The sequence below is a fragment of the Calypte anna genome, chromosome 1 (genome assembly GCF_003957555.1).
Source record: "Calypte anna isolate BGI_N300 chromosome 1, bCalAnn1_v1.p, whole genome shotgun sequence".
Taxonomy (NCBI): Eukaryota; Metazoa; Chordata; class Aves; order Apodiformes; family Trochilidae; genus Calypte; species Calypte anna.
This window is the reverse complement of record NC_044244.1, coordinates 14,763,620-15,046,412: the sequence shown is the minus strand read 5'-3', so window position 1 is coordinate 15,046,412 and position 282,793 is coordinate 14,763,620. Positions and strand designations below refer to the sequence as shown.

At 39.2% G+C, this 282,793-nt stretch overlaps 3 protein-coding genes across 3 annotated transcripts; 1 reads left to right on the top strand and 2 right to left on the bottom strand.

Annotated features, from left to right (window-relative positions):
* Window positions 1-15,502: 15,502 nt before the first annotated feature.
* On the bottom strand, window positions 15,503-62,635 carry ABCD2 (ATP binding cassette subfamily D member 2). The gene is made up of 10 exons (XM_030468941.1): window positions 61,452-62,635; window positions 59,938-60,118; window positions 55,522-55,643; window positions 52,888-53,056; window positions 49,506-49,600; window positions 48,008-48,153; window positions 30,397-30,542; window positions 23,690-23,774; window positions 22,816-22,941; window positions 15,503-19,854 (listed from the first exon to the last, which is right to left on the bottom strand). Exons 1-10 carry the CDS (start codon window positions 62,385-62,387, stop codon window positions 19,644-19,646), a joined length of 2,217 nt encoding a protein of 738 aa, XP_030324801.1. The 5' UTR covers window positions 62,388-62,635; the 3' UTR covers window positions 15,503-19,643.
* A 10,408-nt stretch (window positions 62,636-73,043) lies between these two features.
* C1H12orf40 (chromosome 1 C12orf40 homolog) lies at window positions 73,044-89,086 on the top strand. Its single transcript, XM_030469062.1, has 13 exons — window positions 73,044-73,066; window positions 74,669-74,708; window positions 76,863-76,998; window positions 77,772-77,904; window positions 78,419-78,482; window positions 79,509-79,709; window positions 81,607-81,707; window positions 84,875-85,413; window positions 85,641-85,713; window positions 86,378-86,438; window positions 87,106-87,172; window positions 87,826-87,908; window positions 88,460-89,086. Exons 1-13 carry the CDS (start codon window positions 73,044-73,046, stop codon window positions 89,084-89,086), a joined length of 2,148 nt encoding a protein of 715 aa, XP_030324922.1.
* A 9,118-nt stretch (window positions 89,087-98,204) lies between these two features.
* SLC2A13 (solute carrier family 2 member 13) lies at window positions 98,205-247,627 on the bottom strand. Its single transcript, XM_030463574.1, has 10 exons — window positions 246,882-247,627; window positions 216,729-216,888; window positions 210,502-210,710; window positions 176,251-176,359; window positions 138,445-138,608; window positions 136,504-136,624; window positions 124,905-125,030; window positions 105,913-106,034; window positions 105,623-105,775; window positions 98,205-104,472 (listed from the first exon to the last, which is right to left on the bottom strand). The coding sequence occupies exons 1-10, from the start codon at window positions 247,429-247,431 to the stop codon at window positions 104,246-104,248; spliced, it is 1,941 nt and encodes a 646-aa protein (XP_030319434.1). The 5' UTR covers window positions 247,432-247,627; the 3' UTR covers window positions 98,205-104,245.
* Window positions 247,628-282,793: the final 35,166 nt, after the last annotated feature.

Here is a 282,793-nt window from a genome sequence, read left to right as displayed (position 1 = left end):
TACATAGAGAGAATGAATGAAGAATGACTTAGAGTGGAACATAGACTGTGACTGACAAGGATATGAAAGTAAAGGGAACATAGAGGATCTCAGGAATAAATGTTGTGACAATGATCTGTGTACAGATCCAAGAAAATATCCAAGATAAGTCTTTCACCAGTGGATCACTGCAGAATAGCACTGGGAAAAAAGGAGTGGGAGCAATGGCAGCAAGCACTCACAGAAATGGATTGCACGACCTGATATGTATCTCTGTGCTTACGGGTGATGAGTAACCAGCCCAGGAAAGCATTCTGGTTTGCTTTACCTATTTGTTTCTGAGTTTGTTTTTCTCTGAGGGGAAGTCCTGCCGTAACAAACAGTGCCATGAAAAACCCCCCAATCCTCTCGCAACCATTGAATAGAAAAGAGCACCACCTAGTGCTAAATGCTACTTGCTGAGGCTGGTGTCTCCATGTCTTCAGCATGTCCTCATTTTAATGTTTTCCCACAATGTATCCAGGCACAAAGAAATTAATCCTTAGCAGCAAGGAGCATCCTGACGCTCGGTAAGAGTAGCTGGTTCATCAAGAGCGCAAAATCTCTCAGAGTTCTGTGCACACTAAGGTAATGCCTTAGGCAGCTAATTATCATAATTATGGTTATTTGTCTGATTCATTCGGCCCAGATTCTGCTGCCCTTATTCACCAAGTGGAGTTGTGTGCTTCACTGATATGCCTCACTGCTTTCACTGGAGTAAAACCAATCAACACTCACAGGCCAGGCTGAAGAAACCAGAAAACCAAACTTCAAATGCTTGCACTTTTAAAACTGGGGAGTTTCATTGCATTTACCTTCTGATTCTATAGTAACATCAAATTTTCAAGTTTTTCTTGCAAATATGAAAACTATATAGTTTTTTGTATGCTTGCTTGGGGGGTTTTGTTTGGTTTGGTTTTTTTCTTGGATTGGTGTTTTTTGTTTGTTTTGTTTGTTTGCTTGCTTTTTAGTTTAAATCTCCAGGAGGGAGGTCATAAAATCACAGAATACCAGATTGGAAAGGACCTTAGGGATCCTCTGGTCCAACTTTTCTTGGCAAAAGCACAGTAAAAGCAAATGTTTTCTTCTGCAAAGAAGACATTGCTTGACATGAGAGTTGCCTTCACTGTTATGAAGGTAGATTGTATGTAAGATTAATTATTTTTTCATAATTTCTCATAATTTATGCTTAAAGTCCACGATTGTTTGCTTTGTTTTCTTCTGATTACAAATCCACATTATGTTAGTGTTCATATTTTTGGTCTTCAGACCCTTTCACTTTGTCACACAGCATTGAGTTTTCTGTCATAATGTAATTAAAATTTCAAAAGCAGACAAGAAACAGGTAAATCAACTTAGAATACTTCTACATCCGCTACTGCTATGTATTATTTAAATAGCTCCAGACTTGAAGATACATGTAGCATTGGCTAAGTGGGTTAATTTACATGTACATGTTTATAGTAAAATGACATTTAAATGTCTTACTCAATTTAAATTTGACTTTCCTACGTGATCTTCAGTGACACCATACTACTATGGCTAGAATAAACTGTGCTGATACAGAAATTATTTCTTCCCCCATTGAAAGTTTTCAGCATTATACCACCCATTTCAGCTGGAAGATGATGAAACTCAGCTATTCAAATTCCTTCCACATCCTCTGATGTACAAAACATAGCTTAGCCCATACAGCTTTTTATTTCTGTCCTTTGCAGCCTGTCTATATTTTTACCTTATTAGGCAGTCTTCATAAAGTGCATTCTTCAACTGTGAAGAAATGCTCTGGGTTACCTGCAGCTGTTGCTGCCATATTTTATCCATAGCATCACTGTTGCAACTATTGCCACCCACTTATAAGATTTCATACTTGTAAAATTATTCTCCTTACCAAAATGTCGGGTGACTTGTGGATTTTTTTTCTATTATAGGAATATTTTTTTGTTTTGAACTGGTTTGGGTCTTTTGGTTTTTTTTTTAGTTAATAGGATAATAATTTATTCTTTCCTATGTATGCCCTTTACCAAGAAAAGGCAGCAGAATTGGCCTGTATGAGTAAACATATGCACAGGCCATTGGATAAGGGTGGTACAAAGTGTGGTTACTTACAGAATAACCACAGTGCCTGTGTGTGATCTGTGGTTGTTGTGCTTTAATGTTTCAAATGACTGTGGGGCTCTAATTTCCCCTAAGGCTACAGGGGTGCAAACTGTTACCAGTGTAGCTGCAAAAGCTGCAAGCTAGGGGTTGCTGGTCCTCACCTCTGCCAGAGACGTGGTAGGAACTTGCTCAGCTCCTTCTAGGACTCCATGGGACACAAATATGGAGGCTGAGAAAAAAATCCTGACTCAGGACATCTGTAACCATGCTGGTACCTCATCCTGCTGGGCAGGTCTCAGCCACTTTGTGGTGGAGAAGCAGAACTGCTGTACAGTTTATGCTCCTTGGGTTTTGGGATTAGAGTCTCATCTGCACCATATATAAATCTCAGCAGGCAAAGGGGCTTTCTCCTAGCAGTCTTTGAAAACATATGTGTGTGCTCTATCATTAGAAGGACACACTCATTATATCCAGATCCCGTGGCTCTGAAGTAGAAACATGACAGCACATGGATACGTGTTCATCTGAGCATGGGCACACAGGCCTGATGCCTGCAGCTGTGTGCATAGGTCCACAAGAACTACCAGCCTGGTACCATACACCCCAGGATGCACCAATGCCTCCACATCCACACACTCAAGATATGCAAAGAGGCTCCCACAAGCAGAAACTGCAGCAATGCAGGAGCTGTGCAGAGCTGAACACCCACGCCAGGGATGGGGTTTGCTGAAGACAGAATCCTGCTCCAGCATGTCCAAGAAACACCAACTTCCAGGGCTGCAGCTGCACCGCTGCCTGTGGGTCACCAGTGGGTGTCACTGAGATTCTGCGAGGGGTATAAATTAAAAATTCCAAAGAATACTTTGGAAAATGCTGGCTTTGGTTTTGCATCTTTTCTGTAATAACATCTGTGGGGAGCGTGGGAGAATCTGTAGGGAGTGTTATCTTGTTGCACATGGTTTTAATTCTGTCATCACACTCGGTAATAGAATTTAACATCTATTCATGGCTACACTAGTAACAGTGTAATTAACTAATTAGTAGGGACTAATTGTTAAAAAAACTGTATTGCAAATACAATAAATTAAATAGTCTGTGTACTTTTAACTGGGAGAGTTGTGAGTCTGTGCTTTTTCTCCTTAGGTAACAAACTCCTGAGAAACAAAACCAGCAATTTAAATCAAATTTGTACTTCACTATGACTAAAACAGGAGCAATAAGAGACTCTGGCAGCTGCATAAAGGTCAGGTTTATGGCTTCATGGAAGGAGGTGAGTGTGTAGCCATAAGCTCACGGCACTCAGAATCAGGTGAGATCCCAGCTGGCCCCAAGGGGCTGCTGCTCTGCCCTCCCCAGGCTGGTACCTGGGCTTGCTCTTTTGAAAGGAAGCAGCTGTTCAAGTCTCCTTCACCTGCTGGCTCCACAGAACAAACCAGAGATGTTGCCATGGTCCAGGGAAGCAAACTCCCACCTCTTGAAGATACAGCTGTGTTAATGGCATTTTTGAAGGTTTAGGTTCTCCCTGGAGACCTCTTTCTTTTCCCACACCCTGACACTGTGCCCACTCTCAGGAAAGTTTGGCAAGGGTGAGGCTAGTTGCAGGCAAGAAACAGGAGTCCAGTAGTGCTTTAAGGATAACTTTCGCAGGAACAAACAAATGGCACTATTTAAAAACTACAACAGATCAAGGAATTTTTTTTCCCCAGACTGTCTATTTGTTTCTAGTTATGGTTTTGTTCTGTGTTTTCAGTGAGTATATAATTACCATGAATTATATAGCAGGACAGGGTGTGTATGAGGCACACCTTGAACAAGCTGATTCTCATTGGCTTGAGCAATGGCTTGAGAGGTGCTGTTTCCCAAGCACAGCTTCCAAAACCACCATCTGGGAGGCCTGTGTGGAAAATTTTTCTTGGTTTAAAACTTTCAGAAGCAATGTATTGTACTTTCTGCAACACTGATAGTGTGCTACATAGCTCTTGGATTAACTAACCAGAGCCCCTCCTTGTAGCAAACACAGAAACATTAAAGGTCACAAATTAGAATTAATGCAGACACAGATATTCACTGTCAATCATTTTTAGCAGCTGTCAAAAAAATCCTTCTTTTCATGTTTGGGCAGGCAGAAGTACCCATCTTGGAGATTTTGAGCCATCGCCATACTTCAGTTTAGCCTTTAGTTTATTCTGTTACAGAGCCTTTCATGAAGGCATCCTGAAGACTTCAGCATGCAATGTTATTTTAAAATGATGCTACTATCAAATAATGGAGTGAAAAGCAAATAATTGACTGAAATTCTCACTATCAGTGCTGGTAGAGTGAGCTCATTTGACTGGGAAGCAGTGCTGTTGCTGAAGCCAAGGTAAGAGGTAACTGATTACTGTTACAGCACAGAACTAAAATGCACAGGGACTGTATGAGAATGCTTAGTCTTTCTATTTACTTGTTCTTGCACAGACCTGCTCAATCTAACTTCCCAGTTAGGTTGATACAGCAGTGATTTAGAAATTTGAGAACTTGTTCTGGTTCCTGTTTATTGTCCTTGCTGACAAAGCAAAATGCAGTAAATCCAATCTGTGACTGATGCAGCACTTAGCCATGGTGGTACATGGGAGCATGACAAGAAAGCAGCCCATGTTTCACACAGAGGATTTCCAGACTGATTTCAACTCCAGTATCATTTACTACTGGTGTTAAGGTTTTCAGACTGAAGACTTTAAGTCAGTTTTTGTCTGAATTATCCTATTTTCCTAGTAAAACCACATTTTACTGCTTGATGAGCTGTGGGACAAAGTCCTTCCTGCTTTCCTTTTCATTCAGGATGAAATGTATGAATCACATGTAGGCCTAGAAACAGGACATGTGTCCAGCTGAACTGTGAAACTCCTTGACAGAAGATACCATCAGATCAAAATCCCCAGTGATATTCAGAAGAGATCAGGATTTTTCTGAGCCCTTGTGTGAGGTGCTCCTCAGCTGTACAAGCAGTCATGGAGCTAGTGGCCTGTACTTTGCAATGCAGAGTGATAATTAACAAAGATAAATAAACTCTTCACATACCAAAGTCCAAGCCATGTGGCGAATAACTGGGATTATAGGAAACTTCCCCTGAAGGCAAATTTTTGTGTAATTGTCCACTAAGGGTGTCTGTCCATGCAGATTCTGATCTGTCTTTCAAACTCAAGCTAAACCACTGACAATGATTAAATTCAGTACAGCAGCTCATTCACCCTGCAAACCCCATTTAGATCCATGAAAAATTTGGTCTGAAGTTGAGTCAAGCCCAAAGAAATTTACTTAATACTGCTTTTAACTTAGCAAGCAATTCCTGCCTTGCTTTGGCCAGGCAGCGAATGTGGGAAGCCACTTCATGAGAAAGACAGGATTTGCCATTAAAGCTATTGTGCTGCCTTTTCCCTAAATTGAGAGGCAACAGGAACAATCCATGAATTGTGCTTAAGGTTTGTAGACCCACAATCCAGCTGCATACTAATATATATCAGTATCCACCACTCTCTACTTCATTCTTCAGTCTTTAGCATAATTACACCTATTTCTCTAGAGTGGTGGTCTGGCCTTCCTGTGTGTTTTCCAGCTGAACTGTTACTTAGGGTATTTCTTTTAACCTGTGAATTCTGTTCTTTCAAATGAATCTGAACTTTAACCTGTATTATTTTCACTAGCTGCATGATGAACTACTTTTGTCACCCAACATGTTTTAGAAATTGATTTTTGAGTAGCAAATACTATGATTTATGTACTAAGAAACAACTTCCTTTTTAGTTTCTAATAAAATCTTTTGAAATCTTTTCTGGTAGGACTGAAATTTTCCAGGCTTGACTCAGTTCAAAGATATGTACATAAGTAAATAAAATATATTCTTTTTGTTAGATTACATAAACATATATATAATATAATGTGTAGTTATATACAATATATACAATTATATAATGAAAAAATAATATATATAATTATATATAATATGCAATGTAATGGATAATATATATAATTTTATATGTGTATCTTTATACATATGATTTTTGTTGTGTTGCTAATTCTTGTAATTTCATCAAGAATTTCAGAGACTTGATGTTTTCCATAAAGCCTGAGCTCCCACACACCCTTACTTATGTAAGAGTAAAATCCTGAATTTTTAAATAAGAAACTATCCATCAATCATATTTGCAAAGAAAATAGGAATATCTAGATTAGCTATAACCTAAAGGCTCGTAAACCAGAACCACAGAGATAACGATAATCCATTTTTTGTTTTGCAGTAATATCATGATTCTTATGCAAAGCTGCTTGAGGTGTGGCATCATCAAACCTGAAACCTTCCTCCATTCCTCTTCATGTAAGAAACAAAAACGTTTGAACTCTGTCATTGAAAAAACAGATTATGCAAGCAATTTGCAGCATGTAGCACCTAGTTTTGAAGCATGAAGAAACAGGTTTTGAATCACCAGGGGAATGGCACTGAAATACTCCAAATAAGAACATACAGGGAAATATTTCATCATGTTCCATAACTCATAGGTCCAGCTGGCTGTGGCACGTGATGGAGCTCCTCAGAAAACACATTCTCCACATTTATTTACACAATAAATGTGGCATGCCTTGACAGCCCTACCAAGGCAGTGTCTTCTGGATGCAGAGAGAAGACTGTGCCAAAAAGGCACAAGCACAACAGGACTTTACCCACCTATTTCCCAGGCTGTAGCAATCAGCAGTTTAGGAACATTGTGATCTTGCCATCACACTCAGAATGCATGTTGGATGATCACCAGGGGAAGTACCTAGAGATGTACCTGGGTGTAACTCAGTGCTGGCAATATCAAGTGGTGCTTCATCTGCATGAGGCATGACAATAGCTCTCAAAAATCTTGATTACAGTGGAAATAAAGAGGAATTTCACATCCATGTGAATTGGTTGGTGATCCACCAACAGCCTTCACACACTACTTTCTGTCTTACCCACCCAGCAGCCACAGAGTTTGGCTCTTCTACTTTGGGTACAGGGCAGTGGGGAGCTGGAAGCTCTTGGTACTTGCATTGTTTGCCACACACAAAGCATTAGATGGTCCTTGCAGTCAGTGCCTGTGCCTCACATGCTAATCATGCTTATCATAGGTCCCAGCTGGTGGCCTGGGATGAGTGTCTTCTAGCATGACAGGAAGATGCTGAAAGTGTTGGTGTTCAGGCAAAGAAACCATAGCATGCCAGAAAAGCATTCCCAGGATCATGGTTGGATGTGGCCAGAGGTTTCTGAAGGCATCTGGGTTCCTGTTAAGACCAGGGGTTCACAGGTGTTCTATGAATGGCTTTAAACCCCTCATGTTTAAATAATCTTTGTCCCATGCAATGCTGGCAAACATCCTGTGGCCCAGGGGCTTCCAGTCAACCTGGGTTTAACAACTTGCTAGAGGTGAGCAGCAACTGTTCTGGCTGTGGGGAAGCTCTTCTGGGGTGGGAATGAGGTCTCCCTGCAATGAGAGGAGTGAATTTCCAGCTGCTGCACCTCACTGCTGTGGCTGATTGTGAAGTGGGTCCCAGGCTGGCAGTCCCACCCCTCTGCTCCAGCTGGGGAGTGGCTCCTCAGTCTTACTTTTGGTTGGCTTCATGGCAGCCCTTTCACAATCCCTGGAACTACTGCCAGGCATCTCTGTTATGTGAACACCCCTAGAGCTCTTATAATGTACTTAGCTTGAAACAAACTTCAAAGATGTGCTTCATTTGGTCTTCAAAAGAAAGTTGCTGCTGCCCCCAGAAGGGAAGCATTCCCTGGCTTCCCTCTGCTCCACTTTCCTTTCCCTCTGCCCTCTGGGGCTTCCCTCCTCTCAAGTGCAGCTGCCTTCTCAGCCTCCCAGCCTTTAACCTCACCCCATCAGCTGAGATAGGGACTGACATATTCCTCCTTTACCAGTTATTTTTGCCATTTCCCAGTAATTTCCCAGTCACTCCCAGTTTTTTTTCCTTTCCCAGTCATTCTTGTACCAGAGAGGCAGGGTGTATTGGCAAGGTCTCCTTGCCCAGAAGCTTGCAGAAGGGCACCCTACCTTCCTTGGCCCCATTCCTCAGGGACCAGGAGGACACAGCCTTTGGGGAAGCCAGGATGGCAGCTGCATTTCAGATAAAGAATAAGCATTTATGCTGAAAGGGGTCAGGGGAATGAAGATGTTTTCTCAGCAAAGACAATTCTCACTTTTTAAATACAAATCTCCTATAGGATTTATGCCTTGCCCTTTCCCTCCCCCCCATCCAAGTTCTGTGGAGGTAAGTAAAGAGAAGGCGCCTTTTCAAAAAATAGAATGCACAAAAGTAACCTGTTTCTAACTTGAGGAGCAGCTGAGGGAGCTGGGGTTGTTTAGTCTGGAGAAGAGGAGGCTGAGAGGAGACCTTATTGGTCTCTTCAGCTGCCTCAAGGGAGGTTGGAGCAAGGAGGGAAACAGCCTCTGCTCTTCAGGGAACTGTGAGAGGACCAGAGAGAATGGATGGAAGCTGCACCAGAGGAGGTTTAGGATAGATGTTAGGAAATATTTTTTCACTGAGAGGGTTGTCAGGCATTGGAATGGCCTGCCCAGCACAGTGGTGGAGTCACCATTCCTGGAGACATTTAAAAGATGTTTGGATCTGGTCCTTAAGGACATGGATTATTAGTTAGATTAGGGTGTTGGTCAAAGGTTGGACTGGATGATCTTGGAGGTCTCTTCCAACCTAAACATTCTGTGATTCTGTGATTGATGACCAGAGAGTAAAGCCTGAAACTATGAACCAGAGGCAAAGCCAAATTCAAAGCAGTGCCATGGGTGGGAATGCCCAGCCAGTACTGCTGGCATTGGGTTGCAGCCCCTCCCCTGTTCCAGTGGCCTTCCCCAGCAGCTCCTCTTGACAAAGCCAGCCCAGGGTGGAGGCAGTTGTGCTCAAAACTGAGTGAATAAACAGAAGCTCAACCACAAGGGGAAAAAAACCTTAAAATTCAACAAATATCTGAACTCCCTTATTTCACCAAGGATGGATAGGGGTTGTAAGTGTGTCCCTCTCATTCTGTCTGTCATCTTCAAATTCTCTGGTCCAGGGACAGACAGGCAACATTAGTGATCCCTGCAGTGGAAACTTGCCTGTAAATGAGCTCTGACAGTCTCATATCTGCTTTCTCTGGAAGCCTCTCTGGGCTAACTTCTTCAAAGTGCAGGAGGGAAGCACCATCTGTCTGCTGGATCAGAGGAAGAGTGAATGAGATTTAATTAAGATGATTTTTGCCCTCCAGTCAGGTTGTTTAAAAAATAATTTTAGCTCTCTTACCCCTTCAATTAAACTTGTAAGCTAGAGGGAGCAATGCACCCTGAAATACTGATTCTGCCCCTCAGATGGCAGTGACCTACATCCATGGGTGCTCAGCCCACGGGCAAATGCCTGGCATTGTTGGTGCCCAGTCACACTGTGCATGGGAGGAACCATCCAGCTGCTGGTTTGGATCAGAGGCACAGCTTGACGTGAATCCTTTAATTTTTTTTAAATGAATCATGATTCATTATCTCAGGCAGTATCCCATATCAGGTGCATGAAGAAAGCTTTGGGAGAGGCAAGCTGAGGTTGTTTGATCAAAGCTATGCCCTAGGCAACATGAGAATGCTTCCCAGCCTACTACAGCTGCTTTCTGTAAAGGCAAACAGCACTTACTTGAGTGTTGGAATTGACTGGAAGAAAAGTTAGGTTTGCTTCTTTTTTTTTTCCTCTCAATATTTTTCCCCCTCAGCTTATCAGTCATGTCAATCCTAACAACAGGGCATAACCAAAGGCCAAAGTCAACTCAGCTTTCAACTACACCTGCACATCTTACATCATCTTCACTTAAGGCTTCCTAAGAGGGGCAGACGAGTATTTGGTTAATAAAACGTCAGCCTGGCAGAGAGAAAAGTTGTGAAACTCTTGGGAAATGCTGTGGTTACTGAGCCCTGCCCACAGCAGCTCTGATCAGGGTGCAGATCTGCTCAAATTAAGTAATGGAGCATGCAAACAATGAGGAAAATGATTTGGGAAGGAATTTAGGTTCTGTAAATAATTTTGACTTCAACTCTCACCAATTATATATTCCACAGTGTATTGCATAGTCAGTCACTCCCAAGAGCTGCTGAGCACTGTAATACTATATTCATACAAAACAAACTCTTAAGTGCCTTCAAAATGTTCATAAATGCAGTCACTGTTTTATGTGTTGTGTCTCAAAGTAATGGCACTTTCTTAGCCTGCTAATAGAAAAAGGAGTAGCATGACTCATCAGAATACATTCACTATCAACAATCTTTATAGGAGATGCTTGCCAATAAAATTACTCTAGCTATCTCATGAAGAGAGCAAACATTGCTTAGGACCAAATCTTGTCAATGCTACGCTGATATGAGTCCGCAAACTCAGCAGCAACATGGGTTCTTGAAAGTTTCTCTCTAATAATCTAATCAGCTTCATTAAAGAAACATTTTAAGAACAACGAGAGATGCTTGGTGGCCTTTAGCTTCATGGAAAAAGCATTCATTTTATTTAGCTTCCCTGACATGCTCTGTGTTTCACTGGGAATTGATGTGCTTTCACTACTCAAGGTCGTGCTCAACTAAGCATCACCTTTCCCTTCTGCTAGGAGCCCATTGGACTGGAGTTATAGTAGCACTTTCCAGATGGGATTCCTGGGGCTTAACATTACACATGGAATGGGAAATCTGAGCCTCTAAGACTGCACAAAATCTTCTGTATTTGTGCCTGAATCTGGTGCTCAGCCAGGTGCAGGAGGAACTGATAAAGGTAAATGAAACAAGACATAGGAGATTAAAAGCTCCTCCAGCTTTTAAGTATTCCTATGTGCTGCTGACATGCATCTGTAGTGAAACTCTAAGACCAGGATATATTCTCACTCCTACTGGAGCCTGCTGTGGATAAGGACTTAACTTCAAGTGCACAAAACAAAGAGTTTCTGCTCACACATGCCTCACTCCTCAGGAGTGTGCAGCTGGGCCTTTCCTGCCTCCGCCCTCAAGAAATAAAAAAAATAAAATAAATTGAAAAGACTGTGACAGTCAGACAAGATTAGAGCAGAAACCCACATTATGGCCAGTTTTAGACATGTTTGGGCAGGTGAATACAGGCACAGAGATCCTCTGCCCATGCTCCAGGCTGGCAGGGCAGGTGCCTGCTCTGACTTGGAGGTAGCCCAGCACCCTGTTTAGTGCAGCCCAGCATCATGTTCAGCCCAGCTCTGGGGAATGCAGGGCAGCCCTTCACGGAGAAATGCCTTTCTGAGGTGGGCCTTGCTGGCTAAGCATGCTTTCATGGGACCAGGGCAGGGCAGCTTGGGTCTGTCTGTACTTTCTTAACATACAAATGCAGGAAAAGAGCAGGAGAGACTTGTACTTCATGGCTTCAGGCCTTCCAAACAGATGTGTACTTTTTCTCAACGTGCTGTCTCAGTTGCCCATGAAACTGGGTGCTGCAGCCCTGTTGACTCCAGCAGCTCTGGAATTCCTGCCTTCATAATTACCTGTCAGCCAGGAGGGGCTGTTTTGGCACCACCTCACACAAGCTGAAGATGCCATCCAACAACGCCCTGTGCCAAACAGGCATTTTTTGCTGGAGCACCCCAGCACCCACTGGAATCAAAATCTGTCCTGGTTTCTTTCAAACCTGAATTGGTCTACTTCCAACTTCTTCATCTTATTTATCCTTTTTACATCAGCATAAGGCTCTGAATCATCAAAGTGAACACACATCTTCAAGCACATTTTTAACAAACTAAACCAAAAGGCTTTGAACGTGGCCTTACACTTTATGGCAGGCTAGGCAGGTATTTGAGGATACACCCCTGAACTATGTGCTAGGTAAAAGCATTCTTTAGCTCATCTTCTCTGGTTTGTCTTTAATGTGCCCCTGGATCTCCAGCCTCCACCATAAGCTCTGACAGGCAGAGCAAGAGTTATAGCCAAGAGAGCAAGAACATAATTTTTTGGAAAATAATCCTAAATTGGAGGGGAAGGGGTTTGGAAATGTTGGAGTATGTGCTGGTAGAATAACCTTGGGCCCCTTAGGGGCACTCAGAAGGGTGGTGGAGCAAGCATTTCACTGATGTCCTGCAGGGAGCCAGCCCTCAGTCATCATGGCTCCATCCTTGTGGAGCAGCCCAGCCTTGGAGCTGGGAAAGCAGGTCAGAGGAGATGGACAAAGCCAAATCAGATTGATTAAGGAAACATCTAGCAGACATATTTTAATACTTTCAAAACTAATGATGCCATTTGGTTGTTGTTTTTTTTTTCTCCTGTCTGTTAATTAAAACTTCTCTTGGACAAGCAGTTTTCAGCCCAGGACTTGAAAGAGGTAATGAACCTCTCTTCAGAGAAGTCCCTGGAAGTAAGTCCTTAAAAAAGAAGCACAGTTGTTCTCCCAGACCAGCATACCTTGCCTCTACTTTCATCTTGGCATCAATTGTATTAATCACTCTTTTTATCCACCCATAATAAGGTAATCAAGAAGAGTCTAATAAACTGAGTCTTCATCCTCTAATGCTCAACAGTGAGCCATATGGCGCATACATAAACGAAAATTAGTGATTAGACAGGGGCTGAGTTCTCTGTAACATGATTACAGTACAAAAACAGGCTACCAAGAGCCTTTAACAGCATCTCCTTTTATGCTCATTATGCACTAGCAAGGAAAAGGGGATTTTTGCAGTTTTCCTTCTATGGCTGCCATTTCATACTGGGTATGAAAGGATTCTTAGTTGAATAGTAGAGTTCAGACAAGACGACACCATTTAAGAATTTATTATATTTATGGGTTATCTAGAAATATTACAAAGGACATTGTACTAAGCAGCTGTGTGCTTCTGGTAGCCACCTACTAGGGTCAAAATAGGACTATTTGGTTTTCACAGGTATGAGCTGTAAAACTTTTAAACTACCCTGGCATTGAAGTTATACACTGATACTGATAAGCATTTGCTCAGTGTAAAAATGTCCTATTGCTAGCATCCACCTAGCAAAGCCCATCTTTATCTCTAGTTGTACTTCAGTACCCTGCATTAGTAAGTTACTGATCATTTTAGTTGTGCAGATACCTCTTCAGACTTTTCCTAAAAGTGGTTGCTGACTACCTATAAAAGCTTTATTTCCAGGGTCTGTCCATGCAATGCTCAAGGACTTCCCTTCTCTCACACACGTTTGTACATTTGCCAGGGACGAAAGCACCAGCACACAGATGTCTCAGCACTGAATCCATCCCACCAGGGACAGAAAGCAGACTAAGAGGATGGGAAGGAAGACTCAGTGCAACCCATAAAATAAAGGCAGAGATCTCCAAACACACAGGCACAGGAAACACCAACTGAAATAAAAGTCTCTAATAAACTTCAATTATTCAAATTATTTATTATTCAAAATAGCATAGTGAGCTAGAACTGAGAAGAAAAACATTTTAATTGATATACAGAGGACAAGAATATTAGAGATTCAGTACCTTTTGGGGGCTTGTTTTCAATATTAATGATGTTGGGTTTGCTTCAATCACTTGCTTTTCATTTATGGCGAGAACGATTTCTGCTTCCCAAAGACCCAAATCTTTATGAAAAGCATAATGAACCTGATCTAATTGAAATACATCTCTAAAGAACAACAAAAATAAACTCAATGTCAAAGACATTTCAGCCTAAATAACTTCCATGACAATTTTAATTCTAAAATTGATCAATAAATCAACATTTTTGTTGCTTAAATTTTTTTGTGTTATGCTACAAAGGCTGTGTCAGGGCCAGCTTGTCTCTGTATGTTTGATGACAACAGAAGAAGAATAATGTGCCATTGCATGATTATTTTATGTCTACAACAGGTTTCATTATTCCCTTTCCCCAACACAGGGCTCCTCCCATGGGCTCTCTTGGACTTTTTTTTCCCCAGATCTAATCCTAGATTGGTTTCTCACTGAGGACTCAGCCCTAGGACCAAGTTGACTCCTCAGCCCTGCATCAGCCCCCATAACCATCTCTTTCTCCCCTTTTTAATTACCTGTTTAAAAGCAAGATTGTTCATACACATCAGACTTGCACTGGGTGGGTGCAGCCTTTTTAGTATGTCACGTTACCCTGTTGTAAATGGTCTCATTTACATGAGGTTAGAGACATTAATTTAAAAAATACAAAGCAGGTGCCATAGAATGAGCCATAATCAGAAATAAGGCCATAGAGAGACAGAGTAAGGTGTTTTTCCAGATATTCCCCACTTACCAGAAAATTTCAGCTGTGGGAAGCCTTTCAATGCATCTTCTCTGAATATTTCCTGAATCCATTGTGCTCCTGTGATGTGAGCCTTACTGTTCCACTTCTGGGAATATTTAACCCTTGGGCAAAGGCTCCAGCACTTCATAGCAAACACAAGGCAGCAGTCCTCCAGCAGCCTGATCAGGAAGCAGGACTGTGCTCCAAAAAAGCAGACACTAAAGCATGTGTTACCAATAAAACAAACTCAAATGCAACCTCAGCTCTCAGCTCACCTACCCCTCTAACATACAGCCTGTCTCCTCTTGATCTGATACATGAGCATGGTCCCACAGTGCTCCACAGACCCCCCCAAAAATGTATTTTTTATGCCTTGTATCCTGGGCTTGCTCCCGTGGAGCTTTCCAAGTGGGTGCAGTAGCTGGAAGAGCCATAGGGGGGGCCTTCAGCCCTTCATGACAACCTAATTCTTAACTGACCACCACAGGCTTCTCAGCTGCTTAATCCAGGTCTTGTCCCACCACATGGTACCTCAGCCAGGCAGCTGGGACATGGCTAGACACCTCTGGGTACTGAAGAGTCAACCAGTGTTCTTAGGGCCCTGATACTTAATGGCAGTCTGCAGGACTGAAGATTACATTTGTGGATCTTAAGCCCTAAAAAAAAAAAAAAAAAGATAAAAATCTCTATTCTAGACCAACACGAGCACTTGCTGGTAATATTTGTGATGCTGATACTTTATGCATAACTCTATCTTACAAATATCATAACAGCCTTTGGGTCATGATGCTGCTGAGGCCACCTGATCTCATGCTACTGACACTGTCTTCTGGCATAAAACTCTTGCCCAGCCTCCCTGCAGAACTTCCCAGAGAGAGGTGGCAGCTCTTGTCACCTTCTTGTAATGAATCAGGTCCACCCTGAAGTAGATGGCACAGGACAGAAGAAACTTCACAGCAGCCTTTGACACCAGCCTGATACAGGAATGAAACACTGGTTTTAACTTGCAAACACACAACATCCACCCCAGGCTTTCCTACCCCATCACAGAAACAAGGGGTGAGAAGGGGGTCCCAGAGCACACACGGACAGGTCCTGACTGCTTTGTGAATGATTCCTAAGAACACTGTAAGCTCAAAGTAAATGCAACATGTTTTATTTGAGGTTGGAATAAATTACAACTGTAAAGCATAATTTATTGCTTTATAAATTGTCTGCTCTTAAAAGGCATTAATAGAAAACATAAACAAAACATAGACATTTGATTAACAGCTCAGTTCTCTTAAGCTTCATGAACAGTTCAGTAGGGGGATTTCATTTTATGTATGATTGAAATCTCTGATCACAGGCTTGTAAGATTGACTTTGACATGCATTATTGACATTCAAACATATTAAAGGGACTGTAAATGTGTTCATTTGCTTTAGGATAGAATTTTTATTGCATTTTTCCCTAAAATATTCCACTGAATACCAAGTCCTTCATTCTTCACTCAAATACAAATCCCACTGGCTTCAAAAAACTCCTTTAAGAGATATGAGGGGGTCTTCTACCCCTGCAAGGTCTAAAACAGGAATGAGTCTGGTCCTGAAACTAAAGTGAAAAACAAACTCCTCCTAGGTTCAAAAGAACTGAAATGTCATGCACGAAAAATGTTTCCTCCCATTCTGATTTCTTGCAAGGAATCCCAACATCATCTGAAGAAACTCATGTGGATAGTTTGTACATTTATTGTACAGTTACCCCGTGCCTGAGACTGGTATGAATTTTGCTCAGCACCTGCACCCACCTAGCATGCAACCCCAGGCAAGTCCAGTCTGCCCTGAATCCTGAGGGATGGGAGGGTGCTCACAGGAGGCTTTGCAGTATCCAGATGCTGTAACACAATGAGCTGGATCTCGCCAGCTCCAAATAGATAGGCAGAAGGAAGGTCAAAGTAGTCATTTTGTCAGTTTTCTCGGGAGTCAGAGCTCCTGAACACCAGAAAGGGAATGACATTCATGAGCAGCTCCCATTGCACCACAAAAAAAAGGATTCCAACACGGCATCCTGCCCTGCTCTGACCCTCTTGCACTGCAAGGGCCAAGTGCTCCCTCTCAGCTCCAGAACAGTGTCTCCAGGAGCTATTCCCTGAGCAGGGAGCATGCACTTTCCTGGAGCATTGCTTTCCTGGCTGGATCCAAAGCAGCACAAACTGACTTGGCTTATTGCCCTCTGTTACACCAGAGATAAAACTCTTTAGGAACAGAAGGAGACACCCATCTCAGCCCTTGGAACGACTCAAAGTTTTCAGAGAATTTGCAGAAAACTGCAGCTTCTCTTCCAGCCACAAAACTGACTTCAAAATTCATGAGAAAAATTTTTCTAAAACTGGCTCAATATTACTCAGAAAGTTGCTGTTTAGAGAATGGTTTCTTCTCGTACCAGCCTCTAATGTTGCATGCCTACAAGAATGACAATAGCTGAAGGACGTGCTAGGGTATTTTATGCTTATTACTGAATGGGAATAGGTTAAGTCTATTATTGAATCCAAATATATCAAACTTCAAGGAAAATACTGTTCTACTGATCCTGGTACAACTTCAGTTTTCATTACAATTTCATCAGTAATATACATATCTTTTATGTTTCATACATAATCTAATTTTTTAAAAAGCAAACAAACCATCTTTTAGACATGGTTTCCTCAAAAGACATGTTTCTCTTGTGCTGTGAGGGGTGTACAGCCTGGATCAGCACAGCAGCTTACAGGTGCTGCACTTCCAAAAAGTCAAACTCTATAGCAGAGCTTTGGTGTGAGCCTGGGAGGGTGCAGGGCCGTACCTGGAGCTGTGCCAAACTGGGCCAAGTGTTCAGCACTTTTCAGTCTCTTCATTCAGGACTGGACAACCCTGGTTTAGCTCCCAGCCACATGGTAAACTCCCTAAAAGGAAGGGTGGGGAACACTAATGCTCCTTCCTTCTGGCTTGGGAGGCTTGTGGAAGGGTGGCTTTGTGGCTGCTTTGCACTTGCAGAAAGGCAACACTGCAGCTGGGACAAGGGCACACACATGGGGCCTGATTCATCACCATCTTAGGGAAACATAACTCAGAAATATTCAAGCCTCTAAAACCATCAGTCATTTCATTTATGCACACTGAGAACAGATTCTTGGCTGACTTCTTTTTTTCCCCAGCAGTTCTGAATTTTTCTTTGAAGATGAGAAAGAGGAAAGCTTGCCTTCAGGGGGGGACAGGGACAAGCAGAGACACTAACAAATTAAAATGCATGCACATGTCATCCACCACAGAAGTGACCTCCAGTCTGCTCTTTAAAACACAGCATCTTATTATGATGAACCTTAATTTCTCATCCCATTCAAAGATTCCCAAGAGCATTCCTTTTTATGTCAGTGAGATATCCCAGGGGACTCAATCGAAAAGAACTAATGAGAGGAATGAACTGCTGTCACCAGACCAAGTACAGGGTTACATCTAAGTCAGAGGCTCTACAGAGGAGCAGAACAGGGAGCAGATGAACTCTGTTTTCTGTTGCAAGTGCCACTAAGGAGCTGTAAAATCACCAAGATGAGCACACTGAGAAGAAAGCTAATAGTGCTCTCGACTGGAAGTTAATTCACCTTCCCCTTGTTCATGAAATGATCATAAAAAGGAAACAGTTTATATTAACTTCAGGGTACTCAAACATTCCCAGCTCATCAAATATCACCAAAATGTTTCTCCTCACTTAACAGTTCTAAACAGTTTTTGCATCACCCCTCTCAGACAACGCATACCAGACAGAATTCTTGTAAAGAATCATACTTCTATGGAAAAAAAAAAGAACCAACAAACTTCAGGATTGCTACATCTCGGCTGAGGCTCATTCATCCATCAGCAAAGGCTCTTACCCACCCTGATCTTCACTCCTGAGATGTCCATTTGCAGTGCACTTTAATTCAAAAAGAACAGATCAGGAGGAGTTCTCAAACCCATTCCCATATTTGTTTCTATTTAACCAGGTTTTGACTCTAGCAAGGTGCTCAGGTCAGCACTGTCTTAGAGGGTTCTGTTTAGAGCACTATCTGACTGAGTGGGGACCAGGTTCCTCCTGAACTAAAAAGCAGATTAGACAATCAGTGACTGCATCTGAAAGCAAAGCTGTTAACTTCTGGTTTTGCTCAAGGTAGTGGGCAGTGTTCAGCCACTCTACTGAAATATGGCAGGCATAGTAATTAGTGGTTATAAAATGCTCTGACTTTTCACAGACCTTTTCAAGTGCTGAGCATTTCAACTGGCAGGAAAGCCATGCCTGAGAATTCAGTGTATTGTTAGAAACTGACATTTTCCTCTCTCTACAGTCCTTCCTGTCTGAAGTGTCTCAAGGAACAAACAAGTATCTACCTTGTGATTTTACCAACAGAGGAACTGGGTCAGAGATGGACAATCGCTGCATTACACCCCTGGAGCAGAAGAATGACTCAGTCAAGTGAAAACTAAGTCACTTGATGCCCACTGCTACAACCCCCCCACCAGAGGTTACCTAATAGGGGACATACAAAAATCTCCCAAAGGAACTGCTAAATCATGAAGAGCAAAGAGCCTCTGAAGCTATGCGTAACGGCATAAAGTACAGCATAATATATTACATATTCAGCTCTATCTCTGCTTCTCTGTCACATGGGCAGTGAGCTGCTTGGACAGTTGCCTTCTGGTCAGCCTATTTATTATGTTATTTCCTACAGAAACGCAAGTAAAGGTGTCTATGCAATTCAGCAGCAGAACAGGAGCCTGGTTTTACATGGGCTGAAAGAATGTTTCTTATACCCAAGTAAGATTTTTGCATGCACCTGCATACTCACCCAGATGCTGCCTCTGCTGTGCTCCATGCCTGAGTTTCATGCCAGCTTTGCTCTGCGTAGCAGGCATATCATATGCACACAGTGACCTGGTACAAGAGCACATTCTGCAGGCCAAGTCTCAGGCAAAAATTCACCTACAAAACCTAAGCTTGGTGGTAGTTTTTTGCAGTGAATTGGGCTTTTACTAGGAATTAACCTAAGCTGCAATGACTGATCTTATACTCTGTGCACTTGCTTATTTTCTTTTCACAATTCAGCCACTTTCTTCCTTAATACTAAAATGCTGAAGTCTTACATAGCATTCAGAGCATTATTTTCTGCTGGCTGTGTTTCTCTATGCTCTAAGCCTCTATCACAATGCATGCAAAGGATAATGGCTGAATTTGTAATGCTTTTAACTAAAAAATACTTTTAAAAACATAAAACATAAATTATTTATTCCTCTTTGTCCATTGTTTTAAGCACTGAGTCTTCTCCCAAGATTTTACACAGTTCATTCAGTCTCTGCTGCATTTTAGGAATTCCTGCCAGTTGTGATTCCAGTCTCTGTTTTTCCTCACTCAGAGATAAACGGATAGCGGTGTCCAACTGCTCGAAACGCCAACCACCTTGTCCATCAAACTGCAGCAAGTGAGTGTGGTACTTCCTGCAGCAGAAATTAAAATATTAGTAATGGCTCAGGGAACAGCAGGTTTGTCTTTTTCATGCAAATTTAGATCTCTGAGTCTTTTCAATAGCACCTCTTAGAAGGGGAGAGTTGTTCAATTTTGGATCACCAGGTAAGACTTCTTTTCAGTGACTCATAACCCTTACACTCTTTCATAAGGGATTTGGGTATATCAAATCTTGTCAGTGGGACCTCTCTAGGTCACCTAGTGAAATTCAGCAGCAAGGTGCCAGCTGTAAGCTATTGGCACTGGTGTGGGCTCCCCAGCTGCGTGGCTCACCTCACATGGCCTGATGTCCCTGGGCAAGGTGAAAGCTGCCTTCTTTCTGCCTTCCTCTGAGAAACTTTGTGAGTGGTTGGAGTTGCGTTCACTGCAGCTCCACCAGACTCCTCTTTCTCCAGAAGACTGACAAGGAGCAGCAGACAAGGCTCCTGACTCCCCCCAGGAATGTTATTCCCCATTTATTTTATTTACCTCACTTTCTGAGAGACATTTTATGTCCTTAGTAGAAAACATGTTCAAGCAGGCACAGTGCATCTGTTGTTACTGATAAAACTCTGGTTTGTTTGAACATCTCAGTTTGCTTCCTTCCATCTTATAAGGATGGCTAAAGAAACATCTGATCCTAAAACTTGGTTAAGTTTGCAAGGACCAAAGTAAAAAAAAGTCTGTGAAGGAGTCACAGATCTCTCAGTAAGTTCCAGGGTGTGTGCACCAAAAATATTCAAAGGTGTGCATGTGGAGTTTGTTAAGACCTGACAAGACATTTATCAAGCAGTGCAAGAGGAAGAGCAAAGAGTTCCCTCAGAGCTGCTGGTTCGACTGTGTAATTTATCACTATAAATTTTAAAAGATGAGATGCATCATAAACAGTAATTATAAATTCTATTCAGGGAATGTGACGGTCCAATAAACTCAACAGTTTATGACGTGGGACTCAAAGAGATTCAACTCCAGGCTTGTATGCACTACTCCTTGGATATTATTCTTTGTGACACTAAATACTTAAAAATAAAATCAGGAAGCTAAGATAGCTGATTGAGAGATCCAATGTTTGTTGACTATAAGAGTAGACAATATTTTGATTTGAAAAATAAATATTTGCTAATATAATCTTGAGGAAGAGAAAACAGCATGTGAACCCATTCTTTGCCTGTGCAGTGCAATCCCTGTGGAAGCACATCTATGCTAAATGTTTTTGATGCTTATTTCTGTGTACTTAGTACTTCTGTTTACTTCTCTAGAACCCCACAAATCACTAGATTTCTGATAATGTCAATAGCACTGTGGAGGTTACAAGAGCAATCCCAAATCTTCCTGAATAGCATTAGTACTAGGAAACTATGAGTTCCAGTTGGAGACTGAACTCAAAAGGTCTTTCTCACAAGTTCTTTTGCAAAAATTTCCCCCCTCTGCATCATTTTTATTTGTGGGTAGGATCAGAATCAGAATAGAATCATAGAGTGGTTTGGGTTGGAAAGGACTACTAAAGAAAGGTCATCTAGTCCAAGCCCCTTGCAGTGAGCAGGAACATCTTTATCTATATCAGGTTGCACAGAGCCTCATCCAACCTGACACTGAACATTTTCAGAAATGGGGCATCTATGACCTCTCTGAACAACCTGTTCCAGTGTTTTGATACCCTCATTGCAAAAACCGTCTTCCTTACATCTAGTCAGAATCTACTCTCTTTAGTTTAAAATCATCACCCCTGTCCTGTCACTACAGGCCTTACTAAAAAGTCTGTCCCCATCTTTCTTACAATCCCACTTTAAGCTCTGGAAGGCTGCAATACGACCTCCCCAGGGTTTTTTATTCTCCAGGCTGAACAATCCCAACTATCCTGGTCCTTCCTCATAGAAGAGGTGCTCCAGCCCTCTGATAATTTTTGTGGCCTTCCTGTGGGCCAGTTCCTACAGATCCATGGCTTTCCTGTGCTGAGGATTCCAGAGCTGGACCCAGTACAGCAGGTGGGATCTCACCAGAGAAAAGGCACAGAATCATCTCCCTTTACCTACTGGCTAGACCACTCAAATACCTATTTTCTAGAGCAGTGAATTTAAATTAATGCCATTTAAAAAAAATAAAAAATAATGTTTTTCTCTTCAAGCATAATTTATATTCTTTTAAAAACAAATGTCTATGTGACCTTTCTCCTCATCAGAATACGCAATTTTTTTTCCAGCAAAAGATTTTTTTTTGTCACTATCTGCACAGAGAAAGGAGGAAGCTGTTAAATGCTGGTACAATCTCCTTCCTTTGAGGCAATGAATCGGTAATTTATTTTTTGTCATCAGCTTAAAAAAGCAAACACTCTGACAGTATAAATCAAGAACTTCGAACAAAAGGTCTCTGCTAGTGTCAGCATTTATCTCCTTTTGCCTTTTAAAGTATTTGGTTTTATCAAGTATTCAGTAACTACATGTTTTTTCCTTTGAGGGACTTAGTATTCTCTCAGTAGAATGACGTCTCAGAATTCTGATATTTTTTAAATAGAAAATTGAATTTTGAAAGCTCATGAACCCTGCAGATACAAACACTTGCAGTGTTTCCCATCTTCTCCTAAGCACTAGTAAGCTTCCTCAGGACAGCTCATGTAACTTGACACCTTTACAGAATAATCTGCTGGTATCTGTTGTGGGTGTGGTGGACTAATTGATTGCCTCTTAGATACCAGCATGTTGCTATTAATAGTTAATAACTAAAACACACTTGGAAAAAAAAAAAAAGGAAGAAGAAAGGGATGGAAGAATAAACATATCAGTGAATACAAAAACCAATGCTAAATCACAGAATCATAGAATCACATTGCTATTACTGTAGTCTTAGAAAGCACAGTAGACATTGAACAACTGTCCTAGTACGAAGAATAAAGGCCAATCCCCTGCCTGTCAGAAAGCTAATAGCAGAGACCATGATGACTCTGCAAATGTACTTACCAAAGAGAAGGTCTGTGTGTTATAGAAAGCAGGGATATTCCAGCAGCTTTTGCAGCTTGGAATATCTTTCCTTCAACATCAATGCTTACAGCACTTGTGCATTCGTCCAGCAACGCATATTTTGGCCTTTCAAAAAGCAGAAAAAGAACATCACAGTATTCCCATATATGCTGTTCACTTGAAGGTGTCCTGGTTTGGGCCAGGATAAAGGTGGTTTTCTGTTTCTGTACTTTTGCTTTTAGCTAAGTCCCTTGTAACAGAAAAGAGAGCTATTTTTGCCAGACATCTCTCATCTACAGCTGAAAGCTGGGTAGCTACAACAAAAAAGTTTCCACACATTATTCAGGTGCACAGCCAGCTTCCAGGAAAAATGTTTTTTATTTCCTGGTCCATCTGAATACACAGTGATCTAACTACTGCAGTACTGCACTCATGCAGTAACTACAGCCAATTCACAAACTTGCTGTCCACTGCCATGTATGGACTGAGCTGCCTTGGTGTGCCTGCAGCCTTCAAAAAGTTGTGGAGCTTGGCTTTCAAAATCCCACAGCCTCTGCAGCAGTTAATCAGACTTCTGCAGTACTTTTAGGACAGATGCAGGGAACATGTTTGTGCCTGAGATGTTAAAGAAAGGAACATCTGGAAAATGTAATCCTTTGTTGTCAAAAGCAAAGCTTAAGTAAGATGCAGTGCCCAAACTAAAAAGCAGAGCTTGTATGTATAAAGGACAAGGTCTGTGGTCCTGTGCAACTGTCTAGCAGTATTGTATATTGCATGGAGATTACAGTCTACTGCTGCTCAAACTATTACAGCATGCCTGCAAAACTCTTCCTCATTTTCAGATTGCAGTAAAAGAACAAATCAAAATGCTTACTTATGATAAAACATCCGAGCCATGCCCATCCTTTGTTTTTCTCCTCCTGATAAGACATCTTTCCAATCCATGATGGCATCCCAGCCTTTTAAAAAAATGCAAACAAAATGTGTCAGGAACATGTAAGTTTATGAAGGATATACATCTTCTCTTGCAGCATCTCTACGATCTGCAACCACAATCATTAAGAGCATTTCCATTGCAGAAGAGACAGCTTAAGGTTCTGGATTACATCTTCTGAAACACCTTAATGCCTTTCCACTGACACTCAATTGGAAAAATGACCCAAATACCATGTCAATTTTGAAAGTGGAATTTAATCTTCTTGAACATGTTGGCATTGACAAAATCTTTACTTAGCCTTTGAAAAAACATCTCCAACCTATAACTAAAGATTTTATTCTGTAATGGCTGTTCTATAGAAAAATTTGCTATTCCTTCTTGAAAGGTGTGCATAGAAATTTAAAAAGACATTCAAAGAAATAAGTTGTAAAAAACCATAAAGAGACATGCCAAACTCCATTCACTCATGTAGGCAAAGAACAACTGTCAGCAAATTAAGCAGAAACACAGATACAGACACAGGGATGCATTCTGTGTGCACAGACAAGCAGCTAACATATCAAACTGCGTTCAGACAGAAGGATTTTCGTTACAAACTTTCCACTGTAACACTGGTTATCTGCATTTAATATTCTGTACAGCTTCTAACTGATTTGTCTCTTTACCACTTTCAGATGCATGCAGTGGGAGTGAGATGGATTTTATCTGCCATCTCACAGTGAAGTGGTGTTCCTGTGAGTACTCTTGTGAGTGGGAGATTCAGTCCCACTAATGAAAAACTTCAAAAACCTGACTGAAAATAAGTTTTCAAGCAAATAATCCAGATGGATAGAGTAGCAAAATAGATGAGTTTTGAAAAGGGAGAGTGTGGATCTAAAGAAAATAATTTAAGTTATTTCTCTCAACAGTTCTTCTAATCATGATACAGTCAGCTGGAGCAGGGCTGAGTGAGGAAAAGAACATTTTTCCAATTCAGCCCAGAAGCACTGTAACTAACAAATTAACAACACAACCAAACCCCTTTTTTCTGTCACTGCTTGACTGCAAATAACCATTTGCCAGGAAAAACCTTAAACAAGGTCAAGCATTTCTGTCATTTCTGATACCTGACCAAAGGTGAGACAAGTGGGGCTTGTGGCAGTGCAGGAGGCTGGAGAGTGCTCTGCTCATGCTTGGTGCTACGCCAAGGATTTCTAGGTCTCAACAAAACCTCAGTGAGGCATCTGGTGAAAGGCTGTGAACCTAAAACCAGGAACTGATAATGCTAGAGATGGAATTTCAAGAGTTTACTCTACATAAAATTGTAAAATATAATGTAATGATTTTTTAATATATATATATAGTTAGATTTTTAAAACGAGCAAGCACACACCAGAAATGCATCACCTTTAGTGTTCCTAATGTTTTTCCTTAGTTCCTCACATTCTTGATTAAGAATCCCATTGTGCACCCCTCCTGAGGGCACAGACAGTGCTTTCTATCAGAGACAGAATTGTGTAATGAGTAACTGAATCACCCTTTGGATGAACCCTGGCAAAGGGAACAGATACACAGAGGCTGCTGTTGCTGCTGAGCAGTCCTGGTGCAGGGACCACACAGAGAGCTGGAGTTCTCTTACACCCACACCTTCCTCTTCCAAAAAAGACTGTAAAGCACCTGGAACACTTCTTTTTGGCAACAGGTGCTAGAGGCATGGTATGGAAATGGTCCTTCACAAAAGCCATAGAAACAACTACACTACTGAAGACAACAATCAGGCTGCTGGTTATATTCCACTATTTTAAAGCAGAGAATATAGACAAGTTCCAGGGTTCTGGATCTGAGCTAGGGTGTGGGTGGCTCTGCAGGTGAGTACATGTGCCTAGGGAAGCAGTGCCTGCATTCATTCAGTTTCTTCCAGATCAGCTGGTTTATAAAGACTCACTCAAAGACAGAAATGGAATAATGTTCAATAAGCACCATCTTGTCAGCAAAATCATTCTATGATTTCCTCTAAAGGTGTAAGGTTTAACATCTGTTTACCAGGGTACAATGGCCATCTCTGTGGTCACATCAACTTATATTCTAACAGTATTAAAAGTGAATCTTGTCTCTTCCTGCCAAGCTCCTTCTCTCAACTTTCTTATTTGCCACTTCAAATGTCTCAAACAACAGATAAGGAAAGATCCATTTTAGTGTTATCACCTAATTATTTTCTAATGTCTGAACAATTTCATCTGAACACTTACATATTGTAACCCACAATGAACTGACTCACTACTGTGCATTAGCAATAATGCACCTACTTGTTTCTCTTTTCTTCCTGCTGACATAGCACAGGTCAGTGAGGGTCGACAGTATTCTGAAAATATCAGCCAAGTCAGTGGCTTATGTCACACATAGCTACATCCACTTTACAAATGAAGAAATGAAATGGCTTATCCAAATGCAGCACAAATCGCTCAATACGTACAAACATAATCCTGGCTTTCAGAGTCCAAATTCCTTGCTCAACTTCTTGTTACACGTAGCCTTTGATTGCACTTGGTATGTAGATGTGAAGAACATTGGATGTCACAGAAATGCCCTTTGCAACCAATAAGACAAAAAGTATCTGCAACGTGCTGGGACAGAGTAACAGCAGTAGAAATCCCTACAGCTGTAAGCAGAAATCAGTGATAGCCTTATGATAGCAGCATTTCATTTTCTTGCATAGCTTCTTCTCTAATTCCTTTTACCTCAGTTTTCTGAAGGAAAAAGCATGCCAAATTTGACAACAAAAAAAAGGGTAACATTTGTGGTGCTGTACACTGAATCCTTGTAAATCGTCACATTTATGTGCAAGACAGAGCATTCAGCTGCTATAAAAAACATGCTTAAAACTTTTCCATGTCTACCTTTCAATGCACCTCATCATACATGGACTGGAGTGTTACAGCTTGACAGAAGAAAGGTTATCAAAGCAAATCATAACCAGACAGCCCAGCCCTGGTGAGTTTTTTAACATGGAGGCCCTTTTGCATAGTGCATGTCCCCAGGCACTTGTCAAATGGAAGAGATCCCGGTTGCTGTGCACAATGAATATGCAAGGACAATCCTCAGCTGAGGAAGGAACAAAGAAATCATTGATTTCATGATCCCCAGCTCAGCATGACACTGCAGGGATTTGTGGCTCTGGATTTCAGAGATACTTGAAAAGCTGGCTAAGCACTCTAGAGTCCCTGCTGTTACTGGTAAAAAAATCAAATACAGGGCTAAAATGATCAGATGAAAAAATCTCAGAGAGAGGAAATGTGCTCGTCTGTGTTGGCCTAGCACAAAGACTCCCTGGACAAGACCCAAAGATGTGACAGATGTTCACAATAATGAGGAATAATTATAATCTGGGGTGCTGAGAAACCCTAAGCAGGTTAAACTTGTTCAGTAATGTCATCAGCCCTAACCTGACAGGTCCAGTCATGCATTCAGCATGCTGCTACACGTACTCTGACTCCTCTCATGTGACAGGCCATCAGTGTCATGACTGACACTGGCTAAATATATACAGATTTTCAAAGCAGGTCAAAAAGGAACCTGCACATCTACTGCACATCTCCACATTACTAACTACCTGCAATTTCTGGACAAATCTTTTCATCACCCATGCTGAATACAGCCTTCTTTGCTATCCTTCTTTTGTATGAAATATATGTCTGGTAGAGCTTGCAGCTCTGCAGGTGTTGATGAGGGCACTTTACTGATAATATAAAAGGAAAGGAACAGAATGGCATCCCTACAAAAAAACATCAGGTGAGAAAAACATCAGTGTGGGCCTCAGTGTGAAGGAAATTCTGCCCCTAGTAGCAAGGGCTGCTACTGTCAACAATTGCACTGGGTTCTTCTAGGGCTTGGGCTGAGGGACACCAGGAATGGTGGTAGCAGGAAGCAGGATTGGTGTTTTGGTAGTTTTGCTGTATTCTTTTGCTACCAACTGAAAGAAGTTTCACGAGGGTAACACAGAAGCTAAACTGGGCTACTTATTCCTGTAAACCTATTGATTTCAAACACTATTAATAGAAATAATAGAGAAATTTCTACCATTGGCAGCAACAAGACTAATATCAAGCTCTTACTGGCTACTCTACTCTTGGGATTTGGTGACCCTTGTACTGATGCAATGTGGAAATTATTGTGCTAAAGCCAATAAAGTTACACCAGGACACATAAATTGAGTCAGAGATGCAAACTTCTGGCTCCATCTAGATTTTTCGTAACTGCTCACAGGGAGCAGAACACAAAACTGAAAACTATTATATTATACATGCATAACATTTGTAGTCAATTAAAACACAACTGGGTAATGCCCTAAGGAGCTTGCTAGATATCTGGTAGAGGCTTAATCCTGCTGAGGATAGGAGAAGAGGGTCTACAGAATGTACTCTGCAACTATGTGGAAACAAAAATTTCAATTGTTCAATTTCGAGAAGTATTTCTCTGGCTTGCTGGTTCAAAAAAACAAACTAGGAGTCTTTGTCCCAGACTGGGGAAGCTCTAAGGAGTAGGTAAGCATACGAAATCCATGTAGCGTGTCAAATCATATGTCATGGATTTCCTCTCTGCTCATACCTCAGCACTTGTCTCCAGCAAATGTTCAAGAAGAAAAGCGTATTATCGTCCTAAAAACTTCTTGGAATGTGGTAATCTCTCCTCCTGTTTTCCGGCTTTGCCCACTTCTGTAATTTTAGATTGCAAATTCCCTAAGAGACTTTTTAAAACATTTGTTTGTGCTGACTTCTGCACAGCATGCCCCAATCCTGCGGAGTTTCAATATAGCACCACTGAATATTAACAGTGTCCTCCAGACCTTTTTATAGATGGCGTGTCTCCCACATGAGCTGTCAGACAGGCAGAAAAGCAAATATGGGGTCAACAATAAATACTTTCTTCGGCACATGAAGTAGATCAAGACTAATCCAAACCTGGGTTTTCAGTTTGGCCATGTGGAACACTGACGTGAGCCAACAGCATCCCATCCACAGAGCAAAGTAATTGTCCCATCATCAGTTACATGCTCCAGCTGCAGGGTTATAAACCACAACAATGTGCATTCAGACTGCTGGGGATATGGTTTTGGCTCCTAAAGGTCATGTGTTGTTCAGTGCATCTACAAATACCAGCAGGCAACTAATGCACACTCCACAGTGGCTTCTTGCCACTGACAATTTAATTGCTCCTCCTTTTCCAGATCCCCATTCCAAAATTTCTGCTTCTTGTGCTGCAATTTTGGCACTTCAGTTAGTGAAGCAAATGACTACTGCATACTAATAGGAATAGTTTTAATGTCAGTGTAGGGAGTAGGGACTTCCTCTGCAATTATTCCAGTCACTGAGTTTAGCTCTTTGCCTACTTTTTCAGTCCTTGTGTCATAGTATCAGGTATGAATAACAGTAATTCTCTATTGCAACTTGAGGGCCAACATTCCTTATTACATTCCCAAAAAGAAGATATATCCCATGGAAAGACTGAAGTCTATCAACAGGATTGTGAGGTGGAGAAGTATCTGAAAGAATGCAATAGCTGCTGTAAATAATTACTACTCCCCACTTGAAAATGTGCAGAAAAGACATCAAATGAGTGCCCGTGCATATTTCAAAAATTAAGTATACCCTCTGACTTTTGAATAGAGCAACAGGCTGACATCCAGGAATGGGAATTTGTATCTCAGAATCATAGAATGCTTTGGGTTGGATGTTGCCTAGGGATTCCCTGTGGCTGAGGCACTACTCTCTACTGTCAGGATGATCCTGAGAGATGCCAAGCACACACATTACAAGGCAATGCACCCTAAGTACCCTCTGAAAAAGGAGCACTGACAGCAGACAGAGGCAAGGTACATCCAACACTCCCAAATTCAGCTCCTTAAAGGGGTTTGAGATCACCCCCTCTTCTCTGTAAATGTTACCAAATTTGTCCTATGTCTCTTTCAAAATCATAATGACGAGGAAATTAAAATTAGAGATTAGTGGCTGGTGGGAACTAAAGGTGGAAAATTATTGCTGTGCTTGGGAAAAAAGTCATTAAATGCTCCAGTTCCTTAGCCACAAGCAAAGTCTTCAGCATCTTGACATTTACAATGCCAGTGTATTTACACTGATCTTACTCTTAGGGCAAACTGAGAACAAATGGCAACTTAAACAGCACGTGGTAGATGGCAACATTACCAGTGGCACATGGTTTTTTTTAACCTCTTCACCCTGGTGGTATGGCGCCTTCCCATGGCATATTATCCTCTTGGTCCCACAGACCAGGGAGGTGAAAGCAGATCTAACTCTCCTTTCATTCACATGCTTTTGAGTTGATATAGTCAGTGACACTACAAGGTTTTAAACCAGGTTGCATTTTCTAAGAAAATGAAGGAAGGGCATCAGTCTCACATGAAAAGACTGGCCATTATAAGAATGCAAAGATTTTCAGCTTGAGTATGGATGTACTGGGAAGGAGAAGAGCACATAGCTCTTGTCCCTCCACTAGCATCTGGAGCAACAACCATGTGGTTGTGCAATTCCCATAACCACAAAAGGTCTGGATCCAGTTTTGCCAGTTCAGTAAGTAAAGATCAGTCACACTAAAAAACACATACGATAAATAAATTTCTTTAAAGCTCCTTACAAAAATATCCAATTTACCTCCTTCTCTTTGAACTATGTGGTACAGATGGACCATATGCAGGATACGCTCCAGATCTTGATCGTGGTAGCCTTTCTCATGCATGTCATCCACTGAGTCTGGATAGATGACTTGATCACGTAGCGTTCCAATGGACATGTAGGGCCTGAGAAACCGTACAGAGAAATCGGTAATCTGGGGCTGGATGAGGCTCTATAAGTGGAGTATAAACATGTTGCTAAAACCAGATTTGTCTGTGGGTGCAACGTGGGTGAATGTGTTTCTAAAATTACCCTGGGGAAAATGTAAGGTTTCTGTAACAGCTGATTGCAGCATATAAACAGAGTAGTATGAGGAGCAGGAAAGCACTGAAAAGCCTCCTTTGCACAGTACTACTCTGGACTGCAGAAGTAGGACTGAGCTAACTCAGCTGGCTCTAGAAGCCTGCATAACACTTCTAAATTGCAAAAAAGCATACACTGGATCAGCTTAAACCTCTCAGCACCAGCTTCCTCTGGTAAACACAAAGCTAAACTGTAGGTGAAGCAGCTTCTGAACCTCCACATTACTAGACCAGGTCATACCATCTATCATACTAGCACAAGCTGTCACCACTTCAAGAGCCAGAGCTCTCAGTCATAGCCATGCCCCTGGAATAGGTATAGACAGTCTCCACAATGTCATGAGCTGTGCCTAGCCTCTGGTATAGCCCAGGCCCTCAAAATCATCCTGGTCTCTGAACAAAGTCAGCTCAAAAAACAGCTTTACACCTCTTTAATAAGTACCAAGCCATTCAGGCTAGGATAGCAAAGACAATTTCAGACATGTCTGTTTGACTGTCTCTTTTGCTCCTCTTGTTTTAAGTATTTCTTGCAAAGCCCAACTATCCATCCTGTCCAACAGACACTGTTGATAGCCCCTGGAAGCTGGAAACACCCCAGGAATGATCTGTGAGATTCTGTGTTTGGAGAGAAAGGTCAGAGCCAATGAATAGTCAGGCTCCAAACTCTCTCTTGCTTTCTGTGCCAAGAGTTGCACTAACTCCCTGTGAGTTCATCAGACAAACCAATACTTGTCTTATTAAAGCCGTGGGGATGATGACAGAGAGGAGCAGTTAAAATTAGGCCAGCAATGAGAAGGCTTCCAAGTAGCTTGCCCTTGCCACAGAGAACGCTCCCAACAGCTTCACAGCACAGTGACAAGGGGTCAATTTTCTCCCCTAAAAAGCTAGGAACCTTCAAGCTGGGAAGTTCCAGCCACACAGAGGCTTTCCTTGACATAAATACAATATACCTCAGCAGATTTATTCCATTCCCTCTGAGGTGTCTCTGCAGAAGGGGTGGAGCTACCCATCGTTATTCTGAGAATCCCTAAAATGCACCACAGAGTAATTTGAAGAAATTCATAATACAGCAGATGTACAATTACAAAACTAAAACTGTAACATGAATTGAAAGTTACATTCAAGCTGGCATCAGCTGCACTGGTTTTAGTGCTGAAGACATCCATGGTGAACTGCCTGTACCCACCCGCAGTTAAACGACTTTGACCACTGGCTGGGTGAGGGTGGGAAGGGCAGGGGATCATTACTGCTCAGAAACATTTGGTCATTTCCCTACTGTGGGTAGGCACCCAGATGGAGCAAAATGAGAACAACAAGACAAATACAAGCATTGCTGCTCCTCTTTGCTCATTGTTTTGCTTTCTGCTTATTATGGGACAAGTGCTGCTCTGGGCTGCTACATGAATGACAAAAGGGTTGGAACTACATGATCTTTAAAGTCCCTTTCAATTCTGTGATTCTATGAACTCAAGCACCAAGAGCAGTGAATCATTTAGATTAGTGGGGATGCTGCAAAATCCCAACTCTAAAAACTATATAACTTTATAAAGTAATGATATATTACACTGCCATAGTGCTCTCCATCTAAAATCCCAAAGGGCTTTGCACTCACAGAAATCGCTTCACTTGCTCTGGACTGCTGCCATTTCTAGGACAGAAGACAGCAACTCCACCTGGGCTCAGAAAAGTTGAGATCAGGTCATGTGCAAGATACATTAGGTGAAGCTGCATGTAAGCACAAGGAGGACAGAGTTACCTATTATATAATTTATCTAGAGTTTAATACCTTACTGTTGTGAAGTACAATCGTGTAATGACAAGCAGCTCCGGGTTTTACCCTGCAGCACAGCTGGGAAGGCAATGCTCAAGAGCACTACGTCAGGATGTGTGTTCCAGTGCTGTTTACTGAGACACCAGCACCACTGCCTGGTACAACTGGAATTTCCTTCTGGCCTCCCAACTAAACACATTAGTACTACCAAGCACTCTTCTCTCCACCTAGTTTGTAAAAGTGAAAGAAAAAAACAGCCTGCAGCAGAATAGCAAACCCCATCAATTACTGACTAACTCGCTGATAGGAAATAATCCCAGGTCTGTCCCAGGAGGAAGGAAAGCACAATCTGCTTCCCCTATCACATAGGGAGCCACTCATGTGCCTGACAGAACACTTCCATCTTGCTTGACACGACATCTCCCATTTGGAGGTCCAATTCTAGACAACAAAGAGGGGCACCTCTGTGGTTGGTTTATCTCATTTATTTTACAGGGTGGATGGGTTGCCTATGGCATGTCTCCTCCTTCAATAGGCCATGGAGAACAGAAAACAAATTTAACTGACTTCTAAAGTGTTAAAGTTATGAGAGTTCATCTAACTCACTCTCTCATTATCCCATATGAAACCAGATTTAGCTATGAACCCTCCTTACCTACCATGGGTGCCACAGTCATACTAAAACCAGTTAAACTTCAGATATCATTGTAACTGAGGTTATATGTGTGTGACAGCTAGGCATTAAGTAAGCTCCTTGTTAAAACAGTATATTCATTAAATTTTTATCAGTTCAAACAACAAAACCAGTCCTTTTACTGTGAAGTTACAGTTGAGCTTAACTGGACATAATTGATTCCTGGTGGAGATTTTCCATTCACTCAGTGTCTGGGTTCCAATCTCAGAGCAATCTCTTACAAACTTCAAAAGTAGTTCTTCTGCCATGTGAAGGTCATGTGTTCAACTGTAATAGCTCTGAAATTGATTTCTTTCTTTCCTGTACTGGTTTTGAGAGGAAAATTTAAGATCAGTACTCCTTTTTTAAAGTTTAGTATCAAATTCCCAGAAAATTATGAAAACAAGCTTATTATTGCCTGGTTTTCTGGAACTGCAAGGCATTTATTGGAAGAGATACTTTCAATTCATACGAACTGATCTTTTTTTCCAGTCAGTTTGATGGTTTTGTTGCATCACCAATTTCTGTTTGGTGCACTCAGTGCTTCACTTTGGAGAGTTGTAACTTCATTCTGCCAGTAACAAGCCATTACCTCTTAGGCTTATGAATTCCCTCTTGCAGAGCTGGTTTTAAAGAAAAATTATATCATGACATGCTGCAAGCCTGTGGAGGGGACCATTCCCCAGCAGCCTGTTGACACATCACTGTGTCCAATGTTGGCAAAATGTTAGAGAAATCAAATGCTAAGGAAGGGCAAATGTTGCCAATTATATGGTCGCTTTATTGCAATTAACTTTGTGGAAGGAGCAGATGACATGAAATATATCGGGGTGAGTACCAATTAATTGTCTTTCTAATCAGAGGACTTACATGCTGGAGCTGTTAGGAATGAGGAGAGATGTATTATACCAATTCAAAGGGACTGTAGATTAACACTGCACCCTGTGTGTAATAATATTTACTAATTCACTGATGCATTGAAGAGCAGATGGCTTCACTCTCTTGGGAAGCAAGTTAAGGAAGATGCTTAGATGTCAACAAATTTCTGTACCAAAATCAGAATAAGCCATATCCACTTTAAGTGTTTACAAATACTTCACGAGTGTACTCAAAGGTGTTTTCATCTCCAACCCAAAATAAACCGTCCTGACAGAACTAATAACCTGTTCTTACCTCCATAACATTGGAATGAAATGCAACAGAACGGAGAAGAGCAGAGCATTTCAGTTGGAAGGGACCTATAATAATCATCTAGTCCAATTGTCTGTCCAATTCAAGACTGATCAAAAGTTAAAGCATGCTGTTAAAGGCATTATCCAAACAAGTCTTTAACACTGACAGGCTTGGCACACTGACCACCTCTTTAGGATGTATGTTCTAATGCTTGACCACTGTCTCAGTAAATAAAGGCTTCTTAATGCCCAGCCTAAATCTCCCCTGAAGCAGCTTTCAACCTTTCCCACACACCCTGTCACTGGATTCTGAGGAGGAGATCAGCACCTCCCTCTCCACGTCCCCTCCTTAGGAAGCCATAGACAGCAATGAGGTCACACCTCAGCCTCCTTCTCTCCAAACTAGGCAAGCCCAAGGTCTTCAGTCACTCCTAACTGGACATGCCTGCCTTCCCTTTCACCAGCTTTGTTGCCCTGCTCTGGAAGTATTCAATGACCTTCACATCTTTTTTAAATTGTGGGGCTCAGAACTGCACACAGAGCTAAACTGTACCCATCAACTTTTTTTTTAAAGCACTATGGCAACTGATCAATATGCACTCCGTGAGTTTATAAAGCAATCTGAATAATCAGAGTCCTAATTATAAGCACCATGGAATGAAGAACAACCAAAATATTTCTTAATTAAATTTTTTGTGTCAGAAGTGAGATTTGTCAAATATAAGTGCCCAAGGAATCTAAAGCTTACTTCACTCTGTTTGGCACAGGCTGTGATCAACATCTTATCCATGGAAGGTGAAAGACTGAAAATTTGTGGCTTGTCATTCTGGAAACCAGGAGCAATGTGGTTTCCAGAATGACAAGCCACATGTGACTGAGCAATCGAGACCTGACTTGTCATTTGCTGTCCTGGACCATTTGGAGTTATTATTGAGAATAACAGATTGTCACAGATGCATAGTTACATAGGAAAACTTTTATCTCTGGAAATTATGTGCAATGCCAATATAAATTTTGAATGACCCATCTTTTAAACTTTTGACTCTGGCTGACAAAGTGCCTCATTAACATACCCAAGGCAACACTACCCCTAGGATTCTCCATTTCAGATAAATTCCAGATTGGATTTTCCACGGAGTTTGGGGTGGTTTCAGAGTGCAATGCAGTGTTCCTGCTTTGACATCTAAACCAAAATGTATTCCAAACTTAAGAACCTCTATTTTAAAAGATGGCACTGGAGCCCAAGCTCCAGCCATGGAGGTAACTTCTTAAAAAGTACAAGCTTGCACTGAAGAGTGTCCTGTTCAGAAAGCTAAGGGCACAGCTCAGACCTACTGCCCAATTCCCCAGAGCTCCAGTACAGCACAAAATATAAAAGCAACAGTTTTAAGTCCAATTCAAAACATGGGAGCCACTAGAGAAGTTTAGGTTAGATATTAGAAAGAATTTCTTTACGGAAAGAGTGATCCGTCATTGGAATGGGCTGCCCAGGGAAGTGGTGGATTCTCCGTCCCTGGAGATATTTAAAAAAAGACTGGATGTGGTACTCAGTGCCATGGTCTAGCAACCGCAACGGTGGTTCAAGGGTTGGACTCGATGATCTCTGAGGTCCCTTCCAACCCAGCCAATTCTATGATTCTATGATTCTATGAAAATTAGGGGGTGTATGGCAAACTAAAAGCAAATTTCTTCCATGAACTGGGTTCAGGCTAAGTTCTTCTCAGCTTGCAGGGCATTAGATTCCCATTTTTCTAGGCCAGCATCCAGGCTAAGAGGAGTCAAAGGGAGGGCACCTTCTAATCTTCCCACTGAACCAAGGAAACTGCTGCTAAGAGGTAGGAATCATGTGTCTGAAAAGTTATTGGAAAGAGCCTAATTATATACTACACCAGTCAGAGACCTCAGGTGAACAGAGGAGACTTTAGTAGCAGTCCTTGCACTGTATGTTATTAATGTTATTCCTTTTTCCCCTCCAATGCTCTTTAATATAAAATGCATTAACTATCCTAATCCTTCAGTAGCACTGTAAAAACATATTGGAGGGTGTTCTACCCCTATTTAGGTGGCTGCTAGCAGAAGAGGGCTTGTTATAGATAAAAAGGTTTCATCTTTAGCTATCCGTTTGGCATCTAAGCTTCAGTAAGAGGCAGTTCAGACACACACTTGCATTTAGAGATTCCTATGGATTAACTGTAGGTGGCTCCCTTTACCTATTACACATTTTTCCTGATAACTTTCCAAAAGCCCCAAATCTCTGCATGACTAGAGAATACATCTATATTTAGAACTTTCCATTCCCTTGCTGGTGCCAAGATCCTAATTTGCAGGTACTGTAATATCTTGGCTAGAGTCACCTCAGCAGAACTCAGGCTCTAGCCAAGCTCCTGATTTAGGTCAGTAGTAAAAACTAAGTAAAAGTGATCTGGATTTCTAGAGATTCTTTAATAACATTAATAAAATAAACAGCAAAAAACCCTAATGAAAACACCACCTTTGAAAAAATAAAATGTCTTGAATTGAATTAATATGAATTCAGTTCTTTCTAAACAGTGTTGCATCTGCTACTCTCACACAGAAGGTGGTATCACTGAAGAGTTAAAAACAATAAATGATGCAATGTTTAGCAAAATATTAAAAAAGCAGCAGGCTCAGTTTGTTGCACAATATCTAGTTCAGGGATTTTAGGACCAGCTAAAGTTTCATCTACTCTTCTGAAGATATAAATAATTTATCTCTCTTTAAAATACTCTACACTGAACTTTCCTCTCTGCTCATACAGAACTAGACATGAACATCCTCTAAATATTTCACATGGATCAGTTACCAGAGTGGAATCTAATCAGCTTAGAGCCATTAACATATTTAACAGGAAATGAAATGCACAGTATGAAAGACTGAATTCTCAACACATTTAATTAGAGTGTCATCAGAGGCTGAAAAAAGTTACACTAATCACTCTGTAGCTTCTTTGCAAATAATATGTGCTCATCTCTGGAAATAAATAGATAAATAAATAATCGAAAGACCAAGATAACTTATAACTAGAAGTGGTCAGATGGCATAAAAGTTTAATGTGAACAATCCATAAAATTATCCAGTTCAGTCTATTTGTATCTTGGGATAGGCAGAGACAGAAGAAAGAACACAAGAACACATGTACAGTTAAAAACAAAACCCAGAAAACTTCTACAAAATCAGCTAATGTAATATGAAATTATTGCACCTCCTGAAATGGAACAAAAGCAGACAGAAAAATTGAAGACAAAATACTCCCCTTTTCTTAAACACCCAATTTTTGCAGGACCAGACTTTTCATAGCTCTGCCAGTTCTTATGATAAAAGGATTTTGCACAGATGACTGTGAAGATCAATGAATTGAAGAAATAACAAAGAGCTGTTCTGGACAAGAGGCTAGCTTGCCAGTTCCCACCAGGCATACCCCAGCCTAAAAGGTGTTTCTGATTTTTACCACAGGAATGCAACACAATGAGCAAAGCAGCTTCCCTCTTTAGAAAGAACCTGCATTATTCATGGTTTTACAGGAGAGAAGTGACACCTTGTCTCAGAGAGAAGAGGAAGAGTAGACAGTGAAGCCTCTAGAGCAGAAGTTGCTTTTGCTCTGGGTTTCTAGAATGCTTAGTTGTCCATGGCAACATTGTTTGCAGGCACTGAGATATGAATGGGCAAGTAGTACTAGAGCAATAGTGCATTGCCAGTGAAACACACTGCACTGATCTTCCTCTCTAATCCTCTGTGAAACTGCACCAAACAGGACCAAAAGTGACAGCACAGCATGCAGAAATGTGCTGTGTACATGGATACATGAAACGTGATTACAGCTGTTTTGTAAATATTATAGGGACCTGAAGTGGCCGCAAGGGAGCTACAGTAATCTTTAGCAGAAACTAAAACTGATAAGGTATAATTACTGTAAAATGCTAGGCAAATAAACAAGTCTGAAGAGCCTTCCCTCTTGGGAAAGACATGCTCCCATCTAAGCTAGGCTAGTGTACACATGCTGAGCTGAAGACAGAAGCCCACCTGCTACATGCTCCCACAAGACCATGACATAATGACTCAAGAACAAAGAACTGAAAATTATTTGAAGAGCCTCATCTAACCTAAATGTTACTCATCAATGTCTTAGTTAGTCACTCCAGGCTCTATTTGTCGTCAGTGGAGTCCTTTGATGAACTGGTACTTCCTGTAGGTCTCGTGTCTTAGATGTTTGTCCTGGGACAGAGGACAAACAGCTGCAATGGTACGAACTGGAAGACTATTGTGCATTGAGGGCTTAGCAATACACGTGACAGTCAATCTGAGTGGACACAGATCCCTGGTATATTTCATTGCACTGTGTTGGGCTGTACTGCACGTATACATTGACCTTCTGGCCTGTGTTGTGCTGCACTTCCCACTTGGCTGCAGATTAAACTTTGCTGGCTCATCACAGCCCAGGAGCCTGCGGGCAGCTCCCTCTTGGTATTGGCAATTACACCACCTGTGTGTCCTTGTCTTTATCTTGAAGTGAAACAGCATGTTTTTGTGCTAACATCCTTTTGCTTGACAGTAGAAATTATAAATATAATTGTTTTTTTCTAAGAAATTCCTATCAGAGTGCCAAAGACCATAATGCAAATAAACCTTAGCACAGATGAGATCAGTGCTGCGTGCCATGCTGTGACAAGAGGTCCATCTGATGCTGCACAACAAGGGGTTCCTAGCATCTCACAGAACGTAAGTGCCACAAAGATGATGAAGGAACTGGAGCATCTCTCCTATGGGTAAAGGCTGAGACAGCTGGGACTGATCAGCCTGGGGAAGAGAGGGTCAGGAAGATCTTATCAATATATATAAAAACCTGAAGGCAGGGTACAAAGAAGATGGAGTCAGACCATACTCAGTGCTGCCCAATGACAGGACCAGAGGCAATGGGAACAAACTGAAACACAGAAGGTGCCATCTAAGCATCAAGAAACAATGTTTAGGGTGATCAGTTACTGGAAAAAATCACCCAGAAAAGTTGTGGAGTCTCAGTCCTTGGAGATACTAAAAACCCATCTGGACGTGATCCTGGGTAAATCTCTAGGTGACCCTGCTTGAGCAGAGAAGTTGAACCAGATGGCCTCCAGAGGCCAGTTCATGGAAGAATCCTCTGAGGCCAACCTCAACCATGCTGAGATTTTGTGATTTTCTATATTATCAACTTATTCCTTACCTCTAATAAAAGGAATTTTAATAAATGCAGGTATCTTTCTTCTTCTTGTGATTGACAATGAACACTTTCATTGGTGCACTGCAACAGTGAAATCACCGTCCAGAGGTATAGTTTACTCATTATAAAGCTCACGCAAGGATGTCTAGCCTTGAGATGCCTAAATTAATATAGAAAAATTCTGCCTTTGGTGCATGAGTTGACAGTTTATTGTTTTAACTTGTTAGGGGTGAGGATTAAACACTTGTATACAAAAATAGCTAATAGTGTTCTCTTTGGAAGGTGAGTAGTTACTAGTGAATATTGCATTGCCTCCAAGAAATGCAGAACCATGCTGAATAAAACTTATATTTCCCTTGGAAACTATATTGAGTTGGAGGTGGGCAAGTTCCTCAGCCTGCAGGCAGGCAAACATGGGACCAGAGCCTAAGAAAGTTATCTGAGTGAGCAAATCATGGAGAAGGACAGATAGGAGAAGACAGAAGGCCCAGTTCACCTTGGAGATAGGGCACAGTTCTGGAGCCCAGGACACAGAGGCAACCAATAGAGAGAGCCTATGGTGTACAGGAAGAACTAACACCTTCTTCTCAAGAGGGAGGTGGTGCTGGGTGTCTTTGTGGATATTTAAAAGCATAGGGCACTGTAATGAGAGCTTCTGACTGAAAACTGGAGTAAGAAGGAGGAGAAAGGACCTCTTCCTAGGGAAGATGATACAGTTACTATTCGAGTTTTTAGCTATCCTTCCATCACAAAGCCAGCATCCTTTCAGTCTTTTCATATCAAGCTTTCTGTGTCAGGTAGGTTTTGTAGTTCACTTCTTCCAGTGCTTCCCTATGTTAATGTAGCCAAGTTGCTTCTCATAATTTGATATGCATAAGACATTTGAACCATGCTTTTTGACACTCCTAGGTAAAATTTGATTGAAATGGTAAACATTTGCCCTTCTTTTCAACTGTCAAAGATCCTTTGTTGGACAATTGCAAGACTGGACATTAAGCTGGAGGTACCTGCTCAAACTGGACACAATAATGGCACTTCTCTGCAGAAACTAGGTCCTGTAAATGCTACCTCCAGATTACTCCCTAGCATGCAAGTTCCTCCATACCACTGCTAAGTTACACAATGATCTCAGTTAACCAGTAGGTGAATTTCTTTCCATGGCACTGCTATAAGAACAAAATTTTAAAGGCAAGTGAGCTGTTTGTCTGAGCAAAACAAACCCAGCTCAGACAATCATCCAGTTGCTTTTGGATGGATCCTATAAATATCAGCCACATACTTAGTTCTTATAATCTCTTCAGTAACTTCATATTTATCAAATGTTTGTCAAGCTTATCCTGACAATGTATATTTTTTAAAAATTCAAAGCCTAGTTTTCACAACTTTTAATTGAAGTTCCATAAACAGTCTGGCACATACATGGATACCTGGGAAAGTTGTACAGGCAATGTGTAACTGTCAGTGATGAATGAGTATTTTTGATATTCCAAATCCCATTGAAAGAAGTAAGTGGAGGGTAGAAGCATTGCAAAATCATGGTAGCAAGAACATGATGTCCAAAATATGTTATGAATCACAGAGCTGTTGATTGCCAGACATACTAGTAGAAATATTCCTGCAATTGGGCATCCTCACAGAGAAAAACTTAGCTCTTCTGTAACATTGAGGAAAACATCTCAAAAGAATGTAAATAGAGGAAGTTCTGCGTATTAGTGGCACTCATTTTTGTGCAGGAGCCAAAATAACATTTATGTGCTTAGTACGGAAGCCATATTCAAAACAGGAGGGATGCTGTTTGATTACAAGAACAATTTCACCTTTTAGTTGTGTAGGTACCATTGTATTCAATCAGCCATGCAGATAGCAGCACTTTAGCATTACCTCTGTGTATCTGTGCTTTGGTGGGAATGCAATGAGTTACTAAATGGATCTTAATCCTCTGAAAGTTCAAGTTCTTTTATGGATCACAAATAAATGGGACTTGGCTTACACCAAGTAAAGTTAACACACTGTTAACTTTAAGAGAGCCATCTCCATCAGCCTGGAAAATGAAGTCTCTCCATCCATCCATCCATCCATCCATCCATCCATCCATCCATTCATCCATCCAGAACCAGTAATAGTAGATTCTGCTTCAACTGAGAAAACCACCAGTAGATAAGAGACTATACTGAAATCGCTCTATTTAATCAAGCTTGGACTTCCCTGTTGATGCAGACTTGTCAACAAGGGTCTCGATTTGTTTGAAGTGTGGTACTGGCTTCTGTGCTTCAGACAACTTCCCACTAGGAAATGCACTATTCTCTATATAGTATAAAAGTTGAGTATTATCAAAACAACCCAATTCCTCACCCTTGTTTAGTCTTCTTGGTATCTCCCATAGCCACAACTTGCTACAGACAGGCCCCCAGTCTGAAGGAATTGAGGAACCATAACCCCAGAACATGGCAAAATCCTTCACAAACTTCAGTTCAGCTGCAGCCTTTAAAAACCACTTTTGAATTTATGTAAATACATTTTAAACCCAGTGTAGTGAGATGACTAAAGGCTTCAGTCTGGGATTGCTACAACACTTTGCCTAATAACAGAAAAGACTTCTAAGCTGTGCTTTAATTAGCTGAGACTGTCTGGCCAGTAAGAAAGGCACCTTGCATGTCTTGAGAGGGAGTAGCAGTTAATCCATAAATCCATTATCCACTCCATACTATTAGTGTAGGTAAAGCTTGTTCACAGTGTGCAACCAAGAGATACAGTCATTACTTGTGACCAGACAACATAGAGACCTAATTAAAAACCTTCAAACTTTACAGCTATGAGTGAGCCTCGAACAGAAACAGAGGGGTCACCCAGTAATCCTAGCAGGCAAAGCTTCAGTTGACCTATAGACAGCAAGAAAAGAACTTTCCTGTTCTAGAAGAGATGGCAGGACTTGCTTCAATAAGGAAAGAGAAGTGGAAGCATTTCTATATGAGCAAGATGAAACAGGAAAAGCTTTGCCCTGGCTGAGGGGTAGCTTGACAGTTCTCTCAGATACAAGGCCTCACTTTTTAATTGTCAACAGAATATTGACTTAATAGTCTTTACTTGATTGATTTCAAAAAAGAAGACACAGAGTAGCAGGCAATTTGTTAAACCAAACATATCAAAACTATGCATAACTGAAGTATGTTGTAACGTTTCGTGTTAATGCTATCTACCACAGACCTTTTTTTCAACTGTCAGATAAGTGGCGAACTTTGCAAATAAACCTATTTAGAAAGAGCACTGTGAACTTGGTAACAGAAAGTATAACAGATAGAAGCAGTGTGCAAAGGCATAGATATCTATATAGCATGACATGAACTGATGGCAAAGTACTGAAGGAACAAGTCACTGTGGTGATGTACTATCAGCAAAATGCCAAAGGGCAAAGACAACTGCTGGTACAATGTTGGCATGTCCAGTCAGAGTACAGCTTAATTCCAGCTGACCCAACTAAAGTGATCTGATAAAGACAGAGCAGTATGAGCTGACAAGAAAACAGGATGTGCAAAATACAACACACCATTAGAGACATCTGAACCAACTTAACTGAGTCAACAGATCTCACATAGGTGTATTTGCACAGCACTTCACTTGGGTTTCTTCTCTACAGAATACATGCTAACATGTAAAAAAGTAGCTTAACACAGAAGAACCATATACATACATACTATATATGCAAGTAATTTCACATGTAATATAGGGTATCTGAAAGTGAACACAATTTTGCAAAATTAAATTATCTAGGTAATCAAGAACTGTCTTAGGAAAGAACCAGATTTTAATGACAGTGACCACTACCTGCCTCAGTGCTTAAAATAATATTTGAATCGTGCTATAATCTTCATGAGCTTATAATGCAAAACGACTTATTTTATCACTTGATTATTTATATCTCTTAAAACTAAAATATTCTTACTTGGATTCATCCACCACGAATACCCTTGGACTATTTGAGGCAAATCACATCAGATGTTTGGGTTACTCAATAGAGCCAAAGAGAGGAAATACATCTTCATAGCTGATGCAGTTTTGTTTTGTAGCCAAGGACATTTTTAGAATACAGAAGGAAAAACACCACACAGGAAAAGACTTTTAAAGAAACCCCAGATAAAACATCAGAAATACACCAGACATATGCAAAACCAAGGAGCTTAGGAAGGCAAGATAAACCTTTAAACTATTATGTCCTATACTGCCTTTAGCATTAGTAAGAAGGCAGCAAGATGCAAATCTTGAATTATGGAGAACAAACAACATTTAACATCAGTGCATCTTTGGCTGCCTACATTTTAGTTCTGACAATCCTGATGTTGAAGAAAAGAGACAGAGGTTGACTTGAATAAGCAATAGAAAGGGAGAGAGAATACAGAACTGGACTGCCACTGTGACCACTAAGAAAGTGATCAGGGTTAGTCTACCAGAACGGCATGTAGAATTACAGAGGAACTGTGCATACTACTGGAGGAACACACCCCTTTCACAAAACCACCACCAAACTTTACAGTTTGGTGTAACACAAACACACAATCAAATTTCAGTAAAAGCAAACAGGAGAGAAAAAAAATTCCAGTAACAATGGACAAAGATAAAGAAGTACAGTGGATTAAGGTTCATTCTAAGCTCTACAAATGTCAATCAGTGAATCAGTCCTCAAGAAAGACAGATAAAATGCTGAGGGATGTGTTAGGCATGTGCTGCACTAGGAAGACTGGAAAGTGGTCACAAAAGTTTAGGGAACCAACAAGGACTGCATGAGACTTTCTTGAATGCAAATAAGACAATAAGACACACCTGGCAGAAAGTAATGATTCATTTATATCAATAACCCAGTGGTGATTACAACTTTCCTGCAGCTTTATGGGACAGAGACATTGAAGTTTACTCCTGTGGTTTTGTCAAGGTAACCTGTAAGTGTGTAGATGTGCAATTATGCTGGTGCTTATTTTAAATGAAGGACAACTATCGAAATGAGAGCCAATGTGCAGAATCCGTGTTTCCTTATCACTGAAAAAGATGGGACTTCTAGTTGGAGAGCAAGAAGAGCTGGAGTAAATGTTAAGAGGAACTGTATGCTAGAGCTCACTAATTCCAGATGTGGAGACTCCTCCCATGTTTAGGACCAATACAGTAGAAACAGGGCACAGTCGAGGGAAAGCAGGCTACCTTCACAGCTATACTACGAAAGGATTGCCTGCTTTTCTAATTCCCCAAGTGCTACATATAAATCTTGTGGTCATATCTTTAGCACAGGTAGTCATACTACCCACCATTTATTTTTCTTAATTATTTATTATTTTATGTTTCTGAATTATGATTTGAATCATGATTCCTTACCAACCAGAGAACCCACAAGCATCTATCTTTTCATTCATGCTACTTTCTTGACCGGTTTATTAAAAGAGGAATGGAAAGAGGTGGTTGACACAAATGAATTTTACCTTGTGAAAGAGGGCCAGGAAAGTAAAAGGGGCAAAAGCACACACTCTGCCAGTTACTGAGGCTTCAATGAGATGTGACAACTTGTTGGGCTGTGACCAGTTCCTAGCACTGATCCATACTTGAAAACAAGTTGCTTTTGGCACCAATATGTTGCTGGACTGCTTAAAGCCTCTCTCTCTTTTTCACACCCTCCTCTTTTACAGGCCTGTCATGGACAGCAGCAGACCCACACTCAGAAATCCCTGGGCTTCTCTGCCCCTGCCCCCAAAAGGGCAGTTTGTCCTATCAATATTAATCTGAACTGTGACTGATTAATGACAAATTCTGCATTATTTGGCCCTATATAAGGGGAGAAAAATCTCACGGATTCATAGTGGTAAAATCTAAAAACAAGCAGTATAATGATACTAAAGAATCTAAAAAGATAAAAAGACACGCACTCTTGAGACTCTCTTAAAGCCTACATACTGCTACGTAAATTCAACTACAAAGTGTTTGCAATGCTGATGAAATCTGGAGTATACAATGAGATAATTCAGTTCTTAATAAATCACCCTTCTGTGTGTAGCTTTTGAACTTGGCAAAGACACATGATTTCCCACACATTTCTGAAATACTACACTGGAACAGTACAAAGAGAGATGAAAAAATCATCTTTTCAGTGAGCTTGTATTTACTGTGGAGTATTTTGTTACTTAAAAGTCACTGTATCCTCTATCATTTGCTATGTGCAGATAAGGTTCCTACATTTCCCTCCAAGAGCGCTGATGCATAATTAAATTCAGCCACAGGCAAGGCACACAGGAATAAGCTCCAATATTAGTGGTAACTGTGTCCACTCATGGAGAGCCATCTCCCACATTCTTAGACCAGATACATAATATCTATACTTAAACACACCAATGCAATTCTAATTCCCTGCTCTTCTAGCCATCAAAAAATTCAAGAGGCCTTCTGCTTTAATACAGTTTTTGCCTACCTACCAAATGAAAGATTAAAATAGATTGGACAGGTAATACTGTCCAAACACCTCCTAAATCCTCTCAGTCCAGAACATTTTCTCTAAAGTTATGCTGAAAAATATTAATGATGAAATGTAAACAGGGCACTACCTTTTCCAGTCTGTAGTTTCAGAAGTATGTCTATAAAAATAAACAAACAGAAGATAATCCTGACAATCCTGACCTTGTACAGGCCTCATAGGCAAAATGCACCAGCAGGACCTTCCAAAACAAGCTGCTTTATTCTGGGACTTCAGAACAATTTACAAACCACTACAGAAATCCTAAATGTATTTTAGGAGATATTCTATCCAGGGATAGAAAAAACAATACCATAGGTGAATGTGTAATTTATTTAGGCTATAAATAAATGAATTGTTAAAACACTCAGTAGTGGAATACAGGAAGAAAACAATGCCTTGACCAAATAAGGCAATTGACATGAAATGCTTAAAAATCCAGCATATCTGTTATGAATATGGTCCATATATATAAAAACTTCAAGCTAAAATTTCATTTCCTTCAAGTCATTCTTAGTGTCTCAGATATTCATCTAAATATCCCTTCAGCCACATTCCCCCACAGATCCCTGTGTGACTCAGTTTCAGTCTCTTTCCAGATACAAGACACCTACAAGTGACAGGTCACTGTTTGGAATCTACAGAATCCATACTGACAGCTGAACTTGTGCCCCAAAGCAGACTTCAAAATCTTCAGTCACAATCAATGTGTAGCACTTTTGCAGCAGAGCCCTCTTTGTCACTGTTTCCTAATTTACCCATCATTTTGATATCCCAAAGACACCATAGCATCAGTTTTTTCTCCTGGTGGATGCTATTAGGATGGAATGCATACAGTGATACCTTCAGGGAACACTGCAAAGATGAGATGCCAACCCTACACTGCTTTGACACAAAGAGCTTCAAAGACACTGGTTGAATCTCAGCTTCTGAACAAGAGTTTTGGAATGCTCCAAAGAAGAGGTCTGCAGGATAAACTCCACCACCACTGCAAAACTAGGGGAAAGAGCTAACAAGGAACCATGATTATGGAAACGAAAATCCAACAGATGAGATCCAATCCCCTCAACCAGCACCTTGGCAATGTGAGTCTATTTGTTCTCAGAGAATAAAAGGGAAGGAGGGAAGGGCTGTAGACAAGCCAGCCTCAGATGTTGATCTGAGAAGGGGACAGGACCACACAGGCGACAGAAATGGCTAAACCAAAAGATTTTATGCAAGAAAATGTTCAGAATATTTATTTTTCTGCTTAAAAATTAAACTGATCTTAAGAATGTGTCACACAGAGGGTATTCTGAAATATTGTTTTGAAAAAAAATTTAGTAAAGCATTTTGCTCCAAATTCCTGAATGAAACCCTCAAATGGCTCAGAAGTGTGACAATTGCTAGCAATAATTTATACATATATTTGGAATATTATAGATAAATTTCATTATCTTCACCTACAGCAAGGAAAATCTACTTAGCAGTTAATATTTTGCATTCAGCTTAATAGCTTGTACTTTTAAACAAAACTGCAAACAGTACCCTGAATACTTCTTTTGCCCATGGGAAGAAATGAAGTACAGAAAGCAAACAAAGATTCTCAGTGTTTGATATTTTCCTTTGCAAAATAACCTAGTTAGAAGTCTCTAAGGAGATAATCTAGAATCAAATGCATTAAATTATGTTCTGAAAGTCCAACAGCAAGGCAGAATACAAACAAAGCACCAAAAAAAGCCATGTTTCCCTTAGTGAAATGAGCACCTGTTATTAAAAAGGCAACTTTCAGTTAATACTGGATTGGATTCTGGTCTTGTAGTGTCAAAGTTGAAATAGTGAAAATTACTCTGGGCAACTCAACATTTAGGAACCAAAACACTCTCATTTGTTTTGAACTTTTGAACTTGGATGTACATATCACAGATTGAAAATAAGAGAAGTAGGATCAAAATTCATGTAGACAGAAAAACGAATCTTGAGCAAAACCATACCTTTGTGGTATATAAAACATGTGCTCTGGAGGAGGTTTGTAGAGGACTCCTTCATACACAGGCCACAAGCCACTTAAAATTCTGAAGAGTGAACTCTTTCCACAGCCATTGGGTCCAGTGATTAAAAGATTCATCCCCTCTTCAACCTACAATAGCAATGAAAATACAGATGTTACAATGCAGTATATTTGGCACAAGACACTCTAAGACCCCTAGAAGGAGTTACATTAGCATTTACTTCAAATTATCAATCCATTTCATTAATTACTGGCACATACTTGTGCAACTATTTTGGACAAAGTGGCATTAGATATTGTATGTGGTCTGAAATATTGAAAATAATTTCTGAGATTGAGTATTTCTATAAACTACACCAATAATATCACAATGTCAATACACCACAGTCAGAATCAATTATTCTAACACAAATCAGGTAGAAAGTTGTTAGTGGTGTACAGAGCAGTGCTATGCCCATCAGTGACTTTTATTTAACCTACAGGATCCTGATCAAATTATTTGGAAAATTCACTTCGCATTACTCTTCCCCACTTAATTAACTGTGTTATTTTGGCTGTGAGGCACTTGTTTTTATTAATTTGAATATTATCTTATGTATATTGAGTTTGTATTTATGCATAATCAAAATGCTGTTGTCTATTCTTTATATAAATATATTGACTATGTTGTACTTTTGGTTGTTTTTCAAAAGAAGAAATATAATTGTCTCCCTGATCCTAAAGTTGTAATTTTACAAATCCGAAATCCCTATGCCAAAGCCATTGCAAATTTTGCCATAGCTGGGACCCTGTCCTCCTAGATGCTAATTCCTGTACCAAAAGAGGTGACAAAAGGAACACTGCTTTAGCTAAATTAAAGGATATGCTGGAATTTTTCATGCTAGCATTCTGATAACCTCAAAGATTTTTTTAAATTATAATATTTGCAGTGCAACATAAGATCAGGATATATATGGCAGTAATTCAGTAAAGGTCATCCATTAAAATTGTGAGCAAGTACAAAACAGTATCTGGAAAAACTTCATAAAAATAATACAAGTTTCTCCTGAGTAAATACTCCGTGGTTGGGTCTTATGAATGATGCTGTCAACTATTAGTAATGCTCTTTGTGGTGATCATGCAAATATGCAGACTCAATTTTTTCACTGTTGCTGTGAACTCAGAATTTTAAAGGAGCCTATGTGAGTAAAGCACCCCAATTTCATTTAGATTTAGTGAAGATGGATGCAGACTGACATACACACATCTGAAAATCTCAGGTTAGCTTTTAACCTGGCAACAGCACCAGAAATCCTCTCTTGGCTTTCTTTGAGCAGGATAAACTACATATGACTGCCTCTATTGAGCTACTATGCCTACCTTTCTGGACTTTCCCTTTTATCCATATGCTTCTCCAAGTACTTAACATAAGGTACATGAATTCTGTGCTGTTTATGTTAATGTGATGGCAACAATCAGAAGATTCTTGCATATCATCTTACTTTGAAGTTTAGTCTGGAAACCACCACATCGCCATTCGGAGTAATAATAGGAACATTTTCACAAATAATTCCATGTTCAACATCAATAACTTTCCCTAGAAAGAAAAAAAAAGTTTGTGAAATCTTCCATTAAGCAATGGTATGTGACAGACTCTGTGCATGGCTGAGAGGTAGAAATTGGTGAGTTTCAAACAACTTTTTTATGTGACCCAGGTTCCCCCAGGGGCAAATCTGTATAATAAAACTTAGTCAGAAAGGCACTATCAGCAATAGCCAAGAGAGTGCAATGAATCTCTAATTTGTTCATAAATATAATGCCATAAATACAATTCATCATAAATACATAATGCATTATACAGAAATCTTTCTTCACATCCTACTCGTATGTAATGTATTTAATTTTAAATAGGTGATTAATGGCAACCAGTAAACAAGTTCAAGGACTGCCTCAGACAGACCAGTTTACTTTCCTTGAGGATTTCATTCTGAGCTCAAGTTCAGTCTCCTCCAGCAACAAGATTAAAGGAGAAAATATTAATGACCTGCTTCCATTTTTTTCTTGAAGCCACAGTCACTGAAATGTGCCTTGTAGGTATTTGTGGAAACTCACAATATATTTCACTCCTGCAGCTACACTTACTATTTGTATTTCTGGCAAATTTAAATATACAATCTCAGTTGGATATTTGGATATTCTGTAACACAAGAACTTAAGAGATAAATCCTTCAGATCTATAAAACTATAAAAAATGAAACCTAACTTCTCAGTCAGCTACTAATGGGCACCTCTTACAGGGTCCAAACAGCTGGACCCCTGGACAAGTATCAGACACTGCCTTTACAGACAAGGTGCAAAGGAAGAAGACTTCTCTTTGTATTAGAAGGTTGCTTATGTTATAACTTACATTAATCTGAACAAAGCAAAATGGAACTAAGGAAAAGTTGAATTTATTATAAAAAGCACCTGACAGCATTTCTCTCTGTTAAGGTTAGTCTCATATTTTCATTAAAAGGCTTTTTTTTCTATTACTTCCAACTTTGCCAAACTATAACAACCTGGGCAAAAATTTCTGTGCCATGCATCTTCCCAAGGGTTCTTTTTTTCCTAACATAAATTCTAAATAAAACAGTTCTGTGGTGTCCAACACAGCATTAAGGAAAACAAAACTGTTTTGCTATTAAAAAATAAATAAATAACTTTTCAGCCTTGTAAGACTGACAGGCTCTACCACCTTCAGACTCCTACAAGGGCACCTGATACACAACTGTGAGATGAGCCAGATCACACAAAACATGCAATTTTTGATGGGTTCACAAAAACCAAAAATATTCGGCCAAGACAACCTTCTGTGAGAGAGGGCCGTACCAGTCACTTCAATCACATGAGTTCTTGCAGAGGACCTGGCACTGACCCGACTACGTCTCCACAGAAAATTATCCTTCACAATCTCCAGCAAATTCTCCAAAATTCATTCATGTTTTTGAAGCATTTGGATACAGTGGAGAAAATCTAGTTAAAATAAATCTATGATACAAAATAATAAGCTAAGCAAGGATTAAGTAAACTTAAATCTCATTTCCTAACTTTGCAATATTTGATTGCTACTCTCAGGTGCTTTTAAAGCATTTTATTGTGGAACCAGAAATGCAAGATGTACAAAATTCTATTTTGTATAGTAACTTTAAAATTCTGAATTTAGATAGAGTATGTATGTGTTAATATTAATATCTGTTAAAAGTATTCTAATATTATTCTTATTTTCACAATGTAATTATTAACAACAGTAAATGCAAAGCACAGCACAGATGTCCCTTAGTTATTTAAACTTATACTGAATGATTTAAAAGGAAATAAGTATGAAAAAAGCCTTTGGGGAAGCTAAATATTAAGATAATTTTTTTCTAACAAAGCAGTCACGTCTACATATGTGAGCACATGTACTTTCTTCCACAGACAAATCCACTCTATGGGAATTTCTTAAGTATCAAGAGCAAAAGAAAAGAAGAAAAAAAGTATTACAATGGGACTTGTCATAAAAAATGTGGAGACTATGGCCTAGATTAATCTGGCCTAAATTCTACTTAAGTCCTTGTGCAGAATGCTTGGCACTGGCTAGCTGCCTCTGAGAGCCTACAAACACTCAGAAGCAAATACTACTTAGAAGGAACTAAGGCTGAATGAAATGTGTGACTGTAGGAGGAAAAAATCTTGGGAAAAGGATGCAGAGGGAAAAAAAGGAGTGAAGTATGAGCATAATAGACTAAAAGGGAACATGAAGAGCATACATGCATATCTGATCTGTATTTGGTTTCATTTTTAAAACACGGTTATTTAAAAAAGGCCTAAAATTACTTTGTTGCTCTAGGAACTACAAACCCTTGCAAGTGAAAAAATGTAATAATTATAAAAGGCCATTTCTTGTAACATCAGCCAAAAATTACCAAGATCTACAAGATTAAGACATCAGCTATCTCCAGAGCTATCCACCACAGTACAACAAACTGTTTGTTTGGAGAACCTTTTTTGAAGGCCTTTAAGAAATCCTTACTGAAGAGCAGCACTGTTGAATCTGTTAAAATATGTTACTTCAGGAAGACCACCTTAGTGCCTTCAACTTTATCGAAGTTTTCAGAGGATAGAGGGAGGGAATGAAGCTTTTCAACACCAGAGAGGGCAGAAGGGGTCTGTTGGGAAACTGGGAAAAGCTCATTACAAAAGCTGCCTCTAAGTCTCTCAGAGAGAAGCGGAACACAAGAGGAAAGCTGGTACAGTATGGGGCACAATAAGAAATGGATGTGCACAGCAAATGCTATGGGGGTTGTGGGGTGGTGGAGAGAGAAAGATAGTGCTGCCAGAAAGGTAGAGGATAGGGATAGGAGATATAAGGTAAATATTGATCAGATCATTTGGAACGTGAGGGGACCACTTTTTCAGACCACTCCCAGCCAAAAATTCCCACTAAATTACAAAAAAATAAGCACAAGCTGAACTTTAGTTGTTGACAACAAAGCAGTATTTTTGTCAAAAACTACTGGGATTAAAATGTTACAGTTTGTTTTCTGGAAAAAACTGAGTGTCTGTGGAAAGTAGGCACTGTCCATGTAAGAATAATAAAACCACCACCACCAAGGATAATAAAGTTGAGATGTCTTTTTAATTGACAGTTGTCACAGAAAACATTTGAGCAATTTTTCTGCATTCAAAAAGCATGGCATAAGCACAAAGTAACAAAATAACAGGAATTTCAAATAGAAGGCAACGTGGCCTCTGAGGTAATAAGGCCTAGAGGTCGATTTGTTGTAGAAGCAAAACCTTTGTTCATTGCCTGTCCCACTACACCAGCTCCATACAGGGAAACACATACAAATATGAATTAATTACCTTTGATTTCTAAGGGCCCATCAATGTGTGATTCTGCTTTATCTTCATTCTTGCTGTTGTTTTCAGACCCTTGAATAACAACAGATCTTTTGTAGATGCCTCTCTTCACCTCATCAAAGACTGAAAACATTGTGTAGACACGGGCAGTGTAGCCTGCTAGCTCAGTAACCTGAGAAACAACAACAAGGTTCTGTGTTAACCTATAGGGCATGCACAGCTCCTATCAGCCAGCAGAGACTGTCTCAGGGGGGCATATTCAGCCCCTGTAAGCCATGATAAATCCAGTAAATGAGGAGGTCACAGGAACTGCTCATTTCCATGGATCGGTAGAGCCTTTGGCCAGCAGGTAATAGCTATTAGCGTATCTGGAAACAGAGAGTTTATCATACAAAAGAAAAACAAAATCTCTGCATTCGCCAGCAGAATAAAGGTCCACAAAAGTGAGAAAAATTGACATCTATAATTATTGATGTTTACTTCCCTGTGTTGCCAAAACCTCTTGTGGGAAAACTGTGCTTTTCCACGTAAAAGCTGCCCTGGCAGCACCAGGGCATCCTCATCTAAAATATGGTAGAAAAAGGAAATACCTCTTCTGTCAAATGCATGCTAGAGTACCAGAGCTAGGTCTGAGAACCTGGGCATTTTCAAGATGGTAAGATTTTGTAAACCTCTTTCTCCATTTTTTTTTTTGTCTTTTTGTCACAATTTCCATCTGGTGGAAACAGAAACAGATCTCTGAACCTGGTAACTTTCTATTTGTGGACAGTTACACCATCAAGACCTTCCAAAGAACTGCCTCCATCTGCTCGCAGCAAAGTATTAAACTCAGGCATCTTGTTATAAAAGTATTATTAGATGGTTTTAAGTTCATTTTAGATTAATTTTTATACCAAATGCAGAGAGCAAGTCAAGAATAACAAGAAAATTAGTTCAAGATTATAAAATTATTAGCTTGCTGTGGTTAAACACACACACTCCATGACTGACCCCATTTGCAATGGACATACAATATATATATTACAGTATACAAATATATACAAATCCTCTATAAATTTCTATAAAAATCCTCTATAAATTTCTCTGTGCCAAATTCAGAAGTGAGCGCTAGTGCTGGTCACATGGCCATCACCCCACTGGAGGCTAAGAAGCATGCACTGTTTCAGAAAACTCATTTTAAAGAGACCAATCACTCAATGTTTCAGCTCCATGAGCTGTGCATTGTTTTGCACTACTGGTTATAGGACTAACAGCTGTGGAAAGTCCTGGGCTAACAGCACCTGAGGCAGGAGGTAGCACACAGGAGCTGTAACATCATTTTCCCCTCTGGAGTCTTTCTATAAACTTCAGCAGAAGCTCGTGCCAGGACTGAGCCCTTGACAATGGCATTTTATGGAGAAAATCCTGCATGTGATAAATAAAACTTGTAGCAGCTGTGCCCCAAAAGAAACATAACTAAACCATGACCCCACAAACAAGTTTTGTCAAAACACCTACACTTGCAAAGAAAAAGTGAGCCCATCTGATCCACATGCTGAATTAGCTTGATGGGAAGAAGACTGCAAAATTACATCAATGTATAATAGGTTACATGGCAGTATCTTTAGATCAGAGGCCAAGCAGGGAACAGCAAAGGAGCACAGGTCAAAATCATAGTCCATTAGAACTTCCAAAAAAAGCACAGACTCTGGCTTTGTCAGAGTCCATATATGAAGGTGCCAAGCTACCCCTCTTTCTCCAATTTACAAAGCCATAGCTATTATGGCTGGATTCCAAGCAATGGACTACACAGCTCGATTTGCTAATGCATCCCACTCACGCAGCACTGGGAAAAAGTGCTTCCCAACCAAAGGGAAGAGCAAATATTAATGGATGTAGTCCAATTAATGGATGCAGAACCAACATTCAGAAGGAAATGCTGAGGAGAATAAGAGCACAGACTCACTTTTCTTTTGCTTAACAGCCAGCATCTAGAGAAACTTCCAAGACAGATTACAAATGAAGCCTGTTACTGGAATTTGGGTAAGGATCTGAAATAACATCTCTGACCTTCCAGGTGAACACCCCGTACTTCTAGACTATTTGCTGCCCTAAGGTGTACTTTTCCTGCTAAAATTTCTCTACTTTGCAAAACTACTTACAGTTTAACAAGTTCACTGATAAAAAGCCCTACATCTTAGTACACTGATAAAAAGATACTGAAAAAACCCTACAGCTTAGCTGGCCAAGAAATAAGTACTCAGTTCTCCTTGTATTTCACAGAAAACATGAGACTTCCAACAGAAAAGTCCAAATACATGGGAAGCAGACAGCCTGAATTCAGGTCTGTGCTCCAAAGAGGAATGTGAACCTTTATCACTCTCATTCCAGGAATTTCTGTTGCTCTCTGATGACACCTGAATACAGGTATTAAAAATGAGATTTACATATTACACCACACTGCCATCTGTGCACTTTAGACTGTTTGTGAACTTAAGTCTAAAGATCAAACTACTATTTCAAAGATCTACATTGATTTAGTTACAATATAATTTATCTTTACAAATACCACTTCTTTTTTTATATATTTTATATTAAATGTATGTTCTGTTTTACTTTTTTTCCTCTTTTGTTTCACATATGACAGATTTACAGTACCTCTTTGTAAGAAGACATAATCCTTTCAATAGCATCTGCTCCAGAGATCAGCAAGTTTCGTGATGTAGTAAAAGCTTCTGTTCTTTCACTAACCATTGCCTGTTTCTGGCCATCTTCCAATTCTAAAATTAAAAAAAAGTTTTCCATTAAAATATTCTTATGAAAATTATCTCTACAAATTAAACTACAATTGCAATGTGATCCATTGCAGAGTAGCTTTTAAAATGAGAAAAAGTTAACTCTACAGAGACAACCTTTCAAAAAGAATTGGGGAATTAACCAGAATAAATAGCTTGATAACAAAGTAGGAGTATGTGGATTTCACCTTCTTACACAAAACATCCTGTTATTTTACATTGTTTGTCTACCTAGATATTTTCCTTTTAATCTATCATTATTCAACCTAAATTTTTCAAAATATTAAAAAAGTGAAACCTAAGCAGTGATCTGAAACAGACTTCTAACATAATTTTTACTATTTTCACAATTAATTTTCAGCCTTATTTACCTACTTCATGTAAAAGAAAACATGCACATTGATGGAAAATTGGCAAATTTTATTTCTATAAAAAAGTAACAAGCTCTTTTTATTAAAGGCACAACACATTTCTCCCTTCATCTGACCTCTCAGAACAAAGTTGCAATTCTTTGATTGTGATACTGCATACTATCAGCAAGAAAACTCTTGCTCCAAGGAAAAGAGCTGTCTCATAAGAACAGGAGTAGTCAACAGGCAAGGAGAAAACAGCAGTAATTATAGAAGCACAGAATAATTTGGGTTGGAAGGGACCTCTAAAGGTCACTTAAGTCCAATGCCCCTGCAGTAAGCAGGGACACCCTCAACTAGATCAGGTTGCTCAGAGTGCTGTCAAGCCTCACCTTGAATATCTCCAGGGATGAGGCCTCAACTATCTCCCTGGGCAACCTGTTCCATTTTTCATGGTAAAGAACTTTTTCCTAACATCCAATCTAAGTCTTCTCTTCCCTAATTTAATTATAGAAGATACATGAGAAATACATGTTAAATGTAAACATAGATAGGTATACTCTTGCTACCATGTGGCATACAAATTTAGGCAGCATAGTCAATGTATAGTGTTTGCTTTGTAAAGGACTCAAAATTTAAAACAAGCTGTTGAATATTTTAATAACAAATGTTGTTTCGGTGTTAATAGCTGTGTCCACAAAAAAGAAAACAATGTGTACTAACCAGCTATTAAAATATTTCTCACATACAGCAATTAAAATGAAAGGTCTCAAGGGTTTTCTGCACAGTGTAACTTTATATACAGTCTTTATTTACTGCTTATGTCTATTGCAGTATGGGCTCTAGATACATATTTTCTTACGTTTGAGAAAATTTTTTGAAGCTCCTTTTTAAAGCTAAGAAATTACTAGGCTTCAGGTTAGGCAGGGTAATACAACAGGTGGATTCATTAATGCAACTCCTGTATCAGCAATTGTTATTAACATCCTCTGTGATGTTTGCACAATACTTACAGTCAAGAATATATACAGGAGAAATTCCCTGCAAGAATAATGCAACTGTAATTTTATAGGCTAAATCAAGCAATGTAAGAGTAATACAGTATTTTTTTACCTGTCAACTGTTTCACTTCCCTGACAAGATGTGATTCTAGAAATCTGGTGTCTAGAAAACTACATGTGTTACCAAAGCCATGTATCTTTCTGTCTTTTTTAGTTAAATCTAAGTGTTATTTTGTTTTCATTTACACATCCACAGACATCCACATCCACATTCCTACATAATTGGATCTGAATCACTGAAATACTATAGATAATTTAGGAAGAACTTTTTTTTTAATTCTTACATGATAATTTTTCATATAAATGTATTCATACACACTCACACCCATCTATGTTACTCTTTCTGGCCTCGTATGTGTTTTTTAACTATTTTAATTAACTGTGCTTATCTACTTCACTGATTTTAAGAAGTATTTCCATTCCAAGAAGAATACACTTAAGGGACAGAGAGAATTCAGTTAATTCATTAGTAAAAACTAAACCAAAATTTATTTCTTACTTCTTGGAGAACCAATTTGTGCTCATCTTGTCAAAAGTTACAGCCCACGCTATGTAGAACCACCAAAGAAAATCACTGAGGAATCAGCTATGGTTTAATTACACTGCTGCAGAATTCTTCTTGTATGTAAATGCAGAACTTACTGATAGGTGCTCCTGGAACCCAGGCTAGCTCATCTAGCAAGAATTTATCCATCTCTGCTAACCACTGCATCCATCATTTTAAGCACACTTGAAGGGATATTTGAAAAAAAAATTAAAATTCTATAGATTTTATGAGCATTTAACCTTTCCAAAACACAAACTCTGATATCACATACCTAACCCACCACAATTACATTTTTCAAACTTTTCCAAATGTCAAAAACATCGTTCATATTGCTGCCCTCCTGCATTTGAAGAAGTGATGCATTGTAACAGGGCAGACAGACTGTCCCTGATTCATAAAGAATGTAATATTTCCCTTTTCATCTTCTTTTATGCAGCTCATAGTCATACTTGTTTTATAAACAAAGATAACTGTTCACTGTGTCTAGAGAAATCAAAGTCCTGCTTCCAAAAATAGTCACTTTCCAGAAACAGATGAGAAACACGACATTTGGAACACTCAATTGTTTAATACAAAAAGAATGTGAAATATTATCAAATGGGAATCTTGTCTTTGCAAGTTGTCTTCTCTGAAATATCTAACAGAATTTCATTCACAAATATCACTGTTATCAAAGATTCTTCTTCCTTTTTGTTGCATGATTCTTTTTGTTTTGTTGCTTTTCTCTTCCTTCCTGAAGAAGTGTACAAAATCCATTATTTTACACCTTTAGTCTTAGGCCTGGTCATGTTACCAATTTTGTGCAGATCCCTGATACTGGTTATTTATCCTGAAGTAATAAATTCACCATCTGTTCCTTCAGATATGAATAAATTTGAGTCTGACCTGCTGAGGCACAAAGTGCTGTTTTCCCAAGCTGCGCACTGGTAAGCTCAGGTCTACTTTACTCTTTGAATACCTGTTACACTTTGAACTGGTCTTGTTAGTGTTGACTTGTCAGTATTCCTGATCCATCATTATGATTGCATCAGGTCTCCATAATAAGCCCCATGGTTGCTGGTGGCAAATTTTGCATTACAACATGAGCACAACTGTGCCCTTCTTTTCTCCCACTTTTGAAAAGTATTTATGAAAAAAATACCCATGAGTGACAGGAATGTTACTTAGCTTAGTGTGAATACAAGTCTTTTTCTATTATTCATGCTGTAATACCACAGAGAAATTTACACTGTGTAATTAAACCACCTTTTTCTTGACTGTACTCATTCCTGTTATAGCAGAAAGTCACATAACTCTTTGTGTTGTGCTGATAACCTCCACTGTGAGATGAAATGACTTTGTACAAACTCTTCTGTTTGGAGTAGCACCTCCTAATATTTCTGAAGCTGTTACCAGGATGCCAGCCAGTGTTTCTTGGTAGAGTGACTTCCTGAGACATGTGCTGGGCAGCCAGCTCAGACAGCTGAACACCCAGAAGCATATCACACAACTGCAAGTAAGCTAAATCATGTGGAGGCTGCTTGAAGTCAAAACCCTCTCATTCAGTTGGACAGCCCTGTTAATTTGGAAACTACTAAACCTGCACTGAAAAGAATTTACTCATTCCTGATTAAATGTACCCAAAGAAAGAATTGATTCTTTCACAGACATTGTAGGATATGTGCCTGAAGAATCCTGTGAAATTTGTGTATGGTTCTAATTGTGTATATGGAAGCCTACTGAAACAGACTTTCCCATTTTTTCCATCATTGTTACTCCTTAATTACATTTCTTTCAGCCTTTTTTTTTTTAAGTTGTATCTGCAATTACAACACTACTTGAATCTCATTTCACTTTCTGAAAAGTCCTGGTAGGATGTCAAAAAATTATACTATCTGAATTCACTTGCTCTTCCCTCATGGAGTCAGGAACAGTGGTTCCCAATTCATTAACATGTAAGAGAATAATTACTCTGTGGTTCTGTGGTTCATGGAAGAAGATAAGTACTCTAAGAAAGTTAGTAGTAGCATTTTGCAAAGTACTAGGAGATGCCCCAAAAATCAGCCTGCCATCCCAGCAATGACTACTTAAAAAGGACTACAACTATCATTATAATCCTACATGACACAAGGATGCTAAGTCCTGAATTCATGCTAGAAAGTTCAAAGTTGGATTTTTTGCATTGCTCTTTCCTCAGCTGACCTGCTATGCTTGAAAGTTACACACAAGACACAGGCATTGCAATAAAATCTGTGAACAATAAATTGATTCACGGGAGGTATGGTCTTTTGACAAAGTGACTTTAAAGAAATATTTAGAAATAAAGTAAAAAATGGTATTACCGCCATCTGCAAATCCTGTTGCGGTGATGATGGGCACGGCGACCATAATCATACCACAGCTACTCCAGACATATTTCATCAGGAATTGCTCTATCATGATGTACCATAAACGTTTGGACAAAATGAGATTCATTTGATCTGCCAAAGCCTTGTAACTTTTTTGCAGTTGTTTCATTTCTACCTACAGGTGAAAAATAAAACATTTGTACAATGCAACAAGATACTTTCACACATGAAACAATTGGGTACCTAGAGCTGTGACTTCTGAGTTACATCTGCTATGTGGTACTTCATTTTCACACTGCTGAAGTCTCACAGCTAAAGTGTACAGCTTTATGGAAGTCAGTGGACCTGGTTCTTATTTAAGCAATCATCCCTCGATAGCACATTGGCTGGTTTTCAGCTCTTTTAAGTTCTCTGATATGTAGGAGAACACCATACAAGGCAGTCACAACAGCTGATTGTAGCAAAATAAGATTGATTCAACATCCCTTTAATGAAGCTGCAGCTGTAGAGTTTCACAGCAACTGAAACTCCTACTATTCGGAAAGTGTTTGGGGATCAATTACCTCGAATGACTTCAAGTTGCAGAGCTGATCCCTGAAATGCAATGCTGCTTGTTTTCCTGCAAGCAGTCTCAAGGAAGAGAGAACTATCCCAAGAGGTTTAACAAGTGTTTGCAAGTCATTATGATACAATGCATTCAGTTCAAGATAGTATATGTGGGAACTGAAAAAATGTTAAATTTAGCAGCACTTCAAACATTCTGATAGGCAGCTTTTGAGAATGATTGCTTCTACTAAAACAAACCTTTCACATTATATAACCATTGCTTGGGCTGAAAGAGTAAATCAGGCTGGTTTCCAGCTTTCATTTTCACCTTACATGAAACCATATTTTTTTTCCAAATTGTATTTGACAGGTGTTATAGCCAAAATTTGCTCATAATAAAAATATGAATAGTTCCGTAATAAGATGGCTTTAAAACAAGCCACTAGTTTATGTAACTGTGAGTGCTGAAGTACTGTACTTAGGCTATTTTAAGACTCGGATGACTACATCTTCATTTAGCTATGTAAAAGAGCGTCAAAGGTTGTAGTGCTATCAACAGAGTTTTCCCCTAGACTTTCTGGTGTGCCCCAGTTGGTGTTTCTGCAGCATTAAATCTGGCAGTTCGTAAACACGCGGGAGTGTAAAAGAAAAAAAAGAAAAAAAAGAAAAAAAAAAAAAAAAAGAAAAAAAGTCTGAAGAAGTTAAGCGGACCAGGTTGGGGAAAAACACGAAAGATAAGCTTTTTAGAAAAGGGCAAGATCCAGCTGCAAAACACTATCAGAGCTCATGGGAACTGCCGTCCGCTCCCAGTCACCGCCCGCGAGGCGGCATTTTCCTAGGAAACGGGAAGTGGTGGCTGTAAACAGGTTTAAGTGTCAGAGGGACCCGAGTGTCACAGAGGGCGGTCTGGCTCCGGCACTGCAGAAGCGACCCCAACACCCTCCTTTTCCTTTCCGCCTTACCTTGTGTCCTCGGTAAAAGGCGATCTCTTCCACGTTGGCAATGATACGTGAATGCATGAAGCGCAGGTAGCCCTTCTTGTGCGCCTCCTCAGCCACCAACTTGCCAAACTTGGGCGAGCAGGCTTTGAGCACTCGGGCCGTAGCGTAGACGACGAGCCCGGCCAGGAGCGTGGGCCCGATGGGGTTCGCCCCCCGGGACCGCGCTGTGCGGATGAGGGTGTAGGAGGTGAGCACGACATCCAGGATGGGCTTGGTAAGGTTGGAGTAGAGATGCGCCACGGACTGCGAGAACATCATGATGTCCTCGGTGAGGGACTGGTCAGGGTTGGCCAGCCGCCCGTCCATACTGATCACCCTGTAGTAAGTCTGGTTAGTAAAGTAGGTCTCATAGGCGTGATCCACCAAGCGCGTGCGGAAGGCGAGGGCCAGCTTGCACTCCAGGTATCGTATGGTGCTGTTCACGAAAGTGGCCGGGATCGCAATCATCAGCCATTTGATTAACTTGAAAACGAAGCTCCTGGGCTTTTTTTCTACGATGCTTTTTACTATCTTCCCGTCGAGGGCAGCCACATAGATGGAGAGAAAGGTCCTGGAAACCAGAGCCACTGAGTGGAGGCAGAGCAAGCCCAGCTCGGTGCTCACCAGCTTTGGGAAGAACAGCTTGCGAAGTTCCAGCAGCTGCTTGAAAAATTCCGCGTTCACGGCCGGAGAGGCTCTGCCCCTGCTGCCGGAGCGGTGTGGCGCTTCCCGGCCCCCTTCAGCCCGGCCGGCATCCTGCGAACCGCCCTTACCGCCTGCCCGCTTCATGCGCCTGCGGATGATGGGATAGAGGATCTTGAGCCCGTACGCCGCTGCCAGCAGGCACGCAGCCTTCTTCGCGGCGCCCGCCCTGCTCCATTGCACCCTCCGGGCCGCTGCATGCAGCATGTGGGTCATCCTGTCCCGCCGGAGGCTCTGCTTCGCGCCGCTCCTAGTGGGGATGGCTCATGCCCAGCGGGAAGATCGGCCCCGCCGGCTGTTCATCGGGCCGCCGGGGGCCCCGGCTCCGCGCCGGCCGCCCTGCCGTGACAGATGCCGAACGAGCCCTCCCTCCAAGGGGTGATGGTCGCCTTCAAAGCGCGGCGCGTTGCACAACGCAACCCGGCGCCGCGCAGCCCGCCCCGCCGACCACCATTGGCTGCGCGGCGCGGGGCGGCCCCGGCAGCGGCCCGGCTACCCCGCACCGCGGCCCCGGCCGCCCGCTCGGGCTCGGCAGCAGCAGCGCGGGTCTTCCGTCGCTCGGTTGACAGCGGGTCCCCTGGAGCTCGGACCCAGCTGCACCGTGGACCCCCGAAGCTCGTCCCGGCTGCACGGCGGGTGTCCGGATCTCGGTCCCGCAGCGCCCCTACTCCCCTCAGGCTGCTGCCGGCCCTTTCCTTCCGCCTGCCCTGCGGAGCAGGCACCGCCTCCGGCCCCGGCCTCGCCGGGGCGGGGGGTGGGAGTGGGAGGAAGCGAACGGCGACGACGGGGATAGCTCAGGGCCCGGGGCGCTGGGGCATGGCGTTCACGCTGACGTTTGCCGAGACCTTCCTCGGGGCAGAGGGGACGAGCAGGGTGGGGCGGTCGAGGGCAGCCGGGGCCGGTGGCCGAGGGGTGGCCTCGTTTCGGAAATCTGGCCGGGCGGCCTCGGGAGGGACCGGGCAGCGCGGCGTCTCCGGGGCAGCGCTTTCCAAATAGTCGTAATTTATTTCCTGTCTTCTCGTCAAAAGGAAACCGGTATTGTGCTGTTGCAGTGTTATTAGACAAAAACAACCCCGACGGATTTGCACGGTCCTTGCAGCAAAACCAGGCTGAATTCGGAAACAAACAGAAAAAAAAAACCAAACCAACCAACCAACCAAACAAAAAAAAACTAAAGCCAATTGTCTTGTTGTTTTATTTTGCTCTTCGCCTACCCCTTCCTAATTTTTTATTCCTGCTTGTTCGCTTGGTTGGACAGGGTATTGTATTTGAAATTATAGAGGTGGGATCAGAATACTTAAGACTTTGGGACCTTTGACACTTTTAAAAATGAAGTAACTATATCAGCTGGTGTATAATAAAGCCTTAGTCCAGGATGTGTGTGTAAAAGCAGATTTGAAAAATGTGCTATTAGGCATTTACAGGGTAGCTGAGGCAGGCAGCCTTCTGCTAGAAATGGAGAGTGAGGCCACCTTTTTCAGCATACACAGAGTTAAGTCACATTACTGTTACAAAACAGCCCTCTATGGACAGTGCAGTGATGATGTTCAGATAGCAACATAGGCTTCAGGATGCAGAAATAGTATCTTTGTTTTTAAAGAGAGCATGCTTTGCTTTTAAAAATCAGGCATCACTTAGCAAAACATCCAGATGCTCTCCAAAAAGCCCAGTAAGCCAAGACCAGCAAGTCAAGATCAAGAAAGATCTATTTCTCATGTCTTCCTAAGAGGCTGAACACACTGTGTCCATACTGGGCTGCTGGAAATGTATATAGAAATGATATAGGGTAATTTTGGATCTTAGACTTTTGCCAGTGAGGACAGGATACAGATCTGGAGAGAAAAGTTGTTTTGTTTTTTTTTTTTTTTAAATGCTAGGAGATTGTAAAAACCTGCCCTAGAGTAGTACAGTTAACTTCTAGTTACTAGTTAGGCCTGGTTTTGCTGCAGATTATTTTGTCAGGATAACAGAAAGGTTTTTCAGCCAACAAAGCCATTGATGAGATACATTGGCTGAGAAATAGCTTTGCTTAAGGTTTGTTATATTTACGTACATCTCCAGTTGGATACTTCACATTCTGGCTTGTGTGTATCACAGCATACTCTTAGATTTTGCCAAACCACAGTTATTTGCAACATATCATTACTCTAGCATTTTCCTACCGAGAGGAAAGTTCACAGATCTGTTTCACTTCTGTGTATCTGCTGACACTTCAAGATCCTGGGCAACTGAAGCTTTTTTTTTTTTTTTTTTTTTTTTTTTGTGACCTGGCAGTAACTTACTCTTGATTTTATTTTAGTAAAATTTTGAAGATAGGTGCAATCAAATAAGTTCAAGTAACTGAAGCCGTAGAGTCAGGGGATGTTGATATAAAACCCAGAATATTTGGTGGCTTATCCTCTCTTAAGGAGAACGAGATATTATTTTTTTCAGTGCAAAGTGTTTGGTTCCTCAAACACATTAAAATAGCTTGTGTGCTTTTTTTTTAATATGGGAACCAGTAACCAAGGAGCAAGAGTGAGAGGAGCATATGCTGCTTTTGTAATTATTGAATATTCTGTAGTGATTTTTCACTGTTTTTCCAGCATAACAGAATACCATAATCCTGCTCCCAACTACAAAAATAGATTTTTTATTATCAGAAGAGTTTGTCTATGATGATTGAAGTAACAGGATCACTGTCTATAGGAATTATTTGTGCTTAGATACAACCACAAAGCAGAAATGGAAACAATAAATATCAGTCTGGCTAAACTCCATGGACGTGTAGGAGCTCGAGTTCAATATGGCAACAGTCATGCCTCTTTTCTTCTCTCCTATTTTATGCTCACTTGCTCCCATTCCAGTGCTTCGCCTTGCACAGTTTTGTGATTGTGATGGAGATAGAACATGCAGGTTATGTGAGAGATATCAGGCAGCCTTCCACTTGATCATTTTATAAACCTTCTATTGTTTGAAAAATAGTCCAAAGGCTGTAACATCAGTCTGCAAAAAACTAGAATTGCTTCATGGCTTACAGAGTTATCCACCATGCCATAAGGACATACAAAATCAAAAATAAAGCTATTGAAAAATGTATACAAATTACACCTTTTTTATCACTGCTATTCAGGGTATTTAATATTTAAATTCACATATACCATGCATAAACATAACTGTTTATATGTGGATGAAGTATATGTGAAATATATAAAATATTAATCCAGACAGTACCTGTAAAATATGATATGTAACCTAGGAAATTCTGGTTTTATCTTTAATTCTGAGCATCATATTTACATACTGTTGCGGGAATAGTAGGCCTTGATCTGAGTCAAATTCAACACAGAGTACAGTCATAGGAGCCCTTACTCTGAAGTATTTCCAAAGTTTATGTTGACTTTAATGTGGTCACATAAGTACAGAGATATACCAACAGAACTAGTTTGCAACATCAGGGCAAACCAATGACAAATCAGATATTTCCATCAGGAAAGGGCAGTAGAGGTATCAGACCTTGGATTTCAAGTTCATAGCAGTAGAAATAGTCTGCTTATTCTGACTGGTTATATAAACTATTGGCTATATTCATGTATCACAGTAGAATATCCATACACTGTAATTTGTTTGGGATCTGGAAATCCAAGCCAAACAAGAAGCTTCAGTTTTATGATGACAGATGTGGAAGTCTGTTGACTAAGTGTCACTGTGGCAAGACTGGCCTGATCCAACCAAGGAGCTGGTACCAACAGTTTTGCTCCTAATGAGGCTGTATGGTGCCCAGAGTAGGCAGAGATGTGTTATGGCAACAGAGTAGAGAGCAGAGGAGAAATGGGAAGATCCTGCTCTGTTGGTTGGCTTCAGACTGCAGGCATTACAGATTATATAAATCTGTAATTTATATATATATATACTTATATATATATATATATATATATATATATACATTTACATATATATATATTGTTCTGTCTTCTGTGTGTTTAAATCCTGCATGTCTTGTAGGTTGTGAGGATTTATCCATGAGGGATATCATCACCCTGGCTGATGATACAATCAGTAGCAGACCAAGCACTAACAGTTCTAACTTCTGAGAACAGCACAATTCTAGATAGAATACAGCTCTAGAAAGAAGTATAAAAGACTTGTTTTCCCTTTACAGAGAGAAGGAGAGGGAAAACGCCAAGGGTAGGTAGAGAAGGTCAGTTTTAGCTGTGCAGTAGCACGGGTACAAATGGTAAAATCATAGCTGGTGTGTCAATGAGCAATGGCCAGATTGGCAGTGCCTGCAGTGGAGCTAATGCTTCTCTCTCCAGAAGTGCAGGAAGGAATTAATCCACAAAAATAATCTATTTTACTCATGCACCCCAAACTCAAGATCTGCTGCCATCCTTTTGTCATGCCTCAAGAATTTGAGGGGCTGCAGCTGGTAAGTGTGACAACAAGAAGATCATTTATCAAGCAATCTATTAATCAACTTTTATATGGTATATCTCTAAGACTAAGCAAACTGGTTCAGGCCAGCATTCCACTGAATACAGTATTCTGTCTTTAGCAAAAGCTCTAAGTAGGTACCCAAGAAAGATTAAGATTTGAAATGACATATGATGCTACCTCCCCTGCTGAAGCTGTATGTATTTACAGCTATTTTCAGCTGTAAGAATGTAATGAGATTGAGAGGCTTTCCAATGAAATATTCCACTCTTACAAGAGCTTATGGAGTCTCTCTTGAACTCATGTAAACTTTTACATAAGTAATAACATCTTTTGGCACGCAGTGCTTCAGATCTACCATGCTGTACAGGAGGAATCACTTTCTTCCTTTGACCCTGGCTCCCATGAGCTCTTTGTGGCCCCCTACGCATGTTCTGGAAGAGGCATTCAGCAAAGCAGCACTTTCTGTTCCCCACCCTACTTAACAACTTTTCCATACCATTCATGACTGCGAGCTTCTATTCCTTTTATTCCCCCTACTTTGGAGTGCATAGATACAGGAACTAAATATTCTCTCTGCTCTTCCACGGATTTTAGCCAATGTCAGCCTCTTCCCTTTTATTTCATGGCTTCTTGATTTCCTTAGTTTCCTCTTAGTTACCTTTGGTAACAGATTTTGTCAACAGCCTTAATTAAATCCATCAAGACTACAACAATCACTTTTTGCTACATGCTCATTAGGCAGCATTTCTATCTATGGAATGCTATTCACTTGCTGGCCAAGAGTTTAGTTCCTGTATTTTTTTTTTCATACTGAAGTAGCAAGTAGGCTTTCTGTATTGTCACAGAATCTTTCTCCTTTTCTTCCTGACCTTTCGTTTCCAAAACCGAGGAAGTTTGATATGGCTTGTTGCACACTACAGCATCAGAGAACTCCAGTGAACACTGTTTATTCTTGATACTATGCTTCTATCTTGGAAAGATTATTGTCACCTCATCTTTTGTTATTTTCACATTGGACAGATCCGTTGCTGAGTTCCCCAGACAGGATTCCTGCCTAGACCTCTCCCCTATTTCTTGATCAATGAATACCAAAACAAAAAAACTAACTTATCTTTTCTGTAATGTCCATGTCTCCTCTGAGTGCTCATGTTGTACTTTGGTCATCAACAGGCTCTGTAGACCTTCCGGCAAGCTTTTGCTCCTGGTTGATGTGTAAGAATGATTTAATAGTTTCGTTCCTTTGCCTAGCTGTTTCCCAAATTCTTTTTTGCCTATCTAATTAGATGTTCACTGAAGTTCATGTTCCTTTGTGTTACCTTCTTTTGAATGCAGTACAGTTTTTGCTATGGTTCAGACTGTCTCTTTGCTTCAAGTCTGGTATCCTCCAGCTTTCTCCTAGCCACATGTAAGGATGTAATTTTTTTAGTTCCCTCTCCTAATTTGTTTTTAACAATCCACATGTTGTACCCTTACTGGAGCTACCATGACCATGGAGGATTATTTGGGCTTTGCTGCTCTTTTAGAGATACTGCTTTTGTAAAGTGGGGAATTCCAGGATGAGATTCTGGACCAGATCTTGTCCATTGCTCTCCATCAAGCCAAGGACTGCACTTTGTATTGAGGGCTCATTCTGTGAAAAATAATTCCACCTAAATAATACCACCCACGAGCAGCATCTGTTTCACAGAGCAACATGTCAATATACTGTTGTGAGTGGTAGTGTCCTGGTCAGTGGGCTGCAATGTAGATCCTATCCCATGTTCTTCCCAACTGGACTTAGAATTTCAACCCATGTTCATTATTTTTTTCTCTCTCAGGTGGATGGTTTGGCGTGTTTGGAAACTATTTAGCTTATCTAGCATTAGTCTTTAAACTAATAGCATCACCCCTTTACATTTATGCTCTCTCCTAACTCTTTCCAGCCTCTTGTAATGAATCCAGCTCAGGAAACAACCAGAAACACTGGTCTCTTAGTGCACTGTTTCCAACATGGCAGGGAAAAAACTGATCTTCTACTGGATGGATGAACAGATTTCAATTTATGCTACAATATTTAAACCGGAGTTTCAAACCAAATTAATGCTACTCATATCATTCAGCAATTAATTGCCATTTTTCTAATCCAATGCTGATACTTTGAACACAGACATAAGGAAGCCCACTGTGTTTTTCTTTGGATGTTTGGTTGAAGATTGGTGTTTTGTGATAAAATATAAAAATTATTGAGCTTTCTGCAGTCTCTATAATTCTTTGAACTAGCACCCGTAGAGTAAATAAAAAAATGCCTCTGCTGTATCAGTGTGAATGGGGAAAGCACGTTTTGTTAAACTAATTGAAAGAGTGTCATGGTTTAACTTCTATTTTTCAAGAGGAACTACTTTTTAAAAGGGAATATTTTTTTTTCAATCAAGCTTTGTCTTCTGTTTTAAACTCCCTCAGACTCTATCATGACTTTTAGGACAAAACCACAAACTAACTCTCTATAAACCACCACAAAAATATCCTTTATTTCTCCATAAGCTGGTCTCTTAAGGAGGGAAATACGCAGAGAGAAGCACTAACTGAGAGAAGACCATACAACTCTGTTAATGATATTTAAGCACTGGGTTTGCCAAACACTTTCACTTGGAACAGACTCACTTTTTTTCCAGTCATGCATTTTTGCATTAGACAAGGTCAATATTTATATATTGATAGATAGGTCAATATTTAGGCACCTATGTAAGTGTATCCTGTATGTAAAAGTAACAGAAATTCCCACCCCTGGACAGAGGATTAAGAAACATTTCAGTTACTCTGAATGTTTTGCATAGTTATCTACAGATGGATTTAGTTACCCAATGCTACATATCAAGATCAAGTATTTTGAGCAAAAATAAAAGTTAAAATACGTTAAATTGACAAAAAAATTGTAATGCTGTAAAATATTTAAACACAACTGTGAGAATACCCAGTGTTTTTTTACTTCACATTCATCTGCTTGATAATTCCTTCTTTTGTTATAATAAGCATTAGAGAAGGACTTTTCCTGGGAAGTAGTGTTACAATGGAAGACTAAGAAACATGAGAACCATTTGCAGTTTGTTCTAAAAAATTATGTGGAAGCACATTTTTTCTCTCTTTCTCACTGTCTCCACTGTTCATCCAAAGTAAAGACTGTGATGCCTGGGGAAAGAAAGTTGCAAAAAAATTGCACAACTTTTCAACACCAGCCTTATGGAGAAATGCAGTTGTACATCAGATAGATGGCACACTGTTTTGCTGCATTATTTATATCTAGAGCTTACCTGATAATGAAAAAGCACACTGGAAGGTAAAATGAAGTGATGAGGGGAAAACTCATGTACTGACGGGCTTCAGCTGCAGCAGTTATTTTACCAAAATATGGAAATTTGTTCTGAAGAAGACCTGGTATAATACTTTCTTAACAAAGCAACATGAGATTGAATAGTGTGTCTTAGCTTTATCTGCAGAAAGTCGTTTGAGGAAGGGAAGATTTCTTATGTTGAAAAAATAATTAATTGAAGCTGCCATGTCACTTTTCCTGGATTCTACGAGCTAATGCTAGCTACCAGATTTAATAAATGAAGCATAAAGATAACTGCAGTCTTTTCCTTTAAATCCAGATAATGCCGTGGAAGAGTAAGGGTGGCACAGAAAATATCATGTTAGAAAAACAAAACTAAAAGGGATTTGATTGTGTCATGCCTGAAACTGCCACTTAGGCACAGTATTAATATTTAACATTTACACTAGATGAAATCTAGGTGTGGTGGTGGACATGAGGCAGCAACTAGAATGTGTTGAGCTCTGCCCAGGGGCAGACGAAGAGCAGTTGAGAGTTTGTGTGTGAAGGGGCAAGCTAATATGGGAGACACTGTTGTGGCTGTCTTTTACAGGCCACCTTACTGAGATGAGGAAGCTTAAGAGGCCTACAGACACCACACAATCACAGTCCCTGGTTCTTGTGGAGGCTTCAGTTTCCCTGACATTTGCTGGAAAGGCTACACAGTCAGGCACACACAGTCCGGGAGGTTACTGCAGCACATTGGTGATAACTTCCTGACATAGCTGGTGGAGGAACCATCAAGGAGAGGAGTACTGCTGGACCTTGTATTGACAGATAGAGGAGATGTGAAGGGTGTGAAGGAGGGGTTGAGGATGTGAAGGTAAGGGGCAGCTTTGGCTGTAGTGATCATGAGATGGTAGAGTTCAGGAACATGTGCAGTAGCCCCAGAGCAACAAGCAGAATCACAGTTCTGGAAATCAGGAGAGAAGGCTTTGACCTCTTTGGATATCTGCTTGATAGGGTATCATGGGATAGAGCCCTGGATGGGAGAGGAGCACAGGAAAGCTGGTCAGTATTCCTGGATCACCTCCTCCAATCCCAGGGAGGAGCAATGCGTCCAAACAAAGAGGAAGTCAGGCAAGAAGATAAGGCAGGAGATGTGAATGGATGAACAAGATGCTCCTGAACACTCTTGAATGTAAAAAGAAAATCTTCAGAGGGTGGAAGCAAGGACAGGTAGTATGGGAGGAAAAAAAGAAATTTTATGAGGACCCAGGGGTTAGGCTAGGAAAGCTAAAGCCATGGTAGAATTCAATCTGGTCAGTGACATCAAGGAAAACAAGAAAAGCTTCTAAAAGTATGCCAGTGATTAGAGGGAGATGAAGGAATATATGAGCCCTCTCCAGAAGGAAACAGGAGACCTGGTCATGTGGAATATGGACAAGGTGCTCAATTACTTTTGTGCCTTAGTCTTAACAAGCAAGGGCTCCAGCCAAACCACCCAGGTTGCATAAGGCAAAGGCAGGGACAGTGAGAAGGAAGATCAACACACTGTAGGAGAAAAGCAGGTCTAAGACTATCTAAAGAACCTGAATGTGCAAAAGTCCATGGGACCTGATGAAATCCGTCCACAGCTCCGAGGGGAAATGGAGATGAATTTGGGGAGGGGACCTTTAATAAGGGCTAGCAGTGGTAGGACAAGGGGTAGTGGCTTTAAACTGGAAGGGGATAGAGTTAGAGTAGATATTAGGATTAAATTCTTTAGTGTGAGGGTGGTAAGACACTGAAACAAGTTGCCCAGGGAATTTGTGAAGGCTCTATCCCTGGAAGTGGAATGGATAGGGCTTTGAGCAACTTGGTGTAGAGGAAGGTGTCCCTGGGCCTGCAAAGGGGTTGGAACTAGATGATCTTGCAGGACCCTTCCAACATGAACTATTTGATTATTATATGAAATGCAAACAAAAATTATTCTTTCAAGTGATTAAATGAATTAAATAATCTTTCAGTCTGCCATCTGTCATATTGGCAGCAGAGACATACACACATAAAATAGAAATATATTTTACTATAAAGGTTTTGAGTTTTGTTACAAGAAACAATTACGCATACAGATCATAACTACCAGGGACATCTCAATGATGAAACATTCTGTCCAATAAATTTATTCTGTTTAACTGGTGATTTTCTAGAGAAGCAGATCTTCTCATTTTTCTAATATCTTGACTTGGGATTCTATAAACACCTTAGCAAAATTAAAAGTATTAGAAAAAAATTGCCAGCCCTGGGCCATGTTTAATATTAGACTCCTAATACCTTCTCTGAGCACTCTCTACATTTTTGTACCAATGACAATTAAATGCTTAGTAACCTGAAAAATGTTAGGCTAAAGATAACTCAGTAAAGACACACTACTTGACAAGATTAATATATAAATTTAAATTTTGTTTTGTGAGCAAGTGCCTTCATTTGGTGACATGATGGCAGTGAGTCACAGTGAAGGGAGTGAGAGGAGATGTGGGTGCTGCCGAGGTGTCCCAGGAGCACCCACAGCTCTGCTTCCCTCCTCAAGGGTTTGTCACTATTTATACACAAAAACTCATCAGGCAGTTCCAAGGGCAATGACAACTCCTAGTAGAAAATGCTTGCTGATTCTCCCATTGCATCTGAAATACTTGAGGAAGAGTACAATGTGGAGGAAGGTGCTTCTCTCTTGACCTAGAAATTACTGTGATGTGCCAAGTGGGCCTGGAAGCTAAAACATCAACAGCTGAGTAGCCCACTCCAAGAGCTGTGAGTTTGATTTACTTGGGAAAGCAAGAGCCTTGCAAAAGAGCAATGGCTCTGGCAGCAACCTGTAGGGGAATGACAGTGGTAGAGGAAGGATGGCAGCAACCAGAGCATCAGTTCCCCCCCGCCATCAGCCTGCCCTGCTTGGTTTTCTGCATCTTTCTTTTCCTGTCTGTCCTTCTGCCTGACTCTCCTTCTTCTCTTCCAGCACCAGGCAGCCTGGGAGCCAGGAGAGCAGCTGCCCTGGCGCTCCCAGGGAGGAGAAGGCCCTTCAGGAGGACCCTGCGGCCTTGTTGGGAGGTGACAAACCATCCCTGGGGTGCCCTCTCCATCCCCAGCACTGCACCTGGTTGCTCTCCCTCTGTCCTCAGAGGCAGAAAATGAATTGGGTTGGTGGCAGTCGGTAAGTGAAACTCTTCAAAGGCTGCCAGAAATGGCTCCTTGCTGACTGACTGCCTGGGTGTGCCTCCACAGACCGGGCACAGACATATTGTCTGAGACAGCCCTGGTGTCCCCTCACAGCCATGATGTGTGAGACAGCCCCAGTGTCCCCTCACAGCCACGGTGTATGAGACAGCCCTGGTGCCCCCTCACAACCATGATGTGTGACACCCTTGGACTCCCCTCCCGAACCAGACTGTGTGAGGAGGAGCTCACATTTGGGCCTGGTATCTCTCCACAGATGGGGTCTGGGTGAGGCTCTCCTGCTTGGGCCTTTCCTCATGGCCTCACAAATGGCAGTGATTACCATTTAGAGAAGGAAGATGTGTAGGTATTTAGATACACTGAAATAGTAAAATAACCTCTGAGTTGTAATGTTAAAAATAATAACAATATTCAGTTTCTTTAGGTGCTGGGCCATCTGCCTATCTACTAGAAATTTAAACCTTGCAGATTTTGTAAGCCATTTGGAAGTAATGTTGCTAAACACAGCTTTATAATTATCCTGACTCTATGCGGAATCAAACTAAAATAATGCCCCACCATCTGGAAGTCTTCCCAGCAAAGCAAGGTTTCTGAAAGCTGCCAGTCTGAAACAAGGGGAAGGGCAAGCTTCAGTTTGGAAAAAAAAAAAAATGCTGCAATCCCAACTTTGCTCTGAATGCCTTTCTATCATAATATTCTGTCTGTAAGAAAAGGCAGTGGGGAGGAGTATTGCACTTAGCGAGTAATCCTGCTTGCTTTCTGCTTCTGTTAATTATCTGACAGAATTTCTGAGGTGAGTTTGGGATTTGCATTCAGGTGTCAGAAATACTCTCCATTACTGCCACTTCTACCCACTGCAAGGGTAAATACTATGTGCATGTTTAGAAGGTTCTAACTAAGCAGAGTAAAAAGGATTGCAGCCATGCTCATCCTGCTCATAGCAGTGACCCAGAGCTTCAATTTTATGCACTATGGAATTACTTTTAGACTATCTTTAGCAAATGAGAAATACTGTTTAAGGTATAACAGTCTCCTATATAGCACAAACAACAGCATCGCATAGTGACGATCTATTTTTCTTACCATTTCTAAAGAGTTCACAATATTCTGTACAGTCCCCAAAAGGTAGAGACTTGTACTGGGCTCCTTTGCTCTCTTTGCTAATGTTGTTTTGTAACTAGGTTGCAGCATGACAAAGAAAACTGGGAGAACTGCATATACTGACAAAGATTCCTTAAGAATTTAAGAATTGATTAAATTTTGCACTACAGGTCAAATGCCTGAAAGCTTTTCCTTCTGAATATTTAATGTATTTGGTAGCCCTAAGATAGAATGGTCCTATCCTAGGTTCAAAGTGGCTTCAGCAGAGAGATGTTGACATTACTATTTGATGCATTGATCCGTTATAAAATAAAGTAACATAACATAACATAACATAACATAACATAACATAACATAACATAACATAACATAACAACATGTTTTTGCCCTAAATTCTCAATGGCTTTTATGAGCAATTCAGGCCATGACTCAAGATTATACTTTTACTGTTAAAGCAATAATTATTTCCATCTTTCAGGAGCAGAATCATACTAAAGCAGGAAAGGAGAAAGCAGAAGGTAAATAGTTCTTGCCATCTTGAATTTTATAATGTTTAAATGCTTTAGCATTTCAAAGCATTTGGAGTGAGACTGAAAACTATAGCACAATACTTGAAATATATTTGCCTGCCTGCATGTAACTTTTAGAGCAGAAGTCTTGTTGTATGTTTTACCACACTGAATAACAGCAGGATGAGGAGAAAGTAGGAGAAGGCATGAATGAATGAATGTGCCCAATTTAAGTTTTACTGAATTATTTCTGTTAGTATATTATGTTGGTGTGTGCTGATGCATTGGATTGCTTTAAGCCTTGTAGTGGCAACCATGTGGTTAGCTAGACTACTGCACATACACACAGCTGTTTTCCTAGGGTATATAATAGAATGTTAGGCTCATCGAGTACTTTATTCTGGCATTTGAAAAAGCAGGGCTGTTTATTTGTATTTTGAATCTGAAACTGAAATAATTAAATCAAATTTGTGGATGCCCCATCCCTGGAGGTGTTTAAGGCCAGGCTGGATGAGGCTTTGAGCAACCTTGTCTTGATGAGAGGGGTCCCTGACCATGGCAAGGAGGTTGGAGTAGATGATCTCTAAGGTCTCTTTCAACCTAAGCTACTCTATGATTCCGTGAAATTTATCCCTGGCATAGCAGAAGACATATCAAACAGGAAAGAGAAAGAAAACAGTAAGAGAGGATAGTTATAAACATAGAAAAATCAAATTTCTCTTCAGCAGCTGGGAAAAAAAAGGCAGTATTGGGAAGTTCCACCACTGAAGTGGGTACCTCCCAATGCCACAGGCAGATGCACTGGCACTTACAGGAGAAGGAAAAACAGTCTTGGCAGTATGGATACAGTCTCTGATATTAAAACCTTTACCTAAGGAAATGTGGGAGCAACCAGCAGTTTGTTGCCCACTCTGCTTTTCCAGTCTCCTGGAGTCCTGTGAGTTCTCAAAATACCTGTTTTCTCAGGGATTTATTGGTCTAAGCCACACAATTTGCATTGCAACTGTAATTTACTTCAGTGGAGGGGAGAAATCAAAATTATCCAAGAGAGGATTGTGTTTAGTAATTTAGTAGCATATTGCTAAACACAGTGGTAATTTTGTTACTGCTGTTACACAGTTAATAATAATTTAGTAATTTAGATGTGATGGGAAGGAACTATCTAGAACATTGAGGGAACATGGGTATGCTTTTGTGGTGTGGACTCCAAAGCCATATTAATTTTTAAGTTTTGATTTGTACCTAGGATGAATTTACCCTACTGCAGATATTCTTCTTACAAAGAACAGATATTTTTCACAGATTATAGCATCATAGACAGCTGAAGACTGTAATATAATAACTTATACTGGAAAATAGTTGCCAATGAACATGATGAGTATATTAGTTACATGTAATCTGCACTTACAAGAGGAATTACATTCCAGAGGAAAAGACAGTATTATTTTGTGTTTTGATATAGCCTTCAGTTTTCAATATCCTTCTTGGGGTTAAGATAAAGAAATTGTACTTTATCCATTTGCTGCGCTTGATGCCAAGGATTTTAGGATGATTACTGGTAGTCTTGTATAAAGAGATTTTTTACTTAAAATTCCAGAATTATCTGCCTGATGTATTCAAACTGTCAGTTGTATTTCTTTGTGTTCTTGCAACAAAAAGCCTTTGCAAAGTCCCAGGCTTCAAGATTTTTCTTCTTTACCTTTTTTTTTTCCTTGCAAGTCTACAAGTCTATTTTCTATGTCAAGAAAGTCAAATAAACTCTTCCTGTCCTTATAGATTATAATAGCTTATAAATTGCCTAAAAAGGCCAAATTTATTTTTTTTAAGACTTTTTCCTTGCAGAATTTTTTTATGACTTTTATTTTAAAGAAATAGTTTTAATGATCATACACAAGTTTGAGGCACGAGTGTTAAGTACTAAGTTTTGGACATCATGAGAACAGTGATATATTTTGCATGTGATGATGTGCAGTCTCTTTAAACACAGCAAAACCAAGCTAAGTAACAATAGAAAGGATGTGAGAATTGGAGGGATTTAATTCCTTTTTATTACTAAGAATTGTGTCTAAAGTCTTGCATGGTAATTTCAGAAGAACTATACACGCTGCAAATGTGTTGTTGAAGCTTCTGTCAAAAATGTATTCTGTCTTTTAAAACATTTAGGAATACTTTGAAAAGAAGAAACTTAAATCAAAAATGAAGCTTCTTGGAGTATCATCTCCTAAAAGTTCAGCAGTCAGTTTAGATCTCCTCAATCTGTATGTTGTTAACCAGATATCAGTCAAAAAGGACAACACTGGTAAGTTTAGTCTAACAGTGTTCTGACTTCACAGTTAACAGAATCAGTTATCAGTAGCTGCTACTGTAATTATAGTTCTTTTTCTTCCACTTATAATTTAATGCTCAAATAAGTGTTGTTTTATTTTCAAAATGTAAAAATAGTATTGTAAATAAATAGAAACATTATGGTTGAATAAAAAGACAGGACATAAGAGAAATCAAATAACCTTGGCTGCTCCCTGATTCACCTTTAAAACCGTGCACTTGTGCACCTTCCTCATCCCATACATTAAGTTTTCCCTACATCCATTATTTTCCCCTTTGCCATTGAATGGGTCCATTAGTATTCCACTCCTTTTTTTCATAACTTTTGTGGGGCATTTGGAATAGTCTATCAGTTCTACTCAGAGTATCTTTCTTAAAATCCATCATTAAGCTTCTAAAAAAGCCTCTACAAATTACAAGAGTCCTAACTCTTACCCTCTGTGACATATTCATAAGCCAAATTGTGGAGAATATGTTGTCCTATGCTCAGGAATATTAGAAAGTGACTGAGTAGGTCAACAGAGCTTGTCTACACACAGCAGCTGACCTTAAATAATTTTTATCCTCTAATGCCATTTAAAAGGGAGCTGTTGCATTGCTAGTAACAAAGAAAGAAAGAAAGAAAAAAAAAAGGCTTTATATTAATTAAAAAACTTAAAACAACAGCTCTTGTATGCTAAAGAAAATGCAGGTAGCTCAGAACTTTCTCCAAGCCTAGTGCTGACACTCCAAATACTTTCATTGCAGAGAATACAAGGAAGCCAGTCCACATTGATATCACTGAGAATGTAAAAATACCTGGTAAGAGGCACAACATTGAGCTCCCCGTGTCACCACCACGTACGCAGCACTTGTCAAATTTAGATGACATCCAGAACAGGTACTTGAATAAAACAGGCAGTAGTTAAGCAATAATGAAGTTCTAGAAAAAGTATCTCATCAGAGTCTTATATTTGTAGTATTAAGTAAATGTAAGTATACCATTCTAAGACAAAGAAGTTCCACAATCACTCCTGGTATTCCATGATAATCCTGCTATGAGAGAGTAAATAAATGTATTCTAAATTAAATACTGTACAGAAGCCTAGAGATTAAAAAAAAAAAAAGAAAAAAAGAAAAAAAAGTGTCTTTACTTTTGTCAGGTACATACACTGTTTACCTCGCAGACCAGTCTATTCAAAAACCATTTTTCACTTACACTGTTTTCCTATCCAACTTCAGACACCATGAACTGACTGACTTACACACTGGCTGCTCATAACAACTTAAGAATCAGGCTTTTTTAGGATGTGTGGAATAATGTTATTAAATTATTCTCTAAATAATACTAAGAATGTTTGTATTCTAGATCTTATATGTTGTACATCATAGGCTGTTTGTATTTATTTTACAAGGTTACAACAGCAAGTATTGGACAGCAGAAGGCAGCATCTCTCAGAGAAAGTAAAAAGCCATAAGGTAAGTGAGTTTATTGTTCTCACTCATGTAAAGCTGAAAATGTGCAGCAATAACTCTCTTTTTAAGTGATTTTTCAAAGAGTGTCCACATCTCAGGGATACTGAAACATGTGAAGTCTTCTTCTGTAGGGAAGGAATATACTCCTATTATGTTATATGCCAGTCATATTTTCATAGAAAATTTTAGATTTGTTCCTGTTATTTATTCACATATATTGAAAGTATAACCTTGTTTTAGGCATTTCACAAAATATTTAAGAATATCAGTGATCTAAGCTAGTCACAAAGGACAGAGAGTATGGGAAAGAGGCTGAGGCACAGAGTGGGTAAAGTAAAAAAATACGCAGAAATGTGAAATGATGAAATGTGAGAAGCATAGATAGAAGTGAGTCTTTAAGAGGAACTTATTACAAGTGTCTGTGGATATGACTGGGAAGTTCATGCACTCACTGAGTTTACTGTGAAAATCTGTTTCTTGAAGGCACACAATGTGGCCAGAAATAATGGCTCAAAATAATGGGTAGGTTTCTCCTCAACCTCCACTAGTACGAACAGATTTACCTACATTCATCAAAACATGTGGCAATGCAGTGTGTACACACAAAAACCTGATTTAATGTATGTATTTAATGTATGATTTAATGTATTTATGAAAAATAAAGTGTAAGTACCATATGTTGCAAAGAACTGATTTTAAAATTGTCAGAAGTTGAAGTATGGAATTTAAGTAATTAAGATATATCCACTTTATTAAGCTGAAAGAAGGGCAAAACAATTAATAATTTTCAGCTTGTTGCAATCTGTGTGTATGTTTCAATTTAAGTAGGGACTTGTTTCCCTCAAATAAGCCCTTACTAACTTACGGGTTTTTTAAATAATCATAGTAGGATACATGAAGACTTTCTCTTGCATGTGATACATATGTAGATGTAAAAGATGTAGAAAGATTTTATTACTTTGAACTTTATGCAATAATTAAAACAGCTTTAGATAAGTAAAATGTCCCTTTGCTATATGTTTTGTCTAGTTACCTCAAGTAACAGAATTAAGGTATGCTGACTCTAGTATGGAACATGAAGACAACATAGCAAGAGGTTTTAGTGCATGTCCAATGTCCTCTTCGGGTTTTTGGTCCCCTAACTGCTCACAATTTTCTGAAGAAAATTACAACACAAACCTCATGGGTAGCACTTGGGAACAGACCTATGAAGAGAAGCTGCAAAACCAGGTTTGATTGATTTTTTTTTCATTTCAGCAGAGTTACTTAAAAAAGCTTTCACTTATTTGGTGTGTAGAATTAACGTTAAGGTGGAATTAATTATGAATGATTAACATTTCTTGTAGGCTGATGGCAATTAATATTCCATATACACAGTTATATTTATGGCAATAAAATACACTTGATGAGCTTTTGTTCATTGAGCTCTCAGTATCTCTGACATCTGCAGGAAGAGAGTTAGTCACTTACTGTGCTGTCTGTTGATAAAGAGTTGATGACCTAGTGACAAAGAACATGAAAAGTCTGAGACACTTGAGACATTCTTTGCTTCAGGCTCTCTGACAAGGTATGCTCTCTGGCATATCTTCAAGCTCAGGAGAATTTGAGGGAGAGTGGTACAAAAATAGAAGTGAGGGATCAAGTTAGAGAATCCTTAGTAACCTGGACATTAAGAAATACATAGGACTGGACAGGGTGCATCCAAGTATATTGAAGGAGTTCGATGACACCACTGCAGGGCAGATGTCATCTTTGAAAGATTGTCATCAGGAGCACAGTGGTCAGAAAAGTTTCTCAGCTCTGTCCCTGAAAGGATTATGTAACTAGACCTCCCGGAGGCAAGGTGACTGGTAACAGCCAGCATAGATTTACCAAGGCCATACTGTGCCTGCTCAACCTGATTGCCTTCTGATGAAATGGCTAGCTCTATGGACAAGGAAGAGCAGTAGATATTATTTACCTCAACTTTAGGAAGGCTTTGACAAGTTTTCCCATGGGATTTACAAATCAGAGGAATGGACAATAAACATGGGTAAAAAAATACCTGTTACTGTAATGCTCCAAGTAGTTTTCTGTGGGCTGAAGTCTAATTGGCAACAGGTTAGTAATGACAGGGATCCCCAGAGATTATTACCAAGCCTGGTACATGTTCATTAGAGTTGCACAATGAGACAGAATGTACCCTTGGCACCTCAGCAGGTTCATGCATGACAATGAATTTGCAGAGTGATCATTACAGTAGCAGGGCTGTTACTCAGAGGGACCTCGTCAACCAGAAGGTCAAATACAGAGAGGGTTGCACTAGAAGGAGCATAGCCAGCTGTCAAAATCAGGTGCTTATTTCCCTCTGAGCAGCATATGTGAGAATACATCTGAACACTGTGCCCAGTTTGGGGACCTCCAGCACAGGAGAGAAATCAGCAAACTAGCAAGACAAATTAACTGCCACAGAAACTGTTTAGGGGATTGAAGTGCATGATTAGTGTGGAAAGACTGAGTGAAGAGGGCTTTCATATCCTGGGAAAGAGGAGGCTACAGGGATGTGGATGGACAGGGATGGTGTCTTGCACAGTCTGAACACAGTTGCAGACAGGACAGAGCCAGAGGTATACAGTGAAATGGCAAGAAGATCATAAGATTCAAGAGTAGAAATTCTGTTTGCATGGGAAAAGGTATTGCCACAGAAGTGAACCATCAGCTGAACCATCCTGAACAATCTGGCCTAACCTTGAAGCTGGTCCTGCTTTTAGCAGATTGGACTAGATACTTCTTGAGGTCCCTTCCAGACAGCAGTTCTCCGTGTTTATGTGAACTTCATTGGGACTTCATCTTGTTACAGTCTACCAAGCTTGTCCATACGATGAGAGGACGAGGTGCTAAAAGGACATTTTGCATGTTGGCAGTGATATACAAATATAGAAAAGTATGAGTTTCACAGAACTCAGTTGAGCTCTAAGGAGGTTTTGGCTTCTACTGTAGAGATGAAAGAAGAAAAAAATACCAAAAAAACCCATGTGAGAAAATATGCATACTATTTGCAAACCCAGCCTTAAAGTTTAAAACACTACTACTGTTATAAATATTTAGATAAATATTTAGAGTTTGACAGCTTCTACTCTTTTCTCAGACAGGAAATAATTTTGCTCAAGACCCTTGGATTACAAAACCTCCAAGCCACTGTATTTTCAGGAAGTCTGATACAGTGCCTCAGGATCTGTTTAATCCATTGCATAGGTAGGCAGTGATTTTACATTAAAAAGAGAAGTGACATCCAAATTTAAGTAACAAAAATATTAAGATAATCTGAAACTTTTTTGCTACTTGATGTTTCACGGATTTTTGGTGGTTTTCAAGTAGGAATTGAAATTAATTGGAAAGACTGAGCTATATAAATTTGCTAGAAGACAGAAAAATCGGAATTTTAGGGAGGCACTTAGAACTGTGATCTATTTTTAGCTATGTCACACACGATGGTGTTACTGAATCCACCCCGGGTGAGAAGCATGGATTCACCAACAGGTCACAGAGCTCACTCATTCTTGTCACTGTTGCAAGTGCTTGTCTCATGACCTTAATGCTGTAGCTATGGAGCAACTTCCTTTTCTTTCACATGTGATTCTGCTATAGCCTTTAGCCTTTTTTTTTTTTTTTTTTTTTTTTTTTAGAGTAGTTTGAATAACACTTATATGAGAATATACACTTTTTTAAAAAAAAGAATGTCAGTCGCTTTTCTGTGGTGCCCAGTAATAGGACAAGGACTAATGGGTATAATCACAGAATCAGCCAGATAGGAAAGGACCTCTGAGATCACCAAGTCCAACCCTTAATCCATTACCACTGTGGTTACCAGACCATGGCACTGAGTGCCACATCAGTTTCTTATTAAAAACCTCCAGGGACAGAGAATCCACCACCTCCCTGGGCAGCCCATTCCAATGCCTGATCACCCTCCCTGTAAAGAATTTTTTCCTAATATCTAACCTAAACCTCCTCTGGCAGAGCTTAAGTCCATGCCCTCTTGTCTTACTGGTAGCTACTTGGGAGAAGAGACCTACCCCCACGTGGCTACAATGTCCTTTCAGGGAGTTGTAGAGAGGGATGAGGTCTCTCCTGTATAAGCTGGAGCACAGGAAGTTCCACCTCAACATGAGGAGAAATTTCTGTGAGAGTGGGTGATCTCTAGAGGTCCCTTCCAATCCCTAACATTCTATGATCTGGAGATGATTTAGTGGTTACGGTAGTGTAGGGCTGACAGTTGGACTCAATGATCTTGAAGGTCCTTTCCAACCATGATGTTTCTGTGATTCTATGAAATCTAGAAAATATTTCTTTTTGTATGTGGCAATTAAAAATATTTTCAATATCAGAGTATTTAGGGCTGGATACATTTATTTCAGTGTCTTTCCAGGAGCTCCTGCTTAAAATCTAGAGGTCTTACAGGGCTAATCTTCCTTTACTTTTTTAATTCTGTACGTCTGCCATTTCATTGACAGTTCCTATTGCTCTCAAGCCTAGGCTGGAAAAAGCCATTAAAAGGCTGGGCATTATTTTGCTGTTCCTGATTTACCTACAGCCTGTTTGCCTTGGAAGTCAAGTGACTGATAAGCTCTCTGTTTACATGGTAACTTGAGGAACAAGTCATCTCCCAGTCTTAACTCCTTTCTCCTTCTCTACTCTCTCGTTTCTCCTAGCTTTCTCCAGCAAAATCTGAAGTGAGGATAACATTCACCTTGCTGTATATCTTGGTGAAGACCTAATGAATATCTTTACATTAAAGACCTATGTGACCTTATCTCACCTACATCTTTTTTTTTTTGCTGTCTCCACAGCCTCTCAGGCCTGCCCTTCTCTGCTTATGGCACTCCCCTTAGTCTTCTGCCCCTTCATGGCTCATGAACAGCAACTTCTTTTGAACCATTCTCCAAATCCGTTTCTTTTTATCATCCTTGTATTGTGTTTATCTGCTATAGCAATAAATTCTTATACCTCAAGAGCTGGCAGTTCTGGGAAGTGAGTTCCTTTCACTGAGTGTGAAGAGTATAAACTTGTACAATCTTTCAATGTAATTGTAGCAGTTACATTAATTTTAATTACATTACAATTTTAATTGTAATCAATGTGCATACAGTACATACATTAGAGAGGGGTAACACCTCATGATTATTAACTACATTTTTGGGATGTCTTCTAAAAATACCAGATGTCTTTCATTCTGAATGTGCTTACCTATTTCCTCATCTACTATTAACTTTTATTTAGCTGTATCACATATTCAGCCAGAGTTAGGAACAGGATTCTGAATTGCTTCACAAAATGTTTTTACCTCCCTCATGGAGATGCATTCAGGTTTCTCCAAAAGAAAAGTCTCGTGTGCTTAGCCTTTTAAAACTCTTCTGAGGGCACTTCCATAAGTAGTGAGTATGGTTTTCTCATTTACATTCTCTAGGAGCTTTATGCAGTTCCAAGTATTTGCTGATCAAAATATTACAGATGTATTCTCCAGTAAGAGTTTGCTGTCCTACATTTCCATTTTCAAGTTCCATTGATATAATTCCTCAATTTCTTTTTTAAAAAGGGCATTTTTTGAATAGTCACCTTTGCCAGTTCTCTGTGCTTCAGAAGCCTCTCAACCTTTTTGCTCAGATTTTCTGCAAGTTCAGTCAACAGATCAAGCCTAGAAAAAAGCAGTAAAAAAGTTACATTATGAGCCAAGTAAGTGAAAGCATGAGTGTTTTCATGCTGATGACACTGACATGATAGCATCTTCAAAACCACTACTATTAGATATGGGGTATCTGGCAAGCAAAATGTCTTACAGGCCTCCTGACAGTAGAATAGGAAACTTCTGTGCTGCATTAGGATTACTAACCTCAAGTACAAATAGAAGTCACTTGCTAAAGAGACCAGTAATTAAAAATACACAGAGAATATTATTGGCTTTCAGTGCAAGAGAGAATTATAGTCTTAAAAAGCAAACTATTTTAAGCATTTTTTAGTGAGCAGAAGAAGCTATCTTCCTTTTTTTTTCTTCCAAAGTGGCTTCCTTTGGTCAGCTGGTGGAGCAGCAGTGACATACAGTGGATGAATTTATAAATCACAGTTTATAAATATGATGTATTTCATGTCTTGGTATGTTTGAAAACATCATGGAACAGAACTCATTTCAAGTCAACCTTACTATAAAGGGGAAATAAAATATACGTAAAATACAGGACACTTTCTCAGCTGAAATAATGTATGTTTACTACAAAAGCAAGTGTGTGAGCACTGAAGTGTTTTAGATTTTTATTGTCAAGGTATCATAATTTTTAGTGTTAGCAGTTTGTGTTTTGCTTATTTATGTACTGTACTGAGCAAACTCTTCTTTTTTTTTCTGCCCTCATCTCACCTACCAGCCCCAGGCTGGACTATATGAATTCTGCCAGGAAAAATCCAGTGATAATGACCACTAATGAATCAGAAAACAGTGAAGGAATAAAAGAACTGTTGTTTGATGTTGTGAAAGAAACTGCAGAACTGAAAGCTCCCCAGAATGGAAGTGACTGTTCCTTTCTGGCACTGTTTGAAGATACGAGCAAACCAATCCAGAATATTCCTTCCATGCAGCATTTTAATCCTTTTGTTAACCAGAGTAGTGGTGCCATTTTTACCATTGATACTAATGATGGAAATCAAATGACCAACAGAAATTATCATTATAATACCAGAGAGGCTTATTGTGCAATCAGTGCAACAAACAATTCTGTAGACAGACACCTTGAAGGTGTTTTCACAGCTCCAGAACAGCTTTTGTTTAAAAGTAATGATGTCTCAAGTGCAAACTATGAGCAAACCAGTGGACATCATAAAACTCACCTGCAGGACTGTTACAAGGGACAGCACTACTTTATACCCTCTGAAAACAAAGAAAAACCTGCCAACCTTGAAAAAATTGGTAAGTGTCAGTATTTTAAGGACATATATTCTAATTCTTAGTCTTCTTTTAAGGACATACATTTTTGTATGCAGAAATGTGTCTGCCTTGACCAAAAGCATGTCATAAATCTTCATGACTTAAAATCAAATTATTTAAATTCTTTTTGAAAGTTGGCAGAAACATTTATATTCAAATTAGAATTATACTACTGCATTTAATAATCAAGGCTTACTTTTTTATTTTAGAGGCATTTGCTTATCACCATGACCATCAGATTAATTTAAAGGAGAATGTACAGAACCACTTCAGAAAAAATAGGTGAGTGCAATGGAAATTATCAGTCTATTAACTAGTCATAACTGCAGAGACCTTGCTGAACTGGACAAATCCTGTTAAGAGAACATGAAGGCAAAATTCTAAACAGTATTACTGAGGAGGACACAAGTTTTCCCACTGAAAATAGTGACTAATGTGAAAAGACTTAAATGCATGTAAGCCCTTGGTACCATTGTTCATCTGCCCATGGTAAGTAGAGAAAGACTTCTTCATGGGACAGTTAAGTAGATGCTCCCACTTGCCTTCTGAAAGACCCTGTCTCCTTCCACTGACTAGAGGAAATCAGTGTCTTCCCTGGGCTAAAGGAAGGATATGTGAGTGCCCCATGTTTTACAAGAAACAGTTTTATCAAAGACTCTTATCCATACCACCTTAGATATTACAAAGCAGCACTATCATCTGTCATCTCTCATTGCAACTTGCATTCCAACAGAAATGAGACTTTTGAAAAACAGGTTATTGGTATTAAATCTAAGGTTCAGAAATAATTTCAATGATCTCAGTAGTGGGAAGCATTTAATGTTTACTCAAGACCAAATAGAAATTGAAGAAAAAAAAATCTAGACTAAATTATTTTAGTATAGATAGGAAATAAAATTATAGGAAAGGAAATCACTTACCAGAGAACTCTGTTTGCATCCCTCAGTAAGGATGAATCTGTGAATGAATCAGCCTGGAGACAGAGACAGCTTTTTGGATATGAACAGGTAACTTTTAAAGAGACTTTTTTTTTTCTTTTTTTCTCTCTCTCTTTTTTTTTCCTTTCTTTTTTTTTTTTTTCTTTTTTTTCTTTTTCTTTTTCTTTTTTTTTTTTTTTTTTTTTTTTTTTTCTCTGACAGGCCTATTGTTTTGCACTATTCATTTGAGGTACAGAAGGAATGTCAACAACAAAATTAGAAAACAAATTAGAAACAAAATTTAGCTTCACTGAATTAACTTCTGTGGAAGCTTCTTTTCCATCATGGTTTGTGTAAGGAATCAGAAAAAAACAGCTTCTAGTTGTGTGGTTCAGGAAGTCCTTTCAGGTCCATAATTTACACAGTTTGATTCACACCTAAGCTGATACCTGAAATACATTGTGTAAATTACCCATTTACTCTTGGGATCAGATTTTTTCAGGTAGTACCCAGACACTATATGCAGAACATTTCATTGTTATAAAGGGGCTTTATACATATACAATATACCTATAAAAAAATCTTTCAGATGTTTTCTCTGTAGAAATCAGTGAGGTACATATGGTGTTGCTCAGGGGTTTTCTGCCTCATGAAAGAATTTGGGATACAGTGCAGTATCTCCTTTATGTAATGTAAAAAAGAAACATTACTTAACCTGAGGTGCTGATCCCTCACTATTAACAGTTATTTTTAAAAGTTCACAGCAGCACAAGAGAAAGATTATAAGCCTGCAGTGAGTTCAAATCTTCACAAGACAGAGAAGGGTTAGTACCATTTATACATTATTAATTTTTAAAATTTGTTTTTTCTCTACATGTGAAGCTGAAATGGTTTATTTTAAAGCCAGAGACAAGCGTTTTGATCTTCCTAGGATGTAACATCTGAGAAAGGCTTGTATTTTTGATTCACATATGGACAGAGTAAGAGGAGTCAGAAGGGAGGTCCCACATCCTTTTTGCTCCCTTTGTAGCTACAGGAGTCAGCTGTGCTGGCTGCATTTCAGAGCAGAAATCCTCCCAAGGGCCCCCAAGAGAAAAACATGGCCATAAGCCCATGAAATTTGTATGGTAACAAAGGTGTGCAGGGAGTTTGCTGCTTTCTCTCCCCACCCTTGTTCTGCAGAGTCCTTCCTCCTTTCGGGTAGCGCAGTTCTGCTGCTGATACAGGCTGCAGATTAACAGCATAGTTGAAGTTCTGGGGGACTTTTCTCACACTTTCTGCTAAGATGTGTTGTCCTGAAAGGAGAACTGGCTATTGCCAAGAACCAGGTTGACTTCACTAATATGTCTTTAAACATTATCTTAAAGCTGCATCAGAAGCAGCAATGTTTAATTCTACCTGCTGTACTTGAGAGTTGGATGTTTGGGAAATTTTTGTTGAATAACCCCTTTTCTGCCTTGTTCATTTTGTTTCTCAGATGTGGACTCATCACTCAGCAGTCAGTCTCCCAGTTACTCTCCAAGGCAGACAGAGAGCTGTTTCAGCTCTAGTCCTGACACAGTGCGTACTGCCCCTCTGAGGCTTTGCAGGGGGTCATTTGGATGATATCTGGATGCCTGAGTGCATCCAAAGGTGGATGTAGCTTGAATCTTATTTATGGTTTGGTTTTGCACAGGGGAACCTCATGTGTGAGGAAGGCAAGGAATGACTAGCTATACATTTTCCTACATAGTTTAACAGATCTTGTCTTTGCTGTGGAATTACAGTAACATAGCTGTGGAGGATGCTAAGCAAGCTTCTGGATTCTTCCTCCATGTATAGCTGCCTGACATTACATGCCTGTAAAGCAGGAGCATTTGACACACTCTATGTTTTCAGCCATTCTTCAATACAAAAATGACACAATATAAGAACATAAATTCTGTGAGAAAGCAGAGGCCCACCTTACCCACGTCTTTAACAAAGGTCAGGAACACATCCCTGAAGAAAGACTTAATAAAGACCCCAAACAGTTCTGGCCTTCCTGTTTATTTCATTAACTTAGTTATTAACTTAGTCCTTAGTTACTGAACTATCTAAAAAGCTGCATTCATACAATTCTGTTCAAACAGTCTGAAGAAGAAGAGACAGCCAAAAAGAAGGAATATCAAAATGAACAGTCCTTGAAGATAACTGATGACAACCTAGTCTCAGCCTCAGCAAGGACAGAGCCCATCAAAATCCCTCACACCAGAACCTTGCCTCTCCAGCCCTGCAATATTTTGACTGGAGAAGAAGCAACCCATACTGAGGAGAAAGGCTCTATTTTATGTGCCACTGAAGAAGAAAATGAAAAGCAAAGTGCCCCAACTGAGGGCAACTCGTCACACCAAGCCCTTATAAGAGGGCGCATCACTGGCAGTACCAGGTGTGATGGTTGGTCGCAGACGGAGAGCTCTGTTTTAGAAGTAGAAAAGGTGGATGTTGCCACCCAGTGTGAGAGTCTTCAGCTCTGCAGCTGTGGGAGCTCCCTCCCCTCTGCCCGCAGCCCGGGTCGGGTCCCTCCTCCCGGCACCTCGGGCACCGCTGGAGGGCAGGAAATGGCAGCGGCTGAGGATCAGCAGCCGGCAGGCACGGGCAGCGCAGCGGGACCAGCTGTGCTTCCTCCTGAAGCTGAGTATCTGAGTTTGGCTGGCAGGACTCTCCAGGTGCTGAGCTACATTGATAAAATGAAGGAGAGACAAGCAGTGACCAAGTAGAATGGTGTGCAAGGAATAGAGAAGGTTTTCCCTCTTCTTAATGTGTTTCATTTAATTGGCATATTTTGTTTTTTCTAGCTTGGTTAAACAAAATAATTTTTGCTGTTTGTTTGCTTTAAATTAATATTAACTACAGATCTCTAGCTGCCTACATCTATTTCCAGCTATGGATTTCTATAGATCTTCAGCTGGTAACATAGGATTTTACAATAGCCAAGTAAATACAAATTTTAGGACTTAGATTGGCTCCCCCCCCCCAGCCATCAGTCCATAGGATTTTGTAGTCTGGTAATGATTTTGCTTCTCTGGAAGGTAGCAGAAAGATTCTGTTTCACTTCAAAACATAATTTGAATTAGTTCTTAGTTCAGAACTAGGATAGTCTAATTCTTATTCATTTTAACAGGCAAACTAGCCTTTGCCATATGTTTGTAGTCAACACAAAAATGGGAAACAACAGAAAATGCACATCTGCACAAATAGAGTAATATTTAATTTTAAAATAACTAATTCATTAATTTGTGCCAGGAAAAAAGTCCAAATACTTAATCTTCCTTCCATAGCACATCTATTGATTTGTTCTCTGGTTGTGAATACTGGCAAGTCTTTTACATATTTCTGTATCTTCCCTGCAGACTGAAAATCTGAAATGCTTTTCTCTTCATTCAGTGTTTGTGTGAAAGTACAAATGACAACAAATAAAAGTTTCTGATAATATTGTTTCTGCGTTATAGTTTAGTTTTTACTTCTCAAAAATGTTCCTAGTAAAGGTGGCAGAGAAACTCAGTTACTGACACTTACTTATATATCCATACATGCTTATTTATGTTTATCTATTTATATCTACATACATACTTGATATATACATAGCATGCCTGACAAATTTGGTGCCCTTCTCTCATGGGGTTACAGGGTTGGTGGATAAGGGAAAAGATCTGATGTCACCTACCTGGATTTATGCAAGGCATTTGACATTGTCCCACATAACATCCTCGTCTCTAAATTGTAGCAACACAGGCTTGTCAGATGGGCCACTTGGTGGAGCTGGCTCAATAGTCACACTCAAAGAGCTGTGAGCAAAGCCTTGATGGAGCTCAGTGACAAGTGGTACTCCTCATGGGTTGGTAATGGGACTGGCACTGCTTAACATCTTTGTTGGTAACATGGAGAGTGGGACTGAGTGCACCCTCAGCTCATTTGCTAACAACACCCAGCTGTGTGGTGTGGTGGATGTGCTGGGGGGAAGGGAGGCTATCAAGAGGGACCCTGGGAGGCTTGAGAGGTGGAACTATGCAAACTGCATGAAGTTCAACAAGTCCTACACAGGGGTTGGGACAATCCTAGGCGTAATTACAGGTTGGTCAGGGAATGGACAAAAAGAAAAGTTTTTGGGAGTGTTGGTTGATGAGAAGTTTAACATGAGCCAGCAATGTGTGCTTGCATCCCAGAAAGCCAACCTTGTCCTGGGCTGCATCCAGAGAAGTGAGGCTAGCAGGTCAAGGGAGGTGATTCTCTGTCTCTTCTCCGCTCTCATGAGACCCCGCTTGCAGTACCCTGTCCAGTTCTAGAGCCCCATACACAAGAAGGATATGGAGATGTTGGAGTGAGTCCAGAGAAGAGCCACAAAGATAGGAGGGCTGGATAACCTCTCCTGTGAGGACAGACTGAGAGACTTGGGGTTTTAAGCTGGAAAGAGGGTAGAATTAGATTACGTATTAGGAAGAAATTATTTACTAGAACAGGTTGTCTGGAGATGCTCTGGATGCACCCTCCCTGGAAGTGTCCAAGGCCAGGTTGCATGGGGCTTTAGGCAACATCTAGGGGGAAGTGTCCCTGCCCATTCAGGAGGCTGGAACCAGATGATTTTTAAGACCCCTATTCTGTGACCTATACATCTTGTGTGTGTGTATAATATGTGTATATATATATATATATTACCATCTGGCTGTGTGCTGGATCCTCTTTGTTACAAAACTGGGTTTGGGCAAAAGCTGTGCTGGAGACCATTCCTTGAACAGTGCAGGAGATTTGCTTTTATAAGGTGAATATATTGTTCTTTCTCCCTTGGCCACAGATGATTGAAGATTCACAGGTCAGTTCACCAGGTCAGTTTCTTTTCTTTTTACTTTTAAAGGAAAGGTTTTGCAGAAGAAATGTGTCACCCACCCCTGATGAGACTCCATCATTTTTTGTCCCTGTACTCATCATCAAACTAGTGGCTTTGTTTTCTACCCACTCTTATTTTTGAAGCTAAGAGCCATTTTTACTGGATGGTCTACATTATCCAGTAGTTTGCAGGTTTATGGCCATGCCATTTCAAAAAATAGCATATCAGAAATTTCAGTGAACTTTTCTGCAATCAGAAGCAAATAGCATTGTCTTCTATATATATAAATTGCAGACGTGGGTAGTGGTTTGCACAGCCAGACTTCTGAAATGTGTAACCATCATTTAACCAGTTCCCTGACCACTTCCTGAGGATTGACATAAACAGATTTTTTTTTTTTTTAGGTTTCCTCAACTTATTGTTAAAGCAAATTCCCTAGTAATTTTATTTTTAATCTTAAACTGCAACATTCATCATCTTCACAGGAGCTGTAATTTATTTGAATAACAGCTATGATTTACCAGAAGCTTGGCTGTTATCCCTGGTTTGTAAGGCAGAGCTGCTCACTCAGCATTGTGAGGCCCATTCAGATTGTGCCACAGCAGCAGCAGCCCATGCTGGCTCCAAGGCGTGTGTTTATCCAGCAATCCTCCATGCCTGGTACCTACCTGTCAGCTTTTCCAGTGGCTCGTGTCCAGCTTCATAGCCTTTCCCATGGCCAATGCTGCCATGACTAATTTAGTCTGCTGGCCTCCAACAAGAGGCTGTGCCAGGGGCCAGTGAACAGCAGTGCTACAGCTAAAAACTCTGGTGCTGTGTACTTCAAAGCCAAGGGGTTTTTATTAGACTGGGAGATGTAAAATTGCCACATGGCCAAGCACTGTCTGGCAGCTGTGCTTAGAGAGATGCTGATGTGACCCACTTTGAGGCAAAATGCCATTACCATGTGATGAAGTTGTACATGAGAATGGCATCATTGATGGGCCTTTTAAACTTTGTTTTATGGTGAAAAGAGCTATCTGAGTTCAGGCAGATGCTCCTGATCCTCAGAGAGAGCCTCTGAGTGGGGCAGACTCCTAGCTTCTTCCTGTGAACCTACTGGACAAAGAGTGCAGGTCAGAACTGGGAAAAGAGAGATGGTTGCACCACGTCAACATAAGTGTGTAGGGACAAATGAAGAAGTAAGTCATATCTCATAATAATTTAGAGCCTTTCAGGAGCTGTGGCTTATTTTCACCTTAGCTACTAACAAAATCTGTGCAGTTCTAGCCAGCTTTCTGCCTGGACTGCACCATTTCCCAGTAAGGACTGAAACTATGCAGCTCAGTGCCAGACAACTTTTCTGACTGGCTGAACATGAGAGCTACACATGTGGCTCTAATGTAATAATTCACCACTTGGGGTAGTGAATCACTGTAGATAATCACATCCCAAAGCCTTTGGGTGAGAGTGCATAAAATCTAATTACCTTATAATTTTTACCTGTAATTGCAAAGCAATCATGAAAAATAAAGCTATCTTTGTAGTGGTATGTGTGCTGGCAATGATAACAAATAAGGCAGCAGCTCTTTTGAAGTGACTAGAGAATTATTTTAAAGTATTTACGTTACTATTATTGCATTAGAAGAGAATCATGCTTCCTCCTTATCACAGATCTCTCTGCTCAGGTGTTTTCTTCCACCTGATTTTTTTGGAGACTTTTGGGAAGAGAAGAGTTTGATTTAACAGGAAATCTCCTCTCTCTCAGTGGTAGCATCAAATTGTGCTTTCTTCAGCTCACAGTTCAGCAGTTGATGCTATGTAAGCCACTGGTATTTGTAACCTGCAGTAATGACCATCATCCCACTATTCACATACAGGCACTATCGGCTTTCTCTGAGGCAACAGTGTAGGCAAAGATGCTCCTGTTCATCCATGTTAATCCTCCTGGAAGCGTGCTAGGCCTCTGGGGTGGCCACAGAAGTATATTTTTAACTGTGTGGTGACAATCAGTTGTAACTTGACTTTTGCTGAGGAAAAGGATACCTCTTATTAATCAAAAACCTGGAGCATTTGTTCAGCATTGGGACTTGATCACTTCTAAATACAGATGGAGAGAAAGACTCTCATTGAAAATGTTACCCTAAGCTTCAGTTGTTTTAATGGAGAACAAATTCAGGAAGGATGAGGTTTCCTGGAAAAAATATTCATCTGTCCCACAAAAGCAATGACTTTCCTGCAACCCTTCTCCAGCCCCCTTCTCACTGACAGTCTCTGACAGGCAGAGGGGACAGCCCCAGTTACCCAAATCACAGCTCACTTCTCCAGGGCTTGTGGTGTTGGACTACAACAAGGTCTCAGGCTTCTGTGAGCCAAGTACTGAATACAGATACAACTCTTCCCTGGCCACACTGCTGTAAATTTGCAGACCACACCTTGATGGTGCTTGCTCTGGGTGCTGCAGCTCTCTGGATGTGAAACCCAGCAGAGTCCAGCTTGCAGCCAGCTGACATACAGCATGCAGATGGCTGCAGAGGATGCTGATGGTGGTACACCAGCTTTGTGGGAGGCAATGGGGAAGCCTGGGCCAAAAGACAGAGGAGTAGAGAGTCAGTAAAGACAAGGTGGGAGGCTGCAAGAGACTCAATGTACTATTTAGTAGAACTGTGATAAACCACTTCCAAACCAGCTGTGTTTGTGCATACTTGCAGAGAGAAGGCTGTGATTTACTGCAACTGTGTCACATACAGCACACAGGGGCTGGCAAGGCCAAAGGACACAGAACTGTGGCCATTCACAGGACAAGTCAATACATCATATTGCAGAAGAATAACTCTGCTCCCTGAGCTGGAGTGATTCTCAGGAAACAGCATATCTGTAAGGAGATTTGTTCTTGAAAGAAGCTGCAGTTCCTGCATACAGATGATTTTTGGAGAACCCCACACCAGCTGAAGCTGGTAGGGATCTCTGAGCTTGCCCAGTCCAAGCCCAACCCAGAGGGCCAGCTGGAGCAGGATGCTCCAGGCCACAGCCAGCCACTGTCACCCCATGGCTGGGCTGGGCTTGGGGGATAAGCTAAGTGACCCCAGGGTGCCTGCTCACAGCAGCTGCTGCTGCAGGTGGAGGCAGCTGAGCTGTAGGCATGTGAGGAAGGAGGCTGAATGCTGCTGCCCTGCTCTGCCTCATTTCCCCGAGCACACCTCCTGCCTCTCCTGCCTCTGCTCACCCCCTTCTCCCTGAGTGCCACAGCCAAAGAGCCTTGTCCATGGCAGCTCTGCAGCAGCATCTTGGAGCTGGGCTGACAAGGGTTACCAACTGCTCACCCACCAGCGATCCTGGGGTGCTGATGCCCTTAGCCTTCCCTGTGAATCCCACCCACCATAATGAAACGTGACATACAGAGGTATTGTAAAAACTATCTCAGTTGATAGCAGGCTGGGGGCAGCATTCATCCACCACCCAGCTTATAAACACTTTGGTTGCTTTTGATTTTTTTCCCATTATTTTTAGCAGCACATGAGAGTGGCAGGGACACCAGCACAGGCCCCCAGTTTACTTCCAATGCCTCATGGTGTAGCTGTCTCCCCCTCTGCCCTCCAGGCAACCTGGGGGATATGGGTACCCCAAACTCCAGGCAGAGAGCAGAAGCCATGCAGCATCAAAGATGGGCTCTGACTGTGGTCACATCCTGCAACAGTCTAGTCCAGTAACAGGGCACACTCTCATATCAGACATCCTGGGGAAATTAACTGGGTTAATTGGAAGGCAGACAAGGTTTGATTGCTCATGCCAGTAATAGACTAAAACAAAACCAAGTTTAGCAGCAAGGCTTAGTCCAAAGCACCATTTCCCAGCAGGGACTGGGCTACCAGCTGCAGGCCACGACTGCCCCTTTGGGGATGGAGATGTCATCTGGCGTTTGCAGGATGACATGTTATGTGACTGGTGACAACCTCCCCTCCTGTAACTGCAGCAGTGCCAAGTGACACTGAGTGAAGGCTTCAGATGGACATCCTGAACATGGGATTTGGTGACAGCTGGCTGGGGATACAGCCTCAGCTGTGGAAATAGCTTCAAGAATAAGGAAAAGCTCCAGGGGCAGGAAGGCTGCAAAATGTCACAGCACTGTTCAAGGGGACCAGAGAAACCTGTGAGCTATACCAGGCAGGGGTGGCATCAGCCCCAAGCATTGTACATACAATAGTAATTGAAAACAAAGCCTATGAATAGATGAGATCCTGGGAAGAAAAAAAAAACAACAACACAGTTTTTAGAGTGGCTTATCAAAAGGAAAGCCAATTACTGTGTAGAGGTGGCACTGCAGGGAGCAAACACAGGCACTAAAGTATTCCAATGCAGTTGATCTACCAGAGGGTGCCCAGTACTTGGACTGGTGCCCTCAGAAGGGAAGGAGAGGGACAGCTGCCAAGCATCACTGGTTCACAAGGGGAGACATGCTGGCTCTTCTATCACTTAGTGCCCAACGAGCACAGAGGGGCTGGATCTGGAAAGGAGTACTGCATCCCCAGCTTGCTCAGGCACTGCAATCCATGTTGAGGTGTTCATGCAGAAGCTGATGCATCCTCAGCCCAGTGCCCATCTTCATCTTTGCTTCCCTCCACCCAGGCCAGTGTGAAAATGTCCCCTGCCACCAAGAGGTAGTGTGACAGAGGCACCATGTCCCCACATTCTTGGTTCGCTCACAGTTCCCCACACCTATGTCCTGCTTCCTTCCTCTAGCCCCTGCTAGGGATTTGGTCCTTGCTCTTTCTGCCTGTGTTTCCTTGGCAACCTGATCCAACCTCAGTTTCATGTATCATCTTCATTGCAAAGTTTAGCTACTTAAGACCCCTCTGCCCTCAAACTGCTTCTGCATCTCCAACCACCCCTTGAAAACTCACTGATCCTTCAGGCATAGACATTCCCACCTCTCCATCCCCCGTTCAACACCTTTGATGACGTTTAAGGTATTAATTAACTCTCTTTCCAACGAGGATGCACACATGATTCACTGCTTTGCTGAAGGAGAGGTCTTGATTTTTCTCACATCTGAGTCCCCCCTCCCCAGGATGTCCTCCCCAGCACTGATATGCTGCAGCTTCTACTCTCCTTACACCAAGAAAAATTCCTGCAACCTTGTACAGATCTGCTTACTCAACATGATCTTTTCTGAAGAATAATCTACAGAATAGGGCTTGCTAGGAAGTCTTTGTTTTAATCTCCCTGTCCCTTTTTCTTGTTACAATAAAATGCACCTAAGCCTACCCCTGCATGATGATGGTCTTAATATCTTGTAGGTAATTTTGGATGCATGATCATCTTTCCCCCTGCAGACAAGACACATATTACTGCTCTGAGACACCCTGCTCTTCTTTTCAGCATTATGGATTCTATTGGTTCTTTCATGCAGCATCAGAGCACACTAGCTAAGGCGATGGTTTCACTCATGTGAAAAACAGATAGATCTTTGTATGCTCCTGAAATTTAGACCAAAAGATCTCCTAAAAAACCATCTATCTAACCAAAAGCTCCACCTCTCAGAGGCTATTTGTTGCCTTTTCTTCTATCAACATCAAGACACAGTAAGCAAAGCTGGTAGTTCTGCAGCTAGTGCTCGAAAGGCAACCATTTCAAAATTTCAGTTCCATGCAGAAATGTATTAAGTTCACAGGGACTGGGTGGGTCATGCACATTAAACAAGTGAGAAATATGCTGTGGAGACCAGCTAATGAACAGCCCCACAACAACACAGGTGGAACTACTCATGGCAAACGTGTGTGATTATTTCCCCCAGCTTTCAGCTAGTGGCTTGATCTTGAAGGGGTTAATCTCTCCATGAGGATAAGGGTTGAGATACCATTTATTTTGGGTCAAAAGTGAAATTTCATCAGCCAGAGATCCAGACTACATTTGTTCAGGGAGCTCTGAATGGGCAGGGGGTGGCTGGAGGGATACTGGCTCTGGGGATGGTCACCATCAACCAGTCCAGCACAACTCAGCAGGGGACCACTGAGATTAGAAAAAAAGGAAGTTTTTTTACAAGCTTACCTTTAACTTTCCCAGTTATTTCCTGCAAACTGTAGCAGTCTCGAAAGCAAGCACTTCATGCCACACACAAAGCAAAGGCTGTGCAAGACTGTAAGAATGCCTTTGATTTGGACATAGCACCACTCAGCCTTGATGCCTGGGAAGTGTGATCCTGAAAATGCTCAGAAATATTTGGGAGCAAATTCTGTTATTGCCTGCAGTTCAGAAATCAAACCTTCAGTAGTTATTTTGTGACAGTAGCTGGAGTAGAGAGGAATGGGAAAAAACAAAAAATACTGAGTGTTTGACAGCAGAGCCACCAGCTTCCCATGATACCACAAATCTGCCTTGTGGCTTTCATGACAAATAATCTGAACTGCAGCCACTCATCATCACTATTAGCCAGAAACCTGAAAACAAAACCTGTCAGTGCAAAATGATCAGCTTCCTCTCTTGCCTCCTGGAGATAAGCTCTGCCATGGATACAGGTTTGTCAAGCAGGCAAGGGCAGCCCCCAGCACAGCACAGCACAGCCATGGTTCTGTTGTTCTTCATTAATCATCAAACCAATTTAAGCAATTTTCTTAAAACAAAAAAACACCACACATAATTAGGACATTTCCCCATTAGAAAAGAGCAACTTCTGCCCTTCCCCCAGTTGATAAGTCTGAAGGCATAAACTGCTGTCACAAAACTGGACAGTCTTTGGGCAGGGGACATTAAAAACCCACATGGGTACACAGGGAGAGTTGGCAGTTTTGCGTAGCTGCATTCAGCTCTTCAAAGCAATCCTACAGGAAGGAAGTGACACTTGCCTGGTGTGCCATCATCACAGGAATTTTCTCTCTTTTGAAACATACTGTATTAAGTTCATATTCAAAGTTAGTCGCTCATTTCAACTAAGGCCGTGGGCTATTTTAGCTCATTTTGCTGAGCAATGTGATTGTGCAACTCTGGAAAGTAACCCAAGTACCCAAACAAAGAAAACCTCAAGAAAGATTATGTAATTAAGTATCTCACCTTTTATTTTGTTCATTTACACTTCTGGCACTGACAATTGTTTGAAGATATTTACTTCTATGTAAAGACCAAACGTCATTAAAGCAATCAGAAGTCAATTAAATAATTTTACATCACATAAGTTTCAGAAAATGTACAACACTTTCATACATTATAGGCTTGACTGGTTGCAAAAGGAAATGGCACATATTTGACATGGTTAAGAAATAACTTGGACACCCTGACAATTAGTTTTGCCAAAACCTGTTCTGTACCAAACACCATAATCTGTGCCCAGGGATTAGAGATTGCCTGATGGTGTCATATGCATGTTACTATTCCACATGGAAGTATAACTATCGATTTGGTCTCTAATAATGTCTCAAATATTCTACATAGAATTTGTCACAGAAAGATCTAGTTGACACTTCTGTAGGGCTGCAAGATGCTTTATGGAAAGTGGAGATGTGACTTTTGCCACTTCCCAGCCATGCCCTGAACCAGCAGGACACTGAGAACATGGGGAATATCAAGCATATGAATAATCCTATCAATTTCACAGGGACTACTGGAACAGTTGAAATAGAACAGACAGCAGATGGGTCTGCAGTTTAATGCAGTATCCCAGCACCACAAAACCACCTTGTTTCACCTGCTGAGGACCCGTGAAGTTTCTTCTGCAGAGGTCACAATGATGGTCATACATTCAGTCCTCTCTAAAGTAATGTTTAAGGCAGCAAGAGAAGTTTGCCTTTATTTTAACACTTCAGAAACTGATGCTTCCTTTAGAAACAGGTGGATATTATTCATAATTAATCAGTGCGCCCCTTATTTATATAAATGGGATGCAAAGCCAAACCAAGTTTTGACAAACTGTATCTCAACAGAATCAAGGACTGCAACTGAATCAGAGTTGAAGCTTTATAATTATACATGCCAGATCACTGACATGTAACATACTGTTTAGTGATAATGTGAAAAAGCGGAAATTTAGATTAACTCTGTACTTTTGAGGCCTGATGCTGGTCAAACTTCCCCTGGTGTGAGTGATCTCTACTGAAGCCGATGAGTGAGCACCTCTGATTAGAGGTGTGAGTAAGATTAAAAACATGCTGCTGGTTCACAATAACAGGTCATTGTGGCTAAAGAATATTCTCATATACAGAACTCCAGAACACCATTAACACCCATTTACAAAACACTACAGTGATGGTTATTGGCACATAAAAAACTCCTTCTCTATATGAAAACATACACAAAATAGATAAGAACTGCCATTTTTTCCAGACTTTTAAAATCTATATATAGTTGCCTTTAAGGAGTTTTTACCCCCAGTTTTATCACAAACAACAATATTTCTTTAACAATGTTCACCTAGATTTTACTGTGCTGACATTTGTAACACTGCCACAACCTAGACCACTTTGTGGATTATGCTTAACTGTACTGTACACAAGGCGATGAAGATCGATAGAAAACCGCTAAGATTTTTGCACAAAAATGTGATTTGTTAAAATCCAGAGAATGACTGAGTCACTTTATAGGCAGCAGCTACATGTAAGCTGTAAATGTTACCCGCAATAAAAACACATTTTGCCATAAAGCACATATTGTGGCATTATCTGCTTCTGGCCTGGTACACAAAGCTCGATTATTTTCTTCTCAATGAAGAGAAAATGGTTTTGGTTATCTTGACTCTCTTAGAAAAAAGTGCACAAATATCTTACCCTTTAAAGTGCTTCACAGAACTGTCTCTTCTGCCTCGATTCCTACCCCGAGATCTCCCTATGCTATGAGCTGCCTGCCTTTCTTGCTTAGTGACTTTCAGCTAACAAAGCCTCTTATAAAAGTAAAACTTCAAGACCATATTAGAAGTGTGTTGATGTTGAGGAGTAGGAAGTGGAGTACAGAGGTGAGAAGTGCAAGGCCTATCTTTAACTAGCCAATTGCTCATGGGACTGCAACCATCACCCTCCTGGCCGAAGGAAAGACCCTCATCCAGGGCCTGTAGCAGGCCTTGAAAGTCAAAATTGCTCCCCAGTGCTCAACCTGAGTGACTGAGGGCAAAAGAGATTCCACCAAGGGAAAAAGTAGTAGCTTTCCAAACTCAGTTGACATGTTCTCACCTCTGGGTGGGTATGAGAGAGGAACACATGCTTCTCCACCCCCATTCCCACCCACAGGACCAAGTACAGTCCCTTGTTCCCATCATTCTTCTCCCTCAGAAGAAGAATATATCCTTTCCTATATCCTATATCCTTTATTTCTTCTCCCCTCCCAACCCTACACTGGTAAAATGCTGCATTTTCCCACTTATGCAAAATTAAGTTGGCATTGGAATAATGTTCCATAAAAAGTATCCCAAAGTTTCTGACATGGCTGTCACTGCAATTCACACGGTAGCAACATCTATGAGAGAACATAAAGTGCATGCATAGCAATGCAAGTTCAGCCCCCCTCCAAATGAGTCCTGGGGCCTTGCTTCATTTCTATTTTCAAAACAGGTTTGCTTCTCTTGTTAAAACCTGATATTTATCAGTGGAGTGACCAGGGGAAGAAACAAGTGGCAAATTATCTCAACGCTGCAAACAATTTAGATTTGCAACATGATGAACAAATTGCTGCATGTGTATCAAATTTTAAGAAGATTTAAAATGCATCAGGACTTGTTTCTTTCATACTTGCTCTTAGACCAAAACACATAAAGTGAGAAGATTAATCAGAATTAAAATATCCCAAATTGTTCATATAATCAATACACCCAAACCTACCAGCAGTATTACTCTAGCATTCCTTATGCACAGAATACCTGAATTAAGTGTGCAGTACTCGTGAAGAAACAATTCCACATCTTCTGCAAAAAGGTTACACTAAAACAATATTGTGCTTAGACATACTATTGTTTCAATTTCATAAATTAAAATACTGTTATAAGAAATTATTCAGCTACGCTGTATTTTTACTCTTTTATCTGGAATGTTAATAAGTCTACCTTTAGCAAAAAATTTCTTAAAACTTAAAATATGCACAAATATAAAAAAATCTTAGCAAAATAGAAACATTTTATTTAATTTTCTTCATACATTATAAATTTTCACAGATTCTAAAAATAAACCCTAATTGAGTAAGATTAATTTCAAGTATTTGATCTCACTTTTATTATACTATGCTTGCTACTAGGTTCAGTGTTTCTGAAGTATGGAATGTTGTCTTGGTGTACAGCAACCCTAAGGAAGACTTAAACCCAACTCTTCGCAGGTGGTAAAGGGGGAGTTGACAATAACGTAGCTGATATATTTTGCACCCTCAGTGACAGTAACAATGATGAATAAAATGCACTTGTTTCAATTGTTTTGCCTTGAGAAAAAGGCCACAGGATGCAAATCTTCAGAAAACTGCTTTCAGCAAGACACAACTTGTTGCATGAGAAAACAAGCTCAGTGCTGTATGCACCTAGCACTGCTTTTGAGAACGTCTGTGGAAAAAGAGTGGGAGAGCAGGATGGTCTGCTGCTCCTAATAAGCCCCAGCATTGCCTGCAAAACAAAAAAACCTCATCTTGTGACAGCCACCTTTCCAGTGACTGTGCCCTGGTTATGCCCAATAAATGCAGCAGGTTCCTCTGCCTGTGGACACAAATGCAGTGAAGTGTGGGGTCTGCCTGAACACTGTGCTGGCCCAGGGACACCCTCCCTGGCTTACACCCTGCTCCAGCAAAACGCATGAAACAAAGAGATATTCATGGGTGTAAGGGTGAGTGTGGGCTTATCCTTTTGTGGAGATCAGAGCCATAAGTGCTTGCTCTGTAAAGCCAGTAAATACCTACTGAAATCTATGTAGGATACCACAGGAGCACAGGATGGGTGTAATACACCTATTCACATGTCATTCTAGGTGACAAAACTGATCCCAATAAGGGTCTTCAAACATTCATTTTTTGTTTCAGGAGGAAACCAACTTGGCCTTAAAACTATTTTGTTCTCATCTGTGCCAAGACCTTTCTTTCTCATTTCAGGTATCACCCCTTCAGTGAACGTTTCAGAGAGGTGACAGCCTAACAGAGACATCCTACAGTGGGTGGGGATTGGAAGATAGGTCTGGAGACTCGAGCACTTTCAACAGCTGGTGCTCCCAAGCATAAAAATATTGTGCACATAAATGGGAGGCTAGATGAAAGGTGCAAGAATCCAGCCCTGTCACCACACAAGGAGATGTTCAAGGTGTGGCCACTCTTTGTTTGAAACTCCCTCTGTCTGCTATGCTTTCCCCCTTTAGTCCCAGTCAAGTCAGGGAAGGATGCTTTAAAATATTTTCTTTCAAAAAATATTTCTTTGATTAATGAAGTAAAAAAGAAAAAAAATGCAAAAATACACCCAACTGCTGAAGTTCAATAATTGGAGAGTAAGAAATTCCTCCTAGAATATCAGATAATATGTCAGATTTCTTTAAAACAAAACTCCATGTTATCTAATAAAAATAAGTCAGTAATAAATGTCCAGTCTCAGTTTTGATAGCAATTCTATATTGAAAATGTATTTCAACCCCCAAAAAAGTGCACAAGGCAAATTTATAAAAGGTAACGAACCCAACAGCTTCTTCAATCTTTACACAACAAAAAATAAATATATTTTTACCAAAGAAATGGGGGGATAGCCCATAGGCAGAGGAGTTTTTATGCATTCTTGCATGAAGTAAATGTTTCAAAGATATGAATTTGAATTGTTGATGCTTTCAAACTCACATCTTTGAAGACTTAAAGCAGTGAGGAAAGGACAAGGGAAAAAACCCCACAATATTTTAATGTAGCTGCATAAAATTCAATTTGCCAAGGCAAGCAAGCATGGCAAGTTAATAAAATACCATTCACATGTTCATTACCAGGCTGAAGGCAGCCAAGTTGATTTTTGTGCCTGACATTTTCTTGACAATTTTGCAATGCTTCGGTAAGGCAATTACTAGGAGATGAAGGCTTCTGCCCATTGTTAATATTCCTCTTCAGATCCAGCAAGACACTGGTTGACTAAGAGCATTTCAAGGAAAAATGTGCTGGGATTCATTGCAAAGATAAAGTGAAGGCAATATGATTATTCATGAGCAAAAGGCGCTGGAGGGATGACCACTCTGCATTTAGCAGCAGAAAACCTCTTCCCTCCTTCTTCTCTGTTTAGCTAATGACACTTTGTATTCAAAACTTGGCACGAACCCAAACATTCAAATGCAAGAAAGGGAAACAAAAATAATTTTTTTCCAACTAAATGAAGCCTCTACTTTGAACACAGCAATATATAGCAGTTCATTTGTACGTGTACGGCTTTCCTGCTGTCAAGTAGTTAATTTCAGCATTTTCTCTCACAAACACCAGCTCTGAACCGTGGTGTGAACTCCAGAGCAGCAGTGGCTGGACAGTCCAGTGTAACACAGACCTACCGCACCCTAGGGACTTCCATACAGGTGACCATGGCTTTCTACTTGTTATCTCAAACAAATAAAAATGGGAATTCTCTTAGGGTTAAGTGGGAAATGTTCCCTCCAATAGCTATAGCAGAAATTTGTATTTCCCAGTCAGTTAAACCTTTGAAATGGCTGCCATGACAGCAGCTTATGCATTCATCATTGGTTGAATTGCACAGCAGAGCTATCTGCTCTGCTGCTATGGGATGCTGATCTGACAGTTGTTGGCTGGTTGCTGATTATCTGTTCTATTATTTAATCTTTTGTCAGTATTGAAGATAAGCACAACCAGTGACCATCTCAGATAGCCTTCTGTATTCATCTGGTATAGTGCACCCTACCAAATACCTCGGTCGTGCACACTTGGTGAATTCACATAATCATGGGATGCGATCTCTTGGGAGCCACCGCTTTTAGTTATCAAGAAAACACTCACATATTGAATTTCCTCCCAAATGGAGCATTTTTTGAACATGAAGGCATTTTTTACTAGACAGTAGAAAGGAGAACCAGACCAGAAGCAGGGCAGTGAGGTCATCAGAGAGCTGCTTTTCCCTTCAGAAGGCTTTTAAATGATTAAATACATCAGCAGCTGAAAATTATTCCACATCAGAAGCATCATTGTCAGAAAGATGGTAATTGCTTCCCTTCACCCGAATATACTCGATATATCTCCCTTCATCAGAATCTGACATACCACATGTACATAGCCTGCTTTCAAACAAAGATTCAATTTCCTCTAGTTTTTTCCCTTTAGTCTCAGGAAGGCAGCCGTAGATGAAAACCAGTCCCAAGCCAGCAAACCCTGCATAAAGGAAGAAGGCTCCTGCAATGTAAAACAACATGCACAGTCAGATACAGAAGTTTCCATCCCTTCTCTGCTCCAGAACACAAGGAGCAGCAGAAGCAGTGGGCTGCAGATATCAAAGGAGTGCATAAAAGCAGTGGTTGGAGCAGCATCATTAAAACAAGGAACTGTGAGGCCATGGGTGCAGAAGGCTGCTTATTTGCTCCATTGTGGAGCAAATTAACAAAAGTGATTTCATGTCAGGTGGAAGATAGTCCACATCTTTTTTGGACAAGTCATTCCACTGTTAAAATAAACAGAAATTAACTGGTTGCATGCCCAATGAAAAAAGCAGATTTGAAAGGCAAGAACTTTCTTAGTTTACCTTAACAGTGAAGGACACACTAAGTAAGAAACTTTAGCAAAAAAGAAATAGCCATGATTAAAATAATGCTTGTGACTTACACCTAGTTATTACTTAGAAGTCCTCCAAGAAGACAATTAGCAGTGAGATTGTTCTCCCTGCCACCCACATTACCTGGGAGGGGCAGAAAAGGTACCAAAGGACCAACAAACATTTACGTGCGACGTGCTTCTAGTCTGGTGACTCAAAGGAATGACAAATAGAGCTGAAAGGCTCTGTACTACTAATGATGTGAAGGTCACATCAACTCCCTAGCATCTTAATGGGATTTAAATTACTTGTACTGGAGTGGTGAGCAGTAATCTGACAAACTCTCCCCAGGCTCCACCAGCCAGGACTTAATCAGCAGCTGGGTGTTGGGCAGTAGCATCTTACACAGCCATGTCTGCAAGGACTATCTGATACTGGCCTTGGATGCCACCATAAACTGAAAAATTGAAGATGCTGTGCCCTGAAGTGGGAATCAGTGCATTTCACTAAATTAAATGTGGTTTATTTTGTTTTGTTTTTTTCCAGCTTTCTTGTTTTGATCAACTGTCTAGGTTCTCAGTTTAGGACAGAAAGAAATCTTTCTTATGAAAGCTGGACCAAACTCTATGATCCAGATAGGCTGTACCAGGTCTCTAGTTTTACTAAACCATGATGAGTTGAGAACACTGCCTTCTCAGCTGACATTTCATAACAAAATCAATTAATCAACCCGGAATCAGTGTAAAACCTAGGCACCACTGGTAGCACTGCATAGAGACACATTGTGTTTCTTACCATAGTATGTCAGATATTCTGCTGTATGCAGAAATGTCAGTGACACGAGCACATTGAAAACCCAATTGACTCCAGAGGAACATGCATTTCCTGTACTTCTAGCCCAAAGTGGGTAGATTTCAGAATTGACAGTCCAGGGCATAGGACCCATTCCTAAGAATTGAAAAAAAAAAATATCAATCTCAGTTTGATGGTCAGACTCTGAAGTAAATTTAATGTGTAGCCTCACTATTTGACATCTTAGCTTTATAATTTTTCAACTTGTATGCAAAAAAAAACCATGTTCTTACCAGGTGCAAAGAAAACCAAGTACAAAATAAGGCCCAGAAGTGCTGTCCAAGAGTATGGAGTGGGGCAGAAATTGTATGCCCAGAACAAATCTTCCTTTTTGAATACTGTTTCATTTGAACACCTGAAAAATAACATACAAACTTCATATAAAAGAATTTTCCGGTAAATGGGTAACATCTCAATATAAACATGACATGTAATGTCCTATAAAACGCTGGCAAATGTACAATTAAGATGAAAAAAATTCATCACTCTTACTTTATCCAGATCGCTGAGCCAAGTTCCACATTCACATATGTGCTTTTTCACAAGCCTGGCCTTAGGAGGAGTAAAGAGCAGCACATTCCTAAATTTAAGCACTTGCCTTGTATCTACAGATCTCCTTCAAATGAATAGTCTTTACTATGCAAGTGGTGATACCAAAGCCAAGAGACCATTCACATGACTAGCACGAAATGCAAAAAGAGCTGCAGCAGCAAGATTTGAGCTAATGATGCTTCATGCAGGAATTTAAGGTCAAATGGAAGTTAGTCCTTATATCACTGATGAACTAACTATATGCTGCACACCTTGGGTGTGATCAGTAATGCCTATGAAGTGTGCCAAGGTCAAGTAAAGCTATAAGGAAAAGAGACATACATACACTTTCTTTTCTATGCAGTGAAATAATTTAGAAGACTAAAGCATTTCTAATTATAAAGTAAAGCTAAGAATCAGACCAGAGGTTAACTGCCTGAGCTATTGAAAGAAAAATCATCACTATTCAAAGGATTATGGAAATTATGTATTCCTAAGAATAGGTATAAAATCAGGTATTTCCATATGACTGCCAGCAATGTATTTTAAAAGAATACTGGTGACTTTATTATTTGCTAGAACTATATTTTAAAGTAGCTTTTGTTTGAAGGGACGTAAGTGTATCTAGAGAAATTTTTCAGCTGCAACCACAGCAATTGCTACATTTGAAAAAATGTGCTTCTGGGAGAGAAGACACAGGCAGACACCACTCTTTCATACATGCACAATGTTATTTATGTGAAGAAATCACAAGAGAGTTGAATATCTGTCTGGCTAATATTTCCAGATCAGGTGAGTGCTTAAGTGAAGGATATGACTGTATTGACAGTAGAAGAACCAGAATGAAGATGCCTGCAACAGGTGATTGCTGGGCAACAATTGTTGAGATGGCAAAGGAACAGACACCCTGAAATGTACCAGAGGACCTGCTACCCTTGGGATGGACTTTCAAAAGCAAATTCCAACAAAACACTTCTCCTCTAACTTTTCTGTTAAGAATCAATCCCAGCCAATCCCAGGCTGAACAGGAATGTACTAAGCACTGGTGGCCAACCCACCACCACTCTTGGGGCACAAATCTTCCTTACCTTGGCATGCGTATACCAACAGGACAACATTTAAAGCAGTATATCACCATGACATCCAAAACCCAATTGTATGACAGCTGAGAGTTCAAAGGCACTTCAAACAGAGAGGTTATCACAACAAATCCTGGAAAAAATGCATCTGAAACAACAGCCAAACCATAATGGTGCCTTGCTGGCAGTGAGCCATAGGATCTGCAGTTACACTCTGCACCTGAGCTACCTCACCAAGTGGAGCCCATGCTCTTTGGTGAAATGCCAGCAAAGCAGCCAGTGCTGGTGAGCAGCTTCCCACCCTGCTGCCCTCACCGCTCAGGAAAATGGAAATTGTGTTTGAAAGATTAATTACTGCACAGTGGGTAACCCTGTTGCCATCCCCCAACTCGCCCCCCTGAAGCTGCCTGCTCTGCATCTCCGCTGCTGCAAGATGCCAGGATTGCTCAGCTTCACACCATTTTAACAACATCATGTTTGCTTCTTTCACTGTTACTCTAATTTCATTTGCAGGTGTTTAATAACGAATACAGGCTGATTAGCATTTTGAAACATCTTGATGCAGAGATTGGTTTCTCCATTCTGCCCAGCCAGATTGGCAGCTCCCCAGAGAGGAGCTCATGCTTTCTCTCAAACAGAGCTATAAACAAAGACATACTTGGTTCAATTATCTTGCATCCATCTCTAGCAGCATAAACCAACCTGATGATTTATACATGCACAACAGCCAGAAGGTCTGGATGTTTCTCTTCCCTCCCATCTTTCCCCAGTTGTGTCCTACTTTTGACAGAGAGGAATACAAATGATACAAGGGAAAAGCAGATGTCTATAAAGCCTCCTATGGCTGAGACCACTCATCTATTATTTGCTGTCTGCCCAGAACTGAGAGGAAATCCTGTTGCAAGGAAGCAGATTCAGTGCATCGAAATAAGAAAAATAGTACTTGAGACTGGATTTAACAGAAACCTTGCAGTAATAAACTGAGATTTCCTTATCCTTCAGTAGTAAACCAGCACAACCCAGAGAGTAAAACCAAAGATATCTGCATTTGTAGAAGTCTTGCAGTGCCGGCTACATAAAAAATAACATCCCTTCAATGTTAGGAATTTGTTCAAGCTCTGTTAATGTGCTAATTCTACTGCTATACTATTTGTACAAGACCTATAACTTTGCTGAAGAAGATGCTAATAATTACTGTATAATTTACTATCAAATTCTGAATTTTGTCCTGCATGGAGAGAACATCTAAGATGGAAAGCAGAGGAGCAGCTCTCCATCACTTCACATGCTGAAACACACTGAGGAAAATGCCAAGTAAACAGCTTACTAGTGAAATGATGCTGTCAGATACCAGTGCAGAATTGTTAAAAATACCAGTATGCTGGGTTACTGTCATATACTGTCATATACACAGTGAAGCCATACCACATCATTTCCTCTGAAATACCTGCCAAAGTGGAAATACGATAGTATTACATTGAAAATAATTAAGGTGGATTTCTTTTGTTATCTATTTTCCACAGATAATTTTAAGATGCACACCTGCTCTAATTAGTGATCACCTGACCTTCCAGCAATTGATGTGAACAATATGAATGCCTGGAAATAAAACAGAGCAGCAGCAGATTTCTAAATTACAAGCATTATATGCTTGGTATCATAATCACAGCATCCATCCTTTATTAGATGTGGTGTGTAGCTCAGATCTAAAGCTTTGCTCCCCAACCTCCTTAAATCACTTTCATATGGCACATAGAAGGTAAGAGAAGATGAGCTGGTGTGGATGGTCTAAAATGTTATTTTAGACAATGACAAGAGGATGAAACAGGATAGGATCATTTCCTCAATAATCAATCTAAATTTTCCTAATACTTGATTCAATTTGGTCAATTCTCAAGTGCAACTCTGAAAACCATGGCAGAGAAAAAGACTGGGCAGGACACAGCAGAGGCAGCTGAGCACAGTTGCACTGATTTTTTCCTCAATTTTCCATTATTCTTTGCTTTGTTGTAGAGGGTAAAAACTGTAAAGGATATGGCTTTTGTGGAATTAAGTATTTCATTCTGAACAGTTCATATATTTGCAATATGAAAGCTGCTGTCTTCTCATTGTCTTTAAGTCCTTCAGAAGCATCTTAAATGGATTTATATCAAAAGTCTTAAGACATCAAAATTGAAATCAAATCAGGCTAGGGAAATAAATGACTTCTAAAGCAAACTGTTAATATAATCTTTCACCTTCCTTAAACATTTGTTAGAACAGGCACGTTTCAAAATTACACCTTCAGCTCTGAGATAAACTTTAACATCAGGTACTGGATGTCTATGGATTTTCCATAAAATATATGGAAATATTTTAAACCTTACTCAGTTTCACTAATTCCCCATTTCTTTGTTCTAACAAGAGTAAAACCACTGAAGAACTGCTCTTCTGACAGACTTGTGTGCCTGGGTTATCAGGATGATGATGATCTGTAATTTACCAGCTTAGTCTCTGGTGTTACACAAGTATATCAGATTTTTTTGAAATTTTCTTTAAAGAGATTTTTAAAGTCTTATCTGCCGAGTGCTAATTTTTATATTATGCCAGTCCAGCTGAACAATACAAGTTTATACCAAGCTTACCAACTCATTGCTTCACCTTAAGCCTGGTCACGGAAGGGGCAGAGGATCATACATTCATAACTTAAAGCAGCAGCTGTTTGGATTGAGAAAGGTTTTTGTGGAAACTTGGGATGCTTGGGAACAGCTAAGATTATTGGTCCACAAGCAATTAATCACCCTGTGGAAGAATCTCGACCTTAACATGTGGCTTAGTTCTCAAAACTAAGCCCCTTCTCTTCAAGTCCCTCTTCTTCTGCTAAAATTATTTAGCAGAATATTTGTCTGAACAAACTCCTAAACATCTTTACATTACTTAAAGGACAAAGTTTAGAAAGGTACCAGATTAACTGTGTAATAATTTAGTGGTAGTCAGACATGTGATTAAGGAGAACTCTGGAAACCAACCCTATCCTGTCCATCAAGTGGTCACTCTAATCCACAAGAGTTATGTTAGCACAGCCCACAGAAACCAGTAAAACCATAAGGTATAGTTTCATTAAAAAATCAGTATATTTGATTTTAAAGAAAAAATTCTGCTCCTTTCAGTGCTTAATTTTTATACATACATATGGTAAGATGCTATTTGAAGTATTGAGCAAAGCAGAATTATTTTCTGGAGGCAAACAGATCAATTTCACCCCAAGTAATGTCTGAATCAACACTTCCTAGGCTGCCTAACAATTCCCTCACTATTGGTTTCTCTGCCTCAGAGAAGATGCACAGTAACTCCATGCTCCTCTAAAGAACTTTGCATCCACTGCTTTGACTTTGTAGTTTACACAGAGAAATAATTCATCCATTAAATAAGATGTTGCTAAAAATATGCAGATGAAGCTTCTTATGACAGATGTCAGCAATTTAAGGAAAAAAACAGCAGAAAAGAACAAACAGATGGAGGATGCAGCCTTGAAAAAATGTACCCATAAAATTTCATGGTATTCAACTAGATATTGCTTAACCTTCATTACATAAAAAACACCACCAGCAGCATTTTAGGACACTCATTGAAGCCTTTTGCTATAATTGGCAAAGACTTCTTACAATATTAGCATGCACTTCAAGAACTTGGAAAAATAGTTTAGTTCACAGCAAGAAAGCAAACTGCACCTCAGCAGATTGCTGATGCATTTGCACATGACTGAAAAAGTCTTTATCATGCTGAGGCCCCCTGCTATAGGATCTATCCATTATACCTATAGAGCTGTGGGTAACATCCTGCACAAAGAACAGAAATTAGGGCACTTTAATGGATAGCAGTTATAGCAGTTGCTGCTGTCCAAAATATTTTTAAAAATCTTAAACTAAAGTGACAAAGCCAGTTCCTTTCTCTATTCAATGTTTTCCCTATCAAGTAAGTTTAGTGGCAGCCAGTAGGGCTAGAACAAAACCAACAGGAAAATTATTCTCCTCAAGCTGACTGACTGGCACTTTGTACTCTGCATCTGGTAAATGGAAAGCATATGGATCACTACTTCCATGTGATGGAAAAATTTCTACACTGAAAGGGTTTTCAGGCACTGGAACAGGCTGCCTAGGGAAGTAGTTGAGTTACCATCCCTGCAGGTACTTAAAAGAGATGTAGATGTGGTGCCTGGGGACATGGTTTAGCAGTGGGCTGGGCACTGCTGGGTTAATGGTTAGACTTGATATTAAAGGCTTTTTCCAACCTTAATGATTCTATTACTCTCTTTCATGTCAGAACAAACATTTGTATGAGACTTAGTGTCTTAGCATGCTGTTCTAATTTACCCCTGTCCCCTGACTCCTGATGGCAGATGTATATATATATATTTTAATGTTAATTTTTATTTAGCTAAAAATCTTTAGGGAGTTTTAATTCTAACACTTACATTTTCTCAAACAGAAATTTCATCTTTGCAACTTCATCTGAGTTCCCCCAGCAGACTGCTGGAGCTGCTATTCAATCTGAACAGGCTGAGCAATAGACTACTGAACAACCAAAAACAGGAGCAATTTCTCCCCACAACAAATAGTTCTCAACATTAATCACATCAAAGGAATTCTTAACTGTTTTTCATTGTGTATGTTTCAGTATTTTTGTTACCGTGTACTAGTGGATTCTGAAGGGTGGACAACAGTTGCTGCATGTCTGGCCAAAGGAAGAAGCTGTCTAGGAGAACCAGTTAGTCCATGTGTTAGCTATGGGTCTGAGCAAGATAACAGTTAGGTAACTCTGATCTCCCATTAAATGATGCTCAATTTCGGATTTTTTTCTGAACTGAAGGTTTTCCTTCATATTGCTGTATCCTATTCCTCTTAAAGTTCAGCCTACTACTCCACTTGACTTCTTTCAAGCTTCTAGGCCACATCCAGGCCACTGGCTACAATTTCCCACTCTCCTGTCACACCACAAGTGTTTCAAACCTTCATTTTTCATTATATTTATCAGGAGGGGAGAGAGACAAGTCTCTGCTACTACTATAACACTGTCTGACAAGCTTCTCTCATCTTACATGTTCTCCTTACCTTGAGAAATGGACTCAAACCAAGAAAAGGCAAAATTATGTTTAGTGTAACCTATGTTTAATTTAACCAAGTGTTAAAGCCCAACCATCAGAGATTTCACAATGGCTGGCAGAACTTATTAGGTACACATGGATACCAGTCCCTCCACCATGCTTAAAAACTGGGAGCAGCAATAAGAAATACCTGCTTTTCATTATAGGACATACAATTACCTTAATGACACTACACATAGAGTGACTTTTTCCTACTCTTCCAGAGTATCAGATGGTAGAATCATAGAATCATAGAACTGGCTGGGTTGGAAGGGACCTCAGAGATCATCAAGTCCAACCCTTGAACCACCGTTGCAGTTGCTAGACCATGGCACTGAGTGCCACATCCAGTCTCTTTTTAAATATCTCCAGCGACGGAGAATCCACTACTTCCCAGGGCAGCCCATTCCAATGCTTGATCACTCTCTCCGTAAAGAAATTCTTTATGTGAAAGTGTCACTTAGTAAAAGTGTCAGGAAACATTTGAGGTCTCTGTGCTCTACCGAGTGTTCTGTCTTAGTCTTAATTCAGAACCTGACTAGACACATGTTTCAGCCCAGTGCAAAATAAAATTAATCAGCAGTAATTAAATGTACGATTTTATTATCACGACCACATCATAAATAATTCAAGTATTATATTAATAACACATAAACTTGTGAGAGGTCATACAACTATGAAAAACAATCATCTGTTCACTTAACAAACAACGAACAGTCATACCTACAGAATTTTAATGGGCAGAATTAAAATTAAAACCTGATCAAAAGGAAAAATTTTTATTAGTTTTGAGCATTCTTAGCTGAATATCCGTGCCCTTCACGCATTTCTACCTATGATCATTTTAACCTCTTTAATCATTAGACAATAAGTAATTTTCAAGTATTTTGTGTTTCCTTTTAACACTGAATTCTTTCAGGTACAAAATCAGCTGTCCAGCTGAGGGAAGAAAAGAAACAATATGGCTTTCTTCTCTAATTCTTTGTGCATAGCTGTGAAATTGCTCTAATTCTCAAGAAATTAAGCAAGAGACAAAATGACAGGAGCAGAAATATCACTGGAACTAGACATCATGAAAGGCTACAGCAAGGGAACAATTAAAGGAGAAGCAAACCCACATCTGCTAAATGTTTTCATGAGAAGTCACAAGAATATATTTTTGCCCAGCAGGTAACAGCAGGTAATATGAGATTTCTGCCCTGTTTCCCTCTCTCTAGGATGTATTCCAGTGGATTACAGACAACTTACATGTGTACTTTAAAGATCAACCCCTTCAGTAATGTTTTCTGCTTTTTAACTTGTAGAATCCAAACTCTGATCTACAAAAAACCAAACCAAAAAACAAGCCACCCTGAAATAACATACTATTACAGAGGCACTACACTCTCTGACAGCAATTTTTGACATATTCCCAGCATGTTATCAACCTTGAACTTGTCCTTTTTATTGACAGGCATATCCTCTTTCTAAAGTTTGTGCCTACAAGAGGTTGTGCCTGGTCCACTGAAATTTCACCTCTCACCAAAAAACTTTGTTTCTTCATGTCCTTGAACAACTTCCCTAAACCTGATTTTTTTACCTCTTTTGTTCATCTTTTACGATAGACTTTCCTGTTTCTTGTAGCTTCCAAATTACTGATGGGCATGAGAACTCCGACCAGTTTATAGACACAAAAGTGGGCTCTAATAGTGTCATCAGCAAGTCATGAAGCCTCCAACATTCCAATGCTGTATTTAAAATGTCTAAGCCAATCCTCACAAAACCCAAGATCCATTAAGAGACAGAGAAACAGTTCGGTCTTCAATCTCATTCTGAAAAATTTTCATCAGCTAAGTGCTGTACTTTGGACTAGTTCTTTCTTTCAAGTATTACCTGACTCTTGAAGAACTTCACCAAGCTGCAGATCATCAAAGAATGTTTAGAAATTTTGGGTAAATACAGCAGAGGTGATCCTGTCCAATATTTTGAAGCCTTTGCCATGATCAATAGATATTTTAGTAGTACAATAGAATCAAGAAATATAAGATAAACACCATATTCTAGCAGATGAAGTGGACAAAATGCCATGATGTGATAGAGGGCAAGACTCAGTACCATAGCACCTAAAGCATCATGTATTTATGTGCAGGTGAAGATGTAATGTGTGTGATGGGGCTGTGGATCACTGATGTGACTTGTGTGGACAGCTGTTGGTGGGACAAGACAATTATTGCTACCACCACCTTGATGCTTGCTGCAAAGTGTCCCTTCATTCCTGTTCACAGCAATCAAACATGAATGGAAAAGAAACACCTTATGCCACAGCATATCCTCAGGCACATGGCAAGCCCTCACAAGAAATGGTGTCTGGGATTATTTTATTGCTTGTGAAACAGATGCCATTTCACAAATTTTAAACAACCCAAGTGCACAACAAGCAGCAGCAAGGAAGCACAGAGGCATTCTGGGGACAGAATTAGCTACAATTTCCATCCTGGCAGCCGTCAGGGTTGAGAAAGACTTGTGGACTCCCTGTGACCCCAGAAAGGGCTTTACAGTTTGTTTAGTGGTTTTCCTGTGGTTCTACAGCAATGGTTCACTTTCCAAACACCCAGCTTCAGCAATGAGAACATACACACACCTGTGCCTTCACACCTTCACTGACCGTTCCCCTTATTTCTCTGAAACTCTTATTTCTCTGAAAATTCTTCTTGTGAAGAATTTCCCCATTTCCTCTGGCAGACAAACCTTTGGGAAATCTCAGTGACAACTGCTAACTGGAAAGTGGCTTCCAATCACACCAAGGGGCTCCCAGAGATAACCTGTGCCACATGATACTTTCCACTGAAATCCAGACAGGTTTTGTCACTCTGTTACACACAGGTGCCTACAGGCAGGCACTCTGGGAATTTGATTGTGGAAGTTCTGGGTTACCCCTGCTCTGACACATTTGAGAGCATAAGGACAGAGCACCACACTCCAACCAAATTATTGAAAGAACTGGGGTAACTGAATTGGAGAATTTCTAACTTCTGTTTCTAGATCTAAAAGTATTTAGTCTTTCTGACTGTATTGCCTTGCAGCATTTAATTTAATAATTAAATTACTGAAACAAATTGGACAGAAGATTATGTAAAATGTATCATTTTAGAATTTCATGCAAATTTACTATAAAATAAATGGCTACCTATTTAATCACGTTTTTTTTCCCACCTAATTTTACATTTGATTTACTTAATAATTAGCATTTCTACAGTTCTTTTGGTTACAACAGAAACACCAACTAGCTGCCTATTCACAGTGTAAGTATCAGTTCTCCCAGGAGACACCTTGTTCCTACAGTGTATTAAGATAGCTCACCTCAATGAATACTGGTGGAAAGGGCTAAATGTAGGGGTCAATAATAACAGGTATAATATTTTAGTATGAGAGTATTATTAACAGAACAGCATGCAAGAATTGCTGGCATGATGTAACCAATTCTTTTCCACAAAACTCAGGCAAAGGCTGCACAAATAATGTACAATAAGAAACAGTACCTTTTATTCCATCAGGGAAGAAACTACAAGACAGCTCAAGGTAAAAATTTTAGACATTTGAAGTTTAGTAAAATGAAGTCTATCTAGACTTATTCTTACTTAGAAGTAACTTTTATTAACATGTGTGCTGTGCACTGTGTCTCAGTAGTATTACCAAAGGAATGTCATTAGCATCTCAAAAGCATCACTCAAGTTATAGTTGCCAAAAGAAAGCCCAAGCCCATGGTCAAAAAAGACCAAAGACAAAGAAAGCAAGGTTTTTGTTGCAACTCAGTATGAAGGTTAACTTATCAAAAATAATCACTAGAGGTTCAACCTCCAAATGGAATAGATTCTATTTCAGTGTTACAATCTTGTTTTTCTGAATGCTTCCAAATACTACAGAAAACAATGAAGAAACAGAAAAAAAATTATTGAGTTTAATTATCCCAAAATGTTAGATGTACAAAGCCACTGTAGAAAATAATCTGTGGAGATTATAAAGGTAGTTCATTTGTTTCTTATGCTATGCAGCAGTGCCTTATTCCAGGGACTGCCAAACCAGCACTGTGCAGAAATTATTTTTCCTAAAATCACTATCACATATTTCCATGGCAAGCGAAGAGAGAAAAAAGTATTTATCATTCTGAAATTTCCACTGAAATCAAAACAAAAATCTGTGTCTGTCTGTGTGTGAAAATGATTTTCTGAATTTGGATCTGAGACAGAAATATGTAAGGACAGGGATTTTATAATATAGCTCACATGAATTAGCATACAGCTAGCACTTCCCTGTCCTGTTTAAGTTCTTGTTACTGACATAAATATGAAGTTTGTATTTTAATAGTTCTAAAAATAACCTTTTAGCCAACTTCACCTTTCATTTGAAGTACTGAGTTAATTTCAATTACTGTAACAGCAACTGAGATACAAACACTACATTTTAACTTACTGATAACTATCTTTCTGCCATTACAACTGAAATCTATCCAGACTGAAAATTTGCGATCTTGTGTTCCTCATTTAAAAGAGTGGTGGAAGGGTATTTTTAAAAACCATCTTCTCCCTGATTCCAGTAGGTGGCAATAGCTCTGCCCTGAACAGCTCCGAGGGAGCAGGGGAGTGAAGCGCCGCATCCCTGCCCACACACCCTGTCCTGGGGGGGCTCTGAATTAATCACCCAACAGAGCTCCTCAAAGAATGATTCCTCCACTCTCTGCCTTAAAATTCACTGCAAATCATTACTATTATAACAGAAAACGGAGCCCCAAGGAGTTTTTAATAATACTCTAAGACCACTTATGACAAGATGATTATTTCATGCCTGATTTGTGAGAGTGAGCACTCAGCACAGAGTATCTCTCTCTCTCTCTCTCTCCTCGATTTCTGCATGCAGGTGCAATACCTAAGGAATTTTATAAAATACATAAATGTAAGCAGTTACACGTTCTCTATTTTTGACATTTATAAACATTGGGTACCACTGTCAGTGAAACTTAAAATTTGAGATCTGGCAGTAGAAGAATTCAATAGAAATCAAAGTAATCATCTGTTTTCCATGTTCTCTGGCAACTAAAAGAACTTCACATAAATAAATGCTTTTTAACAATAGTTATTTTGCCAATAAAGTATGCTAAATGGGAACATACATCATCTAAATCACAGGTCTGAAGAACTAAATAATCACACAGAGCCTCAAACTCATCTCTCATTATCATATATGCAAAGCTAATGTGACAGCTGTGGAAAACTACAGGAAAAGAAATACATACAGCCCACAATCATGACAAAATGCCCTAAGTGCTGCTGTTCAGAAGTATGACCTGCCAACAAACAGACTGCCCATTTCCTAGTCTGTACTAACCAACAAGATGTATTAGAACAAGGCCATGACTTTAAAGAACATGAATCAATAATTCTAGCTCATCTTGTGTCAGTGAGGGATTTATATTACTACCTCCATTCTCAAGGAAATGAACAACACATGCAGATAGCAGATTCCATAATTTTTATGAATTAAACTCATCAAACATACTCAATTATTCAACAGCCCTAATGTAGAAATGTCTTAATTTTTTGCCTCAAAAAGAAAAAAAATACTCTGAAAATGTCATCCTTTTAAGAAAGAAAGAGAACATAATTTCACTGTATCAGATAGTGTGATTACTTATTAGTAATAAAGGTGTGTAAGATTTGGATTAGAGATTATGGAAATGGTACAAACTGCTGTATGGAGGATTGGGTTCAACCTTGATGAATGTTCTTTACCAATAAAAATCCCCACCCACACGAATCTTTCAGAAATATTTTCTGCCTGCAAAATAGAGAAAATTTTAATTTAGTAAATTAATAGATGTAAAAACCTAAAGCAATCTGCTGAGTTTCCCATTGAAGATTTTATTTAAATCTGCACTTCAGAGTCAATATCTGAACAAATGAAAAAAGCAACTATTGGAAATATTCCTCTCTTAGAAGAAAAATCCCCAAGCTCCCAAGTATGAGTCAGTTCCTTCAGCAATGGCTCCAAGGCAGCAGGGGAAAACCCCAGCTTTCTTCCAGCAGTAGCTCCCTGCACCCTCATGCTCTCCAAGTGATGCATCCTCCTCTGTTCTACACTCTGATTTCTTTGGCCAAGGAAAGTGCCATGGCCACGCTCTGTTCCTGCTGTGACATCAGCCCAGGAGAAGCCCCCTGGTCAGGATGGATGTCTGTCAATCTATGCCTAAAAAAGATGAGCAGCTGAAGAACTAATTAGCAGCAGGCTCCTATGGGCAATAAAAGATTCTCTTCTCCAGTGTACATTTCATAAGAGGGAGAGAGGAAAGCTACAGGAATAATCCACATAGTTTAAGCATGCTAGCAAGAAGACTGCTAATTATCTTATATATGTTGGCATTTTTTCCCCTTGCTTTCCTATCTATCTGCTTTGTCACCTGCCAGCAAACATACTTTTAGAACAGGAAACAAGATTTATTCTAGGCCCATGTCACCTGACAACAGAATTACTGAAATGAGCAGAAATTGTACTTTTCCAACAGAATGTAAATTTGAATTTTAAATACCACAGCATCTTCTTCCTTGGACCCCTTTTAAGTGGTGAGTAGCACAAAATTGAAGAGTTTCCATTTGAATGAATGTAGCACAATTTTTCCTGACACAAACCAGCATTCACATTCAGTTCTACCCAGCTCTGGAATGTTTTTGCTCAAGGGCCACTTTTGCTTTTATATTCCAGTTACCTCAGTGCTATAGTAACTGAAGTAGTTGTTACAACAACTAAACCAAACCGATGTCAGAATCTGTCTTCATCATTCTCTACCAGAACACCTTTTAAATATTAACTTAGAGGAAGATCACAAAACACTGTTCAGCAGCAAAGTGCAAACAAGCTGGTCAAGAAAATAGAAATGATGCTTCAAACTAACCAGGCCTGCTTTAAAATCCTATTTTGTGCTGGGTGTTTCCAACAAGTCAGTTTTGTCTTAATCATAGAAACAAAATGTTTCCAGAGTCAGAATACATTCACTTCATAACAGGCCTGAGTAGGAGTATATTTTGTCCTTCCTTTCAAGAATCTAAAAATTTCCATTAGTTGAGTAGATATAATGAGTTAAAGCTATTAACAGTAATTCCTAAGTAACTACCCTAAAGGAATGTAAATAGTTTCAGTGTAGAGTATCATGTTGGGCTGTTCATTATTTTAGACCTAAAATGCAGATACAATGTACAAAGGACCTTAATTGGTCAGGCACAAGATTCAGTCAAAAATAAAATAATACAAAAAGAAGTTTTCTTCCCCTTGAAAACAACTATGAAGAGACTGTATCTTCTGTTAACGCTACAACAAAATTTCATGCTCAATTTAAATTTTTTAAAAAGTGCATGTATAGATTTTAACATATTTTTAAATGCTTAAAGAGATCTAATCAGGCCCACCAAGAAATATTTTCTTCTTAGAAGAACTTAAAGACCTGATGCCTCAGAGATCTGAGCAGGAAGGGTAGCTGAAAGAATCAAACGTTAAAATTGGACTTACTTTGCTGTCTACTCCTACAGGCTTCATCTATAAGGACACAATATATTGCATTGCCTTACTCTTCTATTCTTCCTATTTGCTCTTACTAATTAGCAGAGATAGCATTAAAACATGCATACAATATCTCTTAAGTTCCTCTTCTACCTCCCCAGCTCTCCACAATCACACTGTAAGTGCTACCATTGTGATTACACTTTCCAGTATGCCCCTCCCAGAAGAGACTTGTGCCTCAGATTTTAGGCTGACAAAGAATGTAAGCAGTCTGCTTTCTGTAATTTCTGCTTTCACATTCCTCACTAAGATATATTAGATATCATCATGCTGCAGTACATGCTCCCAGTCCAACAGGACAAATAGCACTGCATACGGCCACTTGGCTGCTCTGTTTCCATACTTATTGGCAACAGTGAAGACAATCGGAATGGAATGCCATTAGAAACCACCCACAAATTAGTTTTATTTCCTAACTGATTCCAGAGAGGAAAGGGGGGGATTCTGCCTTCTGGTTCCTACTGAAGTGATGACTATTTCTACTGAGTGAATATTTAGCATATTGTCCAGAAAGGAATTTCTCTAAGAGTGGTGGTTGTAGCTCTTCTGAGTGCTGCTGATGCACACATTGATGCAAACCTCCTGTAGATCTTGCTACTTTCCTGAATCATTTACTCCATCTACTACCTTTCTGCTTTGCAGATGTAAGAACCATAATCCACGTATAATCTTCAGCTACTGATCTGAAGATTTGCTAAAAGAAATACTGGCTCCTCCTCTAATTGCTGCTGAATTAAGCAGCACTTTCTAATGCAGGCCCATGAAGAAAGATTCCAAACCATCGTTTCAGCAATAAAATCTTATACCAATACCTCCTGCACACCAAAACAAGCAATGTGTACCTGTGAACAGAGGAGTACTTCATTCCTGGAAGGCTGCCCTGGTGCAAGCTTTTCTGTGGTAACAGGAAGGCTGCCCTGGTGCAAGCTTTTCTGTGGTAACAGGAAAGGTCTGCATGCCCATTCCCCATGATGTACTGAAGATGGATTCTCAGTCTTTAAATGTGTGAATACACACACACAGTTCTGGCATTAGCAAAGTCATCACAGCAACCTTTACAAATGTACTTGTCACATTGCAAAAGAATCTTTTTATAGGACAGCAAAACAAGTGTAATGACCTTATTTATGTCTGTCTTTATTTACAAGCTGTGAAAGGAACCTGACATTCCTCAAAAAATCTAGTGTTGCTACAAAGAAAAAGTATTATAATAATTTTAGCCGTCTCATTTGCTATGCATTAGACATCAAGCAGCACTGCATGAATGTCAAACTCCCCAGAACACTGTGACAGACACTGGCATCTCTCCTGTTGGACATGAACCAGGCTGTTGTCTCAGAATCCAGCTAATGAACTCCCATTATTTATTTTTTAGGCACTGGAATCTAGTTAGTTTCCAGGCAGGAATGCCAAGGTCATTGGGCACATTCCTGAAATGGAAATTCTAAAGCTGGAAACCAGGGTTGGAGTGACTGCCTAGCCTGCTTCCTCACGTTGCCCCAGTATTTAAATCCACTTTTCCCCAAAACAGGTTTCCAAGGTACAGTTAAACTCCTGAGCAAAATGAGAGACATAAGCAACAGGCATGCACAGGCAGTGACACATAACACAATTATTAAGGATCTGCAAACATGCCATTAATTTTACACAGAAGGAAGGAGCTCAGGAGAGCACTGGCCAGAGGAAAATGAAGAGCTTCCCAAATGCAGAGCACTTGCATTCACTTTTGCACTGAATGCCCTTAGAGAGAAGAATACTTCTTTATATTGACAAAAGCAGGGCTCTCCATGAAGCATAAAACTCCTGAGGTGTTGCTGTAATGAAGTTAATAAAAATGGCTGAAGAAAACAAATCATTCAGCTACTCTCCCTTTACAGATTTCTGCTCCCAAATGTCCCCCTTTGGGGCCTTTGGAGACCTGTTAGCTAATTTTATGGACAGGATGGCTTCTAGGCTTGTCTCTGATCTGCAGATGATGTTATTATTTCTTCATAATTGTTTACTGTACAAAGTCAACATCTTTCTCTCCAGAGGGAGGCTGCTCAGAATCACTCATGAGAGCCTTTTAGCTTCCAGCTGTGGGCCTGCTGGTCTTGACAACACTCCTGTCACGGGTAATGTCATGTCAAGGCATTATTAGTAGCTCCTTTCATTGACTTTAAGAATATTATTAGAATTTAAAGTTACTTCTACTTCTAGAGGACTTTTGGCTGGCCTTTAGGGTTATTGTAATTACACAAACAGAAGTTTCAAGGTTTCTGTGAATACTTTGATAGTAATTGCAGTTGTGGGGAAAAACTAGATTTTTGGTTGTGCTCTGAGAGCACAGAACTGAAAGCAGTCACCTCCATATGCAGTCCTGGCTGAGCGATGGACTTTGTCCATGACTTCTGCTGTGCCACCTGAGATTCATATTGGAAAATTCCCATTGCAACCCTAGCTGTAAGAGTGAGATAATGCTTTATAACACCTTCATGGAGATTTTATAATTTAATGTTCATGAAGGGAACAGAACTGCCAGGCTTTCTGTGCTACTGCTGAGTGCAAAACTTCCCTAAGACTTGGAGAACTGATTCCTGACACAGAACCCTCAGACCATACCAGAAGACAAGACACAGCTCTTCTTTTATCACAAAGTGGGTTATTTTAGAATATTCTTGCTCACTGTCTTGAAACCATCCTTGATATGTTCCTGGGTCGGTGACAAGATTTGCATGAGGACAGTTGTTTTGTTTACTGATTCAGTAACAGCAAGGGCAGCAAAGTACCTGACTGTGCTGGTGCCCTGGGCAAGACACTGCCCTCAGTGTTCTTGCAGTACCAGTCAGGCTTATGTAACTGATAGAATAATAAAGAATAAATCTCTACTCTTAGAGGTATGGTCTTACAAGTGCACCCACTGAACATTACCTATGCTGTTTCAAGGCCTGACTGGGACTTGGTCAGATTTATTCATATGTGGTCTCCCTCCCCCAGGACCATTGCTGGTCACTGACCTCCCTATCTTCAAAACAGGCAGAATGCTATACTACTCATGAAAAACATTTGGAAGCTCTAGTTGTCTCCCTAGGTTTCTATGACAACCACAGCAACATAAACAGCCTTTCTGGCAGCCACAGGAGACTGAAATCTCTGTTCTCTTCCCTCCCCTCCCTAGAAGTTCTCAACATAGAACATACTGTAACCAAATAAAAATTATTAACAATAAATATATTTGATGCCTAGTACACCCAGCTGGCATCAGGGAAACTTCTTGCAAATAAAAATATATTACAGTATTTTACAGTATCTGTCAAAATGTTGCCTGTTAGGTCAGTGTTATTGAAGTACCTTGGGACCAACTGTAAAGAACGTTGCAAAACTATAAATGCATAAACAAGATGGGTTTCTATGTCAGCTTGTGCAGCTGCCAGGAGTTTTTTTAAAATATGAAAAAGCCTTCTCTGTTGGTGCCTCTCAGTACCTCTCACCTTGCTGGTAGGTTACACATCAGGGATAGATAAGCCCTGGAGCAAATATCAAGACAAATGGGGTTAAGACAGCTGCAGAGCTATGTGACTGCAGGAACCTCTCCATGGGGCAGGTCCCAGATTTCCAGCAGGAAAATAATAAAGAAAATGTGACTGCAGCAGCAGTGAGGTGTTCTGATGGCACTGTCAATCCAAACCAAGCAGAAGTCCTTTCTCTGAACCTCCTGTATCAGGCAAGGTAGTCAGAGCTGCTGCTTCTGGTAACACTCAGGCAAAACGGGGTCTAATGAATCCCAAAGAAATAGCTCAGGTCTTTCTTCCCTCCTGAGCAAACTTCATATCAAAATAAATGTGCCATATGAGGCCAGAGTGACTCTGGAGGTTTTAAACCATTTAAGCCCATTCAGCCAATACTGGATGGCATGAAGCCAGCAGAATAAACAGGAATCACAAAGTGCCCGCATGAGATAATTATGATTATCAGCTGTCCACAGATAGCAAAATCATCTTTCAAACAATTAAACCAGCTTCCGATTGTAAAATTACCATAGAAAAGGTGGCATGAAAGTCAAGAAAAAAATTAATAGAAAATGCTAAGTCTCCACATGAACCTTTGCATATTTCCTAAGTATGTTTATGAGTTTATGATGTTATGGCATAGATGAATTAAGGTGAGGTGATTTATCAGCAGTAATTACATGTTAATTTCCTTGTGGTACAGAACAACTCTAAACTCTAATCCAAGACCTAATCATTATTGAAGTATTGATAAACTCTTACAGGACATTGTTCCAACTTCCTTAAGAACAACAAATACTTAAGAAAAGCTGAAGACTGCTGTAACTTCACAGGGAACCTTTACGCTGCCAAAGAAAAAGAAGTGTGATATATTCTGCAGTTGCACTGGCACTTTTCTATGAATGCACACTTCTTTTACACCACAAATGCAACGTATGGGATGATGATTCTTTAAGCACAGAACATAGAAATCTGTGTCCACAAACCATGCTTTTGACAACTGAAACTTTTTAGATTTTTAGATTTTTATATTATAAAATTAAGCAACGTGGTTTCTTTAGTAAGGCAATAATAAAAGTGTCATCTAATTCAAGTATTTAATAACTCAGAGGGCTTCGGGTGTATATCTAGGGAATATGCTCCACAAATGAGTGAAGACATGAGGAAAAATTTTCCTAATTGCTGGTGTACTTTTGCCACATTTTCTAAGTGGCTGACTATATTGCACACACCAGGGTCAAGTCTTCTATTTAGAACAGTTGTTAGAATCTAATCGTCCATTTTTTACAATGTCAATTTATTTTTTTTTCTTCCAGAACATCCTAAGAGTAACACGTTATATAAAAGCAAAAATCTTCTCACTAGCATATAATATGTGGTCAGTTGAGTATAAAACCAGAAAATCTTGAAAAGTGACATACCTGCCCCATGCAGCTTTCATTGTAGAATCTTTATCAACAGGAATACATGAGGACTCAACAACATTTGATTCATTCAATTTGTAGCAGAGACCACAGTCTGGATCTAACATACACCCATTACAGTAACTGAAAGAGAATGAAACAAATACTTAAGCAACACTACATTCATTGGTACACATCAGAAGCATCTCCTAATCAATCTTGGGATGCACACAGTCAAACTGTCAGTGCTGGAGACAAGATAATAAACACTGATAAAAATCTAACACAGATTGCTTTTCCCTTCTGTACAGCCAGTTGGTGGCCCAGTTGCAAAACTCCCAGTCACACCTAGTTAGGCTGTGTAAGAAGTCACTCATGGAATAATTTTTATTAAAGAAGGACAGATTGGGGTTGAAAAGGAAGAATCAAAAGTCATACCTGATCACCAAACTCATATTTGGATACAGGAGTCAGTCTGAGACCACAATACCACGTGTCTCCATTGCACACAATGGATGGAGCCAATACATTAATGGAGCCAATTCACAAACTGGCACCTAGCACCCAAAAACATCCCACCAGCCCTTCACTTGTCACTGCAGAATGTGCAGTGCTGTGGCAGATCATTCCTATTCATCACACTTGCCAGCTATTCCAAAATCACATGCTCAAGACCATTGCTACTGTGGTGAAACTACCTAGGTAGTTTATGTTCCCCAGAAGCCATCTCAAATTCAGAGATAAATTTTCATCATTGAAGGCCCTGATATATTCTAAGGGATAACTTCGGGAGTTAAAAATAGGAGAATGAAAAACTGCAAAATATGGTGTAAGTCTGGAAATATAAAAATAAACTGTGAAATATAAAATCTGGAAATGTGTAATTAAAGTGACCAAAATAGATTTGTATATCCCTGTAATAATAAAACCAAGGAACTAATCCTTTCTGAGGGTGTATCTCTATCATAACAATGACTTAGTGAATGAAGAAATAATCTGCTTAAGCTACTGTACCATTATGAGGAAAAGTGAAGGTAACTGTATAACAAACTCCCAAGAAACTAATTCAGAAAAGCAGATTATATGGATGTAAAAAGTCTGAAAGTACATGCTTAAAATCCAGACTTCTGGATTTTTCTCACTATGATGTTTCTCAAAGCGTTACAATAATGTCACTTCTTATGTTAGTTAGCCAAAAACAGGGCTAGGAAAGTGTTTAAAACAATGTATTCATTTCCATTTTACAATTTCTCCCAAGTTTCAGAAATTTGTGCCCTTTTTTATTGTGTGCTTTCTAAATTATCAAATTGCCACAGAATATCCATGTTGCCTACTTTTTAGAAAATAGATCTATTTTTAAGTACACTTTCCTCTTTCTTAGCTGATAGGTCAAATTCAGGTTTGAATAGCTTTTTTCATTTTTATTTTTTGTATTAGGAAAGCTGCATTAAATCAGATATAAACTGCAGAAAACAGTTTTAAAATGGATATGAAACAAAACATTCAGGTAGAAGTCAATCATCTAACTGTAGCAAAAATGTCTTCTCTTGCAAAGATAAATTAGAAAATCATAACTCTGCAATTATCAATTATTAAAGGAAATGACAACTCCAATATGACATTAGTGAGGCTTAGTTACATTTTTTTAATGAATATAAGAACAGCGATGAGAAAAAAGCAAAACAGTTGTCAGGGACAGTCTTTTATAGATCACATCTGTGTTTAAGTATGTGATGATACTAAATATAGCTAAAAATTATATCTTCTAGTGAAAAGAATCCTATGGTATCAAACAGGAAAATATATACAATTTTCAAATTGTGGAACGTCTTCTACTCAAATTACGTTTTGTATCAAAGCACCTTTCAGTAATATGAATTTCTAAAAAGACCTGGGGTGCCAGCACATCCAGCACGGCACTGTGGCATAGAAAGCAGCCATTTCCAAAATACCTCATGGTATCAAGTGGAGTAGTGGACTTTTAAGTCAACTATATACAAATTGTGTTCAATGTAAACACAATGTGCAAAATTAAAACACTGAAGTGGTCTTCAGGAAACAGTTCTCTTCAGAAAATTTCAGGATTGAAGGTTTATCTAGATTTATTCTTTTTAGGTTTTACTTTAAGCAGAAATACAGTCAAATACCCAACATCAGCAAGAACAACAGCAAGACACCAGAATGCAGAGGGATGACAATTAGTTGCAGCAAGAAGTGTCGTGTTCATAATGCTGCCAGCAGAAGACAGGATAGGGACTGAATGTCCCATCATTTCCCTCAAATGTCCTCACAAAAAAAATCACTTCAGGAGTTGAATGACAGAACTGAAACATGTGTTGTCTGTCTTGTCCTAGTGGGTCACTCTATGGCTGACTTCATAAAAGCACGTATGAATTTGAGTATCAGGAATTAGTAAAAATCAGAAAGCAGAAGGTATCTTATTTATACCTCCCTCCTGATCCAACAGTCCACAAAAAAATGGAGAATTTCGATTACTGATTCCAGTGTCTGCCAACACAGCTCTTAATTCAGCTGTTCCTCAGGCTTTACTTGGTATGCACAACTGTGTCTTCCAGTTGACATTCAACATAATAAAGGCTGCTGGATTTCATGTCATGCTAAATGTCAGAGGTTATAGTTACTCATAACAGTTTAAATATTTTAAAGTTATTATTTTCCACAGCTTTTCTGAAGCTTATCTTTCAGGTTGAAAAGCTAAATAACAAATATATAAAAAAAAACACATTACCTTTGGGTTAGGATTTTTCAGGCTTTGATACCAGGTTTTAAACAGAAGACCATTTTTATGTCAGAGAAAACAAATCCAACCTAGAAGACTTAAAGCCCTTTCAGATCTATCTCTCAACAAACTTAGAGTAGAAGGTTGCTGCTTAGACCATCTAGCATTCTTTTGTGCCCCTTTTTGCCACTGATATGAATTATGCTTTGATAAGGCAGATAGTAATTGCTTTTTCATAGATGAAGATTGATGGTTTTTTCCTCCAAAATTCCAACATATACAAGTTACAACTGCTTCATAACACAATACAGAAATCTCTATTGGTTAATAAAGACTAATGATCACAGAAGATGCAACATGAAATCAGAAAATATTATTATATTTTTTTAAAGAATTAAAAACCAACCAAAAAATCAGATTCTGAGGTGGTTTAAAGCTATCGCTCAGAAAGTAGAAATAAAATATATATATAGCAATTTCAGGCTTTGGCTCTTCTTCACTCTAGCCCCATTACTATTTGCTAAACATAAATATTTAAAGAATTTGAAATTGAGCTTGCATTTTTTTACATACATGCTCACAGTCATGTAAATAAATTAGAACACAAAATTTACCAGGAAAATAAGTGCATAATGTAATACTGAAATGTTACCAGCTCCAATAGATCTCACTCCCATCCTCAGACATATCAGCCTTACCCAGATACACCCACATATATGTCAACATATACTACTATAAAAATACTGATACTTCTTCAAATCTACACCACAGACCAGTTACGGCCTTGAAAGCTCTATACCAGATTAATCCAGGATGTCTGTGGTAAGAAGGAAATTCATATCCAATGGGAAATATGTTTCCTGTACTACTGTGATTCTATGACTCTGTGAAATATTTATATCTGTGCTAAGGTTATGACCTCATGTCTTGGAGAAAGGTTCCTCTGTGGAGACCCAGCTGAAAATTCCCAGGCAGTTTGGTTTTCAATCAGACTGACAACTCATCAGGACTGAAATACCCGAGAAAGGTAACCTGATTTTGATGAAACCAGCAGCAGTACAGCAGGAGGGTTTCACAGTGTGTGTACCTGTGTACCTACTTCCCTCTTGTTTACCAGCTGGGCTCCTAGGCAACCCAATGAGAAGACACACATCTAAACTTCAGATCCTTCACTCAGCCTATGCAAGCAGAATAACAACAATCAGGAATGTCAGGTTCCAGAATGCCAAAGATGCCCAGCTTCTTTCCAGCTCAGAGGCGTGAGGTCTACAAAATAAAAGACTCAGTAGCTCAGCCGCCCAGTTTACCTGAAACTGCCATGGAATGGGATTTTGAGGTTCTTGCCTCATTGTCAGACCACATTTACTGCAATTCCCAACTACAGTTCTGCCAATTCAATCAAGGCATCCCTGCCTTGATTTGATTCCATGAGATGGGAATATGTGATGTCTAGAAAGCCTGACAGCACTAACTTCAAGGCCCTTTGCTAGCATTTTCTTGCCAGACTGAGTTACACCAACCTTCAGAATGCTCTGCTCTGGAGAAGGCTGCCTGATTAAGTACTTCCTGAGGTTACAGGTTGATCCCAAAGGTCACAGTTCCTTCTTTCACAGAGAACTTGAAGTATATAAATGAACTGCTAACTGGCTGGTTGTGGACATTTTTCTTGATAACAAAATTAGTTTTTTGTCATCTTAACAGTGTAGTTTACTAGCCTCTAGTGCAATCTCTAAAATGACTGAATAAAATCTCTGACCTGCTAAAGTGACCTTCCAGATGCCACTGATAAGTTCACAATTGCTTCTTCCCCTGCTTTTTGCCACTGCTTACAATACTTACATTTAGTTTGTCATTATATTTTGTGCTTTACATTGGTAAAATGACCTTGTAAGTAGTGACTTTCCTACAATTCCCAGGAGTCTATTAATTTAAGGTGCAAATTGTACCTTGTCATTTTTTGTTGACTGATTTAGCAGTAAAAGAACTTTGCCCAGTGCCCTTGCTCTGCCAGTGTTGTTTTTCTTTTTATCGTATTATTTTCTTTCTCAACCTGAACATGTTTCTGAATTGTTAATTTCAAAACATTTCCTCAGTTCTCACATTTGCCACATTTTAAGAAACTTTCAACTTTGCCTTCCATATTCTGTTATCCAATTATGAAATTATATTAATATGTTAATATTGTCCAGTGACAGAAATATAAACTGAGTTAGATAATAGATTGTATAGTTCTTTTCTGGAATGTAACACCTGATTTCACAGTATACTACTACATGTGTAGCATGAACAGCCTCTGAGATTATCAAAATATCCACAAATATGTATGTTTCTTGGGGATGGACTTCTACTAATTTTGGATTCATCAGTCTTCACTAAGCATATGCTGGAATATCAGCCCAGGTATGGGAAGAAGCAGCTAAATGTGAAAATCTGATACACTCCCAACATGCAAGACATTTTCATTATGCCCTCTCCATAGAATAAGTTCCACCATTGTGAGCTTGTGAACCCACTACTCCTGCTCTGCAGGGTTCAAGTATTCATATTGCTAAACAAGGTTTTCCTCATAGCATTGTAAAAATGATAAAAAAGAACCTCAGGCAGAAGCATTAATTTAGGGACAAGAGGGTCTTGCAATGTCTACTGAGTATTAGCACACACCACCCAAAGAGAATATAAGCTGCAAACCACTGCAGGCTGAAAGGGAATGTCACACTGATTGTGCTGCTTTCTCCTTTTCCAGCTTCCTGTCTGCCATACAGGAGACATGATGCTAGGCCACAGGGATCTTTCATCCTACCTCATATGCCCTCAAGGTTTACAATTTGCTTTCAAGACTGGTTATGCATACAATCCTCTACCTCCCTTAGCATATGGTACAGTTGTTTTCCAGCTTTTAACAGAAAAACAACAGACTGGATTCAAGCTTTCTTTGCCTCTGTGCTTGTATTCTCCTATCTACAACCAGAGAATGCCTCTTCCTCCAGCCTCAGCTGAAAGAAAATGGCCAACAAGTATGGCCAAGATAGAGCTGAGTATCTCTGGTCAGAGTATGCCTACCCAGCTAGAGCTGCCAAGGGAGACAGGCAAATTATGTCTCCAAATAAGAAAACCAGCCAAGATATTTAACTACACAAAAATATAAGGACTTTCGGGCAAATATTGCAGTACTGACATGTGAGGACACCAGTGCATTTAGTGCACCAGCTACACAATTAAAGAACAATTAAAGGTGTATTTTGCTAAATGGCTTACTTCATTTTTATACACAAACTCATTTCAGCTAGGTACTAGGACCTTGTTTAAAATTGCCAGATGCTTGTGTCTGGGGTGTTGTATTGTTTGCTTCACTGTAATTCAGGCATGAATTCAAGCACTTTGTTAGACTTCTGATGACTCCTGTGTTGCTTCCAAAAGCTAACCATTGCATACTGATTAAATATCACTGGTCAAAAAAATAAGGGATGCTTTAAGTAGTTAAAATGTGTGGTAGCTGCACGACACAACTCTAAACTGCCATATTTTGGACATGTAAAATACAGTATTTGACAAAGAATGAGAAAAATCTACTTGGCCTTCAAGAGCACTTTCCTGCTGCTTTAGGAGACCAGATAACAGAAGTTTATTTGCTGATGTTCAGCACGCTTGCAGCAAGTGTGGGTAGAGCCCTTCTTAAATCTTCATTTGTGAAGCCAAGCCATGATGATGATGATGATTTGCTGATGTCTACTGGCAGTCTGTTAGGTAACACATGTATCTACTCAGTAATGTACATAATGAAAAGCTACCATTTAAAATCACTGTACTTGTATGCTATCTGCAGTTCTGTAATTTACACACAGCTATTACAACAGATCTAAATCAGTTACATTCAAGTATGATCAACCCTCCTTCATCTTCAAATCAGGCTCCTGCTCCACCTATCCTCTGAGACTGCTCTTCAGTGAATCCTTCCTAGCTAAGTGTCAGACTGTTACCGAATCTTTATCCTTCCTGATATGCCAGTCACATATAAATACACTGGCCCTTTTCAAGCTTCCCTCAAATCCTCTTCTTCAAAGACTCACATACCTCAACTAAGTGTCACAATCTCTATAAACTCAGTGCAAATTTTATCTTCTTGATGTTTGCCACTTCTGCTTTAGGCCAAGGGAGGACCCTGACATCTCATTCATTTTTCTTCCCTGTCATAGTCCTATAAAGGAAACTACTGTCTACAAAGCTTGCTTGGTGTAAGTCCTTAAATCATCATGGCTACACCACTACTACTATAGCACTTCAACAGCAGACTGTGCTGGAATTATGGTACCATACAAAAGGTATCCTGAGCTACTCACACATAAGTATCACTTGTCTTTTGCCTTTGCTGATCTTCTTTTCTGAATTTATATAGCCCCCAGCACAACAGCTTCCTGATTTATTCCTGGAACTGAGCAACACAAACAATAAATAACAGAAGCAACTGACTTGCACACCTTTATTTTGGGCATAAGGGCAGTCTCCATTGAAACTACTATTCCAAAGAGACCCTACACATAGGTACTTTACTTCCAGTTCAAACTTGATTAAAATCATCCTTGAGCAACTAAAACCTGCAGACCATATAAAGAATAGCACCATCACTTTGGAAGATTTTAATAAATAATTCCCTAAGCATTGTTTCAGGTTTTGTTTAGCAGCAAAGTTTAAAAAGTATTAATGGAGATCGGAAGTGTGAATAGGTTACTATATGAGTAACACCTTGTTCCCTCAGTAATGCAGGATTTGATTCAAAGACAAGAAGTGTTAACATGGTTACAGGGTCTGCTTTTCACTCACAGACATTACAGTCCAGGTAAGTCACTTTTCAGGTCTTAGTGTTTAAACTGTTTGCAGGAGGTTTTCCTCATTCATATTAAAGATGCCGACTACATGGAACTGATATCTTCCTTTCTGCCCCTTACGGTTTTAAATTAAATTACAAGTTTTGATTGACAAGAGCAACATTCCAGCAAATGGAAAATTATTACCAAGCAATAAATCCTTTTATTATCTACTGAATATATTTAAATACTATGTCAAGGTCATTCTACAGTTCTACAACATAAACTGTCTATCAGAATTTTAATTATGTTTCATAAGAGCTGGCAAAAGTATTCTCAAATATGTTTACATACTCCAAACATATTTTCCAAACTTAATAGCAGAAAGACATTATATTTACCATTGCAATTCTAACTAATCAGAATGACCAGTAGCTCTGCCACTTTGACATTAGAAACATAAAATGAGCATCATATTTTTTAAAATACTGGTTCTTCTACAGTGACAGTATGAAGAATACTGATGTCTAGTTTGAAGATACATCAGACTAGCAACGAGTTAACAAAATAAAGTACAGTAGCTTACATACTTACTATATGTATCCTAAGGCTAATAAATACAATAAAATCATCTTCAGTCATTAGGTTAGGTTAGCTGAGTTTTGCAGGGCTGATCACAATTAAATTTTTTTGCTGAATTCATAAAGAATATGCATCTTTGCCTATTAGCTATCTTATAAAATTGCTACATAAGAGCAACTAAATATTGATGCTCTTATTTCATGGGTGTAAAATGAGCTTAGGAACATTAACCACATGAGGGTGACTAATTCAAAGATGAACAACAGGGCCCTTGTGTGCCCAGCACAGCTGGTACTGCCAGTACTATTTTAATCAAACCCTGAAGACAATCTGTTTGGGAAAGAACCTGAGAAAGTTCTTATGCACAGGTATTATTTCCCTAGGATATGGAACTTAACCTCAGCTTAACAAAAAAGTTATCCTTTTCATATAGTAACTAAGTTGAAAAATCCTGCTTAAACAGAACAAGTTCACATTATGTCTTCTACAGGTAACCAAGTCTCAAGAAGTGTAGAAAGAGGCAGACACATGGATAAAAGTTGACAAACAGACCAAGAGCAACAAGACAAAGATAATTTTTCAGAAATGGGTGAATGTCCCTGAGAGAAGCAGAGTGGGACAGTCACTTTTTTTTTTTTTTTTTTTTTTAATTAGCTAAAGGCAAGAGAGTAGCTAGTGTGTATGCCCTAACCTCGGCCTCTTTCCAAAGCCAGGAAAAACTGCACTAAAAATGAGAACATGCTCATAGTGTTTTGAATAGTGAGAATAATAATAGGAATGGCCCAGCTGATCTTTCAGGTCTTAAGATGATAAGGTTTTGGATGCTGCTGCTCTGTACTCCTAAATTTACCTCTGAGCTTCTCTGTGGCTTTGATGATAAGTAACAGATCACAGCGGCTGAAGAGATAAGATCAAAGAAGGGAAGTGGTAACACTGCAAACATCTATATAACTATATATAGGTGGAGTGTGAGAAAGAAGTTTGATTTAAGGATGGCACAGATGAGCATTCACCTTGCCTCTACTCAGTGAGACATGCATACACTTCCCCCTGTGAGGAGGCAAAGAGAATTTCAGTGTTGAGGGTGCCCAGCTGAGCTTCATTACTTCCAAGATGTCCTTGTGAATGAGGATTAGATTCAATTTTTTTCACCAATTTACAAGTTATTTTTATGGCTGCTGATCAACTATGATATTATACATCTCCACATAAATACTTGATATTTGCAGACTGTCTTCCTTGTTGTTTTCTGCAAGCACATACAGGTAACCTGTACCTCTCCTTGCACTGCACAGGTCTTTCAGAACGTAGTATTCAAGTCCAAGGTGCTCTTCTGAATCAGGACAGTGAACATGTTCTTTATTTGCTTGTTTCTTCTATCTTCATTGTCGTTGTAGCAGCAGGAATTATTCTGTGCAGAAGAATATGGCTATGAGGGAACAGAGCACTGTACCACCATTAGATAAGGAGACCATGAGGTGCATGTGCAGGCACACATATTTAAAAGAGGTTATGGTGTCTACAGGGAGATGGAATTATGTGTTGATCTTCTGAAGTTCTGCTGGCTTTTGATTTTCCAAAACCTTCTGAGACCTCTTCAAGGCTTGCAAGAAGCAATGCTAAACAATATGAGATACCAGCAGCTATACTGAAGCAAGATAAAAATGGATTAAACAGCAAGAGACCACTGCCATTATGTTACTTCATTTTACTTGAGTTGGACATCATACCTAAGTACCCCTACAGTAACATTTGTTACCCTAAATGGTGGCTGGAATAATGCCATTACTCTTTGAGCAGCATAAATAATATGCAAGACTGGCATGCAGAGTACTCTTTTACTTACAAATCCTTAAGTTTGAGAATCAATTTGACCCAGTTCTGTAACTGCCACAGGGAATACCTTCATGGTCAAAAAGGAGAGAGAAGGGAGCCTCTCAAAATACAGCCCAGCTTTTACTTTTTCTCTGGTTTGCAGTCCCCACCTACCTTTTCTTCCAAGACCATGCATATTATGCTGAAGTTCCTACTAGGGTGGTGAAGATGTCATTTACTTTCTCATGACAAAACCTTCTAAAAAAAAATCATTTCAGCATATTGAACCGGGGCACAGAAAGCATCTATACACATATCTTGAATAGCCATTTCTCCATGTTGAATATAAACTATGGCTGGATGTCATCCCCTTCAGAAATAATTTAGATAAAGGAGTAAGTTAATGTATATTCTCTATGTGTAGCTACAAGGGTTTGGCAGAATAGCATGCTGAAAGTAAGCTGATCTAAAGATAAAATGTTTTAAAAATTGTGAGATTTTTTTCCCCTTGATCTGTGCTAAAAGCAAACAATATTTCTTGCACGTGATGCTCCCCTGGCTGAAGATACCTGGAATTTTGAGACTTTCTGCTTTGGAGTCTGTGGTTGACATCCTTACTGAACAGCTAGCTGAAGACCTGGGCAAATCCTTTGGTTCTCTTGCTGTTAACATTATATTATTTTATTGAAAGGAAAGCATATCTCCCCCCCCTCTTTTGCATCTTTTACCCAGATTACCTGTCATTCAAAGAAGTTGTATAGTATATCTCAAAAATTGCAAAGTATAGTTGACTACAGAAGAAAACAACTAGAAGTACAGGGTTTTTCATGTAGGGAACATCAAATCTGGTGAAGTTATTAGCATCTATTTACACTATTTTAGAGATCTGTCTCCTTCCTATGGGTCTATTAAAGCTTGGCATCCTAAGAATCTTTCATGTAACATGTGCTGGCATATGAAAAGCCATGGATCATATTTCTAGCTAATATCACTAGGAAACTAGAAACATACCTCCCATTTCTTTTTATCTCCATTGCAAGCATATTTAGAACAGATTTTTTTCAGACATCTTACTAGTCTCTTAATAGCGGATTTTCTAATCTGCCAACTAAATGAAAGAGCTCTTATATGTGAATAAAACCCCACAAAATATAGGAAGTTACACACTGTTATTTGAAACTATGATTGCATTTAAAAATTAATCCTCTGCCCAATATTGACAAAAAGGTCAAATAAATTCCATCTGTTTTAATTATTAATTGATCTACAGTTATCTGAAGATTACTTTTTTCCCCACTTAGGAAGACACAAGACAAGGAACACAACTTCTTCAAGAATCTACAGCTGTAGACTCTTGTCTATGACAAATGTACAAGGAGACAAGTAACAGCAAGCATATTTACACAGTACTTTTAAAATATTCCTAGTTTCCACTATAAACTGCAACAGATTTAATGTAAGAGAGGACATCTCAATTGTGCAGTTGGCCTTAACCACCTTATTTAATCCAAAACTCCAAAAGGTTACCCAGAGCATTTAAGCAAAAACTCTTTTCTCTTCTGAGGGACATTAGCATTTAAACTTAAGTTATATATCTTAGTTCATCACGCTAGACACTGTATAACTCAATCAGAAAACAATCTTCAAGAAGACTGCATGAATGATCATGAAATCTCACCTGTATTTTGTGCAGGTAGAGTTTTGATGTGAAGGGTCTGGTGGATTAAGTGTGATTCTTGGCGAGACCTGAGCTGACAGCAAAAATCCCGAAGCTAGGATAATGAGTGCTACAGCAGTACCTAAAAATATAGATAAAGAAGAATGTAATACTTTTCTCCAGAGCACAGGAAATAATTCTCAACTGAACTATGCTTGGGAAAGCAAGGCACCCCATTATTATGCATTCACCATTCACTAAGGAGTTGTGATGAGAACCTCAAAAAAATACCCTTTGCTACATCCACATCTTGAACTAGGTTAGATTTTAAAATCAAGTGCATCAGGTTTAATGCCCAGATATTAAATTAATAGGTTGTGACTGGCCATTACTAGAACACACCTCATAGTTTTCCTACCTTATTTTTCACGTACACACAATATGCTTTAAAATTTTAATGCAAATTTATATAGTTCACTACTCATGATACTACTGCAGCTCTCCCAAGCTCAGACTTTACATCTTGCTACTCAATGAGGCATTAGACTCTATGTTGTATAAAACACCCTGTATACCTATTTGTATACTTATTATTTGTGGTAAGATATCCTCTACACCTATTTGTACACTGATTATTTACATAGTATATTTTATTTGAGAGGTCACATACAACACATTACCTGAACTACAAATACAAAATGTTTTTGTTAATTTTTTTTTTAAGCCATGAAGAATGTGCTTTTCCAGTCTCCTCTGGCATCACATTTCTGATCTTGGATCATGAAAACCACTTCAGGTTTCTTGACTCCAAATCAGAATGGTAACACACCAAACACGCATTTATTATAACTTGGAAATACCGAACTGATGCCAAACTACATGTTTTCATTTACAAATCTGGGTAACTGTGTATCGAACCAGACACATCATGGTGCCACCACTGTTCTGCCTATACAAATGCATTCAAATACTTGAGTGCAGATTAACTCCCATCCTTTGAGAACTGCAGATGGCCAGCAACTTGGCAGGTGGTCCCCCACTCTGCTGTGTTGCATTAAATAGAAGTTTGGATCCCTGACAGCAACAACAGAACAAAATATGGAGACACTAAACCCTCTGAGCTAAATGCTTATGAACATTATTTAAAGAGGAGTAGGAAATATTTTTCTTTTCCAAACCATGATCTTGGAAAGGTCTGAATCTTTCAGACATTGAGCCAGAGGCAGGTATCAGTCACCCATCACTTCAGCCAGAACAAGCATGTGATGTGGGAGCAAGCAGGGTAAATGGCAGGAGGTGGCTGAGCACAGGCAAGACTACTCTTGCTCTGCCTTTTCGTGCTCTCAAGAGATGGCCAGATGATGAGCTGCAGCATCTGAATCATAGATATAACATTTAAATTTCTGTCTTACTATCTCACACAGGAGATGAATGAAAACCACATTATTCTAGTTAAGGTATTTACTGTATTGTATTTGAGCTAACTATGTAAAGAACTGTACTACTTTTTTTGAAGTGCTGCAATGGCTATGTAATATGCTTTCTCCAGTTCTTAATAAGATGTTCTGAATTCCAGTTAATGAGACAGAAATTACATATCACATAAACACATGAGATTTAAAATCTAACCAGCTGTGAAGTTCCAAGCATATGATTCCTCATTATGAAAAAAAGTATAAAATGCTAAATGAAAACATAACCAAAAATTGCTTGAAGGAAAAACTAAACTGTACATGAAAACATAACATGCAAAACCTCCATTTTTAAAATTAGCCTAATTTTTAAAATAACCTGTGGTACAATACTGCTGCTGGTCTTGAAAAGGTATGTGATTTCAGGGAGAAGACAGGGCTGACAATATTATTTTAAAGATGACTACTTTGATAAAATTAGCATTTGAGATTTTATTTTCATTATATTAGTAATTATGAGGAATGTATGATACACTAATTAAGCACTCACCTGCTAAGCTACCAAGTGTAAGTTTCCGGCGACCCATTCTTTCAACGAGCCAGACTCCCACGAGAGTGAAAATGAAGTTTATAAATGCTGTCAGTGCAGCCAGCCAGATTGCAAGCCTGTCATCTTCAACTCCTGACATCTGCAAAATGGTAGCACTGTAATACCTGTGAGCAGAGGGAGAGGCAAAGGTAAACACCACTGATTTCAATTTGGCTTGTAATGCACTTTGTGATTTTAAATCAAAAGGATGAGAACAAATATCAAGTGTGACCTCCTGCATAAAGCAGTCGCAGACTGACACCCAATTACCCTGGCAAATCAGGCATAACCAAGGCAGAACTTGCGCTTGACTAAAGTTTTGACTGGAGAAGATCAAGAGATTAATTGCCATTCTCTTAGCTGTTTAGATTTCCAATGGTCAATCATATTCTGCTAGAAATGGAGTTTGCATTTTTAATTTAAATCAATCTGGCTTTCAATTCCAGTAGTTGCTTTATGCTCTTTTTTTTTTTTTTTTTTTTTCTGCCAAAACATGAAGGATTTTAGCACTCTGTGTACTGTCTGGGGATAGAGAGCTCAAACATCAAATATGTTTTCACTCCTGTTAAAGGTCATACAGAGCTAATCTATGGCATCTAACATGTTTCAAGTGACACTTGTACCTCCTGGTTTTAGGGCAGTTTGAATCCTCTGCCACTGAAGCACCTGAAACCTTCTCTATGGTTTTGCTTTTGTCTCTACCAGAATTTCATTGCTATGAAATGCCTTAGCACACATTGCAGGGTTCTGGATCTGCATCCAACAGGAGTGATTGCAACAAGTTTTCACTTCTATCTAAAAGGAATCAACTGTTCCACACAAGTAGTAACTCATAAATAAACCAACTGACCAATATTAAAAGGGAAAAACAAGGAAGCTTTCAACCATTTTTCACAGAGATCAATTGAACACACTTATTGTGCCTGTGTTCTCAGGGAGAGCTAAATAAACCTTCAAGAAAACAGTAGTTTTGTTCATATTGCAAAAGCCTGTTTTAAAATCTTGTTCTATCAATTTTTGCTGGCTGGACTACTGAATAGTCAACCCCACAAATACCTAGCGGCCTACCTGCTTTCAAGCAGAGATAACTGTAAAAAAAGGTAAAAGTTGACTTTTTTTCTCCCCTTGTCAAAATGCAGCTTGATTTAAATGTTCCCCTGTTGTCTTAATGTCCAGATGTGTTATCATCAGAAATTGTAGTGGTCCACCTATTTATCTTCTAAGCATAAACCAGTTTTTATTTGAAATCAATAATGGACAATATGTTCATCTGACTTGTCAAAGTCCTTGAGCCATTCAAGACAACATCAGTTATAAATGATTGTGACTACAGTTGGATGCTAGAGCCTTGCATACTGACTTAGACAAGGTATTTAAATCCTCTCATCTCCTTTTCCCCACCAGTACAGCCATTTGAGACCATGCCTACAAGACCAACATATGGCGCAGCAGGAGAGGACCTCCAGACTAAAACTGCTGGTGCTGTGGACCAAGCACCTACATACACGTGGCTTTTGAGCCTGGCTCCAGGGTCTGCCTGCCCATTAGCAACTGCAATGCCTTGTCCAGGTTTATTTTGTCTGAAGGATATGCATGCTCTGAGATACCGGTAATGGTGTGAATCTTGAAGAGACAGACTCCTGAAGGACAGACATAATCTTAATTCAAATGCTAATGTTAATGCATCCCCACTTCTTAGAGGCTCTCTAAATTGAATTGTTAACTGCCTGTCAAAACTTGTACCATACTGCACTGTTCTAGTCACTAAAATGCCTCTGATCTCCCAACACCACCTTTCTTTTTCTTCTCAAGTGCAGAAAAATAACAATAAATGTCAAGTCTTGACCCACTGACACCTACTATGAAACTCTTATTTACTTCCAACAGACAAGGCTTCAGGAAACCATGTTTAACTCCACACATTTAAACTTTCTCAAAATCCAATTCTACTGGGAAGTCAGAAATTGCCAGTTGTCAGCAGCAGAGTATAGAGTACTGATTCTCTAAGAGTAAAAAAACTCCAGAGAATAAAGAATCACATAAAATCACATAGCTGTCTCCTGCATGACATATACAAACAGCCACCTTCTCCCCTGACATTCTTTCTGGTTGCTTCTTATTGCACTCACAGGTTATATATTCTCAACTAGAAGCTTACTGTTTATCCTTAAATAAACAACACGATCCATTCCTATGAAAAACAAACCAGGGAAATCCGGGCTCTGCAAATCCAAATGCCAAACTACCAAATTGTGGGTGTTGGGCAATGACATTCATGGGCATTATGGTATAGCAATCCAATATTAGAAATTTAAAAGAACACCTGCATAGATTATGGTAGCTACTATATATATATATTTTATGTTTGCTTATTTTATACTTTTTTATAGCGATTTGTGAACCTTTACTGCCTATTAATGTAACAAGATGACAAGTTTTCATAATTTCTTCCTGACAAGGAAAAAAACAATGTAGCAGAAAAAGGTCAAGCTGCGATATTATACAACCACCCTGAATGCTGAAGCTCCTGCAGGGAATGCAATGTCAGTGACAAAGTTATGCAGCTCCAGCTTATATTCTAAAACGTAAAGGAAATGTCAAAAGCACATGCGTATCCTTGGAATTTTAAGCAACTACTGTATCTTAGAAAGGAAATCAATATAGATAATTACAGTCACACAAAGTAACTTCACTGGATGTCTACAGAAAGATGTTAATATTGATCATTTCTGAGGATGTCAGAATTATGAAGTTGTTCTGTAAAGAGTTGTTATCCCTTAAAAAAAACACTGAAACTTTTCTACATTCAAGAAACCTCAAACTAATCCTTCAACTATATAATATGTACAATATTAGAGAAAATTAAGCATTACAAACACTTCCTCCTTCTTCTTTAAAGAAACACTATTTTTTGAAAGCAATGACAGCCAATGTTTGAAGCAAAGGGGAATTTTCCCTCTTCAAGCAGGTCTTACAGACAATTCCAGATGCATCAAGGTTCCTAGGTTAGCTCTTTCAGCAGCAGAGAAGCAGCCCACCATACCAGGCTTTGTAGCTCTTCATTAATAAAAGAGGAAAAAAAAAATTGTTGATAAGGTACCAACACAGCTTTGATTTCCCTTAACTTCCAAGAAGGGCTGCTCCAGCCCACCTGTTACACCAACAAAGTTCCTGTCTAGGGATGCCAGCCTTTTCAGACAGAACTTTTATTTCATGTAAAAGGAATTAATAAATCTAAGTAACTCGAAACATTTACTTTTTTTTTTGCTTTTAAGAAAATAAAATCAGAGCACAAGTCTTACAAGTCAACTTGCAAATCTTCTAAATTATTGCATGTTTCCCCCCTTTGCCAAAACTATTACACATTTATTTAAATACAGCTATTCTCTAAGATAGCTCACTGTTGTGACACACACTTTGAATACATACATTATGGCAACAATGAAGAAAACAGGTTAAGCCATCCTTTTGGTGACAAAAGATCATGGCAGTTTTACCTCTTCCTAACCAAAAAAGCCCAACAAATGGCATTGCCGCTGTGTGGAACACAGAACCTCTGCAGTGACACAAGGCTGGTGGCTGCCTTAGCTCCTTGTGCCCCATGCACTGCAGGAGGAGGAGCTGGGAAAAGATCCCAGGCTTGGAAATACAGATCCCTAATCACTCCATCTACTCGAGGGCCAGATGTGAATTTGCACGATATACTTTTGCTGAGAACTGAAAAGAATTTGTGTAACATTACCACTTTTATTAACCAGTTTTAATCTGCAGATGTACATCTTCCTACTTAGTCTTCTGTTTGCAGCTTGAACACAGGAATTGCATCATGTCTGGCATTTCAGAAGTAATGAAGAAACAAGAAGCACAAGCCAGAGAACTCCCAGTGGAATTTGTGCCACTGGAAAGAGGCTGGGCACATCAAGTAACTGCAGTTTAGTGAAAAGTGGTCTATATAAGCTTACAAACTGCTCCCAGAGAAAAACAGTCATGTAGACAGCACAAGCTTGCATCTTCCTGTCCCATTCATTTACAGGTAAGTTATGAAGAAGGAAGGTTAATCCAGAAAGTTTAAGCTCATACTTTCATCACTAAGGGACTGCAGAATTACCATGGCTTCACCAATATGTTAAACTGTGGCAACTCCTCTCTGCAGATGAACTTGCAGAAACAGCAGGAGAAAACAAGAGCAGCATTGGGAAAATTAGATGCCAAAGTAGTGGGAATGAAAACAAGATAGGAAGAAGCTCATATATCTGGAAGGAGTCAAAGGCAGCAGTTGCACAAGATGTGTAGGCTCTCCAACAGGAGAGATGCTATGGTCCTGCTAAACACCTTATGAAGCCTGGGGAGGGGAAACAGTCACACTGTCAGGGTGCTGTAGAACTAGCAAATTAAAAATATCCCTTGGTTAGACTTGTTTGAAATAAGGATCACAGAGCAATACAGCAGCATTCGAGGATAAAATTAAGAGTATTGGATAATGTGGTTCAAAATCCCAACTTACTGTTTTGCACACCACAGTGATAAGGGAGGTGTGGAATTTTTTACTCACAGAGGTTGCATTTAAACCATGGACAACACTTTGGAGACCTGTCCAGTTATTGGAAATTCTGCTTCCCTCTCTACATCTCTAATTATGCCTGTCTAATCTCTTACCTTGTTTTTTAGCCCTCCTGCTTGAGCAGAAGGCTGGATCAAAGGACCACCAGAGGTCCCTTCCAATTCAACCAGTTTGTGATTCTGTGTAACAAAGCTTTGCACAATCTGACACAACTCTGATGAGTTCCTTTCTGAACTTCTATGATATAAATCAGGAATAATAATTTCAACAGTAGCACTGGTGTTATAAAATATCTGAGTGCACAGCTACCTTGCAGTGGGAACTGTCTAAAACTTTTTTGATGCTGAACCATCAGTATCTATGGATAATGAAAATGTAGTCACAGAAAGGATAAGATCTAACCTCTTCGTCGACATTAGATTTATAATAAAATTGATAACAAAGGATGTAAAAATCCATTTTATTACTATGGCTCAGCACCAGTCCCAGGACTATCACATTAGCCAATTTATATTAAAAAATTAAAAACTCAAAATATCAACTGTTACATTGAAGCAGTAGTAGTATCCAACAACCACAACAAGCCTCTGAAAGCCCATATATTGACAGATGGGGAAACCTCTTCCAACAAACTAGTTCCGTCAGATCTTGTATACAAGACCACACAATCTCTGCTTTCCTCTGATCCAACTTGATTGTAAGCTTATAAGTAATCTTTTAACTTATTTTTTTTAAATTATGTAGACAGCTTGATGACATTGTCTTATGTAAACAGTGCTTGAGACCACATTGACTTGACTGCTTTCCCCTTTAGCATGTATACCACCTTCTTTCAATCTGTGTTTTGAAAATGCAGCTCATGCCTACTTGTACCCTGCTGGAGACTGGAAGCACTCAAAGCAACACAATAAACTTGTCTCAAGGTTCTGCTCTGCACACAACTGTCCCTGCAGGACACTCCATTGGTCTCTAAAATAGTAACAGTTACTATTTTTCAAAAATATTAATAAACCTGGTTTTACCATATGCATTTAAAAATCACAAAGAATGAGAAAACATATATTTACACAAGAAAATATTGTATACCTAAATATATATGACCCTATACACATACATGCACACACACAAACTTTGTGTCTAGTATCATTCTGTTAAACACAACGCATTTTGTTCACCTTCAAGTGATGAATCACTTCAGCAGGGCAATCAGGAACATTTTGTCCTATCTACTGTCACCTTCCAAAAGATACTTAACAATAACTTTAATCAATTATAAAATGCTGCTGCTTGTGTTCATCAGTGGCATCTCTTAGGGTAGAGATGAGATGTGCCTGTATGGCAAAGTACACACAAAAACTCTTACCATCTCTCCACTGGATGTCAACAAGACTCTTGGAGCTCATTAGCTCTGGGTCGCTCCTAAGGCAACCAAACTTCAGTTGGATACATGTACCTTTACTTTTAGGATAAAAAGGCAAAATATCTGAGGACTAGATCCTGAAATTTTACTGAAGGCTGCTGTCTCTGCTACTTTACAGGACTCAAATTCAAGGTAGTTGAATATTCTTTCCCATATTTCTACTTTTGAAGTCCTGAAGGGCTCTCTGAGGAAAAGGTTTCTGTATCATCTCTAAGTCTATACAGGATTTTTCAAAATGAGTGCCTGGGAGGCAACCCAGGGGAATGCCACCATATGCTTACTCACTGTCGTCATACCTTCGAATTCTCCATTTAGCAGGCCTGGTGTATTGTGCTCTAAATGCTTTCAGCATAGAGTGAAATGACATAGTGGATGCCATTTATTACAACCACTATATTTTCATAATTAAAAAATCTCAGCATTTGCTACTGTTTGACAGATAACCATACACTTCCAGTAGGTTCTCTGATCCACTACGTTCTTCACATGCAAGGCATGTGAAATGGTTTTAAGGATTATAATTAATGTTAAGAAAATGTGTGTGTGTCTAAATAGACTAACTTCTATAGCTGTTAAGCAAAGAAACTATACCAGTATTTGACCAGGTTTACAAATACCTTTAATGGCTTAAGATCACCAGGATATGTAAAGGAATTCATGTCCCTAATCTAATGGGATTTTATCACACAGCTACTGAGTCATTTCAGAGAATTGGAGAATGGTTTTGGTTGGAAGGGACCTTGAAGATCATCCAGTTCCAACGCCTCTGCAGAGGCAGGGACTCCTCCCTCCAGACCAGGTTGCTCAAAGCCCCATCCAGTCTGGTTTTGAACAATTCCAAGGATGGGGCAACCACAGCTTCCCTGGGCAACCTCTGCCAGTGTCTCACAACCCTCCCAGAAAATAATTTCTTCCTCATATGTAAAGTAAATTTGTCCACTTTCGGTATTGTTGTAGCATCTGCTGTGAGACTGGAGAAAAGTTCTTCAGTTGTTTATTGGTTTGGGGTTTTTTTTGTTTTGGTTTTGGTTTTTGTTTTTGTTTTTGTTTGTTTGTTTGTTTGTTTGGGGGTTTTTTTATTTGTTTGTTTTTGTTGTTATTTACTTCATGCCAGATAAATCTTTGCAAATAGCAAGAGTTCTTTTCACACTCAGTTACTTCATCTGAGTTCTTCACAGGTTTCACCAGAAACTAATAGTAAGGGAAATTCTGTTCTTCATAATAGAAAAAATGGTAAAATACAAGGAGGATATTGACCTACCACTTAAAAGAAAAAAAATCAGGCAGAAAAATAATGGCAAACTCCTACATATGTTTATAACAGACAAAATGCTCCATAAATTTGAGGACAGAACCCTGCAGTTAAATCCTTTGAAGAAGGAAGTTGAATTTAGCTGAAGAGCTCAACTGCAGAGTAACAAGCAGAGCTGGAAATTAAATGAAAGCACCAAGAGGAGCAAAGGCTTGTCCATCCTCCTCATCTTCCCAAAACAGAGATGCAGTGTCAAGCACAGAACAAACAGATTGAAGTTCATACCACCTATATGCTTAGCAATGCAATAGAGAGCAAAGTAATGCCAACTTTTTTACCTTTGTCTTCACCATCTTAACTCAGTATCTAAGTGCCTAATTTTTCAACAGAACCTTTATGAAAGAAAACCACCACTAGCATCCTTTTTTTATAAATTCAGACACTGAGGCTTTTGGAAAGAAGAGGAACAGGAGGAAGATGGATTACTATTTGCAGTTATCCACCAGTACTACCTGCAGCAAAATAATGACACTCCAGAGTCTTGCTGCAGATAAAGGTTCTGCAACTGACTAAATATAAAAGCAGGGGGGAAAAAACCCTACAAGGTGTTCCACAAAATACAACTCTTTCAATTATTCAGTTATTCTGACAACTTCAGTTTAATTTAAATTATGTTTAATATATTAGGGTATTCTAATAATGGAAGGAACTAATGCTTGCCATCAGCTATCTGGGATCCCCTCCAAAATGAAACCATTCCTCATTAAAATCAATAGACTTGCTAAATGTAGGTAGCATTAACAAAAATAAGAATTAAAAAATCAAACTAGCCCCTTTAAGCCAAGGCCAGTGACAAGCCAAGGGACTATATATATACTCTAGTCTCAGTATAAGAGCCAGGAGTTAAAAAGGTGGAAGTAATGGGGTCTTGAAAGGTAATGAAAAAAAAAAAAAAGAAACAGACTTTCTTTTGAACAAAGTAATTTCAGTGTTCCTCAGAAGGTCTTATCTTTCAGTTAAAAAATAAAGAGGATTTTTTTTCATGCACTGCAAAGCCAACTGTTATTCATTTTGTACAGTACTTCTTTTCTGATAGTACATCTTCAAAATATTGCCCCTCTTGTTCTTTTATTCATCCCAGCAGGGTCAGATTCCCCACATATGCTCTGTGAAGCTTTATATAGGACACCTTTGAGTAACCCAATTGGTGGAGCTTCCTGAGGAAACCAATCCATATTTTACTGGACAGTACAGAAAGAAATGTCTAAAGGTACCATACTGTCACCTACCACCAGAGTATTTGAACTTTGTTCACATTTTTCCTAATTTTAAATGTATGGTAAATTCATAGCAATGTATTTAGAATAGTAATTTCAATATATACAAATAGTCACTACATTAAAATGTCAGCTTAAAATTAGCCCTTTCCAAGAAACATGACTCAATCCTGAGAACATTAGCCCCGGCATGCCCCTTCCCCATACAGAGAAGATAGGCTGTATATACTTGCAAGCTGTAGAATATTCACTAAATAAATTAATTTTACAGACACAAATCAGCACAGCCCTAATTCGGTTGATGTTGTAATGAAATGCTACAAAATCTTTATAGATGTGATCTTTCCATATGTGACCACATAATGTCCATTTCCTCCACTGCAGATTCCTGATTCCCACCCATACAGCCCCAAGATGGTCTGAGTCCCCATGCTCACACCAGCTCCTGTTCCTTTCTTCTCTCCCAGAAGCTCTGTCAGGCACCTGCTCTCTACCCTCCTAACATTTCACTCCTTGCACAGAGCAGAGTATTTCTGGTATCTCCTCATTTCTGAATGGTTCATCTTGCACTTCTGCATCTTTGCAATTTTTAAAAAATGTAATTTAAAAACCAAACAACACCCCAACCCAAAAAACCCAAACAAACCAACCAACCAACCAACCAACAAAAAAAAAAACAACAAAAAACCCACCACCAAAAAAACCCAAAAAACCCAAACAAAAAACCCACAAAAAACCCCTCTCCTTCACACCTCCAATTCTTGTATTTTCATGAAACGAGTGTTTTATGAAAGCTCAGCAGCTAACACAGGAGACAAGATTTCAAAAGAAAAATACTTCTGTCTATGAAACCACACTTTTTTTTTTTAATGAGTAAGTTAACTTACAGCGAACATATCATTATGAATCTAAAAGTGTACAGAGTTTTAAATGCACATAAAAAAACAGAAACAAAATCTCTGTAAATCTCCCTAAGTAGTAATGATCTTACTAAGTGCTCAGTCTTCCACATACAGAACTTTATTTCCATATTATCACAAATCACAAATTATCAAAATAATTTGTGCATGGCACATAAAAACTAGTTAATATTCCAGTGACACTACCTGCATTAATTCATATGTGAAATCTGATTTAAATTCTACCTTTTCCAATTTTAATTAGAACACGTTGCATTAATAATGTTTACCTTGCACAGCTTAGCATTTTTAGAGCTTAATCCATGGAAGTGATTACAATGAATTCTTGTTAGGAATCCACAAAGCTGGCTTAAATTAATTAATAGGTCATAGTAGTATCCTCTGATCACCAAGAAAAACTTAACAGAGACATAATAAAGCCTTTGTGGATATCAAGCTATCTAATTATTTATTTAAAGATATTCACTGTCTTAAACAGATTTCCTAAAAACTTTAAAATTCAAGTTTTGCCTAGTGTTTAGAGATCAATCGTTATTTGCTCTATCAAGCCCACTTTCGTATTCTTAGGTCACTGAATTTCACACTAGTATAAATTTTAAACTCAAGGGAGACCACAACTGCTCTTCATCTTCCTTCCTACTTGTCTCAATGTCACAATTATCAAAGCCAAATGTCCAGAGACCACATTGCTCTTACAAATTGAGCAGCTAGATAGCTCAAAACCAACTTCTACTGTCTTAAATGTTATGGGTTTCTTTGGATCAGGTTTCAAGCACTTGAACTCAGCATCCCAGGCTGACAAGTGTCAGGCTAGATAATAAGCAGCACTTCTGGAAAGGCAAGAGGATGCAGAATCACAAAATTGTCCTTTAAGATCATTGTGCCAAGCCATTAAACTAACTACTTCTGGTGCTAAACCATGTCCCTAAGCACCATGCCCACACGTATTTAAAACACCCTTTGAGATGACGATCCAACCAACTCCACAGGGAGTCTGTTTCAGTGTTTGACAGCCCTTTTGGTGAAGGAATTTTTCTAAGCCTCCCCTGTAACAACTTGAGGCCGCTTCATCTCATTCTATCACTTGGGAGACAACCAACCCTCACCCTGCTACAGCCTCCTTTCAGGCAGCTGTAGAGAGTGATAAGGTCTCCCCTCAGCCACTGTTTCCCCAGCCATACAACCCCAGTTCCCTCAGATGCTCCTCATCAGATTTGTGCTCTAGACCCTTCACCAGCTTCCTTTCCTTTCTCAGGACTCACTCCAGCACCTCAATGTCTCTTGTGTAGTGAGGGACCCAAAATTGAACACAGTAATTGAGCTGTGGCCTCACCAGTGCTGAACACAGAGGGACAATCACCTCCCTAGTCCTGCTGGCCACACTACTCCTGGTACAGGCCAGGATGCTCTTGGCTTTCATGGCCACCCGGGCACACTGCTGGCTCATATTCAGCTGGCTGTTGACCACTAACCCCAAGTCTCTTTCTAATGGACACATTTCCAGCCACTCTTCCCCAAGCCTGTAGTGTCATGGGGCTGCTGTGACCAACATGCAGGACCCAGCACTTGGCCTTGTTGATCCTCATACAACTGGCCTCAGTCCATTGATCCAGCCTGCCCAGATCCCTCAGCAGAGTCTTCCTACTCTCAAGGAGATCCACCCAACTTGGTGTCATCTACAAACTTTCCAAGGGTGCACTAAATCCCCTTATCCAGATTATGGATAAAGATACTAAAGAAAACTGGCCCCTACCCTGAGTGCTGGGGAACACCACTGGTGATGGGCCACCAGCTGGATTTAACTCCATTCACCACAGCTCTTCGGGCATGGCTATCCTGGCAGGTTTTTTACCCAGTGAAGAGTACACTAGTCCAGGTCATATGCAGCCAGTTTCTTATGAAGAATGGTGTGAAAAACACTGTCAAAGGCTTTACTAAAATCAATGTAGACAGCATCCACAGCCTTTCGTTCATGGACTAAACCAGTCACCTAGCCACAGAAGGAGATAAAGCTGGCCAAGTAGGACCTGCCTTTCATGAACACAAGCTGACTGGGCCTGATAACCTGATTGTTCTGCACATGTTGCATAATAGCACTCAGGATGATCTGCTCTATAATGTTCCCAGCTCCAAAGTCAGCCTTACAGGCCTCTAGTTCCCTGGATCCTCCTTCCATAGACAGGCATCACATTTGCCAATCTCCAGTTTACTGGAATCTCCCCAGTTAGCCAGGACTGCTGGTAAATAATGGAAAGGGAAAGGTGCACCAGCAAATGATGGAACACTTGCACCAGCTCCCTCAGTACCCTTGGATATATCCCAACTGGCCCCATAGACTGATGTATGTGTAAGTGGTGATGTATAAAGGAGAAAATTAATTCAATCAGAAGTTAGACTACAGAGAGGACTAAATGTCACGGGATTCTAGCAATGAAAAGAAAAGAAAATAGAAAAGATATAATCAATAGCAGACCATATTGCTGGGGACACCGGGCTGGACAAAAGAGAGCAGAAATGAGAAAGTAAACATTTAACAAGTCAGTGAGGAAAAACTCATCTGCAAGGTTCAATGGGATTGACAAAGGCCCGGGTGCATGGTTCAGGATGGTGTCAAGGGCAGGACCCAAGGACACAGCAACAGAGCCAGTGCTGTGCCATGGAAGGTTCTAGCTCTGCTCTTTCCTTAAGGAGGAGCTCCCAAAGCCACTTCAGTGACCCTAACACACCCAGTGACACTGGAATAAATTGTGGAAGCCTACTTTAAGAATGTTGAGGTAAATACATATTTTCTTCTCATTCTGAGTTAGTCTGTTACAGTACCACACACACACACATCTACTGGCACACATCCTACAGTCATTCAGGGAAAACTCCATGATAAGCAATGAGAAATAGCAGCATGCATATGTGCATATGAGAACACCATAGTTGCAATATGTGCCACTACTAGGCACAATACCCTTACTAGCAACAATTTTATGCATATGTCCTATGTAAAAAAAAAAAAAAAAAAAAAAAAAAAAATTCTGAGAAATAACTAGCTCAGCTCAACAGTCTTCCCAGGGTTCACATGCACAGATGCACCCATATTATCTGCAGTCATGTCAGGACTGTTTAAAAAACAAACCAACAAACCCAAAAGGTTAATTATGGAGTGATACCATCTGAGGTCTTTATTTGTGGTGGCAGATGAGATCCTTTTTTGTAATATTGGTTCTGGCAAAAATATAGTAAGTTGACAACCTCAACAGATCATTCTAAATCTGCGTTCAGGAATCTATATATTTTGATGGTTTTGGCCTGAAATACCAAGAAATGACTACTGTTCAAATGTCTTTCAAATTCATGCCACTTTTTTGTGGTGCCTAAATTGAGATTTCTAAATTCAGTCTCAGGTTTTAATATTCATACAATTGAATGTTACCCTTGCAATGTTTTTCAGACATGCACTGTACATAGACTAAATCTCAACAGACATGTATTTTCCCCTTCCATAGAAAACAAAATTAATTTCACAGCAAACTTAAATGTATGCAGTGTGAATATTAATTTGGCAGTGTCTGCTTCTATTATACAGATTTTCTGTTGTGTTTTGTCCCGTCTGTTCCAGCAGAAAAAGGAAAAATTCATGGCAGACCCCCAAAATTCCTTTGTGATACCACTAACACATACAGATCTTTTTACTTTCATGTTCAGGATGGGTAAAATTGTTTAAGTTATGTTAACATAGCATCTAAATAACTATCAGAAACACAGAGGGTTTGATTTCTGATGTTTGAAAGATTAGTCTACCTGAATGCAGCATCTAGCTACTGCTTTTGAAATGTCCTCTTCACTTTCAACAATAAAAACTGCCTGAACAGCCTGGTTCTTCAACTCTCACTTAATACAATGTAATCTGCAAGCATGCCAAGTATGCATTTCTGCTTTTCTGCAAATAAACAAACAAAAGCATCATTCTCAAGTTCTGATGCTCTAACCTAAGATTCTCAAGAAAGATTCTCTTTCTACTCACGTCTTGCTTTTTGCCCTGAATATGTTTGTGGAGATGTCCTGCTTATACCAGAGGTGAGAAGAATTAGTTTCTGGAACTTCCCAGTCCAAAATGTTTAACACAAAAATGTAATACTGTCAGCTGGAAAAATCCAGAACAAACTGGTGGTACCCAAACTAGAGAATTGTTTGCACAAGCTGAGCACCTTTCAACAAATGTGCCTCACCTGCTGTGCTGGGTACCCCAATCACCAAGGCCTACTGCACCTTAAAGTGACTCTTCTGACTCGAGAAAAATCTACCCTAAGTTAGACAATTCACTCTATGAGATTCATGGCTGAAAATGCAAAAGGAGGGAGGTATGGCCTCACTCTCAGGGAAGCTTTTTCTTCCCCTGCCACCTCCTGCTGCATGGCTTGCTGGTCCTCTGGTTAAGCCACTGACCCTTATGAATCTCCTTCCCATGCACCTCAGCCTACTCATATTCTATGTGAAGACCTCAAGAATTTTACTTGAGGAAAGTGAACTTACTCACCCCTCCATGAATTTAGCTCTTAAAAGTCATGAAGGTGGAACTATATTAAAAGTTTGCAACTTCTAAACCTGTCACCATTCATAGATGCTAAGTAGCATTATCATTACTCCTTGGATGCAATGAGAAAGTCAAAGCAGCTATGAAACAGACTTCTAGCAGAGGACTCCAATATGTTTCTAATGTACCATGAAAAGTAAAACTGTACTTAGAAAAGCACTGAATGGCTATTTTGGGAATGCATGTTTCAGCATAGCCTGCGCAATGAAAGCAAAGCAATGTGTTGTGAAAGTGCTACCTATTTTAAAGGGCAAACACATTGCTCTTTTCTTCAATACAAAAACCCAACCACCACACCAAAACTATTAGAGCTATATAAAGCACTGTGAAGACTAATGTAATAAAGAGTTAAGGGCTAATGTAATACAAGATTAGATTATCTACAGTGCAGAATAGTAGCCTTTTAATCTATGAATCATATGCTAGGCAATAGATTTACTTAACCACATAGGAGAGAATTTGTTGTTTGTACCATATTCTTCATAATACTTCAGTATTAAGTGTGCATGCCACCATTTACTTCAATGCTATGTATAATATGTACACATACTTTGAATTTAAAACTTGGTAAAGCTGCTGGAAGATACATATAAAACAAAGTTTAAGATAAAATTGCATGAAATTTGCAACACTAAGACAATGAATAGTTGCCAAAGTTTAAATCCCTGGCAGCTTATACTATTCAAACCAACTATCCTTTGAACAAGGACAGCTTGACTACATAATATTGATGTTCTCTGTCCTTCAGAGTTCATCATGTGAACTCAAGACCAACATGAAAAAATCTGAATTTTAATCCCTTTTCTATAACTTTGTAACCTTGGAGACGTCATTTCATTCCTTTGTATTTGTTCCTCCTCTGCAAAACCTTTTAAAATATCTTTTCCACACTTCTCATGAGAAGATTCGTATGTGGATAATACTTGAAAACAAATGAAAAGAGAAAAGAAACAAAGGTAGGTGTTGATCAGTTCTCCTAATGCTCACCAGAAGTGCTCCGTGGAGGTCTGTGTTACAGTTTGGGAACATGCTGAACAGCACCAGGGATCTCAAAAAGGGTGAGGTGAAGAGTAAGGTTGTTTTTCAAGGCAGTGAAAATGAAAACTAGATCTTTCTCTTCAATTGTTAAGAAGATAAAATTGTCTTTTGTTACTTTTCAGGCTCCAATAAGAGTACTGTCAAGATCAAATCCACTCCGTATGAGGAGTGTCTTCAGCAAGGAATGACTGTTTTTAAGGCAGAATGCAACAATTCTCAACAAAACTTTACCACTGCTGTGTTCAAGGAAAGTGCACTTGAAAAACACTCTGCACCTGTAACACTAGGAACATCAGCACTAAGCTCTGCATTTGGCAAACACTAATCACAAGGGCAAAGTGAAGAAAATCTAAGGTATTATTTTTTAATTAATGAAACAGAGAGAAGGTATGAGAGAGAATAAATACATTTCATTAATTGTGCATTAATTTCACAATTTAATGAAAATTTAATCTAATCATACCTCACTACAGAATCTATTTTGTATCCCTTGTTGTGCTGTCTTACTGGAAATCAATTTAATGTACCTAACACTAACACCTTGGGTTAGACAACTCTTAGCCAGTTACACAACAAAGGCCTCAGAGTACCTTCTCTCACAACCTTCTGCCACATATTTTTGCATAGATCTTTACTAATGTTAATGCCAGCTACTGCTGAACTAAAGCTGAACTAAAATTTTACATGCAGAAAAAAAAAGAAAAATCAGAAATTTACCAATAAATTAAATTTACAATATTGCCTTGTTGTAGCAAAACACTTATTTGTCCAAAGAATATCTGATTGGCCTACAGCTTGATTTTCCTTTATTAAATCAATGCATTGTATCCTATTTATCCCATTTTACCTTATCCAATTATTCTTCATACTTTAATTTTTCCTTATTTTCTTGCAATCTTCTTCTGTATTCAGACAAGTAATTTCTAACTGTAATCTTTTGAAACAAGAGCTGTTGTCCTGCTCTGTAGTCCTACACCACTTAGCACAAAACTGTTCTTCTCCACAAATATGCCTTTAAAATGCAACAATAAAACTACTATTTATTAGGCTTGAGGCTGGCTACCACAAAATTGCCTGTCTTTCCCATCATTTAATGAAAAACAACTCTGCTCTTCTGTATTCTGTATGCCAATAATAAAGCTTGCTGCTACTGGATGTAACATTCTTTCTGAAACTTGGTGTGATTCAGTTATTACTGAGTTGGGGAAGGAAAAAAAAAAAGAAAAGAAACAGTACCCTTTGAAGACTCCTAAAAATGACAGAGATAAAATTACATCAGTTATTGCTAATTTCCCCCGCCCTTTTTTTTTTTCTTAAACAATACCAAGATTGGTACAAAATACAACACTATGTATGCAGAAAGCCAGAAAAGCCAAACATTCAAATTCATAGAATCAGAGAAGAGGAAAAAAAGTACTAATACCAGTGTGAACAATGAAGATGACTGTGCCATCACCTTATTCTTAAGATGAATTGTGTTTTACACAGGAGCTGCTTTTATACACATTTTCATCACTTAACCACACAGTGGATAAAAAAAAATAAAAAATGGCAATCTTCACATGGTTTGTTTAGAACAATCTTTAGGAGTTAACAACATTGTAAATATCAAACAGCAGATTATTGCCTGAGTTCTCTTATGCAGGCAAAGGTAATTACCTCCAGTACTTTCAGAAAAGAAATTATTCAACCTGTTTGAGTATATTCCAAGAAAATGAGTGACAGAAACATATTACCAAAAATCCACAGAATAATACTGATTTTTTCCTTTGGTCTTTTCTGTGTCTTTTCGTTATTACTATCTGTGCACCGCTTGTAGACTTAAGTATCTAAACAAACTCCTTTTGGTTTATAATCACAGTTCACCCAGCAGGTTCTATTGAGCTTATTACCTTGTGAATATTTATAATTTCTTATTAGAATGTGTTGCAGAGAGATCAGAATGAAAGTTTTATTAAGATAAAAAAATTGAACTGTATAAAAACTCAAGTAAGAATATGGATGAAATTCTGTTATCAGATGCCTTGTTAAGGTCTCTAGAGAAAGGCAGTCTTCTTGACAACTTTAATTTAAATCTAGCAATTGGGATTTTGCTCCAAAATGTCACATTGAACAAAAATTAGCTTTACATTTGAGAATATTCATGACAGGTATCTAGAGAACTTAGGGGAGTACAAGAATTTGAACTGAAATATCTTAATGAAGTAGCAATTACAGGGCAACAGGTATCAGCTTTCAGACAAAGTCAATTCTCCCCAAAGGTCCTTTTAGAAGTAGCAGCCTTAAATAAAAACTGCATCTCCACCTGACAGCCCAGGTGATGGAAGATGACTGCCCTCATAGTGTGCAAGCCAGATGATTTACTGTTTTGAGATATATTCTGCATTAGACAATTGAGGACTGTGACTCTGTTCCCTCTTTGCACTGGCTTTGCTGGTCTGCAATGAAGGACTATAGAAACAGCACTGGAATAGAAATCCTTTTTTTCTTCAAGTGGCTAAGGTAAATTAATCTCAGAGGAACAGTAAAACAGAGAGGAGAAAAGCCATCACATAAATGAAATTTCTCGGAGTTTTACTGGCACAAAGGAAAGACCTTTTGCCTGATGACATTCAAATCAGCAGTGCTGGGAGAGACTTTTTATTAACCAGAGGAGAAACAACAAGCAAATAGAAGACGGAGATCTAAAAAACCAGGAGGCAGCAGCAGTTTATTAAGCAGACATACCTGGCTTATGGAGCAAGGGAAGGATAAAATCTCCTCAACCAAAGCTGTTCATGAATGGGCTTTTCCTCTTTTTAGGGAAAAATCCCACCCAGAGGAAAACCCCATGTATGCTGGGAGAGTGTTCCCACATTTTGCACTGAATGTATGGCCATATTAAATTCCTTAGATATGACCTAAAGTGTTTTGAGCAAACTACTTACTATGAAACTGCAAACTGTATTTATTATATATACACATTTGTTTTAATATTTATCTATCTAGGAGCTAACAGATGTACTGTATGGACCAGGATCAAGTAATTCAACTCCTCACCTACTTTTTTCTCTTTTTTTTTTAAGGCCTGACAGTGCTAGCTTTGTCTGCGTGTAGCTGTGAAAAAATACTGGATGACACTACCTCTTCCAAATCACTCACTCTAAATACTGTAGTTTTATCATAACCCACCTTTTGTGATTTGGAGTGTTTCACAAGCTTTTAAAAAGTACTATCAGGTGGATGGCAAGATTAGTCACAGGGTCAGCCAAAGAGTGACTGGCTGACAATAAAAAAGGTAAAAAGTTACCTAAATGTAGGATGTAAACCAATACCTCAGCAAGTTCAATGATCTATCACTATTTGACAGAAAGAAACATTCAGTAAGATACAATCTTACTTGTACAGAGTATTTTCCATGCCAATATAACAGCATGTTAAAATCCACTCTTCATCTGAATTCTTGCCTGTGCTTCTGCCTGGCTTTTCCTGCTGTTTGCTGCCTTTGACTTCAGTCTTCTTGCCTTTTATTTGGTCTTAATGGAATCCAAGAATCTATTAAATGCAGGATAAACCCAAGTAAGCTGTGTCTGAGACACAGATTGGTTTTCTCAAACTGCAGCCTGTTTGGGACTCCTTGCCAAGAGAAAAATATTTGGAAATACGGTAGCAAAACTGCCCTACACACATGCAGTTTCACTCTTCCTCCTCCTAACAGTGCCTCTTGTAACATCACTTACTTTCACCAACATTTTATTTCCATATTTTAATGTGCAAAGATGTTAACACACTTCTTGAAAAAAAAAAATTCTGCAATGGTTCTCTCTTAATGCTAGTTTGCTATGTTACTGTAGCTCTACAAAATATATACTATATATGAATTCTTTTGCTTATAATTTTACCTTTTCCTCTCAGTCTGACCTCCAGCCTCAGCCTTGACTCTCCACAGCTCTCTAACTCATGTAAAACTTGGGCTTTTTATTGCCACCTGACTGTGACCACTGGGGCTTCAGCAGGCCCACGGCTCCCATCCAGAGAAGAACTTTGCACTCTTTGCAGAAGGCTGAATTGTCAATCTGTGAATCATTTTCTTCTGGCACAATTACCACTACTCTGATTACCAGGATGCTGTAAGAAGTGCAGAGTATTTAACATAAGAGCATACAGAGAGACTGGTAAAACATTTTCATATCTGAATTTTCAAGGTATTACTAGATGTAAAATTTTCATTTAAATACTTCACTGTAACATAAAGCTTGCAGCAATACAAAATACAAATATCCTGGGGTTGTAAAATCAAGCACCAGCACCAACATTTCATCTACCAGACTGTACTTGCACTGGCAAAAAGAGGGTGACATCTAACCATTTTCTCACAAAGAATTTATAATCCCAGCTTCAGTTATTAAAGAGCTTTTCATCTATCATCAGTACAGCTCTTTTCTCTCATTGCTATAAATAGAAAGGACTATCTGTGTGTTTTGGGGTTTTTCTTTTTGTTTGGGTTTTGGGGTTTTTTTGGTTTGGTTTTTTTTTGGTTGGGTGGTTGGTTGGTTTGTTTGGGGGGGGTTTTGTGTCCATGGGGACAAGTCTAGCTGGCAGAGATGTGTGTGTTGAATATGACAGAGCTCAACATACTGTTCTTAATTAAAATATACTGCAACAACCTAGTTCAGGGTAGCTGAAAGCTTGGATCATTGTGGCATCATCACACTGGAGGGAAACAAGCACAGCCTCTTACCGGCTCACAACAATTTTTATCAGGAAGACTTCTGAGAGAAGCCAAAAGGAATTGTGCTTTGTCCATGAATGCTGAAGATCTCAGCATCCCCTGTAGGCTAAGGCACTGCTGCTGCCCCTTACCACACTCAGTAACATTTTCTCCAGACAAAAACCTTAAGCCAGCTGTCTTTTCATTCAAGTCCTTATCCCATGCTGGCACTCAGAAATCCAAGTGACTTAACAGTCTGCACTTGATAGAAATATCTGTTGAACTGGGATTTATCAACATTTATTATAGACATGAAGAGACTGCTACATAAGGAGAGACTGGGAACATCAGAACTTGTATAGTTTTGAGAAGTCAAAAGTGTATGATAAATAGATAGTTTCTAAACAAGGAATAATGAAGGAATGTTAGCTTTTGCTAATCGTGTGGGGAGGCATGGGAAAAGATCAGGCACAATATAAATTAAAAAAAAAAAAAAAAAAGACAGAAAAAGATCTCTACCAGTATTTATCTGGCAGACCTGTCTGTGTGCGCTGCGAGTTCTAAAATTTCACAGCATTTAAAATACATCAAATAGTGGTATGCACACAGCAAGTAATTGTGCCCTGTAGCATTAGAGCATGATTCTCTTTGGTGTTTCTTAACACATAGGTGCAGATAAGTCATGGAAAAAACCTCAAAGGCTGTGTCACAAGACCATCAAGTGAATTACTATGTAATTCACAGAAAAATTAGTTCACTTTGTTGGGCAAGTAACATAAGAAAATATGTAACATATAGAAATATTATATATATATATTACATATTAATATATATATTATATAACATAATATTATATATTATACTAAATATAATATATATTTTATAGATTATATACTATATTACTAATGCATTATATTATTAATATAACTTAATAATATAATTATCTAATTATTTTATTATTAATAATTAATTAATAATTAGTATATATTATGTATTATATTATATATTATGTTACAATAAATATAACATAATATTAATTGACACATTGCCCTTTGGTAGCTGATACCTAGAAGCCAAGCCTCTTCTAGTACCATTGGGCAAATCTGATCCCACAAATAAGGTGGCATCTCCTGGTGGTCATGCTTTGTCAGTGGAGACAGATTGCAAGCAGCAGGGGCAGAAAACAGGGGTTTCAAAGACTACAGGGTCAAACACTTGAACAGTGATGGACAGATAAATACTTCCTCTAATGCCTTCTAACCACCTGCTCACACAATTTCACAGTCTCCAAAAGCTGTACATCGAAGCACTCTGTATCAGTCACCAATGTGATCTTTCTGATGAAGATAGTGCCATACTGCTATCATGTTCCAATTTGGCTCAGACATACAGTGGCCACTCAGATTCTTGTGTTTACCACACCTAAGATAAATTTTGTAAAGATTTTTTATTTGCAAGCACTGTATGCAGTTAGGCACACAGAACACTTCTATCAGTATCAATAATATGTAAGATAGGAATGTTTTACATTTTTGTTTCTAACCTCACACTGCAGAAATAAAGCAAAGTGAACTCAATCTATTTCTACAAACTTGAAAAATAGCTTAATTTCAAACTGACATGTTTTCAACCTTTCTCTGTCTAGAAAGACTCCATGTACTTCTTACTCATCTATTTTATTTAACCTAAAAATTTCCATCCTTTCCTTGAATCTCTACAGCTGCCAAAAGAAAAGCCTACAGACTTCAGATACATGATGTAAATAATTGTGGATATATAAGAACTAACACAAATTTAACATTTGTTATTGCATTTACAATGCAGATAGCAATGATTAGTTATGCACACAATATAACTAGGTATTGCTACCCTCAGAAGACTTATGAGGTGACTACCTCAGCACCTTCACTAAGAGGTGAGGACAAACTGGTGTGGGATCTGTTCTTGTAAGTGAGAGCCAAAGGGCCACAAATTAGCAGCAGCAGACTCAATGCCATGTGTTGTTCTGCTTTAAGGACAGCAACTAATTTCAGCATTGTTTTGCTGAAACAATCTCCTTCATCCACTCCTCTGTCCTCATAATACTTCTAATTTTACAGAGGCAAAGATTCCCCCTTTATAGAGGGGCCGCATAGAGGAGCCTGGCCATTCCTTTTCACAAATACAGGGGTTGCTGTCTTTAGATATTTCTGTACAGCTTAAGCAAGATTACACCAGACAGCAATGTACTTTTTCTGACTTAAATGACAACCCAAAAAAGCTGTTAGTTTAAAATCTTGCATATAATCAAGCATTCATTTAGAAACAGAAAATAGCAGATACCTCAAATTTTTGAGAAATCTAACTGACATGGCAAAACACCTAAGCCATGTCATATTGCTGTATTTGATCATTAATTAATCTAATGAACACTGAAACCCCACCAGATAAGATGAAGTTGTGACTCAGAGCAGCAGATGTGATTCTGATCTGAAACCTCTGGGGAGCATCTGTGACAGTGAAAGTGGCAGTCAGTCTGAAGAGCAGTGCCACAGAGGAAAGAATTTCTGCCACAGAGGAAGAAATTAGTCCTAGAATGGCAGTTAATTTGTTCCAGACAGATAATTTTGCTGTTGGGGAAGAAAATGTCTTTTATGAAACCAGAATAAATCCCCAAACAAGTAAATTATTTCAACTTTATAGAGAACTTCTAGTTTAGAAAGATACTGTAAAAATAGATGCTTATAGCCATTTCATAACTTTATAACATTCATAGCTTATAGCCATTTCATAACTATATTTAGACAGAATAAAAATTAATTAGCTAGTGCACAGAACCTAAGACATGCTTACATCAATAAATATGTTAAAATGTGTGGGTCAAATTTACTTTGGTGCTTTTGTACACAATGGTTTACCATGCAACAAGCATGGAATTACTTCATGATTATACTGTTAGCAAAAGCCAAAAGCTTATTTACAGAAAATATGAGCCACAGATCAGCTTTGATACTGCAAGAGAAGATAAAAGACAGACCTTGGAGCTGCCCAGGCCGATGCCAGTCATACAGCTCCAGCCACCCTGCATGACCCTGCACATACAGCTGTGAATACTAAAAGACTCAGGGAGACCAAGAGATTTACAGGAGCTGACCTACAATTTCTTCAAAGCTGAAGGCCCAAAAGAGTCTCCTGACTGAGTTAAAGAAGCTCAAAAATATGAAATTTTATCACTGTGTGAATACTGTTGTGATATACACACTACAAACATACCACAGGAAGCTAAAACCTGTCACTTAAGGGCAGTAAATTGCTAGCCTGAGACACTAAATGTGCTTAAAGCTGCTTGCAAGTGTGCAGACCAGTTTCTATGTTTCTAAGTCCTTGTAAGAAGGACTGAAGGCAAGATATTATGTTCCTTGCAGGAATCTACTGATCTCATTTGTCTCACAGATTAATAACTTTCAGAAATAATCTTCCCTCAGGAAAAGAGAAAATATTTTCTTTTCCTACACAGTCAAGAGAACAAGCACAGCTTTCAGAGCACCCCGAGAATGAACAAAAGGCATGTGATAGCATCTCTTCCTTTATACAGCCATTTGCTTCTACATATCCTAACAAGACACAGCAGAAATGAGGGCTCAAGTGTTGTCACAGACAAGCAGGAGCTACTTGTCCAGTTTTCAAAAGGCAAGAAACCTAAACTCAGTGCTTAAGTTCTGTGGAGAGAAAGGACAAGTGAGCTAAGCTTCTAACCATGGAATTAATTTCTTTTTCCAACAGAAGCTTTCCAGTACATTTTAAAGCACTGTGCATCCCAGCTAATGTGTTTTTCTTCTCTCTTTCTATTCTTGATTCTTTCTCTCTCTAGCATTGTCTGTCTCCCTGTCATACCAGCTGCCTGCAGTAACATATTACACTCTCAAGGGAACTAAGATTTCCAAAACTGGACAGATGTCCATCATCTCAAACTGCTTACCTATATTTATTGCCTGGCTAACAAGCATTTCTGCACCGAGAAGTTTTGCATAGATGGTGGCATCAGTTACATATATGCAAAGAAATTCACTGCAGTTGCTCAAGCACAACTGCAGACACAGTTGGGCAGCAGAATCTTTTGCAGAGATGCTTAAAGAGGTGTTCAGACCAGAGTTTGCAGAGAGAGGATGAATTTGGCAATATGAACATACACGTAAATTATTTTCTAGCTAGTTTAAGTTAATAAAAATTATAAATCAATAACAGTGAGATCAAAATATCTTTGGAGACCTGACTGATACCTTGCAGAGCCTGTGTTATAGGTCTCATTACAATCGTTCATATGTTATATATATTCATATATATTTATAACTAGAAGAATTTCTGCCTCTGGTAAGAATGTTAGCAGTGCCTGGATTCATTTTCCACAATGTGACAAGAATCACCAAAAAATGTTTTTTTCCTGCAAGATATAACCATCTAACATAGGACTTTATATATACACAACCTGGAAAACAAAATGAGCTAAGTGTTGTTGTTTTCACTTACTCAAAACAATAATACAGCATATGAGACAGAAAAGACAAGTGACTTTATAATTTTCAAGCTATAAATGTTTTAATAGAATTATTATTTCTCTACTATTATACAAAACAGAAATGAAAGGTAGATGAATGGGAACAAGCATATGCTTCCATTAAGAGCTGTCCTATTTCACTAAGTCATCATTTTCCATGCACCATAAAAAACGTCTGTAAAGTGTCATTTATTGCCACTGTGTACAAATCACACTACACGCATATAACTAACCAAAACCAAAAACTTAAACCTGGTTCTCAAATATTAAGAGGTTTGTTGACGAATCTAAAATTTCTGGGAACATGAAATTGAATTTGTGCAGTCACCAACAAGCATAATGTACACTTCTTATTCTTATAAGATCCCTTTTGCTTCTGTGTGCAAATGGGACAGAGCTGCTGATTAAGTACAGTGCTAAGGCTTCTTTTAGCAGTTTATCTCATTGCAGTATCAACTTGTGGTTACACACTGTTTCAGTTCCTTGTTCTCACATTCTGTGAAGGGCAAAGCTGTAGGACAGAGGCAGTTTTAAAAGTTATATTCAAAACCTTGTTAAAATTAGTCAAATTTGTCCAAGGTTACTGAGATCTTACCCAGTTCCTTGAAGCTGTGATGCCCCCCGTGTGTTTCAGGACATTTTTCAGTACTTTTACCTGCCTCCCCCTCATCAACATAGAAAGACAAGTAATTCTCAGTACGCAGAAGGCTTTTGGTTTTGTCAACTTTTAATAAAAAAATAATTGCATTATTTTTATACTACAGAGATTATTTAGAGACCTGAAGCTGAAAATGTGAAGTTGCCATCTTATAAAGTTTAACTGCTCATTTCCTCATCTCCTTCTCCAGCCCACAAACATGTCATGGAAATAATATAACTGAGCAAGTAGGACCAGGGGTTAGAGTGGGGTAAGAAAGCCCTAATTGTCTTGAAAGTCGTTTGTTGTGCTTCTGTTTCCCCCCCTCTGACTTCTAACAGGGTTTTCCCCCTTTCTTCTAAAATGTTGTCACTTCCATTCATAATTATGACCAAAAAACCTTGAGTCTAGGTGAGAAAGCAGCCTTAGCATGTATAAGTTTGAATCAGCAGCCCAGTATTTTTCTGCTCTATTTTTCATTTGTGAAATGTAGTAAATAATCAGCACATTTAAACACATTAAATTCAGCACAATATGCAAAAGACTATTAAAAGGAAATGAAATATGACAAAAGGATTTTTCTCTTTCACGAAAAAGTTCCAAAATCCATCTCCATAGTATTATTGTCTCCTATAGCCTTGTTAGGTCTCTGGAAAATGAAATGAAACAAAACAAAACCAAAACCAACCAACCAACCACACAAAAAAAAAAAACCACACATAAAAAAACCCCAACCAAACCCTCACACCATTTTAAGCTTCCACAGGTGAGTCCTTCCTGACCTGCAGGGGCTTAGGCTCAACTCACACCCCTCCAGCTGATCTTGATGTCTTGAAGACACTCCAGGGAAGAGCCAGCCCCTCTAAAGATGAGAAGCCAAGTGCTGTTTTATTTCCCTGTCCCGATACCCCACTTCCTCACTGGACTCTCCCCACTACCACTCACTCTCCTCTCTGGCCTTACAGCCAGCATTCCCTCTCATGACACTGAGGAATTAAGAGTCCCTTCAGTGATCTCTCATTTTCTTTCGATTTAGTGACTGTACTCCATAGCACATCTTCCATATGGGCTATTTTGCCCATAGTGATCTCTCTGTTTTGCAGACCACTCAAAATAACAAAGTCTTGGTTAGCCTTTAGGTGCCCCCATGTTTTATTTATGATCCTTTTCAGAACTATTTTCATTTATGGTAAAATTTTTCATCACACATAACCTTTCAATGTTTGGGGGTTTTTTGTGTATCTCAACCTCTGTGGCACAAAGCATTTGGACTAGCCTGTGGTGGCTTAACTCTTATTGACAGACTCCAAAGAATCCAATTTAAAGAACTGGTTCCTATTCCCTTAAAGTAAAGGTGAATAAATAGATCTAAAGGGCATCATATCTTTTATTCTATGTTCAAATGGGATAAGTAATTCAATCCACTGTGGTTGTTCATGTTGTTGCAATCAGGCAGCATCTAACCAGGTGACCTTTTATATTTTAATTTTGTGTCTTCTCAAGATTGGTTATGTTGTGAGCTTTGAATTGATTCACATTGATATATTCTTTATTATTCATCTAAGGAGGAGACACTTTCTTATAGATAAGAATACAGACCAATATTTGAATAGTATGTGCCCTCTAGATCTTCACAAGTAAGCAAACCTACAACTCCAACAAAATCCTCTCCATCATGATTGTACTGTACATTTAGGAATAAAATACTTCATTGACCACTGGTAGGTATCTGATTTCCTGATAGGCCTTGAAATAAAAAAGTGGCATTTGCCAGATAACAACATTTGCCAGTTCAACAAAATTATGCATATTAAATATCAATATGTTTAAAAAGGAATTTTACAAGAATTATTAGAAAGGTAACACGGGAGAAAACGCACTCCAGGAAATGTTTAAGCAAATAATACATTTAAACAAACAAATCAACCAGCCAGTATTCCTATTTAGGGAACTTCCTCCAGCAATCACTCATGAATGATTTATAAACAACCTCACTGTTCTGACTTAATTTCATTACTTGGCTTTACATATGAACAACATGAATGAGATGCATTTAACTGACTCAACAGCCACACTGTGTATACACCAGATAAAAAGCAAGGACGTTTTACTTCACATAATTTTTTTACCATAATTGCTAATAACCCAAGCCATATGTTTTCAGCAAAAATTTTGCTCCCACCCACACAGTTCACATATTTACTCTTGTACAGCCCCACAGTGAAGTTAATACTGGATTTGAGAGTTATTTCCAAGACAACAGATAGAAATCAAATAGTATTATGATTTTACTATTGGCAAAAGGGAGAACAGAATCCAAATGCAGAACTGGGAGAAGCTTCTATTAAGGATACAAATAACATTAACAACATCAAACAAAATGGTAAAAAATACTGGTTTGAATACAGTTCTTTAAATAAATACCTTGTTTTTAGGTTTTCTCCAAAGTGACAGCACAACTTTAAATATTGTTTCACAACCTGAAGAACCATAGGAAGATTTTAAAATTTACCATTAAAAATCATATTAAGGCAAAACAAAATGAAGTGCAATCAGCAGGACTGATAGTTATTTTTTAATATTGTAACATAAATGACTCAACGTTCTGGCCGTGTTACCACTGCAGATTACCTTATCCTGTATGAAAACCTGGGGGTAAAAATTGTGGGCTTGTGTTTATAGTCCCTGCTGATCAAATTTTATTAAAAATAAAACATATTCCAAACAAGAAGACAGATAGCAGGATTTACTTTAGAATAACTTGGTATGTTAAATCCTATACAGTTCTTTGAACATGTGGGTTTTTTTGGTTGTAAAACCCAACATTAATATTTCCAAATGAAGATACTACACACCTTTTTAATAGTAACTTCAACACAAAAGTTCAAAGGAATTTATTTCTGTGTAGGCATTACTCTGAATAATGCTGATTTATTAAAGACACTGGACTTTGGATTTTATTAGGTTTTTTAAGCGTTCTTTTTTTTTAATTGAAATGAAATAGTCAGAAGAATAATTTTTAATACACCTCCCATTTTTTAAAAATAATTAACCAAACCATCAGGCAGACTCTCCAGGAGATGGATGCAGACTATGGCTAATAATTTGCTGCTTTCGTATCATAGAATTGTGATCTTAAAGTGATTAAACTTGAAGATCTTAAACCCTTAAGACCTTAAAGGGATCTTAAAGTTCATCCAGTTCCAAGTCCCCTGCATGAGGGTGGACACCTCCCACTAGACCAGACTGCTCAAGGCCCCATCCAGCCTGGCACTGAACACCTCCAGTGACAGGGAGAAGGCATCCAGTGTCTCAACACCCTCACATGAGATAATTTTTTCCTAATATATTATTTAAATCTACCCTCTTTCAGCTTGAAACTGTTAACCCTCATCCTATCAGTACTTGCCCTTGTAAAAAGTCCCACATCAGCTTTCTTGTAGGACCCCCTGAAGTACTGGAAGACCACTACAAGGTGTCTCCAGAGCCTTCTCTTCTCCAGGGTGAACAACCCCAACTTTCTCAGCCTGTCTTCATAGAACTGCTCCAGCACCCTGATCATCTTTGTGGCCCTCTTCTGGATTCATTCCAAGAGCTCCATGTCCTTCCTGCGTTGAGGGCTCCAAAACTGGACACAGTACTCCATGTGGCATCTCACTGGAGCAGAGTAGAGAGGGAGAATCATATTGCTTGACCTACTGGTCATGCTTATTTTGATGCAGCCCAGGTTATGGTTGGCTTTTTTTATTTGCTATTCCATTCTTCAGTATGCACTCTTCTAGCCGATAACCCAAGAGATAACTCAGAAAGATGGAGAAAAAAATACTTAATATGGTAATTCATCTCATTGAGTAAAAAGGTCCAGGTTTGGATACAACACAAAAACACTACAACCAAACTGGTGAACTGGTGTTCTGCACCATAGAAATATGCAAAAGACTAATATCTGTATGAAACAAAAAAGAATCAGTGTTTCAAAACAGAACGAGAGCCTATAGTTAGAGTGCCCATCACAATACTTCAGGTCAGTACCCTGAAGATGCATCCTCTGCAATTCGACATTATTTCTTGTTTAATTTTTATCCTGAGGAAAAATATGTCAAATAAACATCCACCTCAATCCACCACATCTTGATTTGTTTGGCAGAATAGGGTTTTTTAAGTTTGTCTAGGTTTAGATCAGAGGTTTTGTTGCATTTTTAAAATATATTTTGTTGTATCATCATATGCATTATTATTGTATTATCTCTCTGATAATGATAATTATGAAAGGTAGGATGTAGAAATTTAAGTTGAAGGAAATCACCCTTTTCTTTTAAACTTGCTTTCATCTTCTACTGTATGTCTAATAATTCCAACACCAAAAAACCCAAATATCTTATTTCTAATAGATTCTCTATTGTTGTAACTGTTCAAGTGATCAGAAATGATGACTGTTTCCCGCTTCCCTCGAGACACTCAATGTAATATCTCTAAGCACTATATTCTGATAATCATACTGGATTTCACTTAATTTCATTCCATTACTCCCATTACATAACATCTCAAAGTACTTCCCTGATGTTCCTTGTAGCCAAATCTTCCATAGTTTTGTATCTGAATTACCTGCTCTTTGATCTCCTATACTTAGGACAAGGATTTTTCTGTAAAAGCTATCTTCCAAAAGCTCTGGCTAGTTAGAATGACAATGCAAGCAGCTTAGTAAATAAGATGAACAGTGTGCAGCTTTAATCTAGTTAACTATTCCACCTTTTTTTTTTTTTTTTCTTTTCCCTTTCAAGTGACTTAAAGCTGTGATTTTCCATTTCTATTTCAAAAGGAATGAGAGCACAACAAGCACAGAGAACTGGTATTATCAGTGAGAAGCCGAGAGGGAACCTTTAAGCTTGGTGTATAGCGTTGCCCAAATAACCCAAGGCACACTGTTTTACAGCAAATTACAAATCTATATTTTTAAACAGACTCAGATTAATTTCTGTCAATCACATAAGGTCAATAGAGCAGGAGAAGAAATATTCCCTTTCTTTTTAATGTGATGTTTAAGCATAAGCAAAACCAATACACAGGTGTCTTGTTTTTAATAGACATACTCTCTTATTTGTATCCTGAACACCCTCTCACAATTATTTCAAATGATACAGGATAGCCTTTGGAGAAAAACTGTTACTCCCTTAAGCTGCTGAGGGATTTTTAGGCCATCTTCAACAAGCACACACAAGAATATTTAAGAAAAACATTTCATTCCTTAAACAAAACCTCTGAAGCACAGGAGATGTCTTTAAAACACAGCAAATCATACATAAAATCAAGTAATACTGTGGAAGCCTTAAAAATGTTCAAGTTTACTGAATTGTCTTCGTGTGCCTCAAGCACCAGTCTTTCCATCCATGGGCCAAGCAAAGTATCAAACTGAAAGCTAAGGTCTAACTCACAAGTTTAGAGCTATTCAAGATGTCCAGCAGTATGAACTAATATTTTCTTTCCCCATCCCTCTTCGTGGCCCAAGATACCAATGCTCAATACCATCCACCATCCTCTTGTCCAAAAGGGCTAGGATTTGTGCAGGTCATGTTAATTCTGCAGTCAGCCACCTTTTTCCTTCCAGTGGAACAAAGAATTTTGGTGTTTTCTTTTTTCTTTCAGACCTGCTGCAGCTTTTCTTATCTAATGTTTTGTTTGCTTGTTTGATTTTTAGATCCTGGATATAGCTATTGGCATCCTGTCATCAACACATTTATGTTTTAGCCACTTCTTAGCAGATAGACTAAAGCACAATCCCCTTACCAGGCAGTACTCCCTTCCCATGCCTGTATTTTCTAATGACCAAGAAAAAACATCAGAGCAGGGTCTGGAGAAACTGTTTTGACTTCTTGATCTGCACAGAAAGGGAGGGGAAGGCAAACAGTGAGAGGGAAAGGAAAGGATTGACTCTGCCAACGTGGCCATTTCCCACCAGTCAGATATACTGCCTGTGGTTCCTGTAGACAGCATTTGATGAAAGGGTGTTCCAACATTTCTGCTACCTACTCCAGCAGCATCTTAACTGCTAGCTTGTAAAACTGTTTCTGCCCAAGCTAAGGCACTGTACTTCAAGCAACTTTCATCTCTAAATGAGAGCTTCTCCTTGATCACAGTCCCTCTGCTTCTCTCTAGAATGTGTGGTAATGAATCAAACCTAAGTGGACAGGTTTCTACAAAGAAATTAACTGTTCAGTTCAGATCTACCAATTACAGAGGGGTTCAAATAAATGAATAAGTCTACGTCTCAGGGCTTGGAAAACTTAAAAGACAGGCTGGTTTCTATGCAAGAAACTACTGGTCAATAAGGACAAGTTGGTGACTCAGCAGTGCCAGTAGTACATTGCCTATGGAAAACTGGTTCTGGATGTGGAAACCTCTCAAAATACCAGAGCTGGGAATTCGTTTTCCTCCAAGTACTATGAAACTGATACAGGTGGCTTCCATAATCTCTCATTTAGAATGGTTTTCACTTAGTAATATGAAAATATTTTATTTATTAACTACAATTTGTTCCTCTCAAGAGCTAAGTTACTTGCATTGTTTCTGTACATCACATACAACAGACACATTTGATGTAACAGGAGAGTCACCTTTCCAAGTGTGTTGACTAGACTAGACTTCTATTTGGTTGTTTTGCTAAAAATATTTGCAGCCTATCTAAAAAGCATCTGTATGCTATGTAAGTCCAAAGATCCACCTCTTCTCTACTGAAGTTCTTTAGATATTAGGATATTAGTTTGGCTGCAGTACTATATTAAGCACCTTGCAATATGAAGGAAAGATGATATGGTAAAATGAAGGGTCACTGCTCCAAAAAAAGTTATTGGAAGGATTTATTAAAAACCAATAAAATATTCTATGAATTATTATTTGTAAAGCAAGTGGACATGCAACATAGGGTTTCTTTTTTTTTTTTTTTTTTTTTTTTTTTTATTAAGCATCTTTTAAAGCCTGAGGAGAAAGTGCAGAATGTATGAGAAATATATAAACTGGACAGTTTACTCAAAAAAAATACTGAAGGATGAAAATCTAAGAGGTAGCAGCCTTAATGCTATGTAGCCATTAGAGGAAATTAGACTTGTCACTTACCAAGATTTCTCAATGATCTTAACATTAGAAAGTTTGTATTTGCAAAAAACATGTAAATGTCCCTCTTTCTGTCAGGCTTAAAAAACAGTTGGGTCTGAGAATATTCAAGAACAACCAAAAGGACAAGTTACTGGCCATGCAAAAATAAAGGCTCCACAGAAGCCTGCTTAGCAATTACTGTGGCCCAATTTACATCTATGTGGAGGCTACACTATAAGATAAATTGTTCTTCAGCAATTAGGGACGTTTTATCATTGTGTAAGTTTTAGGTTTTGGTTTTGGCTTTGATTTTAAATAAAGTATGCTACTTTCTAGATTTCATTTTTAAATGAATGGTCAGAGAACACAATAGAAGCATATGCAACCTTAAAAATCAATACTTGAATACAAACCAGCACTGAAAACAAATGGGAAGCACCATTATTTTCTGGCAGTAGAACTTCCATTTACAGATCTCAACAACTATTTTCCAATATCCAAATCAACAGTCAGTGGTTCAACAAAGTTTCATTTCAATGACCAACTTATTCCTTATAATTTTGTTATAATGTGTAAATTCACTAAATATAAATCTCTACTGCTGAGGAAGTAGAGAAGGTTGCTACTACTTGTGCTTCAATCTACATACCAAGGTATTTATTCAGTGATCTTCAACAACAACAAAAAAAATTAAAGGCTTACCTGCAGTCACTATCCTATGCCACTTATTCAGTATTTCAAGTCAAAAATTAAAAAAAAAAAATAATTAAAAGTAAGTTTTTCAGTCTTCACTTTCACCATCCCTCTGGGGGTTAAGTCACACATCCCTGACGTGAAGTGCCAAGTGCTGTTACAAGCCTTGCATGGTCCTAAGGCTACAGAGAGGTGCGTGCTGCCTCATTGCTCACTTCAGCAAACAGAAGTAAAGTTTTACAGCTCCTTAAGGGTTCCAGCTCTGCAACTGCTGCACAATAAACTTGCTGGGAAATTTGTTTTGCTTCCATTAAACTCCTCTCTAGCCTCTAATAAACTTCAGAAGAATCCTGGCTTTTTTCCAGTCCCACTCCTGTTCTCTTTCATTCTCTCATTTACATTCAGTACAATATTCATTCACTTCTCACGTTAATTGTTTTAATATTCTTAACTTGTCTTCAAGCCTTTAATTTCTCCTTGTTATATAACCTCATCTCTTTTGTCTTTTCCTTCTTTCTTCTATCTAGCTCTTTTTCCTCTCTCATTACTCTAAGCTTTTTTCTTCTTGATATAGTATTTCTTCTATGTCCTATTTCTTCTCCAGATGGAAAAAAATGCTCCTTTGTAATCTCATTTTTTTATTCTTTTGTCTATTTGTACAGATTTAAAAAGCGAAACTATTAGTGCTCAAAAGCATCTGTGGACTAAATCCAAACACTGTATGTGTGGATTCGCTTAACTTTTAGGATATGCATATCTTAAGAATAAAGCAAATCCATTTTATTAATTAGGAATAACAGATCACATACATCAGCACAAGTACAAGTTTAACAAAAATTATCAAGGCCATATGCCCTCCCTGTTGACACATTAGAACATTTTTCTGTTTTAGAAAGCTTTTCTAACACAATGTGAAAAGATAATGGGAAATTACTGAATTAGCATCACATCAAGCTTAGTGTTTCAAACATCTTGTTTGTCTTTCATCAAGTCTACTTAATGCTTTGTAAAAATAAGAATAATCAAGATGATACAGCTGTCTCTTCAATCTTATCTCAGATTTATAGTCTTGAGGGCACTGGCAGCCTGTGTGAACTCCATCAAAACTTACAAGCCACCAAAAAAGCAGCCAAAACTCCACCAGAGGCCAAAATACCTAAGTGTGGTTCTGACAAGACAGTACTGAACTCCCTGCAATTATGGCTAAATTACTACTTAGTATTCAAGATAACTTAGGATTTTTTCCAAAAGCTTTCCTCCCCACAGTTTGGGTTTTTCTTGACTGTACAGAAGTGGCACAGTATATGGAGGCTTCTCAGAAGTCCTTTTGCTAAGACATCCATGTACTCAATGTTTTTCACCAAACAATCTGAAACAGACAAATCCCTGAAGCTGCCTCTTCCTCCCACCTCACCAAAAAAAGGAATTTCTTTTAATTTTTTTTTTTTTTTTTTTTTTAAGAAAAGACTGATGGCAAAAAATCAAGGTCCTGCTCCCTCGTGTTTTAACTACAGGAAAATGTGGACCACATCTTCTGTTTAAGGAGAAATCTGGGATATGTTACAATAGAAAAGCTAATTTGTAATAACTGCTGTCCTGGCATATATCTTCCTTCAGAGGGCCTTTCTGAACAGCCAGACTTTTTGATTCAAATGTTTACTTTCTTAAACAGAAAAGTTACTCACTAAAGAGTATAAAAATTAGGGAAGTATTAGATCATTCTATAATTGTTTTCTTCCTTATATTTTCATTTCACTTTCCTGCTTTGTTGTTTGACTATGTTGGGGTTTTTAATTTTAAATTATATTTTCAGACACACATGAACTCACTCCTATGGCCTCACTTTCTTACAGTAAAATACAAGGTTTAACAAATTATTTTATATCAGAAATACTGGAAAACCTCAAGCCAGACTATTAGAACAAGTCAGAGCCCCTCACAGATGCTGCCATGTTAAGTTGATTTGTTGTACAGAAGAGAAAGGGGGTAATCAGAGGCTAAGTTCTCTGGCAGGGAAAGCCAGGCAGCAGCAAGTTGGTCCATCAGCCTCTTTCCCTATGGCCTAGAAAGGGGCATACCAAGAGAAATGGATTCACAGCAGCACCAAAGTTACAGAGAATGACAACCATTAAAATTTTTTTTTGACTGTTTTGGCAAGCAAGTCTGCAAAACTACTGAATAAAAGGCCACACAACTGTACAATCTCCAACCATAACCAATGCCTGATTTCCTGCTGCAACAGAACAGCAATCCCACAATGACACAAACAAACATTATGGAGGGGTAAATAGTGTTTAGAACATTAATAAAATCTGACAGCTCCTTAAGGTACCATATAATTACTGCATTAAAAAGCAAACACCAGCCTCTATGTAAGCAAATCTTTAATAGATAGCAGCTTACTTTTGTATCTGAAAAATATCCTTTCATAGGAGGATGTTTGTTTTGCATACCTGATAGCTAAAAGCTTAGTTATACTGGAGTATTAAAAAATACTGTATATTGCAGATGGTTTATTAGCCAGCCCTTTAACAACAGTGCCTTCATGTGTTTATTATAGGCATGTTCTTGCTTTAAAGCTAAGATTCAACTATGGTTTATAGCTATAATTGTCCTCCTACATAATCTGCAAACAAATTAGGTCAATTCTGAACTATTTCTAAAACCTCCTACGTAGATGGAAGTTCGAGGTTTTAAAACATATGAAGTTAAAATCATAGAATCATCAAGGTTGGAAAGGACCCTCAAGATCATCAAGTCCAACCATCAGCCCTACATTACCATAACCAGTAAATTATCTCCTCAAGTGCCAAGTCTACTCATTCTTTTAATCCCCAGGGACAACTCCACTACCTTCCTAGGCAACCTGTTCCAATGCTTCACCACTCTTTTGGTGAAAAAAATTTTCCTAACATTCAGTCGGAACCTTCCGTGGTGCAACCTGAACTTGTTTCCTCTTGACCTATTGCTAATCAAAGTCCAAAATCAATAAAGAGAGCACACAAATAAACAAAGTTAACTTGACAGTGTCACAGACCCTGTAAGCTGTCATTTTTTGTTCCAGCCTAACAAGGCACTGTAAAGTAGCAAGTATCAAAATGTGAGGACTGCCCTTGGCCAGAAATTACATCTACTTTACTACATCTACAGTAATGAACATTAGTAATGTTTATTAAATAAGTTTCCTTAATTAACTTCTAAACTTCTACATCTAGCACCTGTAACATCCTGTGGAAAATTTTTTTTACACCTACTACCTGGTAAGAGCTAGGAGTCAACAAACCCATGTCGAAGAAACGATAAATAATCACACTCTCCCCATCTTCTCCATAACATTAAAAGCTTGATATTCCTCTTGCATGTCTTCTGAACTAATTTATTTTCCAAGCTGTAGAGTCCAATCACCCTGTTCAAATACAGGTACGTCTTTTCCCATATATAGCCTGGCTTATCCTTACTAAAACAAAGGACATCTGCAATTGTTTGTACTATTCCAGATCAGTTATGGATGTTATCATGATGTTTGTATAGAACTAATGCAAATTTAAGATCTCATTTTGGAGTAGTTACAGTTTAGATTGTCACACACACTCATTAGCCAGTTCCCTCCTGTAAGCATTATTCTATAATACTGTATAGTTAATACACTTGCTGTTTTAATAACACACATGTTGTTTTTACATATTTATGAACACACATCTTATTTGATTCTGTGAAAATTAGTTATTTTTATATGGACAGAAAAAACTTGCTGGGGTACAGCTTCATGAAGATTATGCTACATTTCTAAATTAAGTGATTATGTATTTGATTTACTCCTGGCCTGTTGGGTGGACCCTGATTAGTCCAAGCAATTTGTTATTATTCATTTTAATCAGCTTGTTCTAAAAATCCTTCCTTTAACACTTGAATTTGAAACAGACCGTCTGAGACATCTCAAGTAAGTCCCAGTGAAGTAACTTTCAAATACCCTCTGTAATTAACAGTGATGCAAAAAGGGTTTTCATAAGATTTACTGTTAAAGATTTCTCTTGTGTTAGTGTTCTCACAATCTCTTGATCCTTACTGGGCCTGGATGCTATTACATCTCTTGCTTCTGATATGCCTGAAGAATTCCTCCAAGCTCTTTCTATGTCTCTCTTTTGGTTTTCACACATCCTTACCAGTTATGCATTCTCCTGTTTCCCACATGTAGGTAAAATTTCTGTTTTATAAAGCCTCTCTTTACCTGTTACCTCTTTACAGATGACTCTCCTTTGCAATTTAACAATACTGAGTTCGTACTTTTCCCCACCTTGGTGACAGATGGTAGTAACTTCATTACATTTAAAAGTATCTGAAAGCTTTACCCTTTTGGCTGTGCCTTTTAACTATTCATAATTCACTTGCTGACTTATGTGTAGTATTCTCCATAAGATGTTACTGCAATAGGTCTTATACTTGCTCCTAAAATCATATGAAAACCATACTGATTATGATTGCTCTTGTAGGGTAATTTTAGTCTTAAACTAGGTCTTGTGAACTGCACATTTGCCAAGAGCAACTCCTTTCATGAGCTGACAGTTTATCAGAACACCCAATATATAACTCTTCACTTCTGCATTTATTGAGTCTTCATACATGTAGCAGAACCATGTAATAATGGGATTTTTTTCTTCCTTTATCATCTTACCTCCTTCAGCACTTCACAGTAATTTTGCATCTCATTCACATGGTCAGCAGTCAAACCCATATAATATTTTCATCTACGTGTACACAAATTGAAACTGTGTCTTTTCTTATCTAGACATACATAGCTTTGACAGTAAACACTAACATATAATAACTCATCTCCCAGAGTACAGTTTGCATTCTCATCTCTATATAAAAGTTAGCCCTTATTCTGACATCCTCTTGTATCAATTTTCTGAGATCCCTAATACATCAATATCTAAATTTCAAAACAGCATTCCAGCTCTCACACTTAATTTTTCACATTTCAGATTTGAACCAAAACCTCACCTACAACTGCTATTGGTCTAATTGTCATTTTGTTACATTTTATAAAGAGAAGCAAGCAGTAAATACATACATGACGGTGTTAATCCCTGACAGCTGTTGAAACATCTGCAGCCCACAACCCACAATTAAGGCTCTTCGAGTTGGAGGGTATGTTAGCATTCTGCAGATCACAGGTCCAGCTTTAAAAAAAAAGACACAACAACAAAAGAATATGTGACAGTTCTTAAGTGATCACTATCAAAACAATGTTCCCAGGTATAACAGGCTATGCACCTTGGTTTCAAACAAATTTGGATTATTTCAACTATTTCTGAACAGCTCGATCTTCTTGATGAAGAAAGAACAAGTTTCAGTTCTGCTTTTCAGCACTGTACTAAAAGAAGATTTTCAGGAAGCCCTCATAAAAAAACAAAAAATAAAAAAAAATTTGTGCACATTGTACATTTCTGGTGGCAAATGTACTCTCCTACATCATACTAATAGATTGCACATCTGCTACAACTAAATGTACTCAAAGTTATCACAAAATATTGTTGTTGTTGCTTCCTCTCTAAAAGCTCCCCCTCTTTTTGAGAAGTTAGTTCAGAAATGCCATTATTCATTGCTAAGATCTGGATCTTGCAGATGAAGTGTTCTCCCAAGACCCACTTTCCAAAAAGCAGTTGCAAGTGTGGGTACTTTGAAGATATGGGACAGATCCATTCTGCACAGTTTTAAGGCCAGCAGAAGGGCATAAATTAATTAATTTTTTTTCCATACCTTCAGTAGCAATGGTATGATACTGCATTCAAAAGGCAGAAACAGTTTCTCAGTGAAAAATCAAGAATTTCTGCCAAAAAGAGAAATTTTCTGCTCTGTTAATTATAATTTTCCAAACCATCCTATTAAAAAGAAAATACAGGAAGCTATATGACAAGAGGCAAAAAATTAAGAGGCTTGATTCTTTCTTTACTTGAATTGCTTTCTGCTCACAGTGGTGCATAGGGCAGAACATAGTCAGGTGAAAAATCTTATGCTTTATACATCTGGTATATATACACATCTAGCATACCCTCTCAGAACACCTAAAATACATAACACAGTGTAAACGTTAAAATACTTGCCACAAAAAAAAAAAAAAAAAAAAAAGGTAAAGAGGATCTATATTTTTAAATTGTCAGTCTTTCTGAAAACATAAAAAATATGAAATGTATTGAAAAAAATACACAGCCATGCTAGAGAAGAATGGTTTACATATAAAGAGTTTCAGAGCTTCAGAAAGCTGACAATTTGTGAACAGTTTCAATAGTGGATCTCAAGAAAGGAGTTTAGATAATATGTTCTTCATTGAATGGCAAACAATAATCAAACCTACCTAAGAAAAACTTAATTAAAAAAAATATGTTATGTCTAATTCATATCTCAGCTGTATCATTATTTAAATTTGCTTACTAGTAACAGCAGAATACAGTCTGACAAATTTTCCAGCTGGTTTCCAAGTAACAGCAACATTCAGACAGTCCCACCTATACTACTATAGCCACATCACTACCTTCACCATGTTTCCATCAACTGAAAAACAGAGCCAATCCATACATCCGGCAAGATATTTTCAAGAAAGACACATGATAGCATGGAATAAACAAGTCTATCGAAAGGTTCAATATTCAAAGTGGCATTTTTTCAGTGGAAAAACAACAAAACCAGCACTTGCTAGTAGCTCAGAGCAATCTGGAGGTCAGACATAACTCTGATTTTCTCCTCAGCTCTAGGCTTCACAAAGGAAAAAAAGATTTGCTAACAAAAGCAACTCTAAACCTTAATTCACAAACAACAGCTCTTAGGTCTTCATACTCTTCATCAAACCTGAGCCTGGCAGCTTTGGGCTTAAAAACCTTTATCTGAAAATTGATTCTGCAGCATCTGTCATGAGCCCAGGCTGCTGAATGCCTATGAGGTATCCTCTGTTCTTCCTCAACTCTCTATAAAGAGTTCAAAACCCAACTTCAAGGACCTTGCAGCCAATCTAAATCTTGAAATCCACCATCAGTGACTATTCTTATCAAATAAGTTAGCACTCTGCAGGAGGGTTCTTAGGAAAGGAGTAGAAATGTCCTGAGGAGCTAATGTGAATTTTTTAACAATTCCTGATCCACTCAACTATTTGATGAAAGTTATATAAAACTCTATTCACAATACAGTATTGTACAAAACAATCAGAAAAAAAGGAATTAAAAGAAATGGCTAGAAATTAAAGCAGCTGTTCCCAGACAATGGCTTGCAACTCAGTCATGAACTTGCAGCAACACTTCAACACATAAATCCATTTGGATGCCTGCAGAAAGTTTAAGACCACATATTAAAGTCTAGACCTTTATTTTAGAACTTTAGACTTCAGAACATCCATTCAGCTAAATTCAGTAAGTACTTGTAATTTTTCAGAATTCTGCTTAATTTTATCAGAAAAATTATGCTAAAAATCATCATTCTGGTTCAAGTCAGAGATTTAAAAATTTCACTTGAAATATCTACAGTAGCAACTGCAGCTATAAATAACCATTCACAAAATGAAGGGATTTTCTTTCATAAAATTCATAGCTTTCAGGTTTATAAACCAATAAATGAAATGAAAGAAATGAAAGAAATCATTAATCTCTCTATTAAAGGAGCTTTACAAACTCCACTAAAAAAACCTGAAGGACTTGGACAGCAAGGTGACTGTTCTAAAAACTGAAAGTAAATGTGGAAGTTTCTATTAAAATTATCTAGCCCTAAAACTATTTTTGCGTTTTCCTACCTACAGTTCTGCCATCCATTTTCTGTACTGTTCATATATTACAGCTTTAAAACTGAACAACTTCAGCCAAAACATGTTTGTTACCAGAGAAGGGGTCTAAACTAAAAAAGGAAAAACAAAAGTTTTCAGAATTAAATACTTTTTCTTCTGAAAATAAACCTTCTGAAAAATAAAACTGTACTTCAGAAGTTTCTGATAAGCATTAAATTACAATAGATTAAAATAGCTCAAAACAATAAAGTAATTAAATCTTTAAAAAGCAGAGTAACTCAATTGCTCACAGAATTAGAGGCAAACAAATGATGCAAAAGATGCACCACAAAAAAAAAAAAAAAATTGTAATTATTACAATGGAAAAAATAGATAATTGTCTCCAACAGTCAGTATTTTTTGTTCATGATACTTCTGCCTTAATTGCTATTGTTTTCTCCTCAGCTAGGAGATTTAGAAACATTCCTGAATCTGAACCATTTCATTTAAACTTCAGAAAGCAATGACATTTGTTCTCCTCCTTCTGCTATAAGAATAAGAATGAAGTCAAAAGAATGAGAGCATCTAGGGTCAGGATTAATTGAATAAGAGTAGATTTGGACTTTTTGTGCCGTGGTTTCAGATAATTATTTTATCTGAAGTAAATTTCCTTGATGCATATGTTTATAAGGGTTCATAATATGCTAGCAAGCTGACGCTTGGTCTAGTGAGACTGCAAAATGGCACTGTCGGACACAGAGCAATGGAAAAACAAGGATATTTCAGTTGTAGAAGGTGTTATTACATGAAGTGATGATAAATAAAGATTAATTCTTATAAGCAAAAGGCAAAAACAGATATTGGATGTTTGGCTTCACATCCAAAAAGCCTTCTGTTAGTTTACACTGCGATAAACAAAGGGAAATGAGCTGTTCTTGTTAAATCATCACTTCTGCAAAGTGAGTGAGGCTTTCAAAATGTCGAGTGGTTATCTGAAGCTTTTAGAGACAGCTTCCTATATTTTAGCTGTCATTCTTATTACTAGGCATAATTGACAGATAAATTAGGTTTAGGTTTAGAAATCATGAATCACCTGTAAAGGCATTTTGACTTTCCTCTGTAGGTAAAATGGGTTGCACAGTGATCATAGGAGCTTCGGTGTGGTCCACTGCCAACTAAAAGAAAGGGACACTTTTCCAAAACAACAAGCAAACCTTAGTTCTAAAATGAGCTTAAATAATAAAAGCTAAAAAGTAGAGGAGTGGATATTAATGGGTATTAAACATGTGTCAGTCTCTCCTTCTGAAAATGCATACACCTTCAGGGAAATAAAAATATTGTAGATAGATATAAAGCCAACCTAAAAATCCCCCAGCAAATGCAGGCAGACACCTGGAGCCTGCAAAATCTGTGATCATCCATCCCTCAAATAATTCGTACAATAATTGGTAAAATGTCACAGACAGGAAAGTATGGTTAGAAACTGGGCTCTGCCCAAGTCATTTGCAGGTTCAAACATTCTTTTGCCAGCTTATCTAGAGACAGCTTTTAGCAACAACTTGTACACTATGTGGGACTCCTGCCATCATTTGAGTTCTCACTAGAGGAGTGTTCCCAAAGAGGCAGGCTTAGCCAGCCATCAAGACAGGCAGTCATTAGTTCAGCATCAATTAAGATCAACCTTCAGATTAGCTTCTCAGACTCATTTTTGTCTTAGTGTCAGTCAATAACATATGTTCCATCCAGATCCATCTTTAAAGAACCACTTTACAGTTACAAATGGGAAAAAAAGAAACTTCAGAATGGTGGTCTGGATAACAGAAGACAGACATGGGAACCATTTCTGTGTTCTCTGTTTCCTTACAAAATTCATCTTTCAGCCTGTATCTCTCTGTATCTGGAGAACATTCCTCCAGCAAAGACTCCTCCTCTAATGTACTTAGTGCTAGCAGTTGTTTTCTGCACATGAATGATACATGAAGCCAAAGACTCTTTTCTACTCCTAGCCTATTACATAATTACTTTCTAAAAGTTTCAACTTTAGTTTTAAATTTCAATTTGAAATTTCTATTTTAATTTTTCCTTTTGGTAAAATTTGCCAAGTCACAAGAAATAGAAGTAGCTTTAAGATCAAAACTCCATTATTTGTCCTGAGAAGTTGCAAAAAAATTTACCTAAGTACCAAGCTCTTCCCCACTGTCTCAATGTTTCCAGTAACATGGGAAGAATCACTCTCAGTACCAGACAAAACTTCCTGCCTCACGTTGTTCTCTAATACTTTGAAAAGCTTGCGAGCCTTTTTTTTCCTTTCTTTTTCTTTTATTTTTGTTTTTTTTTTCTTTTTTCTTTAATGGCATATCCCCAATGAGCCAATAATGAGAAAAGCTTGCCGAATAACTGAGTCTTAATAGTTTTCAATTATCCACAGCAAATACATCCAATAGTATAACAAGACAGCCCACTCTAGAGGCAAATAAAAGCTAACGAGACACAACCATTGTGATCCCAGAGAGTTAAGTAGTGCAAGGAGTTTTTCCATGAAAGGGAATGGTCCCTCAAAATGATCTTTTTAATCCACATACTGAGAACAGAAGCGCTAAAAATAAGGATATTTGGTTTTGTTTGTTTTGACAGTGAGTAGGGTTGGTCTTCTGGGAATTCTGAAAACAAAGCAATTTTCTTTTAACCATAAAAGGGAAAAAAATAATCTTTCTGTTGATACCACATTCTTTGATATAAAGCTTTGGTGACAGAAAAATCTATATGACTCAGTACTTGCACAAATGCAGCAGCACTTAAGAGTACTTTTGAATAGGACAGGAAGCAGTGGTAAGTAGGGAAGCAAAAGAAGGAGTGCATTTTTGCTCTATATGACATATTCTTTGTAGAAAACAGAATCTACTTCAGTGAACACCTTTACAACTGGAGAAACCATGGCAAAAGAGGTAACACACAGAGAAGACTGGCCATCCCCATGATGCCAGCAGGAGCTGGGAGAAGCAGCCACAATGACCAAGAGGAGACCACATGGTGGTGGAGGGACCCCAGTGAGGTACTGTCAGACCTGAGGAGTGGGGGAATGATGGAGAACACTTGCCTGCTTCTTTGATTGGAAAATTGGGGTAGGGACAGAGAAAAGCAAGGAACATATTTTGCTTTCCTTCTAGCTGGGGCAAGCACCTTGGAAATGAAGCATTAAGTATTTAGGCAGACTTAAGCATAACTGCAGCCTGTGATGTGGTTCTATCAAACCAACATTTCTTTTTGCAGTCTGCTCTAGCACTAGTCTGCATTGGAAACAATAATGGGACCCTCATTTCCAGCTGGAGAAAGCAGATAAAGAAAGATAAGATGATGGAGCTAACATTACACAGGCACAACCAAAAAAGCCAAGGGTTTTAACAGCCTGACGAGCTTCCCACTCCACTGTCTGATCAAGTAATGAAGTGCAGTGCAGAGCATTTAGCAATCTGAAATTAAAAAGTTTTTTTCTTTCATTTTAAGTTAAGGAAAGACACTTAAAACTGCAGCGCTTTTTTTTCATGTTGGTGATGCTGTTGTTGTCGTTTTTCAGTTAAAACTCACCAATAAAGCTGGTGACACAGAGCTCTTTCCAACCCAGTCTCAAGCTGATCTTCTCAGCTGTTACTATATAAACACCCATTCAGATATTGTATTTTATTTCCTGTGACACACGCTTCAAGCCTTACATATTTTTTGCAACATTTTTCTGCCAAAAATCTTTCTTTAGTGATATATTTTCCTCTTCTATTCATTTTCCAAATTAAACATATCTGTTCCTGCCCTAATTCAGTGATCTGGCAGCGAAAATAGATTTCTACTCTTTGCCCTACAAAAGAATGAGACATAGGGACACATTTTCAGGAGGGGAGGCAGAAAGGGTGGAATTTCATAGATCTGAGAAAGGAGACTGGAAGTCAAAGGAAGTCTCCATGGGAACTTGTGGATACAATCTTATGCATGCATGTTCACTAATGTTTTTCTTCAATAGCACATTTAGTTTAGATCATCACCTTAAAAAAAACAATTTAAAACAAAGTTTATCTGGAGGACCTGGAAACCTTCTCTCACTTTAAAAAATTAGGATGCTACTCGAGTAGGACCTTCATTAAAAATAAAAGTAAAGGAAAAGTTAAATTAGAAATGGGGTCCTCATTTAATCAGATTTAAAAACCTTTTCAGAAATCAATGTCATTATAGCATAGCTCAGTTGGGTTCCAAAACTACTAGAGAGGAGAAAAAATCAAAAGTCACTCTAGATTAAGTCAAAGTACTTGAATTTTGGCTTCCTAACAAGAAAGAACCATCAAACGATGAGCAGATGACAGGCAGCATAACAGACCATTTTGAAGCTAAAAATAAGTCTCAAGAAACTGCCTTAGCTTTTTTTTTTTAAACTAACACATTTAAATTTGAGCACAAAGTTGAGTTCCACTGAAGACGAAAGGCCAGATACACACTTTCAATTAACTGCAGCCTAAGATCTTACCTTAGCCAAAGGTACTAACTAGTTGAGTACATTTTAGTATATTGACCATCTTTCATGAGAAAACACAAAGGGTCTAAGCTGACCATTACCACCCAACAATAGCATGGGGTTTTTTTAGCAGTAAAGGCCAACCACATCATGGGAGAGAAGCAGGAGCATTGCCAGCAGGCCGAGGAAGCAGTTCTTCCCTGTTTCCCAGCACTTCCAAGACACACAGCTCAAGCAGCACACCACATTGCTTCATGGAGCCCAAGAAGAACCAGCAAGGTGCACAGGGCTGGAATACATGGCATACAAGGAGATGCTGAAACAATTGGGATTGTTCAGCTTTAAGAGAGAAGGTAAAGGGAAAAGCCTCTGCTGTCCATAGCTACCTAGTGGAGGACTTAGGAGAAGATGGACCTAGATTTGTGCTCATACTGGTTATTACAGACACACACACAAAGACATAAAGGCTTGGGGTGCTTCACAGTAGCCAAAAAAAAAAAAAGAAGCACACTTACATACATATCCTATAAGCCTCATCCATTTCAATACTACCAACAGCAGATGTATCCATTTTTGCAATTTTAGTCCTAGGCTTTATTAATCAAGAACCTGTCAGTCACACTACACTGGCAGTTGTTACCCTAAATTTATAACCTCTGCAGAGACCACAAATCAATACTGAAATCAGCAGCTGTAAAATACTCAATTGACAACTTCCATAGCCAGTATGAAATACCACATAGCAATAACAGAGACCTCATTGCAGCTTTTCAATATATAATGGAAGCTTATAAGATAGATGGGGATTTTTTTTTTTAATCAGGAACTCTAGTGACAGGACAAGAAGTAATGGTTTCAAACTAAAAGAGAGTAGATTAGATTGAACATAAGGAAGAAATTCTTCACTATGAAGGTGGTGAGACACTGGAACCCAGAGATGCTGTTGATGCCTATTCTCTGGAATTGTTCGAAGTCAGGTTTGATGGGACTTTGAGCAACCTGATCTAGTGGGAAATGTCCCTTCCACTGGCAGGAAAGTCAGATTAGATTATCTTTAAAGGTTCCTTCCAACCCAAACCACTGTGTGTAATTCTGTGATTGTTAAGATGTAAGCAGTTCTGGTCCCCTTTGCACTGCCCTACTTCATATGGTAGAAATGGGGAAAGACTGAGAAAATGGTAAAAAAGAACAGTCAAATGAACATAACTAATCCAACACAGAGCAGTGGTAATATTACTTTTACTAGACCCCTTGGTACTCAAATGCATGTGCAATTACACCATACCAGTGTACTTACAATTCACAAGTTAATATTAACAGTCTCTTTAGTGTGATTTTGCCTTCATTTTTATAATAGACCTCTGCTTTAGCTACAGATGAAAGCAACTCATCAAGTACATCATCCTTCATGCTGGAGGAAAGCAGATGATTGACGAGCTGGGAACAATCACTGAATGGTAGGGATTAGAAGGGACCTCTGAAGATCATCTCATCCAACCACCTAAAGCAGGATCACCAAGAGTTGATCACACAGAAACATATGCAGATGGGTTTTAAATGTGAGACTCTTATCTCCTCTCTGGACAGCTTCTGTTACCCACAAAATCAAAACTGGGAAAATGAATGTGAGAACATGTTTTTTCCAAAATGAGACAGTAAAAAGACTATAAAATGGAAAATGCAAAATCAAAAGCATAGTTACGATCCACCATGCATTCATCACTATTAAGACAGAATGGTGGTAAGATAGACTTCGACAAATTATGGCCATTTTAACCAAAGTGTGAAAAATCCATAGGATTTTTTTTTTCTAGTGGGTTCATGGCTCTTGTCCATGCTCCAGATAACAGGGACAGAGGGCTAAGTCTTTGCTATTGCAGATTCTATCTTGTTGAAGCAATGATTCCAAATCAACCACTCCCTTAAGTATTATCACTGGCTGAACTAGTAATAATTTAAAATTTTAAAAAGCAGAGAGAACATTATAATCTCTTGGCTTGTGATCCTAAGAAATGTTTTATCATGCAAATTGCAGATTATGAAAAGCTGATGTCTGTGCCAATTTTCAGATCTTCCAGTTTCTAGAGGATTCACATACCATCCATGTGATTTTTTATGTTTCAACCACTCTGGAATTTAGTACTTTACAATAAAGTACGATTCTTCACAATTTAGCATCAGATATAATCATTATCCTCAATGCAAAACCATCATGCAAGTATCTTATTTCTATATGCACAAAAAAGAAAACCTATGGAGAAACAGCATCTCTTGATTTATTTTATAATGCTGTCATTTTAAAATCAGAATCATATTTACTGAACTGCTCCTATTAATGACAGGTTGCACTACAAGAAAGAAGCATGCAGGTCAACAATCTTTTCCTTGCTTCTGTGCAACCTCAAAGATCTAGCAGATAGAAAGGAAGATCATAAAGATTTTACTAAATGATCTAGAGGCCTGAGGCCAATTTTTTTGAAAGATACTGGAATGATGAGAGATTTCCTCATTAATTTCAGTAGATTTTTATGCTGATTTTATACCCTTACCAAGTTAATTAATCATCTAAAAGACAGCATAATACCCAAATGATATAAACCATTCAGAAAACATTATCTTGGGTGTAAATATACAAAAACTGGAACTTGTGATGCCTCTCAGTCTCCTTGTGCTCACTTACTCAACTCCATCTGGTTTAAATTTCTGAACAAAAATATTTAAGTTTTGTACGATTCCCCCACTTTGGACAGTTTAAGTCCCAGCTCAACAGGGTGCTGAAACATATCATAAAAAAAGAAGATTAGAAGGGTGGACCAGATGATCCTTCAGGTCCCTTCCAACCTGACATTCTATGATCATAGGATCATGTTTTTAACCTGTGTTTCTTAAGCAGCAGCTTACAGCTTATCCTAATTAGAGGAGGCAGCCCCAATAACACAAGGAAAATGGAACCATTAACAGTGGAGCTGAGTCCCACGGGAGCAGCCTTTTTGAAGGGGCAAATTTCCACTCAATTAGATTCTAACAATAATGTTAAAATATCGATACTAAATATGTTGCAAGGGATTATTCTATGAGTACCAGGATTTACCAAGTTTCAGTGCAGCAGAGAGAAGCAGCACAGAAGGTTTGGCCTGCAAGCCAGTATGAATAAATGCAAGGCTGACAGGAAAAACTGTAACGTTCTTAAAAATTAACAGGTTTCGATGTAACTCTCAAGGAGTCACAGTGTTACATGCCCACTAGAAGATACATGAAGATCAATAGACCTACAAATAGATGCTGGGCAAGGGCAGCTCAGTTTGTACTCAGAAAGTCCCACTTTAGTCCCACTTTATGGGAAAAGTGCACTTGCCTCCTTCACTCACAAAGGTGCTCTGCTTCAAGAACACATCAGCTGTCTGCACAGCCCTTGATACGTTATGCTAGAAGATAATGTGTACTTTTTCCCACAGAGGAAAAAAGGCATTAAGAAAGGCACTGCACACCAAAAGATAAAGGGGAGGTTTTAGGTGACATTCACAGCACAGCATTTCACCAGTGCTCTGCTGTCTGCCAGGACACAAGGAGATGGGATTTCAGGCAGACAAAGGTGGGTTGGCAGGAGGCTTCTGCAGAGAGACACTACCAAAAATCCATCACAGTTTGGGATTAGAACTTGCTTGGTAAGGGTTGATTCCCCCTGTTATTTTGGCACAAGGACAACAATGCCAAACCAGTAGATTCCATCCTACAACTGCATTCTCAGGGCTGTCCTTCCCACAGGAGCAGGCAGAGTTGTCCCTCACCCCTTCCCATCACTGTCACCTCCTGGGTACCACAGGGCTGAGTGCCCAGCTAGTGCCCATGGGCAGCACCTCTGCTGCTGGAGACCTTTCCAAGGTCAGCTCAATCACAGAGTACTGGTACAGGGAGTGACTGTTTCTTTACCAGAAGATGACCTAGGACAGACACGATTTTCATTCATTTCCATACTATTTTAAGGAATGGGAGCTTCCAACTTCTACATTAAAAGCATGGTTTTGTTTTCAATACAGGGCAGATTCAACCAGGACTAAGCCTACTCTGTGCACAGGTACTTTGGTTTTCAGCTCTGAACAAGGGAAAAAAACACTGTGCAACTAAAACTGTCCTGCAGCACTGAAGAACACAAGGGAATGTGCAGCAGTTGCCAAATGAAGACTAAATAAAAATTAGTACAAATTGGATTGGCACCAAAGCAATGATTTGAGTTGGTCTACCTATACCCTCCAGACTATAACAGAAAATCACTACTATAATAGAATCAACATAACCATCTACTGGAAACAAACTCTTTAGATTCCTTAGGTTTTGCAGACACTACAAACTCCCCAAAGCTATGTCCCTGGGACTACACATCTGTGCCAGCAACCTGCTAATCCCTAATGATGCTACACAGGAACATATTACATTCAGTGTCTTCCTAAATTCATTTGATAATGTTCATTTCACAGAGAGACAAGAGAAACAAAGGAAACAGAATCAGCAACTATAGCAGCACCAGGATATGTATAACTAAATCAATAAATATACTTCTATATGTAAAATATACAAGAAAATCTATACATTAGGCTACTTGTTGAATATGGAAAATGCTGTTAGAACCTACTACTAAAATATTTTTGGTCTGCTCAGGTTCCATGGCAAGCCTCTTAAGAAATAATACCTGGGGAAAACACATCTGCATTAACACCTTGTTGATATTTAAGGTTTGAAGTTAACATTGCAACTTCCATAAATGCAAACAGCATTCCCAGCTGTAACAGTATTTCCAAAAAGGACTCAAATTCCTTTCCTAAAGGCAGTTAAGAGCCTGTACTGCATTAAGTGAAGAAGCTGTTTTTACAATCAATATGAATTCTCATCCAGGGCTGTAGCATACGTACACTACCTAAAGCCAATCATGCAAGACAAACTTCATGTAGGGATTCACAAGTTCCCAGTGGAAGTACCTGCTTAGCAACTAGTGGTTATTGAACAGCATTCCAGTCTCCTCAGGAGTTCCTGGTTTTCCTAGAGCACAAAATGTCAGGCTGAAATTTCAGGTAACCTTCCTGGCTTCAGGGTGAACTGCTGATTTCCCAGCTGTGATCAGACAAAAGAATGTGCTGCAGTGTAGGGAAGGGGCAGAATTATGCCCAGACATGCCAACACACAGGAGCTACTTTTCCCAGATGTTTAAGTACTTTCAAGAGGCAATGTAACTTGTTATGATAAACAGATGCTTTGAGGATAAGCTCTGAAAAAGATCAGAAATAGTATCAGTCCTACCTCATGTTTATCAAAAGCAGGGAAGCGGCAATTACTGCATTTAGATTTCATCAGGCTACAGAGGCTGCAAAACCTGAAGGCAACAGCAGAACTATCACAAGTTACAACAGCCTGGTTGGCATTGGATTGGGTCAGGAAACAATGAAAAAAACTTTCAGTGTCAGATACAAGAAACATTTTTATATGGATACCAGGAAAATATTCTCATGTTTCTCAGTAAGAACCTCATTGCCCAACTGTGCATTCTGCCAGTTGTCACCAACCTATTAAGCAGGCTGAAAGGAAAAAATTTTGAGCAGGATGTCCAGGGGAAACTTGTAAACAAAACAGAGGGAGAGTGAAGTTAGAAGAAAGCTGCAGTGCTTGGGCCACTTACATTTCAGGTGGGTTTCCAAATATCTCCATTCATTGACTTCATATTTGCTGGCTTTCTCTGAGAAGCCACTTAGTCACTGAGACAAATCACTGCTTCTGATCATGCAGGATGTGAAGCTGATCTGAGAAGCTAATTCAGTTCTACTGCCCACCTATATACGTGTTCTCCACCTACACCTAAATGCATTCAGCACTGACACAGCTAGGATGAAGACACCAATAGTACGAAATATACTGAAAAATCACTCTGTGTTTACAACAAAGAAATTACATCACCTTTGACAAGTTCACACTCTCAAGCTGACTTTGGCAAACAAATCAAGGAAATTTTCTGTATTGGAAAGCACAAGGGTAACATATGCTAGATAGTGATAATTTTTCATGGAAGCACTAATAGATAATGAAAAAGCAAAGTATCATTGCAGTCATTAACTGATTTCTGCAAGTGGTTTGCCAAAAATAATTACCAGCACAAAGGAATCATCATTCAAATACCCAACATCCATTTGAAATGAATGGCGGATGTTTAAATCAAAACCAGTGAAACTTGCAGGGTAATACTCATCTGATCCAACCACTGTATCTAACAAAATAAAATGCAAATTTCCATAACCAAAATTTGCACTTAGTATAACACACAAAGTGCAAACTACAAGACTTGGATTGAGAAGTTTGGGTATAACATGGTAATATTCTACCACAAAGAAAGGTGATTCCCTTAAGGAGAGAAAATACTTTGACATCCTTTCTTTTTTGGAGAAGTGTTAACTTGGACTGGGGTAAAAAGAAGATACACATAACTCCTCCAGATCCTACCCCCTATTATTCTCAAGTTTAAAAATATGCTAAGGTCACTCATAAAGATCATAAAGAATTATAAATTATAAATTATATATAATATATGTTATGAAGAAAATTAATTCTGGGCCACGCGCGGTCTAGGAAGCAGTATGACCAAGTGCTTCTTGGCAAGTAATGCAGTGCAGTATGTGGGGATCTCCAGATTGAAGTAATTTAAAGCCAAGGTCCCTGTATGTGCACGACATACTATTCGCAGGCTTTATGTCAGACTAGATTTAGACTGGTCCCCTAGGTAGAATTTTGCTATGCACAGGCTGTTAAAAGCTGCCTTGAGATGCCATTACTTCTTTGAAACTTCACATCTTAAAAAGACTCCTAGCACATCAAATGCATCCCTAGAGCTGACCTCTGGTTTCACTTCTCCTGCAGGAATTTACTCCACAGGCATTAACACTGCTTTGTGATCTGAACAAACAGTACACGGGGGTGATGACAGGAGATGACAAAAGACTCACTGCAGAGCTATGCTGCTATTCGGAACCAAAATGCTAATCCGGATGCAGTCAATGCATCTTTTAGTAGCTGACAGCAACTGGAATGGCTGTGCATAAAATCATACTAGGAAAAAATGACTCGAAATGCTTCTATAAACTATTAGGTTTTATTTGAAATTAATTTAGAAGAAATATAGGACAAAATAAATTCAGTATTTTGTAACTCTAGAACAATGTATTCAGCTGTGCAGTAGCTCCCTATAGGTTTGAGTTTCATTCCTCTTGTTTTTTCTTTCTCCTCTTTATTACTAGTTCTGCAAGTTCAGCCTAAAACCTGAGTCACCTCAGGTCCTTTACCGTTATTAATAGCTTCTACAAGAAACAGAAGACTTTTTCTTTCTGTAGAATAATTTTTTTCTCAACAGCCTTGTAAGGTCCCATTCCCTCCAGTAGGACTGTACATCATTTTGCTAGGCAAGGTCATAAATAGCAATTAAAAACATGGAGGTTAGGCAGGGGGAAAAGCAAGTCCTCAATGCTGGTCATGTTCTTTGGCCCTCTGTTGGATTTGTGTGGCACATTTGTGTAGCAGGGAGGTGGCAAGGGTGGCTTCTATGAGAAGCTCACAGAAGCTTCGTCCACGTCTGACACAGACAATGCCAGCTGGCTCCAAGAGGGCCAAGACTGAGCCAATCATCAACCATGGCAGCATCTCTGGGATAACACATTTCAGAAGGAGGGTAAAAATCTGTGTAACAGCAACTGCAGCCAGAGAGAGAAGTGAGAATATGAAAGATCAGCAACTCTGCAGACACCAAGTGAAGGAGGGGAAGGAGGTGCTCTAGACAGAGATTCCCCTGAAGTTCTTGGAGATAATGGTGGAGCAGATATCCACATTCAGTCTGTGGAGAACCCCATGCTGGAGAAGTTTGTGAAGAACTATAGCCTATGGGAAGGACTCATGCTGAAGAAGACTGAGGAAGATTGTCACCTGTGGGAGGGACCCCATAGGGTTCTGCTGTTTCTTTGCACCAACCTGCACACACCTTCTGACCATTTAGATGCAAGTCCCAAGGCAGGTGTCCCATCCTGGCTGCCACCTGCAGTATCCCAGCTTACCTCCTCCTTCCTGGCCTTACCCTGCAGATGCTGCTGACCATTCTGAGGTCTCAGCTCCTGCACATATCACACTTCCCTTGCTGGTTGGTACCAGTTGCTTGGAAACACCAGAGGGAAGGGGGGCTTGTACTGACTTCAGATAATTATGAGCTCAGTTGATAGCAGCTGACTGAAGACAGCATACTTCTAAGTTTTTCCACATTTCAAACCATCCTTTGCAGTGTTAGGAAAAAGCCATGATGCCTTTAAAGAAGCTGAACAAGCACAGAAACTGAACTGGGATGAAGAAAAGCAGAAACCTGTGGTTGTGAGACTAGTTGTAATTTACTGAAACAAAAACAAAAAGAAACCACCAAGCTTCTCAAAGATGTAGTTTTGAAGAACACTATTTGCTGCTTTAAGATGAGAGGGCTTCAGAGTAAATGTTTACTTGTGCCACAAAAATACAACTCATTTCTCCTGCACTGACATTGTACATCAGAGCATTTACAGCTGGCACTTCTGAGGGCACTGCAGATCTCTGAAGAGGAATGCTGGCTCCTTCCCTTCCAGTCCACACACAGGAATTTTCAACCAGCAGCTGTTTCTGCTTGGGTCACTCTGGGTACCATGGGCAGCAGCTGCCTGACAAGGTCATACAGGTGACAGCAAAACACAGGTGACCGAAGAGAGTATTTTGCAAGAACACTGAACTCTGCATTTTTAAAGTAACATATGAAAAGAGAAGTAGTCCAATATCACATTATTAAAGGAAAGCTCACAAGCTTCCCATAAGAAATACTGAGGTTAGGCTGTAACTCACCATCCAAAACGGACTATGAGAGAAGCAGTGAAGACCCAGCAATATGTCTATCATCATGAAACACCTAAGGTTAAAAAAGCCAAAAAAAAAAAAAACAAACCTAAGAACCAAAAAGCAAAACAAACAAACAAACAAAAAAACCAAAAAACCCAAACCAAAACACAAAACAAAACCAACCAACCAGACAAAAAAAAACAACCAAAAAACCAACCAACCAAAAAAAAAAAACCAACAGCCTTTAAAAAAGGAGTTGGGGAGGCAGCAGCTTGTGGAAGAGGAACAGATGCAGAGGACTGAACCCACACACATACCAGCAAACCAGAATCAGCACACGTTGCCCTTATTTGCAAAGGACACAAGAGGGTAGATCTGGCTCTGGTGCCTGGAAGCTTTGCAGCTGAGTCAGGCAAATCCTTTCTCCTGTGCTCTCTACACATGGCTTGCAGTGAGAGTGACATCCTATGCCACTGCAAAGCCAAGAACACCCAGTGAAAACCTCACTATCATTGTCTTGATTAACAAGACTTTAGGTGGATTTTCTACTTCACATCCCACAGGATAGGCAGTGAGTGGAGGCCTGGCTGATATCGGCTGGGATGGAAACATGACAATTCTTCCAGATAATTCACCCTGAAAACTAACCTGTGAGCCTAAGTCTAAACAAAATTAATGTCATCCCCTGTGCTACAATACAGGAATTTAGATTTTAAACAAGTAACCTTCCTCAGTAAAGGGCAGCATCTCAATTCTGTGATGGAGAAGAGCAGTATTGCACTTCACTATTCATGTTTGAGAGATGGTATTGCAATGACACCGATTTAAAATGAAAGGCTTTTCTATCATCAGTGGACAAAGACAATGATCACAGATGTCACCTACTTGACACAGTTCTTCCCAGGTCCTGGGTAGAGAGAAGTTTTTAAAGGCAGTTGATGTGACATAGCAATAGCAAAACCATATTGTTCTGTCTAGAAAAGGGACAACAACATTGAAGTAACCATTTCAGACTATCAGCATCCAAACTGAGCACCAGTATGCCCTTTATCTGTGCAAGGTGACAGTGAATCATCCTGACTCTTCAGCTCATGTACTGCTACAACCCCCCAGCTCAGCATTTGTTATCCCATTTAATCCTATAGATCAGGTCTCTTCCTAACACTACACTTTAGTTATATATCGTTCTGCCTGAAGGCTGGCATTTGCTTTATAATCTCAGAGTGCATCAATGACAACTCCCTGTGACATTACACTACAAGGACCAACTGGAAGGATTATATTTATTGCAAATTTTCCGCAAATGTGCTGCATTACTTTTAAACAAGTAAAGTCTTTGCACTAAAACCAATTTAAGTTGCTCCAATCTCAAGCACTGTGATGCAGAACATCTGCTTCTCCAGCATCCCTTATTTTACAAGGATGGAAAGAAATATTTAGGAAGGCAATAAACATTAATCTGGCACTGAAACAGTGACTTTTGTGTGTTCACATGTAGTATATCCTAGAAGGCAAGTCAAAAACAGGTAGATATTAAAGAGCAAAAAAAGTAAAATGAATTACAGCATGACAGCTTTTTGGTTAATAAAAGAACAAATGCTTATTTATTGTATGCTTGATACAAGTCATCTGTCATTAAAGAAAAAAGTAAGGTGAATAATGAAAGATTTTTCAGAACTATACAAGTAATTCAGTTGTTCCTTAAAGCACACTTTGTGTTTTATATACAAAACAGAGGAAAAAAATCATTCCATAATACTGTATTTTCAATTTTTTTTTCTTACATTCAGTGAACATACTCAGTTTTAAGAAGTGAAGAAAGTGAATTTAACCTAGAAAGCTATACAGATATATACTCAGAATTAACATTTCAACCATCTCTTCCAGGAACACCAAAGAAGTGCTTCTGATGGTCTCACTTGCCCCAGAAGTAACAGATCATTCTGGACATGGATGGTCAAAAAGGTTTGAACAAAAAGATTCATTAATAACTTATTTTTGCAAATGGGAAAAGAAAAATAGTGTCATTAAAACACTACACTCTTAACAAGTGCCAAAATACTTTCCTTCTCCTCGCTCTTTTTCAGAGTCTGATTGTTTGCACTGATATCTTAGATTCTCAGTATTAATGGTGAAACATCAGCTGTGGCTTTTAAAAGCCTCAATTTTTTTTTTTTTTTCATTCCAGTAGGGCTACACTGTCACAGCATGCACAAAGTTCCCAGACTAATGACTGATCCTTTGGGAAGTACATCAGTTCAGAGTAGGATATTGCTGAGATGCACCACTCATTCATAAATGATGCACTACACTAATGACAACAGTTTTATTGGAAATGCAACCTGATGCCATAACACTACAAACATCCATCCTAATCCCAAAGGCAATCACTACTTCCTGCTAATTCACAGGCAAAGTTCAGGACATTGTTTCCAAGGACTAATGCATGAGACTTTGTATCCTTCTGGATGTGACATTTTTAATAAGTATCTATAAAAGAAAAGCAACTTCATTTAAGGCAGATTGACATGATGGATACAGACCAAAAGTAAGCACGAGCAAAATTTCAAGTTCTGATTTCCCTCAAGTACAGCAAACGCTACAGCTGTGAGCAGCAAGTCTCAGTTCAATTTTTCCTAAGCATTCCTTGTAGATACCAATTCATTAGCCATTGCTATTGAAACAGTAGAGGAAACAAAAAGTACCAATTCCTTACAAAATATCACAAGAATTAAAGAAGTCAAACGGCAATGGTAGATCTCAAGAAGTAATATTAAAGAAATGGAGAAAATATGAATTAACTAGAAGCTACAGGACAACAAGCATTCCCCAGGGCTCATAGTTCAGGAGGACTATACTTCAAACACACATTGGGATTTATGACTCCTGTTGTAACTAGAAAGCTTTTCATAGAAACATGTTTCACTTTGGGGGGATGCAGTGACCTAGACAGGTAATTAATGCAACATTTAATGATCATTTCTTTAGTTTTATGTTTGTGTTGGTAAGTAATAATTTTTAAAGAGAATGTAAGTGTGTTACTTTGTCTGTACATGGCAGCTCAGCTTACATAAGGACAGTATAAGACCAGGAACAGGCTCCACTGATGGTGTCAGATTTCTAAAACACTTGAGAAAAGCATTAGAGCACCCTAAGCTTGAGTGCTATAATGATTTTCTCAAGTGGTTTAAAAATCCTCCTCACAGGCACCTAGAATGCCAACACAGGTTGGTGATCATTTCTTGTTGTTTTACCTGCACAGAAATTACTTAGACCAACCTCCAAATGAGGATAATATCATCCTGAATGAAAAGAGATTCTATTGAAGGACCAAGGTACTTAAAGCATGGGATAAAAGCCTAAACACTTGCTTGGTTTAGCAGCACTCACTTGGGTACAGGTAATAGCAGTGTCAGCACTAAGCCAGTTTTGTCAACATCCATGTTTGGAGCTTCTGAACAGCTTCCACCTACAGTCCCCCCTCAAGGTGCATATACATGATCTTGTTCCTCAGCATGCAATTTTGAGAATGATTGTAGTATTGTACTAGATGTGGTAGCTGTCATAGCTGAATCCCATCAAAAGCCTCATGCAACCCCTGGAAACTTCTTTGATGCAAAGCCCTTGTCTGCTCACTCTCTCTGTAAACTAGAGTTAGTATAACCATTACACTAAGGATTTTGAAAAATCAGTTATTCAGAAATCAAGAAGGGCATACTTTTTAAGTAGAGGAATTATCTGATCAGGCTGCAAAACAACAAATACTTTTCCCAAAAAAGGCTGAAGAACTTCATTAATGGAAGGCAAATCATACACAAAAAATTCGTTCAAAAAATTGATTTAGTTGCTGTAAACTTTTGAAAAAAACACATATTAAACATGCATAAGAACATTTGCTGAAAAGCTGAAAAAAGCCCTCAGATTGGAAAAAAAAAGTTGCAGTATTAAAATCACCACTTATGTTCCACGCAGTAGTTAATCCATGGTTAGATATTAAGCATGTGTAATGTATTAAAAGCGTGCAGGGGAAGACCAGACAATATCATGGATGAATAATCCAAAAGCATCAGAAACTGGAGAAGCACTTGGGTAAAATACCATGCATGCTCACATTCTTCTGTTCTTTCCTAGACATTTGCTGTTGGCTACAGCTGAATCAAGACTGAGATAATGGGACTACATAAACAAACAAATAAGCAGAATCACAGGCAATTTAATTCTTAAATAAATGTGTGAATGCTTCTCTTCACTTTTGCATGTCTTTGTAATATTACTGCTGAATGCTTTTTTGGTGTTACCAACACATACATTCTGTTAATTAAAAAAAATGTGCAACTAACTGTCTGCAACCACTTGAGTCCATCCATTATCTTTATTAAATGAGACAACACCAGTGATCCAGTAGCAGATTTATTACCACTAGAAGATGCCATGTAATTGAACAGTGAATGGTATAAGCACATTCCACAGGTGACACATACAGTGTGTGAACTACACTGTGTCTCAGAAATATGCTGCAGTCAAACCACTTGATACTTTGGGTCTATTCCCTGTTCAACCAGAAATTAAATCACACTGACTCAAATATTCTTTCTGTAAAATATGAGGATGACCTTGATTGCTCATTAATGAAGCCACATAAGAACCACTATATACAGGCTATCCAGTACCTAGACTATTAATTAGTAGCAGAAGAATTATAGAGGAACTGAAGCCTTTATTTCCAGCCCAGTATATACACCTCTGTGGGAAATACTTCAACTGGAGGAAAACAAGAGAAAATGGTTTGCTTGTAAAGGTTCATATTATGCTTCTGAATAGTTTATGAACATAGTACGATTTTTTTTTTAAAGAAAAGGCAAAATGTTCTTGCTGAGCACCACTAGCCCAGAAGTTACTTTACCAACCATATAAGAAGTTTGCTAAAACATTATCACAGAAGTGGCTCAGTTACTGTAGTGATAGATGTTCCTGCATGTTTTTACTAAGAAATATAACACAGGAAAGTATATACAGACCTTACTAGCTACACCTGAATTTCTCTGCTTTAGCAGAGAATGAAAAAATTAACCACTGAAAAAAAGGCTATACAGACTCTTCCTAAAGACAAATTAGAGTTTGCACTTCATATAAAATAAATCAAGTAAATCACTTGGAAGTTTGGTTTGTTTTTTTTTTCCAGTTGAACAAGTACATTCAAAACCTTCTGGAACTGATTTAAGTTTTGAATTCAAGTTTATTTTACAGAATATGTATGGATATAAAAAAATATTGCAACTCATTGTAAAAACATTTTATACACTTTGCAAGGTTTATATTGTCAGTAGAACTCAAATTGTTGATAAAACTTTTTCCTCTTTGTAGTTTTTTCAATTATTATAAGCTGCTGCAAAAAAATCCTGAGAAAACCTACCATGCTTATCACCATAGCAACACAATACTGTGCTTTTGCATATGGTATCATACAGATTGACAAAAAATTGGTTTGTAGTTTTCAGTGATTATGTCTTACAATTGGAACTCACTAATTTTGTCTAATATAAGACTAATGTCTCAATGTCATTATTACAACATGTAAACAAAAATTCAGTCTAATATTTCTATTAGCACAAAACAAAATTCATATTTGCAAACACATTTAGATTGTAGAGGGGAAATCTTAGCACCAAATAAATTAATATATTGAAGAAGAACCACAGAAGAAAATGAGGATTGTTTGAAATTGTCCAAATCATAGACTGGTACCACATGAGCCCTGTCTGACTGACCAAAAAGACACCATCTGCTTTTTATGTATGTACATGAAATGCTTAAATAACAGCAAATTTTGCCTGCAAAACATCATCTTACATATGAAAAAGGCTGCCCATACCCCTTAAAGAAAACAAAACCCTAAATATTGAATTCTCAGTGTATCCTACTGATTTTGTTAAGATCTGGAGACCAAGAAAAAGTAAACAGCCTGAAGGATACCAAGTACAACAGATGGGGGCAGGATAATTAATTTGAGGCCACTCACTCACAAATAGGTGCTATTACGTATTCTCTAATGGACCATTCTCCTGGGAATGTGCTTCAAAGGGATGTGAAGCCTTAAACAATCAAATCGAGGTATGAAATGGTGTTTCAGCCCTCCTCAATTGTTATACTGCACCATAATTAGAGTAGGAAAAACACTTCTCACAATATTCAACACTATCTGCAAACTGTTATCCTCTACCCACCCCCCCAGTCTGACATTCCTTGGTAAATACTGCTTCAATTTATATTCCAAGACTCTCATGCCTCTTCTCCAAGTACTATGAAAAATGATAATTTATTAAAACATTAAAAAATTTAAGTCCCAACAAATACAAAAGATGTGAAGGTCATACAAATCATCATTAAAGTTTAAATCTACTTGAAAACAATAAAAATTGATACACAGACTCTGATTTTTGCTACTCACAGTGAAAAGAAAGAAGGGGAAATAAAAGTAGGGGACAAATTGGTATCAGAAAGAGCTTACAATTCAAAAACTTTAAAAATTAAGTATAGGGCATTATAGCTGCATTTTTCTGTAATAAAAGTCTTGTTTTCCTTTGGCTATGAAATGAACTATTCTGCAACTGCCACCTTTATTTTAGACTAGCAACAGCCAGAACCACCTACATTTTGAATTTCTGTTCATTGCCATAGAAACCTATGTTTGCTTTAACTAAAAAGGAAGATTTCTGGCTCATAACCAATCATCTACTTTCTATACCATCCACTACAGAAAATATAATTTATTCATTTATATATCCATACTTTCACTCTCTTAAATGAGATGCATCTACCTCAGCTACAATGAAAATTACAAGCAGTTCAGGTTATATAAGATATTTATACAACATTTATATTTAAATTAAACTAATGCAATTTACTATATATAATCACAAAAGGACAGAATTAATTTTAAATTATTTATGGTCTTAAATCGGTCCAATTTCATTATTTTAGTCTATTTTTGCATCAATAGTAATTTAATGCTAAGAGCAGTCACGCACCAGTTTATTGAACATTTGTAATAAAACCTTTCCATGTTTAATACGTTATGACAAATGGGCCACGACACACTGAAGAAAATGGTATTTCTGTTCTCTTTATAGCCACTGACACCAAAGACAAAGCACAGAAAAAGTAAAGATGTTCAGTGCTTATAAAAACCCCAAAATATTTAAATGCAGTTTTAGTTAAGGAAAAAAAAAATCTAGACTTTTTCTGTCCTAAAGGACTGTTCTACAAGGCTAAGAAATGCCAGGAAGTCTTCACAGCCCCAGTTTGCCAAGGCATGGGCACACAGACACCACCAATGCCAGTGGGCTTCCACCTGCCCACTCCGCAGAGAAAGGCCATGCTGTGTCACAGCTAAGATACTTGTTTCCTAACATATAATAAAAAACTGTGTTTTCACTCTTAAAGTACAGAAAAAAAACCATCCAGCATGTTCAGTTAATCATATTTAAGCAGTTATAAGAAATATAGAAAACTGAACTCTCAACAGTTTCGTAGCAATTCTACAAGCTCCTTGCAATGGAAGAGGGGAAAAATACCAATGTGCCAACACTAAATATTGGCCTGAAGTCAACTCTGTAAGGGGAGAATTGGCTGCTTACTAAGTAAGGCAGGGAAAAGGAGAACTTTTCAAGGCCTTGCAATGTTTAGTTACAGAATAATTCTAATTGTAAATTGCAATATTGGATAAAAAAAATATTTCTTCATTCATAAATTACAGCTGCATTGTGAGGTAACTGGCTAGTTAACAACATTTATTTATGACTTTTGGTAAATATTTGAATAGCCATAGATATGGAACTATAGAGGGTTTGATATTATTTCATATTCAACAGAAATTGATATAGTCAATTATGTGCAGAATGAGAAAAAAAAAAAAGTTCAAACCCACCATTACCTATAAATGTAATATTTGCCTCTGAATGTTCACAGAACAAAAAAACCACGAACTGACAACTACTGGAACAGTAGAGTGATCCTTTCCTCAGAGGAAAAAGACATTTAACAGAACACTGGGTTGGGGAGGTGTGGGGGGTGGTTCTGGTAAAAAAATAACTTTTGGTGAAGGAATTTGTGGTGGGTTTTTGCCCTTGTTTGTTTTTTTAGTGGTACCTGCTGTTTTGGTTTTTTTATTAAAAGAGAAACCTGAGAACAGGGACCAGTTTTACCAATTCTTTTAGAATTAAAACAGAACATGACTTAAATACTGTTTAATATTTGTGAAACCCACAATTTCCAAAGAGTTTATACTAAAAATTTCTATTATACTAGAAGTTTGCAATGTATTTGCTACAGCTTTGTGTAGAAAAATTTCAAAGCACTTTAACACTTTCAAAACAAATATGTCTAAGGAAACTGCAGTTTCCCCACAGACAACTGACAAGCAGAAAGTCTGTCTAAATTAATTAGATAAATTATTCACTGTGAATTATTCATGCAGCCTTTGTTATCTCATGGGCACACACACACACACTGCAACCTCAAATTTACATGGACTTTTTCCAGGAGACCAGCAATATTTTAGAATATAAAATAGTAAAATAAATTTCTTAGAAAGCACTTCACTTGCAGAAATACTACAGGAAAAGCAAAAGGACATGGAAATAACTATTCAGCTGATATAAGGAAAAGGTGGTGGCTTACTCCTTCTGTTCTGAAGTAACACAAGGAGGAAGCTCTTCTCTAGGGCCTTGACTCTATAACAAGACCAGCACACCATTAAAAAAACAAAACCAAAATACAAATACAAAACAAACAAGAACAAGAAACAAAACCACAACAACAACAACAACAAAAAAACCAAACAACCATACACACAACCAAAACCTAAAGAATAATTCCAACTTTTTGCTGGCCAAATTACAAATAAAACACAATTCTGAACCAGTTCACCAATTGCAAGTTGTAAATTACAGTTAAACAGAATTAACATGAAGAAAGAAACTGCTTCTTATCTCCCAGGTAAAAGCATAGGATCTAAACATATATTCTAGATGAAAAATCACCACGGAAGTACTATTTTGCTTTTTATTTATTTTTAAAGGAAGAAATCCCAACAATTTGCTTTCTTAGCAGAAGGAAAACTCAAGAATATTTGTGTAAGAGAGTTTTCAAAATGGATTTGAAGTCACACCAGCAACATGCATAGCAGCAAACTGCTTTATTCTTTCCTTTTTTTTTTGTGATTCCATTTTCAGTCAAACAAAACACAATCCACACCTGGCAGCATGCCAGTTGTGACAGACTTCACACTGTTTGGCAAGATTTACTGAAATGTTTAGTGCATGAATACTCTGGATTAACTACTGGGAGGCGTGCAAGGATAGCTGCTTATTCTGTACCAAATCCCTCAGGTTCACTAGAATAAAGCATCTTGAAAACAGAAGAGATAAAAAAAAACAAACCAGGGGTGTTATTTTAAAAAGCAAGAGGCAAAGATGAGCACTGGGCAAAAATCAGGCTACCAATACCTTCATGAAGGTCTCTAACAAAAACAAGCCCTGACTAGCTTGCAGGAACAGAACATGGCCTTATATAAAAGAATTGAGTATGAACACGGTTTAAAATCCTTTTCCCCTCCCCAGTAGTTTCTTGCTATTATATATATTAATATATATTAATATATATATATATATATATATAAAGAAAGTACTACAATTTGACCATGGATTCACCTGACCACAGAGCCAAGAAAAAGCTTCTGTTGTTGAAGAATCATTAACATGGTTGGACAAAGTTCTGCCCTTGTGGAAAGCCTGTCATATGGGAGGCAGTAGTCTGCTTTGATGTGATTCTTATAACACTGCAAAGCAACATTAATTTTAAAAGGAAAAAAACCCTAAACTACAAAAAAACCCACCCCAAATGTACTTCTAAAATTTTTATGATTATGGTGAAAAGGCTGAAGTGGGATCAATACATAAAGTTTGCTCAACTACTTGTCTGTTAATTTTATATGTAAATATTGTTATTAAAAATCTTAAAGCCATTTTAGAGTTTTGACTCATCTTCACAAGGTCAGAGAGCAAAGAAGCTGAAATATTATCTTCAACTTCCGCCACAGAACCTGCTTTAAGAGCTAAATAATGGATCATATTACTAAGCTTAGTAAAGTGTTATAATTAGTCCTCAGCAGCCTAAAAAGGTTTACCCCTTTTCCTATTAACATTTTCACACAACACTGTGTATTTTGTCTGAATCCCTGCTGCATGTAAACAGGCAGCTCAAGTGGGGGCATTCAGCTTAGAATTGTGTATTCAGTGCAGATGCTGGATCCAGCAGGGAAACGACTAAGAAGCAGGCCTTTTGTTTGGTTTGTTTTTCTTTTTTCTCTTCTCTTCTTTTTTAATTAACTGAGCTCTTGAGCGCGATTAGTAGCTATAGCAGCACCATAATTTTATTACTTCTTAAGAACAATACACATAGATAAAAAAGCAAATCCCTAATTTCACATGAGAAACAAGGACATCATGTGTAGCCATGTCAGAAAAAGACAAAGGCCCAAAGACCAAATTCTGCAGTGAATCTGAAGGCAGCGCGTGCCCATCTCTCACACAGGAATGTGCAAGAAATTTCAAATTGTATTTCCCATTTGTAACACAGCTGGGCTGCCCACATTCCAGGCATCCCACTCCAAACCAAACCTGCTCTTCAGCATACTAACTCCCAGGCTCAGTCTTTCTTTGTCCATTCAGACCAAAGATGCAGGAGCCTGGTGAGCACAATGGCAGCCACAAATCCTGGCACTGCACTTTGGGGGAGGTTATCACACTGCCATCACTGCTGCCTGGCCTCAAGCCACCAGCTAAATGTGGTAGCTTTCCCTTGAGCAGATGTGTTGCCTCTTTCATTCCTACCCCAGCATTCAAGTCCTACAACTCTCTTTTATCAACAGAAGCTTCTCTCTCTCTTAGGCCCACCTCACTTCCTCAGGCTGGTGTAACAAACCTGGGTGTTATGGACACTGTCTCCCACCACTCACCTCCTCATTTCTGTGCTGAGTAAAGAATGAGTCTTAACACTGCTCAGGTTAGGCTTGCCTCCCAATAACTCAAGAACCACCTTCTTCCAGTAGTCTTTTTTTGGCTTTTTTTCCACCCTTTCTCCTATTTCTAGTCTTTTCTGCTTGCTTTGCTTCTTTACTCTTAGACATGTTATGCAGATCAGCTTTTCTTTTTGTTGACAAAAAATATTCACCTCGGGTCCTTCAAGTTCACTTCCACCAGGAACCTTCAGTCCAGCTTTCCTAAAATCTCATCACACGCCACACTATTTTGTGTCTTTCCCCTGGACGAACTGGTAAGGAACTATTGTAAATGTTTGCAGTTATAAATGCTGTTTAAAGCTTATGCTATCATATAGCAGACTTATTAACAGGCCAAATTATACAGCTAAGCACTACTTGTAGAAAAAAAAATTATATACTTAGTCTACGACGTTTTAGAAGTGAACTGAGCTCACAGAAGGTGTGGAAGTTTGAGCCAGGAGCTGATACCTTCTAGAAATTAATCTAACCCAAGTCAGATTAGCCTTTTGAAAGAGAAAAAACAAGTAGTTTTGTGTTAAAGGGAGAAGATACTTTTTTGTAAGTTTGGAGTATTGTAACTAGCCCTAACAGAAAACAGACATGAAACACCTGAACAACTACCCAAAAATGTTTAATTCTGGCTGTGCATATTAAAAAAGAAAAATAGGCTAATAATAAACACAAGTTATAAATCTCTATTTATATCCCTATTTTATATAATCCCTATTGTCCCTGGACAAGACTAAAACAAAACTTGCTATCCTTATCCACAGCCACTCCTCCAGCCAGTTTTCTCTTTAGAAGAATCACATTCTCTCATGAAAGAATATTAAACCCTATTCTTCTCCCAACATTTTTTCCACTCTGAAATGTGTTTTCACAGAACAGATACCTGCTCATAAGTGTAGGAAGCAGCTGAATGTTCAGTGATGCACTGGGACTGGAGTGGAATTCAATGTTTCCAGCCATGTTGTCCCACAAGCGACCTCAGATGAAGAGCAGCATTTAATACTACCTGAACATTAGCAAATTCCGCTTCAAACTGTCAGTAATGTTATTTGGCTTAAAACAAAACTATTATGCATAAATTTATTTTTGAACTGATAAGAGATCATGTCTTAATTTTTTTTTTCAGACTTGTAGCTCAAATTCTCTGTAGGCTTCAGAAGCTGTGAACTAATGCACAGCTTTGTCAACACTGTCAATAGAAAGTTAATTTGAATTCCAGAAGCTGCATAGTGAATCTGAAGCAGGGAAAAGAAACAAAACCAGATCAAACTCTCCTGCCTTACAGTGCTTCCCTATACTTACATGAAGCTAGTTCTAAAACATACATAAAACATACATCTGAAGCAGTCTGCCCAAAAGGATCTTCAGACAGGCAATTTACCACCATTTCCAGGTAAACAATCAATTTATGTCAGCACACTGAAAAACATGGTGAAAGATGAGGGACTGATTTTGGTCAAAAGCCCCAGAAATAAGGCGAGCTTAAAACAGCCTGCCAGGTAAATACACTAATACCAGAATTCCTAGAGTATACAGACATTCCCAAACTCAGGTGAGCAAACTAAAGGTATAAGCAGAACTGTAAGATAGCAGAAATAAACTATAATTTAAAAAATATAGTAGTCATATTTCTATGCAAGGAAGAAAAACAATAATTGTTCTTTGTAGACTATATTTCTCAAAAGTCATACCTCTGAGAATAAGTCACAGTTTTAAAAAGCACTTTAGAGTTAAAAAAGAACCAGAAAATCTCATCTCTCTCTATTAATTGCTTACGACGGTAATTAATACTTTCAGTAGCCCTTCCCAAGTTTTGTAGAAAGCTCTTCATTGTTATCTGATTGTCCACTGAATTGAGGAAGCACACTTTTTCAAGACCAAATGGTCTTGAAATGGTCCATGGTTTATTTGCCTGCATTGCATGAACTTTTAATTACCCAGAGGAGTGCTTTTTTTGTGTGTTCAACTCAAAACAAATCCAATGGAGACATACACAGGAAGACTTTTTATTCTAAAGGGAATAGATGAAGAAAAAATTCTATGTATCAAATAGTTAAAACACATGAAAAAAATGGAGATATTTCTTTCAAGCATCTCATTCATTGCCCAGACTTCCCACAAAATCCAAAGGCAAAGCCCACCTGAAACTGACCCTTACATTTGGTATTGCCACAAGCAGGAATTTCAGGCTAAAGTTACTACTAACCATAATAGATTTGTGGGTTTCTTCAACAAATCCTTAGCCAAACTACTTTGTTTCCTTTTAATCCAAATACTTCCATACAATTTCATGGTTACAACAGCCACTGAATTACCTGAGAGAAGTTCCTTCAAATAAGGATCTGAGTGCCTGGAAGTGGAATGATTCTGAGTTTTCTACACAGTCCTCATAGTGCATCACAGTGCTACTAAGTTTCATTAAATAAGATCCCAGCTGATGTCTGATAACCATATCTGTACCTTTTTTAACACCAGGTATACCCTAGGATAGAAACGACTCTCAGAAGTAAGGGGAGAATTCTGATTAGGAATTAAAATATTGAAAGCTTCCAGTATCTCTCTAGAAAGATGCACGTCAAATAATTCCATCCAAAGGCACAGCCAGGAATACAAACAAGTTAAAATATTACTTAAGAAGAAATGGAAATATACTGGAATAAGGAAGGACTGAAGGTCCAGACCTCCTACCTAATAATATTCTATTTTAACTGACAGTTGGGTAAAGTTATGAGCAGAAACCTAATGGTAATGAGGTGATTTTACCTTTATATTATACATTCCCAACAAGGTAATACAAAATCTATAAAAGAAGACTGATTCACTGATCCAATAGAAAATTCAGCAAATTAAGTGAGACAAGCCTACAGGAGAGGAAGTATGGTATAGACAAATTTTTCTTGGTCTCACACAAAAAAGCTAAGCTATTACAAAGAATATATAAAGAATAATCATAATAACATAAGAAAATGTCTGATTTAGAACCAGTGTCCATTGCATAACATTCTGGTACAGACACAGAATGGTAGGTTAAATGTTACCATAATGTAATAATTATTTTCTTAATCATTCAGTGAATTTCCCAGACACAGCACGGTTCCATGCACCGAGCCTCAATAGTTTTACAAAGCCGGAATTACTAAGCATAACATGGAAAAAAGATGTCTTCATGATCAAAAGCTTACACATATACATGCATAAGAACAGACAGTAAAATTTAAAGGTTCAAAGGCATAGAGAGTAAAGCCATGAGTCTCAACCCTAATTCACATGGTTGGATGTGAAACATAGTTGGATAAATAGGGTTGGGGGACATGACACAGTTCTCCTAGTATAATTATGATCCAAGGTTACACATCCTTCATCTAACACAAAAATAAATGTCTAGTCTTAATGCAAATGATGTTCATTTCATCAAGATGTTAAGTTAGTAATACTCATCACTACTGATTTCACGTTTGCAGATGCCTTCACACAGAAAAACAGTGCAAACTGATACTTTTCTATGATTTGCTTTGAACACTGGAGTGTACTCAAACATACGGGAAATTAATGGTTTATTTAAAATGTTTCTGTTGGGTGTGATAATGACTTCTTTCCAGTCCAAAATTACCACTACACTGCCATCCTGTAAGACCTACAAAAGATGTGCTAGATACCTTTACTGTCACTCCACAGTGCTTGCTCTAGAATGAGCACTACAAATCCCTTTCTAATTTACTTAGGAGCACAAGTTACTTCATCTCCACCTGCTGTGTATTAAGCCACTGTGCCACTGCTTACCCGCATTGCTATGACTTGCCTGTTTTTATCTAAGGTGAAGTACAGACCTCTGCCTTAGCTGTACTAAAACCTAGAATTCTGCAGCAGGACAAGTCAGACATGTGTTGCTAAGAAGTCACTCCAGAACTCCCTCTTAGCAATGTCTTTGATCCTTCACTTGGCTGCAAACCCCTTCTGACCATCCTCTCCACTTTTTGTACCTCCAAGGCTTCAGAGCCTGAGCCCAAACACAGGGAAACTGGCAAGATCCATGGACTATTTGAAGCAAAGGCCACTTGCCTATAAACCACTGCTTCCACAATTCTTGGGGAGCTCTCTTCTATGTAACATCCTCTTCATTAGTCCTTCTATCCTTGATTTGCCTATCACCAGCTCCCTTTTGCACTACATCCCCACCACCTGAGAGGGAGATGATGATAAATGATGATTAAATGGAACTGTCTTGTAATACTCCCTTTCCCTTCTCAAAATGCAAGGTCACAACACCAAGTCACACTAGTGCAGAACAAAGCATGAAAAAGCAGTATTCATGACTGCCAGAAAAAAAAATGTCATTTGCATAACCAGTCATGGGGAAAGTATTTGTCAAAAGGAGATCCTTTTCCTGATACCAATCTGAAAATGCTAACATATAAGCATACTAAACAGTATCAGCAGCAGTGACTGGGCAGAATGTATTGGAAAGGATAAAGAAACATGAATCATTTGCTTAAGAGGTATCCCACGTGGAACAAAATACTTCTGAAACAGGAATCTGTTGCTGCATTTTTATCATTTTCAAGACAGAATGTGCTTGATGACCACATGGAAAATGAACTTTTCTGGTTTTATGACAGACATTACAGCCAAATCTTAAAGAAAGTATCTTAACACAGATTAAGTTCCCCTGTGATTCCTTATTTCCATTACAAGAATAGTTGATGAAACAGTTACAAAAGCCATTGTTTTTAGTGTGGGGCTTAAGAATATGTTATCCTTATGTTCTGTTACTCCCTGGCAGAGAAGAAGTCAATGACAGGATTCTTTTCACTTAGAGAACAACACCCTACAAAACCGGCGAAGATGCTCATGTATCAATTAGTGAAAAAGAACACCTGCTCTTTTTCAAGAAAAGGAAAGACATAATTATCTAAAAGTAAGATGGACATATTTTCAATCTATGAAATTCTCACCCATTTAATGCCACATACACAGTCAGTTTAGGATCATTAAAGCTTTTCGTAAAACCTGGAACGATGACCATGGAATCTGATAGGAACTACTACCATCACTATTAACTGGTGTTTTAAAACACTGTCTGCCACAAGTATGAGAAATAAGTATAAGAAGCTCTATGGGAAAATATCAAAGAAATGGCAAAAAAAAAACATACATAGCAAAATGAAGTAAGAAGTCTTCCCAGAAGCACACATTTGAGTAGTCAATACTTGAATAACTGGGAACAAAATAATGAATGGTAAGTTCCTCTTGCACTCTGCATGCCAAATTCAATACTGAAGATCCAGACAACTCCTCATTAATTACAATTTAATAATACTTGTAAGTTCCACCTGTAAGTCACAGAAAAGTAACAAAAAAAAAATAAATGTATGTTTTGATTCTAACATGCAACATATCTTGTCTCAACAACAAAATCTTTGGGTTAAATGGGATGAGGTGTAATTATTACCAAGTTATAATAAAAAACGAGAGTTCCTATAACTACCTAATGCCTATTTGCTAAGCATCTGTAGCAAGTGGGACAGTTTATACTTCTAACTGCCATCATTTTTTAATGCCCTTTAGTGACAACTCTGAAGCTGTAGATTACCTGAGAAGAAATCACAGAGATTCCTCCTAGGAATGTGCTTGATTTAACTAAACTCAAGAAACACAGTAAGTTAAGGGCTGGGGAGTGTATGTGTAGGGAAATAAGACCAGCACATGCCAGAAAGCTAAAAACCTCATAATTAGGGTGCCAGTCTAAGTTGCAAACACAGAGAGGACTTATTAAACAACTCAGCTGGAGCTAGTCCTACTGCAGCTTTACAACACTGCATTTCACTTATATACACATAGTGAAACAGCAGCATGGACCAAGATTTAAGAGAAACAAGGTCATACCCAATAGCCCAGTGACTAAAAATATGAGTGGATGGGTCAAACACTGGTTTCTTTTATTTCCACAAAGAATAAAAACTTTCATAGTGGATATTAAGAAGCTCTCCAAGGAATCAAGCAGCCCAATCCCTAATTAGGATCAACAACCTCAGCATAGGACTCTTAAGCCCAAGCTGATGTATGAATATTCACTTCAACTTTTTATCAAATTAACTTCAAAATATTTCATTTCCCTCTTCCAAAATGAAGAACAAGAAAAAAGCATCCAAAGCCTAAAAAAAAAAAAATAAAAAAGGGAGAAAAACAATCCAGCTGTACTTCACAGTGGTGATCAGTATTTTGAAAATACCTTCTCTAATGGCAAATAACTTTTTCCAGCTACCTAGTTATTAATTGTAAGGCAGAAAACCAAACCATCTTGAGGCAGTGAGGTTAGGTATTATAAGGCACTGAATCTCAACTTATATAGACGTAAAATAACTTCCTCTTTTTTTTTCTATCAGCTCTAAGAAGTTACAGTATTTTCCTATCATTATTAAGGAAGCAAGGTTAAAATTAAGATAAGCCTTACTTAAAAGCCTTAGTTGAGATTCCCATGTTAACACTTTCAGCACAAAGCAAAGGAAAAATACGCAGGAGACAGAAAGTCAAATGAATGGTAACCTTTCTTTGTAAGTTCAAACATATGCATATAGATTATGGTATAAGGAGACAATAGAGTAAAAAAAGCATTTTATTTAGATGCCTTATTCTCTTGAGGGCAGAAAATAATTTTCAGAAGCTGCCTTTATTCAAAATTAATCTCTATATTAAATGCCAAGTTTTACAAATCTTTCCAGGGGCTGCTTATCTATAATACATTCAGCCAGGATAGGGATTCTGGATAATTCAGGCATGTAAAATGCCTTCTGACCTTCCTAATATCTGTTTGGCTTTTTCTTTTGACAAAAGAAACTAAACTTTGTTTTATTTATTTCCACTCTTCCAGATGTGCATTCTTAAACTGAGTAAATTTTTGAGCATATTCTCCCATAAACATAGGTGGTATAAATCTAGAATATCACACAACTTTACTTTTTCATCACTTTAGAAATCAGAACCTGTTAATTTTTTAAGCTGTAAGTATATGAAATATTTGAAACAGCAAATCAGACAAGAAAAAGGAAACACCAAGCCTACAACTTCAACAGTGATTCCAATTTTTCTCTCTTCATTGATAGGCAGAGAGGTAAACAAGCATTCAGCATACCTGCTCCAACTTCTTTTTCTTCTTCTTCGATGTTGTTTTTGATACTGTCATACTCCTCATCAATTGCCTGGTTGCCACGCATTTGAGACAGAATTCTCCGTGCTCTCTGAGTCTGCCCTTTCTGAATGAGCCAGCGGGGACTTTCAGGTAGAAACAGGAATCCAAGAAACTGTATAATTGCTGGAACAGCCGACAGGCCAAGCATGTACCTGGAAACAAGCAAATAAATATCTAATATTTGCCTTCAAAAATAATATAAGATTTTTACAGCTACTCAAACTGTAAGTTACAAATCAAACCCTCCTCCCCTCATATTCTTTATCACCAGAAGTTAGGCATGGCAAGACTCATTTTCTGCAAGTATCTTAGGATACAGAATTCTTGTTTTCAATTCATGGAAAACTAAAAGGCATGTTGATTGTTCTTTCACTAGGGACCATACAGACACTGGTCCCTAGAACACTAAATCAGATGAAAACTCTGAAACATTTCAATAGTTTGGAAACTGATAACTTTGATTTGAGCTACAAGTCAAAGATAAGAAAAACAAACTAACAAAAAACAAACAAACAAACAGAAAAGAAAGCAAAGGCACTGAGAACAAAAGGGTACTGCTGATGTCAAAAATGAGACTGAAATCCTGCTCCTTGTTTTAGAGATATATTAAAAAAAACCACCAAAGCCAGCCAACGAAAAATGCTTAATTTGATTGGTAATATATATACACAGACACAAATAACCAAGGAATGTGCCTGTTTTGTAAAGATATAGCTGGGTTTATTTTTGAAAAATTCCGAGTATAAGCAGAAACTCTGAAATATTTCATTTCACCAGCAACAGCAATTTGCACCAGATCTTTTAGGCAGCCTGCTCTTAAACCTTCAGCCAGCCTCAACGTTAGGTTTTAAAGCAGAGCTGCATTTTCGATGCCCAGGGGGACGTTTACTATATACAGTATACACTATATACAGGCTAGATCTCCACTCAAGAGAATTAACAAGCTTTCAAGGATCAGCACTGACACCTGTGTCAACACCCACAGATACTGTCATGATACCATGATTTGTCCCAGTTAAAGTCACTGTGGAAGAAAAGCATATCACCAGCATTCATGAGTGGTCCTGATCTATAAACTCCACATTTTTATATTCTTTCAATAAAAAACTAAGAATAACAAGAGTTGAAGAACAATGTGTAGTTTTGTTCTGCTTTTTAAATCTGAGCTTTCCTCATTCGTGCTCCACTGCGATTTTTTTCACTTCCACTAAAGACTTCAAGCAGTGCTGATGTCACCTGCTCATTATTGCAGCTATCATGGGTTTCACCTCAGTGGTTATAATCATTAAAACACCCACAGAAACTAGCCCTCAGACTGAATACTGGGTTAGTCTGTACTCATAAACAGGTTCACACTTTGACATCACCCAGATTAGGGAGATTTGCTGATCTCTCTTCATACCGCAGGATGCCTGCTTCCACACAGATAATTCAGCAGTCTCTCACCTGGATGTTTTTATAAAGCACCCTGGGAAATGAGGTTGCTAATAGAGAAGGAAAGACAGCACAACCATCAATGGAAACCTTGTTTTAGGTCAATGCACCAAATGTATTTGTCAAGTCCTAATGCATTTTGGATTATAATGGAACAATACTTTCTTCAAGACATTTCTAGATTTAACAAAGAAAACACCCAAAAGGTAATGCAAAGAGGATGCCATCATAGGACAACATGCATGCAGGCCAGTTTTCTTATCCTTACACTGACACCTCAAGTTCTTCCTAAAAGCAGCAAAAAATTCCGAAGGTCATCCAGTCAGTCTTGGTCTAGAAAGGCATTTGTGAGGAAGTCTCTTACTTGTTAACACTTTAAGAATGGTATAGTTCATAATTAGATTTTTTAAAAATTAAAAACACACTGAAGAAAATAAATTCAAAACACAAAGCCTGTGGAAAGATTATTAGGTGAGTAGTCTTTAGCCAATGTGTCTAGCAAGTGTCACTAGTTCACTAATGTTCTCATTCATTAAAGTCCTCATTTCTTCCTATGCTCTTCCCTCTTCAAACATTTTGGTAGCTGTATACTGGAATCACCTTTACACATTCACCACAGAAGCTCGCTACAATTACAGTGGTAATTGTACAATACAATTACTTGCTACAATACCACAATTACAGTGATATTTAGAAAGCCTTTTCTATTTCAAATGAAGAGTTGAACAAACCCATAGAGATTAAATACAAAATCACTGTATTCTGTTAACCTACAAGCAAAGAATCTTTCAATACATCTAAATAAACAGATCTAATACTTTACACTCTCATTAGCTAATTTCTGCTCCTCCAAAGCCCTTCAATCCCTTAAATGCAGCAGCAGAGCCTCCAGAACTAACCAGTTGGGTATGTGCAATGATCTTTCAAGGCAAAAACAGTTGACACTCCTGAAAGCTTGATCCACCCTATTAAGGCTACTAGTTGGATTCTATGTGATTGTTTATCACAGGCACAATGAGAAAAGGAAATTTACAGAAAGTGCTCACTCATTAAAGTCAGTTTCCAATCAACATGTTTCTTGTCAGAGTTGAATACAAGGAGCAGCCAAGAAGGAGAATGTTCAGTTAAGAACATTGGAAGTTCAAGAGTTGTTGCAATTTCCAGATCAAGCAAGAAGGATATAACCAATTTAGAGGAAAAGCAGGCAATATTAGATACATGGTGCAGTGAGCCAGTTTTCAGAAATCTAATATAGTTCTTTCCTATACAGAATACAAGACTTTGTACTTGAGCCCAGATGTCTAGCAGACCAGAAAAAATCCAGCATGAAATTTAATAAGCCTGCTGTAATGTTTCTCCTTCTTGGACATACTACTGCAAAGATGCCATTAGCACTGTTTATAAAGCTAACCTGACATAAGTCAGCTTAAATATTTATTTTCCTTGTTTTATTTTTGTTTAATATCCAACATTTCAAGGAGAAAGCAGAGCTGGGGAAAAGTAAAGTTTCTTATTGTTTTTTTGGAGCAGTCCCATAGTTAGCCATCCAGTCACTCAAAGTTTCAATAATTATCCTTCTTACACTTGATGACTCAGGAGTGAACATCTGTGGCATGTGTTTGCTGGCCACTCTTTTCAGGTGACAGACCATCTGTACTCTTTCCTCCTCAGTCTTAGGTTGCAGTAAACCAGCTGAGGAAAGACAAGCACACAGGTCCCAATTAACAGGTCCAGCACTGCAGCAGAGAATCCTTGGATACCTCTTCACTAGTAGCAAAGCTTCAGTTTCTGCCCAGTACATCATCCATAGTTTCACTTCACTTTGTTCAATTCTGCAGAAAAAGTATTTGGCCTACACATAACACATAGTATTGCTGCATTTGCAAAGCTTTCCAGCAGGAGCCAGCAGGCTGCAAGAAACAGTAACTCCTCACTGTTCAACACACCATGATGAATGGGGAAGAGCAGGACCAGCAGCATGAGAAAGAGCTACCAACCAGAAATAGCAATGGAGCTCTAACCAGAGTGTACAACGTGAAAGGCTGAGAGAACTGAATCTGTGCTGCCCAGAAAAAAAGATGATTGGGAGGAGATCTAATTGCACCTTTCACAACTGAAAAGGAGCTCATAGAGGAGGTGGAGACAGACTCTTCTCAGGTGTACACTGAAGTGGCAAGAGTCAATAGTTACAATGAAACAGCAACAAAACATTCAGATGAAGGATGAGAAAAGACAATTCTTCTTAGTAAGAGTGAATGAGCATCTGAACAAGTTGTCTTGAGAGGTGGAAATGCCCACAGCTGAAGATTTACAAAAGTCAGTGTCTTGTATAGCTCTGATCAAACACCCAACTTGCTAGTCTTACTCAATCCATTTTAGACTTCCCTTTATATTTTTTTCAGTTCAGACAGGTTAGAAGGCCTCAATTATATCAGTGTAGTCCATTTTCTGTTCCAAACAACACGTAAGTTACAGGAATGCAAAAGTTCTTCTCAGTTGTGTGGCATTTCAGTGGGTAAGGGCCTCGTTCCTGTTTAAGGTATAGCAGCATTTGAAACACCCATGTTTTACATCTACTTTTGACAATTATTATTGTCTTCCACCTAATCTCCCACTTCAGCTAAATATATTTACAAATTAACATATTAAAAGATGGTAACTTGTATGTGTGTAACAAACTGGGAGGAAATTTTTCACTTAAATAACATTTACATATAACTGTACTTGTCAATCCTACATCACTGCTTGATTTCAAAACTGACACGTTCTATACTACAATGCTACCTCTTTGATCTTTTACAAAGAAGTCTACATGTCTGCTTTTGAACTGCAAATATTTAAGCTAGGGAATCTTTGTTCATCTGAACAATTAAACAAAAAGCACAGCTCCAATAAATTTGTTAACTTGTATTTTTCTTCCAGTATGCTAGTAATTACTGCAACACATGCTACAAACACATTCTTACCTCCTATGTGTCAACCCTCTAATGGGAAAACCAGACTTACATCCACAAAAGCTTTCCCTAGCTGAATCTCGAGCCACTGAGAAACTGAACTCAAAAAAATCTGCCTGAACAGAAAGTGCACAGCACCTGTAACAGTGACTTAAGAGCTCCTTTTGTTAGTGAGTATCTTTACTTGTCCATTGCCCCCATGCATAGGGAGCCATTATATTCACAAACTACTTAGGCTAAAAGTTGATTTAAAATATTAAAACAACTCCTGAATAACTGGCATCAGGGATTGAATACTTCAGTTTGTATTTTAACTAGAAATGCGTTACTGCGTTTCATTAACATTTCTTAATATTGAACATATTTCTCCAGAAAGTGATTAGCAGTCTATAAGAACTAAGCTTTTCTTTCAGTGAAGGTTGTTTCTCTATTTCCCATGAACAGACACATAGTCTGCCAGAGAATGCAACTGCATTGTAGTCATATGGTCATCAAAAGCCTTATGCAAAAATACAAAATGCTATTTTTATTTGAGCTAAAGTAATCAGTGCCTTTTCAGAAAGCACAAAGCAGAGCTAAACCTAAAATTAATTTAAATTAACAAAACTGCATGACGTAACTTTTTTCTTAAGGTCAAAATGTAACCTCTTTTTACAAAAGAGTCAAAGGAAGCAATCACATAGACAAAGAGTAAAACCTCAAAATTCTCAACTCTTCAGACATAAATTAAACCATAGATTCATTAAGAAGAAAACATTAAGTTTTTTGTATAATGTGTATTTCTTTACAATATAAAGAAATCAGCTTCCAAGTTTTTCTGTGTACCAAGTCCCAAATTAATTTTTTTCTAATTTAAATCTGAAGCATCATTGCAACTCGAAATCCTTACTCAGCTCCATTTGAATCCAAAGAATGCAATAATATGCATAGTGCATGTTTTTGGGTTGCAGTAGAATCCTACAAATTCTTTTCAAATAGCAAAATTATTCCAGGCTGTAGGAACCAAAATGAAAGGCACTAAAAGAACATGAGTCCCTTTTCCAAGAGCGCTTCAAGAGGAAAGTATAATTAAGCAGAAGTTGCCACAAGGTGGAATGTGCAGACTAAGTTACTCCGCTTACACATTTCTGTTAATTAGTTTTTCAAATCATCACTACAACTAAAATACTGAACCACTGAAATAACCTCTCTCAAATGACACATCACCATAAAGATGGTAGGTATAAGGCTATAGTCCAGAAACACCTAGTGATGTCTACAGGAAGAACATAATACTCAGAAAATAGAGTAAAAGATATTCATATCAATCTATAGCCTAAGCTTTTAACTACAAAGGTACGTTACAATATCCATTCTTTTAATTCTGATTGGATTACTACAGCTCAGATCAAGAGTATTCTAAATACACCTCTGTTTTGCACATACAGCATCATCATTACTGGAAATTTGCCTTTCAAAAAAATCAGCATGTAATTACTTTACAGCAGAAGGCAAGATAGTTCCATAAACACAATGACAATCATTCAAGCTAGTTGATGCATATGTATTGCTCATCCATTTTAAAGCTTAGTAAAGTCAAAAAACCTAATCATCCTGTGAATATTAAGCCTAAGTGAAAGCAGTCTGGATAGCATTTAGGAAGAGTTTAATATTAAAGTTCCATTTCAGTACACAATTTTACCACTCTATATGTAAACTCCATTTTACCAACAAGAATTAGAATAGCTGTCAACCAAATCAAAACCATGCCAGTTCTGCTTTTAGCAAGGAAGACTCACAAACCTCCATCCATCCTTTGCGAGGTAGCTGAAGATTCCATCAACAACACTTGCAAAAAACTGCCCTCCAGTGATGAACAGAGTGTTAATGGTGACTAATCTGCCTCTTAAGTGCGGTGGAGCAACTTCTGCGATGTACACTGGCACAGTCATAGATGCTACACCTACAAGAGTAAATTAAAATACAGTTATAAAATCAAGAGATACTACAACCTTTTTAAAATAATGTAATATTTTACCACTTTAATGGAAAGAGCTGGAAGGATTTGATTTCTAGGTTCCAAAAGTTGAAAAGAAAAATACTACTGACCTATAAAAGAATAACCCAGAGCAAACAAGTACACACACTGGATGCTGGCAGCTGCATGCCAAGTTCAAAGTGTGACAGAATGGTATCAGGAATAACTCATTTAAATTCATATTGCATGTATGCCAAGATTGTATGCTAAGATTTGGAAAAGCTGCCTGCCCATGGCTTGGATGGATATATACTCTGCTGGCTTAAACACTGGCTGGATGTCTGGGCCCAAAGTGTTGTAGTCAATGGAGTTAAATCCAATTGGTGGTCAATCACAAGTGGTGTCCCCCAGGGCTCAGTGCTGGGGCCATTCCTGTTTAACATATTTATTAATCATCTTGATGAGGGGATCGAATGCACCCTCAGTAAGTTTCCAGATGACACCAAGCTGGGAGGGAGTGTCAATCTGCTGGATGGTAGAAAGGCTTTACAGAGGGACCTGGACAGACTGGATTGTTGGGCTGAGACCAACAGTATGAAATTCATTAAGTCCAAGTGTCAGGTCCTGCATTTTGGTCACAACAACCCCAGGCAACACTACAGACTTGGAGAAGAGTGGCTGGAAAGCCTGGCAGAAAAGGACCTTGGTATATTGATTGTCAGTCAGCTGAATATGAGCCAGCAATGTGCCCAGGTGGCCAAGAAGGCCAATGGCATCCTGGCTTGTATCAGAAACTGTGTGACCAGTAGGACTAGGGAAGTGATCCTGCCCCTGTACTCAGCACTGGTGGGGCCCCACCTCGAGTACTGTGTTTATTTTTGGGCACCTCAATACAAAAAGGACACTGAGGTGTTGCAGCAGTCCAAAGAAGGGTAACAAATGTGGTGAAGGGTTTGGGAAACATCCCTTATGAGGAGCAACTAAGGATGTTGGGTCAGTTTAGACTGGGGAAAAGGAGGCTGAGGGGAGACCTTATCACTCCGTACAAATACCTAAAAGGAGACTTTAGTGGGGGTTGGTCTCTTCACACTGGTGACAGGACAAGGGGAAATGGTATCAAGTTGTGTCAGGGAGATTTAGGTTTGATATCAGGAGAAATTTCTTTACATAAAGGGTTGTTAAGCACTGGAACAGGCTCCCCAGGGAGGTGCTTGAGTCTCCATCCCTGAATGTGTTTAAAAATCACCTGGATGTGATGCTTGGGGACATGGCTTAGTGGTGGGGCATAAGAAATATTTAGGTTCAGGACAAGGTTGGACGCAATGATCTTGAAGGTCTTTTCCAGCCTGAGCAATGATTAATTAGAAAGCATACAGTAGTATTACTTCCTATAAATTATACAATAGCTCTAATGAGCCATTTATGCAAAAGGTACTCACGGGGAACACACACAGGAGAAGGCACGCACACAGAGACCATAAAAACAGGAGTTCAGTAGTGTGTAAATAGCAGAGCTGGGTGCAGTACATGCCTCGGTGATCCAAATCCAGCAATAAATTCATGCTCTCATTTAAAGGAAATTTGTATCCCTAATTCCTTTAAGAGAACCAACAGTGACAACCAGCAGCAATTTTTGTAGTTAAAACTGGTGTCAGCACACACACACAAAACCACATTTTGACTGAAGCCAGCTGAGATAAGAGGAGCACAGTAAGCAGAGCAGAAGCAGACATCTCATCTTTCAGCCTAAGGCAGCTCCACCACATCCACACTGACAGCCCCACACCAGCACAGGCCAGTGACTTCTCCCAGCAGGAAAGGGGGTCACCTAAAGTTGTGCAGGCAGTTCCTGAAACACAGGAACTCGACTCATGGCATGGCAGAATGGCTTCCTTATAAAATGGTGGAGGCTTCAGCCAGAAGCACCCCACTGCCTGGCTGACTCACCAAACTAAGAGTACAAAATCATCTCTAGCAACATGGTTAGCCTGACAGAACTGCTGGGAGCCTCCAAAAGCTCCAGTGAGGAATACAAATTGTTTAATAATAAAATGCCGTCAGAAGATCCTTTTGTTATGATAGGTAAACGCTCACAGCAGCCTCTCAGTATGATAACCCAGTTCCTGGCAGTGCTTCCCAGGACAAGCTAATGCCTCCTCCTCTTATTGACTGAGCAACCCATATGGAATAATTAAAAAAAAACCACATAAAAGTGCCAGGAAAAGTAACATTAAAAATTTATTCAACCATTTTTCAAAGCCAACCAGAATGCACCATGGGAAAATGCACCCAAATAGCCCTTTGCATGATTGATAGAGAAGCAATTTTTCAAATGCTGTCCTCCATTACAAGTATTTTTCTCACATCTTTCACATCAGCATTTGAAATAATTACAATTAAAATTATGTAGACAGCACATATGTAAGGGAAAAGCCACTATGGGAAAGCACAGAAGCACTGAGAACTCACACAAGGCAGCAGCCCAGGAGGAGGGTAAGGGTCCTACAACTGCAGCAGCCCTTTTCAAAAACATGGAAATGAAATAGCATGATTGAATGCAGAGCAATAGGAATGAAATGAGAGACCAAGCCCTGCAACACATTGCTAACAGGTATGGAAAAAACAGGCAACAAATGGTTGTGCTTCTGTCTTTCAGGGCACACAAGGAGAAAACTGACCATCCTTACAACCTTGGAAGCTACTGAAAGTTACTCCCCATCCTCTCTCATGCCCTGCAAACACAGGTATTAAAAACTTTTAAAAATAACATACACACCCAAGAAGGATATTTTTGAACTAGCTAATCATCTACTGAAGCTAATTCAAGGGGTGAAGATGGCAATGTGTATGTGGATTTTACTGGAAAGTAGTTAGAAAGATGTGCACAACCAAAACCAAGATAAGCTTTGTAAAAAGCTACCTTTCTTCCCCCCCGAGTCAATTCATAGAGAAGGCTGATTTTACACAGAATTTGTAAACTTGCTCAAAACATGGCAGTCAAATCTGCTTTTCAGGCATCCAAAAAGCCAAGCCACACCACTGATGAGACCAACAACTATTGCTAACATTTAGTGCACATCAGCAGTCCTGGGACACTGCTAGAACCAACACAAATGCACAACTTGCCATTTAGAGGTGAAAATAAAGCCTGTTGCTGTTAAATTAAGGATAGTGCTAGAGTTAAAATGTGTTTGCAGACTGTCTTGATCAAGAAGCACCAGGACAGCAGGAGGTTTTGTCTTTCTGCTGCATTCCTGCTACCAACTTAATGATTACAGGAATCATCAGAGGGATGTGAACAGTCCCATCACAAGTCAATGATACTAACTATTCAGCTGGGATTAATACAATAGCTGAAATTATTTATTATCAAACTTGTGATGAGCAGTTTATGAGTTTTTAGAAAAACCTAAGGAGTTTTAGTACAAAAATCACACAAAATTGTTTGGATTGTTAGGGATATTTGGAAATCATCTAGTTCAACACCTGTTCAAGTAGGGTCAGCTACAGCAGGCTGCCCAGGACCATGCTCAGTTAGGTCTTGACCATCCCCACAGGTGTAACTCCAACCAAAATGACTCTGGGATTCTGCAGCTTCCATGTCAGCTTTCTCATCACGAGACTAATCACAACATTGCTGTGAAAAACAGCCTTTTTGGCTTCGTAGTCAAACCTTACTTCCTCTACTGGGTTTCCCAAACACAGAGGTTCAAAACATGCAAACAAACCTCAGTTCAAAAGATAAATTTCTGTTACGCATTTCCAGTTATCATTTAAATATCAAAACATCCTGTGTTACTCTGAGTCTGAACCAGAGTGTGGCAGGAGGCTTCAGGAAACAGGAGGAGGCAATTAGGAAAGCCTCCCTGGTTTGTCTGGCTGCTATCCAGAAGCCTTCACACACAGAAACAAAGTTCTTTCTAAAAAAAATCACCAGGTGTAAAATTGCTATTATGAAACAGATCAAATTAATGAAAAAAAAAAAATCATACCACTTTAAGGGAATAGTCTTTTATATTCTGTTATTTACATTACAGATTTGCTTTCAATAGCCTTAGAATGCATCAACATCTTCCAGATTTTCCTCCTTCAATTTCAATTTAAGACATAGAAGAGTAATTTCTTGTGAAAAGGCAGAGAAGGAAGCAATTAAATTGGCATTAAATGATAATCAACTATAAAAAAATCTCTAAAATACATAATCAGTACTCATTATTTAGTTGTTTTAATAGATAGCTATTAAAGAAATTTTAAAACGAAGAACAGCTTTCCTAACAAAATAAATATGGCTGCAATGCTATCTTTTCTTACTCTTTCATAAAAAGAATGGTTTAATTTAGACTTAGATGACATACTGTAATATGCTCTCACTGTTAAACTGCTCACATCAAATATGAGATTCTTGCTACAGGCAAGTATATTACTACCTAACCAATAAAGCTGGTAAGTGACAAGATGTGAGGAAAAGAAAATCAAAACAATTAACTGGAAATCTGTCAGAGAAATTTTAAGTACCACAGCTATAAAATCTGAGGAGAGAGACCAGACAAGCCCAATCCTTATCCACCTGAGTAAGCAAGGCATTAGCCTTCTTCTCTTGTTAAGAATATAGTTCAGAAAAAAATATAATAGAAGGTTCATTTAATTTAGACCATCTAATTATAATACAGGAAGCATTATTTAACATGATGGACCTAGATCATCACATTAAATGTTTTTTCCCTTATAAGATCATTTGAAGACTAATTACTAGAGCTGCTACTACAGTCTGCAGACTTACCATTGGAAAGAAATGACATGAGAGTACACAGTTCAATTTTAAGACAATCTTTAGAAAGCATATGTAAAGAGGCATCCTCAAATAACACCATCCAGACAGGTATTTTCAGTATGGACATGTAAGTATCACAAAGAACTCACGAAAAATTCAGGAATTAAGTCAACAAACCTAGTGACAGAAGTGACAAAAAGGTCATGAATGAGAACTCAAATGATAATTAGGAGAATTAAAAATATATCATAAGAAATGAAATTAAGGTAGCAAAACAAAAGGACTAAAAGAATTCAAGTTCTCAGGAATAAATACTAAGGAAACAGAATAATTCTGAAGACTTTTTTGCAAGGTCAGATGGATATAAATGTATCTGTAGACACCAGGACTTCCACTATAGCTCCAGCTGTGCATTTAGCAGATGTGAGGGAAGGTGTGTCATAAAAACAGATGAGCAACAAAAGCAGAAGATGGGGTATGGAACAAAAGGCACTTTTATTCCTATCATAATTCAAAAAGTTGTAAGGTAGAGGGATGTAAGTGCCACTCATTTCACAGGCATCAATCTAGTGTCAGGAGCAGCAAAAACATTGGGAAGGAACATTTGTTGTTGCTGTTCAGATTACCACACAAAAGGTTCAGAAACACAAGAGATAGGTGACAAGAATTGGGTATATAAAAAAAGCTCCACATAGCCCAATCAGCCTTTCATGCTTAGGAATAAAGAAGACTGATGGTCAACTAGGAATCTGAAGGAGGCAGATCCAGGAGCTACTGTCTCTGCACCATGGTTCTGTCTCTCCTCCCCTCCAGATTGTTCTGACCCTTCACATCAACACCAGGTAAAACAGAGAATGCAACCAGCTAAAAGGATATCCAGCTGCCCATTAAGGTGTTTGTACCACTTAACTCCCTTAAACAGTTCATGATGAAATCTAAAGCCTGTACGAGGCCATAGGCAGGACTGTATGTGGAGACTCATAATGGAGACAGGACTGAACTGCTATGGGGCTCCAGACTGTCCAGTTGTGAAACAATCACAAAAAAACAAGCAGTTGAACCATTAATTGCTATTAACGCAAAAAAAAAAAAACACAACAAAAAAAAACAAAAAAAAAAAACCAAAAAAAACCCCCAACATAGCTCATTACAGAAATTTGTATTGTTAGGAGTTCCAAATGAACAGGCAGAAAAAGAAGTTATAAAACATTTCCTGTCATGTGAATGCTCATGGGAATGAGGCATTCTTCACCAAAAAATATAAACTCTACTTAAGATACTTAAACAAGGTAATAATTTGGGTTTTTTCATGTATTTAGAATGAACTTGTGAGAGCAAATTTTCATTACAGTGTTAAACTTTAATGCAACCACTTCATTAAGAAGCTGGCCATAGTGGTTTGTACTATTTGTAAGGATTCCAAGAAGCTTTAGCAACTGATTCTACAGATGGAGGACGTGTGGAGGGAACCTGATAACAATGAAAGTTTATAGGAAATCAAATCCAGAAATAAATATTACTAAACAGCTTAACAGAGACTGTTATCCTAGGAGAGAATCTGAGTAGGAACTTAAGGTTTGGTTGTTTTTTGAGTTTTTAGGGTTCTTTGCTTGATTTGTTTGGTTTGTTATTTCAAATAAATAGTAAATTCTACAAGCACCAGAGGGAAACTTGCCAAGCTACAGCTGAACACTATGCTAATGTTTTCTTCCAGGAACTTTGCATGAAATCTGATAAACTTCTTACATCTTGCACATTGGACATGCAATCTAAATTTAGTGCCTTGAAAAACTATTGATCCCAGAAGTACATCAGATTATACAAAGAGACTTTAATCAAGTATTTTCTTTCAGTTGTGTTCCCACAAATTATACTGTGAGGTTTTCACTTTATTTCTGAGAAGAATGGCATTCTTGCCAGACAGTAATTTTAGAACACTGCTATATTCAATATCCAAAACTACAAGGGCAGTACACGGGTCAACTTTTTGAAAGAACTGACAAGTTCCAGAATAATTGTATATTCTTTACTTGTCAATCTAAAGAAGAATCCAGTTAAGCAACTTGTGGAGAGAAGAATGTCTGCCATTGACAACATGGATCCATTTTAACTGCAAAGGCCATTTATTTTAAGAGACCCTTGGCTTCCACAAACACATACGGGAGCTGCAACAACAGTGATCTCTCTTCTACAGACAAATTCACAACATATTTTAATTACATGGTGCAATCTAAACAAAAAATAAGCCCTTTCACAGCCTTGTAGTCCTTTCCTGCTGTTACAGTTAACACTTCAGCATTCAGCAATGACAATCAACACAAGAGTTATTAGAGTGCTTCATTAAATATGCTAATAGAAAGTACTTGAGAAAGCAGAGCATTTGAACACTCTTATAGTACATCAACAACTTTCCCTAGCAGACAAAGCTAAAATTGTCATCAAAACAGCTTGTGTTTGAGTGTGAACATGAAAGGAAGCTCAAGCCCCCTCTAATATCTAGGCTTTCCACCCACTGCACATACCCTGTAAAGTCATTATCAGCAGTTTGTAACTGGCTAGTGAAAGTTATTCCAAGGATGACTGGCAGCACACTTTTCACATTGGGGGTCCAATGTCAGCAGACTTCATTAAAGTCTTGTATTTAAGAACTAATTTATTTAATCAAAGAGAGCTGATTCATCATAGTCATAGAACCTGTACTGTGGAACATCTAATATACGAAGTGGTGTCAGATCTTTATGTGCCTGCCTACCTACCCACCAGCCCAAATTAGAGTGACCTAGTGCTAGAAACCTATGCTAGAAACCATGGTATCCAGCTGTAAAGGAATCCAAGGCCCAGAACAATCTGAAGAAAAATAAATGAAGCTACTCGCTAGTTGAGCTTCAGATTACTTCAGATTTATAGATCATATGCTAACACGCCTAGATGAGTAACTCCTGTTGGCCACAAGAAGGTTTTTCACTGTATCAGTAAGGATCAAGAACATAAAATTCTTCCTTTCATAGAAAAACCCTCAAATTCTGTCCACTAGAAACAACCACTGCTGTCATATTGTAAATGCAACCCCCCAGAAAGATAGTGTTAGCCTTTGTGAATTGCATTACACAAGTAATTTCAAGTTTCAAACTGTCCCTTAACCAAAACAGTGCAAACCCAATTCCTAAAAAATCTGTGATGCTATCACTGAGTACAATTCCTGTGTAATGAAACTGCTAAAACCTTTGCCTGACATCTCCAGGGCAATATCTTCCAAGAAGAGCATAAAGAAATCACGTCATAGTAGAGAGATGTGAATATTCAACAAACTCAGTAATCACAAAGGGACTATTTATCACAGCACTTATTTTCCTACTCTGAAATCCCACAAGCCAGGGAATCTTTTTAATTTGGAAACCTGGTGGTTTTGAAATGGGAAAAGGTGACTGAGTCATAATACTTGAGGCAAGATACCCAAGAACCTACCATGTACAGGCTGAAGTGTGAAAGTCTATTAAAAAAATGCTTACTCAGTTTATTAAAAGAAATCTTAGTTTAGTAAAATGTTGAAAATGTAAAAAGCATTTGCAATAACCTGTAATAAAACTCATGCAGTAAATTTTAAAAAATACTACTCACAGTCAGAAAACTGCAAGCATTTGGTTCTATCAAATAACATCCCAATGTTATCCAAGGAGGATACAAAACACAGCATACCATTCTGTGGACACCAAAACAGTAAGGAGAGCTCAAAGGGGGGGAAATACTTCCTCTCTGGGAAAACTGTCAAACGGTAGGAATGGAGAAAGAATTTTACATGAAAGCAACCAGAACTGAGAATTTTTTTAAGGTCAAATGAAAGTAACTGCTTATTGGTGTTAGAACCATTTTAACCAGAGAGTTTTATTCAACATCAGCCTCAACATTAGTACTAAAAATAGAACAGCTAATTTTGCAAAGACAATTTTTAAAACAAATGATTTCTTCTAGCCAAAATTATTTTAAGAATATTCAAGATTACACAAGTCCAAAAGCATGCAAAGAGAGAATTTATTTTGAGTGGAAAAGTCTGAAGGAGAGAGTGGGATTTAATCAAGCATAAATCAAGCTAAACATCTACAATATTTGAATAAATAATACTCATAACTGGCCAAAGCATAAGAGCAAATGTTAGACCACAGTTTACACTTCCCAGCAACCCAGAATTAGTTACCCATGTTCAGTTTTTCCTTATGGCCAGCATATATATTCCTTTTAATTCAAGTTGTCAAACACACAGTCAGACTGTCCCCACTCAGCTGTCCTAGTTCCTGGGTATCCCACTGAGGAACCTCCTTCTCACTGTGTGCCATAATGGGAACCTGTGCCAGTAATTCCAGAAACCAGGAATGTTTAAAACAAGTTAGTCCCTTCATGCTGCCCAAATGTATCAACAAATGTAGCTTTAAGATTTACCCTGTTTCAGATTACTTAAAAAGCATCATAAAAATATAGTAACTGAAATGGTAATTAATCAAGCTAGCTCTTCTTCAACATATATGAGCAAAGTGATTGGCTGCTAACCTACACCTCCATTTTCAATAAACAGAAGAGTTAAAAATTCCTTTGTTGCGTCACCTATGTAGCTATCAATTCATAGTAAACAACTTTCAACACTGAAATGGATTTTTTCCTTTTTCCAAAGGGAAACTGACAGAAGCAGATGGATTATTTCTGGAATAGCATATTTAGGAAAGCCTAAATAGGAAAAACTCTTTATCAAGAAGTAGGTGTGTGTGTGCAGGCAGACATGCAGAGGATGGAGTATCACTAATTTTCAATCTTTACTTTGCTACAACTCTGTCTACTTGAAAGATGCCAGGTTCTGGGAAGTGTATTTCTGAACCATTGTAACAATACAAGATGAACAACCTATCAGTCCTAAAAGTGACTAACAGCTCCTAAAAGCAACTAGTAAAATGTCCTAATTTATATTGTTTCTGAATTAATTTTGATGAAGCATTATTTGAAAATATTCTATGTGCTTATAAACCGAAGCTTATTCATTGTGAGTGAAGCAACCTAGATTTTTATACAACTCAGTGCAACCTGGATTTTTAACATTTTGCAAAAGCTTCTCATTTCAGAAAATACAAGTGTTTTATAATTTTCAGGTGAAAGAAAAGTAAATACAATATAGTAGCTTTCTGTATGACATCTTGCATAAGCACATAAGAGAAGCATTATTAATCTACTTCAGAAGTTAAGTTTTAGTCCAAATAAGTAACAATGGATAGAAGGAGTGCTTTGCTATAGGTATTCTTTAGCACATGCAGACTATGCACAATACACACTTCACTGAAGAAAAACAGAGAGATGAACCTGGCCAACTCCTGAGACAGTCACAGCCAAGGACAAGGAATTGCTCCCCAGGCAGGGGCACCTTTCCTTCCAGGAAGGCAGCAGATCACGATGTGTTTCTGTCTCAACTACTCACTCTGTTGACCATTCAAAGCTTCTGAGAGGGTGGCTGATGTGGCCTTGTGCTAAGGCACAAGATGGCATCAAGCTCTGACTGAACAGCTGAGGAGCAGTGGTCATCCAGCAATTCTGCTGACTCAGCCAAACAAACAGCAACTTCCAGCAGAGAAGCATGGGTTTATAATAACACAGAAAGAAGCATGGGTTTATAATGACCCAGAAAGATCTGGCAGGATTCATCTGCATAACCATTCATATATGCTGGAAAACCAGCACTATGAACACCATATAATCTTTACATGAGTGAAAAACCACCATAATCCCACATCAAAAAAAATCAGAACAAGGTTGAAGGCTTCAAGGATTAGTAAAGATTTTCTGTGCAGAGAAGTTTTATTCTCAGAGGACAAGAAAATTATTTGAAATCTGCACATAAAATGAATACTCCTTTCCAACTTGGCATTTTTGTTTATAAACCATTTTTGCTTTCCTAGCTCTATTACAGTAGTGCTTTACTCAACCTACAGCAATCCTAAAAAAGGTGGTAACTAAACAAACAGAAATGAGCTTTAGAAGCTGAAATACAGCTCAACTAAAAGCATGCCTTGACCTTTCACCTGAAAGGTCTCTTCAACTAAGAAGTAACTTGGTTTTAACAGTGCCTCTTCCTACAAATGCAACTATTAAAACAGTTAAACTGTTTTCTGTAACCTACCCTCGGTTTCATTGAGTTAACCAGAAGTCCAGAAGCTGACACCAGACATGTAGAAAGATAAGCACAAGAATACATTTCCTTACCTATCACTTACCATTAAGTAAAAAAAGAAAACCAAAAAACCCCAACAAAACCCAACAAAACAAACAAAAAGCATCAAAACACCAACTAATCTAGAGAGACTGATCTCATAGCAAACTTAGTGTTTTAGAGAAAAATTATGGAGTGACACTGAAAGTGTTCATTTGCTATTCTGTAAAAGCAATCATAAAAATACTGTCTGTCTAGCTTACATTCCCAATAATTTTGTGCTGGCAGTGGGTAAATACTTTGCAACCATCTATGCAGAAAACTGTACTTTGATATGAATTACTACACACTCAGTTACCACTTGTGCAACAAACAGCATGATTTGTAGGAAGACAGGTAGCAGTTACATGGTTTTATAACTATTGCTCTAAAAAATAAGCAAGAGTCCTGTAAGCTTTTTACAGCCTAAGGCTTGATTTAAAAATAATAATTTTCAGTTATAACATTATAATGCAAGTAGCACTGATGACAGTAATGTAACTAAAATTATAATGAAAATGAGTCACAGTGACTGCTCAGTTTCCTTCTATACCAGAGGTTTCATATACAAACAAAATTGTGTCTAATAACACAGGGATCCATCTAGAGATAATAAAAATTTTGACCATATGGGAAAATAAATGGTGTCTATATTTGTAGTAATGGAGGTAGGGGTGTGTGTGATGAAAATAATTATAGCACTTGTTCCTCAAGACACCTTCCATGCCATGCACATTTTGCATGGTAGGAAGAGCGAGGGTGTTCCCAGTGCACATGACTTAAGTCAACATCATGAGTCTATAGTCCAAATGCTGCACATTTATTTGCATTAGGAGCAGCAGCTCAGCCTAAATGTTTAGCTTCAATGAAAATTCTCACCATGGTCCACTCTTTCCCCACTACCATTTCAGTAACAGCTGCTTGGTGCTAGTGACCTGTAAGTGTAATATGAGAACATCCTATAGAGGAATCCAAACTAAGAATCTCTCAGGAAAAGTGGTTGTCTCAGAACAGGTTTTGATTATTAAGACAAGGATCTTGATCTTGGCACTAGACTGACCTTAGTAGAGGGACAAACCAGTGCTGAACATAGGTCCACATAGGTTTACTCCTAGAAATGACCTCTACCAGTCTAGATCGGCAGTCACAACTGCAGGACTCATGGTGTCAAGATCTCAAGTGATACAAGGGTACTTTAACTCATTTCAGTGTTGCTTATACTAACAAAAAGTGAAGAATGAGGCTGCTACATTTGTGGAAAAAAAAAAAGACAGTAGCTGTCAAGTGCTAAAGGGAAGAAATTAATAGATCAACATCTGAGAGACAAAAAGCTGAGGATAGTCGCAGCTAACCAGGTGTGGGTGGATACTGCAGATGGGCAGAAACAACAGTTAAATTTTATGAGGGAAGAAGCCTACCAATGAGATTCCTAAAAACAAGGCTGCAAACCCCAGCACCTCAGGGAGGAGACCAGTAGAGGACAAAAGATCCCAGGAAAACCTGAGAGATGTGTGGCTTTCAGCTTTAGACAACCTGAAGTCCTCTACATGCATTGTACCAGACAGCCATCTTCCAAACATGTAATTCTGCTACCAGAGCTGCTTTACTCCAAGTTTTACTTTGCAGACCTGCTTATTAATAAAAGTGCTCAGAGCAAATGGATGTGAGAACTGCAGATCACAGGAGCACAGCTCTCGAGGCAGATTTTTCCTGCCCTGTTCTCGTTTTCCAGGCATGTTAGCAGGGAGCACTATTCAGGAAGAGCTGCAGGTCAGACTGCAGTGAAAGCTGAGCAAACATACCTGCGTTCTCAGTAAATCTTGTTAATTGTTACAAGACCCTGGTACTTCCAGACAACCTAAAAATTAAAAGGAAATAAAGATGGGTATCTAAAATGCTTTCTGTAACTCAGAGCATCGCACTGATTCTCTCATCTGGCAGTCTGCTGGGTTGGCCCTACCCAGTAAGAGAACAGTGAAATCTTTAAGAAACTTTAAGCAGAATTAGGAGTTGGCATTTAGAATGGCATTATCTGACAGTCTCATTCTAATTAAAATAGATGCAGCAAATATCCTTGTTAAGATCAGGTTTTCCTGTGACTTACACTGTGCAAATTGCAATAAATCATTGTAAGTCATGACTAACCAGGCAATGTAATGTTCTGCTGCTTCAGTTTGCTGCCCCCCAGCCTCTAAGTGCCCCAGCTTTTTTGTACTCTGAGGAACAGCTCCTGTTAATTTAACTCTTTCATATCTACTTCCAGTAAGAAGTGGACTCTGTTACTGAAATAATGTTTCACAGTTAAAATGAAGCTAAGTTCTCTTTCCAAGTGACCAGACATTCTCATGTCAAGTCCAAGCTTTAAGTGAGAAGATTCATGCACAAGCCAACACCAATAAAAACACCCAAATTCAGGAGCTCCCTGAAGTACAAATTTTGCAAGTTCTGCACTTACAGAATTACTTCAGTTTTACAGAGGAAAATTATGAAGAAATGTTCATATTTGAGGATAAATGAAAATCCACCAGAGCAGAGAGGGAGCTCTGAATCCTCACAGGACTCTGGCCCAAAGAAGCCCTATGAAATAATTACTGTCTCCCATCTTGGTTTTCCCTATAATCTGGTCACATTTCACCTGATCTTTTAATTAAGTTTTCATAAAGCAAGATCTAATTGAAACATCAATTACAGTAAAACCTAACTACATATAATAGAATTTTTACTCAAAAGTAAAAACAATTACTTTTATTTACATTTTTAAAACATCTGTGGTCTACATTCTCTTCCTTATTTACGAAAGGAAAAAAAAAAAAAAAGGTAGGGACTGCTGACAATACTGCAGGAGGGCAGCATCAGGAGGCAGAATTAATTACCCACTGGAGAAAAATCATTAAACTGAGCACTAACAGAGTAACTGTGAGAAGGAAAGAAACCAATTGTGATAGCTTGTAATAAAGCTCTAGGAACAAGCAACAAAGCACAGAATAGCTCATAAGTGACTGGATTTCTAAATTACTCACCACCCACTCCTACCTGCCCAGTTAGTACCATTTGTTCCTTGTATTCCGTAAAAAATAATAAAAATGCCATATTTTCCCAGTAAAATTTTACAGTTCACCACAAAGCACACATGTTGATGACAAGTTTATGTGTAAATGAGGTTGGTAAGAAGCCTCTATTCTAGCAAAAAGCTGGTCATCCAAAGACAACCTCCTTAATAGCAGAATCCCCTTCCTTAATACCTCCTGTGACTTAATCCAGTAATACAACAGCAAGAAAAACTTCCCAGAGGCTGTGCTTCCAACGTAGTTGTGCTTGCAGCAATTAAAATGTCTGTCACTTATTATCTTCAGGTGCAGCATGATCCACCTTTCAAATAATGTCAAGTTCACATCCACATTCATCTGCTCAATCTGAAGTTATATTGCTTTTCTTAGTTTCAAGGACTATTTAACTGCTAAGACAGACCCTTTGAGTTGTGTTTCAGTAAAGCATGTCAGAAAATCAAGCTTAGGCATAGTTAGTGATACAGCATATTAGATTACATTCTGGAAGTTAAGCCTACATTATGTGCATCTTAAAAATGTTTTATAAAGTTGGATTGATTTCAGTTAATCTTATTTTTCTGTGCAATTATAAGTATGTGGTCATTTGTATACATGCACCTATTACATGAATACACACAGTTTGTGCTTCCACAGTTAAGCAGAATTAGCTGCAATTACCAAGCCAAATGGAAATGATCCAACAGCATTAGTTGTATTTTGTAACAAATAATTTACCAGCATTTCAATAAGATTTGAACATCAGGCTTCCCAAAGTCCAGGCCTCTCTGACTAGAACAACCAACAGTACTGCCCATCTAGAGGCCAAACACAAGCAAGGAGGGAAGAGGAGAGATCTAACTGTAGAAGAAATTGCGCAAGAAACTAAAATCAGACTATGAAGTCACTCACAGAAATTGTAGTGTTGAACAGGTAATGACTGAGAATTAAAGATTATTATTTGTTTTTAATAAGCCAAAAATGCCTTTAAAAAATGCAGGCAAACATCAGTCCCATCTTACAGAAGGAAGAATGGAGGCATAAAAATAGCAGTCACTTGAAGTGTCCAGGAAGTGACAAACCAAAGTGACAGATTACACATATTACAGACTGGTTTTGTATTTACATAGCAAAAGAGGGTGCATCAGACATTTGGGGTCTCACAAGGTGAAAGGCCTTAAAACAGTACAACAGCCATTTCCTTATTGCAGTATTTAACATTAAAAAGTCTGAGTGGCGAAGTAAAACAATCCATGCATTTATTTGTCTTACTTTAACACAAGGCTTATTGTAAATCAGCCTTGAGACTATAAAATTGGATGGCACAAAAAATTTCATTCTGTAGCAAGATCAGTTCAAAGCTGTGTGTCTTTAGCTCTTGTATCAACGTTTTTCCTTTCTCTTGCAACAGCATCCTTGCTACTATTGCTTCTACAGCACACAAGCAAACTGTATGGGTTCCAGCTCCTAGGACAGTAATTCAAGCTGGTACTTGCATTTGCAAAATTTTCAGTGACTGAGAAAACCGATGGCTTAGAGATCCTGTTAACAGGATGAATCTGCACAGCACAGAAAACAGAGCAATTGTAAAAGTGAAATGCAGCAGATCAAACACTTCTTGGTTTATTATTGCTCCAGGATGTATTTTAGTGACTGATAAGGTGGGACAAATAGAAATCCAAACTGAAGAACACACAGAGCAACTGTGAGAAGGAGACACAGTAAATTAAACACTTCTCAGCCTATTACTGCTTTAGGGATACATGTATTTCAGTGCTGATAATGTATGACAAATATAAATCCAAATGAACAGCATCATACGCTGTTTCTGGATGATTCAGCTGTATTGGGAACACATTTGTACAGGGCTGAGAAGTGTACACCCAAGCATTTTTATGTTTTACTACAACTAACAATCATTTTCTTTAAGCAAGAAACTTAAGTACTGCTATCAACAAAGTATCACAAAAGATGAATATAAGCATTCATGAAGAAATATGAGATGTGTCATCTTCAAGTATCAGCATAGAATGCTTACAAACTTTCCTAACAAATCCAGCTATGTTTTTCAGTTATAGCTCAGTATGACATCCATATCTACCTTACAATTTTGTATGAGCCTACAATTACCTAATAAACAGACTCTTGTAAAGTACCGTAATAATTAGTAGTTTATCACAGTCATGAGGTAAATAAATTAATGTTGCTGGAATGTCAGTGGAATCAAACTGACTTAAAACTGGTGAGAGTGACAAGTCAGGCTTCCTGAAGTTCTCTCTTACTGCCACAGTACAGACAAAAACTAGTTACCCTGTGCTGCTGCTAGGCCACACAAATTCACATTATCTAAGTCAGGAAAGATACATCCCTACTTGACAGCAATTCAATGAAGAAGAAAAAATTGAGCCAATAACTATATATTCCCACTAGTTTAAAAAAAAAGTAAAGAAGCAGAAAGAACAGGTCCATACTCCAAATTGAACCTTCTCCTGTCCAGAGCACAGCTATGGAATCCATTCCCAACACACTAATCCTGAAAATGTCCACAACTGGTTTACAGTACCCTTTTGTATAGCCACCTTCAACCACATTTCTCCTAACCACAAAAATACAAACTCTTAATTAAAATATCCACTCATATAATTTTATTTCATAACACAATTATTCCTATGTACACACACACAGTTCTCCAGATACCCAAATTCCAACTCCCCAAGAATGACTGCCTAGGAGGCCTGGATCAGACATTCCTTTGAACCAACACGGGCCAGAACAGACTGGTGTGACAGATAAGTTACTGAGGTTCCAGTAGTGCTGCTTTAGCACTTACACTTGCAGTTCCTCCTCCTTTGTACCAGTGCAAGGAGTGTGGTTTCCCTACATCCCAGTCAAAATGAAGTTTCCTCATAGGGGACACCTGGGGATAAGAAGCCACACAAATGGAAAAACTGAACAGTTTGACTGTAACAAAGTGGTCCATAAGAAGTCCCCATCACACCTAGCACGCACAGTCTCAGTTCATGTATCCCTCTCTAGGAAGAAAAGCAGAATTAATACAAACAGTTGAGAAAGCAGGCTAGCAGGCAGGCCCTCTTCCCACAAGCACACAGTCATAGGGATTTATGCCTCGGCAACCCATCCACAACGGTCACAATGCAGACTCATGCAGGAAAGATACAAGGGACTGTATGACCCTAAGCAGAGGCTCTATTAAGCCAGCCAGAAACAGGTTAAGATTCTAGGTAAGGAAAAACAGAAAAAAAAAACTCAGTCCCTTGAATTTTCAGCATTACAGGGTGAACTACTGAAAATTAACTTCTGGATAGACTAAATGTAAACACTCTAAGGAGGTGGCACAAATCTTCTAAAGATACAATGTACCTATTACAGAGGAGACCGATCTGCTGGTCTTCAGCTATGAGGAAAAACCTTCCCTGCACCGCTGCGCCTGTAAGCTCAGAGCACTGTTTCCTTCTGTGCAAGAGAGCACTCCACATCTAGGAGGATAATGATAAATCGCCCAGATAGTACTTGGGTGTCAGGCAAAGCAATTAACTTTGAATCAAGGAGAGGCCCTGCAGGCACTCAACAGACAGCTTTTGACTCCAGGGAAGGAAGATTCAAAAATAATTTGGTGATAGGGAGAATCAAAGCCGAAACACAGGCTGCGTCTTTCCTTGCTTTAAAAACACCATCAGCAGACACAAAAGAAAGCAAAACAACAACGGAGCTTGACCTAAAAATTATTCTTTGAAACTACAGCTTTTTCAGAAGCATACACACTGTTGACCATGGTAGTATTTTCTTCACCCTACCTAGTAAAACTGAAGACTAGGATCAGGAGAGGAGGGAAGGCCTAAAACTGCAGCACAGTGGGTTTTACAGAGGTAATCACATAGAGCATACAGGTCTGGACAACTATTGGCCCCTGCCCCAAAGTTAGATCTTAAGATAAATAGTACTTTCTTGCCCAAGGTTTCAAAGAATTTAATAAAGTACATTCTGACAACTCACTAGATGACATTATTTGTGTAATGTGCTACTCAAATTGTGCTCACATTTCTGCTATATGCACCGATGATTTTTCCAGGAACATGCCAGTCAATCATTACAAAAGAAAGGACCCTGTGATTTATTTATCTTACTTCCCAAGAACTATATACAGCACAAAACCTGATCTTGGTACTCAGCTCAATACACTACTACAGTGATCGAATTCCTGTGCTAAAGGGCAGGGAGAAACATGATGAAATTCAACAAGGGGAAGTGTAGAGTCTTGCATTTGGGGAAGAACAACAAGATGTCCCAGTATAGGTTGGGGGCTGACCTGCTGGGAAGCAGTGTAGATGAAAGAGACCTGGGGGTCCTGGTTGACAAGAAGATGACCATGAGCCAGCAATGTGTCCTTGTGGCCAAGAAGGCCAATGGCATCCTGGGGTGCATTAGAAAGGGTGTGGTTAGTAGGTCAAGAGAGGTTCTCCTCCCCCTCTATTCTGCATTGGTGAGGCCGCACCTGGAGTATTGTGTCCAGTTCTGGGCCCCTCAGTTCAAGAAGGACAGGGAAGTGCTTGAAAGAGTCCAGCGCAGAGCTACTAAGATGATTAAGGGAGTGGAACATCTCCCTTATGAGGAAAGGCTGAGGGAGCTGGGTCTCTTTAATTTGGAGAAAAGGAGACTGAGGGGTGACCTCATCAATGTTTTCAAATATGTAAGGGGTGAGTGTCAGGGAGATGGAGTTAGGCTCTTCTCAGTAGTGACCAGTGATAGGACAAGGGGTAATGGGTGTAAATTGGAGCACAGGAGGTTCAAGTTGAATATTCGAAAAAATTTTTTTACTGTAAGGGTGACAGAGCCCTGGAACAGGCTGCCCAGGGAGGTTGTGGAGTCTCCTTCACTGGAGACATTCAAAACCCGTCTGGACACGTTCCTATGTGATGTACTCTAGGTGGCCCTGCTCTGGCAGGGGGGGTTGGACTAGATGATCTTTCGAGGTCCCTTCCAACCCCTAGGATTCTGTGATTCTGTGTGAAATGCCTATGTACAATATTTTGTCTTCTCCACCCCCTTCCTTTAAAATCTTGAAATTGTCCAGTGGCTCTGGCTTTCCAAGCTGTTCCAACGCAAATTGGGCTGGTGAAGTCAGCAGCACCTAGGATTAATACAAGAGCAGGGAGTCTGAAGCAAAAGACTGAACTCCATAGTGACAAACCAAACTTACATCTTTTCCTCAGGCAGATTCCCCACTCCCATGCTGACTCAGCTACTACTGACCTCAATAGCCCAATAATCAAGGACTTGTGAACAAACAAAAAAGGTCACACAGGCAAACATTAGCTGAAGTACGTACTTAAGTACACACAGCTTTGGTCCTCAACAGTACTTTGGTACTTTCTCCATGTTCACTGTGCTCTATTTCATCTACGACCACAGTAGATGCTTTTCCTCAGAATCCATCGCAGGATCCATCTTAGCTCCAACCAACAACTCTAAAAAAATTAACCACCTAAATCAAGGCAGCAAACATGTAGTAGCAAGTCCTTTTGATTTCATCTCCTTAACCTCACAGATTAAACAAAACTTCCTAGTTGCGCAGTTACAAACAGAAAATGAAGTTCAAAATAAACAGTTAGGCAGATTAAGTCCTACTACAGCTAGGAATAACAAGTATAACACATTGACCTGAACCTTAATCACATCAAAAAATACCATAAGAAGCAGTGTTTCTCTCCTACAACCACGTTACCAAGTAGATTCCAAAGGAGTACAAGTTCTGACTTTAGGCATCTGACTTTGAGATCCTGATAGACCATGCTCCATCAACTGTACTAAAACTTAGGCTGCCAGTTCTCCCCGTTTCCAAATGCACTCCAGTTAGCTGTTCAAATGAGCAGCAAAAATATTCAAATATTCCCTACCTCCAACACATCATGAGCAGGCTCTATGCATCAGCTCTTTCTAGATCTCTGAAGATGCTCCAGCCTTAGTGTCATAGCTTTCATCAATATGTTTAATTATCTACCACTTTTCCTACAAAAAGTTGAGGAATAAGTGATTTTAAAGTAAATTTACTAACTTCAATGCATAGCTTTTGATTCCAACTGTCTTTGGGCACCCTTAAGATACTATCAAGTTTTTTTCTTCCATAAATCCCTGATATTTTTTTACTGTTGAATGGTGAAATGTGAAGCCTACACACTACAACTGCCAGTTCAGCAGCAGAAGAGAAAACTGCAACATGCTCAGAAGGTAGCTGTCTTCAGCATTAGGATCATCTAACCCTTCCTTAAAGAAATTACTGAATCCTGACTGCCCATCCATTTCTGAACATGCTGCTGACAAGAAAATAAAAAACGGTATTTTCTCCAGGCTAAGTACTGCCAGTTTTTCCACATTTAAGAGCTGTGAAAAAGTAATGGGCCATACTTTTTGAAGCTTTCATAATACTGGTTAAAAAACCAACAGTATCACAGATAAGTACCACCAAGTACTGCAGCACTATTGCATGCTCTGGACAAGAATAAATGTCATTTCAGGAGAGGAAAACCAGAGGGATGGAAACAGGAGCACCCTGTTTCCACCTGCTGGTAAGATCTTGTTTTGAAGGCTGAACTGCATCGCAGGCCATGGGGACAGGAGAGCACTAATCCTCCTTCCTTTCTCTTCCTCTGGGCACAGCAGCTCTGCTCTGGCACTGCAGTAGGGAAAGGGAAATACCTCAAGATCTGCTCCCCTCCCACCCTTCAAAGTGGGACAGCTGCCACAGCAGGACCTGGCTGAACTGCAGAACTGTTCAGAGCAGGGCATGAATCAAGATAACTACCATCATTTTCAAATACTACCAATACATAACTGGTTTTTTTCTGTTTGATTGCAATAAACGTGACTGATAGCCTTTGAATGATGGCACTGCTCTGATAGCAATGTATCAGCTGTAACAAGATCAAGTCATTTAATGACACTCATTTAAGGTAATCTTTATGTTTTTTATGATTATGTCAGCATGAAGAAGACAGTCAGATGGGAAAAAACCAGCAAGTTAAAAAAATTAATAAAAAAAAAATTCCCACCCCCAAATCCTACATTCATTAGGGGTGCCATCAGTTCAAGATGGATTTAAATTTCAAATTGTTGGTGCCTTCAAATAGGCCTTAGTTCAAAGGTGTTATCTGGTGAAAGAAGAGTAGGAGTGCTGAAACTAAAAAAAAATGTGCCTGGAAAACTATCAGAAGTTACTAAGCAAGATAGCTTGTTCAAGGCTTTCTGATGTTTCTATGCTGTTCTCACACAACAAATATTAGAAAGAAGGAACAAGAAAGAATTTCTTATGAACAATCAGAAATTAACAACCTTCTCCCACTGGCATGTGACAGTGATCAGTAAGTACATGTTTCTTTCAAAACGCTGCCCACTGAAACACATTCTCAATTTACAAAACCAAATGTCCCACAGCACGGGCAATACAATGTCTGTAACACCAGACAGGTTGTTCTGCTCCTTGGAATGCATTTCCCTGGGCTTCCCAAGTGTATTTCTTAATAATTCCTTCCAGCTGCTGGAAAATAATCGTCTTCTTCCAAAGTCACTATGTCCAGAAGCACATTAAAACCACAATTGGTTTTGCTTCCCTGAAACCTTGCAAGAGAAGCAACAGAGGGGGAACCTTGCAAACAGGGCTCCTGAGAAAAGAAAAGGGAAATAGGACTGCTGTTACTCCTCAAGACAGAAAAGGTTAGCCTGCAGAAACTCCCACATCTGGGAAAAGGCTGGAAAACTCTTGCCTTAGGGCTCTCAGGTATGGTATAGGTTTCTAAAAATACTTAACTTTCTCTAGACTATGAAAGTATGGGCAATTGTCAGATGAATCTAATTTTGGATACAGTTTTTTGTTTACACAGAAGCTACTCCATAATTTCGGCATTTTCTGGTTCTGTGTCTATCATTTGGAGATCAACAATCACTTCTTTACTGCCTTAGTGACAACTGAACATGCAGCTGTATATGCTTGTCTGACTGTTGGTTAGATTAGAAAATCCCTCAGTGCTACCAGTTGGTATGAAAGCTGTGAAAAAACAGATCTCCCCAAAATCATGGTGCTGAAAAGACCAGAAAGTGCTAGATTAGATGTCTGACACAACTGCCGCCCAGGAAAACCCCACTTCTCCCTTAAAACTATTCAGTATTGCAGAGAGCCTGTCAGCCTGTGTGCTTAAAGCATCAGGTATCATTGGGGTTTTCTACACTTCCTGGGAAATGTTTTTGCCTTGAAACTGCCTCATCACTCAGGAGCAGAAGTAGAACAACCTCACTGATGTAAAATGCTCACTAGCAAAGGACAAGCCCCAAGGCTGGTGCCAGGTGCTTCTGGAAAATACCAGCTCTAATGAGAACCAAGAAGCCTTTTAGATTAGCCACAGAGGGCAAGTCTCCTGAGAAATGTTCCCTTGATGAACTACACTGGAAAAAAGAGGGGGGGGGGGGAGGAAAGGTGAAGTAGAGAAGCTGGGGTTACAGCTTCTGGGTATACACAACTGGAAGAGTGGGGAGAAGACCCCTGAGGGACAACCAAGTGAGAAGCCCAAGGTAAAAATTTGCATTTGGGTTTTTTTGTGCATTCTTTTTTTTTTTTTTAAATCCCCACAACTTTCAATGCCTGAGCCCACTAACACAACTGCCACACAAGTTCAGACAAGGTGGAACTTGCAGGAACATCAACCCAGGAGCAATCCCTAGGGCATGCACAGGACTGCAGAACAAGGATTCACTGCTTGAAGGGACATGATAAGGAAGTCTGTCCCCATCTGCAGAAGCAGCAGGAACCCTTGTTATTCAGGCAAATAAGAGATTGAACCACAAGGGGAGGCATGGACACATTCACTAACACCATGGCTGGAAGCATGGCACAGCCCACCCACAGCCAGACAGACCCTGGAGGTCTCTGGGTCCACCACGTGATGTTTCACCCACACAGCCAGTATGTCTGCTGGGGACTTGTGAAGGAAGGGACAGACTTCCCAAGCTAAAAACCCCAATGCTGGTGGCTGGGTTCATGAACAGTCAAAATGGGAAAACACCTATGAATAATTCACCTTCAGAAATCACATGTCTAAAACTTCCAAAAAAATCAGAAGATCAGAAATGGAAAGAACAGGAAAGTGTGTTTTTTAAAGCTTCATTTCAGCAATTATTGTAAGCAAAATACATTTTAGAAAATCTTTCATTCAAGTTGCATTCTAAGACTTACAGAAAGATGGTTTAGCTAAAGCATTGAAATGACTACACACCCATCCAGAGCTGTGTTGCACAGCTTGTTGTTGCCTCTACATAATATTTAGTAACTGTTTCCCTTGTCCAAAGGCATAATCTTTGCAAAAATAAAACCCAAGGTAGAACTCTGCTCCCCTGATTTTCAGTGGTTGCCTGCTTAGACTTTCTGCAGCTCCAGTGACTGTCCCAGCCAACGCAGCCTCTTCACAAACTTCACACCAGAAACACTGACTGTACAGGTCAGGTTTGAAAACTCCGTTATTCACCAATAAAGAACTGTAAAAAAATTTTTGGAAAAAAAAAAAAATCTAGCCAAGAGGCCGAGAGGCCGTCTATACTTTTGTGGCACCAGCATGGAACACAGACACAGCCATCAGGTTGAGTTCAGCCATCTTAAGCAGAAATCATCAGTTTTCAGGAATTCCATAAAATATGCCACCCAGTAGCTTACTATACTTTCATGGAACAATTCCGAAGATTCCTGACATGCTACATTTTAAAAGACCATAATGTGTTTAGAAACAGTTTATTCTATAAAAACCCACTTAAAAGTGTGCAGCTGCTATAATTATCTTGAAGTCTACGGAGGTAAGGAAAAAAAAGAATTCTTTAAAAATGCTTCTTTTCAGCATCTACTTTCAGTGGTTTTAATTTTTTCATTGCTTTTCCTGATAAAAGAGGCAAAATCCATACCTTGTGCCTCTGCTAATAGAACTGGTATAAGCTTCAGCCAAACAAATCACTCCAAGCTGAGAGTTTCAGCTGAATGATTTGTTATCTTTAACATCATACTAAGTGGATGCCACTGGTCTCTTGTTCCTTCAGCAAACAAAGCATTTGGAAAAAAAAAGGCCACCTATGGTGCTCATATGAATTTCTCAAGATAGGTAAGGAAATGCTTAACACTGCAAGCTTCCTAAAATTGCCTTTTTATAAGGAGTAAGAGGATCACAAAACCTTCAATTTCTTACAAACAAAATTACTTCAAATACAACAAGAATTAGGTTTTGATAAAGCAGTTTGACCAAGTACAGGAAAAACAATTTTACAAGATGTCCCATGTTTAAGGACTGAAAATCAATTTCAAGGCTTAGGAACTGTGGGAACTTTGTTTTAAAGTTGAACAAAAACAGCAACAAGCCCAAAACAAAGATTAAAAAAATTAAAGGAAACTTTTCCCAGAAGAACTGGAAACCTTTTCCAAGTTTCTAGAAAAAAAGTCCAAACAATCTCTTACAGAGAACTGTGTGCTTAATACTGTTCTGAAGTGGTCACTAAGTATTTGCCAAAGGTAGCAATACTTATGTCTACATTGCTGATCTTTTTGTATTACAACATCAGAAAAAACAATAGCACAGTCAGTGCTTGCTGACATGACAGTGAACTGAGCATAACACTGTGCATCCTGCCCAATGCACAAAAAATTAGAGGACTTCAAAAGACAGTTTTTCATTTTAATATACTCCTGGTATCCTGTAAGATCAGAGCTTTAGTCAGAAGCTTCCAGATGCTTTTGCACAAGAACAGATTAAGCCATTAAAATGCAAAAGCCCAACCCTGAGCTCATGCAGTAATGTCAGTAGTTGTAGATCCTGAAAACCTGGGTGAGCATTTCTGGTCAAAGGCAGTAACAGAGTCAATTTCAACAACATGGTATTTGTCTCTCTATTCGCCTCCATTCCCACTGCAAGCTTGTACTAACAAACCACTGTCTCTAGAGACAAAAATACCCTAAGAATCTCTCGATTTAAAATTACAGGTATCTGCCATAGGCAGCACAGCATATTTGGTGACTGAGGGCAACTTTCTCCTCCAAAATGTACTAAGGTATAAATTCCTTTGAAAAAAATCTGTTGGACACTCACTTAAAAAAAACAGACTGAAGCTTTAGAGCTTCCCATGGGAGGAATTTAATCTGTAATTTTTTCCAAGAGAAAAATATACACTACCTGAAGAAACTCGGTAGTACACTAAAAAAACCACAAAGCAAACAAAGAAAAAGAATCGGTTCCCTGCCAAAAAAAAAAAAAAAAAAAAAAAAATCACCAAGAAACCCCACACAGGAAAAAAACCCAGCACACGTCTTCAATAGGCAACAACTCATGCTGGCTATTTTGCAATACTTTCACAGCACACTTGGTAGTCCAGTACAATGGTAAGTACACTGGACCTTAGCTACTGTAAAGGTAATACAGAACTGGTAATACATGATGCAAGTGCTTTGGTTAAATTTGGTTATTTCTATTATCTGCTACTGGACATTACTGTCATTAGAAGCCAGCACTACCAGGGGAGCCCTGAACCATATGCCAGAGCTTTTCACTCCTGCCTGATTCTGTGTACGATCTTGTTTCCTCTGCACAGAAAATGACCTACATATGCAGAAAAAAGATGCAGTGAGGAGCCCTACATTTGTCACATTCAAATACAGCCTTTAAAATAAAATACTACAGACATTTTGAGCACAATGCCAGCACTGAGCTGTATGCTCACATAATGTAGATATACCACATACCAGCAAAGACAAGGGTCAGAGAGAAGACAAGGCACTAAGCAGTCAAGTCTCTGTTGCATTGCAGACCTGGGAACAGAGTGAGTGGACACAATGGTTCAAAGAAGTAGCACTGCTTTCACAAGGGCTCGGGTAGGTTGTACATTAAATAACACCTAAGTCACACATTGAGAAAGAAAATAAAAACACCGAAGAGCTGATGGTTAATTGCACACCACCTATTCTGCATGCTGAACGAGACAGGAGCTTCTAATCATCCAGCTAATGACTGTACATTAAGATACAGATCAACTCTGCACAAGCAAGCTTAATTCTGTCCCTTCCTGAACTCTGTGTAGCTTGAACAGCTTTCTTTCCACAGCTGGCACATAAATGTTCTTGGAAAAGTGATCTGAACCACACACTACCTGAAACACCACACCAACACCCACATCTATCACCTGCAGGCTTGAAACCTCCAGCATGCTCAGGTGACGGAAGGATAAGATGCTCCCAGTGAAGACTGGTGAGCCATGGGAACACCTCTGGCCAATGAGTTCAGACAACAACATGATTCTAAAATTAGGATATTGGACTGATTATAGTCACAAAGAGGCAACTTTGCAAACATAGGTATTTATTACTGTCCTTTCAAGTCTCCATTACATTCAGTCCCAGTGCTTACTCTACTCACCCTCCAGGCCCATTCTCACACAAGGTTTTCAGTTGAATTAGTTCTCACCTGTGGCCATGCCTAGCTCTAACCTTTGATGGTGCATTTCTGCACATCCCCAGACTTCAGTAGGCAGACTAAAGAGGAGCCAACTGAAGAACCTGGCTTTCTTGGCAAGTGTGCAAACTGCATGAGCCAACACAAGGCAAACATCATTCCTGTGACAAGTGTGGCTGCTTAGTCAGTGGCCTTTAGCATTATAACCCACCAAAGGTCCAAATATGCTTTGTATCAATAAAGTTTTCCTTCTAAGCTCATACAAGCACTACCAAGCAGATGCAATACAATTTCCTAAATGTCTGAATTTTGCCCACATTTGCTGTAACAAAGATCCAAACACTGCATTCCTGACACCAGGCTCAGCTAAATTCCTAGAGTCAGAGACACCAGAGCTACTTGGGAAGGGGCAGGTATGGAGGAGGGAATGGTGGCCATAGCTCATGCAACATTTTTTTGCATTGTATTTTGTACGTGTGGGGTGGGGGGTGGAACATAACTGTTTCCAACCATAAAATTCTATTCGGCATTTGCAACAGAAAATTATTTTGGCTTGTCCTTGTGAGAGTGTCTTTCTTTTCCAGAAAGATCTCCTTCTGTAATTGCTGCAGAGCAAAGGAGAGATTTTTTTATCCCAAAACAGCTCTACAGAAAATAGTTAAAAACAGACATGACAGACAAGTGAGAGATGTGCCTCATTTCAGCATACATCCTGTGGTTTTCTTCCTTGAAGGTTTAACTGTAGCCCTTTATAAAGCACAGGCATGAGAAAAATGCCCGTTTTCTCAAGCAGACACAATTAACACAGATCTGCTCTGTACCAGAAAGGGCAGAACAACATCCCACAGGTAACCATCACTGCATCTGCTTTTATATCACCACAGCACTGCCCAAAACATAGTAATTAATTTGTTAAATGCAAGCAAACATATTTCTGGAGTAGATCTCTTGATTGAAAGAGAGCTACTGGAGAGAGACCTCAAAAATGTTTAAAGTTAGACATAGTTAAGTTTTTACTGGTCTGCAGTTAGGAAAGCCTTTTTTAACACTACACCATCCCACCCTTACATTTCAGCAGTTCCCACTGTCACTGAAGAGTCACCTTTACTGAGCAAACTCCTCACTCACGCCAACGCTAGGAAGCTCTTGCTCATTGAGGGCACTAGAAAGATAGACAAAGGGTTCCAGAAAAGAAAGGTAAGAAACTGGTTAAAAGTTCCACCAATTTCTAATGCCTTAATGAAATTATCCAGGCTCCCTCTGGTGGGGGTTTGATGTAGCCATTGCTGAAGTTTGCTGTATAAAACCAGTTATGAACCACAACATTTTTTAATTTTGTAAAATAAACCTTGTTAGGGTTGGACTCTGATTCTTGGAGTCTCTTGTGATGCTTCAGGCCCAGCAAGTAAAGCTAAAGCTTTGTTTCTGGCCATAAGCTCCATCACCTGAAGAAAAACAACCTTTGATAAAAAGGAGAAAATATTCTATTTTAAAAATAGAAATCAGTGTCTTTGTGCTCCAAAATCCTCAGAACACTTCTCATTCCTTCCTTCAGCTCTGCAGAGCCCCAGCTGAATCACCATCTCTGCCCCAATAGTGAAAGACACCAACGAGAGATCTCTCTCCCCAGCCCACACAAGAGATCTATGCCTGTGAGAAAGAACAACCCCTAGCTCCCAATTTCCATTTCCCATTTCCATGTTTTATGTATTAATTATATTATGTCCCAAGTCTCATTTCCCTCTGAAAATACCAATGTAATTTATTTGCACCACTGTAAGATAATTCCAACAAGCCTCTACAGTATCTCTCTACAAGACACTCATACACAAGTCAAGCAAACCATCCATCCCTTGCCTTTTCCTCTTGAAGTTGTCAATCCAACTGGTTACAGTCAACAATGAACCTAGGAAGCTTCACAAACACAAAATGTCAAATTAGGTATTTTTATTATCTACCACTAAACATACTCACTACATATTGCCAAAAAAATACCTGTTCTGCCATCTCATAATCAAATTTAGTTTTCTTGTCTTCTGAACATTATCAACATTCTGCAGTCTGAAGTACTGATTTAAAAAAAAATGCAGAAAAATAGCATTAGTTATTTAAAAAAAATAACCACCAAACCCAAGGTAGGAAAGCTACAAGTTGAAGCCATCCCTCATTGTACAAGAAATCCAGTACAAGCCCTCTCAAGGACGGATTCAATTTTATTTCTGACAGTCCTTATTATGGCTCACTAACATATTTTCCTTAATAAGACTGTGAATTGCATCACAACAAGTTTGTTTGCAACAAGCCAGAGCATTCAAAAAATTATTCAATATCTAAGAATTTTTTTATGTAGAAGAAAACAAATCCAATTCTCAATTTTCCCTCATACATTTAGAAGGAAAGTGTTGTAACATCACTTCCATATATATATATATATATATATATACACAACCCATGGAGAAGTAAGAAAAATTTACTTCTCCATGGGTTGTATATATATATATATATATATAAATTATTATTATTTATATTTTAACACAGCCTATGGTCTAAGTTCTCTGGAGAATGGGAATAATTCAAACTAATGCCTGACAGGTTGGCAGTTCAAGAGCAACCAAAATTCTGGGAATGCTTAGGATACAGTTGACAAAGAAACCCTTCTCAAAGGTTAAAGGAAACATTCATCACTTTGGGACCATTATAAACTTTTACCACAAGCTACTCCTTTCAAGTTACGCAACATATAGAGGAAAGCAGCCCAGAAGCAGCAGTTCATGTTCAGTTCTGTGGGATGCTACTAATTAAATCCAAAGCCTTCCAAGCATCATCTCATTTGACCATAGAGCTTACTACTTCATTTGGTCCCAAAAGCATCCCTTTAGTGACCAACTGAAAAACAAAGCTGTGTGGGGAACCAGAAGAGAGGTATCTAGTTCTGAAAGACAAGCACGATCTTCACACTTCTGACTTCCCAGACCCTCCGAAATGCAAAGATCACAGTTTGAGCTGTTGACACAGGCAGACCACCCTGAAGATGAATTTACAGAAGGGATGAGGGGCCATTCTCTTCATACAGAAACTGGACAACTCTCCCCAAAACAGGCTACGACTACACCACCTGAAAGTAAAACGAAGAGTGCCAGCACAAACGCACTACTTCACACCCCGCCGGCAGACCCATCTCCCGACCTAAGCTGGGTTCAGCATTTCCCTCACCAGCTGCCGAGCCCCCCAAACCGCACGGGCCAATGCTGGGGGGTTGCCTAACATAAACGGGATGGGGATGCGCGGACACAAGCGGATGTGGGGCTCAGTTAAACCGCCCACCTGGGGTGGGCTTTTCCCCCGCAGTGGTAAGAGCCTGGGGCCCCGGGGCAGGGAGGACGGGGAGTAGAGGGTTACCCTAACCCTGCTGCAGCAGCCGAGAGGGGAACCCGGCGGGGCGGCGCGGCACTCACCGATGCCCAGCCCCACCACCACGCGTCCCCCCAGCAGGGTCTCCTTGTCTCGGGCAGCAGCCAGCACGCCGGCCCCCGCCGTGAAGAGGCCGCTGGCCAAGAGGATGCAGGGCCGCCGGCCGCACAGCCCGTTGAGGACGCCGCCGGCCAGGGCGGAGAGGGCGGCAGCGCCCACCGTGCTGGAGACGAGCAGCTCCTGCCAGAGCGCGTCCAGGTTGAGCTCCCTCTTGAGGAGGAGCAGGGCCCCCGACACCACGCCGGTGTCGTAGCCGAAGAGGAAGCCCCCCAGGGCGGAGAAGACAGACACCACGTAGACGAAGCCGGGGGTCTCGTCCTGCTGGAACTGCCGCCGCGCCGCCCGCTCCAGCTCGCCGCCCGACGCCGCGCTGTTGAGGCTGGAGCACGACTCGGCGGCGATGAGGCTCCGCTCGCCCGCCGCTGCCGCGCCCGAGCCGGCGGACCCCTCCGCCTGCCGCCGCCGCTTCTCGCCCATCAGGTTGCTCAGGCTCCGCAGCGTGTACTCCACATTGTCGCTGGCCTTGCGGGACATGGGACGGCCGCGGCGGCTCCTGCCCCAGCCGGGGGAGGGCAAGGAGCTGGAGCGGGCGGCTGCCGAGCGACTCTGGTTACGGCGGCGGGGCTGCTGCTGGCGCCGCCTGTCCTCGCCCTACCCGCCCCTCTCGGGCCGCGCTCAGCCGGGTCGCATACTCCCCCTCTACCTCCGGACAGACTTGAGGGGAAGTTCCCCGCCGCGGCTGCCGCTCCCAGCGCCCAGGCGGAGCTGGAGGCGGAGGCGGGCGGGGACAGCGCCAAGCGCGGACCGACAGGCGCCAGGGGGCGGGTCCGGTCCCCGCCCGCTCCGCTCCGCCGTGGCGCGCACTGCTGCGCAGGCTCCGTGGGCTGCACCTGCGCATTGAGCACTAGGGAGCGGCTGGGCAGCGGCGGTGGTTGCGCTCGGCGGCAGCGGGAGAAGGAAGGAGGGAAGGGAGCAGTGAATGATGCATCACCAGCGTCAGAGCCGACCCGCAAGCCGAGGGGTCGGTCCCCCAGTCCCCCGTTGGTGGTGGCGCTGGGGCGGGGGTGTTCTTGCTGGACATCCCTGGTCAGTGTGGGTATAGGGGGTGTCCGCCGCTCGCCCCGCTCTCCCCTCACCTCGGGCGCGTCGGCCGACATACGTAAAAATCACAGTTAATAGTGAGATCTTGAACAGGTACAACATTGAAAATTCGCGTTTGTAATTTTCGAAAGTGCTAGGTGACAAAAGAAGGGAACGACTTCGATCAGTTGTTCAGAGAGGGACTGATTTGTTACCGTATAGGGGAAAAGTTTGGAGCGTGTTCTCATGCTTGTATTCAAACTAGAGCCTAGCGTTCTGATAATTCCATCTTTAAGCATTTTTGGTTGGGAATTTTCACCAGAAGGAAGAAGACGATGCGGTCCGGGCAGAGCCTGGGGAATCCTGTCCGGAGCTGGCGGGAGAGCAGGGCCTCCTGGTGGCGAATGCGCCGGAGAAATGCCGGTGGTCTGGGGAAACCGGGTGAGCCCGTGCCGGCCAGCATGAACGGGAGCTTCGTCCAGATGCGATGCGAACATTGTGGAAAAAAGAAGTCTCATCCGTGTCACCATTTGTCCTTCACTGCTAAGACCTGATGTGATGGCACATACTCAAGTTCCACCGACTTGACTGTCTTCTGCACATTTCCGTATAATGAGGCCAGCCAGTAGATGGAGAGTTTCGGCAATTACTGCGATCATTTATTCCCAGCCCTCAACTTGTAAGCAGTACTAGTCATAGCCACAAGAATTTAAAAATTGGAAGAGGGAGCAAGTTCTAACATGGCCAGCTGTACACAGCCTCTTTGGTGGTTTGTTTCAAAGCAAGCTTTGAAACGCTAATACTGTGGTCAAGATAATACCAACTAAATAAAACAGTGAGCTGTAGTTACTAAAATGAATTATAATTACAGTTGTCTATGCAGTTAATCCCGTTAGTGACAGATGTAGCAGTGGATTTATAAATACAATAGGTAATCTTCCTGTTTGAGCCTGTGAGAAACCTGAACTAGGTAATAATTACACACATTAACATTTATTTGTTTTTAATTAAGATTTAGATAGTGTGGTGTGATTGGCAGAGAGCATTCCTTACTCCTGTGCAGACCATTGGGGCCCAACCCATCATTACAGCAAGAAACAGTTCCAGGTTGTAGCATCAAGAACGAAGCTATGTTGTGCTACAAATCTCCTTGGGTTCTGCAGCTCTTCATGAGCAGACTGGCTTATGTTTCTACAATGCCATGGAGAGAGATCTGTAAATTTCCAAAAGCCCAATAAGCGCAGCACTCAATATTTGTTGTATATATGTTGTAAATAAAAACTATTGGGGGACAGTGCAGGAAAACATTTACACAAAATCTCCAGCCAGCTAGAAGGAATACTTTCACAAAATATTGTTAAAACACCTGCATCTCACAAAAACTACCTGTCTTTAACAGTCTTCTCAGAAGCTAGAGGTAGCCTGTATGTTACAATTAATAGAGACTCAAGAGGGCTAACAAAAAGCTTTTTTCTTTTTTTTTTCCTTTGCTGGCCCAACACAATCACAGACATAATTTCTCATCAGCTCATGCTGTCAAGCTTATCTCTTAAAAGGATTCTTTGAAGAAACACAACAAAGAAGTTCAGCTGTGGGACACACTACACCAAAGGCTGACTTCATGAGACAGAAGGAGGGTTTGTTTAGTTTTTTTCAATTTTCATTATTATGATTATCTCTCCATAGTACTGGATTTCATTATAAGATCTGAGTTATAAATTATTTTACAGTATTGCAAAATGTACTAGGTATGTTTTGCAATCTAAGACGGGGGTCAGATCCAAAGAGGGATTTAGGTGGATTTTAGGCATGATGTTGGGCTTTCAAGAGATTAAATGTTTAATTGCAATACTGGATTTGCAGCACTGACTCCTTCTCATCTTTAAGGTGTGTTTGCACGGTTTTTTGCTAGGTAATCTTCTGAACTAAACCAAAGAACTATTTCAGCTTTAAGAAACTTTTTTTTTTTTTGTGACAGGATTTTACTGCTTTAATATTTTTGATAAATGGCATACATCAGAAAATTTATTTTTGAAAACTACTGAGCACTTTATGCATTTGCCCAGAACTCTCCCAGGTCTGAAGAGATAGCCGTTAACTCCCCCCTCTGTTGGCACACAGAAACAGGTGAATGAGTGCCTAAATTTCCTGGGGACTTCAGCCCAGCCAAGATGCATGGTGAGATGTTGTAGGTCTTTTGTGTGTGATACCCTAATGGTTGATAGCTTTACCCAGGAAGTTGGAGGCCTGAATCACAAATTTGCCTCAGTCCAGGAGGTTTTTAATGTCTCACCTGGTCACAGGCTTAAGGCTGGGCTGGAACAACACGTGCTCTCTATTAACACTTTTGCTTCCCAGAAGGGAAGAGAGAAGGTCCTGTATTTCCAGTCCCAGACTGGACCAGGATCCCAGACAGGGGATAGCAAAAGCACTGATGGCAATGCCAGCACATTTTCTTACAAGTTTGTGTACGGTTGTCAAAGTTCATAGACCTTTACACAAAAGTATGCATTGTCAGTGTACCAAAGAATATTGTTAGGTACCACTTTATTCCCTCTGACCCTGGATCACACCAGTTTGTTGAGTTTGCAAATATGTATTGGTAATATAAGGTCAGGACTAAAGAGAACACATTAGTTGAAGAACAAAACAGGAACTTTAAAAGGAGTTTAACACCAAAACAATTTGAAATAAGATGTGCATTGCCTAAAACTTCCTTTTGTTCTAAAGTTTATTCTATCCTTACAATGTTGTTTGGTCTCTTAGGAAAGAAGACGCTTTCAGATACATGCCATAGTTTTCTCAGCCCCCGTATGACGTTCCTTCTCCAATTGTTTTCACTACCTTCAGTTTTATTCACTTATCTCTTAGCTCTCAATGCAATTTTAGTTGTTTGTACTCCTTCCAGCGTTTCCTGTGCATTCTCCTTTATTTGTGTACACCCTGATTAGACCCTGCTTCAATATCTCAACAGTCATCCTTCCTATACACAAGTTCTCCTTGATTGGATGCTGTTACATGGGGCTTTATTCCTGGCTGTCCTGGCATGCAGGGTGCCTTTTAGCCTATTGTTTGCCTTCTGCTTTGGTTATCTGAATCTGTAAACTGGTACACTATCAATACCTCCTCTGTAAAATCCTTTCAAAATTAGTAACTTCAGAATTTATCAGTAAGTAACCTACTGACACCATGAATTTAATCCTACTGGTCAAGCGTTAGGAGATAAATTGCTTAACAAGCAGGAAGCATTGAAGCATTAGCACTGGAAAAGGGTGAAGCTGACAAAGCTGATATGATGCATTCCTTGCCTGACAGGCAGATCTGGCAGCACTACAGCTAAGGTTGTCTAAGACTTCACACCACAGGCTGTTTTAATCCCAGGTAACTTTACAAAATTAATCAGCTGATCTTACAGTTTGCATAATTGGTCTCTTGTGCTAAATATATGAATTCTGGCAAACTCACTTCACACCCATTGAAAATGCAGTCATAAGAAACACATGATTTTTTAAATTAAATTTTTTGCTCTATATTTAAGATCTCCAGCTTTTTCATTCTTTAGAGCAGGGGCTCAGGTTTTGGCAGGAAAACAGTTCCTTTCTGCCTTTGGCTATCAAAAGAAAGATCTAAGGAGATTTGACTGAAACAGCAGCAGCATGTGTGAGCTTGCTGCTAAATCCAAGTGTGCCCTAAGCAGGTCTGTACCATTAAACTGATAGCAGTGTACTAACCTGTGTGTCCAGAAGTGAGCTTTTGGCAGCTCATTTAGATGCGTTGCTTTAAAACTCAGTGCTCAGCACAAGCCAAAAGCCAGTGGTGGTGCAAAATGGAGGAGAGGAGACTTATTATCATTGTACAATTTGGAATTTTTACGTTCATGTACTTGAAATGATGGTTTGACAGATTACAATCCTCATCAAGTGATTATTACCCTGTAAAAGTTGTAATTACTTAGTTACAACACCTGCCAGCATAAAAATCAAGGACTTGGCACAACCCTGCCCACAAGATCCCAGGGAAACACTGCTGTGATAACACACTGTGTCTTCAAACAAACACATGCCCACGCAGAGCTGTTTGTCTGTCTGCCAAACAGACATCTCCTTAAGTGCTGCAGAGAGACCCAGAAGCACAGGTCATCTTTCAGCTCAGATTCCTGGAATTGGAGAGCAATCTTCCTCCCAACACCTAGCATCTGCTGTATGTGAAATATGGGCAGGAAGAGAACTATGTGAAAAAATTCCAGTTTTAGTCCAACCTACCTTTAATTCTAAGTGCTGTTTGTTTACTAAACAAATCCGATTTATGAGAATCCATTTCTTTAAAAGGTAGAAAGTGCTTCTAAACCAAATCCTTCTACAGGTTATATAAGACCAGCATATCAGTTGTCCATCATTTCATGAAGTAAAACCAAAAAATAAATCAGGAAGGCTTTTAGGCTTATGTATGGCTTAGACTACACAGTGCTCTGCTTCCCTAGAAAAGTAACCCAGCATGAGTTCACTGTTTCATAAACTCTCACCTCATCAAACCAAAATCTGTCAAATTAAAGTCCCAAGAAGTGGAAACCATATGTTTTAAGCAGCAGGTTAAAAGATGGCTTTTCTGTCAGCCCTGACACAGCATTGCTGCTGAGCAGAACACCATACAGAACTGTTTTAACCAAGTTTGCAACCATTTGCAAACCATTTGAAGCAGACTGCAAGGAATTCAGTTACTGACTCATTGAGTTGGTTGTACCCTCTGGATCTGACAGATGGTGAATCCGTCAAAAATTGTTTGGTGTTTTTTGGGGAGAGAACTGTACAGTGAGGGATAAACAACTTTGAGAAGGAAATTGGACCACATGAATTCCCAACACAAAGGCAAAATAAGCACAGAAAGAACCTAAAGTCAATTAATATATGCCAGGATAACAAGCACTTTCCATGCCTGGAAAAAAAGAATGGAGCAGCAGAAAGCTGGGATTTCTGTTTGTCTCCTTGCTTATTTCTTTCTGTACCTGTACTTCAAAAGTTCTACTTCCAACACTGTAGATGGGCATCTTTTTAAAATGTATTTTGTTAGGCTGTGAGGATTAAAATCAGTTAGATTTTTTAAACAGGTCCTCTGTGAAATCTTTTATGGAACTCCCTCTAGACATTTTAACAAGTTCACTGACAAGCATCACCCTGCCACAGTGATAATTTCAAATATAACATTAAATACTCATGAAAATTGCATTAATAGTGATTCTTGACCCCTTCAAAGCAATTGACATGAGTATGTGCTAATCTCATGGGAAGGTTAATGCCATCACTAGGAAGTATTGGATGGTCACTGATACTCATCACAAAGTAATGCCACTGGTTTTTAAAAAGCATCTGAGTTCAGTGAGGACTCTTGCTTACAACACAACACTATCACCTGCCCCTGAATATATCCGTGAGGCACTTCTGACAGTGCAAGGGAAAGGGTGGGAGTTAAATGCACAGGTTTTCTTTCTAGCAGCTTTCGAAGTACCAGGCTGTTTTCACTAATGATGGAAAAATTGTGCACCTGCTTCCCTCTACAGCTACAAATTACATGTCTAAATAAGGCAAGTTTGATCCCATCCCGGTTTTGCTTGCATCAAAAGGCAGGCAGCTGGAGGCTTCCCTCAGGTGCCTGTACACTGATGCACAGAGCCTGGCAATCAGGAGGAGCAGCTGCACTGCCAGGCACAGATTCAGGGTCCCTGTCACCAGTCACAGAGACTTTGTGGGGTGATACACAGGGCTGGAACATGGCCATGGATGGATACAGCATATATAGGAAGAACAGGCAGAGAAGAACAGGGTTTTCCTTATGCTTTTCATTAAGGAGCTCCTTGACTACACAGTACCCCCACTCTCAAACTGGACACATGTCTGCTGAGAGTTTCTGGATTAAGATCAGATTGGGAAGGACCCTGGGGGATGTTGTGGTAGGTGTAGAATAGAGACTGCAAGCCATGAAAAGTCAGGGGTTGGGGCTTCCTGCCAACAGAAGTCTCCTGCTTGGAGCCATTGTCCTCCCTGAGGATTTTCAGCCACCTAGTTGCTAGAAGAGCAGCATGGCATCAGCCAGGCAATCCGGGAGGTTCTTAGAGTGCAGAGGTGACATTTTCCTAATACAAACTCAAGAGGGGGGCAGTCGTGGCCTTCTGTTTAACACTGGCTTGACATCCTGCTGAGGATCAGGGAAGAAGTGGGAGTGAGAGCAGTCACAGGGTGCTGCAGCAGCCCTGAGGTGATGGATGCAGAGGAGAGTTGGGAAAATGAGCAGCAGAAGTAAGACTCGGGGAGAGCAGACTGACTTATTCAGAAAATAGCCTGCGGGAAGCAGCCATCAAGGGGAAGAGTCCCCAGAAGAACTAATTGGTTTTTAAAGATAAATTACCAAGAGCTCATGCATGAACTATCCCCTTGTGCAGGAGCAGAGGATACCAGCTGACAGCCCATTTGGCTGGGCAAGGACCATCCTAATGAACTAAAGTATGCACAAGGGATATTCAGGAGGCAGAAGCAGAAACACAAAGCACAGCTCAGGCACTTAGGTGTAAAATCAGGGAGACTAAAACCCAGCTGGAACTAAAGTTAGTGAGGGACACAAAAGGCAGTAAGATAAAGAGATACCTCCAGGTATAACATGGGTCAGTAGGTGGGTGGGAGAGACAACATGGTGATAGACAATACAGAAAATGTTGAAGTGATGCACACCTTTTTCTGCCCCAGCTGTCGCACATGAATTGTTTCCTGGCTTTTGCATCCATCAGCCCTGTATCAGAAGAGTAGCACTGGAGGAGCAGCAGTGAGGACTACTGAAGCAACTTGCATTCCAACCCATAGATCCAGGTGGTGGTCATAAAGGGATGCCAATATTGCTGTCCAGTGTCATTGCAAGGTCACCATCATCTACAGAAAATTGTGGCAAGCAGGAGAGGATCTCGATGACTGCAGGAAGGTTAACACCACACATATTTTAAAAATAAAGGCAACAAGAAAGATACAGGGAGCTGTATGTCAGTCTCATTGATCCTACAGGTGAAGATGGTACCTGACTGTGCCCTCTTCTTCTTGCCTAGGCCCAGAGATACTGGTGCTGGTCACCCAGTGCTGTGGTGGAGGATGAGCTTACCTGCACCAGGATCCACCTGTGCTGAGCTCCCTCACACCTCTCATTCATGCTGGAAGCCTTGGCAGCTTAGGGAGGTGTCTTAATGCAGAGAGCCACTCAGTACAGTGTGCTGAGCAGCTGGGCAAGCCCCTGGCAAGTATGCAAGAGGCTCATTTCTGTTCCATACAGATGCTGAAGTCACCAGGCCACCAAGTTGTTCCTCTTTATCCCTAGGACAGAGGGGTGCACTGGATAAGAAGACAGTTTTGGCCTTCATGCAAGTGGTGTTTGCTCAGCACCAAGAGTACAAGTGACCACATGCTGGGACCGGACTGGTGGACTATGTGAGGCAGAGAAACACCATTAGTACAGCCACATTCATACTGCCAGCCAGGAATGGTCCCAGGAGTAACCCAACCGCAAGCATTCCCAGGCTTTGTCTCAAGTCTAAGTGGTTTGCTTAAAAATGGAGGCTGGAGTGAACTGGTATTTCGCACTTTGCCTGTTAGGGATCAACACTCGAGGTTTTATTTAGCAGAGCAGAAGACCCTGTCTGCTGAATACATAAAAAGATGTAGCTCCTGCTTCAACACTTCTGCTTAGATGCTTAAAGCAGATGGTGTGAATACCCATCTTGATGCAGGTGACTGGGCATGCTGCCTGTACCAAAGCATTTACTACAGAAAACAATTAGGCCTCTGAGAGGCTTAGCCCCATGTGTAATACAGATGTAAATGAGAGGTATTGGCTTATAGAAAGCAACATATGGTATTGCCAGTAGAGAATAAAGTGATATGCATTTTATTAATGTGTTAATGAAATAAATGTGTATCAATATGTTAATATGAAATACACAAGGTAATAAGGACAGTTTAGTATTCACCCTCCCTGTAAGACATTAGCAATGTCAGTTAGAATACATGAGGTTGCTTGTCCCAGCAGTGACAGATGTAGGTGACAGCAAGTGTGCAGTTAACACAGAAATGGTAGCTAGCTAGTGGTAATCAATAGAACAGGTATCCTGAATATGTCCCAGGGGAACACAGCCAAAAGCTCCCACAGAGGGATGTAAATGGAAGGGCTCAAGGAGGTAACAGAACACATCTAATGATTGCATCTTGAGTTGTGCAGTGAGTGATACTCCTCACAACAAAACCATATAGCAGCAAACATATTGAGAAAATGTGAAGTTTGGCTACACTGAAATGTGTGTGCTTACTTTCAATACTGAAGAGTATTAAAATTAAATCTGTTGCAATTCTGCAGCTGTATGCTAATCCTTACAGTAACATAATTCAAAAGTGGGAATTTGACTGGTCTATATTTTTCTAGCAGCAAAGAAATGGGACATCTCTAAGTAAATAACTATTCAAGGAACACTATTTGGTGATTATATTTATCACTGTTATCAATAATTCAGATTAAGCCAGAATGGGCTTTTCTCTCATGAAAGCTGCTGTGAACTAAGTTCTGAATCATCCTCCTCATGACAAACTTTCTCCCTCTAGGTACAGCTCACTTCTTTCAATCCAGATACACTTTGGTCCCTGCAGACCAGGCTGTCTGCCACACTCGGTGCAGGAATGACCTCTCTGAAAAGGCCATTTCTTCTGTTTCTCCAAGTAGCACATTTTACACAAACTGGTGTGCTGACAAGTTCTCTTTAAATAGGAAAAATTCTTCATCATTACAATGATCTTTCCATTTTCCCCAGTAATCTTGCTGTGTATATTACATTGTGTTTTGGGGCCAGCAGAGGCTCAAAACAATGTTAGTTTTTGAGCAAACACCAATATTAAAAAATAGATCCTCCCATGAAAGTTTATAGTTTAGGCAAAACCAGAGAGGGAAAAGGAAGTTTGGATATAAAGTGAACAGAATGTGCAGTTATATTAGCTCCACTCTCCTCCTTATTCCCCACCAGGGAAAAAGAAGGGAAGCAGATACACTGTGAGATGGATTATTTCTTATGTTTATGCTGATTCCTTGAACTCATTCATAAAAAGCAAAGTGGAAAGAGAGGCAGGGCACTGCAGCACCACTGATTACACTAGAACTTTGTGTAGTACTAATGCATCAGTGTCTGTCATTTTAAATTTCTGCAGGAGTACTTGGGAGTTATGTGAAAGGACAAAAAAAATAATTTTTAGTCATCAGATTGCCATAAGTGGTTGGGAAATGGGGTTCATCAAGAGAAATAAAGTATCTGAATGTTAGGGTAAGAGAGGAGATGAGCATTCTTCAAGATTTTATTCTTCTCACAAGATCTCCAAGGAAAATAATTGCTAAAGAAAGAAAAGGAACCTTTTGGAATAAACCGCTGATTTGTTGTGTGGATGAGGACCGCAAATGAGCAATGTTCTTTCCTCACATCTATTGCCATGTGGTCTGAAGCCATGAAAGCTGCCACTGTCAGCCTCATCCTGATGCAACCTAGGATCACCATTCAGGGCAAAGATGTTTGGGGCTGGTATCCTGGATGGACCTGCTTCTATTCTTAATTACACTGGGTGTCCAGCTGGAACTCTTCTGGATGATCCCTCTGGGTGCTGAGTCACTTGTGTAGTTAGACTGCTGTTCCCTGGGAACCTCTGTTCACTCTGCCTTTCTGATGCAACATTAAGAACCAACACCATGTCCGGGTTTTATTTGCTAATTGGTCGCTTCAGTGAGTCGGACAATTGATTTAATGTCTCTTTGTTGATGAAAGGGCTGAACTTTCCATTCTAGAGAGACTTTGACCACTGCTCCAAGAAAACAAATGAGCTCATGAATAGCACCAAAGCAGACCTGTTGCTCAGAAGCAATATAAATGCCTACTTGAGACCACTTTCTGAACTGGAGCATACTCACATCAGGTTCATTTTCTGAGCAGCTGAGAATCTCTCTCAAGTCTCTATTGAAATCTTTTTCTCCACCATTTTTTCCCCTCAGGCTTAACATCTCTTTTTAGAAATTGCAAAATGAACATCTGATTTCAGGTCCTCTTGCAGCCATCGTCCTCTTCTCAGTCCAATGCAAAGAGATTCTCAGTCCCAAAATTATAAGAACTGGATATTTAGTTTCTAACATGGTCAAACCAATATATTTCTTCCATCTCTTTAGAAAATTTTACTGACATTTTCAGGAAAACTCTAGACTGAGACAAATCACAAAATTTAACCCAACAAAGTTTTAACCATATCTTCTTTACAATGGGATACACTGGCAGCTTTAACTGTGGCTGGCATCTGAAGGAGTGAGAGTACATCTGCACCACATGCTGCAGCTTCAAGCACATATTTTTGAACAAGAGCAGGGTACACCCAACCACTCGAGCACAGAGCTCCAGCTAATTTGTCATCCAGACGGTTTTTATAACTGTAGTGCTGAGCAGCACACTAATAAATCTGCATTGAAGAGGAAGCCCTGGTACCACTGAACCCCTGAATATCTAGTAGCATCCCTGCACTGTTGTTTGGCTGATGGTCTTCCCTTTCATTACACTTAGTGTAAACCTCTCAACATGCTGTAATTTCATTTAGGTATTGCAAGCTATTTTCCATTAGTAAGCCATGCCTGAAGATGGCAACAGTTGGTTCTCAAATTTTCCTGTGCTGGGAGAATAATTTATTAATTCCTTTCTATTCAGTCATGAAGAATTCTGTGTTCCCAGACTGCCCATATTTGATGAAACAGAATAAAACAGTTGTGCTATAGAATGGAATACATCCATGGCAAACTGCCACACCAGGTGTGTTTTTGCGACATGAATTTATCTTGGGGATCTTTACAAAATTCAACCAAGAAGTCAGAATGTTCCAGTGGATTATACATATAAACATTTGAAGTTGTAGATTTGCTTGTACCTGCAATCTGGCAAGAAAAAAACTCTTAGCTTTTCAGTTAAGTTGGTAAAGGTTCATAAATACAGCTGGATACAGTAATAGACAAAGATTATGCTACATTAAAGGAAAGTATTAAGTTATTTCATAGAATAGACATCCACCAAAGAAAACTAGAAAATAAGGCATTACTCTTACACTGGGAGAGAAATCATAGCAATAGATCCTTGAGGAAGATTGGATCACAGGGGGAGGGCAAGGCAGGCACAAGCAGTAACATCACCAAGGGTGCTGTGAACAGTATCTGAGCAAAATGAGCAGAGCAGGTCCAGTGACAGTAACTAGGGTCAGCCAAGGGTCTGTTGTGTCCACAGATCTACCACGCAAGCCCATAGCAATGAAGCAGGTCCAAGGTTAAGAAGGAAAATAAAGTCAACAAATCAGGGTCAGGGTCAGGTCCAGTGAGGGACAGCCAGAGCAGCCAAGACAAATATGAGTAATAAAGCTGATCCAAGATCAGCAGGTTCTCAGGTGCAGGTTCTCAGGGTACACGGCTGTGATACAGTTCAGGCACAAAAGAAGTCTAAGCTGAAATGCAGCTACTTTTGTGCCCTAGTTGTCATATATAGCTGGAAATTATAGCTGGAAAAGGCACTACTCAAACATCTTTCAGATGGGACCAAGAGAGGAGGAAATAGCAGTAATGAGAGTTTTTGTAATTCAGGTACAGATTTCTTTAGTCACAGCATGGGGCAGGACCTTCTTGGATTTCCCTAACTGAAGTCAGCTGATGAAGGTACCAGAGTGACTGGAATGCATTCTTACTGTTATGATCTGGTGTCTGAACCTATCTATTGGCCTAAAATCTATTGAATTTCATCTGACCAGAGTTTTAAAAATTACTAATACTTTTGATATTAAAAAAGACAGTCTCAATGCAAATCAATCTCTTTTGGGATAGGCTTTACCTGAAAAAATGCTACAGGCCAAATATAACATAATTACCCTCCAGCACCCCAGGCTACTAAAACAAACACAAAAATGTGTCAGCAGTTTTATTAGCTAAAGTTCTACAAACTGTTTCATAAGAGGTTTTGAGTGTGGAAACTGCTATAAAACTTGTGTGCTGAAATCAATTGCATCCAATGCTTGGAGAAAAGCACTCATGCTTTGAAGAAAAGTGATTATGAAGCTTTGACTGTAAGAGGTAACATAATAATGTTAATATATAATACATAATATATAATATATAATATAATAATGTCTAATAATGTTGACACTGAAGTACTACTAATCCTCAACATTTTTCCTCTTGGTTCAATGGGAGAATATGGTGCTACAGCTGCTATTTTGGTATCAACATCTGTCCATGCCCTATGGAGATTTTTACTTTAAAAATGAAACTAACCTAACGTGTGCCAGCTTCTGGAATTTATAGAATATTATTGAATGAAAAGGCATTAAAAGCAGATTTAACATTGTTACATAGGAAAAATGAGAAATGCAAGGTGGAGTAATTAGCTAAAAGAAAAGCCATGTAATTCTGAAAGGTTATTTGCACATAATAAATCTGTAATACAAAGCCCCAAAACTTTCAAGTCATGGATGGTTAATGCAAGCCATATGCAAGTGTGGTGGGTAAACTGAGAATTCTTAGTTACAGGACACACAGACAAATGCCAGAAGAGACAACTCTGCTCTCCTTTGCACAGATAAGTCAAAGGACTCCTACAAAAGATGGAATAAAATAATGTTTTAGAAAAGACCCTGATTTTATTTTCAAGTCTCTCGACAGTGCAGGCAGGCCAGAAAATTTACCACACATGTGGAAATCCCCATCTACCAGATTGCAGCTTCCAGCTGGAAAGTTCACTGGCAAGCTAATATGCTTTTGTCTAAAACACTGAGAAATTTGTCACTTCTCATTTGCACATGGAAGCATTTATACATGATCATCAATCACCTTCAAACCTGAGGTGATTGTTTTTCATATTGGAAGATTTATTTTACAGCTTTGTATTGATTTTTCTGGCCTTGATCATGGGCAGTGATTTGGCTTTCAATTGATAAAAATAGATTTATTTCTTAATGTATAGATGTTTCTCTACTACTTACATTTCTGGCTCAAGATGACACGTAGGAATTAAGGTATGGAACATGTTGGGAGTTAGCATAGTCAAGAAGTTGTGGATAGCAATATACCTATAACAAACTTTTAAAATAATATTATTGTCCTGGTTTGGACCAGGATAAAGGTGATTTTCTGTTTTGTACTTTTACTTTTAACTAAGTCTCTTGTTAGTTGCACTTGCTGAAATTAACAGCAAGTTTCTCAGACAGTGTGTGCTTCTAGGATTGATAACACTTGATGTTTATAGTTACTGCTAGAGACTGGTATGCAGAGCCAAGGACACTGCTCAGCTCTGAGGAAAACATTTTACCCTCCAGGAGGATACAGAGGTCCCACCTGAGCCCTCCTTTGGGGAGGAACAGACAAGATAGATGCCAGAATTGACCAAACAGAGTATTCCATCCCATATACGTCACACTCAGTATAAATTTGAGGCATCACGAGGGCCGAGCCAGATCTTTTCCTGATTTCCTGCTTCCCTTCCTCCACCCGGCATCCTGGAAGGATCCCGTCCGTTCATCTGCCTGTGGTCCTGATCCGTGCCAGCCCATATCTGTGTGTTCCTGCCTCCAGTTCCCGACTACTGCCGACTCCAGGAGTCCAGCCTGGACTTTCCCAGGGCTGCCCTACAGCCTCGGTGGTGACGTGAGAGTTATTGGGGGAGAGGGGGGAGGAATGTGGTTTCCATTTTCCTGTATATTTGTATATATTTAGTAATTTTTTCTTTTTATCATTACTGTTTCATTAAAGTTGTGTAGTTTAGTTTCCAACCCATAAGTCTCTCTCCCTTATTCTCTCTCCTTTCTCTATCAAGGAGAGAGAGATTAATAGAGAGCGTCTGTTATTCGGTTTAATTGCCGGGCCAGTGTTAGACCGTGACAATTATTTAAGTGTGAATAAAAACATGAGGATCACACAGCCTTCAATAGGTGTTCTTAGTATCTGTCCAGCAGTTTCAATGTCCTACTGAAAGAACAGAGCATGCTTATGACACGGAGAATCACACCACCATGGCCAGTAAGAGGCATCTGGCTGTAAATCCTTCTTTTTTATGCTTCACTTAACCATTTAAAACAGTTATTTTTAATTAAAAGAGTAAAAAAAAGGATCAGCTAACTTCAGAGACTTTTTTTGTTATCAGGAACCAGCACTAAGATGTGAAGACTTAAACATCCACCCATCACAACTAACAGCCTTTAAAACAAGCTGTCCTGGCTGGTTGTTAGCACTGCAGCTCAGTATGGAGCCTCGACTGCCTCCAGGGGCTGGGAGTGAGACAGCTCAAAATAGTACCCGTGGGCAGGCAGTCAACAGATTTAGGATCTATTTCTAAGTTTGGCTTGGCCTGGGGGGTAAAAAGAATAGGCTATACCTATTATCTCTACCCTTCACCTTAAAGAAGACCTCTTCCACATAATATTGTTTTCCTTCACCTAATTCAGCACAGCTGCTGTGACTGGTAGAGATGCTGAGGGCTTGTGTGGAATGAAGAATTTCTGTGCAGTTGCTAAAATTATTATGAGGACTGAAAGAAAAACAATGGAAATAGCAATTAACAGTTTATGGTTCCCCAAAGGCTGATCAGAATTCTGTGTGACACAGAAGAGACACTCCTGATGGCCAATGAACCTCCCCTGCTGGACATCAACCCCTGCTATAAACTGAGGAGTTATGAGGGCTTCTGAAATAAAAAGCAGCAACAACTCTTAGAACAGAAACCTATTGCCAATACCAGTCTTCCCATCTTCACTCTTCTTCCTCTGTCTTCCTTAATAAATAGTTTAAAATATTTAGTATTTGAACATACAAAGGATTACACATACACAGACATCACTAGGATTATCTTTCTGTTCAGCCAGTACTTCAGCAAAGACTGGCCCATGACAAGCTTTCAGACACAAGAGGGCTCATAACATAATACCCTCAGAACACAAAGGCACCTTCACAGTACATAAACCCTCCCCCTAACCTCCTAAAGGAGGCTTTACAGCATGTTCAGGAGGCAGAGAGGTCTGACTTGTGTAGGCAAAGTGAGGAATCTACTTCAAACCATAGGATTCTTGTACTGTGACCTGCTGCTGGCTGTTCAACTTGTTTCCTAGCAGGTAATTTCCACCTCACTGCTTTTAAGGGTGGTTTATCAAACATCTCAAACAAGGTCATTTCACAAAGAAGCACCTTCTGTCTGGTTTGCATTCTCTCCAGCTATTCAGAGCTAGCACTTTCCTGAAATTAGAGTTCACATGCTCCTTAATCTTGCTCAGCTTCTTCTAGGCAGCTGTGAGTGGCAATTAGTCCTTGTCAGCCTCAGGCATAGACCCAACACCTACCACACATCCAGATGACTCCCTGTACCTTTGTAGACACTTCCACCTCCTGCATGGTGCTGACAGGTTAAAACACTGCTCAGATCACATAGGTACAAAAGTGCCTCAGGAATAAAAACAGGATCTCAAGTATCATGTCCACAGTTTTTGACGAGTGGCCTGAAGAAAGAGAAATATCAGTTATGAAAGAAGAGCCATGTTTCTTCTCACATTTTCAATGCTATATTTTTCTTCAAGGAAGAAAATACCAATAAAAAAATCTTTGAAAAGGTTTCTTGCTCTTAAGTATGCCATACAGAATATGTATTGCCCTTTTCACCCCAGAATAGTACACTGCTTTCTGATTGCCTCCTGTCCTGGACATTGGAATCCCAGAGAAATAGAGGCAATAAAGTGCCTTATGTCCCAGCCTCCTATAAACCCCAAAGGCTTCTGTTCAGAGGAGGGGATCCCAGGAAGGTCTTACAAGAGTCGGTGATTGATCCCATATACCAGCAAATGTCCCATGGTGGCATTTTTGGTGATACATGGAATACAGCAGCCAGGCATCTTCATCTCAGGGTCTGGATATCCGATTGGATGCTTCTCCTTTGCAGTACATCTTCAAAGACCCAGTACTGCCTGGTCTTTTGCCACTTGCTGTATTAATATGAGCATTTATGTGGAAGGAACCCTATGAGAGCAAAGGCTGGATTGCATACAAGGTTGGAAATGTGTAAAGAAAGGTAAATGTTCCAGTGAATGCTAACATAACTACTATTGTCCCAGTACAGCCTAGTGCACATGCTCCATAAAGGGACTACTGTCACCCCATCCATGTGTGCAGACACATCTGGGTAAGAACTTTTCTTCCTCAAGGAGCATCTTTCTCTACAACCACAGAGAAAGCCCTCCACCTCAGTAGTCAGGCTTTCCCATTCCTGTGAGCATATCCATCTCTGTGCACTGCTGGAAGGACAGCCAAGCTGGAGACCAAAACTGGAACCCCTTCCAGATTTTCAGCAGCATAGGAGGTAAAAGGGAGATAGACATGGGCCTCTGAGCCTGATAGTTCATTTAGATGAGCAGCAGGCAGGATCATGAAAGCTGTTGGTAATGGGGCCATACTGTGACAAGCCACAAGTTCATGCTACTCTGCAAGGTGTGTACATGTGCCTGAAGCCCACGCAGCTGCTGGGAGAAACTGCTCTGAAGTTTCAATGAAGAGGTGCAGTCTAAGCCAATGTTCAGAACAGGGATGAAGGGGAAGCATCTCTGCAAGGATGCAGACACTGAAAGCCAGAGCCACACTACTTACTTGTCTTCAGATTTGCAATTTTATTGTTGCACTGCCAGTTGCTACAGATTTTGTTCATGGAGCTCTGTGTAGGCCCTACTGGCTGAGAGCCCTCTGTTAGCTAACCAGCACCTTCATGAGCCCTACTACCGTACCACACGAGCTCCTCAGCCTGACCTCAGCTCGTCTGTGGAACAGAAGGTCAGAGAAAGGGGCACCATCTTTTTATTTCCTTAAGGAACTACAGGCAAAAGGAGTCACAAGTTACCCTTAACTCAGAGCTGACTTTCCAAAACTCCATAGAGCCAGCAGCTTCCTTATCACCAGCATCATGAATGCCTCATGGAAAGGAGCAAAACGGGGCAAAAGGCAGCATCTGGCAGCAGCCCATATTTTAGCACATTCCTGTTAAAGATGGCAAAAAGGCCCAGGAAACATTCTTGGGAGAAGAGGCAGGTATTGTTCAGAATTGGTTTCTCTTTGAAGCAATCTGCTGTAGCATTTTAAATGCAGCCTGGGATCATGAGCTACAGCCTGGCTAGTAGCTAGCAACTGGAAAAGCACTTTTAATGCTGCAGACACAGAGCCTGGCAAACTGAAATGAGCCATAGCATCACTTGAGAGAGTCAGAACTGAAATTTTATGAAAAACAGTAATAATATTTTTGAGTCCCAGAGATACACACTGGGCCTAGTACAGGCATGGCTTCCAAGTGTCTACTCTCAAATGAAATCTGAACCAAAACAATACATTTTAATCATACCCTCTTTTCCTGTTACAATTACATAGGTTGAAACTTCACAACAGCAATGCCTGCAATGAAACGAATACCAATATTTCAAATAACAACTTGGTAAAAGGCAGCACAAGCCTCCCACAGCTGATACCTCAGGCTGTTCCCTAAGTTGGAAAGGACCTTTATCAGCATCTGCCTCCATGCCTCTGACATGAACAGAACTGGACCACCGCAGGGAGTAGGAGATAAAGAACAGAGAGGATTATCTGGGACAAGGAATATTGGGGACTCCTTAACAGCCCCACTAAGAAGTATATTCTAGCTTTGCAGTAATATGGCTCTGGCAATAGGATGCTTTTCTAAATAAAATATCCATAGATATTTGTGGACAAATGTTAAAGCAAATCTTGCAGAAATGACCAAATATCTTTAGATTTCAGTTTCTGGTAATGCAAACTACTTCAGCCTTCCTAGTTGCTCCTCAAAATCTGACAGTTTCAAAATAAATTGGTATCAAAGTGAATTGCTAATGTGGAAAAAAAAGCTGTGATGCAAAGGAAATAAACATTTCATGAAAGAAAATGTGGAAATCAAAATAAATAGCAGGAGCTGATGTACAGTCAAATCTTCATTGCCAGAAATGAAAAATATTCCTCCCTGCCCAGCAGTGTGAGCATCCACCAGAGGAGAACCACCACAAACAGGATTCTGGGAGATTCACAGGGCATCACTCGGGTCACTAACCAGCCTATGGGAAAGGGGGTCAGCCTCCAGTCCACAGGAGCAAACCCCATTTGCAGCATAAGGAGTAGGAATTTACATGCCAGGTCCTGAATCATTCCCAGGGCGTTGCAGGGACATGTGTTTATTGCAGTTCTGGGGAGTGCTATCAAAAGATGGCCTCAAGATCAGGAGGATGCAAAAGAAAAGTGGCTGGGACAGGGGTTTGCACATCACAGCCCTGAACAGCTGACAATGCAGTTTGTCTTCTGTACCCAGCAGGGCAGTGGAGCAAGACACAGGGCACCACTCTGCCTCTGTGTAAAACCATGCTGAGTTTTTATCTCAAGCACCACTTGCAGCCCCGCTCTCCACTTTGCAGGGAGGAAATAGAGATAGAGAAACAACACAGAATGGCAACTAGAATGATGAAAAAGGAGAGATCAGCTGCCTTGCTAGGAGAACTAAAAAATGCTGGGGAGCATACATGCAAAGCTTACAAAATTGTGAAAGCAGAGTAAAAGTTAAATGCTCAATTTATCAACCAAATCCTTCATATACCAGACCTGTACTCACTGAAAATAGAAGGGGATCTATTTAAAATTTGTTAACTGTTTCTTTCATGGGTTGTAGTGAAATTGTGGAATCTGATGCCATAGGAAACTGTAGAGTCTAAAGTTTCAAGCAGATATTGTACCAGTTCATGGACAACAAGTCCATAAGCAGATATTGAAGGAAGACCAGGACTTCCTCCTCTATCATTCCTCACATAATGGATGTGGATATTAAGGGACTACAAGTGGACTAGATGGCAGAAAACAGCTGGATTTTTAGGTTCCTCCAAAACAGCACTTCCAGATGCCACCATCAAAGACTGGTCTAACCAAACAGAACATTTCCCACATTCCTGGAAACCCAACGAGATGACCATGAGATTTCCATCAGGCGTCAACCAATTCCTATAAACTTCAACTGATCCAATAAACAGACAAAGCCTTTGCTGGTACAGACTTTGAGAAAGGAACTGAGATCTTCACAACTGGTAGAAGAGTAATAAGCTCCTAACAGCCACTTCAGGGACTGGGACATAAGCACAGCAAAGAGCAGGATTAGGGGGATAATTACACATTTGACATATGCAGGAGGCTGGGGAGGGTACCAAATCATGAGTCTCAGGTGGTCATTCTTTGAAACAGGATAAAGTATGCAGCTTAGTGGTATAGTCAGAAAACTAGGTCCAATTTCAATTTTCTCTTAATTGGATCAAATAAGGCTAACAAAATAAACATATAAATCAATAAAATAGAGATTCAGCTTTTCCCTGGGCTCTTCCTGTAGACTTTGGTCTTCCCAAGTATAATGTCAACAGTTCATAGAATACTAGCTTTACTTACCAACCAGGTGATTTATACAGAATAACAAAAGCACTTGTATTCAGGTTTGTTTTATAAAATACTGATTTTGGGGGGTTTTAGTACTTCAGAATTTGTGTAAATACTGAATTAGGGCAGATTGCAAGTCCTCCAGTTGTTGCTTGTGGCTTTCTTAAACTCAACAGTTTTTGGAATTAAATCAACAAAGTTAATCTATAAAACAAGAAGAACAGAATAAGCTGACATCAAGACAAATCTCTGCTCAAGACAAATCAGTGATGAAGGATATCTTAATTCCACTGTGAAACATATTGTGGCAACATCCCCCCAGATGTGCTATCTGGCATTTGCTGTGTCAGTTTCTCTTTGACCTCTTTTCCATAAGTACAAGCAAGTGGCTGATACAATCTCTCAACCAAGTCTACTCCTTTCAGCTTTTAGGGAAACAACAACAGTGGGGGAAACCTTAAATCCTTAGTCCCATACAATGCAATTGTCCCTTCAAGAGTCTTTTTATCATCCAGCAGGTTTTGTTTCGGTTCTTTTAAAATTCTCTTACTCCTATTTTCAGTAATTGTTTACCTTTCTTCAGCTTTGGTAGCCACAGCTTCCAGGCTACCCCAATGATTAGGCTTTCTGTGCCCCTACAGAAATTACTTCTCTTTTTCTTTTCCCCCTGATCCTATCAGGATGCTTTTTCATAGCCCTCTCCCAGCCACATTTCTCCCCAGCTGAACCACAGGCTATGGCCAGAAGCTGCTTTTATTTTTCCAAGTCTGCTGCTCATTTGGTTCAGAATTATTAGCTCAGCCTAATGCAACCATATTTGAAAGCTTACAAGGAAAGCTCATGCTCTGGTGCATCCCTTTTGTGCCCAGAGACTTGCCTGTTTTCTAAACTGAAGTTAGAGTCACAGAAATCTGTTTATAAACACTGTAATCTATTATAAATATATTTTATATTGAACTGAATTTGTATTTCACTCTGGTAATGTTTGTGAAACCCTAACTTTCATAAATATTATAAAACACACATGACACAAAATGTAATAAAAATAGAGACTGAGGAAAGTTAATATCTCAAGTAAAATGTAAAGAAACAGAACCCAGATCCTTAATCCAATGTTAATATTTATTTCAAACTGCCCAGAAAGTCCACCTAAATTACCTATGTTATTAGTTATTACTGAAGAAGTTGCTTTCTATTGTTGCTATGGTGGCCACATCAGCAAACCCAGCTTTGGAGTGAATTTTGGTTATCGGTCCTGAAAGGAGGTGTCTTAGTCAGAGCTACTTGGAACTCTGGAAATCAAATGTGGTATCTACTAAAGAAATATGTGTTTTTCCTTTAAATTCAGTGTCGGAAGGAAAAGTTAACTCTATAGTTAGTTGACTTGTCTGAATGGAACATAAGGAAAAAATTAAAGTAGATGAACCAAGAGGTGGACCCAAGCCCTGAAAGAACAATGTTTGGTGTGACAAACAGTCCAGTTCTCAGAAATATGGAGCTCCATGTGCTTTCCAGATACGTTTTGTTTGTTGGATGGGGCCATGAGCAGCATGGTCTAGTGGAAGGTGTTCCTGCCCATGCAGGGGGGTTGAACAAGATGATCTTAAAGGTCCCTTCCAATCCAAACCATTCTATGATTCTATGTTAAGAAATGGCTTTGAGAAAGCCTCAAGGCTTAATTTTAGTCGCATGACATTTAGGAACAGACAAGAACCAAGAGTTTAAAACTGTGAAAACAGCCATGCAGGAAAGCAAACCATTCCTAAAAAGCTAGTTTGCTAGTTAGAGAGTGATCAGTTTTTCAGAAGTTTAAGTTGAAATGGCAAACTAGAGAAACCTGAAAAACAGAGCATTTCATTGCCTACTTGTTAATGTACAGTGATAGCCTGAGCTAGTTTAAATGCACCAAAATTATGCACGGAACATAAGTCTTTTCCATCTCACTCCAGAACAAATTAGTACATGTACAAAAATAATTTTCTAATCAAGACTGTAAGACTATTTCAAATCAGATTTCACTCTTCTGGTGTACAAACTGATGTGGGTAACTTTTCACATAAGGTACTTCTTAGATTTTCGCCTGCTGTTTTTTAATAGATTTTCTTCTGCCACTGACAGGTATTTTAGATTACTTTAATTTTAAGCCTCCAAAGAATGCTATTAAGAAAAAAGTTTGCCAGCAGGAGCAGCAAAGATATGATATGACAAAGTTATTCTACACATTAATGGAGCGAGGTCTAAGGTCACACCTTATTTTTGTGCATTTATGCCTCTCAAAACAACGCTGTAGGAATACTGAAAGTAGCAAAGGAACTCAACAGCTGAAAGAAAAAACAGAGAATATGAAATGCAGGCCATAGTAGGATAACTCATATGTGGGGTTTTTCTTAACTACTAACTACTTCAGCCATTTTTCTACTAGTTTTCCTTCTACTATAGAACAGATAAGGGTTGGACTCGATGATCTCTGAGGTCCCTTCCAACCCAGCCAATTCTATGATTCTATGTGATGCAATTCAACAAGAGAATAAAGATGGAAGAAAAGACCACACAAGAGATGCTTTCATGTCTGTAGGGCTTTAAAATGAACTGTACAAGTCCTATCAAAACATATGCTAGAAACCATCTGCATAGGAAATGAAACAGGAGGAATAAAGCGAGAACAAGAACCTAAATTTTAGTGCCCTGAATTACATTTTTTTTGTATTTTCTCTTGGGTGTTCAATAAAAATTGTTTTGTGATACCGAAACAGGATGCCAAAAGTGAGTAGTTTTCTGTCTACAGTAGGTGGATGATGTAATGAATATTGAATATTGGATTGTTTGAGATAACCTGTACATCAGCAAAAGTAATTGTGAGTGATTAATCTAAGCCTGAGGAATAACAACTGCCATGCTCTGAGCTCTAACATTATGAGTCATTTGGCAGATTTACAATCTAACCAGGTTAAGACCTGAACCTGAAAACAACAACCAAAAATCAGTGTGATTATTAATGGTCTGAATTTGACATAACAGGAGTACTACTTACACAGCATCTAAGAGATTATTAGTTAAATAATGCAATCAGAAAATTGCCTGAAACAATACTGGATTTCAGAATATGTTGTGTTAGTGCCTCATAAACACCTTCCCGTTCCCTGTCCAACAAGTTCTGTGCAAAAGTACAGGCTTCACTGTCTGAGATCTTTTGTGGTATGCACACTAAAAATTCACCAATGTATATACTTTTAATATCCATTAACCAGACATTAAGTTGATAGCAAAACACTGCAAGTGAAAAAATGTTGCTTTCCTTTTAATTCTTAACCCACTGTTGTAAATATGGCATCTGTAACATAGCCACAAGTATTGGAGTCTTCCACAGAAGGCTGATCTTTTATTTTATATCCATTGGCTTAATCAAAAGGGACACAGAAATTTTTCAAGTGGCAATAAAAAGTTTAAACTTCCAAAGAAACAGAAAAAGTCTTGAACAAATGCAGATAGGGGCAAGTGAAGCAGATACCCAAATTTAGGAATCTTGTACTTATATCTCCTTGGAAATAGCTGCTTTTACAATGTCAGCATTCAACCACAATTCAAACAGAAAGGTTATAAAAATATTTAGAATGGTGATAGCTTCAGATTCAATAGATACAGGTATTCAATGCCTGCTTGAGGTATATGGTTCCAGTTTCAACCTTGATTGTTGTCACAGACAAGTTTATTGCAAGCCAAAGGACATCTTACATTAACTATGTCCAAGTCAGCTCAGAAATATTCAGTTTGGGTGAGTGAACTGAGGTAATATCTTTTATGCAAATAGTCCAATTGGTAATGATGAACCTGCTTTCATCAGCTCATTCCAAGGCAGTATGTGCTCTCCATCACATTAAAATCTACCTTTTAATCCTAACAGGGCAAATAAGCTTCTGGTACAAGCTGACAATATATCCTGCAATGGCCAGTAAAGACAGGTGTCAGAATTAGCATTATTAACACCAAAAGAGCCCACATGCAACTTGAAAGGATGTCTGGGTGGGAGTCCCCAGCTATCTGCATTCAAAGGGGTTCAAGCCATTCTGAGTATTATGTCAGTTCTTTCAAGAAGTGACTGCAACAGCTCAGAAAGACTTTCCCTTTCAGTTTTCTCTTTTCTTTCTTAAACAGATGATGGAAAATACAGAACTACTTTCCAAAATAAAAAATCCCTTAGTCTTCCTCAGAAAAAAAATAATTACAGTTGAACTGAAAATACTGTAAATCAAAATATTAGTAAGAACCCTTTGTTATTCTTAAGTTTTCTTCACTGTCCTGGTAAAGTCATGTTAAGGAAAAAAACCAATTGTCAATCAACTCTTCTACCCATGACAATTCTGTTGTTTCACTTGAGATTAGTTTGGCAAGTAAAGGAAATCAGCTTAGACATGCATGACCCTGAACACTACCATCTGACAGACATCTCAGAGACAAACAAAATGCCATCCCTGAAGCAACTTGCAAAGCAGGTGCTTCTGCTTCTCACTGAATTTGGTTTCAGGATTGTGTAACCCTGGTCAGCTGTGGGCTCCTTTTGAAGACTAGAAGGGGCTCAGTGACTCTTTGAAGAGAGAAAAAGAAACACCATTCAAAGGTTAAGACTTAAATTTCCTTTCTTTATCTCCCTAGGTGAGCAATGTTTTATCATAGCAACCTAAAAAGCTCCCAGGTAGATGCAGTACTTCTTCACATCAGCAAGAATGATAAAAGGCTCTGAAAACAGGTTGCATTCTTTAGTGCATTAAACATGGTCCTTGCAATGCACAAACCATCCACCTGCTCTGTGGGACCAATTTTATAGCAAGCTGAAATGTGTGAAAGTCAATCTTCATCCCATCCACACCTCCAGTACCAGGTGCTGCATCACTTGACAGTTGGTACTCCACTCATTAATGTGATCTGCTGTTGCCTTAATGAGCCCACTGGCTTGTCAAGAGCCCTGGATATGCTGTTATCTGAAGGATTAGATGATTATGTGCTTTTTAAAACTGCTCTCACAAGAATACAGAGAAGTAGAAAAATGTGGCTCAAGATGATGAATTCACAGAGAAAATATATGAGCAATACATTTCATTACTTACCTCATTCTCACTGTGCACCTACAAGAAGATAAAACCATAGTCAACACTTCCAGGAAACTAAATCTTTTCCAAGTAGTTTTTTCTTTTTCATCCTTCAGCTGATTTCAACTGCCAAAACATCCCAGTTTACCAAAGCTGGATAGTTCCAGCCCACAGTCAGTCCATTGTACCCAGTACAATGCCAGTTTTTTGACCAAGCTCAAGAACAGTTCAGCTAACAAATGTCAAGACGTTCACCAGCTCTGAGGCACAATGTAACGTGACCAAATCATGATTTTGCACCAAAACAAAAGCAGCTGCTGGTGGCTTTTGGCAGCAGCATGATTTTAACATGTGCAGTCAGTAACAACCTGTCTCCTAGTTTCACAAGGAATAAGTGGACCATCCAAAACTGAACTTGCCATTATGCTTCAACAATGTCACATAAGGCCTTGGGGTCATAACAACCCCATGGTAAGCTACAGACTTGGGGAAGTGTGGGTAGAAAGCTGTAAGTTTGAAAGGGACCTGGGGGTATTGGTTGACAGTCAACCCAATATGAGTCAGCGGTGTGTGCAGGTGGCCAAGGCCAATGGCATCCTGGCTTCTATTAGGAACTCAGTGGCCAGCAGGAATAGGGAGGTGACTGTCCCTCTGTACTTGGCTCTGGTGTGGCCACATCTTGAGTACTGTGTTCAGTTCTGGGCACCTGACTATAAGAAGGACATAAAAGTGCTGGAGTGTGTCCAGAGAAGGGCAACAAAGTTCATGAAGGGCTTGGAGCACAAGTCCTGTGAGGAGCAGCTGAGGGATCTGGGGGTGTTTAGTCTGGAGGAGGCTGAGAGGAGACCTTATTGCTCTCTTCAGCTGCCTCAAGGGAGGTTGGAGTGAGGAGGAAAACAGCCTCTGCCCCTTGTTGGACTGTGAATGGACCAGAGGGAAAGGATGTAAACTGTGCCAGGGGAGGTTGAGGCCAGATTAGGTTGTAGGAAACATTTTTTCACTGAGAGGGTGACAACATGGCATTGGAATGGCCTGGCCAGGACAGCGGTAGAGTCACCATCCTTTGAGGCATTTAAAAGGAGTTTGGACCAGGTCCTTAGGGACATGGTTTAGTAGTTAGATTATGGTGTTGGTCAAAGGTTGGACTGGATGATCTTGGAGATCTTTTCCAACCTAAATATTCTGTGATTCTGTGATTTTCTGATAAAATTTGAGCACACTTGTATTTATAAAGATTATGGTAAATACTAATGTCATGCTATTACAATAGTACTACTTAGCACTTGTAAGTCTTCACTACAGTAAAATTGTGGCTTACAAAGCAATTCAGAGTCTAAGAAGAATAACTACTTTAAAATAAAGTAGGTTAGAATTCCCTCTTGTTTTTATTTAATGACATACAAAACTTAGGTTCTAACTACAATTGCCTGGCTAGTATCCTTCATAGTATACACTTTTTTAAGAAATATAAGCTAAATATAAAATAATTACACACACTTTAACTGTAACTTTAAACAGTCTCATCATGAAAATGTACACGGCTTTGCAGCTCTCCTTGTTGCCTTTATCTGACTCTAAAAAAGCGAAGAAAAAAGGAATAGTTCTTAAGGGAAAGGTTTCCAATCATTTTCCAATTAAAATCTTAGACCTGAAACAGTTCTGAACTTAGATAATGAGAACACCAAGGCAAACTGTTAATTACATTTTATTTCTGTGAAGATTGCAAGATATTTTGAGTGTAATTGGTAGAGCTACTCTACAGTATTACTCTGAAGGCACTAGGAGGAGCTCTAATTGTTCCCCAAAAGAGACTAATTGCCACTTACTAGCTGCTGAATTAGGCCTGGTTTACAGGGTTTGTTAACGTAGATCTTACGTAAAAAGTATGAAAAACATCCATAACAGAGCAACATAAAGTTTATTACTAGAGATAAAAAAGACCTCCCTCAGAACAGATTTTATCAGTATTTCTTATGACTTTGGTCTCCCTTGGTACGTATTTTTTTATATTTATGTATCTACCTATCTGTTCGTACTGTTCACCCTCTAAACTTAAGTTTCTATCAGAAGTAGAATGGTGATGGCTACAGGTGAGCTGGTCTATTGGGCTAGTAACACATCCTTAAGTGGATATACAGTGATGTACAAATATCATGTAAAAATGTTTGTGGTTTAGAAGAACACTATGCTGGCCAGAGATGAAAGGCAGCAGTTTGTAGACACCTAGTTTAGAACAGACTTTCTTTACATGTGGCTTTTAATAATGTTTTTAATGCATTAGAGGTACATATTTTATCTGTATGTGGCTGGGCATCAAAACTTGCATCACAGTTACTTTAGGTTTTATCTACATGGCCACAGACATCTCCCCTGGTGAGCACTTTCCTGCTTGCAGCCCAAGCAGCACAATGCAAACCACATCTATCACCTCCACATTGCACTTGCAGTGCTCAGTGTACATTCTACAACCTTGAGTGTCTTCTTCTCACCTGCACACCTCCTCAGTACAACACTGCATTGTGTGTATCATTTGCCTTTTCACATCATAAAAGCAGATGCCCTAAGGAGGTCTCTTACCTTTGTGTAACACTTTTTGTAGTTACATCTGCACACACTGGCCTTGGCACACCCACTGCATTTGTTTCTTGCACTCCTTGCCGTGGAGCCTCTGACATTTTCTCTCCCCACTTTATGGGCCTGGATTTTCCCTGCAGATGGGAACACAATAACTGCTCCACAGATCCCAGGTTTTACTTTAGGTTAGGGACCTGAGCTGTTCATTCAGGCACATGGTACTGCTTCAGCAAGCCAGCTCACCTGAGCCATCACAATTCTGTTTCTGATGGAAATAAGTAATGTATACACACAGGACGAACAACAGTGGGACTACAACCTTCTGGCTATCAAGAAGCCTTACATCTGTTATTCAGCACTATCACACCATCTCCCAGGATGATACTGCTGAACATGAGAGTTACCATTGCCCTCTGGAGTTATCCCATCCCTGACTCACAAAGGGGAACCTATGCATGTCCACAATGAACAATGAATTCCTATGAAGGAAGGAATTTGAATATCAGTTTCTCAAATACATGTAAGGTTTGGCAGGCCCTACCAGCCAGGTGCTCCTCAGCTGTACTAGGGCCATCAGCAAGAACTATATTGCATTTTTTTTCTTATCAAGAAATCAGTCACAAAGGCTACCACCCCATCACCTTTGGAAGACCACTGAGAAAGATTAATACAGCAGCTGCACTTATGACACCAAATTCTATAAATGTTCCTCTCTTTACCACAAGGATAAAACCAAGATCTTCTTCCCAGGCATAGATAACAGCCTACTCAAGGTTCAAATACCAGTCTAAGGTTTAGATGATACCATGCGTCTCCTTCTAACAACTTCACACAAGCACTCACTGATGCACTTCCCCCAGTCTTGGCCACCTGCAAGACCTCAATCAGAGTGTGCATTTGTCAACTGACCACATGTTGGCAAACCTTAAGGGACAGGGTACATGCTGACAGACCCAGTCCCAGCTGCAGCTGCTTTCCCAAATATGCAAAAGTTCTGCCATAGGCCCTGGGGGAGTTGCTTCCTTCTCTGAAGAAACAGAGAAATGGCTCTTCTCTAAAGAAAAATTTCAGATGCTTTGGATGCTTGTGACACTGAGCAAGAGCTGGAGGAAGGGAATTGGAATCACTTTGTTGTTTCAGAGCTGTCACACAAAATTGAATTTTAGACAGGGGAATATAAGAATGAGAAATATAAAGTGAGCTGTTTGTAGGCAGGTCAAAGGATAATGCTCAGCATATAAACAGTATGAAACTGTAAAAGGTGACAGCTTTTGCTTCCATCTGTCCAAAGAAATTTCTGTGTCGAGTTTGGTTTCAGCAGGGAATAGAAATTAAAGAGCTTAGACAGGAACTCTAACATTAAAACCTTTTCTCCAAGTCCAGAGCTGCACTTCAAGTCTTTTGACAAGTAGAAAAGGGCAGCTCTTCCTTCCAGAGTGTCATTGCACTGCCCTTTGAAACCAAAACTTGCTGCAGATGGCTATACCACAATTAATGCAGACAAACCTAGCTAAAAAGCCCAGCTGTATGAGTTTTCTATGTTGACTATCCATGAATTCAGTTAACACCCAGAAGTCTACCTGCTGAACTACTGAAGGTTTTGATGCTGTTTCCTGACTTTCCTACTCCAACTCCAACAGCTCAGCACCAGTACAACTTGTCATGTATCATTTATTTTCAATCACTGTCAATAGTCTCCCTCTGCCTAGCTTTAGTGTTGCTTGTTTCCTGCTTCAACTCACTAGACAGAGCTGCTTTCATTTTAGATACTGGCTGGCCCAAATGTCATTGCTTCAGCTTCTAAAAAACAATCAGACTCCACAGCAAAATCACTGCAAATTTTATCCTGACATCTGGTGTGCAGTATGGCACAAAGATGGCAGTGTACACACCTGTCTAAAATCATGTAGCACCACAGCAGGTTTACAGGAGTACTATGAATTACATAAAATATCTTCAAGATAACAGACAGTCTTCAAAATAGCCAACACAGCCTTGTAGGTTGGCTTCTCATCAACAATTTAATGTATTAGTAAGTACAATTTGTAAAATTCTGTAACTCTTTTGATTGCTGTTTTATGTGCGGGGAGGGGATGAAGATTTGGGGAGCGTTTCATATTATACATTAAGTAGCTGATAAACTTTGGCATTGATTGGATCACATCCATCAGTCTGCCCATCACACAGTAACCACAGTTCCCATATCCTTCAAATCATACTTGCAGAAAAGTGATGTAGTCAGTCTGTTCAATCATTGCTAGGATTCTGGATATCTTCACACCAGCTTTTTCTTTTGTAGAGTAGATACATTAGATAGCTTAAGTCTAGTATTTGACAATTTATTTAGTATGAAACCATTGGTTTTCTATTTTCCAGGCTTTGGTGACCTCTGTCATGTCACCAAGACACTAGCTATTTCCATTTTGCCTTGGAGTCTCCACAATATCTGTTCCATACTGATATAAATATTTTCTAGGTTGGAAAGGAAGAATTCAGTGAATTAATAAAACACAGGTAGAGACTGATATGCAGCTGAATGAAGTGACCATAAGGAAAGTGACAGAAAAAACCTTTTAAAATTCTGTCTTCAGTAAGAGGCAGTGCCCACTTACCAGTGCCCCAGATTTTAGCCATTCCAGGATCTGCCTAGATGGTAGGGAATGGATGATGAACCTAAGGGAGCTGGGCTGATGTCACTGTGAGACCACCCCCTATAATTTTTCACCATGGCAACTGGGAGGAGTGTCTGAAGACTAGAGGAAAGCAAATGTCACTCCTACCTTCAAGGACAGTCAGATTCAACTTGATCCTTTAGAAGATGATGAAGGAGCTAATTCTGACTGTTCCCAGGAACAGGAAAGAAGAGTTATCATGGATTCACCAAGGACAAGTCATGCTTGACAAACTTGATAATCATCTATAATGAAATGACTGGTCTGGTTGACAAGGGGTGAGCAGGGGACGTAGTCTGCCTAAACTTCAGTGAGGCTTTCAACCTTGTCTGCCAGAAGATTCTCACAGAGAAATTATTGAAGTTTGGTCTGGGTGAGCAGAGGGGGAGGTGAGCTGAAAACTGGATGAATGGTCAAGCCAAGAGGGTGGTGATCAATGACAAGATATCTAGCTGGAAGCCAGTAACTAGCAGTGTATCCCAGAGGTCAATATTGGATCTTATCCTGTTTATCATCTTCATTAATGATCTAGGTGGTGGTACCAGAAGATACAAAACTGAGGGCAGTGGCTGAAAGGCCAGACGTTGTGCTGCCACCCAGAGGTATCTTGACAGGCTTGGGAAATGGGCCAAGAGGCAACTCATGAATTCAATAAGTGCAAAGTCCTATATATTTGGAGGAACAACCCCAGGTGCCAGAACATATCAGGGAGCACCCAGCTGGAAAGCAGCTTTCAGAAAAACACCTGAAGGAAACTGTAAAGAGGACAGACCCAGACTCATTTCAGCTGTGCCCAGTGATAGGATCAGAGGCAATGGGCACAAACTGAAATACAGGTGATGTCATTTGACCATCAGGAAACACTGTCACTGTGTCACTGTGTCACTGTGAGGGTGACCAAGCACTGGTACAGATCATCCAGGGAGGTGATAGAATCTCCCTCCTTGGAGATATGCAGAAGTCCAGTCACAGTCTTGGGCAACCGGCTCTAGATGGCTCTTCCTGAGCAGCTGGGTGGACCCGATAACCCCCAGAGATCACTTCCAATCTCAACCATTTTGTGATACCATATTTACCATATTTATTGAAACCCACATTGCCCCCCACACTTCTAGCCTCCCCCCCAGTCCCCCCCCTGAGCTTCACCAAGCTATTGGGACTATTTCTTATGGTGACACCTTCCATTTTCTCAGCTGCAGAGATATTTTGGGACAAATTTCTCCCCACTATTTGCAGAGTAAAGCCCTGAGTGTTAGATTACAGCATCACATAACTGAATAAGAATAAACCTGCAAGATGTCAAGGCTTGATCTGAGCAGTCCAAGCTTCAGCACTGCTTACATGTATTATCATCTCAGAGACTTCCTGAGCCAATAGTGAATCTTTGTATTTATCAGTCATTAACATATTTTTCTTCTATGGATTAGCCCCATCATTTTTGTAACACATGTAGATCTTTAGCATCTACAATGTGCTGTGATGAGCAGCTAAATAGCATGTTATGATGAAATATATTTCCATTTGTTTTGAACCTACCATACCATGGGCCAGGTAGCTTTGATACCTACTAACTCTTGCCCAGAATGAGGATGGAAGAAGTTCCCTATGCAGTTTGTGACATTCACAGTTTTAGAGATGTGCAACTGATCCGAGTTCTCTCCTTGTGACTGAATAGCCTGGATGAGCATTCAGCAAATTGTTCCTCATACAGGAATCATTCCATTCCTTGATCAGAAAATCAGCCATCTATTAGATAGAATGTTTCCAGTGTTACTATATTCTTCTTGAGATAAGAGGACCAATTATAAAATGTTCAAGATGTCAGTGTACTGTAGATTTATAGAGCAAAATTTCCATTTCATGATGAGCAGTTCAAGAAAGAAAAGAGCAGAAGGAAAGGATGTTGCTAAGAGAGAATTATGTTAATTGCATCTAAGCTTCACAATGGAGCATGATGGCTTTAGAGCTGTGAATAAGCTTGGGAAATGCAACATTTCTACATGAGGCAGTGAAGACTCTTGTGAAACAGCAGCTGCGAAGAGAGGTACAAGCAACATCCACAGAATTTGTTTTAACCATTCACGAGATAAGTCACAGCCACAGTGTTGATGTTCAAGGCCAGGGAAACAGAAGTTACAGCTGCAACATTCAATGACTTTTTCACTGTGTGTACAATAAAATGTGCACACACAAGGGCCAAGTGAATTTTTGGTCCTCTGTGCAGAAAAAACTGTAGTACAGACCAAGAAACTTTGTTTCTCAGTTACTTATTTTTGTAAATAAAAAGGCAAAAAGCCTCCAGATTCTTAAGAAGACTGTCATAAAACGTCCTTGACTATACCACAGCACACAGGTATGTGCCATTTACAAAACATGCTGGCTGTTCTGGTGTGTAGTTAGGTCTGTAGTATAAAGTTTGTTTATAATTTGGCAGCCACTCAAAATTTGCTCAAGAAAAAAAAAAACAAAGCCAAAACAAACTTATGAAATTTCTACACTTGTCATATTTTCAGACTGCTGCCTTCATCAGTTTGTTTGCCAAAGCAACTGAAGCCTGCAAAATCCGTGTTAGCATGAATAGCAAGTCACTAAATTTTGTGGCAACTCTCTCCAAAAGAAGTTCATATTATTTGAAGATGTATCCATCAGCAGGAAATGCAGGCCTGACAGCAAATATATAGTGCATGAAGCTCTTCCAAATAAACAATGATTTTAATTTGCTAAAGATAGCTTGACATATTATGGTAATATCAGGAAGCAATACTCACACTGATTATTTTCAGCAACATCCATAAGCAATGTGCACACTGAGCATTTTTTCCCTAATGAACAATTTCAAATCTAATACAAGCAGAATAGAAAATAAAGTTCTCAAAATAGAACCATGTTTAAATCCTCAGGTTCACCTCTGATGTTTGCAGAGGAATTGAAAAACAATGCAACATTGAACAATAAATACAAGGGTAAATATAGTGATTATTGCAACAAATGTAGTAAGGCTGATGAATGAGAATGAACTGCATCAACTTTTCTGTTAACCCTCTCTACACTAACAGGATATGCTAACACAGAACATTTAGGGCTCATCTGTGAACTTTTCATTTAGCAACTAAAAAAGAAGCAATAACAATTTTGCCATCAAAAGCAGACTATTTTTTCATTCCTAGAGAGGAGCAATCTGACAAACAATAATAGCAAATTACTGTCATCATAAATATTCCATTGAATTCTTGCAACCCTAGCCTTCTACAATCTTATACTTGAAGTCTGTGATATTCTTTTATCTCTGACTGCATTTTTTATATATGGATTTGGACAGTCTAGACCATTAGCCCACAGCTCAACACTTGTGCACACAACTGGTGCTGGATTATGGTTTACCTGAAATAAAGTACATTTCATCCAGCAGTCTTTGTAAGCATTTTATCTGTGGTAAGCACTGTAAAATCAAGCTGATATCTAAGAAGTTACTGAAGACTTTGACAGGAAAGTGAGCAAGATTTGCATGTGGCATGATCCAGATCTGAATCTGTTTGTAGTCTACATACCACAGCAAATATTCTGTCTAATATACTTCTCAAATAATTCCATTTGTGCCAAAACAATGAAAAATGTAGCTAACTACAGTTTCTTAAATTAAACGAGCTCTGGAACAGATAGTTTGGAGGAGCTGGCTGGGTTATAAAATGTTTCACAGATTCCCTCTACGACTCTGTCCAAAGCCAAAATCCAATTAGTTGCACAGTAAAAGCCTTGAATAATCTTAAAGAGAAAATAGAATATGCCAAAATTGGTTGAATCCAAAATCTTCCAATGCACACATTTCAAAATAGCTCCAAGCACATTTTTTTTTACCAATAAAAAGACTAAATCAAAGCATAATTGATCAAATAAGAACAAGATTCATCTACGGCCATTTCCACCCAATGTGATCAAAGGCAGAAAAGGAAAGCTGTAATACCTATACAAGGAACTGTAACTTTATTTCAGTGGGGCAAGCAATAGCCACATGAAGAAAGACTTTTCCAATAAAACTGAAATAATTTCAGCTAGTATTAACATTAACTCTCAGCTGCAAAGACTTCTCAGTCATGGCCAGTCCATTGACATACTACATTCTATCCACTACTGGGTGGGAAAAGATGAGCAAGAAATGGTTTCCTGGGTGCTGACCCTGAAAATTCAGAGGTCTAGCACAAAACTACACAAAACTGAGAAACAATACTAAAATTCTGAGTATAACATACGTGGAGATTAAGACCTACTGAATTTGTCAGCCACCAATGCATACGGATCTGTCATGAGAGCATTTTCTCTGTTCTGTAGTTTTCATAAATATTTTAATAGCTTATAAAACTCCAACGATTTTTGCTTCACTGATACTTTAAAAACCATTCTGACAATAATAACACCTAATAATCATCTTGGTTGAAAATCTTTGCTCATGTTAATTTTATCCCAGCTTGTGTAATGACACAAAATAATCCAAAAGCATATGAGCTGGACATGAACCCTATAGTGAATGAACACTGAGAGATCAGAACTTAAATGCAAATAATCACTTAAAGTCCAAGAATTTTTTATCTGCAACTACAGGATGAGATTATCCAAGTGTGAGGTTAGGCTTATTTCCTTAAATAGAACTGATATATTTGAGATTTAGTCTTTGCAAAAGAGCCATAACTGAGGAAAGGAAATTTTTGTTATGACAGAAGAAAAATACAGCAATGTGGCTGCTGTTTGTGGGATTCTCTCCAGCACTGGAGAAATTTTGCTGGGACTAAATTACTCTGGGAGGAGAAAACAAGGTCTTGTCTGTGAGTATCTGTGAAGGTTAACCTTATGGAAAGTACAGCTGCTGGCCAGCCTATACTGACCTCCTCAAAGTGTTAAATGCAAGGTATCAAATACTTAACTACAAATTCAGAGAAATCACCAGACTTTGAATAGTAACAGATGTCCATGAACATTTCA

Coding starts and splice junctions, on each gene's coding strand:
- C1H12orf40 (XM_030469062.1), top strand. CDS start 73,044: ATGAATTGGGTTGGTGGCAGTCG. Junction 77,905..78,418: donor TTAGATGACATCCAGAACAG/GTACTTGAATAA, acceptor TTATTTTACAAG/GTTACAACAGCAAGTATTGG. Junction 85,414..85,640: donor TGCCAACCTTGAAAAAATTG/GTAAGTGTCAGT, acceptor TTTTTATTTTAG/AGGCATTTGCTTATCACCAT.
- SLC2A13 (XM_030463574.1), bottom strand. CDS start 247,431: ATGTCCCGCAAGGCCAGCGACAATGTGGAGTACACGCTGCGGAGCCTG. Junction 106,035..124,904: donor ATGAAAGCTGCATGGGGCAG/GTATGTCACTTT, acceptor GTTATTTTTCAG/GTGTTCAAATGAAACAGTAT. Junction 105,776..105,912: donor CTTGGTTTTCTTTGCACCTG/GTAAGAACATGG, acceptor TTCAATTCTTAG/GAATGGGTCCTATGCCCTGG.
- ABCD2 (XM_030468941.1), bottom strand. CDS start 62,387: ATGACCCACATGCTGCATGCAGCGGCCCGGAGGGTGCAATGGAGCAGG. Junction 48,154..49,505: donor TTTCCAGACTAAACTTCAAA/GTAAGATGATAT, acceptor TTGCTATTGTAG/GTTGAAGAGGGGATGAATCT. Junction 23,775..30,396: donor CATAGTTCAAAGAGAAGGAG/GTAAATTGGATA, acceptor TTTTTTTAAAAG/GCTGGGATGCCATCATGGAT.